At 43.9% G+C, this 288358-nt stretch overlaps 2 protein-coding genes across 4 annotated transcripts; one reads left to right on the top strand and one right to left on the bottom strand.

Moving 5' to 3' along the window:
• Window positions 1–7670: 7670 nt before the first annotated feature.
• FZD4 (frizzled class receptor 4) lies at window positions 7671–22931 on the bottom strand. 3 transcript variants are annotated; one of them, XR_014525187.1, is made up of 3 exons: window positions 22435–22931; window positions 11679–16657; window positions 7671–9069 (listed from the first exon to the last, which is right to left on the bottom strand). XR_014525187.1 is itself a non-coding variant. In XM_083499719.1 (2 exons), exons 1-2 carry the CDS (start codon window positions 22699–22701, stop codon window positions 15326–15328), a joined length of 1599 nt encoding a protein of 532 aa, XP_083355845.1. In that variant the 5' UTR covers window positions 22702–22896; the 3' UTR covers window positions 11930–15325. The 3 variants fall into 3 exon arrangements, 1 of the variants encoding a protein (XP_083355845.1); XR_014525188.1 differs by lacking the exons at window positions 11679–16657; window positions 22435–22931 and adding an exon at window positions 9121–10111; XM_083499719.1 differs by lacking the exon at window positions 7671–9069 and having other exon boundaries at window positions 11930–16657; window positions 22435–22896.
• Window positions 22932–54104: 31173 nt separating this feature from the next.
• TMEM135 (transmembrane protein 135) lies at window positions 54105–234189 on the top strand. Its single transcript, XM_083499784.1, has 15 exons — window positions 54105–54481; window positions 61289–61416; window positions 64529–64621; window positions 88427–88460; window positions 118836–118901; window positions 172358–172404; window positions 207163–207204; window positions 207832–207978; window positions 209936–210005; window positions 222509–222676; window positions 224588–224651; window positions 225332–225408; window positions 226843–226941; window positions 227906–227973; window positions 229612–234189. The coding sequence occupies exons 1-15, from the start codon at window positions 54341–54343 to the stop codon at window positions 229745–229747; spliced, it is 1380 nt and encodes a 459-aa protein (XP_083355910.1). The 5' UTR covers window positions 54105–54340; the 3' UTR covers window positions 229748–234189.
• The last annotated feature ends 54169 nt before the right edge of the window (window positions 234190–288358 follow it).

Genomic DNA, 288358 nt, shown 5'->3' with positions numbered 1-288358 from the left:
CCTGGACTATTTGCAGCCATTGCAAAACTGCATCCTTTCCCCACAACGCTCAGAGTGGGACTGGCAAACTTTGCCCAAGCTCCTCCCAAGCTTCTAAAATTGACATCAGAATGGTGTGGCATCATGGGAAAAACTTAACCTGTTAAGTTCCAACCTCAACATTTTATTTAGAAATTCAATGAATGATTGTATAATAATGCAAATTCTTGTTTTGTATGTTTTCTTTTTTCCTTTTCCTTTTCTTGTCTTAATCTTTTCTTTTTTTATCTTTATGTATGTATGTATATATATTTGTATTTTAATTCAATAAATATGAACTGAGAAAAAAGAGAGAGAGAGAAAGAAGTGGTTTCAGCAGGGTTTCCAGCAGGAGAGACTGATCAAGGCGGGAGAAAGAAAATAACTTATTTTCTTGCTGAAAGGCAGAAAAGGGGAACGGATTTGCTTCTACCCCTAGGAGGATTAGACAAGAGCCTTTGCATTTCTCTTCTGGGAGGGTGTTGCAGACATATTGCTGAGAAATGCATCACCTGAGCCCTGAACCCTCGCTAATGTATTGCAACAACAAAGGAGACAAAAGCAGCTCCTGGGCAAAAATATAGGTGTGAGATTCTGCCTCCTTTTTTGTCCTCATCCTGGCAGAACCGCCCACTTCCTACCTTAATTCCGAGTCACTCAGGGCAGGATAGTAGTAATAATAATATAATAATAATAATTTATTATTAATACCCCACCCATCTGGCTGGGTTTCTCCAGCCACTCTGGGTGGCTCCCAAAAGGCTATTGAAAACACGATAAAACATCAAACATTAAAAACTTCCCTGAACAGGGCTGCCTTCAGATGTCTTCTAAAAGTCAGATAGTTGTTTATTTCCTTGATATCTGATGGGAGTGCGTTCCACAGGTAGGCTGTAGATTGCTGACCCAGTCAGGATGCCTGTCAGAGGCCACCCAGACACCAACCTGCTATGCTTCTGCAGGCTTGAACACAGGGCGATTGGCTCATATGGCTCGCTGTTGCGTGGCGAGTTCCTGCCCCCCACCAGGATAAATAAAGACACGAGACACCATAATATAAGGTTAATTGGGCGAATTAGGCTACAACTTTATTGAATTCAGGAATGAGAGGCATTGGCTTAGGCATTGGTCCTAACGACTATCCGGCTCCAGCCCATTTGCTGGAGACACGGGGAAGGGTTAACACTATATCGGGGGAGTCTCCTGCCGAGGCACGTCAACTAGGAGCTCCCCCAGGTCACCGCTCTGGGGCGTGCCTTTGGCCCTCACCTCTATAGGCTTCGGACAGGGCCACGCCCCCCAGAGTCCTTTAACGGACCACCCTTCGCTCACTGGGGGGAGGTGATGGTGTCCCCCCCACATCCTCTTAACCCCTTCTTACCAATGCCTACCGCCAATGCCGAGAAGTTGTGACGAGTTGCTACGAGGTAGGCGAAAAACCAAAAGGCTAGAAATTGCCAATTGGGAAAAATTCCTACCATGCCCTTTGCGGCGACAGACCGAAGTCCATAGCAAAGTCAAAGACCTACCTAAAGCCCACTTAAAGGGAGGGAGTGTGGGAAAAACGTGCGGGCTAGCCGGCGAAAAGAGGGCGAGCCCCCTCTGCGCCGGCCCTAAATAGGACAGGCCACGCCCCCCCAGCCAGCTGATTGGCTAGCTGGGGGTGGCAGGCCCGGCCGGGATTACCCTGCTCTCGCGGGGGCTGCGACCAGCCCCCGCTCACGTGGGGTGGGCGTGAAGCCCGCAACCCCACCTCCTGGGCAAGCCGGAAGTGGCTTTGTCTAGACACTGGCTGGCAGCATCTCTCCAGGGTTCTTCAGGCAGGGGATATTCCCAGTCCTTCCTGGAGATGCTGGCAGTTGGAGCTGTGACCTTCTGATTGCAAAGCAGCTGCTCCACCACAAAGCTACGATTCTCTTCCCGCTCCCCCCATTGCTGTGTCATGTATCTGCTTGTCCCTTTCTTCCAAGGCATGTGTAGATCAGGCCTCAAACTACCATCGGTGAATAATATGCTCTGGTATTAGGAGAAAGCCTGAGATGGGGAAAGTCGTCGGCATCCGTCTGTCTCGAGAGACAATGGAGCGCACCTCCGGGGGTGAAGTCAAACTGCTGTGTTAGCAGCATTGGAGTGACCTCTCCAGGGTGCAAGGAGGCCCTGGGCTGCCCAGACAACAAGACCTCCCTCTTTAGCCTTGCTGGCGTGCTCCAAAGGAAAGCAGACATAAATAAAAGGTAAAGGACCCCTGGATTGTTAAGTCCAGTCAAAGGTGACTATGGGGCTGCAGGCCGAGGGAGCCTGCGGTTGTCCACAGTTTTCTTAATTTGAGTTTTCTTAATTTCTTAATTCTTAATTTGATTCTGAATTGATTTTAGAATGAATTGATTTTAGAATGAATTGATTTTAGAATGAATTGATTTTAGAATGAATTGATTTTAGAATGTATTTCAATTAATTGACTGTGATTTTATGTAAACTGTACTATTTTTACTGTTGTTAGCCGCTCTGAGCCCAGCTTTGGCTGGGGAGGGTGGGATATAAATAAAAAATGATGATGATGATGGGTCATGTGGCCAGCAGGACTAAACCGCCTCTGGCGCAATGGAACACTGTGACAGAAGCCAGAGCGCACGGAAATGCTGTTTACCTTCCCACCGCAGCGGTACCTATTTATCTACTTGCACTGGTGTGCTTTCAAACTGCTAGGTTGGCAGGAACTGGAACAGACCAATTGGAGCTCATCCCATCTTTGGGATTCGAACAGCTGACCTTTGGATTGGCAAGCCCAAGAGGCTCAGTGCTTTAGACCACAGCACCACAGAGCAATACATTTGGCACCAGCTTGGCTGCAGAAGTTGCTTGATGGAGATGTACCTGGAAGGGGCCGACAATAGATTCAGTTGGCATGCCTACCTCTGGTCAAATAAAGAAAAAGTACACAAAAGGTTTTCGAGCCATATCATTAGAGGTCCTTTGTATGAAGTCTGGGAAAAAAATAAGAAACTGCTGGAATGGAGAACACCCTGGTGGCTATCCCCAACAGATATCTTATCAATTAAAAAAACAAATACGGAAGAGCGAAAATTGACATATGAAGATCTACTAGTAAGATCCCAAGACAGCTGGAAACTAAGACCATATGAAGAATTAAAGGACAAGTTGACGGGTTGGATACAGTATCATCAAATTAATGCAAAATGGACAGAAGATAAAAAAACAGGAATGAATGAAAAGAAGTCGAAATTTCAGATTGAAGTAATTGAAAGTAAATCGAAGATATTATCTAAGATGTACAATATACTACTGGAATGGGAAACTAAAGATGAAGAGATCAAAGAAGTTATGGTCAAATGGGCGATAGATCTGGGGCATAATATAGAATACGAAAAATGGTCAAAATTGTGGAGTGAGGGATTAAAATTTACGGCAAGCGCTGCAATTAGGGAAAATTTGGAAAAGATGACTTACAGATGGTACCTAACACCAGAAAAACTGAGTAGAATGTACAAAACTGCAGACAAGGCTTGCTGGAAATGTAAAACAAAAGAAGGCAATTTTATACATATGTGGTGGACATGTGAGGAAATCAAAAAAATTTGGGACCAGATATATAATGAGTTAAAAAAGATATTTAGATACACATTCCCCAAAAACCCAGAGGCCTTTTTACTAGGGATGGTCGGGAAAGAAATTCAGGAGAAAGATAAAACTCTATTTCAATATTCAACAGCAGCGGCCAGGATGCTAATCGCTCAAAATTGGAAAAGCACAAATCTTCCAACGGTGAGGGATTGGCAATTAAAACTATACGACTTTATTGAATTGGCAAGATTGACACAAAGAATTAGAAATCACAAAAATACAAAGTTAAAAGAGGATTGGAACAAATTTATGGTTTATTTTGAAGGTAATTTTAAAAACTTACCAAATACAGCAGGTCTGTTTTAAAACTTCCGATGTGCAAACTAAAAATAATATACCAGCGGTAAAAATGAAACTATTGAAAGTAAATACCCGAAATCAGTAGGGAAGGAAGTCGTTGTTTTTACGTTCTTTGTTGTAGTTTTTTGTCTCCCCTCTTTTTTACCTTATTTGATTTTTTTTCTTTTCTCACTTCTTTTTTTTCCTTTTTTCTTTTTAGTATGAATGTATTTGTTTTTTCTTGTTGTGTGTATAAAAGGAATTCAATAAAAAGAATTAAAAAAAAAAAAAGGCAACATCCAACCATAACAGAGACTCCATTCCAGATTTTTGTAGGGTTTATTCCTCAGCCTTTTCTTATCCTGAAGTTTTCCCATGAGGTGAGGGAAATGTTACTGAGCAATAGTTGGGACCACCACTAGATGTCACCAATTCTTTGTTTTACATCAAAAAATGTAGCGCTTGGAAGCGGAAATTTGCAAACCATTAACATATTGATTTCCAGAGAAATGACTCTGTTGTATATTCTGATGTCAGAGTCTGCCTAGAAGCCTTCTCAGGATTAAGGCCTGTTCACACATATGCTCATACAACCTGGGCATCTCATCTGCTTGAGGACACTCAATTTAATGTGTGAACTGTCCTAATGTTGAAAGTATGGTGTTTTGCACCAGTTAATAATCCTCAACTGCCCCAGGGTCCACTGGGTACAGGTGGGTTCCATCAAACCTGCATATCTGAAATGGCACAGGAACCAACTAAGACACATAAAATATCTACCAATGCAAGTGCCGCCACTTGGAGCACTTAATAACAGTTCCCTACCAGGGAGTGTAGGTCTATGGTGCAACCCTGTCTCACATTTCTGAACATGTCAATATTCCCCCAGGGTACATATATGTGAATGGCTGGGTCAGGAAAGCACCTTGAAAATGGGCTGTGGTGGAATTTGCTTCAGACCCCAACCTGAAATAATAATGCAATAACAACAATAACAATAATAATAATTTTATTGTTTATATGCCACGCATCTGACTGGCCCTTTCCAATTTGCACTTCTCTGAATTATTTGAATTCTGTGGTGCAGTCATCCAACCAAAAAGAATGCACAATAATGTGTATTAGGAGAACTGTGCATTTTTTTAAAAATCTGTATTTTCACCAATGCATAGATTTTATTAACTTTCCATTCATATAAACATCCTTGTACACATTTATGTATAAAAGCATTATATATTGGGGAAATTGCTGGGGGGGTGTATACATTAGGACATGGGTGCACCAGAATGCTGATGACTTTTCACGAGGACGCGATATAGAACTTTGCAAAATGGTGCAGAAAAGTGACAAAGCTGTGGGCTGGTAGTGCGTTCTTATTCTGCCTGGGGAAAGAGCTCTATGGTGCTCAAAAGCTTGCACATCCTTCAGCGTGAGGCTGCTCTGACAGTGCCTAGCTCTGCTTTTTGCTCTACTCAGCAGTACTAACACGAAGGCCGGCTTTCAAATGAATTTCAGGAAGGATGTGTCTCTTCCTTAGAATGAACGTCAGGAAATGGGAGTAGCCGTCAGGAAATTAGCTAAAGGCTAATGCAAATAGAGACATGGTGGGGCGATTTCTTAACAGGCGCTAGCTAAATGCAGTCACTTCTTCCTCTTGGGTTTGAACACGACATGCTTATATTATGAACGGCGGCTCTAAATTAAAAGGAAGGCAGCCTAACGTAGATCTCTATCAAACAAATGTTTTGATAAGACCGGACGACTAGGTGGCACGTTGTCCGGGTGTGCTGGTCCCGGGGGGAGGTTACCGTGAGGCGTGGTCAGAGTCCGGTCCTGGGTCGAGGGTCTGGAGACTGTCCACCAAGGGCAAAGCAGGGTCCAAAGCGAGGAGCCGGGCAAGGTCGGGAACTCTGGAAGAACAGGTCTGGGTGCTGGCAGAAACAGGTTTCCAACGACGTTGCTCCCGCAACCTGGACCAGGCTGACTGGCCTTTATCTTCTCTGAGGCCAGGGGCGGTCCTGGCCCACAGGTGACCCGCCTCTCCTGGCCTTAAGGTGAGCACTCCTCCTGGGAGAACCCAGTTCCTTCCGCCTCTCTGCCCTGAGCCTCTGCAGCTCAGGTGAGGCTGGAGGGTTACTGGACCCAGGGGAAGGCTCACCTTCCGCTGACAGGGCTGGGAGAGGTGCACCTGCAGGCAATGGGTCCTCAATCACCTCCGGAGCCAGAGTGGATTCATCTGGTTTCTGCTCCTGAGGATCTGGCACAGGTGCAGGCGCTTCAGACTCAAGGCCCTGCCCTGGCTCAGCCGGCCCTGGAGGCGGGGACTCCTGTGCAGGCTGGGATTCCTCCGGTTCAGCCTCTGAATCAGATTCCCAGGCCATCACACCGGGGAACAAATGCAGAACTTGTAACCTGTTGCTGGCACCCGTCGGTCTTGAGAGACAATGGAGTGCGCTGCCAGGGGTGAAGTCAAACATCAGCAGCACCAAAGTGACCTCTCTGGGGTGCAAGCCTGGGCAGTGTGTGTGGAGGTCCTGGGCTGCCCACGTGACAAGATGACCACCCCCCTCTTGGCCTCGCTGAGGTGCTCCAAAGGAAAGCAGAGCAAGAGGTTTGGCACCAGCTTGGCTGCAGGAGTTGCCAGAAGGAGGAATACAAGGCGCCATCCAACTGTCTTAGGGACTCCACTCTGGATTTGCGTAAGGTTTACTCCTGAGCCTTTTCTTTGCCTGAAGATGTCCTGCAAGGCGGAATTTTAGGATCAGTGTTTTCCTTCTCCTAAATGGGTTACCCTCCCAGGTCAATGAGCCTCATCTGCCCCTCACTTCCCGCCACATTCTTGACCATTGAGAGCCAGTGTGGTGTAGTGGTTAAGAGTGGTGGGCTCATAATCTGGTAAACCGGGTTCACTTCCCCGCTCCTCCACATGCAGCTGCTGGGTGACCTTGGGCCAGTCACACTTCTCTGAAGTCTCTCAGCCTCATTCACCTCACAGAGTGTTTGTTGTGGGGGAGGAAGGGAAAGGAGATTGTTAGCCGCTTTGAGACTCCTTAGTAAAGGTAAAGGGACCCCTGACCATTAGGTCCAGTAGTGGCCGACTCTGGGGTTGCGGCGTTCATCTCGCTTTATTGGCCGAGGGAACCGGCGTAAAGCTTCCAGGTCATGTGGCCAACATGACTAATCTGCTTCTGGCGAACCAGAGCAGCGCACAGAAACGCCGTTTACCTTCCCGCCGGAGTGGTACCTATTTATCTACTTGCACTTTGACGTGCTTTTGAACTGCTAGGTTGGCAGGGGCAGGGACCAAGCAATGGGAGCTCACCCCGTCGTGGGGATTCGAACCGCCAACCTTCTGATCGGCAAGTCCTAGGCTCTGTGGTTTAACCCGCAGCGCCACCCGCATCTCCTAAGGAGTTGAGACTCCTTAGGGTAGTGATAAAGCGGGATATCAAATCCAAACTCCTCTTCTTCTTCACTGGACCCACTGCAACAGCTGGACTATGTACTGAAGGTCATCTTTGTCTCACCATATCTTCCCTGGAGGTCTTCAAATAAGTTGCAGGACCATCTGCTGAGGATGGTTTTCTAGCATTGAGTGGTGGCTGGAGCAGAAGACCTCAAGACACGACCCCCCTGTGGCTCTTTTAAAGAGTTTGAATACTCAAATCCTCACCTCACCCTCCCTCAGCATTCATTGTGAAGGGAAAAGAACCTGCCACCACTTCGTCATATTAATAAAAACATTTTCTTTTTATTTTGATACAAAAATTAAATAGCAAAGTTTGGGGTCTTTTGTACAATGATAAATTAGAAATTTACAATAGATGTAGTTAACTCTTCTGTACAATCACCAACAAAGAAAAAATATATATCAGTGTCCATTTACCTTAAAAAGTTTCAGGGATAAGCAGTTATCGTCCTGAAGGTGAGTAACATAAAACATGTACCTGTGTGCCAAACAGCTTAAGAAACAGGGTTGTTTTAGGACAATTACTTTTAACGGGAGCAAGGAAAGGGCAAAGAGGAGGGAGAAACTGCTCCAGAACAGAAGAGAACTTTATTAAAGGGGAAAGTAAGATTGGAAGTAAAGGTGCTTTAATCTTAGAAATGTTGTATTTTTCTTGTTAGAAGAACAAATAGCAATGAATGAAAAAAATGAATGAATACATAAAAATGAAAGCCGCAACCCAAAAGTCTAAAGATTCAGCTCTACTCCAGACCTGCAGAGAAAAGAGGTGTGAGGAATTTTGAGATGAGCAGAAAACGGTTGTACCATTTCAGAGCACAGGCAGGGGCTCAATTTTTATTTTTTAATGTCCTTTTATGACACGGGAGATGGAACCTTTTTTCACTCAAGGGCCACAATCCCTTCTGGACAACCTCCTGGGGGCCACTTGCCAGGAGCAAGAGAAGGACAGAGCAATAGATGTGGATTTTGCGGGCGAGCTTCCTTGCGCTCGCATGCCCCTCTCTAGCTAGGAAACCGAGAAGAATGATCGAAAGCACATTCCAGCCATGAGAAAACACGAGAGATGGGTGCAAAAGCAGGCCTGGCAAAGGGTGTGTTGGCCTGGGGAGAGCAAATTTGAACCCTAGACCCCTCCCTCTATGCAGAAGCTAGCTAGCAATAGAAAACCAGCACAGGAAGGAATGAGCTGTGCTCAACTCATCCTCTGATATGCCTTTAAAAAAACAAAAACCTGCAGGGAGCAAGGGGGCGGAGAGGACATTCAGCGCTGGTGGCTCACACCTGCAGCCTGAAATGCTATAGTCCTCTCTCGCCAATTCAGGGTTCCTTTATTCTGAAGTCATGCACAGATCAGGGCCCAAGAGACAAATGGCCATTTCTACATTCGCAAGCAACAGAGATGCAGCCACGGGGTCCTTAGAATTCATTTATTAAGGACGCAGGATTTGCAAGGGGTTCTGGGGCAGAGCCCCTCTGATCACACCAAACTGCAATTCCATGAACAGAGGACTTAAGAGAGGGCCCTTCCCCGGAGACCAGTAGATACACCTGCTCATCAAATACGTGGCAGCGATATCTCCTTCCCGGGCCCACACACAATAGTCGGGATGTGGGATATAGACATGATACGGTTTGCGTGAAGGGTCATTCCCCACCACCACCTGCCATGTAACGGTTTTTGGTGGCGCTGAAGGGTCGTTCCCCACCACCACCTGCCATGTAATGGTTTTTGGTGGCGCTGAAGGTGGCCCAGGCCACATGACCCCCAAAGCCAACAGCAGAGAGGGAGATCCCCTAGTAATAGCACATGGGGAATAAGAAACAATGGAGGAGCACAGCTGTCAGGCAGAGACTCTATAGCTGAGACCATGTATTTATGCTCCAGTTCTCAGGTGTAATTTCCCCTCACCTGGCTGGATTCACTGGCATTAGATTATAAAACAGGAAACCTAAATACAGTGGTACCTCGAGTTATATACGTTTCAGGTTACATACACTTCAGGTTACAGACTCCGCTAACCCAGAAATAGTACCTCGGGTTAAGAACTTTGCTGCAGGATGGGAAAGAAATTGTGCTCCAGTGGCGCAGCGGCAGCAGGAGGCCCCATTAGCTGAAGTGGTGCTTCAGGTTAAGAACAGTTTCAGATGAATAACGGACCTCCAGAACGAATTAAGTACTTAACCCGAGGTACCACTGTATTTAAAAAGGCAGACCAAGTGACAGCAAGTGGGAATTATCATTGATGGTCACTAGCCAGGATGGCTATATTCTTTATTCATTATACACGTTGTTGAGAATCATAAATTGTAGTGTTAGGAGGGAACCTTAGGGTCATCTAGTCCAACCCCTGTAATGCAGGAATCTTCTGCTCAACGTGGGGCTTGAACCCATGACCCTGATATTAAGAGTCGCCTGCTCTACTGACTGAGCTAGTCCAGCTGACTCACAAGTGGGGAGAGCGCTGTTGGGCTCAGGTTCTGCTTGCGAGTTTACTGAGGGGTCTTCTAGATGCTTTGGAAACCTGTGCCAGGTGGAGCTGATGGGGGTTGTGGACCCCTCAGTTTGGAGAAAGCATGTTAGGAGCAAATGGGTTTGCACCTTGTTATTATGGCAAGGTTCCCTGAGCTTCGGAGGAACTCTACTTTGGCTGCATTCACACGGCGGCCTAGCCCAACATCACATTTCCCTAACTTTTAATTTCCACATTACAGTGGTGCCCCGCAAGACGAATGCCTCGCAAAACGGAAAACTCGCTAGACGAAAGAGTTTTCCGTTTTGGAGGTGCTTCGCAAAACGAATCTCCTATGGGCTTGCTTCACAAGACGAAAATGTCTTGCGAGTTCCTGCGGGGTTTTTTTTCCTCCCCCCCCCTTTTCTAAGCCGCTAAGCCGCTTATCAGCTGATAAACCGCTAAAAGCCGCTAATAGCGCTAATCCGCTAATCCGTCAATGGGCTTGCTTCGCAAGACGAAAAAACCGCTAGACGAAGAGAATCACAGAACGGATTCTTTTCGTCTTGCGAGGCACCACTGTATTTTTGAGCTTTCAAATGACACAAAAGCAAGCCACTTCTTGGAATATAGTGGTGCAAGTTGTGCACTAAGCATCCATATTACAGTGGTACCTCGGTTTAAGAACGGCCCTGTTTACGAACTATTCGGTTTACGAACTCTGGAATACTGGAAGTAGTGTGCCGGTTTGCGAACTTTACCTCATTCTAAGAACGGAATCTGAACAGTGGAAGGGCAGCGGTGGTGGGAGGCCTCATTAGGGAAAGCACACCTCGGTTTAAGAATGGTTTCAGTTTAAGAATGGACTTCCGGAACGGGTTAAGTTCGTAAACCGAGGTACCACTGTACAGTGGTACCTCTGGATACGAATGGGATCTGTTCCAGACCCCATTTGTATCTAGAAGCAAATGTAACTAGCAACAGCACGTCTGAGCACGCACGCGTCACTTTTCGCCGCTTCTGCACATGCGCATGATGTCATTTTGAGCGTCTGCGCATGTGCAAGCGGCAAAACCCGGAAGTAACGCGCTCCGTTACTTCCGGGTTGCTGCGGAGCACAACTCGAACGTGCTCAACCCGAAGCACATTCAACCCGAGGTATGACTGTATTTGCAAACAGGTTTATTTTTCTAGAAGCAAATAACACGGACACGACGTTAGACGATAGTTCCAGAAGTGACTTAAAGTTTTGCAAAAGCTCAAATAGAATGCAGAGCTTAAGAGTTAGAGGGAAGTTGTGAAAAAGGAATAAACTGCCATGTGAAAGCAGCCAGTGTCTAAAGCAGTGGTGATAGAAAATCCACGTTCATCCTGAGGAGAAACTAGCAGTTGAGCACCGGGTCAATTCCCTGCACTGTGCTATCATTGGCAACATAGGAACCCGCGGGTGGGCTTGAAATAACCTCTGGAGCAGTAGCTCAGACGTAGCCACTGAAGTGGGTGAAAAGAGAGAAAGGAAACTGCGGCAGAACTCTCGAGCGCCAACAGGTTTGAGCAGATGCTTTTTTTAAAAGCACCCAGCAGAAACAATCTGTCATATGCATTGATCGAGGCAGCTTGAAAGAGGCACTTGAATGATCTTTGGAAAGGTAAAGGAAAGGGACCCCTGACCATTAGGTCCAGTTGTGACCGACTCTGGGGTTGTGGCGCTCATCTTGCTTTATTGGCCGAGGGAGCCGACGTACAGCTTCCTGGTCATGTGGCCAGGATGACGAAACCGCTTCTGGAAAACCAGAGCAGTGCACAGAAACACCGTTTACCTTCCCGCTGGAGTGGTACCTATTTATCTACTTGCACTTTGACGTGTTTTCAAACTGCTAGGTTGGCAGGAGCAGGGACCGAGCAACGGGAGCTCACCCTGTTGCAGGGATTCGAACCGCCTACCTTCTGATCGGCAAGTCCTAGGCTCTGTAGTTTAGACCACAGCGCCACCCGCGTCCCTCTTTGGAAAGGGAGAGGGGAAAATATTACTGCAACTCCTTCTATCACCAGCCAAACTGGACCGGAAAGATTTTCTTTCCTTTTTTTAAAAGGAGCCTAGTGAAAGCAGCAGAAGACATGCACAGCTCTCCACGCTCCCAGCTCTGTGCTTGCGGTGCCAACCCAAAAGCACCAACCCGGGGAGGGAGGGATATTATTTTAGCACTTGGTTTGCACATGTGCCTATACAGTGGCACCTCCTCCTCCTACAGAGAAACGATGGTCCTCTCCTTGTTGTTGGAACTCTGACTTCCATCTTCCCCAGCCAACACGGCCAAGGTCAGGAACGATGGGAGTTGGGATCCAGCAACGTCTGGAGGGACCGCAGGTTCCCCCTCCCGGCTGCTCTCCATGGTATGTGCCACCCATGCGCAACATTTGCACATCGGAGCAAGGACTGTGCATGCACAGGGGAGGGACGCAAGAAGAAAACTCTTGAATTCAAGGCCCACACAAGGAAGGCAAGCCATGCTGTGAACACAATTGCCCGCCAGGCAATCGGGCAACCATTAACATTCTGTTCTCCGACAAACATCTGAGCAGCTTCTGCCGACTGCCTACAGGCTATAGTTTACAGTCATCAAACTCCCACCAGCTAAATATTGCTCCAGTGAACCTGGCTGCCTATGTTTAAGTTGGCATTACTCACCAAGCAATAGCCAGGTTTATTCTCTTGGGGTCATGTAACAGGGCAGGTGGGGTGAGGGGGCAGCTTACCCTTTTAGCTAAAGAAAAGAAAAGAAAAGAAAAGAGTGCACTCACATTCTTCTCAGACTGATAAAGACACGCTTTCATTTCATTTTGGTTCGGAGTGAGTCAGCTGTACCCCCTGGTCTCATGGCTGGAGAATGTCTTTTTAATTGTAATTGACACACAAATTATGCAACTGATCTGTGCACAGGCAAAGCTGCCAAGGAACTTAACATTTCGGTTTGCCCAGACCGGCGTCGACACAGATGCAATCACACAGAGTGAAATATATTAAGCCTTAATTGCTTAATGAAATGGGTCTCCGGGGAAGGACTGATAGGTTTACTTGGAGGGCCTGGGGCGGCGGTGGCCGGTGGGGGGGGGAGAGAATGAGGGGGGTTTGGCGAGGCAAGGGGAGGAGAGAAAAAGAAACCAAAACAAAACAGTCTCTGAATAAGCCAATTGTCAGAAATGACCCTCCACTCACTTTTCCTTATTAACCCGCATGCTCTAGACGGAAAGACGACTATAAAAATAAAGGAAGACTTTTTCTTATTGAGACTGGAGAGTGTGTGACACTGGGAACAGCAGAGTCATGTATCAGTGTTGGGGGAAGACTGAAAGAGATTTGGGGAATAGGAGAGGGAGAAGAGAGATGGGAATCTAGCTGCAAGCTAAGGTTAGGCTCTCAGTTTCCAACTTTTTTGTCTCTCCCAATCAGCACAGCCAAGCAGGGAACTCTCTTGCACAAAGCCTCACTGAAACAAGAACCATACAAGAGGACACGGTGAATTCCCCAAAGGACGGCGCCATCCAAATCCCATTAAACCCAACAGCTTGCATGAATGGATCTTATCAAATGGACTTATCAAAAGCTGACCTGAGCATTGAAAGCAACCACACGCTCTCGCCCTCTATCGAGGTTGTAACCTCTTCAGACAACAGGTGGGAGTTGCATGTCGGATGCTCCCTAAATCCTGGCCTTTAAAGAAAGAAAGAAAACTAGCCCATCAAGGTGACAGATTCGGGCCGAGGACTCTCCCTGAGGTGCTAGCTTTCTACATGCAAGAAGATTTGGGGGGTGTCGTAAATGATCATGGGTATTTAGACAGCTAGTCTCGCAACTGCAGCTAGAAATGGTACAGTCCAACCAAGGCTGCTCCGTACAATTACTCTGAACGTGGTAGATCAGTTCCTGGGGAACTTAGCAGCACAGGTGCGAGAGTGGCCCTTGTCTGGAGGCAGCCCAGAGCCTTTGCAGCCTGAGCCACAGAGCTCTACCAGTTCAGCCTGTCTGTGAATGCTTCTCAAAGTAAAGCCAGGGGTTTCTTATAGCACAGGAAGAAGGGGGTCGTGGGCATGCCTGAATTTTAGCAAGCCAGTAGCTTTATAGCTGTGGACCGGGCAGCAGTGGCATAGCAAATGGCAGAGGCACCCTCCTGGCGGTGATGACGCTGCGGCAGGGACAGGCAGCTGTATAGCTGGAGGGCGACATCCCCCATACACCAGGAGGACCCCAACGCTGCCAACCCATCACTCACCAGCCATATCCTGTCTATTTCTTGTAAGCAGCAGTGCCTTCGCAGCCGGGAGAGTGCCACTGCTGAGACCACAGGGCAGCAAGTTTCAAGGATCTCCTTTGGTTTTGCTTTTTAACTTAAGATCCTGATGTTCAGCACCTGGAGCTTGTGCAGAACACCTAATACTGGGAAAGAACGAAAGAAATCTGAGCCCAGAAATGTGCTTCCAAGTCCCAGAACTGGATAGATCTTACAGGCCTTCCACACAGACACACACACCCCTGGGTTACCCCAAGCTTCCTTCATTTCAGCAGTATAATTCAGAGAGGGTCACTGTGTTGCTGCTGTGGTTGAACATCTAAGAGTCAGACGTCCTTGCAGACCAACAGCAAACATCTCAGAAATCTACCAGTAAGCTACCTTCTGCCTACTCATGGTTTGGATTGACCTCGGACAACCTTGTGGACTCCAGAGGTTGTTGGGACTACAACTCCCATCAGCATGGGGTGCGGGCAGGGGCTGATGGAGCCCAGCAATAGCTGAAGGCCGCCAGGTTGCCCTAGGCTGGCTTAGACAATAGGGACTGTGTTGGCTTCTGATTATCTGACAGCCCTATCGGCATGCAGACATCAGGGCAGATGCTGGAAGGTGAATGTTCACCTTCCAACCCTCCATGGCGGCAGACCTTTGCGCAGCAGGATCTCAAGTCCCTGGAAGCCCAGCAGCCCTGAAGAAGAGTTCCCTAGAACAACAGCAGCAGAGATCCCCTTTCTAAATTCTTTCCTGCACAAGACACACAGCTAAAAATACAACTCAGGGCAGGGTGAGGAGGAATAAAGGGAAGGCACATGATGCGTCACTAGGAGGTGCTAAGTCCCAAGACTCCTCAAGGCACAAGGATGCCGCATTTCAACCGGTTCCCATTTTTTGTCTTCACAGCTTCTGAAAGCCTCTGCAGGCTCCCTTTGTTGCTGTTTTTTTGTGGGAGCAAAGCCCTGCTGTTCACAGCACACACACACACACAAACAAGTCCTTGCAGTTTATTCGGGCCTTCTCTGCGCGCCCTTTCCCCACCACCTCCCAAAAAGCACAGCTCCTTTCCATGGCGCGCAAACCACTGTGACGCTCCTGCCGCAGTTGCTCGCGTGAACCCAGCTCTTCCCGCAGGCGGAGAGAGAGCGCACCCGGCAGGTCCACCCGCTGTGCGTTGGTCCACTTTATACCACAGTCTCGTTCCCTTTCCCAGGCTTCACCCAGCCGTCGGCCCTCTTCTCCCCCCGTTTCACCCTGCCAGAGTTCACCAGCCGGTTTGAGCACTTCTGCCAGGTGTGTAGCGTTTTGGCAGACCAAATCCACATGCCGGAGGTGATGCCCACCAACAGGGACATGAAGATCTTCAGCATCTCCACCGCCATGTTGGAGTCGTCCGCCGAGTAGCGGAAGATAGTCCAGTTGGAGATTTCGTAGAAGTAGCAGGCGATGACGCAAGTGGCCGGGACGGTGTAGAGCACCGAAAAGACCCCGATTTTCACCATCAGCCTCTCCAGCTTGTCGGTTTTCGTCCCGTCCTTCTGAAGGTTGGACCTGATTTTAAACAGAGCCACCAGGCCGGCCGCAATGAACAGGGTCCCAATCACCAAATAGGTGAAAAGAGGAGCCACCACGAAACCCGTCAGTGCGTCCAGGTTCTGGTTCCCCACGTAGCACAGCCCGGTCAGCTCGTCCACGTCCACCAGCCTCATGATCAGGATGACGATGGTCTTCACGGCGGGGATGGCCCAGGCCGCGATGTGGAAATAGGAGCTGTGCATTTCGATGGCCTCGTGGCCCCACTTGAGCCCTGCGGCCAGGAACCAGGTCAGCGTCAGGATCACCCACCAGATGGAGCTGGCCATCCCGAAAAAGTACATCAGCAGGAAAATGATAGCACATCCTGTGTTCTTGAGGCCTTCTTGGACGAGGACAGGTTCTGCCGCCTCCTCAAAGTCGCAGGAAATCCTCTCCCGGCCCACGATCAGCCGGACGATATAGGCGATGCTATAAATATTGTAGCACATGCTCAGGAAAATGATGGGGCGTTCGGGGTAGGAAAACCGATAGGAATCAACCAGAAAGGTCAGGACCGTGAAGGCTGTGGAAATGAAGCACAGGCTAGCCCACACAGCCATCCAGATGTCTGTAAACTCCTTGGCCGAACGGCTGTAGAGGCCGGCGTCGTAACCACACTTAAGGGCGCAGTTCAGGCTCCTCTTGACCCAGATGTATTGGTCCGGGTTCGATCCCACTGAGTGGCATTCCTCTCCAGGGTTCAAGGGCGACTTGCTGTGAAGAGGCACCTCTTCGTCCCCCGGGCCCTCCATGCACATGTGGTTGTCGCCGTTTTGCGGCGGGAACTTGCTGCAGTTCAGGGTTTCCGGCCAGGAGAAGCCGAATTCCTTCAGGACCGGCTCACAGCGCCTCTTGACGGAGAGGCACATGCCGCTGCAGGGGCCAATCGGGGTGTCGATCTTTTCCGTGCACAAGGGGACATAGACGGAGCAAAGGAAGAACTGGAAGAAAGAGAGGGGGGAGGAAAGAAAGGACAAGACAACTTTTAGGAGGCTGCAGGAAGGCACCAGCACGCTCTCCCCCCCCCCAAGCCACTGAGGGAAAATAAACTTGGGAATCGCGTTTTAATACAGAACATAAACCTGAAAGTGTTCAGTTGCAAAAGCTTCAGTATGCATTTTGCTCACACTTTAAGATTTGGCCAAGGTCATACCAAGGATCAGCACAGAGCTATATTTCACAAAACGTGTACAGAGAAAGCACATCATTCATTCTTGAAGGCCAAACCAGATGGGACTTTTATAGGATTGCCATACGTCCAGAATTTCCCAGGCATATCTGGAATACTGTGGTCATAAGCAGTGTCCAGGCAGAAATTGGCAATACAGTGGTACCTCGGGTTACATACACTTCAGGTTACAGACACTTCAGGTTACAGACCCCGCTAACCCAGAAAAAGTACCTCGGGTTAAGAACTTTGCTTCAGGATGAGAACAGAAATTGTGCTCTGGTGGCGCAGTGGCAGCAGGAGGCTCCATTAGCTAAAGTGGTGCTTCAGGTTAAGAACAGATTCAGGTTAAGAATGGACCTCCAGAACGAATTAAGTACTTAACCTGAGGTACCACTGTAACGTCCAGGAAAATCCGGACATATGGCAAGCCATGCCAGCAATGTCATTTTTCCCGATTTCCCTTAAAAATAGGCAATTTTATTTTGTGTCAGGATTTTCACTTATTAAAATAAGGCAAACCCTAACTTTTATCATGTAGTTTGATGCTGTGTAGCTGCTTGTTTAAGAAATAGGTGGCTCCAGGGGGGAACGTCCCAGGCTGGGCCTGCAGGAAGGGAGAGTTTCAATCCCTTTGCCACTGTCCCAGTCAGGAATCACCCTGCCTTCCGACTATTTGTGATGGTCCCTTTCCTCCTTCCATGGCAGATTGCAGGATCAGGGAGGGGAGTCTGGTTAAGACGGTAGACCCCCACCACACGACAGTCCTGACTGGGCTAAACTGCTGCTAAACAACGAAACAAAAAGCTCTGCAACACCAAATTGTGTGACAAGGCACATTTCATTTGGTCCAGAACACAAGAATTTTTAAGGAGTACAGTGAATCATAGAATCATAGAGTTGGAAGAGACCACAAGGGCCATCGAGTCCAACCCCCTGCCAAGCAGGAAACACCATCAGAGCATTCCTGACATATGGTTGTCAAGCCTCTGCTTAAAGACCTCCAAAGTAGGAGACTCCACCACACTCCTTGGCAGCAAATTCCACTGTCGAACAGCTCTTACTGTCAGGAAGTTCTTCCTCATGTTTAGGTGGAATCTTCTTTCTTGTAGTTTGGATCCATTGCTCCGTTTCCTCTTCTCTGGAGCAGCAGAAAACAACCTTTCTCCCTCCTTGAATGGCTATCATATCACCCCTTAACCTTCTCTTCTCCAGGCTAAACATGCCCAGCTCCCTTAGCTGTTCCTCGGGATACAGACACTTCAGGTTACAGACTCCACTAACCCAGAAATAGTACCTCAGGTTAAGAACTTTACCTCAGGATGAGAACAGAAATTGTGCGGCGGCCGCACGGCAGCAGCAGGACACCCCATTAGCTAAAATGGTACCTCAGGTTAAGAACAGTTTCAGGTTAAGAAGAGACCTCCAGAACGAATTAAGTTCTTAACTCGAGGTACCACTGTACAGTGGTACCTCAGTTTACGAACTTAACCTGTTCCGGAAGTCCGTTCTTAAACCAAAATGGTTCTTAAACCGAGGCACGCTTTCCCTAGTGAGGCTTCCCACCGCCAGTGCCTTTCCACCATTCGGATTCCATTCTTAGACTGAGGTAAAAGTCCTCAAACCGGGACACTACTTCCAATTTTGTGGCGTTCGTAAACCGAATTGTTCATAAACAGCGCTGTTCTGAAACCGACGCACCACTGTATAAACTCAAACTAGAAAATATGCTACAGAGGGTAAATTTCATGGGAAAGGGCAATGATATATCTCCCCCCTCCCAGACTACAATTCCATCCAGAGCATCTCCTCCTTCAGTTCTATAAAGACTTGGCTATCATGCCTGACCCATGCAACAGAATCAAACAGAATATCCTTGCCTTGCAGGGGGTTGGACTAGATGACCCTTGGTGTCCCTTTCCAACTGTACAATTCATGATTCTAAGCCACACTATTATTGTTTCTGGGGATTATTTGCTGCAAGTGTAAGAACCCAAGTTTTCAGTTCTGCCCTCAGATAGATTTTAAAACTCTGCATTTATGAAGTGAGCACAGGCAGGATAACTCCCAAGTTTAGACAGACTTTCTCCCTTTTTTAGGGTTCTGAAAGTTTTGGTATTGCTGGGAATAAGTCTAGCAAAGTGCTTTACAGTCTCATTACTCCCATTTTTCAGACAAGGGCTCAGTGACATGTCCCAGCTCACATACAGAGACCTAGGCTCTTTAAATTAAACCTGGCTCTTCAAACCCTGGAAGATCTTTATTTCCCAAACATGCAAGAGAATACCAGGCTTCCCATTAAGAAACAGTTTTAAAGAAAGATGGAAAATTAAGCTTGTAAACAACCACTTTAGCTGCCAGCAGTAAGTACAGAATCCCTCTCAGTGACCATCTGAGATGGCCATCTATCATGGATGCTTTAGCTGAAATTCCTGCATTGCGGGGGGTTGGACTAGATGACCCCTGGGGTCCCTTTCCAACGCTAAGATTCTATGATCCTATGACCAGGCAGGAATGCTTTAAAAATCACAATAATCTTAGGCCGCAGTTACTAATGTGGGCTAATAAAAATATTTGTGGGCTAGTAACTTGTCTGAGCTTATTTGCAAGGCTGTCTTAACTGCATGGAAAAAACCGAGCGTTTCATTTGCCATCGCCTGCGCTTGGAAGCTGCACAGTTGCCCATTTCTTTAGTACATTCCATTTAGAAGTCAACTCGAAGATTCTCTCTCCAGTGGTGTGAAAATAGCTGGAATACTCCAGGCATAGCTGCTCCTCGTTTTGTTTATTAACTCCAATTCAGAGCGCACTCTCTCCCGTGTGAGCCGCAGTCCAAATTCCTGAGCTGCCAGAGGGAACATACATTCAGGCAGGGATAACCTGCCAATCAGAAGGGGGGGAACCATTTCAGCTCCATCGTTTCTTAAGCCAACTGCTTTCCGACTTCACGGGTAAATTAACCTCAAGAGAGGGAGGGGAGAGAACTCGGGAAGCGAAAGAGAACTGGAGAGATCTTTTGAATATTCCGTTTCACCCTGGCAGCCCCTCCTGGATTTAGATGTTATTGTAAGTGGGTTTCTTATCTGCAGATTCACACCCAGTGGAAATGTTTGCACCAAAAGTTCCTTCTCGCATGTCTTCATAAGCCTTCCGGTTTCCTTCCAGGCCCAGAAGAGTGTGGTTTAGTTGCATATTTTATAACTCGCTTGTTTGATTGTTTTTATTCTTAGGTTGCAAGCTGCTCTGCGTACAATAGAAGGGAAATGGCATAAGCAGCTTTGACATTTCGTCTCAGACTATCGTAGTTCCAGGAAGAAGCAGGTCCCAAATCCCTGCTGCTGTAATGAAGCTCACTAGATGCCCCTGGGTCAGCCTAACCAACCTCGCAGGGTTGTTGTAAAATTTGGTGGGAGCTGGGAGAGAACTACTACATATGCAACCTTGGACTCCATGGAGGAAGTCCATGGAAATGCACAGGGATTTCGGAAACTGTGGCTTTGCACTCCAGAGTTGCAAGTTAGATATTAACTGCCCACGGGCAAGTTGGAAAATAAAGGAGCAAACAACCTTCCTCACTGCAACTGAACAGAGAATTACCAAAACAAAACTGCAAATGACGGGGGCAGGGCTGGATCCTGGTTGGCTTAAATGCACCTGCCACCCTCCTCACCTTGGATGGCAAGAATTTGCAACCCAGGTTCAGAAAGCTGTGAAGATGTCTCAGTGTGTTGCTTTCCTAATTTGAACTCTCTCTCCCTCCCTCTTCCACCCACCCACCAGGGGGGTAAATAGCCAATTGCACCTGCTGCTTTGAGATACTTGGCAAAGGTTGTTTGTGTGTGTGTGTTTTTCCTCTCTTCTAAATGCCAGCTACTATCTGCCCTCTGGGCTCTTTGCGCCAGGTTGTGCCAAAGCATAGCAAAGCGGGCGTTGGACTGGTTGGGAGCCGTGGCAATTCACTGAAAAGAACTGAAAGTCTACCACACCCAGCGAATGCAAGATTCTGGGAAGCCCCCTGCGGAAGCATCGCTTTCTGAAGACTCTCCTGCAATCAGAGGGTGTGTCTGCATGGCTCAGGTTAGCTCCACAAAGGAGGGAGATGATCTATATCTGGTGCAAAGTTCCACAAAGCAGCTCAAGGAGAAGGAGACACGTTCCCCTGGGGCTGTGCAGAAGTCTAGCGTGTCCGTCCTTGTGCAATTGGGGGTGTATGTATCTGAGTTTCAAGGGGTCAGGTACACAGGGCAAACAGGATTCCTGGGGCAGTGTTCTTCTTGCAGGGGTGGCTTTGCCCAGCTTAGCAACATCTGCCCAGCAAAACCTCCAGGCATGCGGAGGCAGAGCTGGATTAAAGTTGGTGCCTGCCGCTGGAGGGCTCAACGTCTCTTCTGCACCAAACTGCCAGGGCGAGGGAGGGAACACCTGAAAGGGGCAGCAGGCTGGATTACCGAGAACCGGGGATCCCAGGGCGTTTAGGGCTACTGGCACCAGAGGTTCGTTATCAGGTCATCACGGCAGAATGGGGAAGAGACAGACGAGGAGGTGGAAATCAAAACACAAAGAGGCAGGTGGCACAAGGAGCAAAAAGTAGCCTCGAACAGCGAAAGGGCTTTACACTCAAGCAGAAAGGCAACTCTGATCTCCAGCCTTTTGGACTCGGATCCAATAAGCCCCCCGTCTGAGGTTTGAACTATGAAGGGTGGGCATGGCACGCACAACGCACCGCCCTGTTTGAGAGTTGGCCAGCTTCAGACTCCCGGCTGAATCAGCACACCTGATCCCCCCAAAGCCTTCTGTCTGGAAACACCCGGGAGTGGATTAGGCTCTCCATTGCTGCCATGAGTGTGTTTCGAAAGGGTGGGGAACGCTCACCATTTCTTCATCCTAGCAGTGAATAACACGCCAGGTATGGCAGAAGAATTGGGTCTGAGGCGGAGCCCCACCACCCACCCTCAACATCCTTGGCTAAAGTTCCTTTTTCTGTGAAGCAATAAGACAACAGTAACCTTAAGCATGCACAGAAAGCACTCCACTCCCGAGCATGTAGCCCCCCACGTCTAGGCTTGTGAAGTGCGCTCCCACCCTCAGAGGACGCTCCTCCCAAATAAGTTTGAATCACCACCTTCCCACAGCGGTAAGGGAAATGCACTCTGCACACGCCCCGAGACCCTCTCATGCATTCACTCCAGCCGCAGCGTCCACTTCTGGCTCATCGCTGGCGCTAAAAAACACCAGCCTTTTGAAAAACCCAGAAGTGGCTGAGCGGCGTTCTCTTTTGCGCGCGTTTTCCCCGACGTTAAAGCCCGGTGCGGTCCGAACGGGATTACTCCTCCTATGTAAAATGGGCTCAGGATCGCAACCCTCGGGAGGGAACTGCGCGCAGCTCAGGGCTGCCGACTCCCCAAGGAGAAGCGTCGGCGCGCAGCCCAAGGTAAGCGGCACCCTTTACCAGCCTCGAGGGCCGGATAAATCCCTGGGCGTTTGGCGAGCGAGGGAAAGAGCCCAGACGGGGCGCGGAGAGGCCGGGGTTGGAGGAGACGTCGGACCCACCTTGAGCTGGCTGGAGCAGCCGTACTGGATGAGCGGCGTGAAGGTGGTAAGCTGCAGCTCGGCGTCGGGCTGCCAGTCGTTGCCGGCCAAGTTGGGCATCTTGGTGACGTTGTAGCCCAGGTTCTGGCACATGGGGATGCGGATGGCATCGCAGCGGCGCTCCTCCTCGTCGAAGCCGCGCGCGCCTTGCGCCCGCAGGAGAAGCAGGAGCAGCAGCGGCGGCAACAGCAGCAGCCGGGCAGCGTTTTCCCCCGGCTCCGGGGCCATCGCCCAGCCGGCTGCCCGGCTTCCCCTTCGCCGCCGGGCTCCAGCCCAGCCCGAGAGACACGAGGAAGCCGCGAGGCGCCACCCCAAAGCGGCCCCGCCGACCCAAAACGCCCGTACAGTCCGTGCGCCCGGCCCGTGCGCCCTCGGAGCGCGCGTCTGGCTGAGCCGGCGGCGCAGCGCGGGGTGACACCAAGCGAGGCAGCCCCCTCCAGCGAACGCCAGGCGCCGCGGCCAATGGCGGAGGCCGGCGAGGGGTGGGGGGAGCAACCTGCCCGGGGGAGGGGCCGGCGGGCGGGGGAGGGGCCGGCCCGCCCCGATAGGGAGCCGCGCCCACCGAGGGAAAGTTAGAAGCCCGCGCGGGGTCACTTTCCCGGGAGCGGCGGGGCGACTGCGGCCGTTTGGAAAAGGCTTCGGTGCCCCAGGGCGAAGGAGCGCCGCGGCGGAGCTTGCTTAGCACATTCGGCGGAATTGAAAATGACCGAACCGCCTGGGAACTGGAGGGGGCGGACTGCTGTCTAGGCTAGCTCCGATTTGGGGCGTAAGGCTGCGGAAGAGCCAGTTCCAAGGGGCCGAGGTCTCTTCTTCCCCTTCCCCCAATATTTATTTTGAGGGGGACAGCTTCCGCCCTCTCCAAAGTTGATGGGCATTGTCATTTAAATTTTGGGGGGTGCAACACGTGATCAATTATGTGGGGCAAGGCTTAATCCAGTTGGCACCTCTGCAAGGCTGCAATTCTTTGCAAACTCGCTCGGAAGGATCTTCGAGCTTGCTGCTGAACAAACATGAACAGGAGCATCTTACGCATCTTGTGGCTTTAGAATCATAGATATGTACAGATGGAAAGGGGTCCCATTCTGGTCCAACCCCCTGCAATGCGGGATTCCCAGGGTGGCCTCGAACCACCAACCAAACACACGGAACAGAATTTACATTCCACTCACTGTACTGGCCAGCTGTTGAGGGTAACTTTTTATGCTTCTGTGACACTAGTCCTTGTGGTGCAGTGGGTCAGTGTGTCCGGCTGTTAACCAGAAGGTTGGCGGTTCGAGGCCACCCAGGGATGGCTGTGGGCAGGATTCTGACATTGCAGGGGGTTGGACTAGGTGACCATCAGTGTCCCTTCCAACTCTATGATTCTATCAATTTATTTATGAAGAATACTCGTGGGCCAAAATGTCATTTAAGAAAATCAAAAGTGGTTTACAACAATTACACACAAATTACGTTAAAAAGCACATGAAAACACTTAACTCACATATCACTTGCTATTACTGCAGATGCTTTCCTTGCTTTCTTTTTTCAAAATCCTTGCAGCATAGAAATGTTTCCAGCAAACATTTAAAGGTTTAAACAGAAGGTGCCTGCTATTGGACGATACTCGACAGATCCTGTTGGCATCTGTCTGTCTTGGGAGATAATGGAGGAGTGCCCCTTTGGGGGTGAGATCAAGCTGCTGGAAGGTCGCAGCGGCTGCTGTGGCTGTAGAGACATGTTTGCTTGCAGCTGGGGCAGGTCATGTCCACAGAATGGAAGATGGCAGGATCTCTCCCAAGGATGTGCTGTATGGGGAGCCAGCTTCAAGCACCAGGCCAGTTGGCAGACCAACTCTGTGTTACCAAGGTGTCTGCAAACAAGACGTGAAGGCTGGCAACATCCACCCTGTCATGTGGGAATCCAAAGAACTGGGTGAATGACACTAAAAGTTTGGTTCCTTGTCCATTAAGTCCCACCAGCTATGCCACAATGGGAGCTATTGCTATGGTTAGAGGCTATTGCTTAGTCAGAAGCTTCATTGTATTCAATAGGGCTTATTCCATGGTAAGTTTAACAACACAATTACCGTATACCCTGTTATCTACACTGGTTCCCACTATGTTTCCAAGCGCAATTCAAAGTGTTGGTGCTGACCTTCAAAGCTCTAAACAGCCTTGGCCCTGTATACCCAAAGGAGCGTCTCCACCTCCATCATTCAGCAGGGACACTGAGGTTCTCCTCCAAGGGTCTTCTGGAAGTTCCCTCACTGCGAGAAGTGAGGTTACAGGGAACCAGGCAGAGGGCCTTCTCAGTGGTGGCACCTTCCCTGTGGAACACCCTCATCAGACATCAAGGAAATAAACAACTATCTGACTTTTAGAAGACATCTGAAGGCAACCCTCTTTAGGGAGGTTTTTAATGGTTGATGTTTTATTATGCTTTTATAGTTGTTGGAAGCCACCGAGATGGGCATGGTACAAATAATAAAATTATTGTTATTGTTATTACGCATGTCCAGCAGTTAGAACAATAATAGTGAACTCCTCCTGGGTTGGTCTCCAGTCCCCCTCATCCCTGACTATTGATCATCTTGGCTGGGGTTGATGGGAGCTGGAGTCAAACAACAGCTCCATTATGCCTCTTCTCCCTCAACAAGATAGCTCAGTCTGTAAATCGTGAGATTCTTAATCTTATGGTCGTGGGTTCGAGCCCCACAGTGGGCAAAGCAATTCCTACATTGCAGGGGGATGACCCTCGTGGTCACAACTCTATGATTCTATGAGCTGTTACCATTCCAACACACTGTCTCAGTGGGAGAGATAGGAAACAGGATTCAGTGCATCGTTGTTGTTGTTTAGTCGTTTAGTCATGTCCGACTCTTCGTGACCCCATGGACCAGAGCACGCCAGGCACTCCTGTCTTCCACTGCCTCCCGCAGCTTGGTCAAACTCATGCTGGTAGCTTCGAGAACACTGTCCAACCATCTCGTCCTCTGTCATCCCCTTCTCCTTGTGCCCTCAATCTTTCCCAACATCAGGGTCTTTTGCAGGGAGTCTTCTCTTGAGGTGGGCAAGGTATTGGAGTCTCAGCTTCAGGATCTGTCCTTCCAGTGAGCACTCAGGGCTGATTTCCTCAAGAATGGATAGGTTGGATCTTCTTGCAGTCCATGGGACTCTCAAGAGTCTCCTCCAGCACCAGAATTCAAAAGCATCAATTCTTCAGCGACCAGCCTTCTTTATGGTCCAGCTCTCACTTCCATACATCACTACTGGAAAAACCATAGCTTTAACTATATGGACCTTTGTCAGCAAGGTGATGTCTCTACTTTTTAAGATGCTGACTAGGTTTGTCATTGCTTTTCTCCCAAGAAGCAGGCATCTTTTAATTTCGTGACTGCTGTCACCATCTGCAGTGATCATGGAAACCAAGAAAGTAAAATCTCTCACTGCCTCCATTTCTTCCCCTTCTATTTGCCAGGAGGTGATGGGCCCAGTGGCCATGATCTTTGTTTTTTTAATGTTGAGCTTCAGACCATATTTTGTGCTTTCCTCTTTCACCCTCATTAAAAGGTTCTTTAATTCCTCCTCACTTTCTGCCATCAAGGTTGTGTCATCTGCATATCTGAGGTTGTTGATACTTCTTCCTGCAATCTTAATTGCATCAGTTTTGCCAAAAGCCCAGCTCCATCAGGGTCTTTGAAAGTGCTCCTTCCCATTTCCTACTGAGGCTGCAACGCTTTGCACACCTACAGTGCATCAACGCAAAACCACTGAGCTGAAGGAAGCTCTCTCCTGGGCAACCGTGTATAAGGTTTGCAGCTTCAACTGGGAATTCTTCTGAGTAAGCATGCCTAGGATTGGGTCTGTGCCAATATCCTTGAGTGTGACAGGATGGCTTTTGTTCTCTCATCTCCACGCCCTCTTCTGCATCTCCCAAATGTCTCTCGCACCCTTTTCTAATCCTCGCACATCATGCAAGGGTCTCCCTCTCAGATAAGACCCATCTACAACCCTCTGCAGGGAGTTGCACCCATTCATTATGTTGCAGCGTGTGTCTGATAAGATTCAGCCTAACACAAAAGAGTCATTGTTTCCCCCTAAATAAGAGCAGACAGCTGCGGTATTGCACTGGTCAAACAACTAATAAACCATTTTGCATAGGAAGAATAAGGGTCAATTCAAACAACTAAATTGTGGGGGGGGGGGGTGGACAGATGGGAATCCAGTAGAAGATAAGTCAATGTGCCGGGAGACATCTGGAAAATTAGGCGAATGATCCATCCATTGCTTAGATTGGTCTTCCCCAAGAAAGCATCATCCAGATGTTCTGGACTACAATATCCACCAGGAATGGAAGCAGTGGTGGGAGTTTTAGTCCATAACATCTGCAGGGCACCAGCTTGGGAAAGGCTAGTCTCGTCTGCCTGGAAATAGCTCTTCAGGGTTTGGGGCAATTGGAGAGGCAGTGTAGTGTAGTGGTTAGAGCGCTGGACTAGGACCCCAGGGTTGAAATTCTCACTTGGCCACAAAGCTCACTGAGTGACCTTGGGCCAGTCACTGCCTTTTGTAGAATCAGAGAACTGTGGAGCTGGAAGTGTTCCTGAGGGTCATCTTCTAGTCCAATCCCCTGCAATGCAAGAGTCTCAGCCTCAACTACCTCCCAGGGTTGTGGGGATTAAATGAGGAAGGGGAGAACCATGTACGCTACCTTGAGTTCCTGGGAGAGAAAGGTGGGATATGAAAATAATAATAATCTCTCTGGGAAAATATAAAAGTTGTGCATTTGAGCACAATATTCAGAACGCTTGTCGATACAGATAAATAAATTAATACTTATCAAAATAATTGGGGAGGCATCAGATACCAACCACCATCTGGACTGGATAGGGAAAATGTTCCTCAACAAACAATTAGGGCAAATTTATAAGGAAAGTTTCCACAAGTTCAATTTTTTTTGTTGGTGCTCAGGTTCCTGCAGGGCTTGGACCCCTACTTATGCTGCGGCCAGCATTTCATGCTGGAAAACAAAGCAGCAAATACATTAATTTTTTTGGATTTATATCCCGCCCTTTGTCTCTGAGGAGCCACATAGAGCCAACGCACAAACAATTTAAGAACAAAAACAACAACAAAAAAGCATTAAAACAGGCTAAAAACAATTAGATTGTTTTCACCAAAATCTATAAACAGTTTCCGTTGAAAACAGTCTTCCATCCCGTTGGGATAGCTCAGTGGAATATGAGACTCTTAATCTCAAGGTTAGGGGTTTGAGCCCCGTGTTGGGTGAAAGTTTCCTGCATTGGGTTGGTCTCATGATTTTATTATTTTGGGGTTGCCTCTGGGATGATGCTGTTGCTGAGATAAGCCTCATTATCTGCCCATGGTTAAAGAGCTTGTTATCAGTAGTTCCTGGTGACAATGAAGAAGAACCTTCTTAGGACTTGATTAGGTTTCTCATTGTAAAATGGGGGGGGATGTATCTCATGTCCTTATGTTATCTTATATACTTCTGATGCATACAATAAAAATAAAATAAAGATATATTTTAGTATATAATCATTATTTTCAGCTGCTCTTCACCACCCAGGACTCTACTGGACTAAGGACAATATTAGGTAAAGGTAAAGGGACCCCTGACCATTAGGTCCAGTTGCAGCGCTCATCTCGCTTTACTGGCCGAGGGAGCCGGCGTACAGCTTCCGGGTCATGTGGCCAGCATGACTAAGCCGCTTCTGGCGAACCAGAGCAGCACACGGAAACGCCGTTTACCTTCCCGCCGAAGTGGTGCCTATTTATCTACTTGCACTTTGACATGCTTTCGAACTGCTAGGTTGGCAAGAGCTGGGACAGAGCAACGGGAGCTCACCCCGTCGTGGGGATTCGAACTGCCGACCTACTGATCGGCAAGCCCTAGGCTCTGTGGTTTAACCCACAGCGCCACCTGCGTCCCAAGGACAATATTAGCCCTTTGCTAATACAGTATTTTCCCAGCATATAACTTTGGTCATGTAAGCCAGCTCTGACTCAAGGCGGATTCACACAATTCTTTGCATGTGGGGCAGATACAGGGCAACTGAATTCTTATTCAGCTAGACTAGGAGTGCCAAATTGGCCCTGTAACCATGGGTGCCTGGGTCTGTGGGTGCCATGAAGAGTTCATGGCCCTGGCATCTAAATTTGTGGGTGCCTAGCCCCTTCATGGAGAATTTTGTGGGTGCTCGGGCACCCAGGGCCCCAGTGAGTTGGCACCTATGAGCCTGGCTTTAGAACAAAGCTCCCGTCTTAGCATGAGATTAAACATTTACAGACTTTATCATATGCTGAATCGGGCTAGTGATGGAGCCACCAAACAACATATTGATGTGGAAAAAAGGGCTCTGTTCAGCTCGTGACAGATGACATGCAGAGAATGGGGCAATCGTGTTTAAAGATAAAATATTTATATCACGCAAAATGAGGTTTACGCAATGCCCACAGCGCAACAAAGAAAAGTGCTGTTTCCCAGCACTGTAGTCACTCCACAAATATATTTATATGACCAGCCGTCCAAATCTGACCTAAGTCATTCCTTACAGTGTTTAAAAGAGCCAGCACAGAAGGGTTTAGAATTTAGACAGCACAGACTGTTGCAGATTGTGACTTCCTCCTTTACCGTGCTTTACACAAAAAGGCAGATGTCAGATTCTTCATTTTTACCTCCATATCATACACAAGGAGGTTGACTTTAAACGTACGGTTTGGATGCGTCATTCAGAAATACCTTCCTGAAAGAATATGGCACAAGTGCAAAACATGGAGTTTTTGCTGCAAAACAACTGCAACAGTTTGGCACTGATGTGGAGGGGATCCCAAATTTTGGGATTCGTAGTTAATGTTAAGTACAAACACCATGTTTGATGTATCAACTGCTCAGTTTGTTGGGTGCTGCAAAATGCCAGGTTTTTGCTGCAAAACCGTGCAAAGAAAAACCCTGCAAAACTGGAGCACGGGTTTGGAGAGGATCCCAAATTTTGGGGTTGATAGTTAATTTTCCTGCAAGGAGCCATCGCTGCATCTTGTAGCAGCAAACTTCATGCATTATAAGAAGAAGAAGAAACTGCTCCTTTTCCCTTATGGGGCATTCCAGAGTTTGTACAGAGTCCTCCTAAGGTTCCCTATCGGTAGGAGAAGTCAACATAGGTCAACCAGAGAATACAGTGGTGCCCCGCAAGACGAATGCCTCGCAAGACGGAAAACTCGCTAGACGAAAGAATTTTCCGTTTTGGAGGTGCTTCGCAAAACGAATCTCCTATGGGTTTGCTTCGCAAGACGAAAATGTCTTGCGAGTTCCTGCGGAGTTCCTCCCCCCCTTTTTCTAAGCCGCTAAGCCGCTTATCAGCTGATCCGATAAGATGATAAGCCGCTAAAAGCCGCTAAAAGCTGCTAATAGCGCTAATCCGCTAATCCGTCAATAGGCTTGCTTCGCAAGACGAAAAAACCGCTAGACGAAGAGAATCACAGAACGGATTCGTCTTGCAAGGCACCACTGTACTGAGAAGCAAAGCGGTTAGTAAGCCTGATCTTTATTAAAGGAACTGTTGCAACAGGGTCTCCACTCACCACACACAGGAGGGAGGAGAACCCTGAACAATGGTGCACAAGCCCTTATATAGACTTTTGAAATTGCCCAAGACCACTCCCTAAAACATCATACATACATCACAGAAGGAGGCGGTCTACAGCAGAAATACTGCCTGCCTGGATACCTGATAATGGCCACTGATTGCATTACATGGGCAGTCTGACCATTCTTTTGCGATGGTTAATTCTTTAGTTAATACTTTAATGGTTAATACTTTAGTTCCTGAATTAACAGGCTCACCAGCTCACCCTATTCATACACAAATACGCCCTTAAGACAGGCTTTGCAAGCAAAAAAACAACGGGAAGGCTTTCCCCATTTGTCTCCCTTACTGCAGAGGTATATTTGAGGTCATTGGGAGAGTCAAAATGGCTTCAGGATTGCTCTCCCATACTATTTCAGACACGTGGTTCATTTATATATGTGTGCATTTATGAATATTTATTCTATTTGAGAGACCTTAAAATTCATATAGCACAAGTATTGCATGATTCTGAAATATTTTGATATGTTTAATCAGGATGCCCCAGTGCACCACTGAGAAAAGGACCACAATATTCCTCCTGCTGAGAAAAGCAGAGCAGAACATTTGGGATACTTTGACGTTCACTCGGTGAAACAGTCTGCCCAGTGGCGTAGCGTGGGTTGTCAGCACCCGGGGCAAGGCAAGTAATTTGCGCCCCCTAACCCGTGGATTTGCGCCCCCAGTGGATTTGCGCCCCCAGATGTTGTGCCCAGTGCGGCCGGCCCCCCCTGCACCCCCCATGCTACGCCACTGAGTCTGCCTCCATATAAGCAGCTCCCCATGTTACCTGGGCTTGCCCTGCTCTCAGAGGAGCAGTACCGGTAATTGCTTTTAGAACCAATAAATGCAACTATTGTTACCAAGGATTGGCCAACAGAGTTGCAAAAACTTTGCTACTCTTCCTTCCAGTCCTGGCACACCTCCAACAATTGGTGATTAATCTAGTTGTGTGATGCTTCTCCAGCTTGCGATCTCTAACTTAACGGCATTGGTGGGAAGATCCATGCAGGGTTCACAGACTTCTCGTTCGGCATGCATGAGTTAAGTGAGGAGGCATTTGGATTCTGATACCATCAGAAATGTGGGATGTAACATAAGCAGTCAAGTACAACACTTCCTGTTTGCCTAGAGTGGACACAGACAGGGGGGGGGGTGTTGATCCAGCCAGTTGAACTTCCTGTTACACCTGGTCTGGAGCATCCTTCCTTTGCATGTGACCAGGTAGGTGGGCGTGACCCTTGCAGACCCCACAAAAGGTCCAGTCACGCAGCCACCTTCCTCTTTTGATGCCTTTTCTTCTCTTGGACTGCACTGCTGGCTCTCTGCCACATGGGCCCATCCCCACAAGGATGTAAGCCACACTGTATCTACAACTACTAGCTAAAGCCTGCCTTCAGGGATCCAACTGTGAACTGAATGTGAGTAAACTTCTTATTACTTTTAAAAGAAGCTTCTTGTGTCTTTATTCTTTTTAGGAGGGATAAAAGGAGTCTTACCCGGAATATGAACAAAGCCAGATTGGATTGCTTAAGTAAAGAGGTTCAGACGAATCTACCAACTAGCTTCCTGCTATATATTGGGGAATGCACTCTGCTGATGACGCACAAGTGTGAGTGAGGAAGGATACTATTAAATCAATATATCCTCTCCTAGTATCTACAACATTCCCACCAGAAGTTCTGCAGGCATTGGCCGGAGTGACTTTCCCAGTAAGTGTGCAAAGGATTTCTGGCCTGCCTGATACATGTCTGCTCAATGGATTTTCTGCCAGGGAACATGTAGAGCGGAGTTGCTTGCTGCCTAAACCTCAGTACTGTAGTGATCTTTTGGTTGTTGTTGCTGTTGTTTTTTTATTAAAAAAACAGTGTTGAAAACTGCAGGTTGAAAATTGGGCTTGCATCACTGAAGGCCAAGCCGCGCAATATGTTTCTTTCAAACTGACTGTTTTTTGTGAAAGTATGATCTGCTGCTGCTATTTGCACAAGCATGGGGCAAAGTCTACCCAGCACCCTGTGATCTGTCCCTGCTCTCCACTTCTGTATGCTTCTGTACAAAGTATGTTCATCAGCAGCGAGGTGCTAGGTTACGTATTTATTTCGTAAAATATATACACCCAGGGCTGGATTTTGGTTTGATGAGGCCCTAAGCTACTGAAGGGAATGGGGCCCTTTATATGTCCAGCTGTCCTTTGTCAGCAATAAATTGTCGCTTTTTTCTGTCAAATATATGCTATGTGGTAATTTATGAACCTAATAGGTATCGAAAGCCATTTGCACATGCAGAATGTTGTTGTTGTTTAGTCGTTTAGTCGTGTCCGACTCTTCGTGACCCCATGGACCGGAGCACGCCAGGCACTTCTGTCCTCCACTGCCTTCCGCAGTTTGATCAAACTCATGCTGGTAGCTTCAAGAACACCATCCAACCATCTCATTCTCTGTCGTCCCCTTCTCCTTGTGCCCTCCATCTTTCCCAACATCAGGGTCTTTTCCAGGGAGTCTTCTCTTCTCATGAGGTGGCCAAAGTATTGGAGCCTCAGCTTCAGGATCTGTCCTTCCAGTGAGTGCTCAGGGCTGATTTCCTTCAGAATGGAGAGGTTTGATCTTCTTGCAGTCCATGGGACTCTCAAGAGTCTCCTCCAGCACCATAATTCAAAAGCATCAATTCTTCGGCGATCAGCCTTCTTTATGGTCCAGCTCTCACTTCCATACATCACTACTGGGAAGACATGGCTTTTACTATACGGACCTTTGTTGGCAAGGTGATGTCTCTGCTTTTTAAGATGTTGTCTAGGTTTGCCATCGCCTTTCTCCCAAGGAGCAGGCGTCTTTTAATTTCGTGACTGCTGTCACCATCTGCAGTGATCATGGAGCCCAAGAAAGTAAAATCTCTCACTGCCTCCATTTCTTCCCCTTCTATTTGCCAGGAGGTGATGGGCCCAGTGGCCATGATCTTCGTTTTTTTGATGTTGAGCTTCAGGCCATATTTTGCCCTCTCCACTTTCACCCTCATTAAAAGGTTCTTTAATTCCTCTTCACTTTCTGCCATCAAGGTTGTGTCATCTGCATATCTGAGGTTGTTGATATTTCTTCCGGCAATCTTAATTCCGGCTTGGGATTCATCCAGCCCAGCCTTTCGCATGATGAATTCTGCATATAAGTTAAATAAGCAGGGAGACAATATACAGCCTTGCCGTACTCCTTTCCCAATTTTGAACCATGCAGAATGTAGACACCCTATATACAGAAATGAGCAAACCAGTGATATTTTAGGGTGCAGGCTAGCAGGTGGGGCCCATTACTTACATCATGGTTTCCCCAGCCACTCTGGGCAGCTTCCAACAAGGATTAAAAATACATCAAAATGTGACACATTAAAAACTTCCCTGAACAGGGCTGCCTTCAGATATCTTCTAAAACTCTGATGGTTGTTTATTTCTTTGATATCTGATGGGAGGGCATTCCACAGGGTGGGCGCCACTACTGAGAAGGCCATCTGCCTGGTTCCCTGTAGCTTTGCTTCTCGCAGCGAGGGAACCGCCAGAAGGCCCTTGGCGCTGGACCTCAGCATCCGAGCAGAACAATGGGGGTGGAGATGCTCCTTCAGATATACTGAACCGAGACTGTTTAGGGCTTTAAAGGTCAGCACCAACACTTTGAATTGTGCTCAGAAATGTAGTGGGAGCCAATGTAGGTCTTTCAAGACTGGTGTTATGTGGTCTCGGCGGCCGCTCCCAATCACCAGTCTAGCTGCCACATTCTGGATTAGTTGTATTTTCCGGGTCACCTTCAAAGGTAGCCCCACTGGTTCTTAGATGGGATTGGACAAATTCATAGTGAACAGGGCTGACTAGATATGATGGCTATGCTTTGCCTCTGCAGTCTGAGTCAATATACTCCTGAGTGCCAGCTGGAGACCACAGGAGGGGAGAGAGGGCCCATGTCCTTGGGTCTTGCTTGTAGGTTTCCCACAGGCCTCTGGCTGGCCACTATGAGAACTAGATGGGCCCTTGGCCTGATCCAGCAGGCTGTTATGTTCTTAGCGAGGGTGATAGCAATCAAGCGTTCCATGGATTGAAGCCCGTGCATTTCTTTGGCTAGCTAAAATACAAATTTAAAAATACCCTGTGGGCAAGTTTGTGTTTTCAAAACAGGAGCCTAGGGGAAAGCGGCAGCAAGCTAAACCGGTGACCTCAGTTGGAAAAGATAAGCAATTACTTCATGCATATATTAACAGCGCTTCCACAGCACAGATAAGCACATGCATAATTGGTTCTTTAAATAGATCAAAGCAGGAAAAGGCAAGGAGTTCGGGGTATCCAGAGCCAGGAGGCAAGAAAGGGAGCATATAGCCTGGCATATTTAGCTGGCACAGACTCCGATCAGGAAGATCACAGATAACACCCCAAAGGGTCTATACTTTAAAAATGCAGCCCAACAGAGCCACTGATTGATTACTGCTTGTAAATATCATCTTAAACCCTTTACAGTCCCTGTGTGCCAATATCTACATTTGTCTATCTAATCTGCAGGCAGACAGCTACATCTTAATTATTTTTATATGATAGGGTACAGTACGTGATGAATCCAGGAGGCATGGGAGCATGAAATAACATATACCGTATTTTTTGCACCATAACACTCACTTTTTTCCTCCTAAAATGTAAGGGGAAATGTCTGTGCGTGTTATGGAGGGAATGCCTACGGGTGGCATGCCTACGGATTTTCCTCTAAAAACTACGTGCGTGTTATGGTCGGGTGCGTGTTATAGAGCGAAAAATACGGTATATATATATAATGTATGCATAACTCATAATAGAAAAGTTCACAAGCTTTCTCCCTTCTTCACCTGCCCAGAGGCCAGGCTACGGGTTCACTATTTGTTAAAATAAACGATTTAATTAATTTGGACCTGAAGTGGGAAACCCTCGTGAGCCTGAGGGCCATATTCTATTGTGGGCAACTTTCTGGACAGCCACTTACCATGGGGTGGGTGGGGCCAGGGGCAAAAGTGGGCAGGGCTATATGTATGAATTCTAGCTCTGTATAAGGGACAAGGGTAAGGGTAAGGGACAAGGGTGGCGCTGTGGGTTAAACTACAGAGCCTAGGACTTGCTGATCAGAAAGTCGGTGGTTTGAATCCCCATGATGGGGTGAACTCCCATTGCCAGAGTCAGCCATGACTGGACCTAATGGTCAGGGGTCCCTTTACCTTTATGGTAGGGTATGGAGAGAGGTAGTACCTCTGGTGGGGGACATGTTCCTTCTGGAGTAGTTTGTCCACTATTTTGTCCAGCATCCTGTTCTTACAGTGGCCAGCTAGATGTCTGTGGACAAGCAGGACTCAAGCACAAGAGCCCTCTTCCCTCTTTCCAGTATTCAGAAGCCTTACTGTCTCCAGTGGGATGCGGGTGGCGCTGTGGGTTAAACCACAGAGCCTAGGGCTTGCCGATCAGAAGGTCGGTGGTTCGAAACCCCATGAAAGGGTGAGCTCCCGTTGCTTGGTTCCTGCTCCTGCCTACCTAGCAGTTCGAAAGCACATCAAAGTGCAAGTAGATAGATAGGTACCGATCCAGCAGGAAGGTAAACGACGTTTCCGTACACTGCTCTGGTTCGCCAGAAGCGGCTTAGTCATGCTGGCCACATGACCCAGAAGCTGTACGCTGGCTCCCTCGGCCAATAAAGCGAGATGAGCGCCGCAACCCCAGAGTCGTCCGCGACTGGACCTAATGGTCAGGGGTCCTTTTACCTTTACTGCCTCCAGCAGAGCATGGCAGGGTTATGGCCATTGTGGTTAGTAGCCATTGATAACCTTACCCTCCATGATTTTGTCTTGTCTTCTGTTATAGCCATTTTGGTTGATGGCCAATTGGTCACCACTGCCTCCTGTGGGAGCGAGGGCTATACAGAGTTTAATTATGTTGGCTGACATCTGTCTGTCTCGGGAGACAAAGGAGGAGTGCGCCTTTAGGAGTGAAGTCAAACTGCTGGAAAGTTGTGGCGCCTGCTGTGGCCCTAGAGAACGATATGGGAGAGACATGTTTCGTTGCCATGTGCTGTGTGAATAAGTACTGTCTTTTATCCTGAATTTTCCAACACTCGGCTTCATTAGATGTTTATGAGCTCTGGTGCTATGAGGGAGAAAAGCCTTTATCTATCCACTGTCTCTATACCATGCATAATTTTAAAAACTTCTACCATTTCACCTCTGTGCCTTTCCTCTGAACTCAAAACGTCCGAAGCTCCTTCTGGCAGACTCCATTTCTGAGTGCTGCCTCTTTAACTGGCCTTTCTCCTCTTGTTTCTTAGCAGCAGTGCGCTGGGCATAACTTAAGCAAGTTAATTTTTTTCCTAGGATGGAAATAAGTTGTAGGAGAAGCATCACTTGCTAGATGTTTTTTAAAAGCCTTAGAAGCAGAGCTGGAGGGGGGAAAAGGAAGGAAGGAAAAAATAGATGGGAGCCCAAAAACAGAACCTCCCACTAAATGGAACAGATATCTGGTTCATACCGCATTTTTCTGTGTATAAGACGAGATTTTTTGCTAAAAAAAAAATTAGTAAAAAATTGGGGGTCATCTTATACACGGACATGGGCATCTGGGGGAAGTTGTAAAATATTTAAGCATACAGTATGTCCGGGATTTTGGCTTGGGCAGGCTGAGGCGGTCCCTCCTGCTGCCGCCCCCTTCCACCCCCCCCCCAGGCTGCATGCTGGTGACTGGCTCACCTCCTGAAGCCCCCGCTGGCTCAACCATGGGATCAAGAGCAGCTGCCACTGCCACCGCTGAGAGCTGCCTCAGCTACCTCTCCTTGCCCTTCTTTCCTTCTTTCCCTCTTCCCCTCTCAAACTCCTACCCTGCCCCCAGCCACCTCAGCACCTTCCTCAGCTCAGTTTGCTTGCTGGTGTGGCCCGGCGCAGAGTGGGGGCTGTCTCCCCCCGGCTCTTCCTTGATGTGATGGCCTGGGACTCAGGCTCAGAGCCGGAGGAGTCTCAGTCCACACCGGATCCTCTGCCTCAGGCGGCATCTGAACCGAGTCTGGGGCCTGATTCTGAAGAAGAAGAAGAAGAAGAAGAAGAAGAAGAAGAAGAAGAAGAGTAGTAGTAGTAGTAGTAGTAGTAGTAGTTTGGATTTGATATCCCACTTTATCACTACCCAAAGGAGCCTCAAAGCAGGTAAAAATTTCCTTTCCCTTCCTCCCCCACAACAAACACTCTGTGAGGTGAGTGGGGCTGAGAGACTTCAGAGAAGTGTGACTGGCCCAAGGTCACCCAGCAGCTGCATGTGGAGGAGCGGGGAATCGAACCCGGTTCACCAGATTACGAGTCTACCGCTCCTAACCACTACACCACACTGGCTCTCAGTCTGCACAGGTTCCCCTGCAACAAGCATCAGCTGAGCTGAGTCAGGGGCCTGAGCCTGCCCTGGCTCCAGATGCAGGGATTACCTCGTTGCCTTCAGCTGGGCCATCACTTACAGCTGCTCCACTACCAGTTGGATCAGGAGAGGCCGAGGCGTTCTCTGGGTCTAATAGCCCACCGACATCTCCCGAGCTGCAGAGACTCAGGTCTGAGAGAAAGAGAGACCTGAGTACTCGCAGGAGGAGTGGTGGCCTTCGGGCAAGTCAGGGAGGTGAGTCACCAGGGGATGAGGACTGGCCGTTACCCCGTCAGAGATAAAAGGCTGTTGGACCCCGCCCCAGGTTGCGGGAGCAACATTGCTGCTTGCTGGAACCTGCCTGAGACCTTGTGCCTGACCTAGCCCTGTTTCCTGCCTTGGCCCTGTTGGACTGATTCTTCACGGAATCCTTGCATTCGGGACCGGACCTGGACCACGTGGCTCGGGTTAACCCCTGGGTCCAGCACACCTGGCATCCTGCTTGGGAGCCTGCTTCCCAGCAGCAGCAGCTGCCACCGAGGGGGAGCATGTGGGGCCTCCCCCAGTTGCTGCCTTTGCTTCTGCACCACAGTGTACTGCATGCCTCTCACGCTGGAAACTTTGAGGGCGATCGCCCCCCCAAAATCAACAACTTGCCACTGCCAATCATCCAGATTTTCACTTCTGTTTTAGGGTTTCATTTTCTTAATTTTGGGTTCAAAAAAATAGGGGTCGTCTTATACATGGGGGCGTCTTATACATGGAAAAATACAGTATATATTTCATGGGAAATCCCCTTTTTTTATTTGGTGCTTTTCACCCTCACAAGTTTTGGGGGTGTGGGGTGTAGTGGAGTTTTGTGTTCCAGTATGGCAGCAGGCAAGAGTCTTTATCCCCTCTCATTTTGTTTCCAATTGCATCTCTCCAGGGTTTTTTTTTTTCCAGCTGAAGGAATGACCTTCAGGATACTTTTTATTTCTTCTTCTTCAAGTGGGTTGGAATGGAGCTGTTCCCACCTTGAGGCCCAGAGAGCCAGCAGGCTTTGGGGGAGGAAATGATTTAATGCTTTTGCTATGCAGATAATGACCCACACAGGAGATGCTTTCTGGCAGGATCAACTGGTGCTTGATGGAGAAGTCATTGCCCTTCGAGTCTAAAAGTAACCGGTGGGAGACTAGGCATGTCTGCTCCGAGAGCTGCAATCCTTCCTCCCCACAGCTGAAGCAGCTCAAAGTTGGATTATGTTGCAGAGTTTCAGAGGCTCCAAGGTCAGAAGAGACCTTCTTCACCATAACATCAAAGGCTTGTAATCTTAAACCTACTTACCTGTAGGCTTGACTCCTTTTTTTAACCATCTCCAGTTCCCAATTCTTGTAACAGACACTTGTATGTAAACATTAGTTGGAGATAATGTCTTGAGAGGCTTGCCTGCAGATTTAGGAACACAGGAAGTGGTCTTGTACCATTTCATAATATTTGTTCATCTAGCTCCATCATCTGTAGTTCCAGGTCCCCAGAGTCTCAGGCAGTGGAAGCTGGTACCCATTGGGACTGGGAGTGTGGAAGGCAAGGGAACCAACAGTAAGTGGATGTCTGAAGTGAGCTCGGAAGTAACCTGTACTTCTGGGTTTTGGCGGTCCGTAACCCGAAAAAATGCAACCTGAAGTGTCTGTAACCCGAGGTATGACTGTACTGCAACAATTGGAGCTTTTGGGTTTAGATAAAAGGCACAACGTGGGACACGGGTGGCGCTGTGGGTTAAACCACAGAGCCTAGGACTTGCCGATCAGAAGGTCGGCGGTTCGAATCCCGCAAAATGTCTTCCAAAATGTTTCTAGAACAAAATGTCTTCCAACTGTTTCTAGAATGTGCAGATAGTTGGGTCCCTGTCATATCAACAGGAATACTTAGCAGAAGTGAGGTAGTATATTTGGACATCAGCATTTGAGCATAAGTACTTGCAGTGATGGGATGCGGGTGGCGCTGTAGATTAAACCACAGAGCCTAGGGCTTGCCGATCAGAAGGTCGGCGGTTCGAATCCCGCGACGGGATTCGTTGCTCGGTCCCTGCTCCTGCCAACCTAGCAGTTCGAAAGCACGCCAAAGTGCAAGTAGATAAATAGGTACCGCTCCAGCGGGAAGGTAAACGGTGTTTCTGTGTGCTGCTCTGGTTCGCCAGAAGTGGCTTAGTCATGCTGGCCACATGACCCAGAAGCTGTACGCTGGCTCCCTCGGCCAATAAAGCGAGATGAGCGCCACAACCCCAGAGTCGGTCACGACTGGACCTAATGGTCAGGGGTCCCTTTACCTTTAAAAGGCACAACAGAGGTGTGTGCAACTATGCCTGGTGTAGAGAAAGTGTTGTGGGTTCAAGCCCTACGTTGGGCGAAAGATTCCTGCACTACAGGGGGATGTACTAGACAGAGCTGTCTTTCCCATTGGGCTTACTGGCATGTTGCACCAGGGCACCAGTCTCTCAGGGACACCTGGCGAATGGGGGAGCTGTGCGGCTTTGCCAGCGCCAGCAGCCTCCCGTTTCCCTGCACGCCTGCCAGCTGCGCCATGTCAACCATATGGCTGGTGGGCGTGCAGCTTCCTTCCCAAGCCTCCGCGGGAAGAGAGTGATCCCCGCAGAGGCTTGGGGAAAGGTTGACAACTCTGGGAAACAGGTGTGTGTGCCGGAGGGATCTTAAGATATGCTTAAGACGGCCCTGGTACTAGATGATCCTTTGATGCTATGAAGCGATAAGTTTTTCTTCCCCTCTCATAACTCTAGAAATCGGGCCGCCCAATGAAAGTGAACATTGGAAAATTCAGGATGGAGAATGGGAAGTGGTTCTTTGCACAGCTCAGAGCTAAACTCTGGAATTTGCTGCCACGCGAGGCAGTGATGGCCACCAACGTGGGTGATTTTAAAAGAGAACTGGGCAAAATGGGAAAACTTATGGAAGATCAATTGGAAATTCACAAATTGTTACACGATTAGAGAGAACTTTCAAAAAATGCAACATCGATGGTATCTAACACCATGGAAACTTTCAAAAATGTATAAAAATGTGTCAAGTAATTGTTGGAGATGCGGAGACTCAGGAACTTTTTACCATATGTGGTGGATATGTAGGAAAATACAGGTATTCTGGGAGAGTATCCATGTAGAATTGCAAAAAATGCTAAAGATCTCTTTCAATAAAAAACCAGAGGCCTACCTCCTGGGAATAACAGATTTGGATATTCCACAAAAGAGGAAGGGTATCTTTTTATATGTGACGGCAGCAGCAAGAGTTTTGATCGCAGCAAAATGGAAGAGTAATGAAATCCGCTCTCTACAAGATTGGATCCAAAAGCTGACAGAATATGCCAAATTAGATGGTCTATCAGAAAAAATAAAGAATAAATCAAAACAGGAATTTGTTTCAAAATGGGAGGTTTTCAAAGAATATCTGAAAAATAAATATAGTAGTTTAAATTCTGTTGCAGCATTTAAGGAACTTCAGTAATAGTTGCAAGGTAGATATAAGAAATTAGGTTTATTAAGAATAAGTTTAATTATTATAAAAGTGTGTATTGGCAATAAGTAATATGAAATTGAAATATGGAATAGACGGGAGGTCAGGTCTTTAGTCTTAAGACCAATATATGTTTTATTGTTTGCTAAGAAAATTATGTGTCTATGGTTATTCTTGTGCGTAATTTGATACTTGTGTTTTTTTGTTTGTTTTTTTCTTGTTGTATCAATAAAAATCTTTTAAAAAAGAGAGAGAGAGAACTGGGCAAATTTATGGAGATCATGTTACGATATAGAAGCAATGCGGCAGAGAGCTGGTGGCTTGAAAGCAAAACATAAATGGGAATGTTGGGACTGTTCCGTGGGAAAAGGAGGGACAGTCTATTCACAGTGCGAAGCACCGGAATTAGCTCAGAGTGTAATATGAGCTGTACAGGAAGTACAGGAGGAGTTAGTCTCTCTGCTGTTGGAGTTTTCTGTAACGCTGCAAAAGACAGAAATAAAGACATGTAAATACGTTTCTGTCTATCTCTTTCCCCTCCCTGGGGGGGGGGCAGGAAAGAGTGGTGTGTTCTTCTCACGTTGAGGAGGATCACCGATCGCGACCTTGCCTGTATCCTGCCGGAGAATGCAGACAGGGAGGTCAACCGGAGATCAAGCTGGGTGCCTGGAGAGTGGCCAGTTTCTCCTGATAATGGCTTGAATCCCAACAGATCAGGCCATCAATGGCTACCAGCCATGTTGGCTAGGTTCTGTCTCCACTTTCTGAGGCAGTATGCCTCCCAGATGCTGGGAATTGCAAGTGGTGAGAACTCTCTTGCACTCAGGTCCTGCTTCCCACTGGGACATCTGGGACACCGGGATGCTGGACTAGATGAGTCATTGCCTGACCCAACAAGCTCCCTATGTTCTTACACATGCTTCAAAGGAGGGTGGTGCTATAAAGAAAAACTGCTCCCTTTCCTTATGGGGTTTTCTGGAGCCTGTATAAAGTCCTTAAGTGGGGTCCCTATCAGTAGCAGAAAACATAGGCCAACCAGAGAATATTGAGAAGCAGCTAGTAAGCCTGATCTTTATTACAGGAACTGTTGCAACAGGGTCCCCACACGCAGGAGGGAGGAGAACCCTGAACAATGGTGCGCAAGCCCTTATATAGACTTTTGAAATTGTCCAAGTCCACCCCCTAAAACATCATACACGCATCATAGAAGGAGGCGGTCTACAGCAGAAATCCTTCCTGACAGGATACCTAATAATGGCCACTGATTGCATAACATGGGCAGCCTGGCCATTCTTTTGCGATGGTTAACACTTTAGTTCCTGAATTCAGGTCACAGGCTCACCCTATTCATACAGAAATACACCCTTAAGACAGGCTTTGCAAGCAAAAAGACAACGGGAAGGCTTTCCCCATTTACCTCCCTTACTGCAGAGGTATATTGGAGGTCATTGGGAGAGTCAAAAATGGCTTCAGGATTGCTGTCTCATACTATTTCAGACACATGGTTCATATATTCAGATATGTGTGCATTTGTGAACATTGTATATTTGGGACCTTAAAATTCTTATAACAGTGGGGTTCAGACATAATCATAAAATTGTTAGAGTTGGAAGGGATCACAAGGATCATATAGTCCAACCCACCCCCCCTTCTTCACTTTGGCAAGATGCACTGTATTTCTCTTGTAAATTACAGAAATTAATTACTGCTAAATTTGCCTCTGTAAATATAAATGAGCATATTCAAATCTGTGTCCTCCACCTGCCCTTTTTTCAGTATGTAATGGACCTTATATATCCCTAGGCTATGCATCCACTCATTTCAACCGGTCTCAGTTACAGGTAAGTATAATAAAGCTTAATAAAGAGCCCTACTGTCATCTGTGCTACTTTATCTGCAGAAACTTGTGGTGCGAAATCTCTCCCTGAGAGTCTCTGGAGGTTGCCCATTATGGCAGGTAGAGTGCTGCTCCACCAAACTCCATCAGCCAACCCTTGCCTGCCTACATCCTTATTCAAGACGAGTCTTCGGCAGCCGCGCATCCACCGAAGTGCTAAATCGCGTTTTGCGCATGCACAGAAGCGCCCAATCACAACCCGCATGTGTGCAGACACTCCACTGCAGGTTGTGGACGCTGTGGGTTGCGAATGTGCATCCCGCACGGATCACGTTTGCAACCCGAGCGTCCACTGTATAACCATTTCCTGTATAGATAGACATGTTTGTTGTTATTAGGGTAAGGAAGGATAACAGTGAAATGAAATTTGAGAAAAAATAGCAGTGCGAACCCTCCTTTTCCCCTAACAAAGACAAGGGGGCTACCTCCGTCTTGCTGTTGTAGCTGTCTTGTTACGTGGAAATTAAGCAGTCAAAACTTTTCCTAGCTGAGAGATAAGTAAAGGGAAGGGCTTTGTCTACTTAGTTTCTGCTGTTAAAGGCATAGAAGCAGGGCCAGTAAAATGACAGCACTTAACATTACCAAGAGGCATCAAATGAGGAGCTCCCAGAATCCACTTCTGCTGCAGACTACTTTGCTGATTAATAAAACGCTCTCTTCTGACACAGCTGGGGGATGTCTTTTTTAAAAAAACACCATACTAACAGGAGACATAATATTGCTATTAACGTCTACTTGCTTCACTTCTGTTATTTGGATTTTTTTAAATTCCCATGACTGATCTTTGCCCCCCCCTTCAAAAAAATAAAACATTATTCCCTTGCAAATTGCTCTCTGGTTCAATTATGGTCACTGATCTCTCCCCGAACAGCTTGGTTTTATAATTTGGAATCTGGCAGTCTGAGTGAAACGATGCCTTGTTTGGGTGGAAATTTCATTCCAAAATACCAAATGAGTCTCGAAGTTTTGAAATAGTAGACTGATTGCGTTCAGGATGTTATTCCACTCAGAAAAGTTAAGATTTCTATGCTATGGTACAAGAAGAAAAGAACCCCCAGTTTACTGAGGGATTTTGACAACATGCCTGCTTCGTCTTGGGTTAAATAACTGTAAGATCACAATCCTAGTCATTACTTGCACCCAAGGGTCACAATCCAACCTAAGCCCTGCTGATTTCAGCGGATCAGTGTTAAGCATGTATTTAGAAATCAGAAGGATTTGCAAGAATCATTTGGGCTGGATCCTGCCCAAGTTTATGTAGCCAGGTCAACAATGCTGAGTCCCAGACCCTCCAAGTGTGCCTATTTCCCAGGGAAAGTCCTGGATTTACAGAAGCCGTCCTTGTTTATGATTTGATCCCAGAGTGTCCCACGTTTACTTAGGATGTCCCTATTTTCATTGCAGAGATGTTGGAGGGTATGACCCCCCCGAGCCAAGGAGATAAGTAACTATACAGCCAGTAACTTTACGGCCAATAAAGCGAGATGAGTGCCGCAACCCCGAGTCATCCGCGACTGGACTTAACGGTCAGGGGCCCCTTTACCTTTATTTTCATTGGAGAAATGTTGGAGTGTATGGAATCCACAGGGGATGGGGTTAGCGCTGTGGGTTAAACCAGAGAGCCTAGGACTTGCCGATCAGAAGGTCGGCGGTTCGAATCCCTGCGAAGGGGTGAACTCCCGTTGCTCGGTCCCTGCTCCTGCCAACCTAGCAGTTCAAAAGCATGTCAAAGTGCAAGTAGATAAATAGGTACCACTCCGGCAGGAAGGTAAACGGTGTTTCCGTGCGCTGCTCTGGTTCGCCAGAAGCGGCTTAGTCATGCTGGCCACATGACCCAGAAGCTGTATGCCGGCTCCCTTGGCCAATAAAGCGAGATGAGCCCTGCAATCCCAGAGTCAGCTACGACTGGACCTAATGGTCAGGGGTCCCTTTACCTTTACCTATGGAATCCACAATCTTACATGTGAAGAGTTGCCAACTTTTTAATGATTTTGCTCTTGTTTCTTCAACAGCGACCTGTGCCTTGAGCAGTAGAAAGTGCAAAACCATAGGAAAATGTTTCCCCTCTCCTAACCCCCCCCCCTTCTGCTAGGTTATAGTTAAAGCCACAGGTACCAGGCCAGTTTTTAAAAGCTGGTAATGCCATGTGTCGATTTAACCAATCGAGTTCCATGCCCACAGGGAGCGAAATGCTTCCCAGGAGAATGGAAAAAACCACCTGCTTGCGTTACAGGAATCAGAGCTCCTCGTCTTTCCATAGAAGAGTTAATATAAACCATGCTCCAACTGAGCATAGCACACCAGTCCACAACGCTTTCGCTGCAGGATGCAGCGAGTGTGTTTAAAGAGCTTGCTTTTAATTCACAGATACGCTCCGATCATTTTAATGAAACAAAGCCGCCTTTACAGCCTGCGCAACCGGCTCGTTTAGCTGGGATTCTATGGTCGCTCTGCATCAGTGGAGCAGTGAAAATCACCTGGAGCACAACAACGAACGTTTACAGTTCCAAGTTCCCTCTGAGGTTTGTTCATATAGTGTGTACCAAGGTGTTGGTACCAAAGGCCACTTGCTTTAAGTCCCAATGCAGTTTGAGTGACACTCCTGGTTTTCAGCTGTACTCGGGGTTTTGGCTGACAAACAGTGCTTGGCATATAGCTTGAGCAAGTCTTTGTTCCAGAGAAAAAAGCAGCAAGGGCTTTCGTGGGTAGGATGGCTGAAGGCCGTGGTTGGTACTTTCTGGGGCATCTTTACAACTTACTTACGGTGCAGTCTTGACTGTGTCTACTCTGAAGTAATTCCTATTGAATTCAGTGAGGCTTGCTCTCAGGTGACCAATAATAATAGTAATAATTTTTTTAAAAAATTGTATCCCGCCCTGCCCAGCTGAGGCCAGGCTCAGAGCGGCTAACATCATAAAAACAACACAATATGCATAAAAACAGACATCAGTTAATTAAAATACACCAGTGTTGTATTGTAACCAAGGGTTAGGATTGCAGTGTTTGCCTACAGTCATACCTTGCATCTCAAACGCCTTGGCTCCCAAACAGATCAGCTCCCAAACGATCAAGACCCGGAGGTGAGTGTTCCGGTTTTGAACGATTTTCGGAAGCTGAATGTCTGGCATGGTTTCTGATTGGCTGCAGGACGTTCCTGAAGCCAATCAGAAGCCGCGTCTCGGTATGACTGTATTTGCTGAGAGAGACGGTGAATACAGTGCGATTCTCAGTCGTCCTTTGGTAAATAAGAGATTGTTTTCATTTGTTTTTGAGAATGGGGGAAACAAATAGGAAATGGTGGACTACCTCTGAAGGTGCACGTGTTGTTGCAACAGCTTGTGTTGACTGCCTTGCACCTAGGCAGAGGAGAAACTTGGGCAAGGGTGTTGTAAAAGTCTCCCTGCAATGTCCCAACCGTTAAATCCACATAGGTCCTCTGACCATTAGGTCCAGTCATGGCCGTCTCTGGGGTTGCAGTGCTTGTCTCACTTTATTGGCCAAGGAAGCTGGCATACAACTTCCGGGTCATGTGGCCAGCATGACTAAGCCGCTTCTGGCGAACCAGAGCAGCGCACAGAAACGCCGTTTACCTTCCCACTGGAGTGGTACCCAGTGGCGTAGCGTGGGGGTGCAGGGGGGGCCGGCCGCACCGGCCGCAACATCTGGGGGGGGGCGCGCTCGCACTCGCAGCTCTCTGCCCCCTGCTAAAATCCACGGGTTAGGGGGCGCAAATTACTTGCCTTGCCCCGGGTGCTGACAACCCACGCTACGCCACTGGTGGTACCTATTTATCTACTTGTACTTGGACGTGCTTTCGAACTGCTAGGTTGGCAGGAGCAGGGACCGAGCAACAGGAGCTCACCCCATCGCAGGGATTCGAACCGCCGACCTTCTGATCAGTAAGTCCTAGGCTCTGTCGTTTAACCCACAGCGCCACCCACGTCCCTTAAATCCACATAGGTGGTCCTTAAAAATCACCGGCTGATTCTGCAGCAACAAGAAAAGGGCAGCCCTTTATAGAGCCCCGTACAGTAATCTAGCCTGGTGGTTACCAGCACATGGACTGCAGTGGGAACCATCATTTGTTTAAGGTGCTGAGATTTTTTAGGATACCCCCGATTCCCCTCACAGAGCTACAGTTAAGGGATGGGTGTCTTCTAACACTCCCAGGATCCTCTGAAGGAAGCCAAGGCTGTTTAACGTGGTATGACACTGCTTTACATGTACAGTGCAGACAGAGCCAATTTATAACCTTTCCACAAACAAATCAGAACAAATGTTCAGCCAACAGCAGATGTCATATAACCTTCCCCACAAACTTTGTGCAGACAAATGTCTGGAAAGAACCCATATGGTTTAATCCCATGGCTTTCACATACCAGCCGAAGACGTTTTCATGGAGCCGTTCAAAGCAAGGTTTCGAGCTCTCTGCAAAACGTTTTAACAGAAAAGCAATCCGTTTCAACGTATTTTGATGCATGTTAGAATTCCCAATAAACTATTTATATTTTTTTTAAAAGGAATAAGACAGCTTTATTTGTATCAGCTGAGCATCAAAACATCTTGTAAGGCTGCCCAGAAGAATGGCAAACATTAGGAGCCTACGTGAGTTTTAGTGTTTGCTTTTAATATTTCTCACAGGAATGTTTTAACTCTTCAGGGAGATGCTTCTGCAGCCAAAATAATATGGGAAGTGGTAACTTGGGTCCTGTGTGGTGGAGTTACTGCCAGATCCGCTGCTCCTTAGTTACTTTGGCCCCATAAACAGATCTCTGGGGTATGTGTCTTGTGTGTGGAAGCCTGGGAAACTTGTACATACAAACACTGAGAGACTGAGATTTGTGCACAAGATTTCTGTTCAAGATTTAAAATGTGTTCGCCAAAGTTGAGCCCTAGCTCTCATCGAGGTGGGAAATGTGGGTCTGGGCTGCCCCACTCCAGAATGCAAGCAGGAGCTCACTTGGTCGAATGTTTATACATTCAAAACAAAATAATAACAACAACAACAACAACAACAACAACAACAACAATAATTTATTATTTGTACCCCGCCCATCTGACTGGGTTTTCCCAGCCACTCTGGGCAGCTTCCAACAAAGATTAAGAATACATTAAAATGTCACACATTAAAAACTTCCCTGAACTTCCCTTCAGATGTTTTCTAAATGTCAGGTAGTTGTTTATCTATTTGACATCTGGTGGGAGGGCGTTCCACAGGGCGGGCGCCACTACCGAGAAGGCCCTCTTCCTGGTTCCCTGTAACTTCACTTCTCGCAGTGAGGGAAATGCCAAAAGGCCCTCAGCGCTGGACCTCAGCATCCGGGCAGAACGATGGGGGTGAAGACGCTCCTTCAGGTATACGGCATGTAGAAAACTTGAATGTCAAGGAGATGGGGACTTGCATAGCCTTTCTACCAATATCTAGAGGGGTTTTTTTTGGTTTTTTTGTTTTTTTTACAACGGGACTCGCCTGGAAGAATATGCAGCTAACTGGGGCCAGCATTATCCAATCACAGAGCTTAGGTATAGTGTAATTAATACCACAGACTGGAGTCCTCCATACACCAAGATATTTGTTGGGGCATGGGGTAGAAAAGGAGCAATACATATGTTTGCTATGTTGTTTAATGTGACCTACATGCCCTCCTCTTCCCTGACCCCAAAAGCTGGGTTTTTGCAAAATCTCCCAGCAATGAGTTCCACAGATCAATTGCCCGTCTGTGCACAGAAAAGCTCCCTTGCCTCCAAATAAGATTTCCTGTACTTATAAGCTCACAATGTGTCTTCTGCTACGTGGGAACGGGATGTGGTGGAGCAGATAAAGAACCAAGTAAATGATTTAGTCCTTTGGCTTCTTTTATGAGGTTTCTTCCCTCCCCAAAAAGTGGAAATAGTTATGATTAACTGAGAGAGAGAGAGAGAGAGAGAGAGAGAGAGAGAGAGAGAGAAGGGACTCACAATATCTTTGTAAGAAAGGATACACATTTATCGTTGGAGAAAGTCCAGGTTTTTCTACAAAACTGCAGGATATTGCTGTGAATAACAATTCACCCCTTATTTATTTTGGAAAAATGACATCTGGAAAATGGGAACGGCTCCAGTTAATTCCCTTACCTTGAAATATCAGTAGACACAAGGGTATTTTGAGATCATATTCTGCTTTTAAAAAGGGAGAGAAAAGAACAAACAACTTATACAGTCACATGCCATAAAGACTGCCTTCCAATAATGTGAAAGGTCTTTGGTGCTTAATGCTATAAATTCCGAGCAAATTCGGAGCAGGAGCTGGAGTTTTGCACTTAAGAGCTCCCTGAAGGCAGGTGCTGCTGCACATATGTCAAGGATATGGGCTGGGTAGGACTTCTCGGCTCAGGGACCCGATCCACACATGCAGCTAGTCCACACAAGCATTTAGATCACTTGAAAATTGAATGTGTAGACTGCCTCCGTCTGAATGCCATCTGCATGGGGATTCTTCCCGCCTCATCCAATGAATGCAAACTGCAAAGGCAGGGCTCCCAATCCGGACTGGGGCTGGCTGACTGCAGTGGGAGGCAATGTGTTTAGTTTATTTTATATGCCACCTTTCTCCCACTGCAGAATCCAAAGTAGCTCATGGAATAGATTAAAACAGATACAATTAAAGGCACACCATAAATATAAACAATGCGAAACAAATTAAGTAGTCCTATTAAAAAGACATCACAGGAAACACTTAAAACCATTTAAAAGCCCACAAACGCAACAGTCAGCCTCAGAAGACCCTGCCGCAACAGCCATTTATTTTTATTTTTAACATAACTTTATCGAAATTCATAATGTACCGAATGTACATAATATAGGTAAAGGTAAAGGGACCCCTGACCGTTAGGTCCAGTCGTGGCTGACGCTGGGGTTGCAGCGCTCATCTCGCTTTATTGGCTGAGGGAGCCGGCGTACAGCTTCCGGGTCATGTGGCCAGCATGATTAAGCCACTTCTGGCGAACCAGAGCAGTGCATGGAAACACCGTTTACCTTCCCACTGGAGGCAAGTACCTATTTATCTACTTGCACTTTGACATGCTTTCGAACTGCTAGGTTGGCAGGAACAGGGACCGGGCAATGGGAGCTCACCCCGTCGCAGGGATTCGAAACGCCAACCTTCTGATTGGCAAGTCCTAGGCTCTGTGGTTTAACCCACAGCGCCACCCGCGTCCCAAATAATATACACACTCTTAATTCGACAAAAACGAACACAACCATGTACTAATACTGTACTCTTCTTTGGATTCACAAAAATTGAACTTAGTTTAAATTTATACAATCTCTTTTTTCCTATCTTTTTACTAACATAAAATAGACTTCCTATCATTTCCTGATGTAAACTTTCTTTGTACTGTTGAATGTACTTAACATTATTACCTTGCTCTTTCTGTATTTTCTAATACCTCCTTACAACAGTTTGTACTCATTACCTTATTTCTGAACAATTACTTTAAATAAGGGTCATTCAAATGCTGCCATAGATATTATACTACTATTATATTTCTGTAAGTAACTCTTATACATATCCCATTTTTGAATAAATGATTGTCTTGTATTGCCTCTCAGTCTGCTGGTCAATTGCGCCATTTCCGCATATTCCTGTAATTTGCCGCAACAGCCATTTAATAGCCAAAGGCTGGATGGAATGAAAAGGTCTTTACTTGCTGTGAAAGGAAAGCAGAGTGGGAACCAGCATAGTCCGCCGTGGAAGGGAGTTCCACAATTTGGGAGCAGCCACCTAGAAGGCCCTGTCTTGTACCATCACCAAATGTGCCTGTGAAGGTGGTGGGACCAACACAGAATCATAGAGTTCGAAGGGATGCCAAGGGTCATCTAGTCCAACCCCTTGCAATACAGGAATCAAGGCACACAGTAATGGACTGGATTTGTGGTTTTGTCCCCCCTCCCCCTCCCGGTAAGCAGTTCCCAGGCTGGGGATGCTCCATGATCCATCTTTGTCCCTGGAGGCAGAAGCCCAGAATGCTGCACCCAAGAAGCTCAGTTCAGCCAGAACTCTGTACATGCCCCAAGGCTAGGTGTATAAGTCACCCTTGCTCTGTGCAATGGCAACATCATTGCAATCACCAAGGAAACTCTCTGGTGTAAGCTGTAGACATTGGCCAGTTGCAAGCAGGAGGTTACACTCTGCCCCAATTTCCTCAGTGCCTGTGTAATAATGTCAGCAACACTGACAGTTCAACCAGCGAAGAGAGGCTGTTGCCAGTGGCGTAGCGTGGGGGGTGCAGGGGGGGCCGGCCGCACCAGGCGCAACATCTGGGGGTTAGGGTTAGGGGGCGCAAATCCACGGGTTAGGGAGCGCAAATCCACGGGTTAGGGGGGACAAATTACTTGCCTTGCCCCGGGTGCTGACAACCCACGCTACGCCACTGGCTGTTGCACTTGGGTCCTGTTTTCGGGCTTCTCATTTGCGTTGGGTTGGCCTCTGCGTGGACAAGATGCTTGACTCGATGAGCCACTGGTGTGACCCAGCAGGTTCTCATGCTCTTAATCTTCCCTTGTGAGTAAATGGTTTCTACCTGGCAACCACACCCTGTGCCAATTAAATTCCCATTTGCTGGAAATTGCAGGTGCGCAGAGTGTTGTTGCGCTCATGTGCTGCTAGCAGCCTTTCTCAACCTGTGGATCCCCAGATGTTGTTGAACTGCAACTCCCATCACCCCCTAGCTAGCAAGGCCAGAGCTCCGGGATGATGGGAGTTGTAGTCCAACAACATCTGGGGACCCACAGGTTGAGAATGGCTGGCCGTTTTGAGAACAGCATGATGAACCAAATGGGACTTTGACCTGGTTCAGCAGGCCTCTCTTATTTTCTTAAATTAGGTATCTGCATTTCTCAAGGACTTCCCAAACGCTCTCCTTTTCAGCGAAGGACAAAACACCTTGCAACCAACCAACCAAACAGACCACATGCTGTATTAGCTCCTACACTTTCTGCATTGGATTCCCCTCTAACCCTTTTAACAATTCCCTCACCCCACCCAAACCATGTGTATACACATTCCTGCAAACTCAGGATTGCACTTCATGCAGCTGATGAAGTGAGCAGCAAGATTATGCCAAAATCAATTTGTTATTTAAGGGGCCGCAAGACTCTTACTTATTTATATTTGCAACCTGCTCTTCATTAAGAACAATCCCGGAGGGAGGATTATTGCAATGGTTGGTTTTGCAAGGCATTGTGCTCTTCCCACTGCTAGTGTCAACACATTTGGAGTATAATGTTTATGGGATGGCGGCTTACAAATAAATCAGATGATGGTTTGTTGGCAGGTGGTAGTGTGAGTGCCACATATCTTGGTGGTGTTTTTGTGTTGGGCGTGCAGCTAACAGGGAAAGGGGCTTTAGACTTGTTGCTCTTGCACTGGGGAACCCTGTTCCACTGATAATGAGAGATTCAGACATTCTGTGTTGTAGATATTTATTGAGGACACCCAGAAAATATGTGTGGATCTGCATCTACAAGCCGAGAATATGTCTTGAATGGAGGGAAATGATGTCCACATCCTTTCCCAAATCTCAGACACAACAGAGGATGATTATGAATAGTCTGGTGTGATGTACTCTGCACATGGGCAGAAACTGTTACTTCCCATTTTCAAGATTGTCCATGCATTGCAAATATGTTCTGTTGTGCTCTGTGTGTTGGTCCCAGTGAAAAAAAAAATCAATTTTTTTTGTCTATTGGTCCAAATACTTTGTTCCTTTACTTTAGAGAAGTGATAATGAGTGTTTAAATTGATTTTTTGGGAAGGAAAACCACATGCAAGTTCCACCCACATTTTAAAAGCTTTTTTTAGTGTGCTTAGTTTATTGGCAACAGATGTGCAGGTGTCAACAATACATGAATTCAAAAACTTACGTCATGTGGTATGGCTTAATTTCTAGATAAGAGGTCAGTTTTGCCTGAAAATCATACTTGTGCTGTCTTACAGGGAAACTCTTTCCCTGTCCATAGATAAGCAGAGAATAATTGATTTCCTGTAGAAAGGAGACAGTGGTACTCTGCACATGCCTAATAGCACACTTTCCTAAATAACTGCTGTTGCGATGAGAACAGCAAGGTTAAAAAATGCCCCCCGTCCCAAGTCAAAATGTTGCCAGCTACAACTGGCGCGCGCGCGCGCACGCATACGGATAAGAGCGTGGGAAGGGAGAGGTTAACAAGTGATGAAATCCAAGCAGCATTTCAGTGCAATGCTCCAGGGCACAAACCTACGAATGGACCAATGGCCTGAAGTTCAAGACAGGCACAAATCGGCCAAGCAGCGGTGTACCTGCCATCCAGGGGAGACTTACGCGGTTCCTGTACTTCCTTTAAGGGAGAAAGGTTAAGCGCAGTGGATGACTATTTAACTCTCCTACCCAAAGCGGGGGCGAAGGACACAGACATCACGTTCAAGCCGAAGGGGAGCTGCAGCCAAGCGCTTGCTTATGCAATCCGCAAGCACATTTCCTCAAAGCTTCCTTCCAGAACAGCTTTGCTTGCCTGTTTCCACCAATGCAAGCCTCAAGGCACGTTTCTTGCCTCTTTGCATGGGCTTGCATTAAGTACAGTGGTACCTCGGGATAAGAACTTAATTCGTTCTGGAGGTCCGTTCTTAACCTGAAACTGTTCTTAACCTGAAGCACCACTTTAGCTAATGAGGCCTCCCGCTGCCGCCGCACCGCCGAAGCACGATTTCTGTTCTTATCCTGAATTTCTGTTCTCATCCTGATTTCTGTTCTTATCCTGAAGCAAAGTTCTTAACCAGAGGTACTATTTTTGGGTTAGCGGAGTCTGCAACCTGAAGCGTCTGTAACCCGAGGTACCACTGTACTGCAAGGTAAAGGTAAACTAAAGGGCCCCTGGACGGTTAAGTCCAGTCCAAGGCGACATATATTTCTTTATTTTATGCACGGGTTTGCATTAAATACCCACATGCTCCTTGTTTTTTAATCATTTCCCTGAGCCTGCATTTAAAGACACACAGACCACCTTTGCTCCTTCCTCGGCTGCTCCCCTTTGCAAAAACACCATCGTGCACCATCGCAGCCCTTGAGTGACAGCCCGCGTGGCCCAAATGACTAGAGAGAGAAGCTGAGAGGGGAGGGGGGGGTAACAAACAAACAAAAAAAAAAGAGCGAGAGCGAGAAGGAGCTCGTGCCTCTCCAGCTCGCGCCAACTCCGCCCAATCCGCAGCCCCGGCGGCGAGAAGCCGCCTCCGGATTGGCTGCCGCGGCTCACGCGAGCCGAGCCGGCAAACCGCCCCTCGGCCCGGCCGTATACACAGAGCGCGCGAGAGGCGGTTGACCGCGAGTAACCTCGGCGGTTTGGGCCGCCCCGCGCGACCTTTCTCCTGCATTGGCCGTGACGCGCTCGGGGCCTCCCCCTCCCCCCGAGCCCCCCTCCGCCAGAGAGAGCGAGAGCGGCTGCGGGCCAAGATGGCGGCGCTGAGCAAGTCCATCCCTCACAGCTGCTACGAGATCGGGCACACCTGGCACCCCCGCTGCGGACGGGCCTTCGCGGACATCACCCAGGGGGCGCTGCTCGAATCCCTCCGCATCTACGGGACCCTCTACCTGGTGAGGAAGGGCCCACCCCCCTCTTCTCCTGCCACCCCCCCCCGGGGTGGGGAAATGAAGGGAGCCAAATAAAATATTTGAGGCTCCCCCCAAGTGGATGGGCATTGCCATTCGAATGGTGTATGTGTCTGCCCCCCACGCCTTGGCATCGATTATGTGGGGCAGGGCTTGCTTGTTCCTCTTTCCCCCCCCCCAAATATTGTATTCAATTTGGCACCCCTGGTATGGTATGGAGGTGGGATGGTGCCCTTTGGGGTGTGGGAGGCATTAGAGTGGGTTCCTGAAGAGGAGTGGGGTATGGCAGGCTGGTGGCAATGGTGGTGGGGTGGTGAAGGGAGGAGAGGAATGGGGATGGAGGAATGGGGAGGAGAGGAATGGGGATGGAGGACAGGTAGGAGGCAATGGTGGGAAGGGGGAAGAAGAAGCAGGAAGGATTTGTAGGTATGTATAGAACTGCCAACCTAGTAGTTCGAAAGCATGAAGTGCAAGTAGATAAACAGGTACCGCTCCGGCAGGAAGGTAAACGGTGTTTCCGTGCGCTGCTCTGGTTCGCCGGAAGTGGCTTAGTCATGCTGGCCACATGACTCGGAAGCTGTACGCCGGCTCCCTCAGCCAATAAAGCGAGATGAGCGCCACAACCCCAAAGTTGTCCACGATTGGACCTAACCCTTTACCTTTACCTATAATGAGGGTATTAAAATTGTCCCTTGCCATACTGGTGGCGATTGGGGGGGAGAGAAGAAGGAAGAAGGATAGGTAAGTGGCATTTGGAGTGGGAAGGTATAAAAATGGTTTATTGAAGAGGGATGTGTGGCAATTGCTGGGTAGGGTGTCATTTGAAGGCCGGAAAGGGGCAAAGGGGGAGGGAAAAAGGATACCACTGGGAGTCAAACATTTGATTAATCAGACCACTCCATCCAGCTTTCTGACTGTAAGAGCTGTTTGACAGTGGGATGGACCACAGGTGGTGGATGCTCCTTTTTTGGAGGTTTCTAAGCAGAGGTTGGATGGCCACCTGTCATGGATGCTTTAGTTGAGATTCCTACATTGCAGGTTGTTGGGCTAGAACGCTCAAGATTCTTTCTAACTCTACAGTTCTGGTGGAGGGACCTTCCCAGGTCTACATGGAAATGCTGGGGATTGAACCTGGGATCTTCTGCATACAGTACAGTTGTTTGGCTACTGAGCTGTGGCACAAATGTGTTGGAAGCTGACCCACATCAAGTCAGACCATTGGTCCATCTAGTTTAGTATTGTCCATGCTGACTGGCTGCTGCTGGCCAGGGGTTCAGATGGGGGGAGCTTGTCATTACTGCTAGAGTTGATGTGTGATCCTGGTTAAGATTTTGAGTTTAGGAAGTTGGGGAATGCAGAAGGATGCTTTCAGATCAAACTTATCAGCCCAGCCCAATATTTAGTCCAAGTGGTTCTCCAAGATCTCAGGCAGAGTTCTTCCCCAACCTGCTACCTAATCTTTTTAACTGAAGGTGCAAGGGACTGCATCTTGAATATTTTTCATGCAAAACATCATATGCTCTACCACTGAGCTGTGGCCCCCATGCATTTGCTCATACAAGCAGAGTTTGGTTCTAACAAATTTTTCGGCAGGTCAGATAGTGGTAGGCATACATGAAGGTTGAAAGATGAAGGGGGAAAGGACCTGGCTTTGCAGACAGAGGATCTAAAGTTCAGTCCTTGACATCTTTGGGTAAAAGGATGTAAGGTGTCAGGGCTGGGAAAGACTTCTGTTGAGGATTGAGCCACTGCTGGTCAGTACTAGATGAAATTGGCCATTAGATTAGATTGTGTTGTTTTTGCTTTTGAAGGATAATAGTTAATTCATTTCCGAATGTATTTGGCTGTTGTAATTAGTCCATGTTTAGATTTCTGTATCTACAATCTGGATTTGCTATCGCTTTTGGTGTCTTGCAAACATTTAATTAGTTTGCGAAAGGCTGTTTGTTATGAAATAGCGAAGAGTTTGGTGCAGTTAGCAGTTAATCCCTTTGAACTTAGTGGGATTTACTTCTGAGTAAACATGCATTGAATTGTGTCCATAAACACATTTAACTGTTGGATTGTGATGTGTAATCTGAAGAAAAGCAGCATGTCTCAAAAGTGTTCTTAGTTGTGTGTTTTTTAAAGACTATTACAGTATGAGCTAGAGCAAGCCAATTCAACACCGGGCCCACAAACTGATTCCTTTGCCTGACTTCTTCTGGAGGAGTTCACAATACCTATTGTTTCTGTTCCTTTTCTACTTTTTGTGGGAACTTTGAAGCCTGACAGGTATGGGAGTGAGAATGGGAGTATTATCCCTTATCTCCCTAGAGTTGGAGGCACATGGTCTTTCTGCTGAATCCAGCTACATTGGGAATCTCACTGTGCCTCTGACACTTTTTCACTCTGTGAATTACTGGGGCAGGGCAGGGGTGGGGAGAAGGGGTAGCATGGAGTGGAGAGATCTGTGGGTGTGAAAAGAGAGGTTGAGTAGTGGAGATGGGGGTGGAGAGAGAGAAAATGTATGGGATTTAGAGAAAAAGAATTAATTGAGAAATAGTAAATAGAAATAGGGACCTGTGGTTAGGGTAGCAGAAGGAGGATCAAATAGAAGAGGTTTGTCATGGGAGAAGGAGAAAGACAGAGCAATGTGGGGTGAGATTGCTTGTGAGTCTCTCTCAGCTCTTAGGCAGGAGGGAAAATGCCAGTTGGGTGAAAGAGACTTACAAGTACTGTATTGCTTCACTGTTAAGGAAGTGCTGTACACTATTTAGGATCACACCACAAAGGAGTGTCTCTTCTGTGGCTATGCATGTAGGTGGCTTCTTTCATGAAAGAACCAAGATGTTTTCTTGAAAGCAAGATGCATTAAGAAGAATTAATATTGTATATTAATAGGTTGAAGCTAGGTTTCTTTGATAAAACTGGGGTTTCTTCCCAAGTGCTGCTGTTTCCTCCCATCATTTGATAAACATATGGTAATTTCAGATATTACTGAAGAATACATGGGTGAGAAGATGGAGATTTTTTGTTTGTTTGTAACAATAGTTTTTAAAGAGAGATTTGTGTGTGTGCATGCTAAAAATGGATATCATTATATGGAGAGAGTTATCCTGCGTCTTGACATGACATTCAGATTGAAGGTGGTCTCCATCTTCCATGGATCACAGAAGCTGATTCTACTTCCTTTCACCCCCAGCCTTCCCATTCTTTCAAGAACGCCCAGACTCAGTGTGTGGAGACTGTGCTGTAAGAGCTCTGTCAGACATGTTTCCTCTCTGTGTTCTTTCACCCTAGATCTCTAGGTTACAAAGTCCTTTTGCACCACCGCTTTCTGACTCAGACTATGCATCCATCAAGCCTATAACACACACTATCTCTCTAAGCCTCCCCACATCACAGCATACCCCATTAGATCTTCAGTTGTGTGTGCAGCATTCTCCATTAACTCCCCACCTGCTGAGATCTGAAGGGCATCTACATGGAAGTCTGTCTCCTTTCACTAGACGTTACAAACTGGGATTATTTGCTTCTGTAGAGGCGACCTTCAGTAGGAGAGCATTCCAGCAAATGCTCGCCTCTCTTAGATTTCATCGCTGACAGTATATTCCTGCTCTATAGGAACTAAGCTAAGGTACATCCCATTAGTGGCTGAATGTCAAAGATAATTTGGGTGAAAGTGCATTCTTTCTGGGATAGAGTGAATGAGGCATCCAGAACTCCCCCTGCTTGCCAGTGTTATACTTTCATATGTATACTCATGAGAAGTATACTCGCTGCACTGTTGAATCTAAGCTCGTTTGGGACCTTTTTTGAGTTATGTATGTGTGCTTCTGGCGGGCTCTGAATTGCTGGCTTTTTGTTGAAGTCTCACCTCCTTGATATCTGTCTACTAGTGGCTTGGCTGCGGATGAAAACTGGGAAGGGGCCAGCAGGACTGGGATAGTCATTAAAAACTGGAGGGAGGGATTAAGACCCATTAGATGGTCTTAAAAAACCATCTTTAGACCCGGCCAGTATGGCCAACTATCGCCCAGTCTCAAATCTTCCATTCTTGGGCAAGGTGATTGAGCGTGTGGTTGCTGAACAACTCCAGGCACGCCTGGAGGATGTGGACCATTTGGATCCCTTCCAATCGGGGTTCAGGCCTCATCATGGGACTGAAACTGCCTTGGTCGCACTGGTTGATGATCTCCGGCGAGCTAGGGACAAAGGTGAGAGTTGTTTCCTAGTTCTGCTGGATCTCTCAGCGGCCTTTGATACAATCGACCATAACATCCTTCTGGACTGTCTAGAGGGGTTGGGAGCTGGGGGCACTGTTATACAGTGGTTTCGCTCCTTCCTCCTGGGCCGTGTTCAGAAAGTGGTGGTGGGGGATGAGTGTTCAGACCCTTGGGCCCTCACTTGTGGGGTGCCTCAGGGTTCCGTCCTCTCCCCCATGCTTTTTAACATCTATATGAAGCCGCTGGGAGAGATCATCAGGGGGTTTGGACTGGGTGTCCATCAATATGCAGATGATACCCAGCTCTACCTCTCTTTCAAATCAGAACCAGTGAAGGCGGTGAAGGTCCTGTGTGAGTGCCTGGAGGCGGTTGGAGGATGGATGGCGTCTAATGGATTGAAGTTGAATCCTGACAAGACAGAAGTACTGTTCTTGGGGGACAGGGGGCGGGCTGGTGTGGAGGACTCCCTGGTCCTGAATGGGGTAACTGTGCCCCTGAAGGACCAGGTGCGTAGCCTGGGAGTCATTTTGGACTCACAGCTGTCCAGGGCAGCTGTCTACCAACTCCACCTGGTACGCAGGCTGAGACCCTACCTGCCCGTGGACTGTCTCGCCAGAGTGGTGCATGCTCTAGTTATCTCCCGCTTGGACTACTGCAATGCGCTCTACGTGGGGCTACCTTTGAAGGTGACTCGGAAACTACAGCTAATCCAGAATGCGGCAGCTAGACTAGTGACTGGGGGCAGCCGCCGAGACCACATAACACTGGTCTTGAAAGACCTACATTGGCTCCCAGTACGTTTCTGAGCACAATTCAAAGTGCTGGTGTTTACCTTTAAAGCCCTAAACGGCCTCGGCCCAGTATACCTGAAGGAGCGTCTCCACCCCCATCGTTCTGCCCGGACGCTGAGGTCAAGCGCCGAGGGCCTTCTGGCGGTTCCCTCACTGCGAGAAGCAAAGCTACAGGGAACCAGGCAGAGGGCCTTTTTGGTAGTGGCGCCCGCCCTGTGGAACGCCCTCCCATCAGATGTCAAAACGATAAACAACTACCTGACATTCAGAAGACATCTTAAGGCAGCCCTGTTCAGGGAAGTTTTTAATGTATGATATTTTAGTGTTTTTTTGGTTTCTATGGAAGCTGCCCAGAGTGGCTGGGGAAACCCAGCCAGATGGGCGGGGTACAAATAATAAATTATTATTATTAATTATTATAGTGGATAGATACCTCCTTTATCCCACTAGTGAAAGTACTTTCAAAGTAAATACCCACGCTTGCTTTCTCAGAAGTAAGTCCTATTGACATAGTTAAGGATTGCTTCCAAGTAAGTGTGCATAGGATTACAATATCGAAAGACTGAAAAGTTTGTTCCCTTTAATTCAACTCTATAATTCTATGATTCTAGGACTCTAACCCATTATATTGTAAGTGCCTTGCAAAGGCAGTTGAAACTAGTATAAACTTGCCTGTGGGAATTTAAAGATGATTCTTCAAACTGGAGCACAAAGTACTTTGTCCAGTAATTAATTAGTATGTTCTATGCAGTAGCTGCAAACTGGATTTTGAAGGGCCAGAGGAACTAGAGACCAAATTGCAAACATGCGCTGAATTATGGAGAAAGCTAGAGAGTTCCAGAAAAACATCTACTTCTGCTTCATTGACTATGCAGAAGCATTTGACTGTGTTGACCACAACTAACTATGGCGATTTCTTAAGGAAATGGGAGTGCCTGATCACCTCATCTGTCTCCTGAGAAATCTCTATGTGGGACAAGAAGCAACAGTCAGAACTGGATATGGAATAACTGATTGGTTTGACATTGGGAAAGGAGTACGACAAGGCTATATATTGTCTCCTGCTTATTTAACTTAAATGCAGAATTCATCACGTGAAAGGCTGGACTGGATGAATCCCAAGTTCTAAGAATTGATGCCTTTGAATTATGGTGCTGGAGGAGACTCTTGAGAATCCCAGGGACTGCAAAAAGATCAAACCTATCCATTCTGTAGGAAATCAGCCTTCAGTGCTCACTGGAAGGACAGATCCTGAAGCTGAGGCTCCAATACTTTGGCCACCTAATGAGAAGAGAAGACTCCTGGAAAGGACCCTGATGTTGGGAAAGATTGAGGGCACAAGGAGAAGGGGATGACAGAGGGTGAGATGGTTGGACAGTGTTCTCGAAGCTATCAACATGAGTTTGACCAAACTGCAGGAGGCAGTGGGAGACAGGAGTGCCTGGTGTGCTCTGGTCCATGGGGTCATGAAGAGTCGGACACAACTAAATGACTAAACAACAACAATGCAGTAGCTAAACTTTTAAACTTGTGTCTGGCTAAAATGTTCCCCGTATGATCACAGTTTTGGAATGCCTGATACATTCTGGTCTGGAAGAAGTAGTTTAACAGCTGCAAGAAGTTCTACAAAAATACTCATTTTGTTAGCCAAAGTTCATGAATTGGTTAGGGGTTTAATTCAAATCTCATTCTTAGAGTATGATTTCCATGTATGCCAATGTGAGCTCGTTGGCAGAACAGTGAAATAAAAAGTGTAATACATAAATAAACTTGAATTGGCTTATCTCTTTCAGATTGCTGCAATTCTCCGGAAACGAAAACTAGATTATTATTTGCACAAACTGCTCCCTGAGATCCTACAATCAACATCCTTTCTGACAGCAAATGGAAGTTTGTATATTGCATTTTTCTGCATTTTAAGGTTGGTTTAACTTCATTTTACATCTTTGCCAAACTTTGCGGATGGTAAAATAGCATTTTCTGTAATTAATGTTGACTTGTGGAATAAATTTATTTATTTGAAAAATTCTTACCTTATTCTTCAACTGCAAAAAAGATTCGCAGATTGGCATACACATGCCAATAATAAGACTGTCCCTGCCTTTAGGCTTATAATCTAATGCACATAACACAAAAGAAAAAGTGATTAGGAGGAAGGAGGAAAAGAGCATGCTGATAGCGGTTAGAAAATTCTTGTGTTTTCTCTAAAAAGGAAGCAAAATCCTTGCAAACTGCTCCTTCTGTGGCTGATGGATAGGACTAGATTGGTCACCCCTTTAGGTGCAGCATCCCAGTGGTCTTTAGACCCCTGGCTGACATGTTCTGTCCTAATTCTCTATGTTTTTTTTTTTAAAGAGACTACAGCTATTTTGGGAACAAGATTAATGTATCTGCTAAAATGTAACCCTCCCATCATTATTTATTATTATGTTTAGATTGCTATCCCACCCCATCCCTAGGGCTTATTTGCTGAGCTTACATTCACATATTTTCGGTATTCTGGAGATGGCAGACAAGTGCTGTTTCCTTTTTGCTAGCTAAAAAGTGCTTACTTGCCATCAGGGGTCATCCTGTGGGATTATGAAAACAAGCCCGTTTTTCTGTTCAGGAAATGTCTCTTAACTCTTTCATTTGCACAGATCAGCAGCTTACAATGAAATATTTACCAAGTACACAGTCTTGTTTTGTTCTCTAGGGCATAGTGAGCTTGAGAAGTTTTTTGTTGTGTTATTTCTTCCTTTCCACGCAAACATATTTGCCACTTCAACTGTTAACATTTTGGAACAAAGTGTGGTCATTTGAGGAAAGGAGGAAAGGACAATAATCGGTGCAAGGTACAGCAATCATGCTTCTTTCCTCTTTCTGACATCATCTAACTGCCAACAACAAAGACACCCCAGATTCTTTAATATGTTGTGAGAGAGCTGCTAATGTGCTGTAAGAATAAAATAAAGAAATGTAAGCCCAAAGAACTTTCATTCCAACCATAGTGGTGGACCATAGGTTGGTAATTCTGATGTGTATCTGTCTTGGTTGCATTTGGGCCACTTAATTGACCACAGTGCAAACATGGATGAGAACAGCATGCCTCCAGAGAAGGCTGCCTGCTCCATCTTGGCGTGAGTCACTGTTCTAGATTTGCCTCTTTCCATTCAGGGGGGCAGTTCCACGTGAAAGATGGAGAATGGGCTGCCAGTCCTTACACATCAACCGGGAAAGGGTTAGTTTTAGAGAGTTAGACAGGGAAAAGGTTTTCCTCTGATATTCGCAGTTGTGTTTCCCAAGCCGTGCAAATTTATCTTTGTTTCTTGGAGTGACAGCTGCCACTTCTATAGTTCAAGGTGTGAAACTGGACAACATAGTAGAAACTCATCTTTGGGTTCTTCCTAAGAACATCACGATAGTTGCATTGCCCAGAGAAACTTTGTTAAGAAGTTCAGAATAATTCCCCAGCCCACAAATGTTTTTATTAGGTTTCTTGCTTGCATGTGCCTACGTTTGTCATTTATGATCTAAAGGTGGGGGAAAACAACTTTTGTGAAGTTTCACAGCTTGGTTGGTTGTCTGGTTGACATTCCTTCCTTGGAGGTTTTTAAGCAGATGTTGGATGGCCTTCTGCCATACAGTGGTACCTCTGGTTAAGTACTTAATTCATTCTGGAGGTCCGTACTTAACCTGAAACTGTTCTTAACCTGAAGCACCACTTTAGCTAATGGGGCCTCCTGCTGCTGCCGCACCGCTGGAGCACAATTTCTGTTCTCATCCTGAAGCAAAGTTCTTAACCTGAAGCACTATTTCTGGCTTAGCGGAGTCTGTAACCTGAAGCATATGCAACCTGAGGTACCACTGTATATGATTTAGTTGACGTTCCTGTATTGGAGGGGTTAGACTACATAACTCTCTGGGTTCCTTCCACAACTCTACAATTCTATGATTCTAACTCTTTCTTGTCCCAGGCAGTCACTCCCACTCTAAAAAATTAAAATAAGTGCATGCCAAGTCAGTGGTATAAAATTCCATGAGTGCATTGGAAATGTAATTTACCTATTGATTTGAACTTGAAACCAACTCTATTCCAAGGACCCTAAGCAGTTGCAGTATAAAATGTGCACAAACAAAATACCTAAATAGAAAGCAGACCACACAAAACATATGTTAAAATCTTAACCCTTGTCACCAGAAGCCTGACCAAATTGACATGCTTTGCACTCTAGAGGAGGGGGAAGACCTAGGTATAGGGAAGTCAGCTAAAGTGCCTCTTTTTGTGCTGTGGTTCCCTGCTGTTTACACAGAATACCCAGAAGGTAGTATTGATGCTTCTGGGAAATTACAAGGAAGGAGTTTCAAAGAAATACAGGACTCTAGGCATTTCAGTCTTTTAATGTTTAAACAAGCATCTTTTAAGTATGTCCTTTTTATTGGGCACTAGTAAACATTTTCGGCATAGGCTGGCCAGCCAACAGCTTGTCCTGTGATAACAAATATATTTTGTCACTGGGAAAATAGATGTAGTGCCTTGTAACAAAGTAATCCTTTGAAATATAGTGGATGTAAAATTGATGTTCTTCCTTGGGTGTTACAAGAATGAAATTTTATGAGGTTCTTTGATGTTCTTGTTAAGAAGAAACATGAGATGGCAATGGGCTGCTTTTTGCCTGATGCAGCCTTTGTGTCTGTCATACTGGGCTGGATCCAGAGTTTTTGCTTTGCAAACAGCTCCTGCTGTAAGAAGGAAGGAAGAAGCAATTTTTGCTGGTTCTCCATTAAATCCCCTGTGCCCCCTTCCACACTCTCCCGGAGAGTACCCCAACACTGTGGAGCACACTTCTGGGAGGTACAGAGGGCTGAAGGAAGAGGAATTGGTGAAAATTACCTCCCCCTGTGGGGGTTTCCTATGAATGGAATTACTCTGGATCTAAGCCACTGTATATGAACAGATGCACTCTCTTACTAGATGCTGTGTATTAACCCAAGAATATTTCTTTATGCTTTAGCATGCAGAATAACAAATATTGCACATTTTATTTCCTCAGGAGGATACTTGGAAAATTTTATTTTTGGACTCCTGGTTTTGGCGCTGCTTTACCAGCTTCTTATGTGGCTATTCTTATTGAAAGGAAGAGCAGGTATGTATTCATATATCCTTTACTTGCTTCCACACTTTTAACAGAAGGTGGGAGCCAATTGCATGGAGCCAAGTTGAGAATATATTGTGTCGTATGCAGCTGTCAGATGGGCAGGGTGCAAATAATAAAATTAATATTATTGAGAGTTTGCGGTGTGGGTAGGTACTTGTCAGGGAACTGCCATCAGAGCATCAGGTGGTGGAGGGACTCAGGCAGGATGAAAGAGACTCAACTGCTGAAGCAGGGACCAGCAGGGGGAGGAGTGGGTCTCTGAGGGAATGCGAGCAGGAGGGAGGGCTCAGGGAGGCTTCCAGCGAGAACAGTGGGGAGGTATCGGAGTCTCCCATAGGGAGACCCACACCTCGCAGGAAACTGTCACGCCGTGAGTCCAGGAGACGCGTTTCCGTTAAGGAACTTCTTTGCTGGAAACGCTTCCGCAGACAGCCACTGTCGGACTCTACTAGTGACTAGAGCAGACATGTCTGAGGAGCTCCGTCACACACGGAGGTTTGTGGGGTCGCACAAACTCTGAGGGAGCACGTTTTCACGCACAAGCAGCTAATCAAACCCTCACAGCAGTCCGACAGTCTGTGGGTCAAACTGGAGAAGTGTCGGTTCCATACCAAGGAGGTGGAATTCCTGGGGTACCGCCTGTCAGACAAGGGATTGGCCATGGATCCCGGCAAGGTACAGGCAGTGCTGGAATGGAAAACACCCAAAACCAAGAAGGATGTGCAGAGGTTCCTAGGGTTTGGAAACTTTTATCGTAAGTTCATCCGCAACTTCGCCCATCTGACGGCGCCCATCACTGACTGTCTCAGCAGTAAAAAGAAGTTTGTATGGACGGCGGAGGCGGAGCGAGCGTTTGAGGAACTGAAAAGGGCCTTCGCCTCTGAAGAACAACTTCTGCATGTGGATTTACGAAAGAAGCTAAGGGTTGAAACAGACGCATCTGACAGAGCCATAGGGGCGGTGCTTCTTCTGCAGCCGGGGAAGGAGGAGTCAGAGTGGCGTCCGTGTGCCTTCTTCTCGCGGAAGCTGAACAAATCCGAGAGGAACTACACGGTGTACGACCGAGAACTGCTTGCTATTCATGAGGCGTTCCGGAGATGGAGGCATCTGCTAGTTGGTGCACAACATAAAGTGCAAGTGTGCACGGACCATAAAAATCTAGAGTACTGGAGAACGGCGCGAGTGCTCAACCAAAGGCAGTTGAGATGGGCCCAAGAGTTCTCCAAATTTAACTTTGAGATTTGTTATGTGCCAGGCCCAGAGAATGTTAGGGCGGACGCTCTCTCACGCAAACCTGAATATTTGGAGGGGGAGGGAGCACCCGAAGAAACCCATATCATTCCAGAGGACCGCTGGGTGTGTGGGGCGACTTTGGTGGGGCAAAGGGAATTGGTAGAGGGTACGGTGCAGGATGCATACGCCCAGGGGAAACTCAGGGATCTCAGAGGGGAGGAAGACAAATCCGGTGGTTTTGAGGAGAGAAATGGGGCATTGTATTATAAGGGAGCGTTATATATCCCTGAAGGGGAATTGAGGGAGAAAGTACTCAAGCAGCTGCACGATAGCCCCACAGCAGGGCACTTTGGGCAACACAAAACCATGTGGCTGGTTACCAGGGAATTTTGGTGGCCCAAGGTCAGGGAAGATGTGCGGGAGTATGTGAGAGGGTGTGAACAATGCCAAAGAGCCAAGGGGGAGAGGCAGGCGCCGGCTGGTTTATTAGAACCACTGCCCACACCTGAGAGACCGTGGGAAGCAGTGGCAATAGATTTCATGACTGATCTGCCAAGGTCTAGAGGGAAAACAGCCATCATGGTTGTAGTAGACCTGTTAACTAAAATGGCCCACTTCATAGCCTGCTCACATGCGGTTACAGCAGAAGAAACCGCCAAATTGTTTGTAGAGAATGTGTTTAGGTTGCATGGCGCCCCCTTGAGGGTGGTTTCAGACCGAGGGAAACAATTTACTTCCAGGTTCTGGAGGAAGCTCATGAGCTTACTGCATGTAGAGGTTAATTTCTCGACGGCCCGTCATCCTGAAACCAACGGGCAGGCGGAAAGAGCAAATGGGGTTCTCCAACAATATTTGAGGTGTTATGTTAATGACAGAGAGAATGATTGGGTGGAGAAGCTGGCGTTGGCAGAATTTGCCTACAACAATGCAGAGAACGTGTCCACGGGGATGAGCCCCTTTTTGGCTAATCACGGGTGCCATCCCAGAGCCTTCCCAGGGGGGGAGGGGGAGAACTGGAGCGTTCCAGCTGCAGAACAGTTCGTGGAAGAAATGGAAGCGATCCATCGCCAGCTCCAACTCAACTTAAACAGGGCTAAGGAGGAATATAAGAGGCAGGCAGACAAAAACAGAAGGGAAGGTGAAAGCATCAGGGTGGGGGACCAGGTGTGGCTGTCAACCCAAGGGTTGCCATTCAAAGGAAGTTGTAAGAAATTAAGACCCAAAAGGCTGGGTCCGTTTGAAGTCATACAGCAGGTCAATCCAGTGGCTTTCAGGCTCCGGTTACCGAACCACATGAAGCTGCACCCAGTTTTTCACAGGTCGTTGCTGTCACCGTATAGAGGAGACAGTGAGGGGAGGGTCACTAGGGGACCAGCAATGGAGGAGAAGGAACACAGCTACCATGTAGCGGAGATCCTCGATTCCAGGTGGAAGGGAGATCAGGTAGAGTATTTGGGAATGTGGGAAGGGGAACCGGAGTCGGAAAACACCTGGGTTAGGGCAGAGGATGTCAATGACGAGGTTTTAATAGAGACTTTTCATCAGAGGTTCCCACGTAAACCTCAGCCTGTAGCGAGGTTCCGAAGGGAATACTTTGCCACCACCGACGAGGAAGAGGAGTTGGAGGGGTTCCCAGATTCTGAAGGGGAGGAGGATTCAGCTGGCCAGGACGACGATCGATGGAGAGAATTGTTCGAGACGTCAGAAGATGAGGAAGATTCGTTTCGGGGTTTTAGCCCTTCACCTCCCAGGGGGGAGGAATTGGGAGGGGGTGAGGGGGGCCCTGGAGGGGAGGTGGATGTCAGGGAACTGCCATCAGAGCATCAGGTGGTGGAGGGACTCAGGCAGGATGAAAGAGACTCAACTGCTGAAGCAGGGACCAGCAGGGGGAGGAGTGGGTCTCTGAGGGAATGCGAGCAGGAGGGAGGGCTCAGGGAGGCTTCCAGCGAGAACAGTGGGGAGGTATCGGAGTCTCCCATAGGGAGACCCACACCTCGCAGGAAACTGTCACGCCGTGAGTCCAGGAGACGCGTTTCCGTTAAGGAACTTCTTTGCTGGAAACGCTTCCGCAGACAGCCACTGTCGGACTCTACTAGTGACTAGAGCAGACATGTCTGAGGAGCTCCGTCACACACGGAGGTTTGTGGGGTCGCACAAACTCTGAGGGAGCACGTTTTCACGCACAAGCAGCTAATCAAACCCTCACAGTACTATACTCGAAAAAATACATGGTGGTTTTGTTTAGGGTTGCTGGTTTATACATACATGAGTGAAAATGCGCAGCTAGTTGCTGTTAAGATTCTGTTGTTTTCAGGAAGTTTTTCTAGAGGATGAGAATTCTGTGTTGTATAGGTCCAGGTATTCCCCATTACTCCTAGTCCTCATCCCTCTGCTTTTAATGTATCCTTAGCAATAACTGTAAACGTAATGGTTGCCTACCCTCTGCTGTGTTTATACTATTGCTCCTCCCAGCGCTTGAAGCTGTCACCACTTAATCTCTCCATGCCTGTCTTTCTTAGGTTTGTGACCCTGCTTCATACAAATAGAAGGGACAGATGCCTAGTGCCACTCATTATTAGTCTTTCCTGGCATCCTTGCTTTCTGACCTCCTTGCCAAATAGCCACAACTTCATAGGACTGCCAGGAATTCCCACTGGAATAAATTAGTGCTTTTGTGTTCTGCTTGTTCTTGTGCAGAATCTGTATGGAGTTGTGTGACTTCTTCACACAACACATGGGTAAATGATGAATTCTGCTATCTCATGATGTGATGGTTACTGACTTAATGCTTTTTTTTAATTTTTAAAAAGGAGTTTATCCATGGCTACTTATCACGATAGCTATATGCAACCTTCAGGACTAGAGGCAGCATGTCTTTGGATTGCGGTCGCTGGGGAAACAGCTGCCTGAGAGGGGTCTTGGCCTCATCTCCTGGTTGTGGGCTTCCATTCTGGGAAACAGGATGTGGGGCTAGTTAGACCTTTGGTGTAATCATTTAGGTTCTTACATGTATGTGCTAACCTACTCTCGAATTTAACTTCATCACTTTTTTAAGAAAAGATGTTTGTATAATGGCTGAATCAAAAAATTCTGGGGGGAATTGTAACTCTGTGAGGAGCAAACTGCAGTGCCCAGGATTCGTAGAGGGAGGGGGTTGTGCTTTGAATGAGCAGCCTTACTCTTTATAGTGGTACCACGGGTTACGAACTTAATTCGTTCCAGAGGTCCATTCTTAACCCGAAACTGTTCTTAACCTGAAGCGCGCTTTCGCTAATGGGGCCTCCCACTGCCTCCCCCGCGCGATTTCCGTTCTCATCCTGGGGCAAAGTTCTCAACCCAAGATACTACTTCCGGGTTAGCGGAGTTTGTAACCTGAAGCGTTTGTAACCCGAGGGACCACTGTACTGTACTTCTCTGAAGTGGCGGGTTTCACAGAGGACCTTCTTCAAGAACCCTGGCTTTGCAAAAATCCTCAGAACATACGATCTGACTTTCTTGCTTCATGATTTGGCACATCCTGCAGCTTTCCCATACATTTCACTGGTCCAGATATCATGAAAGTACTCTTCATATTACTCCATTTGACCTCTACACATATCTGAGACGCCCGCCTGCCCTTCTCCAGTCTCCTGCTTCTCCTGCGACTCCTAAAGATGTCCTTAGGAATGAAGTACTCCTTTTCCCCTCCTGCTGTGCTCATGTTGTTCTCATCCATAGCTGCTCTTTACAACTGAAGGAGTCACTAGAGAGGGCGAAAGGGATTAGTGGGAACAGGTGCAGTATTCATGAACTGCCGCTAAGGTCCTTGAAAGGAAATAGGCCTGGCAAGAAGCTGGCATAAAGAGATTGCCAAGAACTGGAGAAGGAAAATGGGCAGACTGTCTACTCTCCCCCTCCCCACACAGTTTGTTTTCGCTCTGTTGGTCTGTACCATTTATCTCTTAAAATATGAGCATGCAAGTATGGGAACCCTGCAAAATTTGCAGGGAGAGTTCATTGCGGGAAACCAGCCCCCTCTCTCCCCATATGGTCCTCTCTGTGTAAAGGGAATCAGAGTCCTCCCTTCTCCTTCAAAGCAACTGCAGAGAGCAACGTCTGTGTCCAGTTTCCCCTCTCTCTTCACCCAGACCATTTTGGAGGAGAACACAAGGTCAGATTCTGCCCCAAAGTGACCGTTACAGGGGGCGGTGAGATGACACTTGCAGCTCCTTGTGTTGGCTTGGGGAAATGAGCTGTGCTTTCTTCCTTCATTCAGCACGGTGAAGCCCTTGTCGGTGCTCAGACCTAGTGCCTGCTTACTGCCCTCTTTTGCTGGTAACATTTCTGCAAGGGTAGGGGTGTGTTTGGTCTCCTTCTCTGCCCTGACCTCTGCATTAGAACTCCCAGTTTGTTGTTATTTTGGAATATGCTATCTTGAGTTCCATGGAAGAATAATGGGGGGGTCAGTGAAATAAATAGCCCCGGGAGCTCATCGGCCCCTCACTGCCCTCTTCAGCATGTGCAGAAACAGCCTTCTCTGGATCTCGTCCGCTCCATCTGCTGGAGCATGTCTTCTGACACAGGGGAAAGTTCCTCACTCACCGAGGGTTTGAGACCCATTGGCTCCCCTCCCCTGGTTACCTGGCCTCTTCTCCCTCTGACTGCTCATCCTTGTCCCCCCTCCACTTCCTGGGCTCTGAGACATCTTCCCTTCTTGGTTCCCTGGCTGCTTCCTCGCACCATTCCTCTGTGCCCAACCAGTCCATGACATTGCTCCATCCCTCAGTCTCTGTCCCCACAAGCCGCTTCCTCCTACCTGATCTGGTTTCACAGCTGCTGCTTCCCTTCTGTCCCCATGAAAAGGTGGATCAGGAAGTCTTGCCGGGAAAACCTTTAAATATTCATATAAAAGCAATCCAACATCAGATTGACACCGTTCCAATGCTGTTTTGCTCAGAAGGAAGATAAGTTACCAGAGGAGGCACTTGGGATATGGCTAGGGGCAGCCATCATCCCTAAAGCATGAGACCCCATACACAGCAACCCTTCTGCCTGGGTGGTAATCACTGCCCTCCTGGTCTCTGAGTCATCTCCTGGACAAGAGTGGATCCAACCTACATGGTTTGGGGACTTGGCCAGGACAATAGGGGGTACTCAACTTGGTTAAGAAACAGGAACATGTATATCTTTTCCTTTGTTTTACTTAATGGGTGTAAGGTCAAGGGAGGGACAGGGGCAAACCTGATACTCCGGTTTCCGCCAGAAAAACCCTCCCAGTTTGTGACACAGATGTGATGTATGTATGGCGTTTTATTAAAATATGTTGTGGGTAAAATGGGCTTCTTTCTGCTTCTTCCATGTGGTAGTTGGAAGTCCTGTTGCAACAGTTCACTGAATAAAGACCAGGTCTCTCCAGAGAGCCAAGGCTGTGCAGGAGACCCCAGGACTCACCCCCCCCCCACCAGGGGACGAAGAGAAAGGGAAGGAATGCTACTTACAGCCTGCCCATTTCGTCCAGGAAAAGATCCCACCCTCCTCTCTAAAGTAGCTAACTATCTAAAATGCCCACCCAAGCTTAACTCTGACCCCACCCCACCCCAACCCCTGCCCTAAGCATACACCTAACCTCCACCCTAAGCCTACACAACCCTACTGCTCTATGTACAAAATAAAAATATATAAAATATATACAAAATATGCACAGATGTGCACAAAAAATATAAAATAAAAAACAAAGAACAAAAATATTAAAATAAAGAACAATAAAATAAGTGTTAAAATAAAAAGAGAAAAGAATAAAAGAAAATCAAAATAAATCAAATAAATCAAAAGTAATACATGATATAAAAATCAAAATAAGAAAATGAAAAAATAACAATTCACTAATCCTCTGCCTAATCTCCACCAACTGCCACTAACTCCTCACTCCTCCACTCGCCTCACTACTAATGGCCTCCTCCAAGTCTGTGGCTTTTAAAGGAGAAGCAAGAGATGTCACAAAGGAGGGTGGGTCCTTGTCACCGTGGCAACCCCCCCACCTGGACCTGGGCCCGCCTGGCTCCTCCTGAGAGGTGATGCTCCTCTATCAGAACTCAGGCACCTGCTGTTCTGCCTGCAGCTGGATTCATGGATGTATTTCTCCAAACTCCTCCTCCTAGAATCTAAAAATCTTCGGAAGGCGACTACCCATTCCTACTGGTCAATGTTCCTGAAGGGAAAATGAGACAGACTGCTAAGGCCAATTTTTGAAGAGAATACTGCTCCTGCTTGCTCCTGTTTCTAATGGTTGAAACCAATTAAACTTTCCTTTTTTCATTAACCGCTTTTCAGATGGTGGGCTTGATAGGGTTCCTGAAAGTTAACTTCTTTGACGCTATCACTCCAATTGGCCTTACTGTTTCATTCCTCAAGGAAAGTCAGGACAGCTTTCTGCATCTCTGCCAAGGACAATTTGAACTTCTTTTTATTGCACGTCTAAAACTAAGGAAAAAGAAATGTTGCTTGGAAAAATACACACATTGTTAAGAATAAGCCAGAGCTTGGCAGTAGATTTTCACACTGCCTCCCAAGAAGCATTAAAAGAACTGCACCCGTTAACACCCTTTCCCCACCCCTCCAAATGATCCGTCCTTAAGGTGGCTTAATATAACATGATCACCACTTGGGAGACTGCAAGAAATTTCTTCCAGGGTGGCAACTCCGTAACCCATTTTGTCTCTTATTAGCTCTTATGGGGTAACCCCCCTGTTTTGTTTGCCCTGGCACCCTTGTGTTTAGGTCAGTGTTTGTTACTTGTGAAGATACGGAGTATTTTCCCCACTGCGAACTGTGGTCAGGGTAATATGGAAATAGTGGATAATTTCTGGGCAAGCAACTTGTGGATTTTGATGCAAATGTTCACTTTACTGCTCCTTTTGTGTGCTGTTGAGTAACAGTAATATTAAACTCTGAAAAATATCTTAACTCCAGGGCACTGGTCTCGGTTTAACCATGATTTTGGGGCACTGAAACAAGATTTTTGTCACTTTTCTTGCAAGGAAATAAGGTGTTTATTAATGAATCCAGAATTGTGTTGAAGTCCATTTCCAGACATCTGGTTCAGAATCAGATTGGGTTTAGGGTGGTTAGCTAAGCTTGTAATTTCCATCACTCCTGTAGCATAGAATCCTCACACTTTTGGTCTTCTTTAACCAAGTTTGTGGGTTTTCTTTTCTTTTCTAAAAAACAATGAAGCTCCCATCCTTACAGCTTTTCAGTATGGAGTTTTGAGCTCTTGTGCATTCCAAGTTCTTATCTCATCTGCTCAGGCGCAGAAGTCTGGTCGTCTAGCAGGGAAACATTCAGGCTTATACTTGGGTGAGCTAACTTGTTGTTATTCATTAATAGCACAGACCTTTACACCTGTCAACTGGTCAGAGTAGGGGCTGCTATTAGAAAAAAACTGATCAGAATGAGTGAAGAAGTGAGGGTGGATAGAGGAGGGGAAGGCAAGGTGATGCTGAATTTGATTGCTAGTTCCCGGTTAGTTATTTGCTGAAATTTGAAATGTTGAATAAAGAACTGGAATGTATATGTCCTTGAACCCAGAAGCAAACTTTGGAATATCCTATCATATATCTCCATGACTGTGGGATAGTTGCTTTCTAATTGCACAATACTTTTCCTCCAGTGTGTTTAGAGGCCTGTATAAATTACACAGATTTATTTGGCAAATAAATGGCTATGCAAAATAAGGGAGGAGCAAGGAATTATGCAGAGCACTGAAGATTTTTGCCGCCCCCCACCCATTGTACATTTTATACAACCACCCTTCTGGCTACTGAGATTATTGCCTGTGTTGGCCAGATGCTTGCAAACCTACTTTTAAAAGGGCTTAATAAAACAAACAATCTCCATCCCCCACCAATTTTGTTAGGAGGGGGAATTCTCTGCCCATTTCAAATTTGGTGCAATTTCTGTACTTTTGAGAAATGGTGGCTTTCCAGAAGCTATAGGTTGTATCCAGCTAAATTAAAGCAGATCCACTGGAATGAATGGATTTGCGTTAGTAACCCATTTCAGTGGGTCAAATTTGTGCAGGTCTGAATTGGATCCAGTCCTATGTGAAATCACCAAACATCTTCATATTCTTTTAAATGGTCCTTCCTCTCTCATCATGCCAAATAGGTTGAAAGAGGGGGAAATAAACAAACAGTAATTGTTTTACTTTAAAATTCTTAAATATGTTTCTGGCCTTTTAAACGTATCTAGCAGCTGGTAACAAATAATCACTTAATCTCTTCCCAGTGGGCACTCTATTTTAAGTTCCCTGTAGGCATTTGCTTACAGAGCATCCTTATCAGACTGAGTTCAGGAATGAAATGCTTGTAAATTAGACCTCCATTGTAAGTGTTGATGTGTTTAGGTTCTGGGCCAGAGTACTGTATACAATATTCAATTGTACCTTTAGGAAAATGTAAGGAATATGAAGGCAAGGTAGCGAATGGCTAAAAGCCTTCTGTTTTTCCTTCAGTTAGTTGACACTGAAATTGCCATGATTGTCAACATAATCAAAGCTGTTCATAAACCACAGTAAACTGGCAGTGGGTTTGTGCTATCAAATTGATTACCCTGAAATCAGCCAAAATGTTTTATTCTCTTTTCTGTTAAGAAAAAAAAAGCTGTTGCCTGTCTCTTCATATGCAACCTGCCGTGTAATCCTAAGCATGTTTGCTCCGATGCAAGTTTCATGGTTTCATGTTGTTCAGTAAGACTGTAATAGGACCCTTCTGCTGGGTCAGACCACTCATTCTCTGAGTCGTGGCCCTTTGCGCTTACTCAAACTTACATTTATATCATTTACCGCATTTTTTGCGCCATAACACTCACTTTTTTCCTCCTAGAAAGTAAGGGGAAATGTCTGTGCGTGTTATGGAGGGAATGCCTACGGGTGGCCGGGGGGGGGGGGATCTGCTGCAGTCGTGAGCAGAGGATCCATGGTTCCCCTTCCTTCCCTCCTCCGTGGCTCGCTTTGAAACAGCAAAGCGGGAGAAGAGCCGCTGAGTGGGGAGAAGAGAGGGACAGAGAGCCTGCTTCTTTAAAGGAGCAAAGCGGGAGAGGAGAGGAGCTGCTTACATGAGTGTAAGCGGCTCCTGTCTGGTTGGTTCCTTTAAAGCAAGCAGGCTCACTGTCCCTCTCTCCTCCCCACTCAGCTCGCTACATAGCAGCAAAGTTTTTCAGCTAGCTAAGCCGGGGATGAGCGGGGAGGAGGGAGAAAAGCAGAGCCTGCTTGCTTTAAAGGAGCAAAGCGGGAGAGGAGAGGAGCATTCTCCCCTTATACCCCTCTTCTTCATTATTAGCAGCATCCTTCTCCACCCACCCCATGCATACTCCTTGTCCCTTGAGTGCTTTTCCTTCCCTCCCCTCTTAAAACGTGGTTACAAAGCACTGATCCACATGGATCCTCAGGATTTTTGCACTGGGTCATCCCAAATTCACCATCAGATCACATACCATGTCCATGGCTACATCTTTCACCAAACAAATCACGCACCCACTGTTGCCTGGGGCTGCAGTGGTGCAAAAACGTGGTTACAAAGCATGGATCCACATGGATCCTCAGGATTTTTGCATTGGGCTACTCCAAACTCACTGTCAGCTCACATGTCTGTGGCCACAGCATGAACCACAAAAATCATACATCCACTGTTTCGTTTAGAATATTTTTTTTATTGTTTTCCTCCTCTAAAAACTACGTGCGTGTTATGGTCGGGTGCGTGTTATAGAGCGAAAAATACGGTACATCATTGTATATTAGCAAAATGCCTGTTACTATGCTGGTAGGTTATTTTTGGAGGAAAGACTTGTAAATTGCAATAACTAGCATTTTTTTTGCTTTTAGATTGCTATTGAAAGCGTATCTTTGAAAGAGGGCTTTCCTTTAAGACTGATTCAGCCATTTTCTATTGGAAGCTTGTAATTTAATGCTATTAAGGTCTTGTATAGTGGTACCTCGGTTCCTGAACGCCTCCGTTGTCATACATTTCAGTTCTCAAACGCCGTAAACCTAGAAGTAAATGCTTTAGTTTTTTAATGTTTTTCGGAACCTGAACGTGCGTCACAGCTTCTGCTGAGTGCAAGAAGCTCTTGCAACCAATGGGAAGCCGTGCCTCGGTTTTCGAATGTTTTGGAAGCCAAATGGGCTTCCAGAATGGATTACGTTCGAGAACCGAGGTACCACTGTACTTAATTTTCTCTCCATATGTATTTGTTCTATATATGGTTTCCCTGCCTTTTTGTTTTACTATATATTTTGTTCTTTTGATACAGTGGTACCCCGCAAGATGAATGCCTCGCAAGACGGAAAACCCGCAAGACGAAAGGGTTTTCTGTTTTGGAGGTGCTTCGCAAGACGAATTTCCCTATGGGCTTGCTTCGCAAGACGAAAGCCCATAGGGAAATCTCCGGGGACCTGTTTTAAATTGCTGGCGGTCGGGAGCAAAGACTTTCGCCCACAGCCGGCCTTCAGAAGAGGTCCTGGTCCTCTTCTGAAGGCCGGCGGGGGGGGGGGGCAAAAGTCTTTGCTCCCCCCCCCCGCCTGCCTTCCCGGAACAGCGGAGACTTCTCCGCTGCCCCGGGCGATCTTAAAATGCTGGCGGGCGGGAGCGAAGCGTTCGCTGCCGACCCCCAGCATTTTAAAATCTCCCCGGGACAGCAGAGCCCTTGTCCCCCCCCCCAGCCTTCAGAAGAGGTCGGGGGACAGACTGTCCCCGGACCTGGTCTGAAGGCGGTTTCCCTAGGAACGCATTAATTGATTTTCAATGCATTCCTATGGGAAACCGTGCTTCGCAAGACGAAAAACTCGCAAGAAGAAAAAACTTGCGGAACGAATTAATTTCGTCTTGCGAGGCACCACTGTATATGTGTTGCAGCATGGAAAAAGGTTGGGAAGCACTTTAGAAACCTTTCAATAATAAACCAACCCCTGGGGTGTAGTGCATCCATGCACAGATCCAAGGCAACACATACATGGTGGAATCTGCATCAGTGAGGACTAGCCCAGTCTACTTGATGTCAATCTTGCAGAACCTATTTTACATCCACTTCAACAGGAGGATGCTTGGGGTGATAGGTGTACCTTGTGATCTCAGCTGTTGAGAGCCATCCTTGCACCTATCTGCACAGCTGCTGCTTCAGTTGGGTTTCTTGATGATTAGCAGTTTGATCAGTTTGAAAGACATTTGGGACCCAAGTTTTCCACTTGCAAATTAAGAGGAAGTGATGAAATTCCTGTTTGCCAGTTTCACCTCTCCATTTCCCAGAGAGCCTGCTTTGGAGATGACTGAGTTGGGCCACAAAGGAGGGAGTGCTTTTCTCCTTTTTCTATCGTAGAAGAAGGGTAAGGGCACATCTTCTCTCTGTCTTGGCATTCTAGCATTACGTTCTAGCGCAATTAAAGGTTTGGAAAATATTTGGTGCATCTCTGTGTGTCCCTCTTTCCCCCTGCAAATGAATCATATTAACAAGTCAGGCAGCACCTAGATCCAAGATAGCGGTGCTAAATGTAATCGTTCATTTTAAATCTGCTACCTAGACCCTGTCATTTTTAGCCTAGCAATGCAAATGGAGTTGCATGTTGTATAAGAGTAAAGTGCTAATTTTAACACAGTTTGAGAAAAGGCAATTAGATCTCTCCAAAAGTTAATTGTGTATTCTTTTGCCTAATGAGCCTAGCCCTTTACGCCTTTCCTTGGTTAATTACACCACTATGAACTGGAGAAAAGAAATCTAATTATAGCTAATCAAAATAAAGATCTAGAGTGGTTTTGAAGGGACCTCTGTGTGTGTTTTCCTTTTCCCTTCTTCAAGTGCCCTGTCCTCTAGGCAGAATTAGTGTTTACTTAGTTGCTGTTAACATTATAGTGGCGCCTGTCTCCTTGCTGTAGAGCAGGCTCTGTCACTGGTGCCATTATAAAGTCCTAAGTTGAGGTTCTGTAATTTGGCAATAAAAATGTACCATAGGCTACTTCTAACACCTTTTAACTTCCTTTTGGGATTGGGGGATGGGTGGGAAGGGAGGATAATGTCCTTAACATTTGCTGGATATTTACAAAGGTCATTCCAGAGTTTGAGGTGCGACCCTCACAGTTGAGAAATTTAAATGTGTCCATTTTAATAGTAGACTGGCATTTTGAAGGTCTGAAGTATGCTTATAATGAGTTTGGCTTTTTCTGTTTAGAATCTTAAGTGTGCAGAGTTCTGGTTAAGTCTGTATTGATCAAAAACATAAATATATTAAGCACGGTTACCTTGGAATGTTACTAATTGCCTGTGCAAAATTGGCAGGCATATGTATGGATCTTTTTGTACTTTTTAATTTCATTTTAAAGTTGGCTCTCCAGGTGTGTGAATAAACACTTTCTTAACAGAGATTGATTGTATGGCATACTGTTATTCCTGATTGTAGTATGTTGCCTATTAAATATGCCACAGTATATGTGCCATAAGCTAAACATGAGAAAATTGCTGTGGCTTTTGTGGATTTGACAACTTAGAACACAAATTGTACATGGGCTGAATGTTATTGCAATTTAATGTTTGTGGCAGCTTGGAATGGTTAAACTTTACCAGCTAATTCCATAAAATGCTTTCTGTTCCCTGGAGCTTTTCCCTGCTTCAGAATGGCCTTATTTTAAGTTCACAAGGCAGTAGTCTGGTTAAAATACATTCTGAAATCCATATTTGGCCTAATAAAAGTATTGCCCTGGAAAAAAAGCTCACAGAATAGTGTGCAAGGTTTTTGAGATTATTGGAACTCTTCATCTGACTGTAAACAAAGCAAGGAGTTGGGAAGGAAAAAACCTGGCTAATGGAAGGCAGTGGAGTCTGCATCTGCTCCCAGCCCCAATAAATATGGCTTTGGATAAAATAAGTTAACTCTCTGTTGTGTATTGTGACTTATACTTTCCTAAAAAGATGCAAGAGCAGCCTTTAAAGCTTTCTGCCTGCTTGATATGAGCTTTTTGTGTGTGTACGAAAGGAGTTTTGCAATCAGTCTTGTAATTCTTTGGCAAGCAGTGACTGTGGTTGGCATTAAGCACGGTGTACAAATCAGTCATACCTCTTTCATTTTAATAGAAATTTAAGTCTGAAACCAATAAAGCACCAGGGCTCTTGAGAATATGATTTCTGAAAGGCCAAAATGTCCTCCTGTCTTGTTTCGACAGAAGACAGGTTATTTCCCCTCCTTTCTCCGACTGAAGCATAATATCCCGTGTGTGTGTGTGTGTGTGTGTGTGTGTGTGTGTGTTGCCATCTCCGCCAAACATAAATTTAATAGAAGGGCAGGGGTTTTGAAGACAGAGGTAGGACTCAAAATAAGTTTGTGTGTGTGTGTGATATGGAAATCCAGTTCTGACCTCAAGATATACATGAATAGTTAAAAATATGGCACAACAACAGTGTTGGAAACTGGGATAGAAAAGCTAGGAGCCAAATGGCTTCGGGGACCTGGGTTATATGCGTGCCAAAACAGACTGTCTAGTCGCCACTGCGGGGGTTGGCAACATTTTCCCCCCTATTATTTTGGTAAATATGAACTAATACGCAATTCACATAAGTGACACATTGTTAATAGCACTTTTTTTTAGCAGAAATTGTTAATACATGTTTAATTTGGTGTTTACAATAAAAATATTGATGCTGTACTTCAGTTTTCGAAACTATACTCTTTATTGTTAAACTCTTTAACATATTGTCTATCCTTAACATATACTTTGAGGCTTCAAAGCACATACATTTCAGTAATCACTGAGTGTCAGGTAGGCGCAAAAAATGGCACCCAGACTTTTTGAGGTATTCACAAATGGAGAATCTTTAGCTGCAAAATGTGCCTGGCACTCTGCTAATTTCGAACCCTGAACACTGGAGAAATACAACAAATTACATCATGTGTTAGGCAAACATTCCTCAGTTTCCCATTATATTTTGCACGATCAAATAACTTTTCATTTGTTTTGCAGCAATAAAACAATAAAAATAAAATTTGATCTGATGATTAGTGATGTATTTTATTTTATTTTGCTAATATAATTTTTTTATGCCAATCATTGCCATGTTTTTCCCCCTTAATGTTGGTTGTATAGAATTTTTTGCAAAGTATTTATTGTAAAACATGTCTGAATCATGTAATATTTAAAATCTTTAACGGTGTAAAAAAATAAATCATTAGAATTAGTGAAACAGTATTATCAAAACAGATTAAAATAGAAGAAATCTCTAAGAATATAATCTTTAATAATAAAACAGAAGTCTTGGCCAATGTGTGAAATTTCAGAAGCATGAAGAAAGCATGGTCACAGAATAGGTATTTTGTGTCAGATATTTATCCTTCTTCATAAATACTAACGGCAGAAGATATGTCCCATAATATGTAAATCCGGATGAGTTATTCAGATACACAACCCATTTCGCAGTGGAAAATTATAGGCTTCTTTTAGGGGGAAGATAGCTACGCTTTTAATGGTTTAGCCTTAAGGAATATCCTGAGTAGTTAGTCTTCAGTGTCTTGGGGATTGTAACTGTCATTGAAGTTATGCTGGAATCATATAGCTCTGGAGGTGAGAAAATGACATTGTGATCCTGGCAAAAAGTGAACCAAATACCAAACTGGAAACGTAGAGTCAAAAGCTCTTCATTTGAATGGACTGCAGAGTCAATGCTAAGTCTTTGAAATTGTGCTTGCTTCCCCCCCTTCTCTTTCTAGGGGCAAAAATGATGGATGCCTGCACTTCAGTGAAAATTAAGCTTTGGGAGCTTACCATCAATTTTGCTTGCCTTTGAAACTCTCCCACTCAATGCTCACAAGAGTGCAGAAAGGCTTTGACCACCGAAGCAGTTTCCATAAATGTCCTGGGAATTTTTAGATGAATGCTCCTGTACTAGATATGTAGGAGTTTTATTGTCTCATCTTCCAAGTATTTGAACTCTTCAGTGTTGTTGTAAAAGTGGAGGGGGAAGATTAGTTGTTTCCTCATATTTATTAGGTTGGTTCATGCCTATTTGGTTTCTAACCTTCCTCAAATATCCTTTTATCTCCTTTGTTTGATTCTTATACTCATTTGTTCAAATATAAATGCATCCATTGGAAGGGATCTCTTCCGCTCAAGGTCCAGAGTGCTCTGTAAAAATCATGTTAATTTTAAATTTGTTTTGAATGATATTTCAGTGTTGCATAGTTTATGAGCAAGTTAATATCCAGTTGAGGGACGCAGGTGGCGCTGTGGGTAAAAGCCTCAGCGCCTAGGGCTTGCCGATCGAAAGGTCGGCGGTTCAAATCCCTGCGGCGGGGTGCGCTCCCGTCGTTCGGTCCCAGCGCCTGCCAACCTAGCAGTTCGAAAGCACCTCCGGGTGCAAGTAGATAAATAGGGACCGCTTACCAGCGGGAAGGTAAACGGCGTTTCCGTGTGCGGCTCTGGCTCGCCAGAGCAGCGATGTCACGCTGGCCACGTGACCCGGAAGTGTCTTCGGACAGCGCTGGCCCACGGCCTCTTGAGTGAGATGGGCGCACAACCCTATAGTCTGGCAAGACTGGCCCATACGGGCAGGGGTACCTTTACCTTTAATATCCAGTTAAATTCCTTGCTTTAAAAAAACTGATAGAGAACTGTGAACATCACCAGAGTGCAGCATTAGCAAATATTTTGATTTTTTTTGTTCCAGCTACGTTTTTTTTGTTCCCAGTATGTTTCCGAGCACAATTCAAAGTGTTGGTGCTGACCTTTAAAGCCCTAAACAGCCTCGGTCCAGTATATCTGAAGGAGCGTCTCCACCCCCATCGTTCTGCCCGGACACTGAGGTCCAGCTCCGAGGGCCTTCTGGCAGTTCCCTCACTGCGAGAGGCCAAGTTACAGGGAACCAGGCAGAGGGCCTTCTCGGTAGTGGCGCCCGCCCTGTGGAACGCCCTCCCATCAGATGTCAAAGCGATAAACAACTACCTGACATTCAGAAGACATCTGAAGGCAGCCCTGTTCAGGGAAGTTTTTAATATGTGACATTTTAGTGTATTTTTCATCTTTGTTGGAAGCCGCCCAGAGTGGCTGGGGAAACCCAGCCAGATGGGCGGGGTACAAATAATAAATTATTATTATTATTATTATTATTATTATTATTATTATTATTATTATCCAGCTACCCTGGAAATATTTGTTACTGATGAAGTAAGAACATAAGAAGAGCCCAGGAAAGGTTTTTGAGGAGTGGTTTCAACACTGCCACCTTCAAACAGGCAGAGAACACTCCCTCTCGCAAAGAGGAATTTATCACCTCCCTGGCCCAGCCAGCCAGCTATCCCAATCCTCCTAGTTTTTATCAGCCAAGAGGGGCAAGGGTCAGGTTGTCCTGACCCATCCAAGCATCTTGTCTACATCCTTGAGCCTTACTAACTAAAACTCATCCAGCATAACAGGACTAGTGCTCTGGACACCTCTTGAGAGTCATCTGCTGTCACAGTGGAGGTCCTGCTGCAGGGTCAGCAAAGTTTTTCAGCAGGGGACCGGTCCACTGTCCCTCAGACCTTGTGGGGGGCCAGACTATATTTTTTTTTTGGGGGGAGAATGATGCAAGAACACCACGAGCCCCGATGGCTGCTTACCTGTGTCTTGCGAGCGGCAGGGGCTGGCGGCGGGGGGACGATGAGCGGCGTGCAAAAGGGCTCCATAGAGGGGCGGCTTAAAATGGCGGCCGCTCAAGTGCTGCTGGCACCAACAAAGCCCAGGCCCCTTCCTCCTCTAGGCAGGGCAGGGAGGAGGGAGGGAGGAGGTGCTGCTGCCGCCGCCGTGTGAGGGAGAGGGAAAGAACGTGCGCTGGTGACCCAGAAGGCTGTTGGGCCTGATTCAGCCTGCGGACCTTAGTTTGCCTCCCCATGTCCTGGTGGATGCAAGCAATGTTATCCTCAAGTGTGTTGGCTGTAGTGTATAGGTGTGTCACGCAAATCCTCCCTGTGCTCCTCCCGGGACTGGAAAGGGGTTAGTTTAACCTCTGGTTTGCTAGTAAAACTGAATTACTGTGTCGCGAAATGATGTATGTCTAAAAAGCTCTGCTCTAGAGTATAACAGGGAGCCAAACAGGCTCCACAAAGCAGGAGAGTGCACTCAGGGGCCATCGTGCCAACGACTCAAGCCATTCGGATGTTCCAGAGCTCAGCCAGGGCTTTGACAGGAGTGCCAGTCATATTAGCGGGAAAACATCCCAGAGCCGCCGGAAAACCCATTGGATCCATCAGCCTCTGAGGGCAGACCATAATAGTTCCCCTGCCTCTGCAGAGGGGGAAAGGTGCTGAAAGACTAAATCTCAACAGGAAGTGATCTGACCATGACAAGGGACTGATGTCAATATCCCACACTTTCAGATCACCCTCATTCTGCTCAGTTTTGATAACAAGGTACAAAGTAGAAGTAGTACCCAGCCATCACGGCTGGTAGCCATTATGGCCTTATTCTCCATGAATGTTTCCAGCCCCTGGTTAGTATATACCGTATTTTTCGCCCTATAGGACACAATTTTCCCCCTCCTAAAATGAAGGGGAAATGTGTGTGCGTCCTATGGGGCGAATGCAGGCTTTCGCTGAAGCCTGGAGAGCGAGAGGGGTCGGTGCGGCAGGCTTCAGGAAGCTGTCCGCAAGCCTTCGGAGCGCGGCGGGAGTGCCTGCCGGGCTCCCAATGCTTGTGGATAGCAGCCCGCAGCCCGGGGTGAGCTGCGGAGCGCACTCCAGGCTTCGGGCAGATGTCCGCAAGCCTTGGGAGCCCGCGGGAGTTCCCGCCAGGCTCCCAAGGCTTGCGGATAGCAGCCTGTTCTGGGGGCTGGGGTCGGGGGAAGCTCGGGCTTCCCCCGCCCCAGCCCCACGCCTGGGGGGGGGGAATTTTTTTTCTTTATCCCTCCCCCCCAAAAAACACCTAGATGCGCCCTATGGGCCGGTGCGCCCTATAGGGCGAAAAATACAGTACATCTACCCAACGCTGAAGTGCCAAACTTCCAGAGTTCAAAAAATTACGTGGCTTTTCTAATTGCTGCTATGGGTTTTTCCCCCCATCCTATGGGTTCTCTTGGCATCTGTCTATCCTGAGAGATATTGGAGGAAAAGAAACCCATGTCTATGTGGAAAAGGCTTCTACAAGCTATTGGGAGGCATGTCAAGAGTTGTCTTTCCTATGGCAAGCTGCATTGTACATTAGGTCTCCTATTGTTTGTCCCATGTCACATATCCTTAGGCATTCATGGGAGCAAGTGAATTGTGCCCCATGAATGGTGCTACGTAGTCTGGTAAATAGGTAGTAAATGCTCAAGCAGGTGAGCTAACTTTGTCAATTGTCATGCTCTAGGCCAGTAAACTAGTCACCTTTTTAAATTAGTTTGGCACAATCAGCTTTTGGTGAACACGAGCCACCCACTTGTTATTTCCTTCCATATTTTTGAATTCTGGCCTCCATAAATATTTGTTCTGTAGTTTTCCTTGAGGTCAAATCAACAGAGGGCTTAGTTCTTCTGTTTTTTTCCTTTTTTATAAACATAGGCACAGTATCAACTACTTTCCAGTTAGAAGGTATCCAAGTTCTTTTTTGGAAAAATGTAAGAGATTGTTATTTCACACATTACTTCAATTAATGTTTTTGGCTGGAGTTCATCTCCATTCCAGATCTGCATTCATAAAGTGCTTTAAATTTCAAATTAAGCTTTGTGACCTCCTTTTCTTGTGAATTACATGCATCTTTAAGACATGGCACCATTCACTAGCATTTTCTTTTTAAAATAAAAGGGAGTCAGTGTATTCATTAGGATTTTGTGCCGTATATAGTTCCCTTAATCTCGTGGTCCATGGCCTTGCCCCTTTTCAGATTAGCAAAGAAAGATGGATTGATGTCCATGCCACTGCTTGAAATGCCGCCTTGAGAAATGCGTATGAGTCAAATGTTATAGCAGTACATAATGATCAATCTTTCTTCATTAGGGCTTGAAGAGAGGATGTTCCTGGAAGATTGCGGTCATGGTTAGTTTAATTAGTAGTGGATCTTTTGATGTTACAGGTCACTTGCTTTAATTTTAAGGTAGCTATAAGCTGCACTTATAATACATTTTCATAGAATCTTAGAGTTTGAAGGAGCCTCAAAGTACAGTGGTACCTTGGGTTACATGCGCTTCAGGTTACATACGCTTCAGGTTACACACTCTGCTAACTCAGAAATAGTGCTTCAGGTTAAGAACTTTGCTTCAGGATAAGAACAGAAATCGGGCTCCAGCGGCGCAGCAGCCGCAGGAGGCCCCATTAGCTAAAGTGGTGCTTCAGGTTAAGAACAGTTTCAGGTTAAGAACAGACCTCTGGAACGAATTAAGTACTTAACCTGAGGTACCACTGTACATCTGTTCCAATCCCATGCCACCTTGGTAAGAATATAATAGCTCCACTCTTTAGTTTCATGAGCCCATTAGGGCTGGCAGAGTCATTAATGACAGCATGCAGCAGAACTAAGTAATCACACTTCTGCTAGGTAACAAACCAATTAACATTTAAATAGAGAATCACATAACAGCAAGCAGACAAAATAAACAAACAAATTGCCCATCTATAAAATAAGATTGACAGTTTAGTAAACGTTCTCCAAATGAAGTTTTGGTCACTGTAAAATCATTGTGTCTGAATCCAGATAATCAAATAGACATTAGTAGAAAATGCTAATAGGACTAGTGGATACATTTAAGTACAGGTAGTGTGTGTGTCCAATTGACATGTGATTGCCAACTGACAGGTCCTTTTGGACCCGAAAGAGGGCAGAACAGGGTGGGCTTATGCATTTGGGGACCTGGATTGGAACTCCCGTGCAAAATGGTTTCTGCATGCATGCAACATTTTGGTTTATAAATATGTCTTTTTCTAGTAGTGCAAAATTGTCTGATAATATGCTTAAACTACAGCACAGGGATTTTTTCTGCCTCCCTCCCCCATCTCCAGATTACTTAAAACAATTTTGGAATGTTTTGTAGTATAGATCTTTTGCTTACTCTTTAGCATTGACCATTTTGATTAGGCTTTCTCTCTCTCTCTCTCTCTCTCTCTCTCTCTCTCTCTCTCTCTCTCTGTGTGTGTTTTCAAGTGAATATTGGTGTTAGACAGCTCTCCCGCTGTATTCTATTTTCAAGTCTACTTTACTCAAAGGCATTTTGGAGATCTGAAATGGTGACTGTACAGGACACTATAAACCATGTGTCATGATAGGTATTTGCTTTCATAACAACTTATGTTTGGGTTCTTTTTATATTGAAAAGTCACTGCTTAAGTCTGTGTTTTGCCTTCTCTGTATTATTATGAAAGCTTAGCTGTTCTTGTTGGTTTTAAGTGAACTTTTGCACTGGTATTTCACTGTCAGACTTCTGCTGAAAGTAGGAAATAGGTGGGTGTGAGTGATTAAGCATAACCTAAACATCAACTGTAATGCTTTGTTATTTCAGACTTCCCTTCCATCCCCATCTTAGTTCTAGATCTGGAATTGCAGGATTTTCAGTGCTTGGTAATAGGTGTTACGCAGCTGTTTGGAAGGAAAATTGGTGATTTCTTGATTTGACTATGGGTTTGGATTATGTATATTGGATTTAGTTGTACAGGTTAAGTGGTATGTTTTACTTTTTATATAAAAAGGTCTGTATTTGCGGATCAGATTCTACCTTCTGAAGAAAAATAGCTAGGAATAGTTTTATGCTATCACATTTATGGTCAGAAAATAATGGTGATATTAGCTCATGTCTCCAGTTTAAGCCAAATAAATACAGGAAATTGTCCCTGTAGAATGCAAAATGATGTATTGAAATATTGCCAAACGTATTTTATTTTAACTGAAAGATCTTAAAACAAGATACGGTCAAAACCTACTAAGGTACGGTATGGTGTTGCTTGGCTCAGCATGACATTTGGGCGAAGCAGCACTAGGGGAAGGTAGGCATTGCTTCTGTTGATGGCAGCAGATGGTCCCAAGATCAAGGAAGGGAAGGGTTGCAGCGGCATCCTGTCCTCTTCCTGGCTCACCCAGGCATTTGCTTCTATTCCAGGCTGAGCAGCAGCAGCATTTTCACTTGCCCTTTTGAGCAATTCCAGATGATTCATTGGGAGGGCAGTTTCTACTTGCTTCAGGCAAGTAGCTGAACATTAAACCAGGCAAACTCAGCCTTCCAGATGTTTTGGGACTACAGTTCCCATCATCCCTGACCACTGGTCCTGTTAGCTAGGGATGATGGGAGTTGTAGTCCAAAAACAGCTGGAAGGCCAAGTTTGCCTATGCCTGCATTAAACCATGTACCTGGTATAACTCTACCAGGGAGCACTCAGTATCAATCCATGTGCATGCTGCATGTTTACATATGCTGAGAATATTACTAGCTAGAGCTATTGTGAAATAAAGTTATAACATCTGGAACTGGATCATGGAAAGTTGGATAGAGCTGAAGCAGCAGTTCTCATAGCATCAACAAGAGATCAGATCTGGTTTATTGAAGATCAAAGCTTGAGTTGTAATCTGAGGGGTCTTTGTATGTAGAGTCTTATGACAAGTGTGTTTGGACTGGGGAGAGCTGGGTTCAAATCCTCGCACAGGTTCAATCACTATCTTGCAGCTTAAACTACTTCACTGATAAGGGGGAAATATTGTTGGACTCCAGCTACTGTCAGCCTCAGTTAGTATGACCAATGGGTTTTAGTCCATAACATCCTGATTGCATCATGTTGCCTTAGAGCAGGCATGGCCAAACTTCGCCCTCCAGCTAATTTAGGACTACAATTCCCATCATCCCTAGTTAACAGGACCAGTGGTCAGGGATGATGGGAATTGTAGTCCCAAAACAGCTGGAGGGCCTAGTTTGGCCATGCCTGCCTTAGAGGAAGGATAAAGATACAAATGCCTTAAAGTTCAAACCCAGCCTCTGAACTCTGTAGTGAACAAGGAGCCATTAGAAATGCAAACGTAATGACAAATCACCTCTTTCAAACTAACAACTAATGTGGGATAAACACCAAAGCAAAACACTAGTGTGAATGAGTTCTAAAGCAGAGCTGGTGTTTTCAGCCCTCTGGCTGTTGAGTGTGTAGGAACATAGGAAGTTGCCCTATACTGGCTTGGTTCACAAGGCATTGTAAGCCATCCCACTTTTTCCTCCCCAAGGTTTTAAATCAGGGCAAGATGCCAGCTAAAGCAAGGCTTGGCTTGGCTTGGCTTGGCTTAGCCTGCCATCTGAACCTGGTTCCAAAGGAGAAAAATTGGCCGCAGATCATGGTTAAGGATCATGCTGCACTGAGCTAAAAAGGATGGAATGAGGTCCCTTAGGAGGACCAGTCTTAGGTCCTTAGGAGGTCCCTTGGGAGGACTCATTTGTGCTAAGCCAATGAGTTGGACCATTGGTTCATCACTCTCAGCATTATCTATGCTGACTGGCTCTCCGGGATTTCAGGCAGGGGCAGAATTTACCATAGACTTAGAGTGAAGTTCTGGGTTTTTGTGTGTGCAATAAATCAGCAGTTAAGCTCAGTATGGCTTAATAATTCTATGTTTTGGTTTCTGTCTCTAGGAGAGGGCTGCTTACAATTTACATGGCGAATTTGGTAAGTAAAACTCTTAACATTTCACTTACATATTAAAATGGAATCATTTTAGAAGCTGTTATTAAGTTGAGTTTCCCTTAAATGTGATACATAATTTACTGGCTCAGTCGGCACCTAGATTTCACCAACTACCGTAATTCAGAGATCCTGAAGGTTCTTAGCTAGATGGTGAAGTGGAAAATATGTTATTTTACTTCTAATATTGTAGGCAAATGGATAAGCTATTTTTCTTCCAGATAAATTCTCTTGCATATTGTACTTGCATATTGAAATATTAAATTATATGTCAAGTGGGTACTTACTCTGAACAATGTGTTTAATGTGACTTTTTACTTTCCATCATCAGCTTTCTGTATTGAACTTCTTTGAAAATAAATACAATCACAATTCAAAGGGTGTCATTCTTCTGTGTTCTTTTGATGCTCCCTTCTTGATATGCTTCTCTGGAGTCCCTCAGATTTATCAAGGAAATTATACCATGCTTGCTCCAGTAATACAATAACACAGCTGCCTATTAATAAAGCAAAGCAAACTTGTGCTGTGAAGGTCTATAGAGAGGAATAATTTGATCATATTTCCAGATTGTTTCTAAACCAAATGATGGGAAGTTTAGAAATACATATTTGGTAAGCTGTGTTTCCTGTGTTTGTGGACCTATGGTGGCAATAGCCACCATATTTTTAATTTTAATTTTAATTAAAATTATTTATGATAGTAGAAAGAATGATTTCCTTGAGGTGTAAGGGTAACTAATTCTAGTATTAGGATAGGTACTAAATATATTAATATATATACAAGCTCAAGAATAGAATTATCAAAGTAGACTATTATTTTACATAAAAACACCTTTAGCATCAGAGCAATGGGAATACAAATTTAATAAGGCAGTTGTGAATCGGAAAGAATTTATTGAGCTGTCTTCTGCATGGTTGTGTCATTTAACATTCTTCTAGATGTGTGTAGGCTATTCATGGTCAAATTAATATCACAAGGGGGAGTCTTCAGTGAACTGCCTTAAGGTAAAAGATTAGCAAAAAGGACTTTTATAGATCTCCAACTATCTCTCTATGACAGATTAAATTGGGAAGATTGCTTAGGATTTCACAAGCAGTATACATTATTTTTCATCTGTTATTGTTCCATATAGTTGGTTGATGTCTGCATTACAAACAATGTGATGTAAGGTTGGCTTATATATATATATCAGAAATTTGATTCTTAATTTTTAAGTACTACTCTCTATTGTCACAAGAAGAAATATGTCCGAAGGAATTATATTGCTAATGTGGACTTCCTGTTGACCCCTGGTATTGTCAAGTGAACATAAGCACCAGGTTTCCGGATACTGAACTAAAATTGAGGTTGTCACCGCTAAACTGACATGGGTGATCTTGTAGTCTTGGGTAGATTGTGGTTCTGAAAATTTCAATTTAACAGTACCCAAACACAGACAGATGAATGCAGATGTTGTACAGCACCGTAGGCTTTATTTGTGACATGCAAGTTTAATAACACAATAATTGATCTCTTTGGAAGTTAGTGTAAAAAAAAAAGAATTCACATAAAGTAATATGAGACCTTATGTAGCTGAGAATGTGGGCTACAGAATCTGAACCAGTTGCAATCAATGAATCAACATTTCTGTAATACCAAGGAACCGAGAATGATAGTAGCTGGTCCTGGAGGCTCAACAAACATGCACAAGTCTTTCCAGATCTATTTTGGATTGCACATGTTGAAGGCAAGACATTTCTAAGATGGTAAAAGGGGTGTATTGGTAACATATGTATATATAAGACGATCCCTCTAAAGATATATTGGGATCAAAGCGAACCCCAGGATTCCAGCTGGAGGGTGAAAGTGAAATGTGATCACTACAGTTATTTCTGGATAATAAGGTAGGAGAGGACTGTAAATAAGATCCTTCTTAGATTCCTTGAAAGTAAAAGGCACAGTAGATGACAAGTTGGCAAAATGTTCTCTATTTGAATAAAGTGCTCTGGAGCTAGAAAAATTGCATAAAGCTGTGTAAAATTCTAGACACTTAAACAGAAGGAAAAATGAGTGGCACGAGTGGGAGTAATTCAGAAAGCTTCACATGGTGATTGCAATACTGAGTAGAATAATTAGTGGTATGCAAATCAATATGTTTTTTAAACTTAAATTTACATATTGCTTCCTAGGTGAAACTCTTAAGAGTAGTTAACAATGAAATATAAAACAATAAGTTGCAAAGAAAGCAATAAAAAATTATAAAATAATGTATGTCCTTGGAGAACTTACAACTAAAGGGAAAGGTACAATTAAAAATGGGTAGTTATGAAACCCAGTATTACCTTTTTGGTTCTTATTTCTCTAATGCTGTTGTTTGAAACTTCCAGCTTTTTGCCCAAGCTTCAAACCAGTTACTTACTAAAGTTTTCTTTCCACTTAGAGAAATGAAGTAAAAATAAAATGATAAAATATTTAAAAGAGATTGTTTTCTGAGTAGCAATCATGGAGGGAACTAAGGTTACTGAAACAGTAGCAGTGGTGGCTTTCCTTGCTCTCACCCCCCTTTCCTTTTTCTAACATATTGGCCTAGTTCAGACATACCTCTGTGCCATAGTTTGGTACTACATCTGTGTGGGCCTTGGTCTCAAGTGCATCCCCTCTCCTCTGTTGAGCACTGGAAGAAAAACTGGAAAACCAAAAAGTTACATTTCCTGTGACTCATTCTCATAATGCTAAATTGTGGTTTAGCATTATGTCGAAACAAGGTCAATGGGTTATTTAATTTTTGAAGAAGTCTGCTATATAAATTACCGTAGACAAGAACCACATTCAAATACAATGCCAAATACATACATGAGCAACAGCCAGACTCAGGCTTCTGTACATTATCTGCCTGCTCCTTTCATGACCCAGTTTCTAAAATGACTTATGGGTTCTGAGAAAAACAAAGCTTGCGTTACAACACAGCAAATTGCAGTTTGCCTAAGCAAATTGCAGTTTGCCAAGCTATAGGTTGCTGGACAAATATAGAATTAGCCATAGCAGTCCTCCCCAACTTGAATCTCTGATGTTTTTGGATTACAACTTCATCATCCCCAATGATGATTCCTGGCTAATAGTCATGGATGAGGGAAGTTAGAAGGCTGTACTATACAAGGTGAGGAATAAGTGGGGAAGAAGGGGTTTGTGAACCCAAGGATTGTTGATGCTCATGCACAAAAGACTAAACCATGGCTTGGTCCTAGGTCTGAATACACCTGATGTAAAGAGTGCCCACAATGTTTTAGTATCATTGTGTGGAAATGCAACTCATTTTGAAAGAAATAAAGCAGAAAAGCCACATTTGAAGGTGACTCTGAAACCACAACAAATCCAGAATGCGGCAGCTGGACTGGTGACTGGGAGTGGCTTCCAGGAACATATAACACAGGTCCTAAAGGATCTTCACTGGCTCCCAGTATGTTTCCTAGCATAATTCAAAGTGTTGGTGCTGACTTTTAAAGCCCCAAAAGGCCTCAGCAAAGTATACCTGAAGGAGCATCTCCACCCCCATCGTTCAGCCCGGACACTGAGGTCCTCCTCCGAGGGCCTCCCTAACTGCGAGAAGCAAAGTTAACAGGGAACCAGGCAGAGGGCCTTCTCGGTAGTGGCACCCTCCCTGTGGAACAGCCCTCCCTTCAGATGTCAAGGAGATCAAGAACTACACAACTTTTAGAAGACATCTGAAGGCAGTCCTGTACTGGGAGGTTTTTAATGCTTGATGTTTTTATTATGTTTTTAGATATGCTGTTGAAACCCAGCCAGATGGACTGACTCTGAATAATAGATTTATTATCATTATTACATGCTACATACATACGTAGAAGAAAGAAAAAAGTGGAGCATGCTGAAACCCTTGTGCTATAATGCTAATAAACTGATGCATTGTTTCCCTTTGAGCTGTATGAAGACCATAAAATGTTGCAGACGATTATCCTCCCCACCCCACTTGTGAGTAATTGCTGTTGGAGAACACTCATATCATTATGGGACGAAGAAAAAAAAAGATTTATGGTAGTGAACTGGAATTACACTCATTATTGCTACTCAATTCAAATCAGCAGGGTAGAAGAATATTTTTGTTTTCAAAAGACTTTCTTCGTGTATCCTCAAATTCTGCCTTCTGTCGTTCTAATACGTTTTTGTTTGAAAGTCACATGCATATTTTTCACAGCTTTTTAGAAAATAGTTTAGAAGTAGGTAACATGCTGTTTGAGGATTGGTTGAACTTAGGTAATGAGTCCTGCTTTGGCTGGTGAAATTATCTGTTGATTTTTTTTGAAGACAGTGTGACTACTAATGTTCTTCAGAACTTCCTTTATTTTAAAACTTAAATACATGATTATCTGCCACCTAAGGTATCCAAAACAATTTTTAAAAATAACTCACTTTAAGATCTGATTGCAAATCCACAGCCACAACTACATAAAACGTAAAAATTTGCTACAAGATTTCAAGAAAAGAGTCAATGCAGAAATAATCCTAACAGCTGCAGAACAGCTTTCAAAGAAACCAGATTTTTATTACTAACAGTAAGGTGTTACTGAGTATGAGTATGGAGAAGGCTCTCACGTATATCATAGTTGTCACATGAAGGGGTGTTTCGCCATTAGGTTCCAGGAAACAGTGATCTGTGTAGCTTTGAGAGCGTGGTTCATTAAGTGTATATCTGCTCTATAATTATGTCTCGATATAATAACCATGTAGGAGTTTGTTTTGCACTGGAGGAGACTACTAAAGATGTTCCAAGTGATATGCAGGATATTTCAGTGAAATTGTAGTCCATTTTAATGAACAGTTTCATGAATGATAAAACAGCCTTAGAAATGATGTAAGCAAAGAAAAGGATAAAATGCTTTTTATCTGACTTTATTACCATTGATTAATTGCCTTCTAAATCAGTTTCTCAAGGCGATTTGCATGCAAGATAATTTAAAAAGGTTAAAAATACAAAAACAGCAAATACTTTAACAAGAAGATTTAAAAACTCTAACAATTGGACACTTAGGAGAAAGACCCATTTTTCCAGCTGGGAAAGCCCATCGGAACAAAAATGTCTTCAGTCGTTTCCAGAAAGTGCAGATAAGCAGGCTCATTTTGTATCTCGGCAAGAATGCCATTCCACAGAACAGGGGCAGCCACACTGAGTTGCTATGTAGCAGACTTTTGAGAATTTAGGAACTTCCAGGACTTACTTGGTCTCTTAACAATAAATCTGCCCCCCCCCTTTCCTGAAAGTGGTAGGTAGGCTTTGTGTAGGCTCAAAGGGATTTGCTATTGGTATGTCAGCCTTCTCTGTTTGTTCTAGACTAGAGCTACACTTTGTGTAAGCAACTGGTGGGAAAAAACAATCTCTGCTCTCTGTGACTTCAGTTTGTTTTGGTGACTTTGCAAGGAAGTTAGTCGAACTTTCAACAATACTGAGATTCTTGTTTTAAAATGAAATGCACATGTTTTAAAGCAATCACAGAACAAGCATGTTTTGTGTTAGCTTGAAAGTGCTCAGTACACTTTGCAAAAATGCATTTCTGCCCTTTGAAATGGATGCCCTCATTGCTTAGCCGTGTATATATTAGGCATCTCATATTTTGTGGAATAAGCAGTTTGAGCTATAGCAAAGACAATACTGCTATAAATTGATACCCTGAAAATAAGAAAGTTATATGAAACATAAGCAAAAGATACACGATAATTCAGATTTTTTAAGGCTTGTAATATAAGCTAATTTGATTAACAGTGCATTATATAATCAGGTTAAAGGAAATGGAGAGTACTCATATTGACTTCTTAAAAGCCGAAATCTAAGGTCGCCATTGCTGCCACCTCAATAAATCTTTTTGAGGCAAGTTTTAAAATTAGGAGTTATGTGAACTCTTAACATTGCTGATGTCTTCACTTTTTAAAATCATGCACTAATAATATTAGATCCTGGCAGCTGGCATACTTGTGGATTGACATGGCTAATTGGCCATGGCATGTTAGCCCCAGGAAATCTCATCTGTCACTTCAGCCCAGAAATTCTGGCAGGAACCAGAGAAAGCATCTCTTCGTGGCCTTTTACAACTCTCCCAAGAAATGCTTTAGAAGCTTGATATGGGAATGCTGACGTGTTCATTTATATTTTTCTACAGTGTACAAACTTGAGCTGTGTTGCAGAAGGACTAGGGAAAAAATCATGTAAGGGATTTGGCTGACATGTAAGATCAGCCCTCTCAAACAGTGACTTATGCGAGCAGTAAAGAACTTCACGTCTGCATTGTCCACCCTACCAAATTGTTTGTTGAGAATGGTGCTGCAGCAGCCTGGTCTGTTACAAATGGTCAGAGCAGCTCTAACCTGCTTCTAGGACAGTGCTGAATCTAGGAGCACTTCTGTGCTCTGCTCCTGACCTTTGTGCAAAACTCCATCCAGAACCAGTCACCTACACCCTGATCAACCAAACGGTCCTGTGATCTTCAGATGAAGGGCAACATAGACATTTACTACATAATAAAACAACAATAAGTGACTTTTTATTATTCTATTTCTATGCTGCTTTTTATTCAAATAAATCCCAAAGCGGCTTACAAACAAAAGATAAAAATAACATAATGGAACATCACAAATACAGCATAAATCGTATAGAATACTTAACAAATCATCAGTAAAACAATCACAAATTAAACAATTGCCATCTATGTAACACTATTAACAAAGCAACTAACAAATAAGCTAAACATCCCAGTTACACCAAAAATCATATTATAGGATTCACAAAGTACTACAGCAGTCATATCTATAAAACAATATTAATAACATTAACAGAATAGCAATAAAACAAAGTCCTGTTGAAGTTGTACACATGCTCTCCCCACCGTCATGACTCAAAACTCCCATTCTAAAAAAACATTCTTAAAAAGAGCAAACTCAAAGGGCCCACTTCAGTATTTTGCTGTATACAGAATACTTACGTCTTTGACTGCTGGAAGCATGTGACTTTATTTGGTTTGTGCCATCCAGGCTACTGGAGAGAGTTTGTTTGTTTATTGATCAGGGGAGATAAATGTTGCCTTTGTAGTAGCATATGGGAGATTGATAATTCAACAAAACAGATATATACAGTATGTACACATATGCACAGCTAATCCGAATAGGAGACTAGGACCTTAGCAGGTTGCATAGCTCAGTGACAAATGATGACAGGATTGGCACATTTTCTTCTGCTTCATGGCTGAGCTTGAGCCTGTCACCACAGCATAGCATAGAAAAAATATGCAGCTATAATTGCTCAGAATTAAACTCCAATGTGCTAACAATGAACATGCATATTGAGAAGATCTAATTTGAGTTGCATTTGCAGTTACATAATAATTGCATTCAGAGTCAAAATTCTAAATGGATACTGATAAGGCTGGGCTGGGGCAAATAAACTGGAGCTTAATGCAGACAAGGCAGAAACTTCCAAATTGCAGCCTAGTCTTATTCTGGTATTCCATTTTTCTGTTATAAAAGTGTCATAGTGGCAGAAAGGATGTGCGGGGAGAGAGTCTTTGTACTGACCATCTCCAGCGCAAGGATCCTTCAGAAGGGAGTTGCTGCCAGGAGCGTTATGTACACGTGTATTTTGATGCATTGAATAGAATGACTCAAAGCTCCCATCCTATTTACCTCCAGCACTTAAAGGAGAACCAGGCGGATAAAAGGACCTGGGGTGAAAAATAGTACAGTGGTACCTTGGTTCTTGAATGGCTCAGTTGTCAAACAAATTGGCTCCCAAACGCTGCAAATCTGGAAGTGAGTGTTCTGGTTTTCAAACGTTTTTTGGAAGCTGAACGTCCAAAATGCAGCTTCCGATTGAGTGCAGGAAGCTCCTGCAGCCAATCGGAAGCTGCACTTTCGTTTTCGAACGGTTCCGGGAGTTGAATGGACGCCCAGAATAGATTAAGTTCGAGAACCAAGGTAGCACTGTACTTACAACACTACAGGGTTTTTCACAGTTACCACATTCCCTGGACACAATCAGAGATTTGCAGGCTAAAGCAGTAATTCCCAGAATGTGTGTTGTGATGTTTTAGTAAGCTGCCAGAAATAAATGAATTAAAAATTCCTTCAGCCAATCATTTTCACCCACAGAAGAGGCTGCCTGCTATGTCTGCATGATCACTGCTCTGAGCTTATTTTGTTCTAATTAGCTTCTGTGCGGTGCAGTTGATTCTTCCATATCACTTTATTAGATCTGGTTGGAGCATCCAATTCTGATACAGAAACAAGCAAAATTGCTTGGCTGTTAAAGGAGACTTCACATTGCAGGGCTGCACAAGTTGCTGGTCTGTGCTTTCTTGCTTCTATCTACTCTCCTAAATTCATGCAAACATAGAAGTGGAACTTCAGATGGGTAATTCTCTGTTATAATATACATTTTGCTTTGTATTTTATTACTTTACCCGCAAGTCACTCTGAAAATAATTTAATTAAAGGGTGGCAAGTAACTTCTCAGAATGATGGAATAAATAAATTATTGCAATTCTTAGATGTGTGCGCCTTTTGGGTTCAAGAGGGAAATGTAATTTTAACTTTAATTCAGGGGAACATTGTCAGAGGTTTGGGAAATGGGCAGCTAGGTGCTTGGTAGAAATGGCAGAGGGAACGTTTTAAATGGAACTTGAGTGTGCTTGAACCAAGGCAGATAACAAACAGAGCCCCTGAGTTGGCATATGGGGGAGGTGGAATCTTGTCTCTGTGATATGCTCCTTATGTCTTGATTAATGGAAGAAAGTGGAGGAAGGTACACTCTAGGAAAGCTTGTAAATGTCAATCTTGATGGAAGGCAGGTCACTTTGCAGACAGGATTGGTGTCGCTAAAAGCCAAAGGAAAAGAAAATTCCCCAAGTTGATTAGTTAAGGGGCAAAAACAAACCAACCAACCATAAAACCGAAAAAAACCTGTTGAGAGAAAATTACTGATTTAAATAGAAAAAAAAAGTCAAAATAGCTATACAGTCATACCTCGGGTTGAATGTGCTTCAGGTTGAGCGTGTTCAGGTTGTGCTCCGCGGCAACCCGGAAGTGACGGAGCGCGTTACTTCCAGGTTTCGCCGCTCGCGCATGCGAAGACGCTAATGACGTCACGCGCATGCGCGGAAGTGGCGAAACGTCTTGTGTTCCGTTCGGGATGCGAACAGGGCTCCAGAACGGATCTTGTTCGCATCCTGAGGTTCCACTGTACAGCGGTACCTTGGGTTACATACGCTTCAGGTTACAGACTCTGCTAACTCAGAAATAGTACCTCGGGTTAAGAACTTTGCTTCAGGATGAGAACAGAAATTGTGCAGTGGCGGCACAGTGGCAGCAGGAGGCCCCATGGTGCTTCAGGTTAAGTACAGTTTCAGGTTAAGAATGGACCTCTGGAACGAATTAAGTACGTAACCAGAAGTACCACTGTACCTGGAACTACCTGTCATATAGATGGATCTTTTCGTCTTGCTCAATCTGCTTCCTGTAGCTGTTCAAACTAACTTTGTTCCCTGGAAGGGCTAAATCTTAGACATGCAAAGTATGCTGGGCAGCTAGGTAAGTTAGGGAAGAGAATTACTAGAAAAGTTAAGAGGCCAGTTCAGAACTCCGTTTGCTTATGTTCAGAAGCTATCTGAGCTATTTCAAAGTTGCTGGCTGACTTGCATCTTTGCAGTGACCTTTGCATCACATGGATTTAAGTATTTGAGAAGGTATTTGACCACCCCGTCTCAAAATCACCTCACAGGAGAGGAGTAATGGTATTGCATGTAGGATGACTTCATAAGAGAGTCTACATTTCATAGACTTCTTAAGAGCATTCAGTTTTTAATCCTTGATGTAAAGCGAGTCAACTTGTTGAGAAAATGTGTAATGCTTACATGTGCAGCAAAGGGATTCTCTTCCCCTCGCACCAAATATTCTTGGAAAACGTAATTGAGTGAGAGACCAAATGCATTAAACGTTCCCCATAAACTTAAAATAATAGAATAGTCAAGACGTTTTCACTTTGAGGTTGCTTCACCTTTTAAACTTTGGAAAATATTTCCCCAGTTTTGGCTCCTGTCATGAAATGACTTAAATAAGATTGGTGAACAAGTTATTGCCATTTTGCATTACTAATGCTTGGATCCCTGTCACGGAGTCTTGTAAGTAAAAGTGTTCTGGTCAGAATTGCCAGATAAAATTATTGTCAGCTGTTGAAAACTGTTTGGCGTTCAGTGTGTTTTTGATGTCAGTGCCCCAGTGAAAGTTTTTAGTAAATTTTACTGGTGATGAACACGTGATCCCCCCCCCCCGCTACCTTCACTACAAGCGTTTCCAAATTTCTGCGCTAAAACTGTTCAGAAGCTGCGGCTGCTTGCTTATAGAACAGCTTTTGGTACGGGGTGCAAAGTGCAGCTTGGCACCACAGTCTATACAGTTCTTTTGTCCTATTCAATACAGTGGTACCTTGGGTTACATATGCTTCAGGTTACATACGCTTCAGGTTACAGACTCCGCTAACCCAGAAATAGTAACTCGGGTTAATAACTTTGCTTCAGGATGAGAACAGAAATTGTGCGGCGGCAGTGGCGGGAGGCCCCATTAGCTAAAGTGGTGCTTCAGGTGAAGAACAGTTTCAGGTTAAGAATGGACCTCCGGAACGAATTAAGTTCTTAACCCGAGGTACCACTGTATTTCTGTTTCATCCTGATAGCCTATTCGACCATGAAAGCTGGCTGCAGTTCTATCAAACTGGAAACCTAAAACAGGCATGTTATAACTAACAAAGCCTTACTCCGACCCATCAAATTTCAGGGCAAACATTGTACCAACTTGCTACCCAGTCTACAAAGAGGCCAGCTGTTCTGAGGAAGCACACAGGAAGGGAATGTTTCATGGCAGGCTAAGGATGGGTTCCTAGAAGGAGGGAAGGACCTGGATTCTAATATCACCTTTATGGAATGGGAATGGGCATTGCCTCTGTGGCTCCTGTTCCACATATGCAAGGTGAATAGGGTCACTAAGGCACAGAGTAGTACAGTGGTCAAAGTGTTGATCTAGGATGGGGGAGATCCCATTTCAAATCCTTTCATAGCCATGAACTTGGTCAATGAGCATCTCTCTTAGCCTACTATATCCCATTTTACAGCTCCTTGGAAGAAACACTGGATACAAACACATTAAATAAATAAATACTATGCTTCTCATTACTTAAATATATAAGTACTTCATTTATTTTTTTCAAAGTAGGGAATGTTAATAAAATAGTTGGGGACTATGCTACCTGAATGGCTACCTATGCCTGCCCAAGCTTTACGGTTAGCCTTGCAGGCCCTCCTTTCTGGCCTGTCATTAAGAGACAGGTAGATGGATACTAGAGACGGGGTCTCTATAGTGGTGGCCCCATACCTTTGGAACGCAATTACCCAGGAAGCCCCACAGCTTCTAATTTTATTTATTTATTTTTTCTTGCATTAGCGTTGCCTTATTGCTGTTCTCTCTCTCTGCTGCTTAGTTGTGCCTTTGCAGCCTATTTTAAGGGGGTTGACTGATGTTTTTAAGCCATGGGTGGGAAGTCAGTTCTCCAGGTGTTGGACTCCAGTTCCTGTCAGCCCCAACCAGCATGGTCAAAGATTGGAGATGATGGAAATAATAGTCCAACAATATCTGAAAAGCCATAGGCTTCCCACTCTGTTATAAATTACTGTGTTTATATTCTGTTATGATTTGTATTCCCCCCTTTGGGGGGAGCACATTGCCCTAAAAAATGGGATACTTTAAAACAAAAATAAAATTATTAAATAAATAAAAGCAGGCTGGAAGTAGAACTTTTTAGGGAGTGGGGAGACTATCATATAACTACCATAGTCATTCTGGGACTGACTCCTTTCCAGTTGTCACAATTTGAAAGATTAGCTTTCCTGTGGGAAAGAGAGGAAAGCCATCTGATAAAAGTGTGCCTAAAATATTTGGGACTGGCTTCTCCTCTTGCAGTATACGGTACATTAATTTATATAAGCATTTGTGTGTGTTTGTGCCTAGCTACCTCTCACTCTTGCACAGAGAGACTTGTGCTTTTGCATGTGTCTTTGTGTGTATGTATGAAAAGAATCCCATGAGATCCCATGGACTGCAAGAAGATCAAAAATATCCATTCTTAAGGAAATCAGCCCTGAGTGCTCACTGGAAGGACAGATCCTGAAGCTGAGGCTCCAATACTTTGGCCACCTCATGAGAAGAGAAGACCCTGGAAAAGACCGTAATGTTGGGAAAGATTGAGGGCACAAGGAGAAGGGGACGACAGAGGACGAGATGGTTGGACAGTGTTCTCGAAGCTACAAACATGAGTCTAACCAAACTGCGGGAGGCAGTGGAAGACAGGAGGGCCTGGCGTACTCTGGTCCATGGGGTCACGAAGAGTCGGACACAACTAAATGACTAAACAACAACAACATGAAAAGAAAGCTAATGATGAAAAGAGAGCTGTGTATCTAAAACTATATACCGGTAGTTAGATGTTTTGTTTCTGCATTCCTAACTAAAACTGGGTTTATATGATGCCATCCTAAATTTTTGGGATGAGAGATTGTAAATCAAAATAAATACATAATGGAAGAGGGAATTTGTTCGTTTCTCTGTCACAGTGGTACTGCCTGCCTTTAATATAGCTCTTAATCTTCTAATTACTGTAAATCTTTGAGAGAGCCTAGTTACTTTTTCATCGAAGGGTTAACTAATTTTCTTTTGAAGGGATTCAATTAGGAGCTATTACAATGCTTTATTGCTTCAGGGCAGTGAAACTTAGGAGTCCAGTTGTTGTTCAGAAATGAGGCAGCACTCTTTTTAGCTGTCAGTGTTTCAATAACTTTAAAAACCGAGCTTATTCCTTCTGTTTTTGAAGAGAGAGAGAGAGAGAGAGAGAGAGAGAGGCTTTTAACATGTGGCTTCAATTCGTGTTTTAATCAGAATGTGGAAGTAATTACTGTGACATCTGAAACTGAGGTAGCAATAAAAAAATTATCACAAACAAGACAGCAGACGCAAATTATTTTGTGTTTATTAATGGGTGGCCCTTTGGAAACTTTCCCCCTCAGCTAATTGGTTCCAGATATTTGAAAACTGAAATTGTTTTGACTGGTATTCCTGGCCATATTTAATTTGAGCTGCCTGAATGGAGATGAAGTTGTCAGCCATTAATGCCTGTCTTTAAAGATTTTGGTAGTGGTAATGCTACTAGTTGGTTCACGAGGCAGCAATTTGACAACAAAACACTTGTACTTACTGATCTGCAGTAATTATTTATTTATCATATCCTATTATTTATCCTATTGCTAAGGTTTTACAACTAATAAGTGCTGCAGGGTTGCAAAGATGCCAAGACTGATTAAATGCTTGCGAAGGGGCTAAATACAGTGGTACCTCAGGTTAAGAACTTAATTCGTTCTGGAGGTCCGTTCTTAACCTGAGGTACCACTTTAGCTGATGGGGCCTCGTGCTGCTGGCGCGCGATTTCTGTTCTCATCCTGAGATAAAGTTCTTAACCTGAGGTACTACCTCCGGGTTAGCGGAGTCTGTAACCTGAAGTGTTTGTAACCTGAGGTACCACTGTACTCAAGTAAGGCACACATCCTGTATGTAACCTTAAGTATTCACCCATAACAAAATAACTAAGTAACAATGAGAGGATAACTTAAACAGATTTTTTAAAAATTAAAATTTGGATTCCACCCAAATACCCAAAGGGTATTTAAACTTAATGTGATATAGTTATTTCGAATCAGAATGAGGTATCCTGGAGAAAGGGGTTAGTATCCAAAGACAGCTGTGTAGACCTTTGTATTTGCAGCATTATCAGTTGGGATAAAGAAATGATTGCACCTTCCTTTTTACTAAATAAAAAAAATTGTCTAGTAGCACCTTAGAGACCAATTAAGTTTGTTCTGGGTATAAGCTTTCATGTGTTCTGGGTATAAGCTTTAAGGTGCTACTGGACAATTTTTAATTTTTTTAATTTATTTTGACTGCGTCAGATCAACATGGCTACCTATTTGAATTCCTTTTTACTAGTCTTCCTAATTTTCATTGTGATTGACTTTCTATTAGCTCTTTGTTCTTACACAGCCTTTTCATTGCAGCCTTGAATAAAAATTGAGAAATACTTCAATCCACGTATGAGTATTAAAATGTTCCTCATGCTGCCTTTTCTTCTAGATGGATTTTACTCCCGAATTATATAAATGCATATTAATAGCAAAAGTAGAACAGCCTTTTTGCCAACTTAGATTGCATTCCATTTGGGTTCCCACCTAGACAGAGAAGGCTGGCACATCCATGCTTTGGTAATCTCCAAGTTACTTGTTTGAAGACAGTTCTGAAACTGTACTTGGTTTACAAAATGACTGCTCACCTGCTATTTGAGACTGGTTATAAGCATGCTACACCAATTCATTTGGTTTCAGGTCTGTTTCTTAGCCCAATTCACAGTGGTCTTTAATTTTTAAAGCCCTTTATAGCTTAGGCCCATGGTACATAAAGATGATCCTGTTTCCAAAGGTGTCTGCCTGTACAGTGGCACCTCGCAAGACGAAAAGAATCCGTTCTGTGATTCTCTTCGTCTAGCGGTTTTTTCGTCTTGCGAAGCAAGCCCATTGACGGATTAGCGCTATTAGCGCTATTAGTGGCTTTTAGCGGCTTATCGGCTTATCGGATCAGCTGATAAGCGGCTTAGCGGCTTAGAAAAAGGGGGGGAGGAAAAAAACCCCCGCAGGAACTCGCAAGACATTTTCATCTTGCGAAGCAAGCCCATAGGAGATTCGTTTTGCGAAGCACCTCAAAAACGGAAAACTCTTTCGTCTAGCGAGTTTTCCGTCTTGTGAGGCATTCGTCTTGCGCGGCACCACTGTATTTAGATTATCAGCCCGTCTCTGAGTTCTCCCAATCTCAGATGTGTGGCTGGTAGTTACCAGAGAAAGGTGGCATCCCAGCTTTGCAACACACTCCTCTAAGAGACTTACCTATTATCCACTCTAATTACTTTTGCTAGGCAAACAGTTTTGTATTTTTTAGGCTTTTAAGCTTCAATTTATCTATTTAATGATAACAATTGTACTTTAATAGATTTGATATTTTCAACTTACGTTTATGTATTTCTCTCTCTTAAATATGTTGTTGTAAGTTGCCCTGCTAAATTATTGAGTAGTGGGGTATAAATCTTAATAAACAGCAACTATTTTTTTAAGTTAAAAAAACCAGGGTCAGTCCTCTTAAAGGAGGAGTCTTTATGTTCAGAATATGCTGTTTTTCCAAAATGAACATTTTTGTGTTTGAAAACGCCTCCTAAATATAGCTAGGATTCAAGTACTGGTGGAAATTTATTTTTGCTCCAGAATTATTGGTAGGTGGTAGGGACATACGGATTGTTGGAGCTGTGACTTAGACTACTATAAGACCGCATTTTGCCAGTAGAGTTTCAGCTATGTGTCTGGGTACCAAGTTGAATTTTAAGTGATTTATGGCCCAAATAAAAGTCTGTCGCTGAAGGAAGCTGGTGTAGGAAACCGTGTTAGAGAGAGATGGGGGTAGTACTGAAACACCTTAAACATTTTATAAAAACAGTGATGTGATTGTTTCCCAGTATTCATCTAGGCAGGCTAGAAGTTCATTTACAGTCTACTTAACAACAGCACTGTGCTAGTAAAACAACACTTACTGAGAAGTGTTGGATTGTTTCCAGCCCTGCTCTTTTTTAGCTAGTGACAAATTAATCTGCTCCCTTTTTTGCCCCTAATCACACAAAGAATTCTGTCCTGGTGCCCTGTTTATAAGGCTGTTAAAACTTGTAGTTTGGTATATCGGGATAATGCTTTGCATTGTGGTCAATTAGCACAAATGAAGCGACAGGAGTGCCAGTTTATGAAATATACATTTTTTAATTGCTGCAAAGCACACTGAGGGATTCATTCATTCCTGAATTACTAGCTCCATGGGCGCCAGCCTCAGAGACTGCAGCCTCTAGAATCTAATAAGGATTTGTCTTTGCATTGCAGTGACACCACCATTTTGTAGGGAGTAGTATAGACTTTCTGCTTTAAAGCTTTTGGCCATGCCTTTCAGTTTATTTTTGGTTTGGCAATGAGTGCCTGGTGTGTGTGCAATAGAAGGTTTAACCATGGTTGCCTTCAAAATACTTTAAAGAAGGATTGATCCAATATTGGGTAATTCAGAGGCAAAAAAGCATGTTCTGGAGTCAGAATACTTATTGAGATGCCCTGATTCTCAAAGTTGCTCTTCTTTGATACTGCATGTCTGGACAATTTGTGTGTGTGTTTGTGTTGAAGGTAATCAGAGCAGACTTGTGGTGTTTTATGAATAGCACAGCCCTTTCACTGAACATTACGTTCCTTGGGTTCTGCTGCCTTAAGCTGTGTTGTGATGTCTTCTTCCCCTTCTCTTTCTCATAGTTGGAATGGGAGCAAGCTCTTATCAGCCATGCTCTCCCCGCTCTCTCTCTGAGCTTGTGACAAGTAATGCTAGGGAACTTTAAATAACAATATATTCATTTCAGCAGGCTGATTTTGGCAGGGCCACTCTTACTGTTGCCAGACCAAAACTCTTTATTTTCCACGAATCCTTCATATCATGGCTTTTTAAGTGAAAAGGGGAATTGAAAGGCTATTCCTCATTTTTGTTTCAGACTTGGCGAAACTTTATGATAAGGTTTCTCCTCCCAGAGGGGAGGGGTTGTGAACGGGAGCAGCTTCCCGCAGTGGCAGGGAGGCGTATTCGGCTCCCTGCTCCTGATTGCTTCTGCTGCCATGGCCAAGCCTTCCAGCCGACCAATAGGGCCGGCTGGTGGGCGGGGCTAGCTGCAATTAAACAGCCGCGGCAGCACTCAGCTCCCAGTCGGTTCCTGCTTTCTTCGGATCTCCCGCCCTCCCTCCCTCTTTGGTCAGCTTCATTTGCGTATTGACCTTGCTATGGACCTTGGTTGCCCAAGGGGCCTTGGTAGGACTTTTTTTATCCATTTGGCAAATTGGCACCAGCCTCTTGCTTTTTTCGCCTTGTTGTTGTTTAGTCGTTTAGTCGTGTCCGACTCTTCGTGACCCCATGGACCAGAGCACGCCAGGCACTACCTACCTCATAGCAATTTTGCCTACCTCATAACAATTCATCACAGCTTTCTGGTGTTGGCGGTTAGGCATTGGAATATGTGTTGGAGGATTGGGTATGGGCCATCATCTACCCCTCCTCTTTTGAGTATTCCATTAAAGGAATCCGGCGGTCATGGTTCCTGTCCAATGCCCTGCTGGTGGCTAGGGCCATGGTACGACCCCGGTGACGTCATGGGGGAGCTTCCAGTTGTATTTGCATCAACAAGCTCTTCACATTGGTTGTTCACCCTGATATGACTCCTGGCTGAGCGGGGTGGAGTCTTGTATTGCTGTTTCATCCAGTGTCTAAGCCAATACTACTCACATGCTGTAAACCAATAAAAGTTGTGGCCTAATTTTGCCCATTAACCTAAAATAATGTGTCTTTGTGTCTTATTTTTAATCCTATGTGGGTGGCGGGTCTTCGAATCACAACCAGAAGCTAAGGGTTTGGGTGACTAGGAGTCTCTGCTGGCACAATCTTGCAACTTGCATTTAATTTGTTTTGCACTTTCCTCAAAGGTTGTCCCAAAGCTTAGTCAAAAAGTTATAAGGGTGGATCAAGCTTTGCTTAAACTACCCTTACAACCGTTCTTCTGTCCTATGAAAATTGCCTTCATCAGTGGCTTGTGATGTACTTTCAGTTGTATCAAAATGTCTACTAAATTTAAAACCTTTGCCGGATGTAGACAAATATGTCACCAATATGCTGATGACATTTCCAGGTTTGTCTTTCAGGTGACACTGAAATTGGTGTTTGGGAGCAATGTCAAACTGGATGAGAGTCAATAAATTGAAGCTCAATCCTGACAACATACAGGTGCTTTTGGGCCGCCTTCCATATCAGTCTGCCGGTCCACTGAGGCTGTAATCTAAAAACTTTTTCTGGGTTCTCCTTCTGTGTGAAGTGCTGTGGCTGGCAACTAGAGAGAGGGTCTTTTCTGTTGTGGCTCCTTGCTTTTGTATTGCCCTTCTTAAAGAAGCCTGTCTTGGGGCCTCATTACTATTATGTAGACATTAGACAAAAATATCTGTTTTCCCAGGCTTTAAAAAGCTGCTAAATTAAGTGGTTTTAAAAAAATAAAAAATAGAGCAGTTTAATTTTACTGTTTATTTGAATGGATTGTTTCTGCTTTCAGTTGTTGTTTTAATTTACTTCTTTAGTTTGTATGCTTTATATTAGTTATTATTAGTTGGCAGCAAAATTTATGTCGAAGGTAGAGGATATAACTTATGTAAGAAAATAAAAAGTCAGTCTTCAAAGCCCATTATTCCTTGCCTTCCTTTACATAACCAATGCACTTTCTAGGAAAAATGCTCAATTTTTAAAATGGAAATATCACCTTTATAGTATATGCCTGAACTTTGAACTGTTCCTATCCAATTGATTATAGGTCTTTGGTTCACTTTGACTATACTCCAAAAGTAAATATTGCACCAACTAGTTCTGTATCATATTACGTGTATCCTCCGTAAGAAATGATTCCGTTCTAATTAGCCATCTGTCTAGACAGGAGGCAGGGGTAACGTCAAGAAATGTGAAATAGGTTAAGTCTTGTTCTGTTTCTGATTAGTTCAGAGGGATTGCATGACATATGTGTATTGGAACAAAAAAGCTTTGTCACCCAAATTGGATGCAATTGGTAATATTTATTGTTTACCAAGGGCTTGTGATAAATCACTGGCAGCCAGGACAGGATGCATTTTCCACTTTCCTAAAATATGTATAAATCATTGGACTCAATCAATATGCATGAAAAACAACCAGTATAGGGATGGTGACGTCTTCCTTTTATAAATATTGCACACATAAACCTGTTTTGGTAAAAGGTAGCGTAATTTTACAAATTGAATCTGTTATGATTGTGAAATATATAAAACATAAATCTTTTGAACCTTATAGCAAGTCTGTTGTCCCACATCTGCCCACTTTACATTTTCTCAACAGGATCTGTACAATCTGTATTCCAAGTCGCCCTCATCTTGTTCGTAAACCTAATATTTCTCAGTGTAGCTTTGTAAGCAAGAAACGTATCTGTTACATTATGTTAATGTAAGCAGCCCAGCATGTGCCCTGTCTTAACACTTTGCACAGCAAGATATTCGTCCCTCTAAGGCAGGTTGTGGCTCAGGAACTATTATTCATAAGTGTTAGCCCCTGGTGCTGACAAGTCACTTCAGAAACTTAGCTTGTTTCTCATGTTGAAATGACAAAGTTAGCCGTACATCTGAGGCCCTTTTTGACCTGTAACATCTTGGAGACGTTCTATAAACTTCCTCTGCTTGGGAATCCTGTTGTCTGGTATATTGATCACTTGTTTTAACACTCGAGCTATGATAGAGCACCAGAATTTGTGAATGAGTACATGCTGTGCTCTACTGCACAGCAGGGACGCAAGTGGCGCTGTGGTCTAAACCACTGAGCCTCTTGGGCTTGCTGATCAGAAGGCCGGCAGTTCAAATCCCCACAATGGGGTGAGCTCCCATTGCTCTGTCCCAGCTTCTGCCAACCTAGCAGTTCGAAAGCACCCCAAAAAGTGCAAGTAGATAAATAGGTACCGCTCTGGCGGGAAGGTAAACAGCGTTTCCGTGCTCTGCTCTGGTTTCACCAGAAGCGGCTTAGTCATGTTGGCCACATGACCCGGAAAAACTGCAGACAAATGTCGCAACCGCAGAGTCGTTTGTGACTGGACTTAACTGTCAGGGGTCCTTTACCTTTACCTTTACTGCAAAGTTACTGTATGCATAGGACATAGCTCCTCGGTTCACATTTTCTAGCTTCTGTATATTATTTACTCATTTTTACCCTGCCATTTTATTTTTAAAAATACACAAGAATGCTTATATAAAATCAGCATCGCTCTAGCTGGATCAGGAATTCCTCTATTCAGATTCCCCCCCCCCCCACTTCCACTTTATTATTGTCACAACATACATTTTTCTGTAACAAAAAGTTACCTTGACTCTGTCTTCCTTCTTGATACCTTAGATAAATTGTCAGACCATAGCCTCAAAACCCCAAATGCTGGCTCCAGCAACCGTGTAGAAACCTGTTCTCTTCCTTCAGATCTAACTTTGTTTTCACATAGTTTAGTAAAAATAATGGAAGATGAATTTGGTTAGAGTGTTAGACTACGACCTGGAAAGCAGGGTTGAAATCCCCATTTGGCCATGAAGCTCACTAGGTAATCTTGGGCCAGTCACCATCTCTTAGCCTAACCTGCCTCTCAGGGTTGTTGTAAGGATGAAAAAAATAGGATAACTATGTACACCACCTTGAGCTCCTTGGAAGAAAAAGATGGTATATAAATGTAACAAATAATTTTTAAAAAGCTCTTCTTTTTTTTTACACCTTGCATTTCAACCACATGGTGAGAAAAGCTGTCCGTCTCTTCTTGATAGTTCCAACACAAATATTGGTAATTGTTAATCTTCTTTATCTTTGTTCATAACTTTGAAGCAATTTTCTTACATCCATGTTTAAGGAAAATTTGTGAGTTGGTTTCAGAAAGTTAAATCTGGGAAAAGGTTGGCTTTAAATTGCATAATTTTCTGGGTCGGCAGTTTTGGCTCCCATGGCTTATTTATGTATGGAATATGGTGCAATACAATGCAAAAAGATGCTCCTGATGTTTGCCTCCTGGTGCAGACCTGCATCTCACTTGTTTGGGCTGGCCTGATGGGCTGCTTATCTGTGGCAATTTCTGCTGGATTCAGGCAAGTTACCAAGTGTCAAGGAGCATGGCTGACTTAACTCTCATGGAAATGCTTCAGCTGTTCTTTGGGGGTTGAATTTTAACAATAATCGCATATTATATCTCTGTGAAAGATGTGCTGTTAAAACCTTTTTTGATAGCTATGAATACTGGAACTAGAGGTTTTCATGAATTTGCAAGTTCTTGGTTGAATCCATGCTGTGCATGATAGAAAACTGATATGAGCAAAATAATTGGCATGCTATCTTGCAAAATAATTGGCATGCTATTTAAATGTTATGAGGAAATATAATACTGCAGCCTGCTGTCACATTGTATCTGGTCTGTGATGAAGTAATATGCATTTCTAGGAGGGAAAGCACACATTTTAATTGAATTTAATTATTAACTCCTTGCATGAATCGGACTGTGGCCCATGAAAACTTATGCTACAATAAACATGTTTGCCTTTAAGGTGCTACAAGATCATTTGTTTTAAATTCAACGATATTTTGTGTTGGGATGACTAGAGTTAAGAGTTATTTGTTGGGTGGTCTGGCCACTATCCAGGTTTTGAAACAGAAGGAGGGGCACTTTAAATCTGGTACTACTCCTATGTGTGACCCATGTTTCCAGTCTCTTGGAATGTCGGGTGAGGGAGACTCCTACTCTTTGAGTAAACACTCTGGAAAAAGGATGTGAGATGGAACTGGAGCAAAATATACAACTGTTTGCTACATATTATAGGGCTAAAATATATTGCTGTATTTCTTTGGGCATAAATTTAGGGCTTTTACGTCCTGTTGATTTCACTTGGAAATGTTACTCTTCCACCAGGCCTTTGGCTGATTAATATTTTAATTAATCAGGCCTTTTAAATGTGTCTGTTGGAAGGGGAGGTTATTGTTTTGCTGTTTAGTTTTATTTATTTGCATGTTTTTATCCTGCTTAGCATTGCAGTTGGTTGGCCACCATATCAGTGCTGTTCCCTAGAGTACAGCCATTCATGCCTCTTATAGACCAATCAGAAACAATTTTTGTGCTGTTAGACATTTAGTCTCTTAAACAACAATGTGCTATTCAGTTGTGAAAGATAGGCTTGGAGTCAAATGCGCTCACATTGTTTGTCATTTTGAAGGAAATTGCCGCCTATAAAATGCATATTGTTTTGGAAAATGCTCCCATTTAGCAGCTTCAATCTGAGTATTATGAGGGCCAATTTATATTGTTCTACAGAATGCACACTTTCTCTGATATATATATATAGAGAGAGTGTTAGTTTGTTAGTTAGTTAGTTACAAGTGTGTCTGTATACCCAATGTACTCCGAATATTCCCATATGAAGCATGTTTGCTTTGTAGTTCACTCTTCCCATTTAATATCTTGCATAATACTATCATGGAGTGGAGCTAGTTATTAATAAAGTTAATTCATAGGTGCTTCACTTCACTTTGCTAGGGATGGGCTAATCAGTCTGTTTCTGCCCAGAGTCACTTTTTTGTGTTCACTCATAATTCTTTTCCATTTCCATTTTTGCAATTTTTTATTTTTTTAACAAAGAAATAGTCCTGGTTCCTGCTGGATGACAGACTTTGACTCGGATCTCATTTTCTACTGTAGACTTTATTGCTCAGGTCAATATGGTCCTGAAAGACCTACATTGGCTCCCAGTACCTTTCCAAGCACAATTCAAAGTGTTGGTGTTGACCTTTAAAGCCCTAAGTGGCCTTGGCCCAGTATACCTGAAGGAGCGTCTCCACCCCCATTGTTCAGCCTGGACACTGAGGTCCACCTCACTGTGAGAAGTTATAGGGAACCAGGCAGAGGGCCTTCTTGGTAGTGGTGTTTGCCCTTTGGAACACCCTCCCTTCAGATGTCAAGGGGATGAAGAATTACTCCACTTTTAGAAGACAACTGAAGGCAGCCCTGTATTGGGTTAGGGTGGGCGGGGTATAACAACAACAACAACAACAACTATTATATGGTAGAAAGGCAAAGCAAGGATCATCAGCGCAACAGGTACAGGGCATGGCGCATGGCTAGGCAAGCTAAGAGATTGATCCAACAGTTGACATGCTCCTTGGGCTCTTGTTATAAAGCAAAGGGGTGAGCACGGCTTTTCAGTGTGCCAAGCAGGATTCAGTTTGGGTTTGCATCAGCAAACAGGAACTTCGCCTTGGTGTCCGGGCCTGAGCTGTCTGTTTGTGCCAGCTCTGGTGTCTCCATGTCCTACCTAGGTGATAGAAGAGATGACAGTGCCAACTCAGAATCAGAAAAAGCACTGGATGCCTTCGGTGGGGGTGTGGAGGCTCATCATCAGAGGCTGGTGAGGACAGAGGCTCTGGTGGCGCGGGAGGGGTACCAAAATGGGAGTCGGGCAGGCAGGACGAGCCCCAGCAAGGTGACAACCCACTGGATTCCTCCCTGGGATCAAACTCCCCACCCCCTTGCAGCTCGGATGACTCCTGGGGTTCTAATGTGGCTTTACCAGGGCTGCCATTGGGCAGCACCTTAAACTCCCCCCACCCCTTGTCCTGAAAAGACCAGCCCCTCAAGGACACTTGGGACTCATGACAGAAACCAGTACAAAAATTGCATTTAGCTATGGATTTTAAGCACATTTCCTTCTGAATTTGTAACTTTCTTGTATTTCTTTGGGAGGTGTGGGATCAGATAGTTCATAGTGGAATTTGCAAAGATCAAATTCCTTTAGGATTCTTAATCAGAATCCGCTTCTGGCTGTGGAGTCATCTTGGCTATACAGTATATAGCAATCTTAAAGTGTTTGTGTGCCCCATTATGTGCCAAGTGTAGTTTCATTTATCATATCCTTCATACACTATTTGGGTATGTTCCCAGTCAGTCCCCCATTGAGTTGGCCATTGATTAGATACCACAATGCCTTTTCAGTGCTTGGGAAGGGGTGGGCTGGCGTTTCCCAAAGTTTCTGTGAGCTTCCATGTGGAAGCTATTTCACAATTCTAAATTTGGAGAAACTTTATAAATTGTATTTGTCTACATCTGTTGTTACTGGTGGTTGTTCCTCTTATTCAGAAAGCTTAGAAAAAACCCCAAAGCCACTTCCGGCTTGCCCAGGAGGTGGGGTTGCGGGCTTCACGCCCACCCCACGTGAACGGGGGCTGGTTGCAGCCCCCGCGAGAGCAGGGGAATCCCGGCCGGGCCTGCCCCCCCCAGCCAGCCAACCAGCTGGCTGGGGGGGCGAGGCCTGTCCTATTTAGGGCCGGTGCTGAGGGGGCTCGCCCTCTTTTCGCCGGCTAGCCCTCACGTTTTCCCACCCTCCCTCCCTTGCCTCTCATTCCTGAATTCAATAAAGTTGTGGCCTAATTCGCCCAATTAACCTTATATTATGGTGTCTCGTGTCTTTATCCTGGTGGGGGGCGGGAACTCGCCACGCAATAGACACGTAACACTAAAAACAAAGAACTGATAAGAATCAGCATCAATACTAAAATACATCTAGACCACCGAAAACACTAAGATCTGATAAATAACTATAATTAAACTTTATTTAATCAGCAACCTGATTACAATGCTGTTTAACAGAACCCAATAGAAAACAAGCAAGTTTTCAGGACCCCTTTAAAGGTCTGCAGTGGCACAGCATTTCATTGCCTAAATGTATTTCTGTACATTTGCCCTTACTTATCTGAAGGGCGGATGGATTATCCCAGAGCTTTCCAAGCTTTTCATGTTGGTGACACACCTTTTAGACATGCATCATTTTGTGACATGGCAGTTCAGTTTTACTAGCAAACTGTAGGATAAACTAACCGCTTTCCAGCCCCTTGAAGAGCATGGGGAGCGTTCTTGCAACACACCTACACACTGCAGCTGACACACAGTTTGGAAAGCTCTGGATTATCCAGTGTTAATACTTGTGGGTGCAGGTTGCTTAGGAGTCTGTTGATACAGCAGGCCATTTGAGTTTTGCATAGAAAGGACTTTTAATAGAATTCATCTTATTTTATTGATCTTTACAAAGTGGATTTGCTGTTGTATTTGATAATCGAGCAGTCACTTTAATTGGCGTAGGAATGCTACTATGTACATGAAACGGTATATGACAGGCAGTACTTGAAATGTGAAGAACTATTCTTTCCTTTTTCAACAGGAGGGTAATCCGCCAACTGGGATTGCATCCCCTCCTGGCTTGCAAATCCCTAGTCATCCAGGAGGAGGGGTTCACACTTGCCCAGACTGGCACCAGATTAGTGGCAGAACATAAATTTATTGGGAGCTCCTGCTAAAGCGGCTCTTCATTAGCTGTTGGTGTGTGTCTTAATATGGAGCTAACGTTTTCTCCTTCCTAATGACCTTGGTCAGGAGGCTGGGAAGGGATTTATTTAAGTTCTAATTGTGAACCCCTTTGGCTTCTTGCTCTTTTTTCCTGGCCGAGATAACAGCTTGAGATGCCATGCCTTTATTTACCGTATTTACTTGAGTCTAATGCGCCGTCGAATCTAATGCGCACCTCAGTTTTCAGAACCTTGAAACCAAACAAAGTATTTGCTGGCAAATGTAAATGTGCCATCGAATCTAATGTGCACCTTAATTTTTGTAATGTAATTTGGCCAAAAAAAGGTGAGCATTAGATTCCATTAAATAGGATATTTGCAGTATTTTTAACTTGCTATTCAACCAAAAAGGTTTGAAGAGCCGCTTGCATAAAACCACTTAAAGCAAGGCCATCCCTGCCTGTTGGTTTACAGTCTAAAATATGTGACATAAAAGAAAAAAAGGGATAGGGAGAGAGAAGGGGGGGGGAGCAAACTCAGGCACCAGTTTTCAAATACAGTGGTACCTCTGGTTGCGAATGGGATCCATTCCGGAGGCCCCTTTCACAACATGAAAAGAGCGCAACCTGAAGCGCCGTATCTGTGCGGCATGATTTGGTGGTTATGTGCGAAGCGCGATTTAGCGCTTGTGCGCATCCGCGAGCGGCAAAACCCGGAAGTACCACTTTCTGGTACTTCTGGGTCACCGCGGGACGTAACCTGAAAGAATGTAACATGAAGCAAACGTAACATGAGGTATGACTGTAATACTTAAAACAACCAGTTGTTATGTAAACATTTCAGGGACTGGAGGAACCCAATGTAGCTGGTTTTTCAGCAGACGATGGTATGGGCCCTGCTTCCCATCTCTCCCTCCCCTACAGCCTGTTGCTGCCAGATTAGAGTTGAAGGAGAGTCTTTGAGAAGAAGAGGCTCACCATTGTAAAGTGTGCAGTTTACATGCAAGACAGCAGTTCTCGCATGCAACTCTGATTTGTCTCCTGCCCCGTTTGGATCGTTTGACATTGAAACCTGGATGCAACCTATAATTTGGTACCCCAAGGGTTAAGAAGAAGTATAAGGGTTAAGAAGTATAAAATGAACAAAACTGTCAAATTATATGCTAAAACATATTGGAAAATATGGAGTTGTATGGAAAAGTGGTCGGAGGAAGAAGGCAGGCTGAGCTCTGAGCACGTTTGTAGGTAACACTAAAAAGAATGCAAGTGGGAGACTTGGGGTCAATGGCAGAGTATTAAAGCTCTGCTTTTGCACTGTGTGTAATGAGCAAAGCAGAGTGGTATTTTGTGGGGAGACAACCCAGGAAGAAGAAAAGAGCATAATCAGGGAAATAATGCAAGCTGAAAATGGAAAGGCAGGTGGGGGCAGGGATAGAAGCTTTAGAGGGAAGAGAGAAGGCAGATTTAATACATGCCCTTGTTCTGCGGTAGATGTGTTGTAGTTTGAGGTACCTCTTTAGCAACAGAAAGAGAAAGATAATGGAAGGAGAAGGAGGGTGGGGGGAAAGTACATAAGAAAGGCCCTGTGCAGGGAGCTGATAGCTCTTTTATACCTTTGTTGGTAAGGAGAAAAGACAAAGCCTCTTAAATACTGTCTTGCTGGCAATGATCAGGTGTTAAAAGTATTGAAATGGTGCCAGCCAGGAAGTATTTGTTCTCAATGTCTGAGAAAGGTCTTTTAAAAAATCATCCTTATTCTGCTTTCCCAGGGGAAAAGGGATCAACATGTCTTTTTGGCTCTTGTGGCAAAAGCCTGGAGCTATTGAAACAAACTTGGTTAGAAGGAGGATAGGAGAAGCCAGAGGAGTGACATTTTAGGTGATCATATCTTGGCATAACACTTCAAGGAGTCTGATGCTTTAGTTTCCTTTACGGGGCTATGGCAGAGATTTACAGTGAAGGAGAAAGCAATCAGTGCATTTAAGATGAGAGGCGGCGTAACTCAGCTTTGCTTGAACATGCACCGCCTCAGTTACAGTAATGGAGGCTCTTCTCTTGCTTCTTTAGGCCAAAACCAGAGCTTCCCTTCTCAGGTGCAGGCTACCATGGCAAAAGCTGGATTTTTGGAGTGCCTACTAACAGCATGCGCTCACCTACTATGGTAGTTTTTTCAGAGTTCAGGGTGCTTTTTCATGAGATTCTATTCAAGCACATGAGCACTTTGGACTGGGCCCAGAAGTGAACTGGCAAATAATGCTGCTATTTTAAAACACGGGTTATATGGCAAATACATTCACTTTAACTTGTGATCTAGATGCCCAGCCAGTTATCTGACTGCTACATTTTTTTTATCAGTGGAAGTTTCTGAGTCATCTTTAAGAGCATCCCTATGTAGAGTGCATTGCAATAATACAGTCTGGAGGTTATCGGAACATGGAAGTATGGTGGTCAAGTCAATATTCTGATGTAGAATATTAAAACTGTTGGATTCTTTCATGGGAGCAGAGCTTAAGTACATTGCAGCTCTAACTCTGTGCAGCAGTAGTGCGCTATTAAAATCTGAAAGACACTTTGAGCAGAGCATGTTGAGGTTGTGTATGAAATTTCGAAAGCATTTAAATTTCTGTGTTAATTCAGTTACAGATAGGTAGCCGTGTTGGTCTGCCATAGTCAAAATAAAAAAAATTCCTTCCAGTAGCACCTTAAAGACCAACTAAGTTAGTTCTTGGTATGAGCTTTCGTGTGCACCCCAAATTTAAATTTCTCAATTCTCCCCTTTATGTTATGAGGTTTTAAACATTTTTTAAAATTAAAATAATTTTTTTCCATAAAGTGAATTTTATAAGGGTAGACTTTATCAACTTGCTTAACATTTTTGCTATAGCCACGGGGGTTTTATGTTAACATGACATCTTCTTATACTTCCCAGTCTTGCTCTTTGTATTGGCTAATTACATAACCCCTTAAATAGTCAGCTGCTGCTGCTGCTCCTGTTCTTGAAGCTTTTGTGCATGTTAGGCCTTTCCCTCCAGTTTAAGTAGGAAGTCTAGTTCTAATCTTCTTAGCTGCACTCAATGCATGTGAGGGGTGATCCTATCAAGGAATCTGTGGCCCTAGATTCACAAATGATGTGAACACCTCTCTTTTTCTTTTAGGAGCTTTGACAATTTATTTTAGCTGTGTGAGTACAAGCATATTAAAAGAGATCTCTTGCCAGTGGGAGAAGAAGGAAAGTCACACACACCACTGGTTTTCAATGGAAACAAAGGGAGCTTAGCAGTCTTGACAGAATGTTCTATTTGGGTGAAACATCCTTAAAATGTTGGTGGAAAGAATGGATGAAAGGAATCAATTCTGAAGAACACAAAAGGTTGCATGAGGTTCTCACCCCTTTAATCTTCAAGAGGGAGAAACAGAAGTAGGTATTGGAGCTGGTATGGACTTATGTGGGTGTAAATGAGCTAATAAATAAAAGTTTGCGAGTAGGCGGGGGCATTCATTGGAAACAAAAAGTTAAAAGTATGAGGAAATAAAATGCTTTTAAACCAGTGGAAAGTGCAAGGGACAGTTAAAAGTATTATGCATTCATGCTCACCTCACTATGCCATTTTTTTTTTATAAAATTTTTATTGATTTTACAACATTTTTAAGAAAAACAAACAAACACTAAAAATGACAAACATACACGTATAGTTTCAAACGTATTTTCATAAACCTCTTTTCTTGGACTTCCCCATACCCCCCCTCTCTGCATCCCAATGTCCATAATTCAACTAGCAACTCCCAATTGTTACTTTCCAATCTCTATCATCTTAGTCCTCTTTTATAGTCTAGCCTTGTATCCCTGTACCCTTTTGCTTCTGGAAACCACAACATTTTAGCATTCATTAAGTTTATAGTAGTCCTTAAGATAGCTTTTAAATTTTTTCCCCTCTTCTTCCACCGTCTCTTTTCGTTGGTCACGGATTCTGCCTGTCATCTCGGCCAGTGTCATATAGTCCATCACTTTCATCTGCCATTCTTCCACAGTGGGTAAATCTTGTGTCTTCCAATACTTTGCGATGAGTATTCTTGCTGCTGTTGTGGCATACATGAAAAAAGTTCTATCTTTCTTTGTCACCAATTGGCCGACAATGCCCAAGAGAAAGGCCTCTGGTTTTTTAGGAAAGGTACATTTAAGTACCTTTTTCATTTCATTGTAGATCATTTCCCAGAAGGCCTTAATCTTCGGGCATGTCCACCAAAGGTGATAAAAGGTACCTTCAGTCTCTTTACACTTCCAACATTTATTATCGGGCAAATGATAGATTTTTGCCAGCTTGACTGGGGTCATGTACCACCTGTATACCATTTTCATGATGTTTTCCTTTAAGGCATTACATGCCGTAAATTTAATACCGGTGTTCCATAACCATTCCCAGTCAGCTGACATAATGTTATGTCCAACATCCTGAGCCCACTTAATCATAGCCGATTTAACTGTTTCATCCTGTGTGTTCCATTTCAACAGCAAGTTGTACCTCACTATGCCATTTTAGGAAAGCAATTCACCATGTATGTTGTGCGTTTAAAAAGCTATCTGTGTCATGTTCCTCTCCTTACAATGAATGAAAGGGCATTCCTCTTGTAATGGGATGAGTCTTTCTAACCCAACCATTTAGTTCATTCAGTCAGAAACACTGATAAAAACGGCAAGCAATTTGTTCAACTATTTTTCTCTTTCTTTGTTTTCTCTTTTTAATCACTGCATGGTGCTACTGGTGGTCAGAAAAGAGGATTATTCAGTGCCTGCATTATTTTATGGGTGACCATTGTTGAAAAGGCTTATGTTTTCTTTATAATTAGCTTTCTCTAAAAGCTGTTGAGCTGAGCTACACAGAAGACAGATCTCTTCATTTCATGAGTTATATCTGTTATTACTTTTCTGTAATAAAGTAACATTTTTAAATGCTGTTTATTGGGTGTGGATGTGTATGTTCATGTTTGTTTTTCCCCATCAGCATGCAAAGTGTCAACTTATTTGTGTAAAAATTTCCTTCATTTAACACTTTCACCTGGAAAGAATACAGTGTACAGAAATTATTTAATAACTGCAGTCCTCTCTTTGTTGACTTGGAAGTAAGTCCCATTGACTTCAGTGGAACTTACCTCTTAAGCTAGTGTGTGTAGGATTGCCATGTAGGTATGGTTTTATTTTTGTGGATATTTGAAAAAAGGATTCCAGATTTGACTGCTTTTTGAAATAACTTTACTTTTTTGTACGCAGGCCACCGAAGCTCTATTTCGCATGGGGGTGTCAAGAGGAACAATTACTCCTTTAAGACACGGAGAGGTAAGACTGTGTTTGTTTTCTCCTGCTGTTTATAGTCTTAGAACTGAACTTGGTGCCATCTTGAGCAAAAAATACTTAGAGTTGTTGAAAGATGATGATGATGATGATTTAGAAATTGAAATGTTCTGTTCAGGGTGGGGGAGATGCAATTCTTATGTTGTCAAAAGAGCAGGACCCCTCCATCATACACAGGAAGGAGGGTAGGTGACAGGCTAAGAAGAACTTCAATAAATCTTTAGAAGAAAAGAAACCTAATGAGGCACACTCCCCACACTGGTGAGGACTGAGCATGCTCAGTTGCCATAGGATGTTGAGAGTGATGCAGGAGATGGGAAAAGGGAAGAGGAAATGGAGTATATTGAAATAAGATGTGGATGCCTGAAACAGTGAATAGGGACCCTCCAACTGCAACTTCACCCCCTCCCAGATCCCACTTGTATAATGAACAATGTTTGTGACATGACCCTGTTTCATTGTTGAATTTAGTGGTCATCCCTTCTTCGTGGTGACCATAATCCAAAGTTGCAGCTGCGCCATAGTAATCATGGGGAACCCTGACATAGTGAAAAGGTAAGGGAATTCAAGTGGGAGAAGGGAGGTGCTCCTGGTCTCTTAACCAGTATTCCATCTGCAATGGACCTAAGAGAATGTAATCCAGAGTAATGTAGAGGTTATGAGCAATTTTGATGAACATGTGTTATGTTCAGTTTCAGCAAGATTTGTTCCTTTATGTTGTATTTATTTATTTGTTCAATTTATATCCTGCACTTCATCAGTTTTATTGATCTTTGGGCACTAGAACATCACTCAAAATACAGCAACTAGCAGGTATCTACAGACTGTGTAAGCGAGAGCAGAAATTGAGACTTTGAAAAGAAGGGTTCAACTCAGTTTTCCCTGAGTACAAATGCACATGCCCACCAGGCTACCATATAACAATTCAAAGCATATGCCCACCAAGCTTTAACCACAACAGGGGATATAATCACCAATCAAAGATGACTCACTGTAACCAGAATTTGCACCTTTGGTAAAAAGGGTCAGTTAAAGGCTTTACCAATGGAACAGGTGAACCATCCTGCAGTCTGTTGTCCAGGGAGTTCTTCAAAAACTCTTTGTCAGTTGACACATTGCAAAGCTGGAATATATGTGTGAGTTGGCTTGCTGCTTATTGAAGTGTCTATGTATTTTAGATCGAACAGAGTTCACAAGATATAGTGTATGAGTTAATGGGGAAGAGTACACCATGAAACGCCATATATTTTGGCCTTTATAAGGAATACCAATATGAACATAGTCACACAAGCATATAGAGGGCTTGTGATTGCCTTTAGGTGAATGAACAGTTGTTTAAAGGGTGATGCTATGATCTCCAGGTTAATAAATCAAACTTGCACTAAAGGATTGCAAGAATATCTTCATAGGTTTGTTCAGCCTGTGTATCTTTCTAGAAGGAGCTTGATGCTGTACTTGCAAGGGTTATCCTGTACTTTGAAAGTGGAAAGCATATATAACCGAGTTCTATAAAAGGACCGAACCTTCAGATTTGTGGCTATGAAGATAATTAATTTGTTTTGTTTGCAATGTATAATTGCATTTTATTTTAAATTCATTTTTAGGATATTATAACAGATTTGATCTGTTAATGTAAACTGTGTAGAGTTTTTATTATTATGTTAAGTGGCATAAACATTTTAGAAATAAAAAGTAAAAAGAAAAATGCAGATGCTGAGTGTTTGTGTGCTCTTACTGAAAATGCAGTTAAAGCCAGAATTGGAGAGATTAATACTTGGACGTTCCAAGTTTACTTGCTCAGTTCAGAAGTGCTAATCTGGTGGTGAAATCCCCAAAAGCTAAATTGTTGGGAAGCTGAGGAAATGATACAGATTGGATGAGCATAGACAGAAAAGCCTGTGGTCAGATCCTTGGTGGTTTTAACCAGTACACATCACCTAGCATATATTAAAATAATGCATTATTTAAAAACATATTTAAGATAATTTCTGTCAATGTGGTAAGTGCGGCTGGTGCTGGGGACAGGCAGAGAAAAGCAAGACTAGTTCTGAATTAATAACAGACCCTCACATTGCACTGAAGCAAACAGCTTTTTTTAAATAAAAAAAACCCACTATTCAAACAAGAGAAGTCACTAAGGACTCTTCATTGTTGGCTTGTTTCCAGGTCCAGATGGATTTGCAGTTTATAATGCTGAATATTTGAGGGAAATCTTCCCCCTTATTTCCTGCTTACAGCTTTTCTGCATGCCAGGAGAGTCATCTCCATAGCCTCTCTGGCTATGAATATAGTTTACTTTTGTCAACCTTTCCACATAAGAAACCAGGTTTTTGTGCTGAAAGCTGTGTTATTTGCTGTTTACATATGGATTACAGAATTATTGACAAGGTTTTGGCATGAGGTTTGGAATCCGTTGCTGCCAAGTGTCATTCATCCAAGTGAGACAGATAATTCTTGGACTGGTTTTCCTGTTCAACAACAGCCACAGGGTTGTGAAAAATTACCTCAGGACTGGTTATGGTCATGAAGTTGACTGATCTCCAAGAAGTCTAATAGTATCAGGGGAGGTAATGAAATTCAAGAATATAATTGCCTTCAGGATTGAGCACATTTCTCTCCTTGTTGCTGAAGTATTTCTATCAAGACTCGCTTTTTGGAGAATGTTTAGTGGTTCAGAGGTCATCCATTTCTCCTCTCGCTCTTAGCCATTATGTTGATGTCTGACTATTTTGTAAAGGTTTTGTCAGTCCTGAACATAACTTTCGAGCACTGGGAATTTAAAGAGCATTGAGCTGCGATTTTATTTCTAGCCATGCCTGTCTTTCTCTATACCCTCTTTTTCTGCCTTTAACAATAGTTGTCATTTGTGTTTTGAGGACCATCACCAAGGGACCATGAAAGATGCAAGACATCTGTCTTTTAAGTTTCTGCCTCTTGAAGCCTCTCAGGCCCCAAATAAATTAACTGAGATACTTGTCATTAAGGAGGCTTATTTCATAGTGTCACCTGCCTCCTGCCATATTATATCAGATATAGAAAAGCTGGATATAATTCTGAAAATAGCACTTTGGGAATAAAGATTTGCTGGACAAAGGCAACTGTGATCCTCTCCCATGTTTCCCAAAATGGTATGATTCTCAGGGAAGTTCTTGGAGGAAATTACACTGTTTGCCTGCTGCTAAGCAACACTCGTCTTATTTACGAATCCAGCCCTTTGCTCCCCTGATTTCCTAAGGTTTTTACTCAAAGTCTTGAGGTTGTTGGGTTGTTGTTGTTTTTTTAAGACATCCTGGGCAATTTTGTGTTGTAATTCTCAAATTAAACTTGCAAGAATGTGAACGTATTTGCCATAAATACTGTGTGTGTGGAGTATAATTGTTTGTTATGAGAGTATGTATTTTTGTGTTTTTATATTGTGTTTTATATTTGTGTTTTATATGTGATCCTTAAATGAAGAGTAGTACATAAATTCTAATAAAAATAAAAATAAAAATAAAAATAAAAATGAATGGGTGTTTCTGTCTCAAGGGTTAAACAGTAAGGACCATGTCAGCAAAATTCCCATTTATTGGCTGCAAAAGGGCACTGGGAATCTGGAGGTATAAGATAATATCCATATGCCAGCAGAAGAGTACACTCAGGCTTCAGATGGCAAGTGATATATGGTTGCTGAGCTAAGGAGCAGTGTGTTTTCCCTAAACATTGTGAAGCCGGCCTTTAGATTCTTCCCAGCATCTCTCTTTTCTCTTAGGGCAAGCTGCCAACTTGATTTCTACGACCGTCTTACACACCTTTCTCTGCTATCCTGTAGGGGTGAAAAATGCATCTCAAAATGCTCCTGTTTTCAGCAATAGATTGAGACAGATCTGGCTCGCATCCAGGTTCCTACTGAAAGCTGAATTTCAAGGCTCTCTTACTGCCCATCTATATTCTAATGAACACACAAATAGCTTTGAGATTTCTGCACAGATCATGTTTCTTGGGCAGCCAAACAACTGGGATATGGCCAGGGTTGAAGCAATATCTCGGCAGCTGCCTGGCAAGTGTTGTGAATGAGCTTCTGCCAAGTCCCTAGAGCAGGTACTTGATGGTGTGGAGTTGGGGGGGGGGAGGGCTGTAAAATGGTCTCTGATAGGATTAGCTCATCTAGTTCCCAGCTTTTCATAATTACAGATGGAGAACATTTCACCTTGTGTGAGTCTCTAGGTCTCGCAAGCCTCTTCCTTCCCAGCAGAAATAAGTGAATTGGGCTGTGGTGTGTTTATTTGAACTTCTTTCTGGGGACGGATCTGGTCTTCAGGAAGGGAATCATATCCAAATAAATGCAGGCGCAGCTTGTTCCAGTTTCTACTTTGTGGTGAGGGCAGGGATGTATTGGACTTGGCCTGTTCTGAGCTTTCTCTGCAGAATGTAACAAGCGATAAGAGGTCTTATATCTATAGACTATTCTGGAACTGATAGCATCTGTGTGGTCAAGCAGAGATCTACTTCCGCTGGTTGAAGCAGCTGATCGGACAAGAATGAAACACTCGGCAAGATTTGGGATGTTGCAGGAAAAGGCCTTTTGTGATAGAACATGCTCTTCCACAGAGACATATTTGGAATAAGCTCTGCAATCGTGTCACGTTTGGCTTCCTTGAATGAAGTTGCCGTGCCCAGCAAGTTCCGCTCATCAAAAATAATGAGAATTTAAAGGGTCTGTGTCAGCAACTTCAGAAGTTCCTAATTTGTCTGAACTCCTGTCCAAGTCAGGATCTATTAATTCTACTTGAAGGGGCCCCAAGAGAGACATTTAGCATTAAAGTAGGGAGAGGTCATAGATTTAGGATGCTGCCTAGCACCATGGTTGGGTGGGTGCACAGGATGCTGCAGAGCCCTTAGCTCCACTACTCTGGAGTAGGGATGGGGATGATTCACTAAATTTAGAAGTGCCTGGGCAAATCACTACATTGGGACTACAGATATGCTAGCAAATGTCATGAGAGAGGTATGAATATGACAGCTGAGTGGCAAATGAAGGGGTGGAAATAATAATAGTGTGCACATAAGCATGAAAATTAGGGTTTGTTGTTGTTCAGTCGTTTAGTCGTGTCCGACTCTTCGTGACCCCATGGACCAGAGCACGCCAGGCACTCCTGTCTTCCACTGCCTCCCGCAGTTCGGTCAAACTCATGTTAGTAGCTTCGAGAACACTGTCCAACCATCTCGTCCTCTGTTGTCCCCTTCTCCTTGTGCCCTCCATCTTTCCCAACATCAGGTTCTTTTCCAGGGAGTCTTCTCTTCTCATGAGGTGGCCAAAGTATTGGAGCCTCAGCTTCAGGATCTGTCCTTCCAGTGAGCACTCAGGACTGATTTCCTTAAGAATGGATAGGTTTGATCTTCTTGAAAATTAGGGTATGTGACTGCAAAAGGAGTGATGCATTTATGTGTATGAGAGAGGGAGGAGAATGGCTCTAGTGGTGTGATTGTGAAAGGTGTGAAGGAAGGGTCATACAGTGGTACCTCTGGTTGCGGATGTGATCCATTCTGGAGCTCTGGTCAGATCCCAAGGTTTCTGCAACCAGCTTCTGCACATGCTTCTGCACATGCGCACAGGGCGGTAGAGCGCTTCTGCACATGTGTGCATGGCGAAAACCAGAAAAATTCTTCTGGGTTTGCTGCATACATATCCCGAAAGATTCGTAACTGGAGGTGAACATAAGTAGAGGTACCACTGTATGTGGGTTTATGGAAGCGAGCAAAGAATGAAACCAGTTCATAGCTGAAATTCTATTTAAAACATTGCAATTGGAGACAAGACCTTAATAATCACAATTTAATCAGAATCACCAGTTTCCTAATTCCCTATTTCTAATCATGCCAGTTCATTTTGAAGTGTGCATGAGAAGGATGGATTTAAAGACATTAAACTGGCTCTTTTCAAGTCTAACCAGTTTATTACGGCATAAGCTTCCGTGCTCTCAAGCCCACTCAAGTCAGATGCATGAAATGAAATCCAAGTCGGCAAGTCTATAAAGGAGAAACTTGTACAGTGGAAGTTGCATCGTCATGGGATGCAAACACTGCAGACATCCACAGCTTTAACCTTTTATGGTAGGGAGGATAATTGCTGAGATATTACTAGTAGTGGGGTTGGGAATAATTTACAAGGATCAGTAATAGAAACTGTAGCTATCCTGGCATTGGTAAACCAGGCACATCACATCTGTAGAATGGTAAAATACCCTTTGTCTTAATTAATGCCGTTAAAGGTAAAGGTAAAGGGACCCCTGACCATTAGGTCCAGTCGTGGCCGACTCTGGGGTTGCGGCGCTCATCTTGCTTTATTGGCCGAGAGAGCTGGTGTACAGCTTCCAGGTCATGTGGCCAGCAGGACTAAGCCGCTTCTGGTGAACCAGAGCAGCGCACAGAAACGCCGTTTACCTTCCCGCCGGAGCGGTACCTATTTATCTACTTGCACTTTGACATGCTTTCAAACTGCTAGGTGAGCAGGAGCTGGGACCGAGCAACGGGAGCTCACCCCGTTGCGGGGATTCAAGCTGCCAACCTTCTGATCAGCAAATCCTAGGCTCTGTGGTTTAACCCACAGCGCCACCCGCATCCCTAATTAATGCCACTACTTGTGTGTGCTTGTTTTTTAGAAAATCAAAATACATGTATTAATTGCCTTACCCATGCCAGGACACCTGTGTTTCTTGTGAATATTCTCTTGGAAGCCACCCAGAGTGGCTGGGGAAACCCAGCCAGATGGGCGGTGTATAAATAATAAATTATTATTATATTATTACATAATGGTTCTCTGTCTGACTGTAGGTGTCAATGCAATCATCTTAGTAATACAATCATCACCAGGCTGCTATTGTAAAAGGTTAAAAGTGTTATTAAAAGGTTTAAAAAGTCTATTTATTTAAGTTATTATTATCACTTACAGTAACCATTACTGTTCAATGCCCACCATAAAATTTTCTCATACAAATGAGAAACCATCTACAAACCAGGATTTCACTTAATGCTTACAGTATGGCAAACTGGACTTGAATCCCCAAATGCTTATGCCAGTTTATTAGCTTTTAAAGCCCCACTGGTTTTCTCTGCAAAAGTCTTATCATTGCTACCCCATGGAAACATGTAACTAGGTAAAGCCTGATGGAAATTGCCAACTGCACCCCTCAAAAGTGCAACACATGTGTCACACAGAACACAATCATATGAAACTCAATGGGTGACCTCAAGTAAATCACAATATTTCAACCTAGCTTACTTCAAAAGGTTGTTTTGAGGATAAACACTTGTCTGAGCTCCTTAGACTGATTGGTTGCATGTAATAATAATAATAATAATAATAATAATAATAATAATAATAATAATAATAATAATAATAATAATTCTTATTCTTATTCTTATTCTTATTCTTATTATTATTCTTATTATTATTATTATTATTATTTATTATTATTCTTATTATTATTATTTATTTGTACCCCGCCCATCTGGCTGGGTTTCCCCAGCCACTCTGGGCGGCTTCCATAGAAACCAAAAATACACTAAAATATCACAGATTAAAAACTTCCCTGAACAGGGCTGCCTTAAGATGTCTTCTGAATGTCAGGTAGTTATTTATTGCTTTGACATCTGATGGGAGGGCGTTCCACAGGGTGGGCCTGGTTCCCTGTAGCTTTGCTTCTCGCAATGAGGGAACCGCCAGAAGGCCCTCGGCGCTGGACCTCAGTGTCCGGGCTGAACGATGGGGGTGGAGACGCTCCTTCAGGTATAAGGAGCAAATGTAGTAAAGAACTTTTTATTTTATTATCTGGAAAAAAAATCACTATTTTAATACCAGGATTTATCTACTATACATTTTGGAAAGTTGTTCGCCTGTTCGGTTTGCATTTGGACACCTTTTAAACTATTGTAACCAAAGTTTGCATGATGGTTCCAGAGATCAAGGAGCAGTTTTATGTCTATGTGATACAATTGGACACTGTTTTGAATCAAGATTGTGGACTAACCTTTCAAAAATATGCTGATTTAACCACCACTTTTTTAAAAAAATACCCTTTTTTGCGGGTGTGGTGGTGTAGAATTCCCAGGCAGTGCCAGGCATGAGAGGCTGCTAGAAAGGAAGAATTTTAAAAACACAGTCCAAATACGGGTAATTCTGAAATGCACCTTTTAAAACAAGGCATTTCTTCTTTAAGAAGGGAATTCTTGAAACTGCTGAATAATTGTGCTTTTTTATTTTTAACTCTTGACTTAGCAGCATAATGATCTGTCTGTTTGATAAGATGTATAGTGCATGAAAGAGATCTTCAGTTCACAAACTGCTTCCTGCAGTTTATAGACTGAAAAAGCAGTGAAAGTTACTCTTAAAGCTGATTCTGATTTAATTAATATTGTTTTCGGCATGTTTCCCCTTTTTTTCATGTATAGTTTCAGCTTGAGGGCATGCCAGGCCCCAGTCACAGGCATATTACGGAGCAAAATAGTGATGTGATCCTAGACATCTGATCTCCTCACCCCTCTCCTTCATATCACAAAGATGTCATTATTACAGTGGGTTCAAAAGTTCCGTTCTCACGGATTGTTCAGTCATCTCTGGTTTCCCTCCTTGTTGTCTGAATGCTTTGCTGCTATCATGTTAATTTGTGGAGAAGATAACAAACTTCCATTCTACATGTATTGTTTCCCTTTGTACATACAAACACACACTTGTTAAAATGAGCATTTTGTATTAGCAACCCTAGTTTAGTTTGATGGTCTAGAGAAATTTCGTTTTTTTAAGAAACAGATGAGTTTAAGAATATGGTCCCGGGAGCTGAAACATCTCACACTTGTTTGTCTCAAATGTGATGTTTGCGGAAAGCTGAGCACAGTAAAGGTTTCCTGGAATGTTCAGTCAGAGTGTGAGAAAATAATGCTTTTCTAGAATTCTGTAACCCTGTAACCCTGTTAACATGTATGCTTGAAGAATGTTAACTCTTGGCAAAATGAAGATTAAGTGCAAGTTAATACTGTGGAATTTTCCCTCCAATTACATCATAGGAGCCTATGACAATGCCAGCTATTTGGAATTGGTTGGACGCCATGCAATTCTTTCTGTGCCTAGCAGAATGCGTGCAGCTCCAGAATATGTAGGATTTTTATCATTTTTGCCCAGTGAATCCTGTGTTTCCTCAAATCATTTCTACCAATATTTCACTAAGACTGAACTGACTTTAAATTCTAAAAGTGTGAGTATGTCTTTTTTTCCTAGGAGAGAGGGATTCCATTACATAGTAGCTCAAAGAGATGTTTTAACAAAGAGTAATAGAACAGTAAAGTCAGTGAAACAGACCAAATCCACTATGCTGCAGTTAGTATTACACTATGTTTATTGAAAGGGACACTGGTGGCGCTGTGGGTTAAACCACAGAGCCTGGGACTTGCCGATCGGAAGGTCAGCGGTTTGAATCCCTGTGACGGGGTGAGCTCCCGTTGTTCGGTCCCTGCTCCTGCCAACCTAGCAGTTCGAAAGCACGCCAAAAATGCAAGTAGATAAATAGGTACTGCTCCAGCGGGAAGGTAAACGGCGTTTCCGTGTGCTGCTCTGGTTCGCCAGAAGCGGCTTAGTCCTGCTGGCCACATGACCCGGAAGCTGTACGCCGGCTCCCTCGGCCAATAAAGCGAGATGAGCGCCGCAACCCCAGAGTCGGTCACAACTGGACCTAATGGTCAGGGGTCCCTTTACCTTTACCTATGTTTATTGAAATAGAATTATTTTTTAGGTTCTTTAAATTCTTTAGGTTATTTAAATTCTTTTGACTGCGCATCCTCTTTGCTGCACAGTGGATCAGGGTATTCTATTAACTGCAGGACCGGATCCTCTGTACCATTTTTTTAAAGGTGAAGCACACTGATGGTTTAAAAGTGTATCTTCAGCACCTTTGGGCTGTCTTGACTGTCTTCAAATAGAACAGCCCACCTTTTACACGAAGAAACTCATACGTACAGAAAACACACACAAATGGGAGAAGAGGTGGGGAATTCACAATGTTATGAACTGGAACAAAGGTGTGCCAATGTGGAATGTCTGGAGCTCATTTTAGGGCACATGCTCCGTATGCCAAATTCTCTGTCTGGCATCTCCATGATAATGCTAGAATTCAGAGATACTGAATGAAACTGAATGTTGGAGATTCAGGACAGACGAAGGAAAGTGCTTCTTCACACATACATACAGTGGTGCCTTGCAAGACGAAAAGAATCCGTTCCGTGATTCTCTTCGTCTAGCGGTTTTTTCGTCTTGCGAAGCAAGCCCATTGACGGATTAGAGGATTAGCGCTATTAGCAGTTTTTAGCGGCTTTTAGCGGCTTATCAGCTTATCGGATCAGCTGATAAGCGGCTTAGCGGCTTAGAAAAAGGGGGGGGGAGGGAAAAAACCCCGCAGGAACTCGCAAGACATTTTCGTCTTGCAAGCCCATAGGAGATTTGTTTTGCGAAGCACCTCCAAAACGGAAAACTCTTTCGTCTAGCGAGTTTTCCGTCTTGCGAGGCATTCGTCTTGCGGGGCACCACTGTAGTTAAAATGTGGAATTTGCTCCCACAAAGGTTGCGATGGCCACCAACTTAGAAAGCTTTAAAGGAGGTTTATTTCTTTATTTCATAAAATGTATATGCTGCCTGATTGTAAAATGAGCCTCAAAGTAGTTTACAAAAAATATAAAACAGTAAAATTATGGATAAAAACAATTAACAAGAATTTAAAACATTGTAAAAATTGAAATAAGCAATAAACTAAAAGCAGGTTTCTTCTTCGGGGAAGAAAAGGCCTCTTGGCAACTCCTGCAGCCAAGCTGGTGCCAAAGATACTGCTCTGCTTTCCTTTGGACCACATATGGATCTTCTCTTCTCTTCTCTTCTCTTCTCTTCTCTTCTCTTCTCTTCTCTTCTCTTCTCTTCTCTTCTCTTCTCTTCTCTTCTCTTCTCTTCTCTATTTGCACAACTTGCTTGAGCAGCCTCTGTGGTTGGCATTCTGCCTGTCCAATAAAGCGAAGGAATAATGGGAAATCAACCGGCAGATGTACAATTACAAGGCCATGTGGGTTTAGAGAATGGGAACTCCTTGTTTCTTCTCCTGGGGAGCAACTGCAGAAAGCATTTCCTGGCATCTCTGAAAACCTGTATCCCCATCTAAATATAGGAGGATGTGCTGGGAAATGCAGTGACCCCAAACATTAAAGCTGAAAGCAAATAAATTTGAATGCTGTGGGGACATTTTAAGCTTGCTGCGAGCTTGGACATCTGCAAATGCTTAAAAGTTCCACAGATCATTATTTGGTACCCCCTCAAGAAATCTGTACATGCTTGTTGCACTGTGGAACACAGGAACCTGCCATAAACAGAGACCAGACTACTTTGTCATTTACCTAACTCAGCCTTGCCTACACTGACTGGCAGTGACTTTCTAGAGTTTCGGCCTGGATTCTTTCCCAGTCCTTCATGGAGATGCCAGAGAGTGGACCTGGGAGGACCTTTTGCTTTCAAAGCACCATATTTTTCGCTCTATAAGACGCACCAGACCACAAGACGCAGCTAGTTTTTGGAGGAGGAAAACAAGAAAAAAAATATTCTGAATCTCAGAAGCCAGAACAGCAAGAGGGATCGCTGTGCAGTGAAAGCAGCAATCCCTCTTGCTGTTCTGGCTTCTGGGATAGCTGCACAGCCTGCATTCGCTCCATAAGACGCACATACATTCCCCCTTACTTTTTAGGAGGGAAAAAGTGAGTCTTATAGAGCATAAAATACAGTATGTACTCTGTCACTGAGCTATGGCGCTCCTTAAAGTTGGCAACCCAGCTTACAAATGGCATACAACTTCTGGTTGCTAGTCAGGGCTTTTCGTTGTTAGTCAATAGCTTTTTGTTGGGAAGGTTTCCATTGTTATCGTCTGGGTTATGCCCATCTTCTATTTCTCCTTGTTAAAACTCATGGGTTGGGTTGAGGTGTCTGAAAACATGTAGGGAGGATCGCCAACCTGAGACATGAACAACTGCTTTCTATTTAAAATTTGAAGAACCTTCTCACCTTCCATCTACCACTGTTTTAGCTCTGGAGAGGAATTGAACTGAATGTAGGGAGGACATTTCCAGTGTGGTCTCACTACAATACGACTGTCATGTCTGTGTTTCCCCTAACACACACACTCATTCATCCATCCTCTCTCTTTGCCAGAGAGTAGCTCTTTGTTTTAAATTGGGATACAATGAAGTGCACATTTTGTTTCCATTTTGCCTTTCTCAGTCATCTGCCAAACCACTAATTGTGCTTTAAAAACGGTGATGTTAAAACCTCCTTCTGTCATTTTGGAGAAAGAACGTAACAACAGCAGATATATAAGAGAAACCACCAGGCAGGAGGTGCACAACCTCTGTCGTGCTACATTGCTGATTTGGGCCCCTATTTGATGGCATACTGCTGAAGTTGGGTAATTTGGCTTTTGGCTACCCAACTCTCTGTTGTTAGACCTTCAAATCCCTCCCCCAATAGAATAGAATATATATTAAAAATCAGAATATAAAGATATATTAAGAAGAAATCATTGATAACTACTGTTATGATTTGTTCTCTAACTCATTTTTTTCACTTGGTGGTTGTTGCTTTTTGGAAAACTGGAATATGAAGTATTTTCTTACTCTCTGGAACACATCTGGTTTAGTAATTTGCACAGACATATGGCATTAATTAGTCTCCTATATAGAAGCTCCTGTTATAGCTGTGAATCTGTCTTTCCATTCATTACACAAAAATAGAATGTAAGTATTTCTGTTTTTTGAGAGGACTCCGTGTGTTCAAGCTACTGAAAAACGAGTTGTTCTGGGGCTGCTACTGGATTTTGGAATCTTGCAGAAGTGTGGCAAGTATTGCCCTTTCTCCACCTCGTGCTTGTCTCTCTCTCTCTCTCTCTCTCTCTCTCTCTCTCTCTCTCTCTCTCTGTCTTTCTGTGGTTCAACAAACCTCCAAATTCAGGTTTTGCTAGGACAGGGGTCTGCAACCCGCGGCTCCGGAGCCGCATGTGGCTCTTTTACACCTTTACCGCGGCTCCGGGGCAGATACTAGCGAGGGGAGGAGGTGCATTGTGTGCCCCGACACTCCCCACTGTGGTGGGCGCTGTACTGGCTGTGACGTTGCATGGGGGCGGTGCGTGCGTTAGTCACGCACCGTCCCGACATCACCTTCCCGCCCGCCCGCCCGCTACATTGTAAGGGGAATGTACGCTGGTCACTGCATTGAAAGGGGGCATGTACGCTGGTCACTGTTTTGAAGGGGAGTGAAGAACACACACACACACACACACAAAAAGGTAACTTGTTAATTTAACGTTTATTTCTATGAGGAGGAGTAATTCTGAGGGGTCAAACAAAGAAATAAAAAAAAAGTGACATAAAAGTTATTTTTATAATGAGGAGTTTTGTGGCTCCCATTTTTTTTTCTTCGGAAACGGGTTCAAGTGGCTCTTTTTGTCTTAAAGGTTGCAGACCCCTGTGCTAGGAGGTAGAGCAATCACCATGCCCTATTCCTTCCAACTCCCAAGTTAATAGCTCTTTGGATGGAAGTAACTAGGAATTTCATGTGAATGTAAGCAGGCAGTTTGAGGAGAAACAAAACAATGAGTAAGTAAGCAATGCAACTTAATGAGATGAGACTGAAATATAAAGCACTTCAGCAATTTCCACTCCTTTCCACGTGTGCTTTTGTGGGATGCAGGTTTTTTCCTTTCTTTCCTTGTTTTAGAAACGAGTAAAACAATAGAAGGCTTTTCTCAATGAAGCCTACCTATGGTGAAGGTGGAGGAGGTGGTTGTCCCTACCATGGTCTCTCCAAAAACTTGCTATGTGCAGTAAGCCCTGCAGCCAACTTCTAATAAATGTGAGAAAGGGACCAGTAATGGAAGAGGCTGGAGAGGAACAGGGCTCTGCTAGGAAGTGGGAAGGTCCCCAGTCCTCCAGCCCTCTCTGCTGGCACTGCAGTTGAAGCTTTCTATATCCTGGCTGCCCAGAACTGCAAAAATAATGGAGGAAAATATTTGGCAGAGATGAGAATTCTGAATTCATCTCTCCAGACTTTTATGATTTCTGCAGGCTCCCCTTTTTGTGTGTCTTTCTTCTCTGTTGCATAAATTCCATTTTGCCACAGGCATAGCAAAGGCCTCTGCCTCACGCATCTGGTCCTTCAGGCAGGACCCCAAGGAGCTGGCTTTCCAAAGAACAGCAATGTAGGCACATTGTTGGTTGTTGTTCTTTACATTTCTGTAAAAATTTTTTTTTTATCAAAGTGACTTAATGCGTGGCCCTCATTTCTTCCTTGTCAATCAGTTGAGGCAGTGCTGCAAAAATATGAAATGGGACTTTTCATCCTTGACCCACTGCCTTACTTTTTCCTGGTATAATGGAGCCGCTGTGGCACAAGGTAAAGGCAAAGGACACCTGACAGTTAAGTCCAGTCGCAAACAACTCTCAGGTTGCGGCGCTCATCTCGCTTTATAGGCCGAGGGAGCCAGCGTTTGTCCGCAGTTATTCTGGGTCATGTGGCCAGCATGACTAAGCTGCTTCTGGCGCAACGGAAGACCGAAACCAGAGCAGCACACGGAAACGCCATTTACAATCCCGCCAGAATGGTACCTGTTTATCTACTTGCACTTTTGGCGTGCTTTCAAACTGTTAGGTTGGCAGGAGCTGGGACTGAGCAACGGGAGCTCACCCCGTTGTGGGGATTTGAACCGCCGACCTTCTGATCAGCAAGCCCAAGAGGCTCAGTGTGAGCCAGTGTGGGGCAGTGGTTAAGAGCAGTAGTCTCGTAATCTGGGGAACAGGGTTCGCGTCTCCGCTCCTCCACATGCAGCTGCTGGGTGATCTTGGGCTAGTCACACTTCTTTGAAGTCTCTCAGCCCCACTCACCTCACAGAGTGTTTGTTGTGGGGGAGGAAGGGAAAGGAGAATGTTAGCCGCTTTGAGACTCCTTCGGGTAGTGATAAAGCGGGATATCAAATCCAAACTCCTCTTCTTCTCTTCTTCAGTGGTTTAGACCACACCACCCGCGTCCCTTTTTAGACCACCCCCTAAAACATCATGCATACATCACAGAAGGAGGCGGTCTACAGCAGAAATCCTGCCTGCCAGGATACCTGATAATGGTCCCTGAATGCATTACTTGGGCAGTCTGGCTATTCTTTTGTGATGGTTAATACTTTAGTTCCTGTATGCAGGTCACAGGCTCACCCTATTCATACACAAATACGCCCTTAAGACAGGATTTGCAAGGAAAAAGACAATGGGAAGGCTTTCCCCATTTGCCTCCCTTACTGCAGAGGAATATTTGAGGTCATTGGGAGAGTCAAAATGGCTTCAGGATTGCTCTCCTATACTGTTTCAGACACATGGTTCACATATTTAGATGTGTGTGCATTTATGACTATTTATTCTAAATTTGAGACCTTAAAATTCTTAGAACAACTGTCATGGCTCTTCCCCATGCCAGTGTTGCATATTTTCAAAACTGGGGCAGCAGGAGTTAAGGAAAGAACTTAGACATGGGCTTCTTCTGATAGCCCAGGACATCTAGTATTTTATTTGGAGAACAGGAAGCAGCTGTGAATCAATGGCTCCAACGCCACCAGAACAGGGCCTGAATTGCTGACTTTCTTTGCAAGCCCCACATCTCTCAGCGGTCTCTGTTCCCACAAGCCCATATTGTATATTTACACAACTAGCACACAGAAAGGATTCCGGGGAGTTGTGGAGGACTGGAAGCAATCTCTCCATTGGGCTTCTACCAAGATACTTGACATTTTTGAGTTACAGAATGCATTTAGTCACATGGTAAACTTAAAGAGGCACAGTTAGGTTCCTGAATTACATCGCTGAGGAACTTCTGTACAATTCAATGTCCATATTGTATCTTGATTTCATAAAGCTGATGGAACGGCTGCCAAGTTCTCTTGAAGGATTCCGAGTTGTTTACTATCTCTTATATGAGCGTGTACTGCCAGCTGGCTGGCTGAGATATATTTCACAATTTGGAAAACTTTGAAGCTGACACACAAACATCCAGAAAGCAGGAGTTCGCATTTGTATCTCTGCTTAAAAATGCCAGCTGCCTCCCCTTTAAATTATTGCTCTTTCCCCAAATCAAGAAACCAGGCATATGTGGTATGCCTCCCCGGAGTTCCTACATGCTGGAAATGAGCTACACTAGTGTAACATCCAAATTGTGGGAGAAACATCCATACATTTTATTGTTAAATGTTGTGTTCTGGTTAATAGTAAGATGCTCACATATTGAACAAATGTAGCTATGCTTTCAGTTACTTTCTAGCCCTGCCTGTGCTCCGTTGCCAGCCGCAGTTGCTAATCCTCAGATAACAATTTAATTTCGCCGAAGCCCCCACCCCTTTAAATTCTCTTTTCATCAGTACCAATTCAGTTTGTGGCCACTAATGCCAAAAGTGGGCCTCTAATGAGCAGGCTGGCCTAGCCACCCTCATTGTTGTACAGATTGAGTTAATTATTCATAAATGGCTGTTAATGGATGGATGGAGTATCCTGATTTGAATAGCCCCATTGATGGCTTCTTTTGGAACCTTGTTCCATTGTCTAATGTTTTACAGCAGTGAAATATCCTGTTATTTTACCCAAATGCAATTAAGCAGGGTTTTGGAAATGAACAGGATGCCTGTTTACTAGAACATTAAAAGCAGATATGGATACAGGTACAGGCAACTCCCCGTTTAGGCATCCATTCCGAGGCACCGCATGTTTAAGGGAAATCGTGTATATTGGGAACACCAATGAAAAGCCTGTATACACCCTCTAAACTTCTGGAAATCCTTGATAAACACAAACTCCCACAAACTCTACTACAGGGATGTCCCAACGGGTCAATTGCTATCTACCGATTGATCCTGATCAACTTCAACAAAACAAACAAACAAACAAACAAACAAACAAACAAAAACGCTCCACAACTTTGGGTCTTTCTCGCCCCCAAAAGCTCAACAACTTTGCTCAATTTAACGGGTAGATCACTGCCAGGTTTTTTTTAGTAGTAGATAGGTAGCCGTGTTGGTCTGCCATAGTCAAAATAAAAAAATTCCTTCCAGTAGCACCTTAAAGACCAACTAAGTTAGTTCTTGGTATGAGCTTTCGTGTGCATGCACACTTCTTCAGAACTCATACCAAGAACTAACTTAGTTGGTCTTTAAGGTGCTACTGGAAGGAAGGTTTTTTTTAATGGGAGTAGATCACAGTCTCTTGGAAGTTGAAATTAAAAAATTCCTTACAGTAGCACCTTAAAGACCAACTGAGTTAGTTCTTGGTATGAGCTTTCGTGTGCATGCACACTTCTTCAGATACACTGAGAAAGTGTTGCATAGTTTTCTTGCATATTCAGTGGGATATGTGGATTGTAGAGGGTTCTTAATTCTAAGACCCTTGGGTATAATGTCCAGGTTCTTGCATTTAGTAAGAAAGAAGATATCAGTCAGTACCTGTGCAAGTTTCTTGGTGAGGTTGATGGACTTCCATTTCATGCGGCTCAATGTGGTGCCTTCCATAGTTCCAGTTACAGATAGGTAGCCGTGTTGGTCTGCCATAGTCAAAATAAAAAAATTCCTTCCAGTAGCACCTTAAAGACCAACTGAGTTAGTTCTTGGTATGAGCTTTCGTGTGCATGCACACTTCTTTTTATTTTGACTATGGCAGACCAACACGGCTACCTGTCTTGGAAGTTGGACACCCCTGCTCTATTACAATCACTCCCTCCAAATCTCCTTGCTCAAACGCCAACTCTCCACAGGCCTCAAAGGTTGGTGGGAAGGGTCATGGGATTGCACTGGCAAAGACTCACACACTTTTTGCCACTTTCCGTGCAACTTCCAGGTTCAAGGTGTGTGTGTGTGTGTGTGTGTGTGTGTGTGTACCTACCTTGAAAATGCGTAAATGGAGAGTTGCCCTTACTACATTAGCTCACAGCAGCATCCCAGGAAGGGCAAGTTTGTGTGGCTTTGTGCAATTGGATTTTAACACCATTTTTTTTACTAAACATTTCGGCACGAGCTTTTGAAGCATTTGATCCATTCTGAATGAAGAGGCATTTGGTGGTGCGTAGATATAGCCCTCCTAAATTCGGCCATTTTTGTGGCTGCAGCTTGGGCTGTTCCTAGCATAATAACCTTTCCCATATTTATAAATTTGCTGTGCTGGGCTGCTTTGGGAAGGAGGGTGGGGTATACATTTAATAAATGAACGAAATAATAAATGAAATAAAAAAGCAGGCTTCTAGGACTCTAATCCATGTCAGAGAGATGTCATTGCTCTGTAAGCCTTCTTTTTAATTTGAAGTGTGTTGGGAAAGGGGAGGCTGTCATGGCTCAGTGGTGAGGAGAAAAGCACTGTACCATATCTGTTAAAAAATTCTGGGGCATGGGTTCACTGACAAATCTTTTCACTAGTCATTTATTGGGTCCATTATTTTCTGAATGATATAAATGCAGCATAATGCGCCTATGCTTGAATGTATTTGGCATGCTGTGTGGCTTCCTCAGTGCTCGTCATGTAGTGCCATCTGCTTTACACACTTTTCATTCCTGTTTTCTGCAAGTTGAATATGGCTTGTGTTTGTTAATTATTATTTATTTGCTTAAAGCATTTTAACCCTGCTTCTCAGCCAAGACGGTTGCCAGAGCAGATGACATAAGATCGGTAACAAACAGCCCCTGATTTACAAACTAAAAGAGACAACACAAGAAAAATAAAGGAAGTGGGAGGGAAGAGGGAAAACAAGCAAACTTATAAACTTCTTATGATGAGCAAGGCTGGCCCAAGACATTCTGTGCCTGAGGCAAAGAACAAGGTGACACACCACCATCCCAGGAATAGGTGAAATATTGAAGGTGCCAATGCAGGCAATTCCAACAAGAAAGGAAAGTGGAAGGTATCTAAAGATACTGGTGTGGCTGCATAAGGAGCTTACAGATGAGCTGAGAGTTAAGAAGGGCATGTATAAGAAATGGAAGAAAGAGGGAATCACAATAGAAGAGTATACACAAGTAGCCAACAGTTGCAAGGAGAAAGTCAGGTGGGCCAAACCTAAAAATGAGCTGAGGATTGCAAAAGAGGTTAAAAATAATAACACAGGTTTTTCAGCTATGTTTGAAGCAAGAGGAAGAGGAAGCATGTAGTAGGTCCTCTGCATGAAGAAGGCAGAAAAATGCTATTGGGTGACAAAGCGAAGGTGGAACTGCTCAACATCTACTTTGCCTTCACCCAAAAGGAAAGCAGTGTCCACCCTTGCGAAACGGAATACACAATGCAAGGAGGGAGCTGCAGTGCAAGATAGGAAAAGTGGTGGAAAGGGAACACCTAGCTGCTTTAAATTAATTCAAATCCCCAGGGCCTGTTGAGCTGCTCCCAAGGGTACTAAAGGAGCTTGTGGATGTAATCTCAGGACAAGTGAGGTCCCTGGAGGTGGGCAGATGTTGTCCCCATCTTCAAAAAGGGGAAGAAATAAGACTCAGGTAACTATTGATCATCTTGATGTCAATACCAAGAAATATCCACTGCATCACTCTGTCTAATGGTAGGGCCAGCCCTGATTACCAGCTTGAATTGAAATCATTCAGGGAGAGGAGAGGCCAAAGGCACCTGCTCTTTTAGCGGTGCCAACAGAGTGGTCCCTGCTCTGCTGCCCTTCTCTCTTTGCTGTAGCCTGGTGAAATGGCTGCCCCATTGTTGTCTCCGAGGCCATGGCAGTGGGCTGCAAAACAGCCCCTGGCTCTGCCTTCTGATACACAAGAGTGTCTCTGTTTTCATCCATGAAATGTTGGAGGGTATGAATCAGTCCATACTTTTTTTTAAAAAATAAAAAGAACATAATTCAAAAGAGAAAGCATTTGGTTTGCTTACAAGTCTAATGGCATAATAGCATTCCTTTGCTTAGAGCCCTAGGGTAAATGGGCTCCAATGTAGTACGTTTAAAATTACCTGCTCATGACATAAAGATAATTTTGTGTGAAAAGACAGCATTTCTCCCAGCTCTTTTCAGTAACGTGATAGCTCCAAATATCAATTTATATCTTGCACTGATGCAAAGTGATGAAGTATGTCAGCATCAGCATGTGTTACTCGATTCAACAATCAGACTTCTGGCTGTCTTAAGCCTAGGCTGCTCTGGTTTTGTCTCAGTTGTTTTCACTTTTGGTAATTATTCCCTTTGGCCCATAAACATTAGGGTCCTCCTGAGGTCAGGTTAAACCTCAGCTAAGAAAAATATGACACATATGAAGAGTTGTATGGCGTTTCCTGTTTCCTCCCAATGTTTTGAGGTTGATGATTTTTAATGGCATATACTCTCAGACTTATAAAAATAAGGAGCAAAGTTCAGAATTTATCTTTGAGTTCAGACTGGAGTTGCTGGGCAGTTCTTTTTAACATTACCCATTGTTTAAAATGGGGAAGGGATTCTTGTTTTCCTTATAGGTTTTGCCCATTTCCTTTTGGCACATGTTTTCTTTCAATGTTTTCAATCAAGTTAGGTTTGCAAACCTGTTTCTGGTTAGGCAGCACCTCAGTTCAAAAGTGTGAAGAGGAAATTAGAACAGCTTGGGAATAATATTGTTGGTTAATTGCTGCTGAGAGCCCACATAGGCAGGGTAAAACGTTTTATTTAGTCGAACACATGTGTTCTGAGAAGTTTTGTGCAACTTTAGCCCTCTGAAATAAAGCTCATTCTCGTTGCTCTTTGGGATTGCAGAGCCGTACAACAACAACAACAACAACAATAATAATAATAATTTATTATTTATACCCCGCCCATCTGGCTGGGTTTCCCCAGCCACTCAGGGCGGCTTCCAAAAGAATATTAAAATATTGTGATACATCAAACATTAAAAGCTTCCCTAAACAGGGCTGCCTTCAGATGTCTTCTAATGACCAGAAATGCATGGTGCAATTTTTTAGGACAATATTAGTAAAGGGGTACTGTCTAGCAAGGTAACTAGGGTTCCACTGAGCTCATTTAGCTTGGACTCAGAGTCTCTTTAATATAAAAGGCTAACAGAACAGTGATTCTGGTGCCCAGCATAATGAATCTCTGTGAGCTTGGTGGTTTGTGTCTATTTTTCTTCTGTTTGAGGCTTCTACACAGAGTAAACCTGTGCTGCGGAATAACCCATGTGTCAATATAAACCTGTAGGCCAGAGTTGGGGCAAATGTGGGTAATTAAAGTATGCTGCCTCTGGTTCAACTGTTGAGCAGAACAGATACTTGCAAGGCATTTAGTGCTTTACAAGAGGAATCTCCCTGTCTGGAATTGAATAACATTGGACTCGCTCCCTCCCCAATTTTCATTTTTTCTTCTTGTTTCTATTTTCTCCTGTTCGTTTCTTTTTTACTTAAAGTATGGTATGCATGTGGTGGGGTGAACTCTTGGGATTCTTGGTCAAGTAGCAAAATAGTGTTTGAGAAATCTGTTTAATAATTCTTAATACAATGAAAGCAATAAGGGGAGGGGAGAGGGAGACACCAGTGATTCCGAAAGGTGAGGGGCAGGAGTCCTTTTGCTGGATTCTAATAAGTGGGGCTGGGATAGCAGAACCAAGGGCTTAAAGGCAAAGATTATGTTTCACTTGTGGGTAATCCATTTCTTGGTGGCCTCCGTGAAATATTTGAAGTCACTGTCTTAATATTAAGGCTATCTGATGACTTCAAATGAGGCTCTTGTTAAGGGCACTAAATCTTCAATTTGGGTTTATTTTATTTCTTACAAAACATGTGAGTGCTGGTTAAACATATAGGAATAGCAAATAAAGTATCAGCTGGGATTTAGAGAAAAAGGAGTGTACCTACTTCAGTGACAGTAGATTGGTAAATTGCCATACGCTCATGTAAATAATGTCTGAGTTCATACATCACATTAAATTATAGTTAAAACAAACTATGGTTCAATTTGAACATGCAGCTAAAACATTTTTACTCTGCTTCTCCCTTGCTCTTGCAAGAAGTAAGACTAGGAACCAAGGTTTGTTCTTGGCTTACTGCTTGTGGCTTTTTTTGGGGGGGGCAAGGCGGGCAGGGGGGAAACTATCACAATATTGTTAATTGCCTTTTATTGAAGAGTGTTATGAACAAACCAAGGGATGTTTCTTGCAGGAATAGATAAAATCTCCTCCCACCCAGCAAGGATTTTCATAGATTTGTAGAGTTGGAAGGAACCACGAGGGCCATCTAGTTCAACCCCCTGCATTGCATGGGGTTCAAACCCATGACCCTGAGATTAAGAGTCTCATGCACATATTATTCTGGGATATCATAAAGATTAATATAAATCTTCAGCAATGTTGAATAGAATTGTCTACCACTTGTAATGAAATGACAGGATAGTGTTATATGGTCCGTCTGAGGTTTTGAATGCTTAGCTGCTGCTCTCCTCTTGCAATTAGCAATACATGTTAAAATTACTGACATCTCTTGTGTAATTTGGGGTTTGAACCTTGAATGATTCTGGATGGGTCTTAAAAACAGTAAAGCTGCAAGGTAAAGGTAAAGGACCCCTAGACGGTTAAGTCCAGTCAATGGCGACTATGGGATTGCAGTGCTCATCTTGCTTTCAGGCTGAGGGAGTCAGCGTATGTCCACAGGCAGCTTTCCGGGTCATGTGTCCAACATGACTAAACTGCTTCTGATGCACAGAACGCCGAGGTGGAAATCAGAGCGCATGGAAACGCCGTTACCTTCCCGCTGCAGCGGTACCTATTTATCTACTTGCACTGGTGTGCTTTCAAACTGCTAGGTTGGCAGGAGCTGGGACAGAGCAACGGGAGCTCACCCCGCCATGGGGATTCGAACTGCCCACCTTTTGATCATCAAGCCCAAGAGGCTCAGTAGTTTAGACCACAGTGCCACGTGTGTCCCTAGTAGAGCTGCAAAGAGTAATGGCATAAGCAACACTGGACATCCCTATAACATGGACTGTCAAGTATTTTAAAGCAGAATCATCAAAATTTGTACACTGGTACCTCTGGATGCGAACGGGCTCCATTCCGGAGCCCCGTTTGCATCCTGAAGCGAAGCATATTTAACCCGAGGTATGACTGTATGAAGTTAATAAGTAATGGCCATATTGCAGGTGGAGGCCTCCCAGTGGAAATGGTACTGCATGTACTTATTTAAGGATGCGTCCGTGAACTCAGGTTCAAGAGAATGGAGCTGGATTGGGCAAGATACATCCAGATTCAGGCAGGTCATATCAGGACCATGGAAAGCTCTCAGTGTGATCTGTTGGTTGTAGCTCTGTTTCTATTGTAGGCAAGGATAGTGCCTCAGCAAAGAGTTGAAGGATTGCAGGGTCTGTTCTGCTATGGACTCCACCTCCCTGGATGAGCTTGACATGCTGTTTAAAGGGTCGTTCTCTAGTTATGTAATTTTTGGATATGGGAGGAGGTGCTGAAATTCTTCCCCAGGGCTTGGCTCCTTTGGGGGCAATATTTGAACATTCTGTTAATGCTAACCTGAAAACTGAATAACAGGATTTTGAAATAGAATGTAACGTAGGTCTGTATTTGCATTACGACTGCAGGAAAAGCTAAAAGTGTTCAGAATGCCTTATGCCAAAAATGTATCGTGCCTTTAAAGGAGATAGGTGGGATAATGGTGACTAGAAGCGTGGCTGTAGTTCAGCCCCCTGGGCAAAATCTTGCTTTTTAAAAACCAAACAAAGACTCAACCTTATCATATGGTATTGTAACAAATGAAACTCCACGGTATAATGAAGACATGGGCCACAAAAGAAGACTTGCACTGTGTCAGGTCCATTGAAACCAGGCTAAAGGAAGTTAGCTATTTCTTTGAACTAACTCACTGGGTTATTTGAAATGCACTTGTGTGGGGTTCCTGGGATTACCAGTGTTTGTTGAGTTCTCAGAGTACAAAACACTTCACAGATGAACAAGGGCTTCACATGTGAAATAGGATTTTTTATTTTTTTAAAAAATACCTTAATCGAACACCCTAGGGAGCTGCAGTAGTTATCAAAAATTCCCTGCTGCTTAGGTTTTAATATTGAATTTTTACAATAACAACAAGAAAAGCAATATTTTGCTTTACTACTGACGTTTCTACAAGACAGTAATTTGGATAAAGCTGTACCTCTCTTTCTTGGCAATGTTATTTTGTTTGACCTACCCATTCATGCATGCTCTGGCAGTTAAAAAAAAAAAAAAGGTTTCTCGTGTACGTGCCTGAAGCAGTTTTCTTGGGGGGAAGGGATAGAGGGCTTTGGACTTGGTTGCAGAGGATGTGAACTTAGGGTTGTGCTTTACAGGAGAGTCTACTGAGAGTTCACAGGAAATAGGCCAGAAATATAATTATGCAAAAGCTGTAGACTTATTTAGAACTTCCTGTTCACTGATGAAAGACACAAAGTTTTTAACATCAATTACCTGAATGAAATGTTCATGGGGATTGCCAGTTCCTGAGCTTTCTGAACCTGAAATTGCAAACATACTAAAATGATAGCATAATTAAACATAGTGTATTATTCAATGCCTGTTGCCATGTTAACAATACTGTTCTGTCCTGCTACAGGACAAAAAAGGGACAGTTTACTTCGTCGGGTGGTGGGGTGGAAAATCTCATTGTAATGGCCAAGGCTGTAGAATTACAGCACAAAATTAATCAATTGGACTTTTTCTAGGTCAGACTTTCTCTGGATTTTTTTTTAGCAAGCTAAATGTGGGTTGTAATATGTGTATAGAACAAAGAAAATGCTTTCCTTAATTACATTTTATATAACACAACAGCATCTGGAGCGTTGCTGGTTCCCCATTCCTAGTGTAAGATTTTCTCTATAGTAAGGTTATCATGAGAAATGGAACAGAATCATTCATATGTAACATTTCAAGCAGCAGAACACTCACTTTGAAAGCACCTTAGGCACAACTTAGTCAAGTGATGTGGCAGTCTGGTGTGTCCTACAATTAATTTGCTTAACTAAATTATTTTTGTTTTTGTTCCCAACTTTATTTTTGTTCCTAACTTTACATTATTAAATCCATTCTTGTGTCAGAGCAGAACTCTTTTTGTGAGTGAAGTCACACACTACTTATGGAAGAAGTATGGTTATTTTTAGTAAATAGTGTGTTTGTTAGGCAAGTGAAAGGGATGTGAACTTTGGGAGAGCTTTTGAGTGGGGGTGCAAATTTCTTGCTAGTGGACAGGAAGTGATTGATCATCAGACATCAGCTGCTCCTAATTCTGCTTTCACCTAGCGGTGCCACTTCCAACACTTGATATGAATATACCGTATTTTTCTGTGTATAAGACACCCCAATGTATAAGATGACCCCTATTTTTTAACCCAAAATTTAGAAATTAAATTGTTTACCTTTTGGGGGTGGGGGTGGGGGAGGTCACTTCTGCCAATCGCTCACCCGCCTGCCCGCCACTCCTGATTGCTTGCCACAGCCACTGCCAATCGCACACCTCGCCGCAGCCGCCAGTTGTCTGCCCGCTCGCCCACTTGCTGCAGCCGCCAATCGCTTGCCCAACTGCCATAGCCGCCAATCGCTTGCCCAACTGCCACAGCCGCCAGTCACCTACCCAACTGCTACAGCCAATCGCAAGCTGGCCTTGCCACAGCCACCAATCACCCGCCCAATCGCCACTGCCAATCTCCTGCTTCCTGCAGCCATTAATCGCATGTCCCCTCTCTGCATTCACTGTGTATAAGACAACACCCAATTTTTGCCTATTTATTTTTTAGCAAAAAGCATCGTCTTATACACGGAAAAATACGGTATATTTGTATGACTGTATGGGCTCCAGAGGTGGGGTATCATGAAGGGTGGCTGCTCTGGAGGTTTTTCTCTTCTGGTGTCTATTTGAAACAAGAGAATGAGTGCTTCCATAACTGAGGTGATAAGCTCTACAGAGGTCAGCGGGAGGTCAACTATTCAAGTCTGTCTTGTGAGACAGGATGCGGTATACATATAGTTGCTTACATTTGCTTTTTAAGAAATATCCTTTAAAAATTCATACCATTTTCATGAACTATGAAAATTCATAAATGAGGTGCCTGTCCTTCTTTCCCATTTTTATTCCTTTGCAAGGCCCAAAAGTTAACAGTTATTCTTCTAGCAAATGTATTAAAGCTCAGGAGTAGGTTTAGGCATCTTTGCTTAATACTCTTTGAAACTGGCATATTCTACATTCTGGTCAACCCCAGATGAAAGTGTAATAGTTGCAGACATTCTGGCTTTGTCATAGTAAAACTCACAGCAACTAATTACTTGGTGACAAATATGAGACATAATGCTACAGGTAATTTTCCAGGCAATGTCTGTGGAGGAAAAGGAAATGTGGATTTTTGTAGTCTTGCTGGCGTCCTATATAGGTTTGTTTTGCATGCATTGGGCTTTATGCTGTGTTGGCTCTGCTTTTCCGATAAACTTTACAAAATGGGTAGATTGAGAGCAGAATGTGAGCTGATGGAGAAAGGGGGAGAGGGTAGCGGACCTGTCAGGAACCTGTGGAGAAATCTGCACATTAGTAGAGATAAAAGCAGCTTCAAATTTCAAGCTAGATAAGTTAAAAGGAGGAATTTTGAAACCCCTTCTCACTGACCTTTGCAAGACAGGGCTGTCCTGTCCAGAGCTAATCAGGGATAGCCGCATGATTAATTGTGTGGCAATGCAGAAGGAATGCCTAAAACATTTAATGAGCATAGATATATCATGGCCGGGCCAACCCTGCCACAGTACCACACCTCCTTGTTCTCTAGCTAATTTGACCTGGAGGGATTTGATTATTGCAGCAGTCATTCCAAAAGAAAACAGCCGAGTGGCAGTTTCCATGCCACCCAACTGGTGGCTAATTCTGATAGCTCGGAAAGTAAAGGTAAAGGGACCCCTGACCATTAGGTCCAGTCGTGACCGACTCTGGGGTTGCGGCGCTCATCTCGCTTTATTGGCCGAGGGAGCTGGCGTACAGCTTCCGGGTCATGTGGCCAGCATGACTAAGCCGCTTCTGGCGAACCAGAGCAGCGCACGGAAACGCCGTTTACCTTCCCGCCGGATCAGTACCTATTTATCTACTTGCACTTTGACATGCTTTCGAACTGCTAGGTTGGCAGGAGCAGGGACCAAGCAACGGGAGCTCACCCCGTCACGGGGATTCGAACTGCCAACCTTCTGATCGGCAAGCCCTAAGCTCTGTGGTTTAACCCACAGCACCACCCGTGTCCTGCAGCTCGGAAAGTATTGAGGTGCTATTTGCAGCTTAGCCAAAAACCTTAGCAGAGGTCTTTCCCCAGCCTTACCTAATGATGCCAGTGACTCAACCTGAGTCCCTGTGCTTGCAAATTATGTGCCCCACCATTGCGTGATGGCCTTTCTCCGTATTACTCTCTGAAGGAAGCAGGAAGAAGAGGGGGACCTGTGATCCAGCCTCAGGCTTTATCCTGTCACTGGTGCAGAGGGAGCGAAGCTGAATTTCTACCCTGTTGTGTAGGCTCCTCCCCATCCTTATTCATCCTTATTATCCCCCCCCCATAAAAGACAACAGGTGTGGGAGACAGGCTAAGGGGTTGTTTTTGATTTTTAAAATGTCTTGTTTTCTGTTTAAGTGCATAGTGGAAAAGGCTACATCTGTAAAAGGCTAAATGCTGAGCTTTATTCTCCCTAGTGTGTTGCAAAATCAGTCATATTGAACTTCACTCTGAATGTGGTGCTTTCATTTTCCCACACTACTAGGATAGATATAAAACTGGCTCTTACATAATTTTAACAGTTTCTTGCACAATAAGTTTAATAGCTGCTGCTGCTGCTGCTGCTGCTGCTGCTTCTGCTTCTTCTTCTTCTTCTTCTTCTTCTTCTTCTTCTTCTTCTTCTTCTTCTTCTTCTTCTTCTTCACTTCAAAATACCCCAAATTGTTCAGATCATTATATAAAAGCCCTTGTGCCTTTTAGGTCAGCTTCAACAAAGTTACACTTCTCAATTTTTCATTCGTCACAAGGAATTATCTTTGCTTTCAATAATTTTAACAATTCTTTTGATTTCGTGGGTTTCCAAAAGTAATCAGCAAGTATAAAATGTTAATTGTTCTGAGGCCTTATTACCCCCAGAAGTTAATTTTATCATATGGTGACAGCTAACGTCAGCTGTACATTACAGAGTTTCCTGTCCCAGGAAATGTGAGAGGTATTTTAGATTTGTGCTTACTCTGCAGTTTGGGATCTCTCTCTCTCTCTCTCTCTCTCTCTCTCTCTCTCCACCCCCCTCCCCGCCCATGTTCTCAGGAAGCTGCTGCTTAACGAAAATTGCATGGACTTCATGGCTTAAAAATCTGGTTTATGTTACAAAGGAGGCTTACATGAAACGACTGCAGTTATTTTGTCTGCCTGGTGGTAAAAGTCATATGCCCAATTATTGCATGTAATGAAATATATTTGCCAGCAACTGCAAATAACAGGGGTTCTTTGTTTGTTTGTTTTACATGCAAAGTATCATCAACCTCTGTAACTGAAGCTTTTAGTAGAAATGCATGATAAAAAAGGACCAACAAAGATTTCCAGAAAGTTTTTTTGTATGTTTAATTTTAAATTTAAAGGTAGATCTGACAAGTGTTTTGAATACAGGGATAAGTTTCAGCATCCTCCAAAAAACCCAACTTATCCGTTCAGTATAGAAGGGATATTCTTTTTATTTATGAAAGTGTTCATTTATAAAATATATTGATATGTAAGATTGTTGATAAAAATATCAGCAAGTTGGCAGAATCATCAAATAAGTCCAGTTTTAAAGCTTCTATGGAACAAATCACAAAACTACAGTGTTGACAAAAATTTGCAGTAAGGGACGACAAAAATGTGAACCAGAGACAACAAAATCCATTACAACACATTCTAATCTATAGGTCCCTGTGCACATGTAAACAGTTCTGTATGTGTAGGGCCACTCTCTGCAAGGGTAGAAAAAGTACAGATTGTAATAAATTGGGTTCAGAAATTAACTATATAGGATTATCTACTTTGAACTTTTTCTCTTTTGTTAAAGCAAGCTTGCAGTTGTGGCTTGAAGGTATGTTAGCAGTGCCAGTGACATGATGGAATGAGATTTCCATTGATTCATGGTGGGCCATCAGGGTTTTTTTTAAGTGAAGAGCAGACTTCAGACTTGCAGTATTTACTTTTGTGAATACAGGGTCCCACCTGAGATTGGTCACAAAATGGCAGTATGTGTGAAGCTAGTTGCAGTGATTGGGTTATGGAGCCAGTCACCAATGAAGTCTCAGGGAAAAGATCCCGCATTGTAGAGGGTTGGACTAGATGACAGTTGGGGTCCCCTCCAACCCCTCACGATTCTGTGATTCTTGACAACTTCAGCCCATACCCCCTTCTGCTCTCCCTGACACTTCAATGGTGTAAGCAACATCGGAGGACAACCAGTCCTTGAGTGTATGCAGAAACCAGTACAGCCCAGTGCAATTCAGCAGCTTATTCAAAAAGAGTATATGCACTAAGGAAGAGGGGAAAGAAACAGTAAATATGCATATCAAGACTGAATTAAAACATTACATTATATTTCTAATATTCCCAAGAAAACAATGGAGAATATGCAGTACTCAGTGGTCATCTCTGGTGTTGTCAGTGTCTGGCATCAGTTGCAGGTTGGGGAAATCAAGAAAAACAAAGGACTGTTTGGCAGCAGGCATCTTTGAAGGTCTTTGGCCCCAGGTGGGTACCGACTGACAGGTGGCTTTGCCCAGCCAACCACAGTCACCTAGCCAGGGAAATGCAAGCAGGGTGATGGGGAAGACTGTCAGCATGTGAGATGGCAGCCTTTCCTGTGTTGGGAATTTGGCAGGGAGGATGTGACATTTAACAGAGAATGGAGAACACAAGAAACTAGGCAATTATAAAAGGGACAGGTGGGCTTGTGTCACAGGCAGCACCAAGCTAAAAATAAAGAGTGATAAACAGGGTTTCTAGACAGTGCCCTAACTGTTTTAGACATTTTTATGGGAAATCAACTAAAGGTTTAGGGCTTCCCAGAGGTATCCAGTTGGCCAATGTGAATACCAAGAAAGAAGAAGGAAAACAGAAGACAGCAAACGGCTGCCTGCTTGCTCACATTGTTCCTAGAGTGCTTCCCTAGGTGTCTCAGATATTTAAAGCCACCATAGAGTACCAAGATTCCAGTGTACTCTTCCTGCTGGTCTTAATGGGCTCATAAGGCAGGTGTTTATGCAAATGCCATGCAGAGAGTGCCACCTGGCATTTCCCTGGGGGAAATGTAGAAGCTACAGTAATTCCTTTTATCAGTGGAAGGAGCATTATTTTGATACGTGGCATGCAATACTACTTTTATGACCACCTGCATCCTGCCAGATACACAAAAGATGGGTGCTCAACTCTGATAAGGAACTGATTGTAGTTCTCTGAACTAGCAAAATAGAATTCATTTCAGCCAAATACAGAATCATCTGCCAATAACAGCCAATCTCACTACGGCAGTTTTAAAAAGCAGTTGTGATAGAGGCAGCAGCAGTGAGTGTGCACTGCTTGATATAACTGAGTGAGTGCTCCGAGAACCGTTGTGTTTTTGAAAGGTACAGCAATTACGTCAAGTCAAAAGGGAGGACAAGTACAGCAACTGCAATCAAGTTTGTCATGGTATTTGTTGTTTCAGACTCTAATTCTGGGGTCTGGTTACCGTCCAAAACACTCCAACCCTGTTTTGTGGTTTGTGATGTCACTGAGACCTTTTGATGGATTTGTAAGCTTTGTTTGTTGTTTTCCTGGTGTAATTTTAAAGGATTTGTTACACCATGTATTATCACAGTGAAAAGAACAATGTTGTTTTAACTTTGGAACTGAACTTTCTTTATTCTGGCTGTTCTACTTTCCCCTGTATTAATTTATCATTAATCACCAGGGGAACAGTTATTAACTAATTATCAGTGAACTAATTTTTGTGTGTGTGGTATTTGGATTCACTACTTTTCGACTGTGTGTGAAATCTTGTTGTGTTCATCTGGAAGGATTTATCCTAACCATAGCCTAAATTTCTTCTCTTTCACTCTCACACACTTTTATACACACCATCCTACTAATACCACACCCACTCCAGTTGTGCTGTCCTTCCAAATGAACACTGTGTTCCTCTAATTATACAAGCCATCCACAGAAGTCCATGTAACAGACAGAAAAGTGCCAATTTCCACCATGAAGGAAATTATGCATTATATGGCTCAGGGCCCCTCGAGTCCAAAGAGTATTTTCCTATCCATCATGGTTTTGGATAAGACCCTAGAAGCAGCTTAATCCCAGCCGCAAATGTTATACATCTTGGATACTAGTTGAATTAGATCCACATTCAATCTCAATTCCCGATCTTTTAACAGAAAATACTTAGAACTAGCCACACTCCTTACAGTGCCATCCCCATTTCATTAGCGGGAAGGAATGCATGCAAAGGGCAGCTCCCCAAACTGCTAAACAATATGTACCAGGAACCACCTGCTCTCCTTAAGAGCATTTCTCATTAAAGCATTAGTTAAATACGTCTGTGTTTGACCCACCCCTCCTCCCTTCTGTGTTTTTCGGAGTCTGTTACTCCTTCTCTCCTCGCCAACCCTAATTCTCAGAGGCACAGCTTTTAATCCACCTGTAAGAATCCTGCAAAACACAGTCCGGGCAGGGTAGTTCTTTGCATCACCCTTCACACCAATTAGACCTGCTTTTATTGTGAGGGTCTGACTACTAAAAGCTGAAAGAGCTGGAGAATTTCAGTTTGAGTGCCGGACTGTTACAAAAGGATTACATATGACCATATGACTCCACTTCACTCCTAATCATCATCTCAGTGTGAAGTTATTAGCAGTTCTGCCATGCTGAGATCCTGCTTATTCCTCTCATTCCATTTTCTTGGGCAGAGACAACACTGGTATTTGGACGCAGCCAGGCTGACCTTTTACAGTGATGTGAGTGTTTTGAAAATACCCTAGAGGAGATTGTCCATAGCCTTTGTAGAGCCATTTCATCTGAAATGGGTTTAATCTTGAGAATGGCGGGGACGCCTTGAGAAATAGGCAGGCTTTTCAGTGGTGTGTAGGTCCTGTGAGACTTGCTTGCGTGTCAAAACCCCTCCCCCAGAAAGAAAGACACAGGACACGATGTTTAAGTTTAATGGGCATGAAATGGCCACAACTTTATTGATTAGAGAATTGAAGGTATTGGCCCTAGGCATTGGCTCCTATCCGCTACCCGGCAGGATGTCCGGGAAGGGTTAACACTAACCGTGGGAGGCCCCCGTTGGAGTACGCCAACTAGGATCCCATGGGTGTCACCGCTTGGGGCGTGCCGGGGGCCCTTACCTAGGTAGGTTTCGGACAAGACAACGCCCCTCGGAGTCCTGTACCGGACTACCCCATTTCCTGGGGGAAGGTGATGGCATTCCTTCCCCCCCATCCATTTGCATAACAATTGAACCCCAGCCAATGCCTAACCGCCAATACAGGGAAAGTTGTGACGGTTTGCTACGAGGTAGGCGAAAAAACCAACTGGCGGAAGATCGCCAACTTGGAAAAATTCCTACCAGGCCCCTTGCGGCGACCAACCGAAGTCCATAGCAAGGTCATGACTACCTACGGCTACCTAAACGTCTAAGGGTGGGTGGGAAGGGAAAACCTCTCAGCTGGTCGGGGAGTGAAGAGGGCGGACCCTGGGCGTGCCAGGCTTAAATGCCCTAAGCCACGCCTCCCCCCGGCCCGCCGATAGGCGGGCGGGGTGGCGAGCACGCCCAGGGATTCCCCCAACTCTCGCGGGGGCCAAGGTCAGCCCCCGCGCTTGGGGGGGAGGGGCTAGACCGCAACCCCCTCTCCTCCCTTATGGTCAGAAATGGCTTTGCGTGTCAAAACCCCTCCCCCAGAAAGAAAGACACAGGACACGATGTTTAAGTTTAATGGGCATGAAATGGCCACAACTTTATTGATTAGAGAATTGAAGGTATTGGCCCTAGGCATTGGCTCCTATCCGCTACCCGGCAGGATGTCCGGGAAGGGTTAACACTAACCGTGGGAGGCCCCCGTTGGAGTACGCCAACTAGGATCCCACGGGTGTCACCGCTTGGGGCGTGCCGGGGGCCCTTACCTAGGTAGGTTTCGGACAAGACAACGCCCCTCGGAGTCCTGTACCGGACTACCCCATTTCCTGGGGGAAGGTGATGGCATTCCTTCCCCCCCATCCATTTGCATAACAATTGAACCCCAGCCAATGCCTAACCGCCACTCGAGCAAGGCTCGCCGCCAATACCTTCAAACCTGTAACCAATTCCTACGCCCTGCTATGGGAACCCCTGAACCCAGGACCTAATCCCCGCTATGATATCACCCAACCATAGGTCGTTCCCTGCATCAGACAGATGCACGCCATCCCTTCTGTAGAGGGCCTCGTTGCTGAACTGGATGCCCGGGTGTCTGATGACGAACCCGCCCAGAGCTGCCACTCTACGTTCCACCGCTCGTTCTAAAACCTTTCTCGCCTTGTTGACACCTACTGGGCTCACGCAGTCTCTCCATGTCCTCCTCTCAAGCAACGAGGACCAAATTATTGTGATATGAGGGTATGCAATTACCAACTCGGTCAGATCATCAAAAATGTGCCACCTCAGATCGATCGCCTTGCGATAAGCGAGATCGTTTTCCCCCAATTGAATCACTAGGGCGTCAGGCGGACCCTCGGCCGCAGCCCTGGCCATCACGGCTGGTTTGAATTCACTCCAGCGCATCCCTCTACGCGCTATCCAAACCAGCTCCACCCTGGGATGTAAACTCAGGTTGCCGCCCAGACCGCTTCTCAAGGCATGAAACTTGGCCCAGTGCACGATGCTGTGGCCCACCAACCAAATGCGCAGTCTCGTGGGTTCTGAAAAGCAAATAGAACAGTGGGCGGAGGTCAGGGGTGCAACACGCAGTCACAAGTTGCTTCTCACATAGGCTTTGTACGCGTTAGATTTCCACCTCCCCAAGTCCTTAATCCTCTCCGTGGGGAGCCCCATATGTACTGCAGTGGTGGCTGCGCCAATACGAAAGGAGTGAGCAGCAAATTCTGATGCCGGGAAACCACAGGCCGACAATGCCGACCGCATAACCCTAGTGAACTGGTGTCTAGTAAGGCGGGATCCGTCCGCATGTATCAGCAGCGGACCAGGGCCGCTAGGCCTTAGGTAAAGAAAACGCCTAGTGTCCCGAACCGGACAAGGGCCCTTCCCGTGGGCTCCCGGCAGCCGGAGCAGGGCCCCCTTGCCTTGCTGATCTGTCTTTGAGCTCCGCACCCGCACTATGAGATCGGTTCTAGACAGGGTCAGGTCGCTCATCAAAATTCCCCTCTGAGATTGGCTGGCATCCCCTTCACATACTACCTCGCCTACGCGTAGGGCGCCGAAGAAAGCAATGGAAAACGCTGTTGAGAATAAACGCGCTTCGTGCTTTGACCAGCAAATTTCACGAAGAACTTTGTGAATCTTAAACAGAATTTCATAAGTTACAGGCCGCCTCCTGTCCGCACATGGGGGTTGCTGCCTACGCCATCCCTCCAGAGTTTTGCGCACAATGAAGGCTGCGCAGGGGTCCTTCTCGAAAAATGTTTTACAAAAGTACGAGATCCCTGCTGAGTGAATATTGAGTGTCTTAGGAGCCCGGCCTAACTCCCTCATGTGTGCCAAGTAGCGGAGGACCTCCCTGGTTGAGGGAGTGGTGTGACTACTAGAGCCAGGGATGCGTGCACGAAATCTTAAAAAATCGACCCAAGCCTTCTTATACGATCTCATTGTGGACGGGGCCACTGCACCGAATACTCCCTTCATTATATCTCGCTCCCAATCCTCCAGAGATGCTCCGGGAAAGGCATCGATGATTGGTCCGCTTCTGGCGCTAATGAGCGGAAGCGCTCCATCTGAAAACGAGATAAAGCGTCCGCGATGTCATTATTAATGCCAGGCACGAATTTGGCCGAAAAGTAAATATTCTGTTCTAAACACAGAAGGACAAAGGCGCGCAATAGGTTACCCACCCTGGTGGACCGTGCAGATTGCCTAGCGAGGACCGCTACCACTGCTTGATTGTCGGTGTTAAAACAAACCCCGCGATTACGAAATTGCTCCGCCCACAAATGCACCGCTACGACAATCGGGAAGAACTCCAAGAAGGTAAGGTCCCTGGTGATGGGCTGACCTTGCCACTCCGCGGGCCACCTTTTGGCACACCACTGTCCGCGAAAATAAACACCGAAACCTGAGGACCCGGCTGCATCTGATTGAACTTGGAGGTCGGCATTAAGAAGCAGGGTATCCTGCCATAATGAAATCCCGTTGTACTTCTCTAGGAATTGTAACCAAACCCCCAGGTCAGCTTTTACCTGCTTGGAGAGGCGCACCCTGTGTTGAGGGGCTCTGAGGCCCGCCGCCAATCGAGCCAGACGGCCGCAAAATGGCCGCCCTGGGGCTACCACCCTGCAAGCGAAGTTCAAATGGCCTAGCAGGGATTGGATCTGTCTCAATGTTATTTTCTTTAGAGGCAAGAGCTGTTGTATGATTGTCTTGAGCGCCACCAATTTTTCAGCGGGTAAGCGGGAAGTTTGGGCCACGGTGTCCAACTCGATACCCAGATAGACTAGGGATGTGGCTGGGCCCTCTGTCTTGCCGGCGGCTAGGGGTACCCCTAATTCGCCGGCTAGGGATGTGAAAGCCTTTAGCATAGTGGAGCACCGTAATTTACTGTCTGCGGCCAAAATAAAATCGTCAAGATAGTGTGATACGCCAAAAGACCCTGTCCTGTTGCGTAGGGCCCAGTCCAGGAATGTGCTGAAAGATTCAAAGGCTGCACAAGCAACGGAGCAGCCCATGGGCATAGCCTTGTCAATGAAATACGCACCGTCAAATTTAAAGCCCAGCCATTTAAAGTCATCTGGGTGAACTGGAAGAAGGCGGAAGGCGGACTCGATGTCGCATTTTGCTAGGAACGCCCCCTGACCGAATCGACGGATCATTTTTACAGCCTGATCGAAGGAGGCGTATTTCACTGTACAAAGCTCCTGAGGAATCGCATCATTAACAGAACCCCCTCTCGGGTAAGAGAGGTTGTGAATCATGCGGAATTCCCCCGGGGCCTTCTTTGGCACGATGCCCAGCGGGGAAAGGTGAAGCCCCTGAAAAGGCGGTTCAAGAAAAGGACCCGCAACCCTGCCTGCCCTGATTTCTTTCTCTATTTTCTTTCTGACTATGTCGGGCCGTTCCCTAACAGATTTTTGGTTATCCGCCTCCCTGGAGTTGGGTGGGGTAGCCACCGGGATCCTAAATCCCGTAGAAAACCCCTCCCAGAGGTATTTCCCCGCGGTTTTATCTGGGTATTGTTCCAATAGGGCTTTGAGGGGCTGCAGGCGAATAGGGGAGAATGCCAAACCTAGATCAGTGTTACTGGCGATTGTTGTGACCTTGACGGGATGCACCGGGGGCACCTCTGGGATTGTTAAGGAAGTACCCCCTGCCCCCCCGAAAGGGCTGCGGCTTATTTTTGAAGCACGCGGAAGCGGGGTGATTACCCCAGCATTGCTCGCATTCATGTAGATACTTACAAAAGGGGCGAGAGCACACGCCCCTGTTGAACTCCCAGCATTGTCGACGCCTCTTTGGCTCCATCTTACCCGCTTTAGCTGCCTCCTGACTCTTCTTCTCGATGTAGGGGTTTACATCCAAGCCCCAGTAGTTAGGATCTGTGAGGTCCCATCGAGTGGTGGGGTGAAGAGAGGCATTCCTCCGGAAGTTCTCGTCGTACGTTAATGCCGCGTTTTCACCAGCCAGAGCTCGAGCTCGCCTCACATGAGCCTGGTAAGCCACTAAATCCATGGCGCGGTGGGGATACGCTGCGCAAACTACACCCATGAAAACCTGGTACCCGTCTAGCCAGTTCTCGAATGTGCGCTCCGCCCTGGGCGTTCTATACTTCCTTCTACCATAAGAGCGTCTTTTCTCACCTTTTCCTGTTACTTTTGTTGGGGGGAGCAGGGTAAACATATCCACGTAATCCCCGTTGAGGATCTTATTCCTCTTCCTATGTGACAAGTGGTTTCCCAGAATGAAGTCTGTGGGCTGATTGGTAGCGACCTTAACGTCCTCTACCAATGCCCCATCCTTCCAATACAGCACACCGCTAAAAACCTTTCGGTGAGAATTGGCCCTCCTTTCATGAGCCCATAGGGGGATCCCATGATTGGACTCCCCAATACCCCAATAACCATCCAATGGCCCATCAGAATCAGAATCTGAAGAGGACGTACCTGATTCCTCCTCCTCGGTGTCTGAGTGCCTGCTCTTCTTCTTCTTGGCCGACGTATGCTTCTTTTTGGACTTTCTCTTACCCCCTTGTGGCGCACCGGCAGTGGCGTCGGCCGTTGACTGAGATGGCTGGATCTCACCCGGTTCCCCTTCGGAGCCAGAACACGCGCTGTCCTCTGTGGAACTGAGCGTCTGCTGCTCCTGAAAGGCACTTGGAATACCTATAGCTTGAGAGATGGTATTACTGCCGCTCCCTTTCTTGGGTGCCTTCCCCTTACCTTTGCCCTTTGCTGGGGCCTTGGCTTTACTGGCGGCTTGAGATGCTTTTTTAGAGCGGGCAGACTGCGCCCGCGTACCGGGTCGGCCACCGGCTATGGCAACGGCTTGAGCACCGGCTGTCGGTGCAGCCGCCTGTGCACCGGTTGCTGGTGCGACCGATTGTGAAGCTGCGGACCCTGACAGCCCCTGGTTTGGGGGGGGTGTATCAGGTATTACGTCCTGCGAAGGCTCTAGGGCGGGTAGCGCCGAAGATCCAGGTCTACATTGCCTATAGAGAGTTTCGAACACCCTGAAAAACTGCTGTAAAGTTTGAGGATCACAAGGTAAGGTTGTAGTCTGTGCGCCACCATTACTTGTGGAGGGGGCCGGCTGGTTGTCGCCGGTGGAGGACTGCTGGTTTCCGCCGGAAGCCATGACTGGTGAGCAACTTCAGAATGCTTGAGCAAAACGGACCTGACCCGCCAGAACTTGAGGGGTTATACAGCAGAAGAGGTGTTAATTATCTAGCTGCCTTCCGCAGCCGGGGTCGGCCAAGTTCAGTACTTTCTACACTGGCCCTGCTCAGTGGAAGGATACACTTCTAGAACTTGCAACTATTTTTTTTTTTTAAATTATTTATTTATATATATATATAAAATTATTTATAAATTATTTGATTATTTATTTATTGCGTATATATATATGCGGCTGAAGAGGTATTATCTATCTATCTGCCTCCCGCAGATGGGAGTCGGCCAAGTTCAGTACTTTCTACACTGGCCACAGCACAGGGGAAGGATCCGACTTCCAACAATTTCAACTTGTTTATTATTTATTTATATAAATGTATATATGTGTGTGTGTGTATATATATATATATATATATATATATATATATATATATATATAATCTAATTATTTATTGTGTATATATATATGCAATCAGATTATCTTACTATATTAACCCTAAATGTTATAACTTATAAATCCCACTTATAAATGTAAATCACAGAAATAACTATGTGTTTTACTTGCCTGAGCTACTCCTCCTACCAGTCAATCTCAATATCTGAGACTAAATGTGCAGATATTGTACTTTGCAGTAAAACAGTAAAATGAAATATATTCCACCTATCTAGTAATCTGATGTTTAACTTTTTAACACCTGGTCTCCCATCCAATTTGAGACCACATCAGACCCTGCTTAGCTTTGCAAATGTGCTAGCAGTTTTATTGCTGCACCACCAGGGGGACTCTCCAATCTTGAGGGAAACAGGAGCTTAACATCCAAGAGGTAACAAAAGCTTAGCTAGTATTTAAGCTGCTAAAGCCAATATACTATCTAGCACTACTAGGCAAATAAGCAAACCTGATAGGTACACAACCACAGAATAAAATAACTAGGAATTAAATCGCAGGCTGCTGCCAAATTCAAGGAATAAAATAACCAGGAATTAAGTAATTAAAGGAACAAAATAACTAGGCAAATAAGCAACCTGATAAGCACACAACCACAGGCTGCTGCTGAATTAAAGGAATAAAATAACTAGGAATTAAGTAATATAAGGAACAAAATAACTAGGCAAATAAGCGACCTGATAAGCACACAATTACAGGCTGCTGCCAAATTAAAGGAACACAATAACTAGGAATTAAATCACAGGCTGCTGGCGAATTAAAGGAATAAATTAACTTAGAATTATGTAATCAAAGGAACAAAATAGCTAGGCAAATAAGCAACCTGATAAGCGAACAATCACAGGCTGCAGGCAAGAATTTAACGATCAAAAGTAATTGCCAGGCCCTTGCCCTTAAACAAAATGGCCGCCCCTGTCCTCACACGTGGTTTCCCAAAATGGCGGCCAGTGCACTCTGCCCTATCTCAAAATGGCCCCTCAGGCTTCAGCACGTGGCGTCAAAACAATGACGCCCTGTGGTTTGGGCCTCCCCCAAAATGGCGGTAGGAAGGTGGGGGTGGTCGCTGTTCCGCCCTCAGTTGAAATGGCTACCAAGCCTTCACCACAAGGCTCCTCAAAGTGGCGGCCGGAGGGTGGATGAGGTTGCTGGTCTGCCCTTAGCTAAAATGGCTTCTGAGCCTTCACCACGTGACGCCCACAAGTTTCTATAGCAACCAGCACGGAGATCCGCAGAGGTAAGGGGGTAACGGGGGAGTGAGAAAGGAAGCTGAAAAATAAACCTCTAGCACCAAACAGACAGGGTTCCGGCACACAAGGATTTAAGGGTTTGCTTTTTAGATCTTTTTTTTTTTTTTTTTTTAAAGAGGAGGAGGGGGAGGAGGGCTAAAGGGGGAGGAATCGGCTCCAAAGAGCAAGGAGGTTTAAATGAACCGCACAGAGAAGGGAGACCCGGCAAGCGTGTGTTACCCTTTCCAAGCGCGGGATCGAGATTCCAGCTCCAGCAAAGACCGCGGTCCCGCTAGTGATTTCAGCTCCGGCTGAAGGTGAGGGCAGCTGAACAGTTGAAAAAACAAATCCCACGACGCTTGAACAGGCTTGAGGAAGACCGGGTAAGAGATCCAAAACCTCTCAGCTGGTCGGGGAGTGAAGAGGGCGGACCCTGGGCATGCCAGGCTTAAATGCCCTAAGCCACGCCTCCCCCCGGCCCGCCGATAGGCGGGCGGGGTGGCGAGCACGCCCAGGGATTCCCCCAACTCTCGCGGGGGCCAAGGTCAGCCCCCGCGCTTGGGGGGGAGGGGCTAGACCGCAACCCCCTCTCCTCCCTTATGGTCAGAAATGGCTTTGTCAAATACATGAATGGAGAATTAAAAGAACCACTTCCTGCTTAAAGATGTCTTAATCTGAGAGGCAAAATGCATTAGTTCCCTAGTTTGCCATGACTGTGAAAGGCCCAGCAGCACTCCCTTAAAAACCAAATCACTCCCAATTTTCTCCCTGCCTCTTTTAAGTATCAAAGTCACAAAAAAAATGAGATTTCCTCTCACCAAGGAAACACGACATGTTTTACTGTTGTGCAGTTGGTTTTATGATAATAGATGCAAGTTGAATATTTGTTCGTAAGTAAAAGCACGGGGCAACCTACTGACAGTTTGACTTGTAGTGTCTTGGGTCATATAATACATAATTTCCTGCACATAGAGAACCAATGAGGGTTTTTTTTTTGTCCATTCGATCACAGCAGCTCTTCCAAACTTTCTTGTTCTATACTGTAGAGATTTAATCATTTAATATTTGATCCCTACCATAGCCCAAGGGTCCCCACTTACCTCTAAGAAACATCATCATAACAAGGGGAAGACGAACATGGCCCCACCAGTTTCCAAAGAAGGAGCTTCAGTGAGCTTGTTGCCTCTCTACCTGCCAGAAATAATACTTTGAAGAAATTGGTAACTAAGAACTGGTGCCTGAGTTTGCCTATTTCCTCCTCACTTCTAATCCCTTCTCCTTTTGTGTCGTGTCTTTTGGACTGTAAGCCGAAGGCAGGGACTGACGTACTATTGAGCGGGGAGCGGGGGGGAATACATTAAATGAAATGCATATAGTTTCTTCATTTTGTATTATACTGCACTCCCCTCCACAGAGCACCCAAGCAGTTTTATGACATGTACGTGTGCAATTGTTTTGGGTGTGAGAGAGTGGAGGTGGATTGGCTGCACCAAAGATGTTATACAGTATCTCCTTTCTGCTAACCACAGATGTGCACAGCCCCTCTTGAAGACCTGTAGAAGACGGCTTACCACGGCCCGAGTCACAATGGAGATAATTTACCATGCTGAGATTTAAAGCTTGCCCTATCTGCAAAGCTCTTGTCCTTTCAAGCCTTAGTTTGAGAAATGAACTTGCATCAAGGTTCAGCAGAAAGGGACAAAATGAGAGCTTTGTGATCCTTCTCCTGTCATTCTGTTTTATTTATCTGAAGCAAAGAGGACAAAACATATCAGCTTAAAGGCTAAGCAATTAGGTTTGTAGTTACAAAGAATTGATGTAGTACTTAAGCATGTATGTTTATATAGAGTTAGTGAACCATAAAATCTAGGGATTTAATTGGTTTTTCCATCCACCCTCCCTTCTCTAATGACAGGTGTTCTCTATTTTGGCTCAGCCATGTTCTGTAATTGCCAGTTCTAATAATTTCACTGTGATCAGACAACACTGATTTAACAAGAATCTACACAATCTCTTGTTTAATATCATGTATTAGGCATCCTTTTGATCTTATCTCTCTGCAGTTTGCTTGGGGCTTGTTGGCAGAAATGCTCAAGAGTATCTTAACAGCTGTGCTGGTGTAGGTGTAGCTAACTTGGCCGGGAGCCCAATCTGCGCTTGACAAATTGTTTTATTCATTTCCCATAAAACATGAATTTAAGAGGCAGAGCAGTGGCGGGTTGCTGCTAAATTCCTTGCCCCGGGCCTGAAAAGAGATGACAAATATTTACTGGAGTGCAGAAAGTTTTTTTGGGGGGGATGAGGTTGGGATGTTTTCTTACCACCATTCCTAGACTTTTCTTCTCCATCTGATTGTGATGATAGCAGATGATTTGAAACAGAAACAGAAACAGAAATTCTCAGTAATAGTAATACAGATTAACAGGAGAATGAAAAAATAGTAAATGTTTATTGAACTATACACAACTACACAATGGCTAAACACACCAATGTTTGCAGTGACTGTGTGTGAAAATCTACATCGGGAGCAGGGGGGTGGGTCAAATCAAACTCACCCAATGGTTGAACTGGGAATCAAAGTTCACTGGTGCAAGAAGGTTCCTGGGGGACGTGGGGCTTGGGGGAGAGGTAGCTGGAGATCGGGTGGGGGATCTTGTCCACTGCCAGCTCAGCCTTGACCTTATTCCAAGGGGAGGCACAATGGGAAAATTGTAATGCCATCGTTTACCCAGGACTGCTTTTCTCTTCAAGATGTTTAATCCATTAAATAAGTGTTTATTTGACTTTTTAGTTTCCTAACTTATTATATGAGAATGTTTGATTTTAATTACATCAGATACTTGAGAGACATACTTGAGAGTCAAAAGCGATTGGATATAGTAGCCTGCCTGTAGAGCAGCTGATTGACCTGTCATATCTGGACAGACAGCATGTCATCATTATTTCTTTTGAAATAAAATTTTTGGTTCAAGTTTTGGATTGCTGAATTCAAAAGCTGTATGCACTCTGAGAGAAAATATTTAATGCACTATACTTCCATCATATTTATGGAACAATATGGAATCACATTGCTCAAAGAGTGCTTGGAAACTAAGTTTGTTATGCTACCTAAGAGCGCTGCAAAAATTGCATGGAAATTCATGATGACTGTGACAAAACTAGGTGAAGAACCTAATACAGAAACTACTTCAGCCACTCAGGCTACCTAGATTTAAGCAATTTTCCTTTCCTTTTCAGACTCCTGAGTTAGGCAGCTGAGGCAGAAAGGGCGGACTAATCTTTTTCCTCTGAGTTTTATTTTTTATCCTTGAAAGATTTGCAAAAGTGAAGACTCTAAAATTCATTGGAATTCTGCAGTTCTCCGCACTGCGCAATTTCATGCAAATGTTCTATACCTCAGTATGAAATGTACATGAACAAACTATCTATGTGCTCAGTGAAGCCTTGCTGGTGTAAATGATACATGAACTGATGTAGTAATTATGCAAGAGAAAGTGCTTTTTGTTATCAGATACAATTAATATTATATAAGTTATATATAAGGAGAAAGATGTCATCTTCAGCTTATGACATCAGTACACAGTATGAATCAATTTGTAAATTGTATTACAGTGGTACCTCGGGTTAAGAACTTAATTTGTTCTGGAGGTCCGTTCTTAACCTGAAACTGTTCTTAACCTGAAGCACCACTTTAGCTAATGGGGCCTCCTGTTGCCACCGCACGATTTCTGTTCTCATCCTGAAGCAAAGTTCTTAACCCGAGGTACTATTTCTGGGTTAGCGGAGTCTGTAACCTGAAGCGTCTGTAACCCGAGGTACCACTGTATATACATTAGGTCTTTTGGAGTACATTTACTTACTTACTTAACTTCCTGCTAAATCACAAAACATATTAGAGTGGTTTACAACAATAAAAAGATAACATAACACATTTTTTAATAAAATAATTAAAAGCAAAAAGTTAAAAAACAATAAGTAAACCATTGTCAGAGAAATACTCCTGCATAGGCCTGGCAGAAAAAAAGGGTTTTCAGCGGATATTTAAAAGTTGGCACAGAAGGTGCTTGCTGAATCTCTGTGGGCAGAGTATCCCCCAAGAACTTTTATGAGATACCTTGAGATCACTGTTAACTTTTCTTGTAGTCTCTGTCTTCATCCCCCTGCCCAAAGGAAACATGTTTATTTTGTTGAAATTAATGGAATAGGCAAACCAAATAAATACGTGTTAAATTTATTTTGCGTTTCCAATGAAATATACCGTGAGCATGCAGATCATTGCTGGAGATACAACTTGCTGGGAGCTAGCCTATTCCACATTATGTAGGTGTGTATAAAAATCCAGATATTCTCGGATTTTGTTATATCAGAAATATAATGTTTTTTTGGGTTATGATCTTCCAAGAGGGTGAATGGTGATGTTATTTGGTTACTTTATAGGCTGAGTACAAGAAGATGACATAGAAATGATAATTTATTTAATGACAACTGTCAGAATATTAATAGGCCAGAATTGGAAAAATACCACTTATGCTTTAATTAATCAACTATCTGTTGAATGATAAGATAATGGTATGCTTGGTAAGGTGAAACCTACTTATGGGGGTGCGGTCGAGAGCAGGGCATTTTTTTTATTAAAAAGTTGAGTTTGTTTATTTAATATTGGAATAATTGAGTGTAAGCCTCAGGAAATCTATATTTTCTGCTGGGGGATATTTAAGAACATGGTTGTAAAATAACATTCGGCAGGCATGGAAGTGATTATTTATCTTGTTGATCTTTGTTCTTATTTAAAGACTTGCAGGATTATTAAATTGTTGTAGCTGTGAAAATTAGTTTAATTGATATAGTAAATTGCATTAATAGTTATATATTGTAGTATTATAGCATGCTTTTGGTTTTTTTCTTTTAAATATATCTTTTAAAAAGAAATATGTTTTTAAAAAACTTAACAAATTAAAAAATAACAATTATAGAAGTGAACCCGATGAAGGTCAGGCCAGCCTTTCATGCAAAGGTCAAGAAGCTCTGGTGAATTGTCTCTTGAGTATCTCCTTTCCCTTGGCATACTGTGAAACAGTATGTGAAATACTGGATGCCAGCCTGCCTGCTGATCTTAAGAAGTCCAAAGAAGCTTCACGATTCTTACAGGGCAAACTCCTGTTACCCGTAGGCAACAGGCGTACAAAATATTTGCTATAATTCTGCAGCAGCTAAAGAGTTTCAAGATAGCCGAGGAGATGATAAAGTGGAAAGTACTTAAGAATTTTGACTTGTGTACAAACACATTTCATATGCATATCTTTGCTCGGCTCTTTGAAAGTTAGATCTAGTGAATTTTGCATCCTTGGCCCTGTATGCAGTGTACCTTTCCTGTTCTTTTAATATGGTCCAGCCACGTCCACAAATTAAGAATGAAGGTCTGCGCCGGGGTGGGGAGCCCTTTTGGCTCCGTGGGCCAGGCACTCATCAGGACCTGTCTTGCTGGTCCAATTCAACAGGTGCGCGAGACCGCTCATCTGTCAATCACATGGTGTCATTATGACATCACAAAAAATCCTCAAAGACTTAAAGGGAAAGGGGTAGACTTGCTAAAGGCTTTAAGGAAGCAGACACTCTCGGGTTTGAGCCTCCAGACTAGCAGGGGTCAGCAAACTTTTTCAGCAGGGGGCCGGTCCACTGTCCCGCAGACCTTGTGGAGGGCCGGACTATATATTTTTTGGGGGGAAAGAAGAACGAATTCCTATGCCCCACAAATAAACCAGAGATGCATTTTAAATAAAAGCACACATTCTGCTCATGTGAAAACACCAGGCAGGCCCCACAAATAACCCAGAGATGCATTTTAAATAAAAGGACACATTCTACTCATGTATAAACATGCTGATTCCCAGACTGTCCTTGGGCCAGATTTAGAAGGCGATTGGGCCGGATCCAGCCCCCGGGCCTTAGTTTGCCTACCCATGCTCCAGAGGCTCAGATGGAAGCACAGGAACAGCTAAAAAGCCTTTGCCCCTCTGAAGGGGCTCTCATTCAAGAGCTGCTTCAAATGGTGCTTTTGCAGAGGGCTTTAATCCCTGATCTGCTAATCTAGCCCTGGCTGTGCAGTTTTCTCCCCTGTGGGGAATGGGTTTGTGCAGCCAATACAAGATTAAACCCTGCCCTCCAGCCTATTAGCTGACATCAACAGTGACGCCAGCTGATGGGTGGCTAGGCGTAGTATGGGGATAGAAGGTATTGTGAGAAACTGGACACCTTGGTGGGCCAGGTTTGGCCCATGGGCCAGAGATTCTACACCTAGTGCCCTCTAAGTCATGCCACCAGCAGTTGTATGGTGAAATCTCTGAATGCCGGCATTGGACACGCCTGTACTAGTGGCACACAAACTGGAAGCAAACTGTGGCATTGTTCCCTGGATGCCACGCTCTTTGAGTGAGCTGATTTCCCCCACTGAGAGCAGCAAGACTTTTGCAATACAGAACGTGCTCTGGTAGGCCTGGGGAGAGGCATTGTATCATATCATATATCATATCATATCATATCATATCATATCATATCATATCATATCATAATTCATTTAACAAAATTCGTATGCTTCCTGATCATAGCAAAACCTCTTAAGTGACTTACAAGAGAGATTGAAATTAGCACTGAAAGCAGTTAACAACTGTAATTAAAACCATTAATTGACTAGAATGTTGACTCTAAGGCGGTAGTCTTCCAAGTAAAGGCTAGCAGCAAATGAAGCTGTCTGATACCTGGTCAGACAGTTTGTCGATAGATCTACTCAAACTGGCAGCACCTCTCTTTCGCATCACCTGCTGCTTGAACATTTTTAACTGGAGGTACTGGGGGACTGAACCTGAGACATTTTGCAACTGAAGCATGTGTTTGATGACTGAGCTGTGATCCCTCCTTCACAAACTGGAGGTATCAAAATGACACTACACCCTCATGTCACGCTAGTGCCTTTTATTTACTGCAGGATGAAATGGTTTTGCCCCTCGGGTCTTCACAACTTTGCCCCTGTATAATACTGATGCATCTTAAATCCAATGTATCAAAATTTGTTGCAATGCCACAGAAGAATTTGTTTTAAATTTTGCCTCCTAAGAATTGCTGGTGACTAAACTTGAGCGTGATGTGGAAATTGGCATACAAAAGCAATCCTGACCAGGCCTCTTAATACATATTGCTTAAAAGGTTTATTACTATTATTTTTATTGTCATTTAAAAAAGCACCACCTCACTCAAATTAGAATGGTGAGGCCTCATTTCCTGATGAGCGGGTTTCTTTGTTTCTCGCTTATTCTCTTACCTTACTCAAGAGTAAATTGCATCAGTACCCTGCATTTCTTCCTTTTCCCTTCATATTTTGTGCTGAAAGAATACAGGAGGTCCCCCTCCCTCCCTCTCTCTTTTTTAAAAAACCCCCAGCACTGAGGTGCTCTGCCTGTTAGTGATATCCAAAACAGCTGTTCCACGATAAACCCAGGACAGCTGCATGACAGTGTGTGAAAAAAACACCAAAAAACCCAGCAGCCTCATGTTCCTAAAACTTGAGCTCGCATTTGCCACGTTTTCTGCAGGGCAGCAATTTAGAGACATTAAAATTCCTTGGCGTTACTTATTAAAAAGTACATGCCTTAGGCAGATAGAAATACAATTAGAAAACATGTAAGTGTTTCTGTTCATTGCTGAACAGAAACCTTTCACAACAGTCTATTTTGAAACCAGGCATGATGCTAACTCAGGCCGAAACCTGTGCAGTGGGATTTTTGAAGGCCCTGTGCAATATCTCTGTGCCTTTGGTGGGGAAGGGTCAGCATCCTGCAATTTGGAAGGTAGCCTGGAGCACCAGATTTGACAAGCGGGCAAATTATTTTATTTATCCAATTCGTATACCACCCTTCATCTGTAGATCTCAAGGTGTCTGGGAGAACCTCCTGGCGTTCCTTGGTGACAAGTTGCTGTGACTAAGGAAATGCAGAAGAAATTAGAGAAATGTTTGTTGGCATAGAATTGGCTGCTTGATTTCCAATGACCAGGAATATTCTGGCCAGTGTGGTGGTAGCATCCTGACCACAACCGCCTGTAGTTCACACCTCAAAGCACAGTGTCATAGGAATTAAGGACTTGGTGCTTGATGTATAGAGTCCCATGGTACCTATACACCCAAGTAGCCCACAGTTTTTTCACAGTTGTCAATTTTTCAAACAAAACGTTACACCTAGATGTGTGTGCCTTTTATTGATTGCAATTTTATAATTCAGAGTTTTTATGAGATCTGGAATGAGGTTTAAGAACTCTTCGTTAAATAACACCTGGAGTTGAAAGTACTGGAAGACACATAGCACCAAGTGAAATCATCTTCCTTTAAGTAATTAATTGTAATTTCTCCTTTAATTAGCCGTCCTGCCCTTTTAATATTGACAGATAACTGGAGCTTATTACTGGATTAGAGTAGACAGGAATATTGAGCAAGGGTTAGGAGGCTAGTTTTCAGGGAGAGCTGTTAATATTTATTTATTTTTAATTTGTGAAAACTTAAAATTAAGTTACACAGGAAGTAACAGGACAAAAACTACAAATACTTTTAAGCTTAGTCATAACAAATGACTTAAAATTTGGTTAGGAGTTATCAATAGCTAATTAAATGTTAGTTAAACAAGCAAATTACGTTGTGCATTCCAGTTTTCATTTGCGTGGAACTATATGACTGATATGAATAGGGGGGAAAACTATGTAGCACTCCTAGAAAATCTAGTTGCTTTGCAGCAAGTTTTGCACCTCTGCCTCAGCTCGATGTTCAGAAATGAATTTTGGATTTTCCACTGTGAAGTTATCAGCAACATTTGGTGCTTTTATGCATGCGATTTGCTGATGTGTGAAATCCAGGTTGTTTAATGAGCATCTAATAAAAACAGCGTAGGGAAAGTAAATGATATAAAAAGAACTCGTCAAACATATATCACTCATTCGAGATACTTTTAGTCTTTCGGCTGGATGTAGTTATTTGTACAGCTGGAAGATTTCAAGCTCTATATGTTGCAGAGCTCCGCTTGTTGACCTTCTGACATCAATCAACTATGAATGGGTCATGGCAAGGCAAAAAAAACTGGAGTAGAATTCCAACAGAGTGCAGGTTAATTTACAGCTCTGGTTTCCACTGAACACACAGTTATAGTTTTATATGGTATGAAATCTATTTGTTTTTAAAAATAACTATCAATGTTTCTTGTCCTTTTTTGGCTGTGAGATATAACTTTAGCTTGTTTTGTGGGCGTGTGGGATATTTGGATTTTTATCTTTAGAGCTTAGCGCTACAACACTATTTAGATACAAAAGGGATTTCTGTGTAGAGTGTGAGATAGGAAATCTTTTTCAGCCTCTTTAGGTGATGCCTAATCTCTGTATCGTAGACTGCATTCACTTTTGCTCTTTTCCTACAGAACCTAGGTAGCACCACTGTCAGGGAAGGGGTGGAGAGATGCTTAAAAATGCAGGAGGTAGCATCCCTGCTTAAAAACACGCCTCTGATAAGAAGCACGAAGCATCACCATAGTTCAGGGAAACATCTTAGCCAGGCAGAAACACCCAAGAAAGGACTGGAGCAGAGCCAGTTAGGCAATATGGCCAGGACACAGAGGACTGTCCTGGCCAATTAGCAAAACTGCCCTTTGACCATTGTCCGTAAGTGTCGTATTGCTACCAAAAGTGCATACCACTCTCAATATTACAACCCTGTGCAAGAGGATTGGATTTTGTCTCTGGCCACTTTCACACCATACATTTAGAGCACTATCACACCACTTTAAAGCAGTCAGAATACGGGGTGCCGGGGAGGGGGGAACCAAAAGTTGTTGACCTTTTTTTGGGGGGGAATCGCTCACCTGTAACAACAGTGCAGCGGAAAATACTGCATTTGACGGAGTAACAGAGTGGAAGAGGAGGGGCTTTTGCTCCATTGCTTTCCACTGCTGCCGATTGAGAGCGACTGGTATACAGTAGGTATCCATTTGGTGCCCAGGTGCCCCGCACCCCTTGCACCCTGGGTAAAGACAGCCCTGGCAGTCAGGGTTCCCCACACCCAAAGAATTCTGGAAACAGAGGTTTCTTAAGGGTGCTGAGAGTGGCTGCGAGACCTCATTTCCGCCCCAGAGCCACAATTCACAGAGCTCTTTGGGAAGAGGGCTTGACAATTAAACCATTCTGGGAACTGTAGCTCTGGGAGGGGCTAATAAGCTCCTAATAGCTCTCAGCACCCTTAAGAAATTACATCTCCCAGAATTCTTTGAAGGAAGCTATGACTGATTAAAGTGGTATCGCAGCGCTTTAAATGTATGGTATGAATGTGGCTTCTGCGTCCCTGAAATTGTCCACTTTTTAGTCACTGAAAAATGTCTTAAGTAGCTACATGAGAAACTTCGTGCCAGTTTCATCTAACTAGAAGTAAAGTGCAAAGGTAAAGTAGCAATTTATCTGGTAGAAGATTAAGCCTTAAAAAAACAACTCCTACAGCAAGGTTACCTTCAGGATTGTGCTGATCTGTACAATGCATTGTACTTAATGTCCAAGCCAAGCTCCCTAGTGAGAAGAGTTTGTTTTGTGGAGTTGGCAAACATTAAAGGTTAAGTTTCAGAACGTTATTGTACCTGCAGGTGACCTAGACTTTTGCAAAGGTGCTTTTAAATTTCATCTTCTTTGTCATGAAGTATAGAAACAATACTAATAGTCTGAGTGGGTTTTTAAAAAAAAAAATCTGAAAAAACGAACAGAGGCTATTTTTGTGAGGGAGAAAAAACCCAGTGGAGCAAGCTTAGTTTGATTCCAGCCTTTAATCACATGCTCCCAAGTTGGCTGTTAATGATCAAAAAGGCCTTGTAGCAATTTGAACTGCTGCCAGCATCACCCACTGCTGGAAAAATAAAATAATTAACTTAAACCAACATGCTGAGATGCAATTGTGGCCGCATATTTGTGCTGAAATTATGCATGGATCTTTGCCAGAAGGTAGCAATGGAAGCACGTGGAGAAAACGGCAGGGAGTTGCAAGCAGTGTTTATATATGTGCAATTGTAGTTAACTGTTGAAATAATTGTATGTCAGCCCATAGTCTGGATGCTTCTGTAGACTTGCTAGTTGTCGCTCGGCCCAAATCCTGATGAATGCCTCCAATGTACATTAATGGTTGGGGAAGGGAACAGGACTTGGAGAATTCCAGCCTCTTTAGGTTTAACTTAAGGTTATGAGACGTTCTCGGGGACTGTCCCCAGATTTACAAATCAGTCCCCTGACAAAATCCATTGAAGTTGAAAAGTGTCCCCGGATTCATTGAAAAAAAATTCTGGTAACCTTAGTTTAACTTGCATGTCTGTCAGGGACATGCAGGAGATATATCCCAAGCTTTCTTCTTTACAAGCAACCAGCACAATACTTGCCTTCCCTGCCCACCCCAACTGAAAGATAGAACATGAAAAAGGAAAGAGAAAATAAGAATCAACGGAGAAAGATACAGGAAGGAAGAAAAGACAGGAAATTTGGGGAAGTGAAAAAGACAGCGAGGGAGCAAGAAAAAATCTATGTGCCTTGAAAAGAATGGGGGAGTAAAGGGACACCCCCACAGTCATTTGGGGAGAGATATTATTCTTTATCCTTATCTTGTAGTTTGGTTCCATCCCACCATAAAGCCGAGCCCCAACCCCAAATTATAATATTTGTGACCAGGATTTTCTGTCTGTTACAAAGTGGCTGTTACCCCTGCAAAAGATGCTAAAGTTTCTGTTTTTATTTACTTTTATGTTATGGTATGGTATACTAAGGGTTAATGCGGGATTTTCACAAAATGGCTGCTTGAAAACTCTATACAGGCAACTCCCCATTTACACGGGAGTGTGCTCCAAGGCCCCACATGGGTCAGCATAAGCCTGCCCTGCCCTCTTCCGGTGCCAAAAATGGCGCATGTGTGCTATATGCACAAATGGGAAGTTGCTTGTACTTATTTCTTCTGACTCGTATATTATTCACAATGCTTTCTAGAATTCAGTCCAGGACGCCAACTTACTAATATCTGTATATCTGCCCAGTTTGTCTGGTGACTTTGTACTTCTTGGCCAGTCTAGTAAGTCTGTAAACTCGCCTTCTTCCTGTTGGGCCTAGCAGAGGAAGGAGGCCTCGTCTCAGCCTGGGAGATGCTCCCTTCTGTTGACCTGACTTTTCTAGAAGTTTAGTCATTGGGATGTGAGTTAGCTGTGCTTCCTGCATTGCTGGAGGTTGGACAACCCTTGGGTTCCCTTCCAACCCTACGACTCTACGAATCTTTGAGTCTTCTTCAAGGATCAGTTCTCCAGGACAGGTGAAGGACAAAACTAAGACTAGCAAACAGGAACAAAGCTCCAGGAATCCTGGGAACAGCAGTAGGACACAGCAGAGACCCATCCTGCGCTGTTATACATGAGAAAAGAAAACAGTAGGGTGGGAGAAGGAAGGACAAGGAGTTGAAAGGAGAGTCAGCAGCTTGTCCTGTGATCTGCTAAGCTGCCTGTTGAAAGAGAGAGAACGAACTGTGCTCCCAAGCCAAAGTTCTGCTGAAGGTTGAACAGGAAGGAGTCCCTTCAAGGCCAGAGGAGAACTGCAGCTGCTGGAGGCACTTTTTGGACCACAGGCTGCTGAAACTAACACTACTTTGCTTTTGGCAGAAGTTCAGTGCTGGCTAGGACAAGGACAAAGTTTGTGTCCGTAGGGATGTTTAAAGAGAGACAGAGGGTGGAAATTGCCTGTGCTCATTCCATCACTTCAGTTGCTAATCATCTGTATATACTTTCAGCATCAAAGTTCATTTCTCACCAGTTTCTTTTTTTAAAAAAGAAATCACTTAGCACCTTATGAAATCCCATATGACCAACTGTACAAAAACATATTTCACACAGGGGTTTTTTTGACACTCCACAAAACATGTCTAGCTAAACATTAAAATAAATCCCAGAGCATTCTCATTTGTAAAAGCTTTGACAAAAGAATGATTCCACAGAAAATTTAAGCTTCTTTTTTTTTTAAAAAAAGGCTTGGAAACCAGAAAGAAAGATTAAGCCATAAAAGTATCAAAATGGCAGGCCTCTTTTTTTTGCCATAAAACTTTTTGGACTCCTGCTCTGTAATCTCATTGCTCTAGTATTCCATGCAACGTTCCCAAATCCCTTAGCACTTGGACAGCAGGAGGCAGAAATCTTCAGAATGCTGGAATCAAAGCACGTTGGAAATAAGGGACGCTTGAAGAGACCTCAAACTTGTTAAATTTGAAAACAATAAATAATTTGGCACTCTTATTCTGACCCACTGATCTTTTTTCCAAAATGATGTGTTTGGGAGAGCTGATCTCACAGAATCAGGTGATCTGAAACAAGTTCATTTCCCTTACAATTGTGCTCTAAGGGAGGATGAAAATTTCATCATTTTATTAATATGCATTATGCAGAGAATTCAGGATAACCATACTGTAGGGGTTTATTTCACTTATACCATCACACTTCAATTATTTTTTAAAAATAAAATAAAATACAGATAATTCTGAATCCTCACTCCTCTTCCCCCCAGGTTTTTTTCAAGCTTTTCACAACCCAGAATCAGTGTCTACACACTTCTTGGTAACAACTATTTATAATAATGTTCTTTTTCCTTTTTGTAGGTCCTTTTGTTCTGCATTACAGCTGCCCTGTTTATGTTCTTTTTCAGGTATGTTGTCCTATATTTTTTCATACTTTATGTTAAAGGGTAATTTGAAAAACCTTGGCCGGTTTTTATAACTTCATGTTTTTCTCCAAATTAAAAAAAGAAGAAGTTTAGATTTATTTCAAAAAACAGGTTTGGTAGTAATTACCTTATGCTGCAAATTTTTAAGCTTCTTGAAATCTTATTCTGCAGCACCATCTGCTAAAAAGGCAGTGGAAGGAGGAGTGTCCTGTAAGGATCCACTTATTCATTTGGGTATAAAGAGAAAATGATAATGTTTTCATGGACTGCCACCTACTAATGAAATTCTGCAACTGCCTACATTAGTAGTCTTAAAAACCAGCCAAAATATTCCTAGTACTGGAAAAAGTTGTGATGATGTTGTGAAAAATAAACTTTTCTTGGATTCTCTTTAGGATAATGGCGTCTTACTAATAATTTTTGATTTCTGCCCTAATTACCTTGAGTTATTTTCCATTTGGGGGGTGGGCTAGGAACCCTGACAAGTAAATAAAAGAATTCAGGAGCTAACAAATAAAGTGATAATCGGATTATTTGCATAGCTCAAAATCCACTCTCTCCTCTCACACACAACAGTTGGCTTAAATGTTGGTCATTTTGTTAAGGCTGCAAAATATTTTCCCTGCATGCTACAAACACCAGTTCAGGTCTGGTGGTTCCTGGTGCCATGAAACATTTGAAATCCTTTTTTTGTGGCTGCCTTCCATTTCTGGATATTAAAAAAAAATAAATCCATTTCCTTTGCCACTTATTAGATGCTTTGCTAATGAATTAAATCCGATGTAGGCTAGTACAGTGTGTGAAATAATACCATAATAATTTTGATAGTCTTTAAGGTGCCACAAGCTTCTTGTTTTTAAGAACTCATTCCTTAACTGGGCTAAAACTTTATGGCCCCCATAAGTATGGCCATATATGCCTACAATCTTTGTGGCTCATTTCATGTATCTGATGTAAGGACTTCCACTAGTGTAATGCAGTTTCCCTGCTGTCATCCCACCAGATTGGCTTTGGTTGTGTGTGTGTCTAGAGAACCCCAAAAACTTGTTACATTGGGCATCCAGAAATGCTTGCGCTGGCAAAAAGCTTGTAACAGCATGGCGTTGAATTCCTCTCTTAGTCTCTAAGGTGCCGTGCCAAAGCACCTTTTGACCCTTGATTCCTCCGTTCCCTAAATTGCTTCATTATGCCTTATATTGGGGACTCTGCTAAAGTAACTACAACTTTCCAGCTCTTAAAGGTTTCTGAAGGAAACGTGGTTACTTCAATTTGTTAGCTGTGACTTTCCCAAATAGTGGCAAAAACTTGGAAGCTTCTCTTTTATAATAATTCCAGTCATTAAGTAATTTCCAGTTGCTAGTCAGGAACATACTTGGTTCATATGTTGGGGTGGAGCTGGAGAAATTGTTAGAAGAGGAAGATGGAGGGGAAATGGCTTTTGATACTAGCAGCCATCTCTGTTTTGTTTTTCTGCTGTTACACAGTTGGCGCGGGAGGCCTTCCCAGGTTATCTTGAGCGGGGGGAGGGAAGGAAAATAACTGGCCAATAACTTAATAGAAGGTTCTGAATTTGACCAGTTTCTACAGGGTCTTCTCAATGTTTCCTGTAGTTTTGAGCAAAATCATAAAGTAGGCCTGAACAGAAATTAGAACATGAATGCAAATATTTATTCAATATAATTCATACCTAACTGTTTTTATTCATTTTGTTCCTTGCCGAGAGTCTAAGCGCAAGTATCAATAAATTAACATGTAATACACACCTCCTAAAGCAAGTTCTTCCTTTATTTATTTTTCTTTTTTTTTATTAAGTTCTATACTGCCCTTCATCCTAGGATCATGGGACAGTTTGCAAGATAAAAACACAAAAATAAACAACATAATAACAATCAAAATAATAACACCCCCCCACAAATAGATTGCTTAATTAGCCAGAGACCTGAAATAAGAGGAGTGCGGCGGCGGTGGGAGGCCCCATTAGCTAAAGCGGTATCTCAGGTTAAGAACAGTTTCAGGTTAGGAGTGGACCTCCAGAACGAATTAAGTTCTGGACCTGAGGTACCACTGTACTGCAGTCCTGAGCTACTTAAGCCTTTATAGCTCAAGGGCAACACTTTGAATTGGGCTCAGAAACCAATTGGCAGCCAGTGCAATCGGGCCACTATTGGTGTAATATGCTCAAACTGTCCACAATACTACAAGCCTCTAAAATGTTAAAAGATATTTTGCTTTCATATTCCAAAAGCTCTGGGGAATCTATTATGTTGCAAGGTTGACAGAAATGGTAGAGAGTTGTGTTGGTCCTTCGGAAAAAATTCAAAAAGCCATAATAGGGTAAGAGATATTAAAGGTAAAGGGACCCCTGACCATTAGGCCCGGTCCAGTCCAAGTCCTAGGCTCTGTGGTTTAACCCACAGGATGAACCAAAATGCCACACAGTTGTGACCAAACTACCAAGTTCTCCAGAATTCTTCTTTAGGGTCGTGCTCAAAAGAGAATGGGGTGTGTGCAAAGAAAGGAAAGCCTCAAAGCATTCAGTGTATTTGAATTGCTTCATTTGATGAATAAGCATAGATATTTTCATTTGGATATTGTCAGCATTTCTGTGATGCTGATTTTGAGAAGGGAGAGCAAGCCCCCAAATCTTGGCGACAAAGCTTGTGGCTGGTAAGTCGTTCAAGTAGTTTAAGTTGAACAAATTGCATAAACCTCTTCTAAACCTGCTCATGGGATCTGTGAAGGAGGAAAACAGTCATAATTCTGTCTGCTTTTTCCTTGGCTAGCTTATTTCTCACTTGGCGTCTTTCATGATGATCACATCGTTTTGTGGCTGACCTTTGCTTTATGACAGCTCTTTTCATTGTCTTAACTTGGCTGTGGTGATGCATGCTAAAATCAGGCATTTTACCAAGGCATCTCCCTTAACCAGTCTGTGATCCCGGCAGTCTAGCAAACAGCTTAAATGAGTTTACAACAAATGTGAGCAGAAAATAAATCCAGCAGGCCGTCTTGCTGGCTGTTAGGTTAGATTACTCATTATTTGAAAGCAACAAGATATTCTGCAGTACTAATGTGATCAGTATGAGATGGTTAATTCTCTCCCATTTCCATTCCCCCCCAGTTCTGTATGGGTGATGTCCACCCAAGTCACATCCCACTGAAATGAAAGGTCTCCATCCCACTAATTTCCATATGTCTACCCTGAATATGACGAACATTGCAAAATGTGCTACTTTGCATCGGGAAAAGTGTGTTCATCTTGAAGCCTTATATAGCTCTTGTGACAACATAGTTTTATTTAGTGCTAGTGGTGTGTTAGATGCTGTAGAGAACACTGAAATGGCTCTGTCCTGGTTTTGAAAGTCACTGCGGGCTAAACGATTGCCCACGCAGCGGTATTCTTTTGTGTTCCAGGTGTCTATGTTTGTGTGTGTGTTGATACTGAATGCTCGGCAGCATAAAATAGCTTGTTGTTCGTTAAAAGTGTGGCTTACAGGCACCCTATGACAGAGGACGATCAGTTCAGTTCATCTTCCAGCTCCCCTTCCTTAGCCATATTCTTGAAGGCATCGCAAAAAGCAGTAGCACCATCACAATATGGGACACCAAGTCAAGAGATCTTCAGGTACTATGGCAAGAAGGCTAACTAGAGAGGGAGAAACAGTAGACAGCCTGGTGTAACTGGAAAATAAAACGGGGCTGAGGAAAAGATGGGAGAAGCTCCTGCAGCATAAAATAGTGACATATCAAGAATTAAGCATCATTTGTGGCTGTCAGCCACATGGAATTCTTATATGTGTCCCTTAGACTTTGAAGCTTTGTTGCCTCCATAAATCATGCCCTGATTTTTCTGTGATCTCCTTCATTCTTTCTTTAGATTTTCTCCTGTGTCTAAGTTCATCCTTTCCACTGCATTGGAATATGGTCAATGTGTGCCTTTCAAGTTTTCTGTTGTTGTTTTTTTAATTAAAAAAAGAAACAACAAAAAACTACTCAGTAATAGCTGGCTTAGATACCTAGAAGGCCAAACAGATAGGTTTACTATCCTATACATGTTTACCTGGCATTCAGCCCCTCTGTGGTCTAATGGGGCTTACTCTTGAGTAGACATGGTTCAGACTGTGCTATAAATGGTTTTTCCAACTTCTGTTGAATGACGGCACAGTTTCACAAATGATGGTTTTGAAGGCAAAAGCAGGAGTGGTGCTTGGCTTTTATCTACTGCAACATGAAAAATTATGTACTCAAAATTGCTGACTGCATGTTTTGGGCTTCTAGATTGATCAGCTGTTAGAGACATGGTCCACAAGCCCGCTTCATTTTGAGTTCCCAGAAGCCCTTGACTTCTAACGCTGAAGTGCTGAGTGTATTGAGAGCCATTAAAAAATCTGGGTTGGATAGCAAGGTCTCTGTTGGCCTTAAATATTTGGCTGCCCCAAAGGTTTATTTTCCAAAACCCAAGTAAAGATATTGCCAGTTTCATTCAGAACTAAATCCTTGCCAGTTCCTTTAATGTTGATTTCTGTAGATCATTTTAAAATGTAACGATCTGGTGCAGAACTGCATTCCTTTTACATGTGTTGAAAACTACTGCGATAGTTGTCTAGAGCGGGGGTCGGCAACCTGCGGCTCCAGAGCCGCATGCGGCTCTTTAAAGCCTTTGCTGCGGCTCCGGGACGGAGGCGCAGGGCGGAGGCGAGGGGATGGGGCGAGGGGACGGGGCGAGGGGAGGGCGCGAGGGAAGGAGGCGAGCGCGAGGGAAGGAGGCGAGGGGCGAGGGGCGGGGGCGAGGGGAGGGCGTGAGGGGCGGGGGCGAGGGGAGGGCGCGAGGGAAGGAGGCGGAGGAGTTAGTTGCCTGACGCCACTGTTCAAAACTGGTCACTGTTTTGAAGGGGAGTGAAGAACACACACTCAAAACAAGGTAACTTGTTAATTTAATGTTTATTATGTTTACTGATTTGTGCTTTGTGACTGTTTGAGGTGGGGGTTTTTCTTGGGAGGCTTGTCTCTAGCAAAGTAAGTCCTCGCTATTTGGTCACATGCGCAGTGGCTTCGGAGCTCCAACACTTGCTTTGCCGGCTGCTTTCAAAAGCGTCGGAATCAGCTGTGCTGTTGCTGGGTAACCGGATCGTCCCAGCAGCCATCTTATCTGCCCATGTGGTCTTCTGAGGCGGCCGCCATCTTACTATAGGAAATTCCACGTGGGAGTTAGTTGCCTGAAGCCCCTTTTTAAACTTAAGCAGGGGGAAGTTTGGTGAATTGTTTTCCTTAACGTTATGCAACAGCTTATTGCTGGTCTTTGTCGTCCCGCCTTTGTAAGCAGGCTGCATTGAAAGGGGGCATATACACTGGTCACTGTTTTGAAGGGGAGTGAAGAACACACACTCAAAAAAAGGAAACTTGTTAATTTAATGTTTATTTCTATGAGGAGGAGTAATTCTGAGGGGTCAAACAAAGAAATAATAAAAAGTGTCAAAAAAGGTATTTTTATAATGACGAATGCCTCATTATTATATATTATTTACATCAGGCACTGATTATGATTTATGGTACACTGGGGCCCTGATTAATTTTCTATGGCATTTTGGGGCATTGGTTATTGGGCATAGCAAGTTGCGGTCGCGTGGAATTCCACGTGGAGTTAGTTGCCGGAAGCCCCTTTTTAGTTGCTTGAAGCCCCTTTTTAAACTTAAGCAGGGGAAAGTTTGGTGAAAGTTTGGTGAATTGCTGCCAAGGAGTGTGGTGGAGTCTCCTTCTTTGGAGGTCTTTAAGCAGAGGCTTGACAACCATATCTCAGGAGTGCTCTGATGGTGTTTCCTGCTTGGCAGGGGGTTGGACTCGATGGCCCTTGTGGTCTCTTCCACATATGTATGTGAGCAGGTCTTCTCCAACATGAACTATATTAAAAACAAACACCGATCACGCCTCACAGATGACAGCTTGCAAGCCTGTGTGAAAATGAAGGTGACGTCTTACAGCCCTGATGTGCAGACACTGAGCACTGAGGTTCAGGAGCAAAAGTCCCATTAACCTGGTTACCTGGTTGTAAATTAAATATTTTAATTAGCTATTAATTTGTCCTTTTTTCTTGAGATTGACAGCTGACTGCACGATCCTGTATATATAGCATTAAGGCAAGAAACAATATATGCAGTGTTACATTTGTTTTAAATGTTGCAATGTTTTTGCGGCTCCCAGTTGTTGTTGTTTTTTCGGAAACGGGTCCAAGTGGCTCTTTTTGTCTTAAAGGTTGCAGACCCCTGGTCTAGAGCATTTTTTACTTGTCCCTGCCTTTTTACCAAATCAAATTTGAATCAGTAGATATGGAGGTGAATATTAAGGAGAAGTGTCTATTACTTTATCCATGTATATTCTTGAACTCACTTTAAGGGAGAGTTTACAAATTTCCAAAAATTCCTCCTTCCATATGTTGCCAGTGCTGTGCTCTTTTGTAAACAAAAACAAATAAAAGGAGGGAGTTAGTTTGTTAAATAAAAGGATTCTCATAATATGTGCAGTATTTTCTACTTTAGGTTTTTTGTTTCTTACGCATTTTACTGTTCTTTTATATAGTCAAAGAATACAAAATTAACTAGGTTGATGTTAAAATATTTACCTCATACAGTGGTAAAAATCCATATAGAGTAGGCCAAACCTTTTGTTCTATTCATGACACATACCTAAATGCCAGCTTACTGAAACATACCTTTAAGAAAATCCAGCAATTTTCTTGATGTTATATGGGCAACGGCTTAGATTGGTTGCTATGGTAGTTAATCCTTACTGGTGATTCACAATGGACATGTCTTAATTCATCTGTTCTAAACTTTGGAAAGGAAAGTGTAAAGCTAGGCTTGCAAGCAGAAACTAGTTATTAAGGATGCAAGAGGTTTCTGTCCATTTATTTCAACAAAAAAGGAAGAGAATGAAACTGGCACCCTGATACATACATTTTATACCCCCCCCCTTTTCTATGCAAACAAGTCACCAAGATTTCAGTTTAATTTTGCTCCTATATTTGAGTGCATCTCAGTTACAGCTCAAGACAAGTCTCCTAAACTTGTACAAAAGGAGTCCTATTAACGTCAGTGATTGTCTGCAAGATCAAAGTCCAAGTCCACTTCTGAAGAGATGAGTGCGAGAAATCCCACAAAATAATGTGTGCCAATTTAGCTACCATTTTTGTTTGGCCTCATTTGTTCTCTGTATTGTGAGAACTCTTTGAAATCTTAATGGAACTTGAGATAGAAGGTATTCTATTTGCTGCATAAATTTATTTGCAGCACTAGGGTTTTGTTTTTTTTTGAGGGGGGGAACGATGATTAGTGAAATATGACCCCAATGCCATTTAGGTAGTGCCTCATAACCTGTGATTCAGGTAATGCAATCTTTTCTCCTCCTTTGTTCCCAGAACAGAATACCCAGACAGCCATCCGTTAGCCCGGACATTCAGCAATGTTTTTCTTTTTGCCCTGAACACCCAAGCTTGTGGAAAATAAAAAGAAAACCATATGTGTTCAAATTCCACTTCCTCCAACATTTGCATGTTGATCATCTAGGGCAGGGGTCAGCAGCCGAAGGCCCATGAGCCGCCCCCAAACCAAGTTGCCTGCTTGCACGCTGCGCTAAACCGGCACAGCGCAGCGACTTGCTTTTGTGGTGCCGAAAATTGCGCCTGTGCATGTGCAGACACCCAAAATCACATCTGCTCATGTGCAGATGCCCAAAATTGCATCCATGGAGGGATCTCTGCGGGACTGATCTGGCCCAGGCAAGATAAACCTTGCTGACCCCGATCTAGGGTATCTCTTCCGTGGGGCCAGCATGGCAGTTAAATAGCAGGCTGAAACAGGGTTAGAAAGAGGGTAGGGTTGGGCCCTTCCTGGAGATTTTGGGGAAAATATTGGTGTGAGTGTTTTTGTGAATTAAAGAAAACCTCATTTTTAAATAAAGCCAAATGGGAGGAAAGATTGCTGGGCATTTGAAGGATTCTGATAGCAAACAATGGCGGATTGTGGCCTTGCACAAAGGTAACAGAGCTGGTGGGACACAGAATGCAAGGAAAGTGTCATCCATGTGATTCGTTCTCATTTGATAATATAATACATTTTGCAAAGTTTTAAAGGAAAATAGACAACATTATAGACTATATCCAGCTCGGTTTCACTCAGATCCATTGAAATGAATGGACCTAAGTTAGTCATGTCCATCGATTTCAGTGGGTCTTCTCTAGGTATAACCTAACACTGGATACAATCGTACATGAAAATGTGAAGCTTGTTTTTCCACATTTATGAACTCAGAGGAATGTGGGTAGTGTTGGGAAGATGCCCATACGTTATTTATTTTGTTATTTTGTTATTGTTTGCCTTTGCAAATTTTATAAGAACGTGTGGAGCATAAACTGAACCAAACAGAATTCCCTCCAGATGACCAAAAAGCAGCTTATGTAAGCTTCCCTCCAGATGTACTCCAATCAAGAAAAAGAGAAACCAATATGTACTACACATGGAGTACATGCATAAAAAGCCATTCCTTGCTTCCATCCAGAAGCTTTGACCAGCAATAATTTTAATTTCATCTTGTGCATTCATTCCTGAGTGGACATCTTCTCACCAGCTGTGTGATTATGTCTCTCTATCTTAATTGAGGGTGACACATCTAAACTCTTCTATTCTTCAAGATCTAGTTGCAAAAGCGGGGAAGTGTTATAAGAACTGGAAACAAGCCTGATCATCTGATGTGTATCAATGTAGTGTCTTGTTTTGGAAATGTAGGGTGTCTGCAAGGAACCCTTCTCACACATTTTCTGTGGGTCACATTAATTGTAGGACGTACTGTGTGTAAACTCAACAAACATCATGGTCTTGCAACTTTTTTTCATTTCATTAATTAGTCCTTTGCCCTGTGACATATTTGCCAGTAAATGAGCTCATGACATATATATTTTTTGTCCCTAAAATCAGCTCCATTTAATATTGGTAATCTAACAGGTTGGGATTTGAACCAACCTTTAAACATTGTAACATTTTCAGTTAAAGTCAAGACCAGAAGTTGTTTATCTACTTCAGGCATGTCCAAAGTCCTTTTCAGGGGCCCAATTTCTTTCTTCTTCTTTTTTACAATAATATTTATTATTTTCCATACATAAACATAACAGAAGAAAGAGCCAACAATAATAAAGAAAAAAGAATGAAATGGAAAAAGAAAAAAGAACATATAACATAAAATACATCAAATCATCACATAAACAAAAACTTAATTAATCAATCAAAATCCATCTACATAAACATATTACTTGACTTCCTCAAATCTCTTCCACCTGAGTTTCTTAGTAATTATATATAGCAGTTTCCAATATCAGGGGCCCAATTTCGGCCCGCTGGTCGGTTTAATCCGGCCCCTGTGGTAGTTTATTTCCTGGGGTAAAATCCTAAACAAAACTTCAACCCTAAAAAAACCTCAACAACTTCAACCCTAAAAAAAGCTCTGTTGTTGGGAATACATCCCTTTCTTTTTCAGTCCAATAAGCTTTCATAAAATGAAGCTTTAAAAATGCAACACCTTTGTAGAAACACTCAGTACTATTAAGTATTCACATCCATATAGTAATTTTTCTTTCATTTAATTACAAATAGAAAAGTTCATCCTTTCAATTCCCTTCCCTTTTGAATTGCATATTATATATAATGTATTCTGTGCCCTGAAGGTAGAAATCCTTATAATTCACTTTACCAGTTCTCATTATATTTTTTTGTATTGTGGTAGAATTCTCAGGCCCCCCCCCCCCGCCCAATGGCAAGTCCTTACCCATTAGCTTGACATTTTGAAATGAAGGAATGTTAATAGATTTGTATGGTTGACTTGAGTCATTGGTGGAATTTTGTTCCTTGCGGAAGTCAGCAGAGTTCATTCTGGTGTTTAATGAGGATTGATGTTGATTAGTATAATGAAGAAATCAAACCAGAAGAATAAAAAACCTAAATGAAATGCTGGATTTACGGAGCTAAAAATCATGTTGTGGGATTATGAGGGGAAATGAAATCTGTTATGCAAAAGCAGCATCTAACAAAGTATTTGACAATGAGTCTCTTTATTAAGCCTGTTGGGAAGCACTGGCTGCTCTGTTTACAGATTAGGGGAGTTAAATCCTCAAAAAGGCTTTTAAAATGTAGGCGTTCCTTAAATTCTGGAGACTGACATTTCTTTGACTTGTGTGCGCATAAGCTTGTAAGGCCACTGAGAAATCACTGCTTGCTAATGCTATTTTATATTATATTATATTATAATGATATGATAGGATATGATATTAAAGGTAAAGGGACCCCTGACCATTAGGTCCAGTCGTGACCGACTCTGGGGTTGCGGCGCTCATCTCGCTTTATTGGCTGAGGGAGCCAGTGTACAGCTTCCAGGTCATGTGGCCAGCATGACTAAGCCGCTTCTGGCAAACCAGAGCAGTGCACGGAAACGCCGTTTACCTTCCCGCCTGAGCGGTACCTATTTATCTACTTGCACTTTGATGTGCTTTTGAACTCCTAGGTTGGCAGGAGCAGGAACCGAGCAACGGGAGCTCACCCCGTCGTGAGGATTCAAACTGCTAACCTTCTGATCGGCAAGTCCTGATCGGCAAATCAGTTCACATTAGGGGAAATAAACACAGCCCATCATTGGGCAAATGCTTTGATTTCCTAGTGACTCACTAAAGCCCAAATGGATTGGATTGATGCCAGCTATGTTCCATTACAAACCTCTAAGCTGATGAGGTGTACTCTCTTTTAAGTGTAGCATCCGCATGCCAGATTAGAGCTGCTGGAAGCGTGCAGTGATGTGTGCCCTTCTTCCTGGAGGCTCACCAAAACACAAGTCTAAATATGTTCCAGAAGCATACAATAAATCTTTTAAAAAAACTAATTGACTTTTGGTGGCTAAAGATAGGGCAGTGTGAAATCGTGTTCATAACTGAATAGACTTTATGATTTCATTTTTTTAAAAAATTATAAGAATACAAAATACAGAACTGAAGAATAAAAAAGAAAAAAGTGAAAGAAAAGGAAGAAGAAGAAAAAGGGGAAAAATAGATACATGACACTAATCCATAATTCTGTTCCATTGACTTCTCGTCCATCCTTCCATGGCTCCCTAAAATTTCCCATTCCTGCTGCATATTCTATTTTTCTAACTATTTAAACATTCTAATTCTTCTCATTATAAACTTTAACTACTGAACTTACTCTAAACCGACTCAAGTTCTAACATTTTTACAATGGTTTTTTAGGTAGTCTACAAATGGCTTCCATTCCTCTTTAAAACTTTTCTCTTTTTGCTCTCTAATTTTGCTGGTTAAGCTTGCTAATTCTGCATATTCCATTAATTTCATCTGCCACTCCTCCTTTGTAGGTACTATCTCCTTTCTTCATCTTTGTGCATATAGGATTCTGGCTGCTGTAGTGGCATACATAAACATATTTATTTGTTTACTTGGTACCTTGGACCTCATTATTCCTAACAGGAAAGCCTCTGGCCTCTTTGGAAAATTCTTCCGAAATATTTTTTTCCAATTCATTATTGATCATTTCCCAATGGGCTTTATGATTTCAACCTGGTTAAGCGATCAAACAAGAAAGATGTATCTACTTCCATTTGAGAACCAAGCTGTCTTGATACTTACTGCCGTTACACTAGTTGGTGTCAAGTGGAAAAAAACAGCTTTCTTTGTATTTCCAGATTTCAATTAGCGTCTTTTTTCCTTTAAAGATCAAGTTTTTAAAATAAATTACTCTGATATAGTTTATTTTGGAGTTTGGTGGTCCATATGCCTAATGTTTGCATTTACACACTGTTTCTCCTATTGACAGAGTGAGTGAGTGCGTAAGAAGTGTTGGCCTTCGTGAAAACGTATGACTATACCAACATACCACATGAAATTGAAATATATTCTGCAGTAATTACTGAAGTCTCAGTGGGTGAAATTTAATCCCTGCTGTAATTCCATTAGCTGGGCCAGTGAGAGGTACATCTGATATTTTTGAGCCAGGGTCCATTTTCTGAGAGTGTTTTATTATACAAGCTCTAATTTAATAAGCTTCCACTTTCTATACTGAGGCCCCAGTATCATGCAGTAGATGTTTAGAGGTTTTCCTTACTTCAAATAACTACTACTGTGCATTCATTACTGAAAAAAGAGCGGGGTGGGAGAGAGAATTGGAAGCATAATGGGCACGTCTTATGATACCTTAATTTTAGATCCAGCTGACTTCTATTTCTTAAATTTTGGGAAAAATAAAGCACTGAGAAGGATGACTTCCTTTCAGCTTGATTCCATGTTTTAGATTAAGTCAGTAAATAAAAGTTATTGCAGCTTGTTGATCGTTATGCTTGGAGTTCTTTCAAAGGATGTCGTCGTGTTCCATAGCTCCATGTGTCTTTTCTGATGAAATTCATGCAGTCAGGCTTTCAATGTTGGAAAGAATCTGAAGAACATCTGGTCCAAATCCTCTGCTTTATGGCCCAAGTCCTGGGAACCAGCAGACCCCCTCAACTGTCTCATGGCCATTGTTAACTTGGTTTGGCCTGGCTTTGGCCACATCTTTCTGGGTTGTGTTAACTAGGAATGGGTTTTCTAATGGAAATGGAGAAGGGAAGACCTAAGAGGTTTTCCTCAGAGAGGCAGGTTTGTGAGACGTGAAAGCACCCCCCCCTTCTCCCCATTCCTAATTTCAGCATCTTTCTGCTGTGGTTTAAGAGGAGAAATATCAGCGCGTTGCTGTTTATGGAATTGTGCCTCTTAGACGCTCAAGGCAGGGATAAATTGCAAGTGTGGGTATACATTCATGTGTGCTTATCTGGGGATGAGAGGGGGAAGCATTATTATTACTATTTTTTAAAAAGGAAAAGGACCCCTGGATGGTTAAGTCCAGTCAAAGGCAACTATGGGGTTGTGACGCTCATCTTGCTTTCAGGCTGAGGGAGCCGGCTTTTGTCCAGAGACAGCTTTCTGGGTCATGTGGCCAGCATGACTAAACCGCTTCTGGTGCAACAGGACACCGTGACGTAAGCCAGAGCGCACAGAAACACCGTTTATCTTCCCGCCGCAGTGGTACCTATTTATCTACTTGCACTGGCCTGCTTTCGATCTGCTAGGTTGAAAGGAGCTGGGACAGAGCAACGGGCGCTCATCCCATCATGGGGATTTGAACCAGAAGCCCAAGAGGTTCAGTGGTTTAGACCAGTGTTCCCCAACCTTGGGCCTCCAGCTGTTTTTGGACTACAACTCCTATCATCCCTCGCTAGCAAGACCAGTGGTCAAGGATGATGGGAATTGTAGTCCAAAAACAGCTGGAGGCCCAAGGTTGGGGAACACTGGTTTAGACCACAGCGCCACCTGCGTTACTATGTGAGAGTTCATTTGCACACAAACTATTTAGCTGTGTCCATTGGTAAATTTCAAATGGACAGTATTACCCCCTGGAACGTCACCCAGAGATTTGAAATGTCTTTTTTTTTTTAGTTCTGTAGAAATTTATAGCATCATTGTTTGTTTATTTATTTCACATAATTTATATACAGCTTGATTGTAAAAAAAGAGTCCCCTCATTACTCTCAAACGCTTACAGCCAATTTGATGCAACAGTTCTTAGTTTCTCAAGCTACCATATTCATCCCGTTGATCAAAAGTGTAACCTCTCCCCTTGTTGATTGTTTGGGAATTCCTTGATACTGGCTCTCTCCAAACAGTAAAACATATGCTCTACTTGGTTATACCGTTGGTCCGTTTTGCCAGATCCGGTTGCAGGGACAATACCTCTCTGCTCTCTGCCTGCAGACAAGCAGTGGAAGAATTACAACAGCACAACCAGCCACTCATTGCGTGATTTCCCGCCCCCCCCCCCGCTCCCCCACCATTATCAGTTATTAGCGGTGGCTCTATTTCAGATATGTGACTGACTTTCTGAACCAGGAAGGTGCTTACCTGCAAGGTGAGCTGGTAGTAATGAGAGAAGCTTTTAAGGGCTAGGGTTTCAGGCGTCTCTGTCCAGAGCCATTCCTGGGGGAAGAATGAGCGGGTTTCCTTTTTAGGTCCCCTCTGTCAATCACAAAGCTCTTTTGTCCTCTTAATGCATTGATGTGACTGGCCTTTTGGCTGTTAATCATGTTCTTGTCATCCTCAGATGCGAAATAAAAGAGCGGGGAAATAGCTCTTCGGGTTCTCAGGCCTCGTGGAACAAGTTGCTTGGGGCTACAGCAGACCTCTGTGTCCCAGCTGCCCAGAATGCTTTTTCTTTTGCGATTGGATCGCCAACAATGATGTGCATTACCCTTGCAGCTTCAGTTCCTGGGGCATTGCTGAGAACAAGGCTGATGTTACAAGGCTGATGATGGGAAAGCAATTGAGCTTTGCGGATTTGATTTCTCTCTTTGGGCCTGGCACAGAGGCACCACAGTTTGAAAGTGGAAGCGCCCCATGCGTGAAACTTCCGGCAGTCTCAGATTAAATATCCAGCCCTTTTTAAAATTTGCATTTCCAGGCCTGTATATCGTTTGCTCTTAGTGTATTAGATTTTCCATGAAGCAGAAAAAATAATCTATTCTTTGTTATACATCTTTCATTCCTAAACATTTTCACTACCTGCAAAGCTGCCCTAGCATTTATTCTGCACCACCATATAAACATGTTTTGTGATTTAGTTCTACAGTAGTTAGTGCACGCTGTCTGAGATGTAGACTTGATAACCTGTCAGTTATTTGGCTAGAGCTCTTGGTTTGCAATTTTGTTCACATTTACTTGGGAGAATGCATGCTTGAATTAAGATGGTTTTACTTATGAATAACCCAGCGTTGGATAGGGTTAAATATCGGTTGCAATTTTACAGTTAACTTTGCTGTTTGAAACATGCCTTCTGTCATATAAGTCAGGGTTAGGGAACCTCCAGCCCACGACTCCACTCTGGACTAGAAAGGACCCTAATTTGGCCTGCAGCACTGTTTTCCCCAAACCACACCCAACTGGCCTACACCTGGGGCAGCTGAGTTCCCTGTGAACAGCAGGTGTGGGGTAGGTAAAGTCGTGGCTGGATTGGCTGAATGATCAAGTTCCCCACAGAGAAACCCCCCATGTAGCCAATCCCTGCAAAAAGCAACCTTGCTAGCTCTATGCGAGGCATAGGCAAACTTGGCCCTCCAGATGTTTTGGGACTACAACTCCCATCATCCCTGATCACTGGTCCTGTTAGCTAGGGATGATGGGAGTTGTAGTCCCAAAACATCTGGAGGGCCGAGTTTGCCTATGCCTGCTCTATGCTCAGCAGAAGGGCCACAAGTCAGTGCTTTGCATGTAAAAGATTCCCTGGTTCAATCCCAGGCATCCCCAGACACGGCTGAGAAGATCTCCTGCCTGAATCCTGGAGAGCTGCTGCCACTCAGTGTTGTCGATGCTTAGCTAGATGGACCAATCTGCCTGACTTGACAATAAGTGTGTTTCTATTTCTCTTAAAGGCTGCAGTCCCTGTAATCACTCTCCCTGTAATGGAGAGGTGACACGGGGCTGTAGAGGTTCCTGCCATAGCTGCGCGTCACCTCTCCAGCCGGGAGAGGGTCGCGGGGCTATGGCGTCTTCGCTCCATAGGACGCACACACATTTCCCCTTCATTTTTGAAGGGGAAAAAGTGCGTCCTATAGAGCGAAAAATACGGTAGTTCAAGTAAGTGATTACAGGGACTGCAGCCTTTAAGAGAAATAGAAACACACTTATTGTCAAGTCAGGCAAATTGGTCCATCTAGCTAAGCATCGACAACATTGAGTGTTCAACATTGAAGTTCAATTGAGTTCCATGGATTTAATTCTGAGTAGACTGTAGCCATGGTCAGACAATATAGGAGCCTTTTCATCACACATATAGCCTCTTAATTCACACCTTTGCTTGACCTTCCATTAACTATTGCTTCCTGTTTCAACTTGCCAGCCAACTATGGTTTAACAGCTCTAGTAAAAACTAGGATATCAGACCATTTTGGTTTGTTCTAAAACCATTAACCATAGTTTCCTGGTTTGGATAAAACTATTTGAAGGGTTTCTGGCTTGTCCATTGGCTTGAGTGGAGGGCCTGCAGGCACAACCACGAGGCTTGCTCATACCTTGGCTTATGAATGCTAGCAGGTAATATCTAATTTGACAGTACTATTTAAATACTATAATTTAGAAGAATTAATCAATATGACAAGCACTATTAAAAAGAAGAACCACAATTTCCTTATTTATGCTTTTTTCCCCCAAATCAGTGTCGTTCCAATAGCATTTAAGTATGATGATTTTTCAAAATCATGATACCTAAAGTGTTCTTATATTCGGAGGTGTGGACCAAAGGCAGAAGCGGGAAAGACACCACCTGTTAACTGCAAAAAGTCTTTGTTCTGTTTGGAACAGTGTGTAAAATTCATGTTTGGATAACACTGTGTACGTGTCAGCTCTCCATAGATTTTATATACAACGCAGCATTGTTATATTATCAGCTGGCCTGATAAGAATCAATTTAGATAAACATGTTTCCACAGTGTATTTTCAGAGATTACTGGAAATTGGCACATTAGAAATGCATAGCTTTTACTTCAGACATCGCAAAATACTTAGAATTCTGTTCCTGTGAGCTAAGTTCTTAGCCCAGAGTAGGAAAAGTAAAGCTACTTTGTGGTTAGACGTTTGTGGTTTTCTCTTTGGGCATTTTGCCAAAAGATAAGTACAAGATTATTGAAGGGCGAGCAGTACACAAACAGATAAAGATATGAAACAGTCTAGCTCCCACACAGTTTCAGACTTGCCAAGTGACTGATTTTCAAAATATTTGCATCCTCTTTCCTGTTTTCCTTTTGCTGTGTTGAAATGTGTTGGTGATGAGGTGACCAGGAAGATGTGAAAAAATCTGATTTGGCCATCACAGATTTCAGCTGGAACCCTTTCTATACTTTATTTAAAGCCAACCATCTAACCTGTGGATTGTGGTCCATATACAACCCACCTCCCTGCCCCAAATATTAGTCAATTCTGGGACTGTTGTTTTGCTTTTGTACCACAGTTTCCTGATTTTGCGATTTGCAAGAGCTATTGGGGATTTCTGATGTTCTGGAGACCAACACATACTGAGGTAGTTCCTGAGAATATGGAAATGCCAGGACCTTTGCCAAGCCTGTACCAGAGTTTGGACATGAAAAGTTACGTGTTCTGGCAAGTGCATTTTTACCTTATTTCTTATTTTCTTGAGTAAGAAGGAGCTCTTATGGGTCATCTTTTATGTGTCTTTGACACATCACTTGAAAACACATCACTTGGGAAGACAGGCGAACTAATGCCAGTGTACTGGAAGAAGCAACGATCACCAGTGTCGAAGCAATGATTCTTCAACATCAACTTCGTTCGACTGGCCATATTGTGCGGATGCCTGATTATCATCTTCCAAAGCAACTACTGTATTCCAAACTTAAAAATGGAAAGCGTAATGCTGGTGGTCAACAAAAGAGGTTTAAAGACTGTCTCAAGGCAAATTTAAAAAAATATAGTATAAACACCAACAATTGGGAAACACTTGCCTGCGAGCACTCCAGTTGGAGAACAGCCTTTACCAAAGGTGTCATGGGCTTTGAAGACACTTGAACTCAGGACGCAAGGGAGAAACGTGCTAAGAGGAAGACACGCTTGGCAAACCCTCACCATGATCTCTTCCCTCCCGGAAACCTATGCCCCCACTGTGGAAGGACGTGTGTATCCAGAATTGGCTCCCACAGTCACTTATGGACTCACTGTTAAGACTGTTTTCATGGAAGACAATCTTACTCGGCCATGAGTGATCACGAAAGAGAGAAACATATCTAAAACCTAAGTTATCTTTAACTTCAGGGTTTGTTTTTTAACCCACTATCTGTGGTGTGTGGAACACTGTGTTTGCTGTCAACGCAGCAGCATTTGATTTATTTTTACACTTGTTTACGAAGAAGCAGAAACGTAGACAGCTTGGATTCGTCTGGTTGTGGGCTCAGTTCAGGCCTTGTCAATTCTGACAGTGTTATATTTTGGTTGTTCAGGCAATTGTCTGGCACATTCATTAAGGAGACATCTAGTGACTGAATCCAAACCCCATGGGAGAGGACGAACCTCTTCCATATGTGAAGAACGCTAGATGGTTCCTGCTGGACCGAATAACAGGAAATTGTTTCACGGCAATGGGTTCCCCCCCTTCCTTTTCTTCCTTTTTGAAACTATGCCAGTGAACCCCTTGATTGTACAACTGTAGAGGGGATTAATCTGGAGCTTGCTACTTCCTTTTTTAAAACTTTGGCTGTGCTTGTTATTACCTCAAATTCTTCGCGTGCGCTTTCCTGTGACTTCCATCTGTCCCTACTTAGTGCTAGCTTTGGCGACACCTTCCATAACCTTCCTGGAGAAATCTTCCCCACTTTATCCTCCGGTCCCCTCTCATTCTCTTTGCCTAGAGTTTCTCAGTCCTCAAGACCAGGGCAGTTGCTTTTAAAAAAAAAGATATTTAATTCTGGGAGGAATTTAAAATCTTGCATAGTTTCATAAAAGAGGACTTCTTTTAAAAACACACAGAATACTACGGTTTTAGCCTCAGATTCCGGTGGTATTTTATAACCCAAGATAATAATAATAATAATAATAATAATAATAATAATAATAATAATATCTTTATTGTCATTGCCCCCTCTTGGGGACAACGAAATTACTTGGCTGCTCCATCCACCCAGGTAGGGCACTCCACACAAAATCAAATCAACTATAAAAACACTAATTAAAACAATACAGTATAAAACAGCAAGGAAGATTAGATGACTTTCAAAGTCCAGGCTTCCCATTTAGGGCCGAGATCGCTCTGGGGAAGAAGCTGTTCTTAAGACGGCTTGTTCTTGTCTTCATCGTCCTGTATCTCCGTCCCGACGGCAGGAGCTCGAAGAGACAGTGACCAGGATGCGATGGATCTTTTACTATGTCCAGTGCTTTCCTATGGCACCTTGTGGCATAAATCTGCTCTAAGGTGGAGAGTGGGCAGCCAACAATGCTCTCTGCTGCCTTAACAACTCTGCACAACCCCAACCTGTCCCGGGTAGTACAGCTTCCGTACCACACACATAAGCCATAAGTGAGCACGCTCTCAATGGCACAGTGATAGAAGGCAAGCAGCAGTTTCTGCGGAAGATGGTTTTTCCTTAGAATTCTCAAAAAGTACAGTCTCTGCTGCGCCTTCTTCACAAGCCCCCTTGTGTTGACACTCCAGGACAGATCCTCTTGTAATTCAATGCCCAAAAATCTGAACGTTGTTACCCTCTCCACACAGACCCCATCAATCAAAAGTGGCTGGACATTGCTCTTCTGTCTCCTGAAGTCCACCACAAGCTCCTTTGTCTTCCTTGTATTTATGAGCAAGTTGTTAGCTCTGCACCACTCTGTCAGCCGCTCCACCTCATCTCTATAGTCCGTTTCACCCTCCCTTTCAGAGATGAGCCCAATCACGGTTGTGTCATCTGCAAATGGCATTGTCTCTACTAAACTTCTCAAAAAGAAATTTCAGCAGCATTTCAATATCGCTGCTATGCCAGTGCATTTTCTTTGCCACAGCATATGGCAACCTGGAGTTTTCCCCTGTTGTCCAGCATTCAGCATTGAAAAGGTCCATTGATAGCCACAGATGCTGCTGCAGTTGTGTTCTGGCTTCACAGAATAGCAGGGGTTGTGGGAGGAGGGCTTGTCTTTCAAGTGGGCAGTATAAAAAATGACTCTGCGCACTGTCCAGGCTTATAGTAATGTTTTCCCTTCTGCATTGTGAAACCCTGTACTTGCCATGTGACTAGCAGTGGTTTGCGCTAAAAGGCATGACCTCCTCTTGTCTATCTGCTTCGACATTTTAGATGACAAAACAAGGATTTTGTTTGATTTGTATTAAGACGCTGCATAGGTCCTTTTCAACTGTTGAACAGCACGTGTGCAGATTGTTGTGTTAAAAAAGACAGTGTGAAGCCAGTGAAAGGCTTTATTCAGGTATGCATTTACTTTTAAACCAAGGACATAGTGCCTTCAAGTCTGATGCACTATGCTTAAGCCATCCTAGGGACTTTAAGAAACAGAGCAGAATTGACGTGTACTATATATAGAGGTTTATGAAAACAGGGTTTGATAGGCTTTCAGACCAAGACATTTGGGAGCGCAGGGGAGAATTAACTTGCACTGCAGTGAATGTGTCTGTAACTGACCTCTGCATAAACGTAAACAGCTGAAAGATGCTTTAAAAATAAAGGATTTGATGTGTCTGTGAAGATACTGAAAGTTGGTTTTCTCGAAGCCCATGTCATCTTGCTCTTGAAATTGTGGGAAAGAAGCCAGTAACCCTTGCACTTGTACCACAATTGTGTTTAAGCAGGTATTGTTGCAAATCCGGGTGACACAACTGCAGTTTTTCTTCTATGTGAAAACAGGAGACAAAACAAAGAGGCTATCTTTTAGGGTTACATGAGTGAGCAGGAGCCAACTTCAGACCCATGGTCTCCTCTTGCGGCAGAGCTGCAAGGAAGCTTTAGATTCCAGAGTTCCTTGTCATGGCTGAACTTTGAGGGAACTCTGGTAAAACTCTGTTTTGTTCAAAAATGTCAGAATCAAATCATGGGATAAGATTTTTGTTTAAACCAGAGTTTAAACTCCCCACAGTTCCTTGAATTTGTACCTAGTGAGACACTCTGGTTGCTTTGAAATCAGATTGTTCTGATCTTCTCATGATTATGCCAGAGGAGAAGAAGGATGGAGAAACACGCAGACCGAAAGCTCGCTGCTCCTCATAATCCTTGTTAAGCATTTTACTCAAACCGGACCTGTGGCTCACTTGAACACCATGTGAAACAATGGTTTGCCCAGGTGAAAACTGGACTACTTGATTTGATAGACTTTAGAGGTTGAGCATGCAAGATGAAGAATTTATCTAGCATTTCATTTAGAAACTATTTGATTTTAATTAACTAATTAATATTAATTATTATTTCTAGTCTGCCTTTGTGTCTTACTTCCTGGAATTCCGAAACAACAAACTTGGCAATCATATAATATTAAAACAACAACATGCATGCAACACTGCCAAGGGGAAAACAGTTTTATAGGCCAGCCATACCAGAAGCCTGCTATAACAATGAGGTTTAAGTTCCTGTATAGGAAACATTTATCTGTCATGCTTCTGGTTGAACTTGGGATATGAAACAGGGCTTTTCTCAATGGTCTAAGAAGTGCATGAGAATAATACTATTGAAAGAGATGACCCCTTTTAAGGAGACTGTGATATTTAAACTTTGTTTTTGTGATTGTGGAATAATTGGATTGTGAACAAGAGGGGATTGGTTGTTCAAGCAATGGAAAAGAGTTTGGGATCTGTACATTCTTAGGATTTCTGTGCATTTTTGCTTTTCAGCAGGCAAAAAGCAGCAATATTTGACTCTCTTGCCTGCAGTTACCCGAAATAGAGACCAGACGGTTGACTTTTAAAGACACAGCTAAACAACAGTCGAAAGCCTGGTTTCTAGGTTACATTTAAAATTACATTTCCATAGCCACTTTATTAAGTTAGATGTGTGTTGTAATGTCTGAGGCTTTTGTTCAAAGCCCTGCTTGAGTCCCCTGTTGCTTTGCTGTTTGAAGGTGGAAATGAGATCTCTCTACAAGATACACTGATGCTGGGACTGTACCAAACATTGGGTGGTTTATGCAGGAGCAGCAGCAGCTTATTGTAACCTCCTTTACCATTACAAGTCTAAGAAAGCAATTTCTTTTGTGTGAAAAAAGGAAAATATTTACTTTGCAAGGATGCCAGTTCATATATTCCTGGATGTTATGCAGGCCACCCAGTTCCCAAAGGTTTCTGGTTTATACACTGCAGATTCTGAATGGGTCCAGAGAAAGCCTGGGCTCTTTGTTTTGCCCAGCGAAACTTTTGGAATCTGGAAGTGCAAGGCATAGTTTTCATCCCCTTCCCCGAACGTTCTTTAAAAGAAGTATTTTGGGGTAGGGTGAGCACAAAGGGATGACAGCAAGGTGAAAATATCCAGTTGGCAAAATTGGTTGCAATCACGCATTCAGTTACACACATTTACGTTTTATTGAAACCAGCGGAGGCTCCTTGCTTGCGGCTGGGTGTAGAGTCGGGATTTTTATTTTTGAATGTTTTATTTGTAATTAGGTCTGTTGCTGTTCTGTGGAATTTGATTCATTTCACTGGAGGTTTATACCTGTAACTGGAAACCTAGCAGGCAGCCACATGCACAGTGTCTTCTCCAGAGTAAATTGAGAGCTGGCAAGGCCATCACCAGATTCAAGGGGACTCTGGGCAAAATGCCCTCTGGTGGACCCTCTGGTGATACTGGGGCGTCCCAGATAGCTAGGACTGGGAGCCACCATATAAATCCCCCCAGTACCCCCAGTGTAGTGTCACTCTGGGGCATTGTGGGAAAACAAAATGGCAGCTTATGGGACCAGACACTTTTTGGAGCTGAAAGTGCTAGACATAGCAGAAGCAGCAGTGGGTCCTAAGCCTGATTCATTGTTGTACATGCACAGATGGGTACTGGTGATTTTCTTTTTAGTCTATTCAAGCCAAGGAAATGACGGATGCATAACCATTTCGTATGTGTACAGTATATATCTACTTAAAACACACACACATATATGCTGTCTCTCTCACGCTTGTGGTCAGACCGATCCAAATCTGTTCCTAGGTTGAAATCAGCTGCCACTATGAATAAATTTTACTAACTATATATGGTAGTAAGGGTTTGACGTTCAAAGAAGTTTCAAGATCCATAGCTATTGTGTTCTCTGTCTGGCTTTTGATTTGATGTTAATTTCTGCTAAATGGGCCTGTTTTTGTCGTACCTCTGCCTTCTGGAAATTCAAAAATATTCTCTCAACTTTTACTGACAACATCACCTCCTGATGTGACATTTTAAATTCTGTGTGTGTGTTTTTATTTTAAAGATCTTTATTATATAAATATCTTTATTATATATATCTTCTTTATGATAGTTTCTGTGAGCACCTTCTGCTAGCTAGTATGACAGGATGTTAATTTTAAAATAAATCTTTGTAAGAACAACTTCTTTTAATATTAACCAGGTTGTGGGGGAAAAGAGGCTTCTTCTTACTACAGTTCTGGTGCCTTAGTTTCTTTTTATTTGTAGATGAGCTGTGAGCTTTTTTTTTTTTAAAAAAAGCAGTTTATAAATGATCTGAAAAAGCATATTAATATCTTCTGTCAATGTTATCTTCACAAATGCAATAGTGTTCTGTATTTATATATGCATACATCTTAGCATATATATAAATAGAAGGAATATATTTTCCTTTTCACACAAGTATTTCCTTTGTGTGTGTGTGTCATTTGGAAATAGCCAGCAATGAAACGCTGCATGTGTGCTTTCTCAATTACTGAAGTGTCTAGCAAATAATTACAAAGGTTTTAAGTGAAGGAGTGGGACCTCTGTCTCTATTATGTGATTGATTGGAGGGCAAAAGGTTGTGACCTTTATTGCTGAGGATATTGTGTGGGGTGTACGAGTCCCATAGTCTTATCAGCCAGCTTCATTCAATCTGCGCTTTCCTGTTGAAGCTACAGGACTGGTAAACATTGGTTTCCAGGGATGTTAATGTTCTCTGTGGCTTTGTTTCTTTTTGTCACTTGTGCGCAGTCTTGATCAGTGCTTGAGCCCAACTCCTTTAAGTCCTCTATTGACATAGGCTCCTTGCAATTACCTGAGTCCGATTCCAGCCTGACCCTGGAAGATAGAGCCGTTGCCGAGTAGTATTCATTTCTGTGTGATTTATTGTGTCTATTTAAGCTGGTGTCCAGCTGCTTGCCTACATGTCCCCATCCCCCCAACCTTGGGAGGTATACAAATGGGATAGCATCTACACAGGCAGAGCGCAACAGTGGTGAAAGAGACTCCACATATTTATGATTAAATATACTGGGTGGTATTCCGCTACATTTGACTCAGCGTAAATCCCTTGAAATTGCCGAACATGAGTAAATTAAGTCCGTTCATTTCGGTAGGGCGACTCTGAGCAAAACCTAGCTGAATACTACCTTAAACATTTCAGGCTGCTGAAATAATTTTGAAGATTTGTCAGAATGACTTTGGGCATAAGAGAAGAGGTTAGTAAATTATTCTCACCACATAATCCTGTGCAGCAACTGGCAAATTTAATACATCTTTTAAGAATAAATAAATAGAGAAATTGCTGTGATATTTTATTTTTATTAATACAGCCTGAGTCCCCCCTTTAAAAAATAACTCCTGTTGCTTTAATAAACATTATAAAAGTAAGATAAATAAGGGGCCTACTTCAAGATGTGATTATAATAAGCCATTTACATTTTGTCAGACTCGGGCATAATAATTTAGTATGTTGTCAGCCCAGGAGCGTTCACGCTAAAGAATGTGCCCTAAATATAGCTTCTGGTTCAGAGATTAAAATGCCCATTGATACTTAGAAAGACTCCTATTCACATGTCAACTATGATTTGTAACATCCTAATCCATGTTATGAATCCCTTCATTATTCTCAGTATCTGAAACTCATAATTTGGGGTGGGGTGGGGGGTGGGGAGAGAAATGGTTCATGTTCCATAAAACATCAGCTCCTTATTTTGGAGGACTCTATCTATCTATTTATTTATCTATAAGATTTCTTACCCCCCCTTCACCATAAGGCCCCATGGTGGGTTACAGCAATATAATCATACCATTATAAAAACAAGTAAATCAGTTCTGATTGAAGGCAAAAAAGAAGAAAAGTATAGTTATACCTTGGTTGACGAACACCTTGCAAGTCAAATATTTTGGCTCCTGAACGCTGCAAACCCGGAAGTGACTGTTCCAGTTTGTGAACGTTCTTCGGAAGCGGAATAGCCAACGTGACTTCCGATTGGCTGCAGGACCTTCCTGCAGCCAATCAGAAGCCACACTTTGGTTTCCGAATGTTTTGAAAGTTGAATGGACTTCCGGAACGGAAGAGGTGGGTCCCACAAAACAAAATGCCTTAACTGTCATAGGCCAGGGTAAAGAGGTGTGTTTTCAGCATGTGACAAAAGCTGTACAAGGAAGATGCCAGGTCCACCTTTTGTACGGAGGGAGCGCCACAATTTAGGGTCTGCCACAGAGAAAGCCCTGTCCCAGGCCAGTTTCTCTAGCTGCAAGTCACTCCTCCATTTTCCACATTTCAGAGTAAAGAAGCACAACAGGCCCAGGACAGAACCCTATGGCACTTGTCACTTCTTTCCAAGATGATGAAGAACTATTACTGAACCCTCTTTGGGTTCAGCCAGTCAACCGGCTACAAATCCACCTAACGGTTACCTCGTCCAGCCCACATTGCACCAGCTTGACTTGGCACGACTTGTTTTTGAGAAACCTATGTGGGGTTTCTCAATCATAGCATCCTTTTCTAAGTGCTCACAGACCATCCATTTCATTATATGTTCTAGGACCTTTCCTGATATCGACATCAGGCTGGCGGGTTGGTAGTTACCTGGGTCTCTCCCCCTGCCCCCTTCTGAAGTTGTGGACAACTTTTCCCCACCTCCAGTCTGCAGGGTCCTTTCCAGGGATATTTGCAAGCGATTTCTCCAGTATAATGAAATTCATGTGTTATTTTCACAAATACATGGATTTTTATTTCATACCTTTCCCTAATATACAAATTTTTGTATGCTTTTGTTTGTTTGTTTGAGAACTGTTTAGCAAGATTTGGCAAAATGCGAATTTCGAAGAATAGATATGGTTCAGGTCACATTTCAGCAGGCCCACATTAGGATGCAAACCAAACCAAATTTCTCCCCTATTCCTATGTCTGGTCATTTGAATGTTTTCTATATCTGTCTATCTGTCTGTCTGTCTGTCTGTCTGTCTGTCTGTCTGTCTGTCTATCAGCAGAATATTATAAGGGGCACTTCACTTTCTGTCTAAGGACATTCCTTCCCGGTGTCTTCAAATTAAATTTGTGTGACCAGAAATTTCCTTCTTGCCCAATTAGGTGAGAAGCATTCGATGGGAGGAGAGTGGGAGATTTTGATAAGAAAAATAGCTTCCAGAGAAAGTGTTAAGGCACCTCCTTCCTCTCCAGCCCCCCTCATTTCCCACTCCAGAGTGCAGCTTCCCATAGCTATTTTAGGTCTCCCAGCTTGCTCAGAGAACATTAGCAAATCATTCTTGACTGATTGCTTCCTGTTTGCCACAGTCAATTGTTTGCCCTGTCAAAAATGTTTACCTTTGTACTTTTAGCATGTCAGAAAGTGAATGGAATATATTTTGTATCTTGATGGATTCATGGTGGAGAATGTTGAAGTAACTGTCAAAGAAAAAGTTGTGTGTGTGTGTGTGTGTGTGTGTGTGTGTGTGTGTGTGTGTGTGTAAATGTTACTTAATTCATATGACCTAGTGGGTGAATTGTTTAATGTTTGCTTCTTGTCTATATAAGAAGCATTGGGGTTATGTTTATCACAGTAATAATCTAAAGATACCTGGGAAAGATTTGTCTAAAAGATACATTTTAGGCATCCTTTGGATGCTTATATGATGCAGGCTAAAAACCATTGCTTTTCACAATTTACCACCTAGGCAACCGAACTAGCCCTAGGTAGAATCACTTACAGTAGTCAAATGTTGATGGTACTGAAACATAAACATCAGAAGTGTGGAATGTTTACGAATGCCATCAACCCTGGAAATAGTGCAAAACTACATGTTTCAAAAACATGTTCAGGATGTTTGATGTCATTCTTCAAATGTAAAACACTCCTGGATTTATGTACCACAGGAAGCCTGCAATTGCGCCAAAAGCCAAAATAGTGTGTGGTCAAAAGCCATTGAGTTCATTGGTGGGAGGGATTGCCAGTCATTTTTCCTGGAACTCCGCCCCTTTATTATTATTATTATTATTATTATTATTATTATTATTATTATTATTATACCATGTGCGTAAAGCTGAATGTGCGCAAGTTAAATGCACATAAGTTGTGGCCATATTCACATGCCATAAAACACTTCTGCCCTTAAGTCCGTTGTTAAACACATGAAATTGAAGAAGTAATAAATAATAATAATAATAATAATAATAATAATAATAATAATAACAACAACAACAACAATAACAATAATTTATTTATACCCCGCCCTCCCCAGCCAGAGTGGCTAACACCAATAAAATCACAGGAAAACATAATAGGGGGAAAGGGGGGGGGGAGTAAGTACCACAGTGTTTCTCTCGCTCTCCAAACACAAAATTCATTTTTAAAAATCCTAATTGGGTGATGTCAACCAATGTGGTAGACTTTATAATCAAAACAAGGGTTGTTTTGTTCATGCCCTTAACTGTTCATTTGATCAAATAGCATCTCTAAACAGCTTAATATTTCAAATTTCACAGAATGATACAAACAGAACCAAAACAGCTATCAGGGTCCTTCAACTCTGTATCCCCAAATGGAAACCAGAGTTGGAGGTCATACATTTTCTATTACAGTGGTACCTCGGGTTAAGAACTTAATTCGTTCTGGAGGTCCGTTCTTAACCTGAAAGTGTTCTTAACCTGAAGCACCACTTTAGCTAATGGGGCCTCCCGCTGCCGCCGTGCCGCGATTTGTGTTCTCACCCTGAAGCAAAGTTCTTAACCTGAGGTACTATTTCTGGGTTAGCGGAGTCTGTAACCTGAAGCGTCTGTAACCCAAGGTACCACTGTACTGGGGAATGATCAGGAGCTCACCAAGTTAGTGGCTAAATATCTCTATTTGGTTTTTTTTTGTTGAAATACACTGCAGACGTCTGATCTCCCTGGAGACCTAGAGATGTGACAATAGACTTCTCTGCCTCCTTTCTTTTAGAAATTTTTTTTGCCACTGGGGAAGTGGTAATTCTGTATTGATTTGTTTTGGATGTTTGTATGTGATGCTGATAAAAGGTTTGATGATGATGAATAACTGGGTCCAGTATTATTGGTCAGGGAAAGCTTGTCTTTTAAAAGTTACTTTTTTCTAGGCTACCTAAGAAACTATAAAGAAACTAGAGGAGGAAGCTAAATATAAAATAAACTCTGGTGGAGGAGGCTGTTAAAAATATTAATTTCCCTCCTGTCTTGTGAAATTGCTTTAGCTGATTTCTGGTGCATGGATTGAATCATTGGTTATATCTCATGACCCCCTTAATTATTGTAATGAAACAGCAGATTCTGAAATATCCTGCAAATCATTTGCTTTGGAAAGGGAACATTTCTGGAATGATTTTGATAGAAGCGTATATGTTGCTAGCAACCTGGTTGCCAACTTGGAGATTTGTTCCTGGTGCAATCCCCCAAACAGTCCTAATGTCTCCTCTTTATTAAATCCTTCTTGAAAATCCGGACAGTCAATTCTTGGCACATATTTCCTAAGAAAAGCTTGTAAAGTGCATTTCCAAAATTTAGACCAAACATGTCAACTTTCAGCTTTCACGTTTTAACTTCTTTGTGGACAGTTAATGAATTCTGACACTTGCTTTTCATTTTGGAAAACTTGGGCTACTGTGACCTGTTTATATTTTTTTAAAGTGGAAGCAGCATCTGCCATGAGCCTGAAGGAGTTGTTTTCGTTTCTTAGTTTGCAGTTGGCTAGTTTATGGTGGCAAGATTCTCTGTGGCTAAAGCTGAAACATTATTTTCTTTGATTAAAGATGAGACCTACTGTTCATCCTGTACCCAGCATGCCAATGAATGCCATTTCCTTGAAACTATTTTTATATTCCATCTTCATGCGAAAGAGAAGGAAATATTCTTAATTATTTTATTTTTATTGTTATAAAATGTATACACAGCTTGATTGTTTTTTAAAAAAAAACATTCAAAGCAGTTTACAAAGAGACACCTTGATTTTAACTATTGATATTCCAGCAGATATGCTTACAAGCATTGCTTTGCAGCTATAACCAGCTAGAGGTGTGTTTTGTTTTTTTTAAAAAAATGCTGGGAACTATCACATTGCTCCTAGCTTTCTCATTCTGACATATCTTGTTTCTGCAGTAACTTTATAAAGATAAACTTGCTGTCTTTTGGCCTTTTGTGACTTTTGAGAAGTTATGTCTGTTGGGGTGGTTTCCAGTCTTAACTTAAGTAACTTAAGTTCATTGATTTTGGTGTGTGTACTCCAAGTATGACGTCATTTATTTACTTACTGAGAAGATTTCTAACCTGCTCTTTAATAACCCCAGTATAAAAAGCATAATGCATAATAAAGCATGTTATAGAAAAGAAATACAACTCTAAAACATCAACAGAGGCCAAACACATTGGAGAAGGCAGCCCCATTCTCCACCAAGTGATAAATTAAAGTCCTGGGAGCAAAAATATGGTTATTTGCTGCCAGGGTTGGCACCTATTCATGCTGAGAGGGGCGGGCACTCCATGATTGGGGTGCCATTGCTGATATCACCTGTTCAATTTTTGTCCCTTTCTATGTTTAACGTAAGAGGTAATTTGTCACTTTGCGATCTACACGTGTGTTAACTAGTCATGGAGACGTGGGTGGCGCTGTGGGTTAAACCATAGAGCCTAGTGCTTGCCGATCAGAAGGTCGGCAGTTTGAATCCCCACGATGGGGAGAGCTCCCATTGTTCGGTCCCACCTCCTGCCAACCTAGCAGTTCGAAAGCACATCAAAGTGCAAGTAGATAAATAGGTACTGCTCTGGCGGGAAGGCAAACGGTGTTTCCATGCGCTGCTCTGGTTCGCCAGAAGTGGCTTAGTCATGCTGGCCACATGACCTGGCAGCTGTCTGGGGACAAACGCCGGCTCCCTCGGCCTATAACGCTGGCTCCCATGGCCAATAAAGCGAGATGAGAACCCGAACCCCAGAGTCGGTCACGACTGGACCTAATGGTCAGGGGTCCCTTTACCTTTTAGCAGCTGTATACTGCTTGTTAAGCTCTACTTCTTTCTGAAACCTAAAGTACGGTAACAGTTCTGCATCCTAAATTCCATGCTGTAGGAGACCAAAATGCCAAAGGAAAGACTTTCCCCTTCTTTGTGATGTGACATCATTGCGTACAAAATCTCCTTGCCCCTGTCCTACTTCATCAGTTCTAATAAAACAGAATTCAATGTTTAGGTTGGATTTCGACTTAGTTGTATTTGGGTCCCGTTGACATCGGTGTGAAAAGGTAGCTATGCCTAAGCGAGGTCTTTCTGGTTTCAGTGGGACCTAAGTGCAACTAATTTAGCCTGGATCCAATTCATTATATGCAAGATAGAACACATTTAGAATTGTGTGCGCTCTAATGACCAGCTTTTCTATAAGCAAAGTTGCTTCCCCTTTCCCCCCTCATTTGCTTTTGCTCTGAGGGTTAACTTTGGATGTTGTTATTTTCATCACACGTGGTGATTGTTGTTCAAAACTATAGTAATTAAACCTCATCAGCAGGGCCCTTGTGGAAAGATCATCAGTCAGCCTCTGAATGAGAACCTTTGAGAGACTTTCAGCAAGAAACACTAATCAAAAAAATTAGAAACCTAATTGGTGACATTTAGCCTTACGATGTGGTGTGGAGACCTTTTTGCCTTTCCGCACAATGGGGTGGGGGGAAGATTAGGTATGCCTACATGCACAGCCCGAGAATAATTAGTCTTGGTTTGCGGCTAGACTGAAATTGGGCAGGAGCTGGCTTCAGTAAAAGGGGAGCTCTGCTAACTTGAGGCAAGGGTTGTTCCTGCTTTCGGAAATGTTCTTATACAGCCACAGATTACTCTGTTTTGAATAGAGTCCTTCCTCCCCCTCTTTCTGCTTTTGAATGAGGGCCGCCTCAGCAAATAGCTTCTTGCCTTTGCCAGTTTATTTCTCTTCAAATCCTTGCCCAGATGCTAATTGCTTTTGGTGCTGGAGCATGAACTTATGTGACCTTCGGATTCCTTTGAGTCCTGCAACTTCATGATTCCTTCTCTTTTGCTTCACTTAATATGCAAATAGGAAAAAGAGTGTAGTGAAGCTGGCCTGCTTGTCAGATGCTCAGGGTATCTGACTCAGAAGTTATGTAGTACAGAGCCTTTCTGAAGTTCGTTTTCATTACAAGGGTATATTGCATTCAGGTGCTCTTCCAAGAAAATACAGTGGTACCTCGGGTTACATACACTTCTGGTTACATACGCTTCAGGTTACAGACTCCGCTAAACCAGAAATATTACCTCGGGTTAAAAACTTTGCTTCAGGATGAGAACAGAAATTGTGCTCCGGCGGCGCGGCTGCAGCAGGAGGCCCCATTAGCTAAAGAGGTGCTTCAGGTTAAGTACAGTTTCAGGTTAAGAATGGACCTCCGAAATGAATTAAGTACTTAACCCGAGGTACCACTGTATGTTGCAGAAAACCATGCCCGCAACATGATTGTGTCTCGTTTTAACGGTCAGGGGATGAACGGGACTTGAGAGTGTTGCACATGATTTTGAGAATGTTATGGCAGTGTGTTTTTAACCATTTTGGTTCAGAATGAGCATGAAATAATACCCTTGAGTAGAATTTGCTTTGTCGGTTTAAACTTATCCAGAATTGTTACCCTTTTGACTTAAAATGCTGCAAGACAAAGCAATCTCTCCTATACCCCCTATACACACAGTAATTCCCTAACTTTGTTGTGTTCCTTGAAACATGGGAATTATATTTCTAGGCAGCTGCAGTATAATGCTTATTAACCAAGTGATTGGGGACTCGAAATGAACCATTTCGCTTTGAAGTCTGTGAAGTACACACACTTATCATAGTGGAGGCCAAATGTTCTGATGACTTAAGGTGTGATGGTGATAGTGCCAAACAGCTGAGAGAGAAAAATCATGATACACGCTAACAGCTATTTAAAGGTTGATTGCAGCATGTTATGAGCTCAGGTCACAGATGCAGAGCTCATGGAAACGGCTTTCAATCCTTAGAATTGTGATGGTGGCTCTCCCCGGAAAGCCTTCTATTATAAAAATACAGTTACAGATAGGTAGCCGTGTTGGTCTGCCATAGTCAAAATAAAAAAATTCCTTCCAGTAGCACCTTAAAGACCAACTAAGTTAGTTCTTGGTATGAGCTTTCGTGTGCATGCACACTTCTTCAGATACACTGAAACAGAAGTTGCCAAGTGTGCATGCACACGAAAGCTCATACCAAGAACTAACTTAGTTGGTCTTTAAGGTGCTACTGGAAGGAATTTTTTTATTTTGATTATAAAAATATCATTTGCTTACCTTATAAAACTACATGATTAACACCTGTACCAATTTGTGTGCAAGTGTTCCTTGATTCCTAAGAGCTAACTTGATTTTCATCACCTTCCCTAGATCAGATACCACTTCCTTGAGTTTGCATTAAGTTTAAAATTTTGTTTCTGGTTTTTAAAACAATTTTAAAATATTTTAAATTGGTTTTAAACTGTATTTTATTTACTTAGAAATATTTATAAGATATCAGGATGGGGAACAATAAAACTTCATTTTAAAATACATTCTATGAAAGTTTGTTTTGTTTTTTGCTTTGTGAGCTGAGCTGCCCAGATAACACACATTTTGGGTTAACTATATAAAAGCAGCTGATAAAAATAAACAAATAGGTATGTGTCTGAAACCAGTTTCATTCTGCACGACCCAGTGCTCAGAAACTTAAAACAGATAATCTGATATGAGTTTTGGAGGCCCTTCCCACAGCTGCATTTGCCACAATAAATGTGCTTGATCCGTGATTTATTAAAACTAATAATTATATTGGGTTCCATGGCAAATCGTTCTCCTTAGTAGCATGCTGATTCCCTCTGGTAGGCAAATCCTACGAAAGCACCCTTATCACCCTTTTGCAGCAAAAATTCCCCAGATTCAGATCATACTGCCAGTCAAACTACATGGGACAGGCTACAGATAAATGCTTAATGGTGTCAACTGGAATCACAACTGGAGCGTTTTGTGCGCAGAGTTTACTCACTCTGTGTCTACACCCCCCCTTCTTTACTTGTTGAACGTTACTTGTTAGAACACTTGGGAGGTTTATGTCCTGCAAAAGCTTTCTTTAGCTAGGCATTCATAGATCATAGGATTGTAGAGTTGGAAGGGACCCACAGGATCATCTAGTCCAACCGCCTGCAATCCAGGAATATGCAGCTGTCCCATATGGGGATCAAACCCGCAATGTTGACATTATCAGCACCACTCTCTAACCAACTGAGCCATCCAGTGGCATGTACCACATTTTAAAAATAAATAAAGATTTTTTTATTAAAGATTGCATGTACCGCATCTGTGATTTTTTGGGTATTTTTAATGCTCTTGGTGTTATGAGAATTATAAGGTCTAAGATACAAAAGGTTCATAAATGTACCAGATAAACACATACATAAATATATAAATCACACGTCTGAAACAGTACAGGAAAAAAGTCCTGAAACCATTTTGACACTCCCAAATTGACCTCAAATGTTTCTCTGCAAGGACAAAGGAAATGGGAAAACCTCTCCATTGTCTCTTTGCTCACAAATCCTGTCTTAAGAATGTATCTGTATGAATAGGGTGAGCCTGTGACCTGGATTCAGGAACTCAGTATTTAGTATCTCAGAAGGAATGGCCAGACTGCCCAAGTAATGCAGTCAGTGGGTATCCTGGCAGACAGGTTTTCTGCTGTAGACCACCTCTTCTGTGATGTATGTATGTATGATGTATTGGGTGTGGTCTTGAGGTACAGGGTGGCAACTTGAAAAGTCTATATATGGGCTTGCACACCATTGTTCTGGGTTCCTCCTCCCTCCTGCGTGGGGTGTGTGTGTGAGGACCCTGTTGCAACAGTTTAATAAAGATTAGGCTCCCTGGCTGCTTTGCTTCTCAATATTCTCTGATTGGCCTCTGTTATTTTCTCCTACCGATAGAGAACCTACATTAGGACTCTATATGGGCTCTATAAGGGAAAAGGAGCAGTTTTGTTTCTTATAACAATGGTAAAAAAAAGTCACAGCATTATCTTCTTTTTGAAATATTTACGTGACTAGTCTCCATAGCATTTATTAGGTACAAATTAATGTATGGCCAGTCCATTTAGAAGGCTGCTGCTTCTGCGTCCTTTAAAGGGGAAAGTTGTGTCGGAAACTTATTTGCACCACTCAGATGTGACTTGGCTGATGGGGTCACTGGTGTCGTGGCCATGTACGCTGCCATCTGCACTTGAGTATGAAATGCATTATGAGAAGCTGCTCTTGGCGCTTGACCGACAGAAAATCTGTGTGCCCCTCTTGCTCCTCCTTTGCCAGCAGCAGATTTACTTGTTTGGTTAACTTCTTGGCATATGCAACAGACTTTTGAATTGCTGCTGATCAGGGACATCTGCTGGCAGAAGGGTAGAACTTGTTGGCAAGTGTCGAAATGGAAACCAAACTGGCTTTTTCCGTTGCTGGGCTTGAGGCATTTCTTTCTTTTGCCAAAGCTTACATAAGCTGCTTTTTGGTCATCTGGAGGGAATTCTGTTTGGTTCAGTTTATGTTGCACACGTTCTCATTAAAAAAATTGCAAAGGCAAACAATAACGAAATAATTACACATCTTAGCTCTGAATTTCTGGCCCTGGATAGAAGAAGGTTGCAAGACTCTGATGCTTTAAATGATCTCTGCTGTTTGAATGCTCTGTGAATTTGGGAACTATTGAATTAACCACGCCCAAAATGTTTGGTTTATATTTCAGGTGCAAGGATGGCTTGAAAGGATTTACATTCTCAGCACTAAAGTAAGTAAAACAAAGCAAGTGTTTTTCCTTTGTAGCCCAAAGTGATCAGACCAGATTGAGTGAAATACTGTATGTGCAAACATAGATGGAGGAAATTTGACATGCAGGAAACAAAAGCTCTTTGCAAAGCATGATTTCCAGCCTTGTTTCTCATTTTCCTTTTCTCTTTTTTGGGGGGGGATGAAAAATATATACTACTTCCATTTATAGTACTTCCATTCTGTGCTCCATAATCCCCCCCCCCGACATCTAGAAGAGAAATACACAAATCAGTTAATTTTATGTTCTGGACAGTGGTATTTTGCCCTTGACTCCCTCATTGCTTAATTATAACAGATGCCTCAAGAAAGCACCTGCATTTATATATCGTTTCGTTAACAAAATATGTTTACGTGTTTTGCTTGTTTTTACTTTCCGAACACTATTATTTAATACTATATTCCAATTGAATGTTAAAACCTGCAGTTTGAGACAACATCCCATATTTTAAGGAATTGCATGGATATAAAAATTGCTCCAGCAGTAGGTTAGCCAGAGGCAACTGCAATCCACTGTTTGAAAATGGCACTGCAAAAATCAGGTAGCTGGTGACTTGTGTGCATCTCTGTTTCTTTTCTTTTCTTCCAGATTCATTGTAGGGAAGGAAGAAATTCCCACACATTCTTTTGCACCGGAAGCAGCCTTTCTAAGGAGAGGGAGAAAAATAAAACACAGCGAAGAAATGACACAGCGAATGAACATAGTGGCGGCAACAAAGAAACTTGTGGACAGAGTGTGAGTGTAGAATTTCATGGATTTGTATTTGCCGTGCCAGCCAGTTTGCCAAGTCACTGACGAATGAGATTTGAGCATTTAAGCTTGACGCTTTGTGTTACCTGTCTTCCACTCAGCTGTTAGCTGTTCTGTGCCATCCACACTAGTGACTCTAAAGTGGAGCAGAAAACTTCCCAACCGCTCCATACCCTTAGTGACACCTGAGTTCTGCTACCAGAAGCCTTGGTTCCAGACACCTGGCACACAGTGCTGCCAGTTACCAAGAAGGAGACAAGGGGAGGGGGCAAGACAGCAGGGACCTTGGGAAGGCCAGTCTGCTCCCTCGAGCTCCCTGGTAGCTAGATAGATAGCAGTGATGCTCATCTTAGGGAGGCCAGGGGAGCAACGCCAACTATTCTGGTCTGGGTCATTGCCTTTATATATGACCTGTAAGCTATCCCATGATGTTACAAAGAACAGTCCCTCAAGCCTGAAAATTATATTGAATAGGAAAGGCCAAGAGTCCAATTTCCAGGAGACTTGGTTTGAAGAGCTCATTATGGTGTATCACTGGATTAATCTAGGTCCGGATAATTCATCTGAGACACATACAAGATATAACGAAAGCTGGCAATGCAGTCACCCCACTAAACGAAACTGCTCATTCCAGGGCCAGAAAAGGCCCGAATGATTAACAATTAAGAAGAATGATCTTGTTTTGGTATTTCTATCGACCCACTTGCATATGACCAAAAAAACCATTGAGTTCTTAATCCTAATCCTCTATCAAGTTTCTCTCCCATATGTTTCCTTTCAGATATAACTAAGTCTGAATGTCTGTAACTTGATCACATCCTCATTACAATTTTTGCTACACAAACTGACCTCATGGGTGATTTATGACTGATACGCTTTTGCAGCGCATAATTCAAAGCTTCCAAAAATATTTGGCACAATCGAAAGATTGAGTAATGTTATTTTGTCCTCAAACCGCAAATACTTGACTACAAGAAAATCTAATTTCTAGAACCAGCATCAAATTGATTTTCTTGTAAGTCAACCTGATATGTCCCAACAACTGGAGAGCCCTCCCCAAAGCATTTATCTTTTTCAAATACACAACAGTAGAATTTCCACATAGCTGTAATGCTCATGAAAAGTGAAGTCTTGTGAGCTGCAGAGTACAAATTTTCCCCTAAGCCTAGAGAGAGGAATCTGCAACCTTCCAATCATCTGTGTGCCCCCTTTCTGTGGCCTTCCAGCCAGCAGCCCACACTGCCCAATTGCCACAATCCTGGTTGCATCATGGAGCACATGGGCAAAGTCGTAAAGATGAACAAGATGTGGGGGCTCACCTCTGACTTTGTTCTGTGCAAAATGTGCATAAGTCAGAGATCACAAAATCCTGTTTCTTCTACAAGTTCCAGGTTCAGGCAGCAGCTTCCTTCCAACTTGGGTAGGGGGCTGTTACATTAAATGAAACTATTGCAATGGGTAAAATGATCAAGCCAGCATCAAATGCCTCTCCACCTGTCCCGTGATCCTGGTCTGGATCAATGTCCTCCATGGCTTTTTATAATAATAATAATAATAATGATTTTTAAAATCCCATGCATGTGAATATTCATTTAATGTAATGTTTAGTGTGGTTCTGAGGCTACCTAGTGAATTCATCAGAAAGGAAAGATTTGCAAAGAGGATTTCCTGGTTCGCAATTCAATCTCTTAGTTGTGTTAGCTCTCCCTAGAACAAAGGTCTTGCCTTTATTTGTACAGGATCTTTAAGAATCTTTATTCTTTTCTGCTTCACACTTATAAGCATTGTAAAGGAATTTATTTTGCACTGCACAAAAGAAGAAGTAGCTATAGAACATTCTGCACATTTGGGTGGAAGTAGATCATTTATGTGTTTGGTATGCAAAAAGCAACTTTGTGGTTAATATTGATGCAGGGCTCTGTTTTTTGTGTTTATTTTCCAGGTGCAAACATGGGCCAAGGCACAGATGCTGTAAGCATTATGAAGATAATTGCATCTCGTATTGTGTTAAAGTGAGTCGAAAAAATTAACATAATTCACCATTAGAAAACTATTTAAAACTATTATTTAGATATAAAAAGTTGATGTAAGTCACAAATATGGATGCAGGAAAGAAAATATTGGTCCACATTTTTAGCAAACTGAGCTAATTTGTACTTCCCAGCTTCATACAGTGGTACCTCGGGTTAAGAACTTAATTCATTCTGGAGGTCTGTTCTTAACCTGAAACTGTTCTTAACCTGAGGTACCACTTTAGCTAAGGGGCCTCGTGCTGCCGCTGCACAATTTCTGTTCTCATCCTGAAGTAAAGTTCTTTACTCAAGGTACTATTTCTGGGTTAGCGGAGTCTGTAACCTGAAGTGTTTGTAACCTGAAGCGTCTGTAACCCGAGGTACCACTGTATAAGGATTGGAGCACAATTATCCTTCTGATTTTGCACTTCTTCAAATTTTGCAATATAGTTCTTGCCTCAAAAGACATACCAAAATGCCTTATAAAAGTTCATATTTTAGGATAGGATACTTTTATAAGTGCATGCACCGAGATAAAGTAATCAGTACCAAAATGTGTATTTGAATGCATAAATATGTATTTCATCACAAAATACATATTTAGTGACAAAATGTACATGCAATTATATATTTATGCACCTTTGAAAATATGAATTTCATACTTTTAAAAAAATCTATCTGCAAATTAATGTGGAGATGGACAGAACAGACTTACAAATAAGCATACACGGTAGAATTGACACAGACCAGAAATAAGAGTGATCCATCTCTAGATCCATCTTGTTTCCTGCTTGGCAGGGGGTTGGACTCGATGGCCCTTGTGGTCTCTTCCAACTCTATCATTCTATGATTCTAGTCACAAAAAGGTTACGGAGACATTTTCCTGCTCTGGGTCCTGTTTGTGTATGCATGCACACATGTGCCCGGAAAAATGTAGTAGTGGTTTCTGGATTTCTATCAATTGCAGCGTTCAGGGCAGAAGGGAGTTGGGAGAGCACATAGTGTGAAAAGTGTATCTTCTTTGGGTAATGCAGTGTTCCTCTTTGGAGTCTGTGCTGTATTATCTACAAGGAAACATCAAGATTGTGCATTTTATCCTTTCATGGTCTATTCCATTTATGTGAACGACTTGCTTTATTAAAACAATAGTTTTTAATTACTATTATAGTGTGGTTGGAACAGGCACACAAGCTTCATAAATGATAGAGGGCAGATGGTTCGGTGCAGAGTAAGGTGATGATGATGATGATGATAATGTTATTTATGCCCTGCCCATCTGACTGGCTTTCTGGACTGCCAGTCTCCCCAGTTCCAGACCCCTGGTGATATTTCACCCCCTTCCCCCAAAACTTGTTCTAAGAGTTGCTTCACATTGTATCTTCCCAGTTCTTTAGAAATACGCCCCCAGAGAATGGGTCTTTCCATGGCTGCTAGCCACAGTAAACGAATAACATACAGTGGTACCTCAGGTTACATACGCTTCAGTTTACATACGCTTCAGGTTACAGACTCCGCTAACCCAGAAATAGTGCTTCAGGTTAAGAACTTTGCTTCAGGATGAGAACAGAAATCGTGCTCTGGTGGTGTGGCAGCAGCGAGAGGCCCCATTAGCTAAAGTGGTTCCTCAGGTTAAGAACAGTTTCAGGTTAAGAACGGACCTCCGGAACGAATTAAGTACTTAACCCAAGGTACCTCTGTATTTATGTACGGAGGCAGTATAGCACTGAATGCCGGGTGCTGAGGACAAACAGCACACTTTCATGCTCTGTTCACAAGTGCTCAGAGTCAGTTGGCTGGCTGCTGTTGCAGACAGAATGCAGGATTTTTCATGTGATTCTGCAGGGCAACCCTTGTGTTCTTTTAGAAAAGCATTTAAAAAAAGAGAGATGCAACGGGCAAAGTGGATCTCAAAGCTCCAATATGTGAAGCCTTCTGCGCTGTCTTTTGCATAACCGACTCATTGAAAAGGTTCTTCAGTAGATGCCCGCTTCTCTTTACGCGGTAACCACCGTCGCTGGTGTTCATTTAGTGCCTGCGGTAAGCTGCTAAAGTGAGTGAAAAGCGAGGCTCTGAGAGCCTCGTCCGATTTAATTGCGCGCAGAACCATGTAACAGATCGCACTTGCAGCCGTTCCCTCAACTCAAGTACCAGGAATGTGCTGTTCTCGGCAGAGGCGGCCCTCATACAGCTGTGCCTCCCTGGCACATTGGAGTAGATTTTTTTTGGACTCTCCGAGCCTGCGAATGTATTTTAAGGGTAATGGGAGAAAGTTCACAGTTGTTGCACGAAGGAAGGGCGGTCCGTGTCCATTGATATGAACTATCCTCTCCCAGAATACGATCGGTCTGGGTTTTCTTTCCCTTGGAAGAGTGAACTGTGCGGGGAGATTGTTTTGGCTGCAGTTAGACTGGCACAGGTGGGAGCACCTGCTCACATTTCCTTTGGTAGGACTCCAGCGCATTTTGGTTTTGCGTTTGAGAAGCGACGTGTACGGGGCGAAGCAGCTTTTTGGAAAGTGTCTGCTGTTTTATAAAAAAAATTCCTTCCAGTAGCACCTTAAAGACCAACTAAGTTAGTTCTTGGTATGAGCTTTCGTGTGCATGCACACTTCTTCAGATACACTGAAACAGAAGTTGCCAGATCCTTCTATATAGTGAGAAGGTGGGGAGGGGTATTACTCAGAAGGGTGGTGGGAATGGGAGATTGGCAGATAGCTGAGATGAGCCTGTTGACGACTCTTAACGACTGCAATAGGTCTTACAGGAAAAGGCAAGGGGTGAGAAGGTGAGAAATGGCTTAGTCATGTATAATGAGATAAGAATCCAATGTCTTTGTTCAGACCAGGTCTCTCCATGGTTTTAAGTTTGGTAATGAGTTGCAATTCAGCAGCTTCTCTTTCCAGTCTATTTCTGAAATTCCTTTGTAGTAAAACAGCTACTTTGAGATCTTGTATAGAATGTCCTGGGAGATTGAAGTGTTCTCCTACTGGTTTCTCTGTTTTGTGGTTCTTGATGTCAGATTTATGTCCGTTTATTCTTTGGCGTAAGGTTTGGCCTGTTTGTCCAATATAGAGAGCTGAAGGACACTGTTGGCATTTGATGGTTTTGTTCAGACCAGGTCTCTCCATGGCTTTACTTAACTTAGTTGGTCTTTAAGGTGCTACTGGAAGGAATTTTTTTATTTTGACTATGGCAGACCAACACGGCTACCTGCTGTTTTATAGGCCATGATATTTCTCCCCTTCAGATTTTCGTAGTAAATTGTTATGACTCTCCAGCAACAAGTGTGGAGAACAGCACGTGAAAGAGAAGGTGCAGTTGGACAGTCTGCATATTTTGACTCGGCCTCCTGCATGTACTGGTCTGCTTTCCGCAGCTGCCATTTGTCAGTGTCCTGAAGTGCGTTGCAGCCAGCTGGTTAGCAGCATGACCCAAGCCAGTGCCGCTGTTTTAAGCACAGATTTGGGTTGCCACAGAGACATAAGTAAAGCTTTCAGTTCTGTATCGAACATATAACAAAACTTGCAGGATAACTGGGATAGAAATTGCAAATTTAATGGACACGTCTTTGGCACGCAGACAGAATGAAACTTCATTCTGTGTGTTTGGCTACCACACTAAGAATTGAGACATAAGCAGGCACACAGCTACAGTGGAGAATATGGGCTGGTAAAAGGTAAAGGACCTCTGAACGGTTACACCCAGTCAAAGGCAACTATGGGGTTGCGGCGCTCATCTCGCTTTCAGGTCGAGGAAGCCGGCGTTTGTTCACAGACAGCTTTCTGATGTCATGTGGCCAGCATGACTAAACCGCTTCTGGCACAACGGGACACCATGATGGAAACCAGAGCACACAGAAACACCATTTACCCTCCCGCCGCAGCGGTACTTATTTATCTTTCACTGGCGTGCTTTCGAACTGCTAGGTTGGCAGGAGCTGGGACAGAACAACGGGAGCTCACCCCCTCGCAGGGATTTGAACTGCCGACCTTCTGATTAGCAAGCCCAAGAGGCTCAGTGGTTTAGACCACAGTGCCACCCACGTCCCTTATGGGCTGGTTAGTCAGCTCAGCACTAAAGACCTCAGTTTTACACCATGTTTTAGACCAGGCCTACCCATTCTATTGCCCCTCAGATGTGTTAGTATAAAATCCCAATCAACTCCGGCCAGCATGGGCAAACATATTTTAAATAAATTTTAAAAGTGTAATTTCTGCTTTCTAAAGTTTTCCCTGGGTGGCGGTGATTTAAACTTAATTCTGTTGTTCCCAGTTATATAGGGAAAAGCCGATTACCTTCAGATTTTTATTTCTAATTATTTATTTAACCATCTGCATACTACTTGATCATAAAAACCTGTAAGCGGTTGATCTCTTTTTTAAATTATTCATTAAACATTCTTGGTTGTCAGGGGAGACAATCAATAAGAGAGGCTGTTGATGGTTTGAGTTACTTATAAATCTGTGCATTGACTCAAGTCCTGCACAAGACATAAAGTCTTCCACTTGAAGAGTCTTAGCTGGTTTCAATTTCACTGTACATGCATATTTCAAGTAATGACCGCCGTCATAGCTATCAATGCTCACTGGCCCATTTAATCGCACCCAAAATTCTTATACACTGAGCCAGTAAAATGATATTCACACAGCAATCAGCACTATAAATATATCAACGAGATTTTTTCTTAAATGATATATTTAAAATAGAAAGGAGCCTCCCTCACTAGTAGTAACAGAAGTAGTAGACATCGGTTTCCTAAGAAGTCAGTGCCAAATGTTTAGCAAGCAAGTTGAGCAGACATTCATCTGTTTAGGTGAACTACCTATTAACTTGAATGGTAGTTTGCTGGTGCAGGATTCAAGTTTCCAGGTAAAGTGGAAACTGGATAGCCCTTCTTTTCCGTGTGATACAGCAAACTGCATCTGATTTCTCTTGAGTTTCTCATCCCTTTTGGTATCTGGTAAAGTCATTATCCTGTCAATTGTTTGATCTTGGTTAAGGAATATAGAGCAAGCGGCCTAAAGACAACTTGTGCCTCCTTTCTTTTAGAAAACAAATACCCCTTTCCTCCTAGCCAGGTTTCTTTTAATTGTTATACCAGCATTGATGTTGTCCATGCCTGATGTTGTCTATACTTAGGTTCCTGCTTAGCCTATGATTTGCAGCTGGGACTGTAGAAGAGAAACCTCTGTAATCTGCTCCGTAGGCTTGTCCAGCTCGATTTCGAAGTTGTAGAAGTTCCTTGGTATTACATTACAGAAGCCGGGCCAGACTAAAGTGGAACAAACACTTTTGAACATTGTTGCCGGGCCTCGGTTTCATGTGATCATGTTTTATATCACTTAAACAGAAGCAAAATCCTGCTATTTTGATAATTTATTCTGAGCTCGGTACATGTGCTTTGAGGTTTTTGAGAGAGCCATCAGTATTGTCGAGCTTTTCCTAAGGATGTCTCTGGACAAAATCAGCAGGAGCTGTCTTCTAAGAAAGAACATACGTGGTTTTGTAATTTTCATTATGAAAGGGTTGTGGCTCCCCCCCTCCTCCCAAAGTCTGGGAAGGATGGCTGCCAATGGCTTGACCTATTTGTTAGACGTTCCTTTCCTGCCAAACAGCTTGTCTTCCTATCGTCATACCTGCTTGTGTATTGGTTTTGTCTGGTTTTTTCACAAAGTGGGCACAATTGGCCACAGGAAAAGTGGAGATAGTGTTGTTGTGGTTAATTCCAGCTTGAGGGCTCTCCATAGGCCTCTGGTTGGTCACTGTTAATGAACTAGATGGACCTTTGCTCTGCTCTTTCAGGGCTCTTCCTATGTCCATATGTCTTCCCTGGACAAAATGCACTTAACAAATAAATTTTCCCAATTCAAAAAGTGGCCAGTACTTAAAATTAATCAGTCTTGGAACAACAGACGACACAGCCAGTTATTGCACATTCGACATTTCAAGAGCCTAGTCTAGAGAAGTGGGATGTTCACTCAGGGAATAATAATAAAAAAATGAATATATAGCAGGGGTATTCATTGTGGTGCCTTCCAGCCCAAGCTAGCATGGCCAATGGTCAAGTGTGATGGCAGCTGTAACCCAAAACCTCTGGAGGGCTACCTGTGATACAGAGGTTTATCTTTGCTTCCCTCTTGACATTTTACTGGTGTGCAAGTAACTTTGAATGTTTATAGAGAGCCTCAAAGAAGATGGAGGGCTGGTCTGTGTGTTCCTTTTGTGATAGGAAACAGAAGTTCCATCACAAGTTTCCCACTGACCCATCTCTGTTTACGCTGAATTTGCCGCGTGAACAAGGGCAAAGATGTAGCAAATTTCCTTCCCCCTCCAGTAAAATAACAATAACAATGATAATAATGGCAAACAATGGTTGGAGGCAAGGGCGCTTTTACGTAATGGCTCCAACGCACAAAGTCAGTTTTGCAGGAAGAGGTGGGTGGGAATTGTACTAAGGGGATGCTGATCCCCGTGGTGAGAATAATTCGCGGGACAAGCTGTGAGCATTCTCAGACTGGTTTAGTAACCACTGTGGCACTTAGAGGTAGCCTTATCCCTGTACCAAACCGCTGGTAAGGTGACATACAATTAATCTGTATGGAAGCTTAACTTGTGGAACAAATGGAGTATTGCAAGAGCCTGTTTAGTAAAGGTTAAGAAAGGGAACAAGGAATAAACCTTGGAAGAAAGAGAAAAAGAGTAACCATACATGTAGAAAAGTTGGTGCCGAAGGTGACAAGGTGCCCCATGATATTCTTGTAAAGAAGCTGGTAAAATGCGGTCTTGACTATGCTACCACTCAGTGGATTTGTAACTGGCTGACTGACCGAACCCAAAGGGTGCTCATCAATGGTTCCTCTTCATCCTGGAGAAGAGTGACTAGTGGGGTGCCACAGGGTTCTGTCTTGGGCCCGGTCTTATTCAACATCTTTATCAACGACTTGGATGATGGACTCAAGGGCATCCTGATCAAATTTGCAGATGACACCAAACTGGGAGGGGTGGCTAACACCCCAGAGGACAGGATCACACTTCAAAACGACCTTGACAGATTAGAGAACTGGCCCAAAACAAACAAGATGAATTTTAACAAGGAGAAATGTAAAGTATTGCACTTGGGCAAAAAAAATGAGAGGCACAAATACAAGATGGGTGACACCTGGCTTGAGAGCAGTACATGTGAAAAGGATCTAGGAGTCTTGGTTGACCACAAACTTGACATGAGCCAACAGTGTGAAGCGGCAGCTAAAAAAGCCAATGCAATTCTGGGCCTCATCAATAGGAGTATAGCATCTAGATCAAGGGAAGTAATAGTGCCACTGTATTCTGCTCTGGTCAGACCTCACCTGGAGTACTGTGTCCAGTTCTGGGCACCACAGTTCAAGAAGGACACTGACAAACTGGAACGTGTCCAGAGGAGGGCAACCAAAATGGTCAAAGGCCTGGAAACGATGCCTTATGAGGAACGGCTAAGGGAGCTGGGCATGTTTAGCCTGGAGAAGAGGAGGTTAAGGGGTGATATGATAGCCATGTTCAAATATATAAAAGGATGTCACATAGAGGAGGGAGAAAGGTTGTTTTCTGCTGCTCCAGAGAAGCGGACACGGAGCAATGGATCCAAACTACAAGAAAGAAGATTCCACCTAAACATTAGGAAGAACTTCCTGACAGTAAGAGCTGTTTGACAGTGGAATTTGCTGCCAAGGAGTGTGGTGGAGTCTCCTACTTTGGAGGTCTTTAAGCAGAGGCTTGACAACCATATGTCAGGAGTGCTCTGATGGTGTTTCCTGCTTGGCAGGGGGTTGGACTCGTTGGCCCTTGTGGTCTCTTCCAACTCTATGATTCTATGATTCTATAAGAAACAGGCAATGTTTAGATCTCATGACCCATGCTGATATCATCATTGTTATGACTACAACCTGTACTGAAAGTGCCATGAGTTTATAGGTTGGCTAGGGGAGCAAGATACATAGGAGAAAATTAGCCAATAAAACGAGTAAGCAGTAAGTCACCCCAGCCTCATTTATGAATGTGTTGCACCTGCAGCAATCTGATTTGTTATTCTCTGTTTTGAATATTTACCTAGTACTGAGTTTCAGTGTGAGAAATGGAGTCAGGTTTTTTAAAATATGTCTGTTGAACAGGATTCATCTGCGTGGGGATATTTGCAAGAGTATACATGGAAGAGGTGTTTGAAGCATTTAATCATTTTTCGAAAACCTGTTTCACAGAGTAATCCTTAGCAGAGAGGGCATATCGGGCCATAAAAGTTGGTTAAAATTATTCTTCTCTTTTATCTCACGGTAGACTTTCTGCACCTGTGAAATCTTTCATTTGATGCATGAATTAGAATTATAGCTATTGGCACAATATCGAACACAATAAAATTGATTTTGTTGTATTTGAGCCCCCATTCACAAGCTCTCAACCTGGATGGCTGCAGTTTATTGCGAAACAGAGTTGTCCCAACTAAAATTGTGCTCAGAAGGTGGTGTGCCTGCCAGCACGAAGTTCAAATTTCTTTGGGAGGAGGGTGAGCTATGATGCAGCCCTTGTCTCAATTGTATCACTGTGGGTTAGCCTGCTCCCCGATGTGTCAGGTGGAAGACTTTGCTGTGGGAATGCTTTCAAATAAGTATGCCTCCAGTGATGGAGCTGGTTCCCAGAGCACACCCAGAATATACACCTGCTCCTTCTGGGAGAGGGCAGCCCCATCCAGGGCAGGCAACTGACTTGCTTTCTGGATCCAAGAACCATTCACCCACATAGCTTCTATCTTGCCAGGATTCAGACTCATTTATTAGCCCTCGTCCTGCCTTCCCACTGCACCCAGAGGCTGGTCTAAAATTAACTGGCAGTACATTTAGGAGAGATTACTCAATATGTAATTAACGCAGGGAATCCACTCCTAATACGTGGTGGTGCCTTGCAAGGGAGGATAGACAAATCCATGGAGGGTGTGACTCTCAGTTGCTATTTGCCATGATGGTTGGCATTTGAGTGTTCTTAATTCTGGATGCTGAGGACAAGCAACCTTCCCACTCTTGCCTGTGGGCTTTGCAGAACTTTCTGGCAGGCCGCTGTTGAGAAGCTGGACTAGATGAGGCCTTGGTCTGATTCAGCAGGATTCCCCCCCCATGTTCTTAGCTTCTATACTAATACACCCTGAAGGTCGACTGCACATGGAAACAAACCACATATTGTTAACATTGGCTGAGCAGCTTTAACGGTTCAGTACATGGATTTCCTTTCGCTTTAGCGCATGTTTCGCAAGACACCTTGCAGAGTGATTGTTGAAAGAACCCAGGAATTGAATACGCTGGAGATTGAATATAGCTGCCCAGTGCTTGTGTTTTCAGGAAGATCTTTGTTTTCAGAGTTCCCACAGTCTTCCAGATGTTTGAGCGCAAGGCATAAGGCTTTCCCCATCTCATTGTTTCCTTTTCTGTACCATTGGCATGAATTTAAGGAGAAAAATAAATATATTGCACATCTGAATGTTTCTTTTCTCCATTAAGTTAACATGCCTGAACTTTTTGTGGGGAGCCTGCCTTCAAATTAAGTGAATAAAGAAGGGAGGGAGACATGTGTGCTTATTCATTTGCAGTATTCAGACTCAAGCTACTAACTGAAGTTTTTGATGTGGCATAGAATATATTCCAAAAATAATGAAACAAAGAAGAGTTAACCAGGGCAGGGCAAAGGTGTATATGGGTGAGATGTTGGATTTACTTATAAACTAAACAAGCTATAGCTTAGGGCTCCACTCTCTTGGCCCCCCCCAAAAAAAAACTAAAGGAAAAAACCTGGATGTACATTTCCAAAATATAAGATAAGTTCAACAATTACTTTGATAAAATACATGTTTTGTTATGTGCAAATGGCTTTAGATACCTATTAGGTCCATAAAGTACCATATAGCATATATTCAACACAAAAAACAGCAACAATTTGTTGTTGACAAAGGACAGCTGGACATATAAAAGGCCCCATTACCTTCAGTAGCTTAGGGCCTCATCAAATCTAAATCTGGCCCTGCTGGCACCACAACAGTATGTCTGTTTGCCAGGGGGTTGGACTAGATGACCCTCGTGGTCCCTTCCAATGATGAAATTCTATGATTCTATTATCTCAGCTACATTGCTTGACTGTAGCCTGCTCTTACAACAGTTCACTTGCCCCAGTATGCAAGGAGGAGAAACACACACACAGTGGAAATGGTATTAACTGGAAATCTTCAAACTGTGGCCTGCGAGTTCCATTAGGGTCACCTATGGAAAGGCTGCAGCGCAATAGATCTGTACTCAGCCCTACACTTACTTTGCTTGATGTGATGATGGAGGACTAAGATGCTCAGCAAGGGGTCCATGAGTCACACGGCAGCACAGAAGCACAAGGCGCTCGTCTTTGGCTCTGCACGAGTCAGCTGACTCAAAGGAGGTGTCAGCTGCCAACCTGGCGCTCGGAAATCTCCACATAGTTGCAATTGGATCTGCACCAGTGGCAGGATACGCCTGGCACCCAGGGAATTTTGAACACTGCCCCTCACCAGCCCTAGTTCCCTCTCTCCTTGAGTATTTTTGCATGGCTGGGGTGTGTTTTTGAACTCTGATAATGCCTCTTGCTTGCCTGGTTTGAGGATAGAGAAGGGGTGTGGGTAGAAAACTAGTCTACTGCACAAAGCTGGGGGGAAATACATTCATTGCTCCGCCTGCTTTTACCTCTGCCCCCCCACTAGAGACATGTGCCCCCCCCACAAAGGTTGCCAAGATGAGCATGCGGCCCTCATTCTGAAAAAGATTCCTGCTCCTGCCTTTCCCATAGATCTCTGGCACAGTGTTGCTTTTTCCTAAGGAGTGCTCAAAGTTACGCAGCACCAGCACCTCTTCTTTGTTGTTAAAAAGTGTGGCACTTCTTGTAACTTCACGACGAGCACCTATTTTTCTAGAAAAAAAAAGCTCCGATGTCCTGACTCCCATTCTGCAGCTGAATCTCCTAGCCTGGAAATAGCTGTTGGAACAAGCTGGTGTTATGCCCTTTACCTGCCTTCTTCACTGAACTGTGGCTCATGTTTATGGCAGATGCAGGTAGCACTGGAAAATCAGAATAAGTCCCCACCCCCTCCCCAGCCAGCTTCCAAGCCTCAGATACTCCTACTGTCGCTACGACGTTGGAGGAGACCGTAGTGGAGTAATTCTCTATTTCTTGCCCTGCGTTGTTCTGGTTGTTGTCAGTCTTTCAAGGGCCATCGGCTGACACAAGACGCGAACAGCTGCCGTGTTACACCAAAGGGAATGCACAAAGGAGTGGGTGGTCTACCCTTGGTCTAAGGGCCCACTCGACACAGAGAATTTTGGGTTGGGCAGAGAATCAGGCTCAGTCCTCCTGGAGCAGGTGGTTGAATGTCTACAGAGATCCAGTGGGGCATAATGATTGATTTGTTGGTCTGGCACAGGGTAGATGGTCAAATGGTCAAAGGCCTGGAAACGATGCCTTATGAGGAACGGCTAAGGGAGCTGGGCATGTTTAGCCTGGAGAAGAGGAGGTTAAGGGGTGATAAGATAGCCATGTTCAAATATATAAAAGGATGTCACATAGAGGAGGGAGAAAGGTTGTTTTCTGCTGCTCCAGAGAAGCAGACACGGAGCAATGGATCCAAACTACAAGAAAGAAGATTCCACCTAAACATTAGGAAGAACTTCCTGACAGTAAGAGCTGTTCGACAGTGGAATTTGCTGCCAAGGAGTGTGGTGGAGTCTCCTTCTTTGGAGGTCTTTAAGCAGAGGCTTGACAACCATATGTCAGGAGTGCTCTGATGGTGTTTCCTGCTTGGCAGGGGGTTGGACTCGATGGCCCTTGTGGTCTCTTCCAACTCTATGATTCTATGATTCTATGAGATGCAGCCACAGAGGTCACTGGGTGCCCTTCAGATACGGAATCATTGAATTGTAGTGTTGGAAGGGGCCGTGAGGGTCATCTAGTCCAACCCCCAGCGGGGCAGGAATATTCAGGTAGCCCCGTTTGGGGGTTGAACCCGTGACTTTCGCCGTTTACCATCCCTCAGCCTAGCCTTCCCTACAGGGTTTATATGAAAATGAAGGTGACCCCCAAGCTCCTTGAATGAAGGGTTGGGTAAAAATGTAATAAGCTATGGTTGGTATTCAGTTAAATTTCACTCAGAGTAGACCCACTGAAATTAATGAACATGGCCATGTTGGGTTCCTTACTTCTAATGGGTCTACTCTGAGCACAACTTTGAATACTACCCATAGGGAGAAATTTTACACTCTGAAACCCTTGGGAATGGAAAAAAAGGAAGAAACTAGATGGACCTTTTGATTGTAAGTTCCAAGGTTATGTTTCTGTGAATGTTTGCACAGCATACCTTCCCAAGGTTTTGTTTTATAAGTGAGATTTATCTGTGAAGTTCCTGACACGGCTGTTTTTCTTTCATTTGCTCTGCCTCCCTCTCTCTAAATGTCACGTTCTTAATATCTTCTCTAGGGCTTCATTCGGATGTTTAGCGTTGGTTACTTGATCCAGTGTTGCCTTCGGATCCCGTCAGCATTCCGGCATCTGTTTACAAAACCTTCCCGGCTGCTCTCGCTCCTCTACAACAAAGAAAATTTCCAGCTCGGGGCTTTTCTGGGGTCATTTGTCAGTATATACAAAGTAAGTTTCTAAAGTGCTGAAAAGTTAAAAAGTTGGAATTTAATTATCCTAAAGTTGCTCTTTTGCAGCAGCAGAAATATTTAACAAGCATCTGTATCATTCTAGGGACTGAGCCACATAACCTACCACATACGCATGTGGACCATCTTTTTTCTTTAAAAAATAAATTGCATCGAGGGCACTAATCAGCAAGTTGAATTGTGGGGTGTGTGTGTGTTTTTTACTAAATGGGGAGCATTTCTATTGAGCGTTAGTAGAATATTGGCTCGTTTGGTCGCAAGTGGGGAGAATCCCCTTGATTTCTGTTTCCTTGACCATGGAGGAATTTTGTAACCACTGCATGGCGACATTGTTTTGTAACTTAAAAGGGAAAAAACAAACAAAAAGGAAGCAAGCTTAGCTTGAAAAGAGGTGAGGGAGTTAATGTGATGAGCAGTTTTAGAATGCGTCAATGAACTGGGAGTCTGAAAGGCGTGACACATATCTTGTTTGCAAGACAGAAGTCTTCATTTATTAGTGCAACATTCACCTACTGCTTGGAGAGGTGTGGTTTCTGCCTTCAGGATTTCTCCCACACTGCTCCAGGTTCTATACTGATATTCTACTCATTTGATTATGGCAGATCGCATCGTTCTACTCTTGAGCAACCCACTTGACTCCCTGAGAGCAACCACACCACTCGAGGCTATATATAAATGACGCTATAGCCAAGCAAACTTTCAGGTTTACCTGTATGCTCACTCTTTCTAAGGCCAATGTGTTGGGAAACTGTGTACGTGCAGCTACTCACACAGAGTCACTTAAGGTTTGGCAGACAGCCAGAAGGCAATCTGAAGGAGTAAGTCTGCCTGGTGATAACAGAGACATGGAGACCGCTCCCTGATAGGTCAAGCTCTCTCAAGGGAGTGATAATTAATGGCCTGCCAACTGTGAGTTTGTGAGTTCAGTGGTTCAGTGTGTCAGTAAGTGTAGGAGTTGTGAGTCGTGTCAGAGAGAGCTAGCATAAGATCCGTGTTCTGTTCCTGTAAGTAGTCCACTGTATATAATAAACACCTAACTACAAGTTCCTGCTTCCTGCTTCGTCTATCCTGTCTGCAGCCAAGTTGTCAATCACTTCCGTGGATTCTGCGTGTACTTTGCTAGGTCCTGCAACTAGTCAGAAAGTTGCGGAACACCAAATAGGTTTTGCCAATACAATGCACTTTGGAACTTTTCCTCTAGAAAGGCTTTTGCTCTAGGCTCTCTTGTAAACCTTCTAGGACTCTAAAAGTGCTGGTGGCAGAATTCTGAATTGTACTCTTCAAGACTGTAGATTGCAAGGCAGGGGATTTCTTACTTTTTAATGCTCTCCCATATAAATAGCTCCCTGCATATATGAAGCTAGCACATCAGAGAGAGGAGTCTCTTTCCTCGAAGCACCAGCTTACTACATGCAGAGAGCTTTTTCCACTAGCATTAATATGACCCCCCCCCCCCGAAGCAGTACATTCCAGAATTCTTACCACCCCATTCCAAATAATGTGCCGAATGTCTGGAAGCAATTCCTTCATATTGGCAGTTTTCAAGCAGCCAAGTAGTATATTGACTCAGGTGAGGGGCAGTTTGGGTGAAATGTATAGAAAGGAAGGAAATGATACTTTGAAAAACAAAGAGGCTGTGTATATATGAACAATTTCAGATTTGGCTGAGGCTTTGTCCTTGTTTCTGACTGACCTTCTAGTCTATCTCCAAATACCATGTTGAGATTACTTTATAAATCATCATGCTGAGCAGCTACTAAGTGTTCATCAAGAGCCAGAGCCGTAATCAGAGGGTTTAAGTTGACTTGATTAAATTTTTAAGATATAATTGAGTGCTTTGTTACTAGATTATAGCTCTAACAAGGTTGATGTGATTATCCTCAAAACACAGGGTACAAGCTGCTTCCTGCGCTGGGTACGGAACCTGGACGATGAACTGCATGCACTTATTGCAGGTATACCTCCATGTTTCTCCATGGCAGTGGCCCACCTGCCCAGGGCTAGAACTTGCCATGTATTTGCCTACCCGCTAGAGAGTTGCTGGTTTGCATCCTGAGCCCTCTGCTTCCTTGTTTCATACGGTTTTGTCGATTTTGGGATGGGAGCAGTGAGGAAGCCTCCCTTGGAGATCAGCTCAGTTCCCGAGATGTTGTAAGAATTGGCCATGAACAGTGTCAGGGACAGAATGTTTGTAATACGTCCAGCTTCTGTCAGCAAAGAAAAAACCCCTTAGCCCTGCCTTTGGGCATCCAAAGTCATCTTCTTGGCCACTGTGTGAATTTTGATTGTGGACTTTGTTGGTCCCTTATCCCTTACAGTGGTACCTCGGGTTAAGTACTTAATTCGTTCCGGAGGTCCGTACTTAACCTGAAACTGTTCTTAACCTGAAGCACCACTTTAGCTAATGGGGCCTCCCACTGCTGCTGCGCCGCCGGAGCACAATTTCTGTTCTCATCCTGAAGCAAAGTTCTTAACCTGAAGCACTATTTCTGGGTTAGCGGAGTCTGTAACCTGAGGCGTATGTAACCTGAAGCGTATGGAACCCGAGGTACCACTGTATTTGGATCATTGTTGCTACAGAATTTCATGTAGTACATGGTAAAAAATGTGACCAATTTGTTTCTTGTTCATCCAGGATCCTTGGCAGGAATGTCAATGATGTTCTACAAAAGTACTACTATCTCTATGTACCTGGCTTCCAAACTGGTAGAGGTAAGCGTATTGTGGCTTTGTGTGTGTAAAACAACCGGAAGGAAGAAAATTCGGAGCACATCTACTCCTTCGTAGTGGTTTGGAGTCAGTGGGTCTGTTACACCCACATCTGACCTGCATATTTTCGTTTTAGGAAGGCGGATAATAATAATAATGGAAAAGGCACAGACCAGCAGGTGCAGGATGCTTCTTTGAGAACAGCAACCTGAGTGCAATGATGTTTGTATGCTTGCTGTGTTGCTGAGCTGGTATATCTTGTATGGAAAGCTAAAAGGTTGCTTCCACATGTTAATTTTTCCCTTGAGGAAAAGCAGCTCTGATCGAAATAACACCAGGAATCAGCTTGGAAGGATAGCATTTCATGCATCTGTTGGGCTTTTCCCTTTTGTATCTTTTCACTTCACTAAATGATGAGGTCTACTGGTTCCAGACTTGCTGTGTAATATTGCACCACACGGCGGCTGCTTATTCTCTCCGGAGTTTACCCCAGGGCACTAGGACGCTGGTGAAAGCAGAATCTCTGCATGAATTGCCACGTCATGGCGGCCAAAAACTAGCCGACCTAAGAGGGACATGTTGCTTAGGAGGAGAAATGGTGTGGATAAAAATAAGCTTCCATTGTTTTCTTTAAAAGCAAAATCAAAAAGGCTTCGAAAGAGCATGCCATTTCAAGTAGCTTTTAGAGGGCTGATTAGTTACTTCTCTAAGGAAGGAAGGAAAGAAAGAGAAAGAAAGAATAGGAGGGAGTTATATTGCTTGGACCTAAAATATCCTCTAATGCAATATGATGTTAGGTAGCTGTTTACACTAGAAATACCCGTATTTTTCCGTCTATAAGACACCCCATGTATAAGACGACCCCTATTTTTTGAGCCCCAAATTAAGAAATAAATATTTTAAACATTCCGTTTAGAAGACGACCCCTGATTTTAAACTTTAAAAAATTGGGGGGAAACATAGTCTTATACACGGAAAAATACGGTAAGTAGCAAAACTGCAAACATGTAAGTACTGCCCCATATCATTCCTAGAATTTATTCCCACTCCTGCAACTGATTGTGTCGTCTTAGTACAGTTCCCCTCTTCCTCACTCAGTTCCATGCTAGAAAGAGATTCATTGTAAGCTATGCAAAATCATTTAGGTACATGTTTCCTTGTCCCAGAATTTGAACATTTTCCCCAGCATTCTGGAGACTCTGTAAAACCTTAGGCCAGATTGGGATTTAGGTTTGGCGCCACCTGGCGGACAATAGGCAGCACTGCAAGTTTGCAAAAAAATGAAATGAAGAATTCAAACCGGAAGCTACTCTCTTAGCTCCTCCCTTCTCCTTCCTTCTTCACTTTCCCACTTTGCCTCGCAGAAATTGGTCCTTTTTTCAGTGCATCTCTTGCCTTTGTAAGAATACTTTGCTCTGTGTTTCTTTCATGTAACAGGCCATGTATTTCAAAGGCATCGAAGCCGGAAAGGTCCCTTATTTTCCCCATGCCGACAGTATCATCTACGCTGTGTCCACAGCCATCTGCTTCCAGGCAGTAAGTGTTCAACCTTTAGTTGGAAGCTGCTTGTTGTGTGTCTAAATCAATGAATCGCAGTTGAGTAAAAATATTTAGAAGCAAGGAGACAGTTTGACCCCGTGTACAAAGGTCGGTAGCCTCCTTCCTGTGTTTCCCAATAGCAAGATTGCCAGAGCTTTTTTTATGCTGTTAGACGAGAAGACTTGCTGAGGCTTTCAGGGGAGGAGTGTGTGTTCCCAGAACATCAAGCCTCAGCTGTCTGCTGAATTGAGCAGCCATTAGACTTAAACCCATCCCTTCCTTTGTGTGACATTAAAGTTGTGGTTGGTGGGAATGTTTTTATGATTATTTTATTATTACACTGTCTGTTGTTATGTTTTTTATTATGTCTTTATTACGCTTTTTTATTATGGAGGCTCCGTAAAATGTGTTCTTAGTGTTGTACACTACCCTGGGATCTTTTGATAAAGGGTGGTATATAAATTGAAATAAGAATACTGTATTTTTCGCCCTGTTGGACGCTCTGGACCATACTTTTGTACTGTTTTATTGTTGTGACGCACCTAGATTTTTTTGGGAGGGGGAAATAAAGGGAAAAAAATTATTTTCCCCCCTTGCAGGCGCGGGGCTGGGGTGGGGGAAGCCCGAGCTTCCCCCGACCCCAGCCCCCAGAACGGGAGCCAGAGCAATGCCGAAGCTGAGCGCAGCTTCGGCATAGCTCTGGCTGCGCGCCCGGGAGCGCAGGCAGCTCTGCGCAACCCTCGGGAGCCCGGCACGGAGCTTCCTGAAGCCTGGAGAGCAAGAGGGGTCGGTGCGCACCAACCCCTCTCGCTCTCCAGGCTTCAGCAAAAGCCTGTATTCGCCCCATAGGACTCACACACATTTCCCCTTCATTTTTGGAGGGGAAAACGTGCGTCCTATAGGGCGAAAAATACGGTAATAAGAATAAGAATATGGTTAAATTCAGATTTTGTTGTTGTAGGCCGTGATGGAAGTTCAAAACTTGAGACCTTCTTATTGGAAATTTCTATTACGGCTAACTAGGGGAAGGTAAGTAACCAGCAGTGATTTTAATAGAGCAGTTGCAGTTTTGTGAGAAGTTTGGTACTCTTTCTTGGGAGAAAGATCGATAGTCTGCTAAGTGAGGCCATCAGAAAGAACAACCACCCCAAAGTATCTCACTGGCTGTATATTAAAAATATAGGATGGTTGCAGTCAGGAAAGCACCATTCCCTTTGAATTTCCCTGGTTTCTGCTTGTATCGCAAGGTTTCATTTCCATGTCTATTACCAACAATGTTTCTTAATTCAGGTTTAAGAATGGATATTTGCATTTGCACACCATCACAGATCCTGTGAGATGTGGAGTGTAAAAATGCATACATGTCTGTGGTTGTGTGTTTATTCTAACTTAAAAGGGCCATCTGCATTGGCGCTTCTGGAAGATAATTTCCATTCTGACTTCTTTTTTAAAAAACAGTCAATTGCTTACACAAATACACCATAACGCTAAAGCAACAAATTGAAAATCATGTCATATCTGACAAGCTTCGCTCTTTGATTTGCAGTGATCAGGGTAGAATGCAGTTTGCGTGCAATGCCTCAAGTTTTAAATTAAAAAGATGGCACAGTGTGGGTAGCTTATCTGAACACAGACATAAGTTAAAAATGGAGATAAATAAAAAGAGCAGAAGGCAAACAGGGAAGGAGATATCTCAAGCTACCCAGGAACACTTTAATTGTTAATGCATTGGACTTAACACTTGCTAAGGTATCACACTGCCACACTTCCTTTAGCTAGAAGGAGGAGCTTCAGATTGGAGAAGAGGAGAAAGAAAGGGATTCGTTTGACACAGGACACATTAGTGTGCACCACATTGCACGCTATAACTGACAGAGTAGTGAGCTACACAAAAAGGGGTTGTTGTGAATATATTCTCAGTCTGCAAAAGATTTTGCTACGTTAGTCCTCAGAAGAGACAATATCCAAAATTTCTCTGGCCACCAGAGATTAGTCCATTAATCCATCATTTGAACCATTTAAGACATTGGAGTTCTTGTAAACACTCAAAAGCTTTTATAAAGCAAATAAAAGTTGCTTTTTGGCCCGTGTATCTAGTATGGGGGAGTTTTCACTTTGGCCTATCAGATAGATAAGGTGGCACTGTGGGTTAAACCACAGAGCCTAGGACTTGCTGATCAGAAGGTCGGCAGTTTGAATCCCTGCGACAGGGTGAGCTCCCATTTCTTGGTCCCTGCTCCTTCCAACCTAGCAGTTCAAAAGAACGTGAAAGTGCAAGTAGATAAATAGGTACTGCTCTGGCGGGAAGGTAAACGGCGTTTCCGTGTGCTGTTTTGGTTCACCAGAAGCGGCTTAGTCATGCTGGCCACATGACCCGGAAGCTGTACGCCAGCTCCCTCGGCCATTAAAGTGAGATGAGCGCTGCAACCCCAGAGTCGGCCACAACTGGACCTAATGGTCAGGGGTCCCTTTACCCTTTACCTTTATCAGATAGATATATTGATATATAGATATATAGATAGATATTTTGGCAGCCACAATTCCGGGAGTTTTCATGACTTATTTCAGCAGCGAATGCTTTGCAGGAACCGAGTTTCATTCAGAATCAGAGTTGCCTTATGCTCCCAAGTGATGCCGTGTGCTAAACTCTCGCCTTGTATTTTCTAGGTTTGCTGTCATGAACAGGAAAGTTTTGGATGTATTTGGTACTGAAGCATCTATGCATTTCAAGGACTTCGTACCTGCGCTTGACCCAAGATATACAGTGGCTCCACCAGAGAGGCCTGTTGAGCGATCTTGGTAGTGAGACGTTAGCCTGGGACGAAGTCTGGCTGATGTTTGTGCTGAGAAGTTAAATTAACTTTAACAGTCAAATAGACCGAAGAGGGCTTGTGTTCCACTTCAGTATTGTTTCAGTGAGTTGCGTTATCTTACCAATCAAAGCGTTGCTAAAGCACCGTAGCGAGATGCGGCTTTTAATTCTGCCGCTCCCTTAGTAGAAAGTGTCTCTGGATCACTGTGGCTGGTTGACGCAACCTGGTAGATTTTTGACAGAATTATATATCAATGGATTAATATATCAAAAAAAGATCGGGGGGTGGGTCTAAAGTACATGAATGTACTTAAAATAAAAATAACACCATTTTGAAAACAATTCATTCTAATTCATTCCGGTAGATAACTTAATAACGATATTTTTACATTTAGAAAATGAAAGGGACATTGGAGATATAATATCAGAATTCTATAAATTTTATTTTCAAAGTCAGATTTTAGTGGGGAATGTTTTCTCTGTTTCAGATAGGTGGTTAAAAAAAACAAAACATTGTTACTGGAAAATGTCTAGTACCATATTTATGACTGTACTGTTTATATCCAGCTTTGGCTTTGAAAAAGCCCCCCCCCCCCCAGCCTCTTCCCTTAAGTCGAATTGCATACCTCGAAAGCTACTGAGAGATTTAAAAAAAGATATAGTGGGCATTTAGGCCTGAGTAATGTAGTTCTTCAGATACGTGTATGAATAACTAGAAAGGACAAGACCACCACAGAATGGAATGTAGTATTGTTCTTCAGGTTTTGAGCTGAGCCTCACAAGATATACTAGATGGTTTGAAGAGCAAAAAATTGAAAACCTATATACAAGAGACTTAAGAAGATGATTGTGCCCTTGAATATGGAATTGACTTGATTTTTGTAAGCCTCCGTACTATGTCAGTAATCCAGTGGCCTTCCAAAGGAGTCAAAACCCCAAAGTTTTGAAAGGTGAAGCAAAACAGATTAATTTTTTTTTGAGAACATTGATGCTGTTTGCTTCTACATTTTGTTCTTTTTTTTTTTTAAAAAAAAAGGGTAGCCGATATACAAGAGCCATATTACAAGTATGTTAAATTTAGGGCAAGCTGGTCATTGCTCGAAATCCACTGCCCCTCCTTCCCTGTCTGATCCCTGTGGAACCTTGGATGTCCAGATTCCATTTCTATGATCAGTTCAGTTGGGTGCGGGCTGCAGTGAAGGAGCTCCCGAGCCTTTGGATGGAGAAGACATGGTACTTAGAGTTGTCTGATTTGTCAGAAGCTGAAATGTCTGTGCTTCGAAAAACATCAGAACGATTAGAGATACTGTTCAGATTCTTCTTTAATTGCTGCAGAGTTGTCGTTTTTCCAGCTGTGTGTGTATTTGTGCACATGAAAATTATCTAACAGAACAATTTCCAATATAACAGTGAAATTATATTTCCAAAGAACAGCAGTAGCATAATATCTCTTTAAAACATCCCAGGGAGCAAGCGGTATTTTGAGTTTGTGAAAGCTTTCCTTCAAGCTGTTATAAAGTGCAACGCTGGAAGAAAAATATGATTAAAAAGCCTGCAGTTTTAAGTACTCTTGATTTTGGCTTTTTGTTTTTTAGAAAGCCAGCAAGTTCTTTTTTCCTATTTCTTCTTAAAATTTAACATCGTTCCCAATGAATTTTTCTGGTGAACTCAAAAAGCACACTCACTGTGTCATGAACTATTTAATTTTAGTTAAAACTAATAAAGGTATTATGCTGCCATTGCTGTTTGATTTTTATTTTTTTTAATGGACCAATATGTTTGCCTCCGTTTATTTTCTGTTGTAGCACATAAACTTGCACGTTGGCCTTTTAAGTGAGTGCTGGTCATACTTGTTACATGTTGTTGGGTTTTCCTCATGCACTAAATTTTATATCAGGGTTGCCAAACAAATCCATAGCTTCCCTTTGAGGTAGGGGAGAAGTACGATTAACTAACACAGCACCGATGAGTGAACCGCTACTGCTGCCGAATGATTGTCAGAAGTGTCTTTGAAGAACGAAAACATCAACAGCTGGCTACACAAAACGTTTTTTGCATACCTGCAAGAGATGATTAACAAATCCCCTGACCGGGATAACAGTGGTGGAAAGTTTATTTGGTAAAGACTCTGGAAAGAGTACAGGCATTGAACTCAGGGACATTATGCCACCCACATGCCATATAATATAACAAAAAGACAACCCCAAAAGAAGAGAAACCCCTTGGAAGTGAAAGTTGTCTCCACAACCAACAGTAGTCCCATTGTCTTGACTATTCCATGTAATTCCATGAATAGGAAAGCTCTGGTATGGGTCAAGAACTTAACTTATAGGGCTTAGAGCAGGTGGTTGGAGCACACAGAAGCAACCATGCACTTGGAGCTATATTGACACTATTTCCTGCCCCAAAGCATCAAACCATCCAGACCTTTGTGTGTGAAACTTGGTCTTCCTTCTTGTATGGGCAGCCTGTGCCCAGAGGCCTCAAGTCTCTGGTGTCATGCAGTGGATGACAAGCCACCAGAAGCTCACACTTTCTTCTCTCCAGAGTCCGAGGGGCCCAGGATCATGCCTGATGTTACCAAGAGCTGAGTGCTTGGCGCTTACTTCTTCTCCAGGACAACATGGGAAGATCAAGGAAGGAGGCCCCAGAGCAGATGGAGATGGTTTGATGGAAAGATTTTGAGTGAGGATGGTTCCGGGGAAGCATTTGTGATAACCATGAAAATGGCTCAGCGACCAGTGCGTGCCCAGGCGTCTTGAATGCCCGCCGTAGTTCTGAGCTTCGCGGTGGAGCTAACTTGGCAGCAAAGAGTGCGGAAGGGGAAGGCAGCTCAGCAGCCAGACTGAGCATCAAGTCTTGGAGGTACATGGACAGCAAGGGAGAGATTCACCCATCAGAATATGGTAGTCAGATTTTTGGACCATATCTAGGTCTCTATCTCATTAGTTTGAACACCTTACTGGGCATTTTGGCTTACGGGTCTACAGCATGTTTTTCTATTTCAGCCGAGATCTTTTTATACACCTTTGTTCACAACCAAACTTACTGTAATTGTGCCACGGCATCTAAAGTGGTTCAGTTTGGCTGAGACCACTGAACCACCTCTGTCTCTGTCTGGGCTTGAAATCCTCTGTCAGACTGAAATTGCCTTGTAACAGAATGTTTCCCCCCAGTTTTACTTAAGCAGAATTGTGTTACGAAAATTGACTGTCCCTTTGCAACCCTCAGAAGACAAACCAGCAGGACCTGATGATCTCATTCACCACTAGGAGCTGTTCATTGAGGCTGTGCCAAATTTTCACGAGGCTTGAGATTTTTCTTTTTCGCAGTGAAAACTGGCATTTCATGGGTCATTACGTTTTGACTGAAGGAATAGCATTCCTGGAGGAGGAGGAAGAGGAGGCGTTACTCTTCACTGCAAAACTACCGTTCCTCAAGTTCTCTTGTCCAAAGCACTGGTCAAGGGAGAAGGAGATGGTTCACACTTTTCTGGAGATTACTTTAAAGGACTCGTTCCACAGTAGTATGGACAAAGTGTGAACCTCCTTCTCCTCCCTTTTTCTGAGAAGCAAACTAAAAAACAGAAGCCGATCTCTCTCCCCCCCAGCTCAACCAAAATGCTGTCCACATGATTCATGTATAAGGATCTGTGACTTGGAGGTCAGATTCAAACATAGAAGGAAGGAAGTTGCCATGAATGTTTGCAAGAAGCAGAGAGAGGGAGGCACAAGAGCATTGTGTCTTCTTCTCTGTAGACTTCCTGGTCTTTTAAGAAGGCAAAGGATACTAAGTCCCCTCATCAGATGCACATCCATCACTTTGGGTCAGACCTAGCAGTGTGGGGAGAAGCACAACTCACACTTCCTCTTTCACCTCTTTATAGGAACACCAGAAATAGAATCATAGAATTGGAAGAATGATAGAAAAATAGGGTTGGAAAGGGATCATGAGGGTCATCTATTTCAATCCCCTTGCAGGGCACGAATCTCAGCTGAATCATCCATGACAGGTGACCATTCAACCTCTGCTTTAACAAGGAAGGAGAGTCTACCGCCTCCTGAGGGAGACCATTCCACCATCGAATAGTTCTTCCTGTCTGACTGTTCTTCCTGATGTTTATTCCAAGTTTCTCCAAAATCAGTGGGACTTGGCTTAGGATCCAGGGTAATGAGTGTGGGGCATTTTGAGTTTTTCTTCATTAGGATGAAATGGTGAGTTAGGGACTCTGTGGGAGCTCTTATCTCAAAGGCTGCTTCCGCCATTCCTCTTGTCCTCTGTGTTTCATATTTCTTGGCGATCATGGTTTTTGTGTAATGATACATTTTAAAAATATGTTTTAAGGAGCCTGTGATTTTAACTGGAACGGTTGGAAGTAAATAGTGAGCCTTGCCACCTCTCATCTCTGATTATTAAAACATTTCCTTACTGGAGAAGTTGCAATGCTTGGATTGATTTAACAGAATAAAATTATTTGACGGAACCTGTTTCTCAGACGCCAGGCTTTCTGACCCAAATCTTGTAGAGACCATTTTGTTGAAATAATCATACAGAAAAATCTATTAAATGCACTCACACACTGCTGATACTACAAATATCCACAAGAACACCTTTCATGCATGTGGTGAGGGATCTTTCACACTGAACTTGTGGGTGGCAGAGTGGGTGACTCCAAAACAACAGCACAGGGCATGGCCATGAGACCATAAATGTGTGAGGGAGTTCACCTTAAGCCACCACTGAAAGCAGATTAAATGGCCACAAAACCCTTACGTGATCATTAGAACCTTGTTGGCTTGGGCTGCTTTGGGAGGGAGAGCCAGACAGAAATCAAACCTATCAATAAAATTGCCAACTCTGGCTGTTCTCATGGGCTCCGGCAGCTTCCTATGTTCCTTCAGCAAGAACAGGGACCTCTGGAATGAAACTCAACTTGGGACAAGTTTGGCTTCATTGCCTGAGGCAAGTTCAGCAAGGCCCACATTGCAATATTAAAAGCACTGGGCCTTCTCCCCCTGCCAAAATCCAGTGCTTGTTACAGCTGGCGATGGCCAACGGCTGTCTTGATTTTCAGAGTGCAGTATGATATTAAGCGAGAAATACTTAATCACAAACGTGACAAAGCAACCATATAACACAGCCAGCTGTGACACACGTTAAAACATTGGGAGGGGGGGAGGGGATTCAGTGTTGCACCGAATTCAGGACACGAGGACAGAGAAATTTTGCAGAAATTCCTACCTTCCGTACACAGAGCGGAATGTGTATTGGAAGAAAAAGAACTGCAGAAGCTATAATTAGCGTCCTCTTCTTAGAAAAGCTGCCCCACTGAAGAGACTTAACCAGTTTGCTGCAGAAAATGGGGACTGGAGTGGGGTGGCCAGTTCTGCTTCCTTTTAAAGAACGTAAGAAGAGTCTGTTGGCTCAGTCCAATGGCTCATCTAGTCCAGTGTTCTCACATGGGCCAACCCGATGCCTGTGGGAAACCCGCAAGCAGGATTCGACCACAATATGCTTCTCCCCTCCTGTGGTTTCCAGCTACTGGTATTCAGAGACTTTGTTGTCTGCAACTGTGGAGGCAGAGCACAGCCATCAGGGCTAGTAGTCATTGATAGCTCTCTCCATTGATTTGTCTAATCCTCTTTTAAAGCCACCATCATCTCCTGTGGGAGCAAGATAACGTCCTCCATAACTGGTCCCAGTTACTAGCCCAGCAGCTGTGTTTTGTGCCCCTCTATAATATTTCCAGGAAGTCTTCAAGGGTCACCCTTTGTACAACATGTTGCAGTAGTCTAGACTGGAAGCTAGAGTGCAAACTGGCCCCCAGAATATCCCTGACTTGGGGGCTTCACAGCTGCCTCATCAGCCTTAGTTGCACATGGTCCTTCAGAGATGACAGTAGATCCATCCATCCATCCGAAGAAACTACATCAGCAGAACCAGACGCCTTCATCTGCCCCAGTTGCAACAAACCATTTCTCTCCCATGTCGGCCTCCACATCCACAGCAGGTGCTGTAACTCTCCAATGGTTTGACTTCAACCCCAAAGGCACACTCTTCCATTGTCTCCCAAAACAGACGGACACTCACATTATCTCCCTGCTACCTCCCCTTTGGCTGCTCAATTCCTTGGCAGGCACCTGGTCAGCAAATGCAATCCTTGTGTCAGCTGTTACATATGCAGCCCACTGTTACGGTGTGCATCAAGATCTGTGGCTTGGGGAACGCTCCCAACATTGGTGTCAGAAGTGGACTTGATCAGAGGTTTCTGGACACCCTCTGAAAACTAGTCAGCGGGGCAAGGAAGGCAGGGTAGCTGCAGTGCAGTCTTTTTCAAACCTTTTCAGGCCCCTTGGTTCCAAAAAACTTTTCTCCAGTGCCTGCTTTACAAAGCATTATTCAGCATAGCGGTTTGCACAACCGATAAGGAAGAGGACACAATAAAATTCAAAGCACTAACAATTAATTGCACATTTATTCAAAATCCAGTATAAACAATGGATGAACCTGATCCTGTGATACTAACTTTTCAAAGTCTGATAGTTACACCTTAACATCCCCTGCTGCCCTCCTGCCTCTCAGCAACCCAGCAGGTAATCCCACCATCCCCCAGGTGGCAGTACTGCCCACTGGGGGAACTATGGCTATGGCTGTTAAAAGCTCTTACAATGGTACCTCGGGTTAAGAACTTAATTCGTTCTGGAGGTCCGTTCTTAACCTGAAACTGTTCTTAACCTGAAGCACCACTTTAGCTAATGGGGCCTCCAGCTGCCGCCACGCCACCGCCTCACAATTTCTGTTCTCATCCTGAGCTAAAGTTCTTAACTCGAGGTACTATTTCTGGGTTAGCGGAGTCTGTAACTTGAAGTTTCTGTAACCTGAAGCGTCTGTAACCTGAGGTACCACTATATGCTTCTTGCAGCTTCCGTAAGTATAGCTCAGGGGTAGGCAAGCTAAGGCCCGTGGGCCAGATGTGGCCCAATCGCCTTCTAAATCTGGCCCACGAACGGTCCGGGAATCAGCGTGTTTTTATATGAGTAGAATGTGTCCATTTATTTAAAATGCATCTCTGGGTTATTTGTGGGGCATAGGAATTGGTTCATTTTAATTTTTTTTCAAAATATAGTCCAGCCCCCCACATGGTCTGAGAGACAGTGGACCGGCCCATGGCTGAAAAAGGTTGCTGACCCCTGGTATAGCTGTACAGTGGTACCTCGGGTTACATACACTTCAGGTTACAGACTCCACTAACCCAGAAATAGTGCTTCAGGTTAAGAACTTTGCTTCAGGATGAGAACAGAAATCATGCTCCGGTGGTGCGGCAGCAGCAGGAGGCCCCATTAGCTAAAGTGGTGCTTCAGGTTAAGAACAGTTTCAGGTTAAGTACGGACTTCTGGAACGAATTAAGTACTTAACCTGAGGTACCACTGTATTGAACTTTTGCCTGATCTAGTAGGGCTATTCTTAGGTTTTAAGCAAGAGGGCTAAATAAGTCTTCATTGCAGCATACAGTGGTACCTCAGGTTAAGTGCTTGTATTACAGTATTTTAATATATATTTTTTGGAAGCCGCCCAGAGTGGCTGGGGAAGCCCAGCCAGATGGGCGGGGTATAAATAATAAATTATTATTATTATTATTGCTGGGGAACCAAATACCAACCACCCCCCCTTGACACCAGTGACAATTTATCCCCCCCAGCTTCAAGCTCCCGTCTCCCAGATCAGTTTCTGCTTTGGCACCAGTGGGGGAGACATTCCTCCTTTTTGCAAGGAGTTCAGACCTGGCAGACACAGCATGCAGTACCCAGTTTCACTCGACACTGGCTGGCATTTCCCCGTAAATCTTTTGGCAGGTGGATTTTTATTGTCTTTCCCGAATAAAATGCCCCTCGATTCCCAGACGCAATTTCATATGGTGTTACTGAAGTCGCTGCCCCCGAGACCATAATATTTGATATACCCAGAATGGTGTGTCTTGGCAACTCCTTGGACACTAGATCCCGAAGGGGATTTTATACGATGCCTCTATTAAATTTCTCCCAGATAGTTAGCCCGGCCACCAGAATCTGCTGTGCTGTCAATATAAGAAAAAGTCTTTGTTCAGAATGTGAAGGATATTCTTCTGAGAATTATTGCACGAGGCCAGACTGCTAACAGCATATGCTTGATCCAGGCTCTGAAAAACATGTCTCATTTATATATTTATGCATCTCAAAAAACGTGTACACTGCTTTAAAATATCATTAAAATAAACAATTAAGGTAAAAATCAGATTATATTACATGTTTGGATAAGCCAGCCTAAACAAAAGGGTTTCCAGCAGGCGTTGAAAAGTGTGGAGTCATGGTGCCTGTTTAATATCATCATCATCAAACCTTTTATTGGCATCACATCCAAACATCCAAAACAAATCAATACAGAATTACCGCTTCCCCAGTTGGCAGGAAGTTCCAAAGTGAGTTCCTTGGGTTTGTTGAAGAAAAGGTGGGATATAAACGTAGAAATTAAATAAGTAAGTAAATAAATAAGCAAGTTATTGTAATGTCTATATAAAAAACAAAGAATCGCAGAGTTGGAATGGATCCCAAGGGTCATCTAGTCCAACCCAGCTAAAGCAACCATGGCAGATGACCATCCAACCTCTTAAAAACCTCCAAGGAAGGAGAGTTTGCCGCCTCCCTAGAAAGTCCTTGCTCTGTGTTGGACTCAATGCAATGGTTTGTGGATCTCCCAGAGAGTCTAATGGGGAGGCAAGATCTGTTGGGAGACAGTGCTGTGAGTCCATCCTAGGCTCCAGGTTGCATTTACGTACTATATATCCTAAAGACACTACAGTATCCATTCGCCTTCATTCCAAGGAAATCGGGGAATCGCTGGAACCCTGGAGTCTCTTGCCTCTTGGGGACTGGCATTCATGGAACACTTTCTGCATGGCAGACGGCAAGCCAACCTCTGTCCAAAAACCTCCAAAGAAGGAGAGTCCAACACCTGAGGGAGTCTGTTCCACTGATGAACAGCTCTTGCCACCAGAAGGTTCTTCCTAATGTTTAGCTGGAAATCTCCTTTCTTTTTTTCTCTCTTTCTTTTATAAATTTTATTTTCAGTGCAAAATAACAACAACAAAAATTACAAACATTGAATCCAAAATAAAACTATACAGACAACAAAGAAAAACAGAACACAAAAAAGAAAAGAAAAGAAACAAAAGAAAAAGCACACATCTACAAATGAAACCGTATCTTCATTCTAATCTAGTTATTACATACATGTACACATATTGACTTCCTCTGTTCTAAGACCTCAAAAATTTTACTCTTTCTAAATTCTTGTGTCTAATCTTTATATTTTTTACACCATTCATTCAGCTGGAATCTCCTTTCTTGGTGACTTCCTTTCTTGTAATCTCTTTCTCATCTGTATATATAATTATAATGTGTATACTGCTTAATGCCAAAGCAGACTATTCGCGATACTAATATCTGCTGTTGACTCCTGAACAATGTCCCTTGAAATTTAAGCTGAGCATACCTGTCTTAATCTGACAATATGTCGAAGGATATATCACTTTATACGCTTAGCCGCAGAAACGTTTTAACGATTAACTTGGCCTTGGAAGAGTCTCTGGGAAACCTTGAAAACAAGCCAGTTGTGTGTGTGTGTGTGTGTGTGTGTGTGTGTGTGTGTGTGTTTTGGGGAGGGGGGTTCCCAACAGATTGAAATGCTTCCACTGTATTTATCCTGCTTTCCTTGAATTCTTGCTGACGTGGCTTGAACTCCCTGCTCCCATTTTTAGCTGCCACAGAGCAGCTGGAAAAGGGCGATTCTCCATGCCAGCTGACTTCTGGCAATTTCACTGTGATTTAGAGGGTTTAGCTCTTGGCTGAGTTCCTCGCAGCAACACTTCGTCCCTTTGTTTCTACAGGAAGTTTTCAATCCAACCTTCCCTCCCCCCCCCCTTTTTTTTTGTCCAGGCAGGAAAATGAGTCCTGGTGTCCCCCCCCCCCCCTCGGAGCCTGTTGAGAGAAATTTCACTTGAAGAATTTTGGCCAGGCTTGCAGACCTTCCGTCAGCAGCAAGACCAGACAGCCTGGGAAGTCAGGGCGGGGGCTGGGAAAGAGGGGCGCTCCAATGCTTACAGTGGCCCTACAATTGAAAAAATATATATGGGCCAATATCCCATAGTTTCTGAACAGTTGTTGATCTGTAATGGATTTTATGGGGGCAAAACAATTACAGTGGTACCTCGGGTTACATACGCTTCAGGTTACAGACGCTTCAGGTTACAGACTCCGCTAACCCAGAAATAGTACCTCGGGTTAAGAACTTTGCTTCAGGATGAGAACAGAAATTGTGCGGTGGGGGTGTGGTGGCAGTGTGAGGCCCCATTAGCTAAAGTGATATCTCAGGTCAAGAACAGTTTCAGGTTAAGAACGGACCTCCAGAACAAATTAAGTTTTTAACCCGAGGTACCACTATACAGTCGTACCTTGGAAGCTGAACAGAATCCGTTCTGGAAGTCCATTTGACTTCCAAAATGTTTGAAAACCAAATAGCGGCTCCTGTAGCCAATTGGAAGCCGCGGAAGTCCCGTCGGACATTCAGGTTCCAAAAGAACGTTTGAAAACCGGTACACTCACTTCCAGGTGTGTGGCGTTCAGGAGTCAAAACGTCCGAGTTCCAGGGCGTTCAGAATCCAAGGTACAGTGGTGCCCCGCAAGACGAATGCCTCGCAAGACGGAAAACTTGCTAGACGAAAGAGTTTTCTGTTTTGGAGGTGCTTCGCAAAATGAATCTCCTATGGGCTTGCTTCACAAGACGAAAATGTCTTGCGAGTTCCTGCGGGTTTTCCCCCCTCCCCCCCTTTTCTAAGCCGTTAAGCCGCTTATCAGCTGATCCGATAAGCCGCTAATAGCGCTAATCCTCTAATCCGTCAATGGGCTTGCTTTGCAAGACGAAAAAACCGCTAGACGAAGAGAATCACAGAACGGATTATTTTCGTCTTGCGAGGCACCACTGTACGACTATTCTGTTAAGTATCGGCCACTGCATTGGGAGACGTTTTGCAGGCATCACACTGAACATGCTCGTGTGTGGATAAAGGCACACAACTCAAAAGGGGACAATCCTACGACAATATTTGCTGGGATGATCAGTTTAGGATGCAGCTGAACTTGGGTTCTCTTGGTGTTAAGTCCCCAACATTTGCGCTGCCAAAGATAAGCTGGCACAACTTGTTCAGCTGTGGGTCAGCTAGCTGAATTGAGGTCTGTTGGGATGAGATAGGGGAAACTTGGTCTCAATCCTAAACCCATTCAGCTCAGCCACATGACCTGGCAATCCAAACATCTGTTAACACATCTGCATTTATTGCAATTAAAGTCCTGCTTGATCTAGGTTTGCTGCTTAGCTACTGTTGCCCACGAGGTGGCGCTGTGGCTCCACCATTCATCTCTTTATTTCCCATACCAAGTTTTAAATAGGGTTCTTTTCACCTTGTAAAAAGGCTGAGGAAAACTGGATAAAAGAAATAAAAATGGTGTCCTGACCTCAGCTGATGAGTTCCCAATAGATTCAGTTAGATTGTTGGAACAGGCAATCTGTTTGAGAGGAACTGAAGAGAGCAGGAAGAGGCAGAGCGGACAATAAAACACATATTTTGCAAACGATTTGGAGGGAAGGCTTGCTGCGCTCCTAGGAAAAACTCCAATATTTGAGTTTGGATGAGCAAAAGGAAGTACTTCTCCAGTTATGCAATGCTATATTTAAGGCCCCATCTGCACAATGCATTTAAAGCATATTATACCGCTTTAAACAGGCATAGCCTCTACCAAAGAAAACTGGGAGCCATAGTTTGTTAAGGGTGCTTGTTCGCCTCCCAATTCCCAGAGTGGAATTAACCATCATTCCTTCTTTCCAGGTCAATCTGAGAATTGAAGCTCTGTGAGTGGTACAGGGGTTTCTTAACAACCTACAGTTCAGTCGTGTCAATGGTGACAGCAGTCATGAAATTAAAAGACGCCTGCTTCTTGGGAGAAAAGCATTGACAAACCTAGACAGCATCTTAAAAAGCAGAGACATTACCTTGCCAACAAAGATCCATATAGTTAAAGCTATGGTTTTCCCAGTAGTGATGTATGGAAGTGAGAGCTGGACCATAAAGAAGGCTGATCGCCGAAGAATTGATGCTTTTGAATTATGGCGCTGGAGGAGACTCTTGAGAGTCCCATGGACTGCAAGAAGAACAAACCTATCCATTCTGAAGGAAATCAGCCCTGAGTGCTCACTGGAAGGACAGATCCTGAAGCTGAGGCTCCAATACTTTGGCTACATCATGAGAAGAGAAGACTCCCTGGAAAAGACCCTGATGTTGGGAAAGATGGAGGGCACAAGGAGAAGGGAACGACAGAGGACGAGACGGTTGGACAGTGTTCTCAAAGCTACAAACATGAGTTTGACCAAACTGCAGGAGGCAGTGGAAGACAGGAGTGCCTGGCGTGCTCTGGTCCATGGGGTCACAAAGAGTCGGACACAACTAAATGACTAAACAACAACAACAGTTCAGTGGATGTTTGCCTGAATGGCAAGTGTTACCATTAGTGTATAAAACCCTTAACTGCTTGGGACGAGTTTACTTGCAAGTTCCCCTAACCCACTCAACCACTTTGATCTGTGGAATGGGCATTGTTACAGGTGCCACCCAATATGCGTACCACACTTGTAAGAAATCAGTCTTCTAGTGTGGCAGCTCCTTTTTGCATTTTGTACAAAAGGGGCTTGGAAATTCTCTCTCTGTGAACCTCTGTGTAGACAGAGAACATCTGAGGAGATCCCTGCAACTGAGGGGACATAAGCAGCCTGCCTTTTGCTTTAGCCTTTCCCTCTTATCACCCTGCCTGTAAATAAAATCTGCTTATCAAGGAACAGACCCGGTTTGATCTCTGCCTTGCCCGAATCCAAGAAGAACCCCTGCCTTTGGCGAAACAGCGCCACGCGAGTCTGCTGAAGGCACTTCCACACACTGGCCAAATGTCACATGGAAAATCTCTTCTCCAACACCGTGTTGGGTTGGGACAGATATCGAGGGATTTGCTTCCTTCCTCCTGAACCAGCCTTCCTCAGCCCTTTTGAAACCAAGCCTGATGAGGAACAGTTGAAAGAGCTGGGTATGGTTGCCTGGTAAAGAGGAGACTGAGAGGAGGTATAATAAAAGGTAAAGGGACCCCTGGCCATTAGGTCCAGTTGTGGCCGACGCTGGGGTTGCAGTGCTCATCTCGCTTTATTGGCCGAGGGAGCCGGCGTACATGACTAAGCCACTTCTGGCAAACCAGAGCAGCGCATGGAAATGCCGTTTACCTCCCGCCGGAGTGGTACCTATTTATCTACTTGCACTTTGACATGCTTTCGAACTGCTAGGTTGGCAGGAGCAGGGACCGAGCAACGGGAGCTCACCTCATTGTGGGGATTCGAACCGCCAACCTTCTGATCAGCAAGTCCTAGGCTTTGTGGTTTAACCCACAGCGCCATCCGTGTCCCTGGAGGTATAATAGCCATCTGCTGCCTTTTATATATATTTCAAAGCTTTTATATGTTATCTCCTCTTTTATGGTTTTATTTGCACAATGCCTAATAAAGGTTTGATAAGTAATAATAGCCATCTTCAAATATCTCATGGGCTATCACATGGGAGAGGGAACAAGCTTGTCTCTTCCTCTGGAGGGTAGGACTCGAACCAATGGATTCGGGTTGCAACAAAAGAGATTCCGACTAAACTTCAGGAAGAATTATGTCAGTAAGAGCTGTTCAGCAATGGAGCGGTCTCCCTTGGAAGGTGATGGACTCCCCTTCCTTGGAGGTTTCTAAGCAGAGGTTGGGTGGCCATCCATCATGGATGCTTTAGTTGAGCTTCCTGCATTGCAGGGGGCTGGACTAGATGACCACAGGGGTCCCTTCCAACTCTATGATTCTATGTTGGACTCACCTCCCTTTATCCCTGACCATCTGTCATGCTGTTTGGGGTTGATCACAGCTGTATTCCCAAACGCCCAGAGGGGCACCAGGTTGAGGGAAGCTGCTGTCTTCTCTCCCAAAGCCCCATGAAACAACACATTAAATACACAACGTTTACATCTGCCAAAATCTAACTGCATCCCAAAAAAGTGAATGTCAGAACCCACTCCAGGTCCCCAATGCATTATATATTCCCCTCTTTCCTTTTTTAAAATAAAAGAATATAACAAATATGTCTCAAGTTTGTTAGAGACAGGCAACATTTGGCAAATGTCAGCTCCTCGCGTGGGTTTTGATTAGGCTGCGGTGTTTGCCTGGCCATTGATTTTACTTATGAGTGTGGCTTATTGAAGAATCTATCATCTTTACACCAAAGACCTGCTGTCAGTGAAGCAAATGCCAGACTCGTGCTTGGACCCCAAGTGACAAATTAATGGAGTTTTTCTCGTATTTCCTCAAAGTCAAACTTGCTTATCGAGCGGCACAGCAGTGAGGCCACATCTGGGGTTTGTCATGGCTGTGAAATGTGAAGGACAGCCCTGCGGTCCATGCACATCAAAAATTGCCGCGGGAGATGCATTGCAAATCAGTATCAACTCATATACGGGAAGAAAGCAGAATTCATTCATTTGCTGAAAACAAATCTTCACTGAAGCTATTTACTATCTGCTTAGGCCCCCTTATAAACTCTGGATAATCCAGGGAGGGGAGAGAGAGGGATGCCTGTGGAATGTGATCTTCACAGATTTCTGCATGAAACTGAAGCGATAAATAATAATAATAATAATAATAATAATAATAATAATAATAATAATAATAATTTTATTTATACCCTGCCCTCCCCAGCCAAGACCGGGCTCAGGGCGGCTAACAACCAATAATAAAAACAAGTGGATTAAAATACAATTTAAAAGATTAAGATACAACATTAAAACATTAGGGTGCAATCTCTTCATAGAAGGAGAAAGGAGAAAGAAAGAGGGGGAGGGAATCAAACTTATTCTAAGCCAAAGGCCAGGTAGAACAACTCTGTCTTACAGGCCCTGCGGAAAGAGATCAGATCCCGCAGGGCCCTGGTCTCATGAGGCAGAGCATTCCACCAGGCTGGAGCCAGTGTTGAGAAGGCCCTGGCTCTGGTTGAGGCTAATCTAACTTTCCTTAGGGCCCGGGACCTCTAGGGTGTTGCTGTTTATAGACCTTAAGGTCCTCTGTGGGGCATACCAGGAGAGGCGGTCCCGTAGGTATGAGGGTCCTAGGCCGTGAAGATGGAAATCCTATGGCAAGATTTGTCTGGATGAGCAGTTTTTGATAACTGGCATTAGTTCTGTCTTCCCAAGTGATGTGTAAAAATTTTCAGAGACACCATTGATGGAATCTTTCGAGGAGTTGGAGATGGCGTGATCCAGTAAGCAAGCTGGGGGCAGCACCTTCCCATTTAACCTCAGGCAGTGAACTAGGAAGGGCCAGCCCTGACGACGACTCTAGGGGAAATCTGTGGGCCTCCCTGGGGGCCATGCTGTCTACCTCTGTTCTAGACCCTTTTGGAGACCCTGTGCCTTCAGTGATGCTTAGGAAAGGGTGGAGGAGCAGCATGGACTGTCAGTGAAGTTTGAGGTCTTCTCACACCCCCAGCCTCTTAATTTAGTGTGTGTGCCCACAAGGTCTGAACTTTCAGAAGGGCTCGATCTTAAAACCATTTTCTATTTATTTTGAGAACAAACTGTTCTGCTTGAGCACATTCTGGCTGATCCTGCCCATCGCTTAGACCTTTGAGCTTTAACTCCATTAAGGCTTCGGCGGTGGATCAATCTGCTCCCCTTCAACGCCTTAATGGCTCTGCGTCGCCTTGGCATTTGGCTGACCTTTACCCTGCGCTTCCACTTAATTTTCACCTGTATCTGCATTAAGCTGTGTAGGCTTCTAATAATGCATTGGTGGAGCAATGAACGCATGGGGTCTCTTGGCTGTTTCAAAGCATGCGCCTGAGATGCATGCCCTTGAATGCATGCCCTGGGAAGTCGGCAGAGGTGTCCAGGGGCAGATTGCTCCATGTGCAGATATTTCAACATGACCTTCACAGAGCACAAGCCAGGATATTTATTACAGAGCGGATTTGCACAGAAGCAAGGAGGGCAGCCAAAATGATCAGGTGTCTGAAAAACAAGCCTTATGAAGAACGGTCGAAGGAGCTGGGTATGTTTAGCCAGGAAAAGGTGAGACTGAGACAAGGTATCGTAGCCATTTTCAAATATCTCAAAGGCCATCACATTGAGGGTAAAGTAAAGGTAAAGGGACCCCTGACCATTAGGTCCAGTCGTGGCCGACTTTGGGGTTGCGGCGCTCATCTCACTTTATTGGCCAAGGGAGCCGGCGTACAGCTTCCAGGTCACGTGGCCAGCATGACTAAGCCGCTTCTGGCGAACCAGAGCAGCGCATGGAAACGCCGTTTACCTTCCCGCCGGAGCGGTACCTATTTATTTACTTGCCCTTTGACATTCTTTCGAACTGCTAGGTTGGCAGGAGCAGGGACCAAGCAATGGGAGCTCACCCCGTCTTGGGGATTCGAACCGCCGACCTTCCGATTGGCAAGTCCAAGGCTCTGTGGTTTAACCCACAGCGCCACCCACGTCTTATTGAGCGTAGAGCAAGATTATTTTTTCCTGCTCCAGAAGGTAAGACCCAAAGCAATGGCTTCAAGCTACAAGAAAGGAGATCCTCACTAAACATCAAGAAGAACTTGATGACAGCAAGACGTGTTTGACAGTGAAACAGTCTCCTGTGAGAACAGGATGTTTGGCTCCCCTTCCTTGGAGGTTTTTAAGCAGAGGTTGGATGGCCATCTGTCATGGATGCTTTATAGTTGAGATTCCTGCATTGCAGGGGGTTGGGCTAGATGGCTCTTGGCATCAATTCCAGCTCTACAATTCTATGATGGGCCGTCGACCTGTTCTAGCAGGGCTCCTCATATGCTCTTATGGAATGTTCTTATTTCAGCTGGGTCAGGAGAAACAGATACCAACCACCCTTGGTGCTCAGAAGTCTGCTCAACAGATCAATTCCAAGGTGGAAGGGCAGCAGGCAGGGCTGGATCATGGAGGCCAGCAGCTCTAGCCTGGTAAAGTGGAACCAGAAGCAAATGAGAGCAATGAAAAGACATTTGCTCAGGTTGCTTTTTGTGCGATCAATGCTAAGGCCTCTTCTTGTCTCATCAAGGGGGAAACTCTTACCCACTCAGTAGCAGTGACCCAGATTTCTCAGAGGAAGGAAGATGCTTTAAAGGAAAGTAGTTTGAGTCGATGGCGCTTGGAAAGTCTCTGCTGAGCAGCCTCCCACCATCCCTCATGCATATTAAAGAGCTTAATTACAGCTGGTTAGAATCTGGGGAATCGGGATGAATCTCTCCGTGTTAAAATTGCAGAATTCCAGTGACCCATCGGTACATCTTTAAAGAGTCAGCAAATCATTCATTAAAGGGGGGGACGCGCTCATTGTGCAACTGTTAGTCCCCTGACTGACAAAAGATACTGGTGATTTCAGACGGAAGAGGATGCTTCTGAGAATTGATTTTGAGTGACACGTTATCTTGCATTAGTCTTTTCCAGGGCCCAAAGAGTGGAGAGTTCCTCGGGCAAATTTGGAGCAAACCCAGGTATAGCTGGTGCTTGCATTTCCAGAGCATTTAATTCATTCATCCATCCATCCATCATCTTATGGCTACACGACGTTGTTACATAGATAAATACTATTTTATAAAAAGGAAGTAAGACGTCCACTCTGAAGGAGCAATTTTGCTGCTGATGTCTTCACTGTGTGTGAGAGAGATCTCCTCCAGATCTAAAAGGCATGTTACCTGGAGACAGGTAAGAACCTAAGAAGAGCCTGATGGACCAAGTCAGTGCCTCATCTGGTTCAGCATGAACTATGGAAAGAGAAGAAGTCACTGATGTTTTAAGGTTGCTTAAACGAATATTCTAAAATGCAAAATTTAATAAAAATTATCAAAAAATAAAATAAAATTAAGCATGGCATGGAGAAAGTAGATAGAGAAATGTTCTCTCTCTCTCTCTCTCTCTCTCTCTCTCTCTCTCTCTCTCTCTCGCATAACACTAGAATTCAGGGAGTTCCAATGCTGCTGAATATTTGAAGATCCAGAACAGATAAAATTAAGGACTTCTTCATGCAGTGCAAAGTTACAGTAAGCAGTGATGGCCACCAACTTAGTCGGCTCTGAAAGATGATTAAGCAGAGGTTGGATGGACAGCTGTCGTGGGTGCTTTAGCTGAGATTCCTGCATTGAAGGGGGTTGGACTAGATGACCCCCGGGGTCTCTTCCAACTCTATGATTTATGGAGGATAAGGCCATCAACGGCTACTTGCCATGATGGAGATGTTCTCCCTCCGTTGTTAGTTGGGAATTGCAAGTAGGCAGAGTGCTCTGTTGCTCTCATGTCATAAGAACATAAGAAGAGGCTACTGGATCAGGTCAACAGCCCATCCAGTCCAGCATCCTGTTCTCTCAGTGGCCAACCAGATGCCTGTGGGAAACCAGCAAGCAAGATCTCAGCACCAGAGCCCTCTCCCCTCCTGTGGATTCCAGCAACTGGTATTCAGAAGCATTGCAGTGGAGGCTGAGCATAACCATCATGGCTGGGAGCTAGTAGCCCTCTCCTGCATGAATTTGTCTAATCCAGGCATAGGCAGCCTCGGCCCTCCAGATGTTTTGGGACTACAATTCCCATCATCCCTGACCACTGGTCCTGTTAGCTAGGGATCATGGGAGTTGTAGTCCCAAAACATCCGGAGGGTCGAGGTTGTCTCTGCCTGGTCTAATCCTCTTTTAAAGCCATCCAGGCCACCATTGCTTCTAGTGGGAGGGAGTTCTACAGTTTAACAATGCATGATGTGAATAAGTACATTCTATATATCTAAAGCCACATGTTGTTGTTGTTTAGTCGTGTCTGACTCTTCGTGACCCCATGGACCAGAGCACGCCAGGCACTCCTGTCTTCCACTGCCTCCCCGCACTTTGGTCAAACTCATGTTAATAGCTTTGAGAATGCTTTCCAACCATCTCGTCCTCTCCCGTCCCCTTCTCCTTGTGCCCTCCATCTTTCCCAACATCAGGGTCTTTTCCAGGGAGTCTTCTCTTCTCATGAGGTGGCAAAAGTATTGGAGCCTCTGCTTCAGGATCTGTCCTTCCAGTGAGCACTCAGGGCTGATTTCCTTAAGAATGGATAGTTTTGATCTTCTTGCAGTCCATGGGACTCTCAAGAGTCTCCTCCACATACCCCCCCCCTTTAAATCCATATCAACAAAAAGAAAAGAACTCACTCTGAAAATTACCTACAGGTGGTACCTAACACCAAGAAAAATAGCGCTAATACACCCAGGAACCTCACCAAAACGCTGGAAAGAGTGCACCTCCACAGGCACGTACCTCCACATGTGGTGGGAGTGCCCCAAAATCCAACTATTCTGGACAACAGTCATACGAGAAATATGTAAAATAACCAAGCAAGTATTAGAAATCACCCCAGAAATGGTCCTACTAAACATCTTCCAGGACAACAATGCCCACTTACACCACAAATAACTCATAACCCACCTACTCTCAGCAGCCAGAAACATCATAACCAGACACTGGAGAGACCTGTTAGGAATAAGCATGGACCAATGGTACCAATTAGTATGGGAAAAAGCCTTACTAGAAAAATTAACCAATAAACTGAAACTGACATGGGGACAAATAGAAGAAGACACCTCCCCTTTATCTCATATCTAAAGCCACATTTATAACTATATATAGCCGTCAAGGTTCTGGTAGTGCTTTCATTCTGTGCTGGTACCATTTTGTGCTGGTACCCATAGCGATTTTACCAAGCTATGAGTGCTGGCACCTCAATTTTATTTTAAGCAACAACTCCTCCACCCCACACAAAGTGTTGCTTTCTGGAAACCTTTGTTGTAACTCAGGGCTAGTTCTCACTGAGGGGGCAAACCCTTCTGGCATCACTTCAGGCTATGGGTGGGGCTCACAATTCTCAAACGTTCCTGCATTAAATATTGCGCCAGTATTCTGATTTTTCACCCCTATTATTGTTCAGATACTAGCATCCTTGTCCCTGTCATTGCTCAGGAATTCTAAGAAGCTGACACATCTCCTGACAGAGGGGGAGCCAACTCCGACTGTATCCATATATTTTAAAAAGTAAATTATGGTTTACAGATGCTTCCTAGGCATTCTTGGTTACTATTATATTTCAAGCAGAATGTCAAATGCTAGAAGCAAAAATGATATACAGTGATACCTCGGGTTAAGAACTTATGGTAATTCGTTTTGGAGGTCCGTTCTTAACCTGAAACTGTTCTTAACCTGTGGTACCACTTTAGCTAATGGGACCTCCTGCTGCTGTTTCTGTTCTCATCCTGAAGCAAAGTTCTTAACCCAAGGTACTATTTCTGGGTTAGCGGAGTCTGTAACCTGAAGTGTCTGTAACCTGAAGCATCTGTAACCCAAGGTATCACTGTATAATGCTGAACATAGTCTTGGAATTTTACCTTCCACTAAGGGTGCATCTACACACAGGAAAAAATGCTATAAATGCTATAAAGCAAGTAAGGATAAATGTTAGAGGGTAAGGATTTGCTGAATTTAATATTTGAACTGGGATACAAAATGGGAGGTGTGAGGAGGTCTATTTTCTGTTTTGATTTTTGGTTATTCTCTCTGTTTTTATTCTTTCTTTTTTCTTTTTTCTTCTGTTAACTGTTTTTTATTGTGCATTTTTTATGTGTTTTGTTTTTGTAGCTTAAATTTTGGAATTTGTTTTTACTGTTTGTGAAACATTAATAAATATTATTATAAAAAATAAAATAAATGCTATAAAGCAAAAGCAAAAAAACAAACAAAAAACCCCAAAAAACAACAACAAAAACCCACTACGGAAAATCACATAGAATTTTCTTTTACTCTCCAGCGCCATCTGGTGTTGCATGTATATAACACATTCAAAACGCTCTTTTTTGACTAATGTAGCTGAGTCTTAATATACAAGCAGAACCCACTTTTCGATTGATTTTTTGGGTGCAAATGCTTTGATATTTCTTTTGCAATATGTTCCGTTTTGTCAACAGAGCTATATCCTATACATTTTCAAACCGTTGCATAATGGGCTTACCTTTCCTCTCTTTTTGAGTCGATTTGAAATCCATAAAATGTTTGCGTTCTTTAACAGGGACCTTTCCATAGACGCCTTGCGCTTCTCAGACATTTCTCCAACAGAGTTTGCTCAGGCTTGTCTAGCTCTCAAAGTCCAGCTCTGCGCTTTGGGACCCTCTTTCACGCTGCTCTCCTCCCTCCGAGGAATGGACATGTCAAGAGGGTTGAGAAGCTTTCATTTACCAAGGTTTTTCATTATATTAACCCCAGCAAAAACAAAACAAAAAAACCATCCTCACATACCAACTTTTGTCCGCCCCTGAAGTTATCTCCCCAGGCTGCTCTCACATATTCACGCTCGGCTTCTCCCTTAGAAAGGGTTATCCCAACACACAAAAGCACACACATTCTCAAAACAATGTGCATTGCAGCATTTTCTGTTGTTTAATTTTAAGGGTGTCAACCATTTGACCCTTTAATGCACTTTCAAGATAAAAGGACAAGCACCTTTGTTTATCGTTTATTTTAAAAGGGGTGGTTTGTATTTCTTTCAGTAGGCTTCTCTCGTTGGACCACACAAGGCCTTCTGTATCAGGGCTGGAGTCACATACAGGTCAGCACCAAAGATGCTTCTCCATTTTCTAGATCTACCTAGTTGGATGGCTTGAAGGGCATCTTGTATCTTGTTTCCCCTAATGGCCAAACTGCTGCCTCTGGCAAGTCCACCAAAAGGACATGTCCTCCTTGCCATCACATTCCACTAATGCAGCCTTTCTCAACCTGTGGGTCCTCAGATGTTGTTGAACTACAACTCCCATCACCCCTAGCTAGCAAGGCCAGAGCTCAGGGATGATGGGAGCTGTAGTCCAACAACGTCTGGGGACCCACAGGTTGAGAACCGCTGCTAATGGGCTTCTCGGAGGCATCTGTGGTTGGTGCTAATGATGGTCGCCAACTTTTATAGCTTTAAAAGAGGGTTAGAGAAATTTGTGGAGGGTGTAGCTATCATAGAATGGGAAGGGGCCTCCAAGGGTCATCGAGTCCAACCCCCTGCAATGCAGGGATCTCAACCAAAACATCCATGACAAATGGCCATCAAACCTTTGCTTAAAAACCACCAATAAAGGAGAGCCCACAACTTCTTGAGGGAGTCTGTCCCACTGTCGAATAGCTCTTACTCTTAGAAAGCTCTTCCTGATGTTTAGCCAGAATCTCCTTTCTTGAATCTATTGGTTTGAGTCCTACCCCCCAGAGCAGGAGAAAACAAACATGTTCTTTCTTCCATGTGACAGCCCTTAAGATTTTTGAAGATGGCTATCATATCTCCTCTCAGTCTCCTCTTTTCCAGGCTGAACACTCCCAACTCCTTCAAGCGCTCTCATAAGGCTTGGCTTCCAGACCCTTGATCATCTTGGTTTGCCCTCCACTGCACACGTTCCAGCTTGCCAACATCCTTCTTAAGTTGTGTCACCCAGAATTGGACACAGTACTCCAGCTGTGGTCTGGCCAAAGCAGAATAGAGTGGTACTATTACTTCCCTTACTGTCAGTATCTCCTTTCTTGTAACTTGACTCCATTGGTTCGAGTCCTACGCTCCTGATCAGGGGAAAACAAGCTTGTTCCCTCTTCCATGTGACAACCCTTGAGATATTTGAAGATGGCTATCCTTTTGGGCTTCCCAGAGACATCTAGTTGGCCATTGGGAGAACAGAATGCTGGACCCACCAGGGCTTTTCTCATGTTCTGATGTCAAGTTCAGAAATTATGCACAGAACAGGAGAATTGAACGAATAAAGCATTGCGCTGCTCCTCTTTTACCACTGGGTGGAACATAAGACTTTGGTTGCTTCTGCCTGTAGCGTCAGAACCAAAGAACTGCATGTGTGAATTAATTTGGTTCTCTTGTTTTGAGAGAAGCTGAGCAGTTGATTTATGCTGACTTCAGAAAGGATGCGTGTGTGCGTGTGTGTCTTAAGGAAGCTGCTGCATCCCCACTGTGTGATATGAGAGACAACTCTTGGGAGCTCACCTGTGAACAAATTATGGAGATGCAGACTGGAGAGCAAAGTGCCTGCAGAGACTTTGGGGCTACTTTCAATGCTACCCAGGTGAGGCCTCGGCGTTTAATTTGCAGTCTGGATGAAACGCACGCTCTTTAAACTTGCATACCTACAAGGAAAACAAATAGCTCTCTCGTCTAGGCTTATGATTCCCCTAATAAATGACTTCCTTAGATATCTGTGTTTATCTAAACGGCTTCTCCCCGCAGTCCCACACTGGGAAAGGCATCTATGCAAGCCAGCTGGGGAACTGTCCCGGGCTTATCTCAGGAGCCTGAGGTTTGGAAGGGGTGTAGCTCAGAGGCAGAGACCAGGCCTTGCATGCTAATGGCGCCAGTATTTCTCGGTAGGCCTGGGAAGTGCATTAGTCTGAAACCCAGGAGATCCACTGATAGGCAAGGCACAGAAAACAAGTCACTGGCCCGCTGACATCCAGATTTTGTTGGACTACGTCTAGGGACAGCGGCAGACCTTGGCAATATGCTGCCCTGTGCAAGGCCATTTGATGCCCTCTCCAAAGCCCTTGTGGCGCCGGCTTAAGCTGGGCTTTGGAAAGGCGATGTGTGGCTCTGGCAGGGTCCTAGAGCCCTCATGCCTCCTTCCCAAAGCCCAGTAGGTGCTTGCCTGGTTTTAGGAAGGAGGAAGGAGGACTCGATGTGATGGTCCCGAGGGTTAACTGTGCGGCAAGGTCCGAGTCCAGTCCGAGGTCGATGGTGGGGTATGGAGGCTGTCCGTCAAAGCTGTAGCTGGGTCCAAGGTGGGGAGTCAGGTGGGGTCAGGAACTCTGGCAGAAGAGCAGAACAGGGGGCAGGCAGGAACAGGCTAGCAACAGCATTGCTCCCGCAACCTGGGACTGACTGGCTTTTATCTCCCCTGAGGCATAGGGTGGCCCTGGTCCACAGTTGACTCGCCTCTCCTGGCCTGGAGGCGAGCACTCCTCCTGCGGGAACTTAGTTCCCTCTGCCTCTCTGCCCTGAGCCTCTGCAGCTCAGGAGAGGCTGGAGGGTTACCGGACCCAGAGGCAACCTCAGCCTCCCCTGACGGGGCTGAGAGTGAAGCACCTGCAGGCAATGGGTCCTCCATCATCTCAGGAGCCAGAGCAGACTCAGCTGGTGCCTGCACCTGAGGATCCAGCACAGGTGAGGACCCTTCAGGCTCAGGCCCCAGCCCCAGCTCAGCTGGTTCTGGAGTCGGGGACTCCTGTGCAGGCTGGGATTCCTCAGGTTCAGCCTCTGAGTCCAAATCCCAAGCCATCACACTCTAGGACTCTGCCAGAGTCCTCATGCCTCCTTCCTGTAGCCAGGGAAGTGCTTACCAGGCTCTGAGAAGGCACCCTCCTGGGTTGCATGCCTGGTGTGAATGTACTACACGCACTGCCCTAAATCCACCTCTGCTAGGAATGGGGGAGAAATTGTTGGAAAATGCCCTGAGGTCACCTGCAAATCCCTGGAACTCCGAGCATCCTCCAATGTGCACAGCACTGGAAAAGGCATCTCCCTTCTTCTCCAGGGCGCTCCAGCGACATATATCAGCTTGATATATGCACACTAATCTTCTGGCATAACACAGCAAGAAGAGTGAAACATCATAGATCCAAGCTACTATTTATTTACACACTATATAAAGGCTACAGCATAATGGCGACCGTTCTCTTCAGCTCCGAGAGAACAACCCAAAGTGAAAATATGTTACAAAGTACATACAGCGGAAGAGAGATAAGGCTGTCTTCCATTCCCACAGTCTCCACAGACAGGCATGTGAATTATACCAATCACAAAATGCAGTGTCGGAGGAGTGAAATTGCTCACAGAAATTGGATTCAGTTTGCAATGGGAATTTGTGCTTTCCTGATGAACCAAAGCAAAGACGTCCTTTAAAATTCACACGTCTCCGAATTTTGCAATGTAGTTCCCCAACCCAAAGATGTTAACGAAAATGCAGATTTTGGGAAGAATTGTGCACAAAGATGAAGATATTAATGAAAATAACATACCAAATAACGTACTGTATGACTGAAAATGGCTTGCAGAAATGCATACATTCGTCAAAACTGCATACGAAAACATGCTTATTAGGAGAAATTTGCACCAATATGCTGATTAATTTTCTTGAGGGAAATATTATTTTTTTGGCAAATTGCTGCAGAAATATGAAGAACTGGGGGAAAATGAGAAACAGAGAGAACTTTATCACTTGTGCAACATTGAATGAACACGGACAGCTATTCACAAACCATTCCAAAATTGGTTTATCAAGTGGGCGAAATCTCTCTTTGGGTTTTTTGCAAATCTGGGAAGATCAGATTTTTGCAAATCTGTGGCACAGCTGCAAAACAGAGTGAAAAAATTCTGAGAAGCTGATCAAAATATGGGTCAAGCAAAATTATGGATGGGTCCAGAGATGGAAATTATGGATGGGTCCAGAGACGAAACTGGAACGTGTCCAGAGGAGGGCAACCAAAATGGTCAAAGGCCTGGAAACGATGCCTTATGAGGAACGGCTAAGGGAGCTGGGCATGTTTAGCCTGGAGAAGAGGAGGTTAAGGGGTGATATGATAGCCATGTTCAAATATATAAAAGGATGTCACATAGAGGAGGGAGAAAGGTTGTTTTCTGCTGCTCCAGAGAAGCGGACACGGAGCAATGGATCCAAACTACAAGAAAGAAGATTCCACCTAAACATTAGGAAGAACTTCCTGACAGTAAGAGCTGTTTGACAGTGGAATTTGCTGCCAAGGAGTGTGGTGGAGTCTCCTACTTTGGAGGTCTTTAAGCAGAGGCTTGACAACCATATGTCAGGAATGCTCTGATGGTGTTTCCTGCTTGGCAGGGGGTTGGACTCGATGGCCCTTGTGGTCTCTTCCAGCTCTATGATTCTATGATTCTATGATTCAGAGTTGTTCTCCTGCGTTTCCTCCATGCCAAGGGGGGAAAGGCAGTCTTCCAGTCATAGGGTGGCTCCCCCCCCCCACTAAGTGGGCCAGTCACCCTGGGATAATGAGCAAGCAAGCCTTATATTTTGTCTTTGCTGAGTTTCAAATTGAAACCCTAGAAGTCTGCATGACAAGTTGAAGAACGCTGGATTGCTTCACTTTGTTTTGATTCCGTTTCAGACATGAAAGCACATTAAGCGAATTTCGTTGAGCTTCTAACCCAGAGATCAAATGCAAGTATAATGCTAAAGAAGGTTAATGACTGAGCATGTTTTCCTCTTGGGAGGATCAGCATAATAAATGCTATTGACTTCGCTAATAAAGGCAAAGCAGAAATAAAAGCGGGAGCTAATGATTTGAAAGCAAAAAGGCCATCATTCTGGGCATGGAATTGTCTCTAGAATTTACTCGTGGCTCTGTTTCCTCTTTCTGTATATATCCCATCAAGCGGCGACAGCACTGCGTCTCATCGTTTCTATTATGCTTGTTAAAAAATAAATCACCAGTAAGAGGAAGTGGACTCCTAAGCGATGTATGCAGAGGAAGCAGCCAGTCCTCTTGACTTCAAATAAACTTGGTTCATTAATTAAATGAACTGAAATATTTTCTGGCTTTCAAAGCTCTATGGTAGGTTTTTAAAAATAAAAATGGATAAAACTGAAACACCAGTGAAATCTAGCAATCAAAGCTCAATAGCCAAAGAAGAACTCAAATCAGAAGAGAATTAAGAAAGTAACTCCTGCGGTCCCTTTGAAAAAGAAAGTAAAAAGATAGCTGCCTTGAATGTTGGAGCTGAATTCCATTTGTTGGAAGCCACAGCAGGGGAGAGCGCTCTTGTCTCAGGTCTTGCTCACAGGTTTCCCACAGGCATTGACTGGCCACTCAGAGCAGGATGCTGCTCCTCACAGGAATGCATTGGCTTGATCCAGCAGGTAGATAGGTAGATCTCACTCGTTGGATCATCACCTTGTTGTGGTGAGTGGGCTTGCATGTTCCTATGACCCTTGTGAGCGAAGTTGTCAGGAATCTCGTACTCCCAGCAGGGTCACCCAAGGCGGTAAGGTCAAAGGGAAGGAGCCAGACAAAGAATGATCCAAGAAGTCCTCAACGGCAGAACAGGAGGTTGATAACAAGTGGTATGTTACAACTGCTGTGAAGGCGGATGAAGGCTGCAGCAGATAGGAATCTACCGGTTCGTCGTGACTACTCGTTCCATCAGAACAAAGCCTTACTGCGAAGACTACGTTGGTCAGCATGCACTGATCTACACACATAAAACAAATTCACGCACAGGCGTCTTCCAAAAACCCATCCCAAACCCAAACCCTTATGGAAGGCAATCTTACTCGGCTATGAGTGATCACCAAAGAAGAAGAGATAGATGATAGATATTTTTTTTCTAATTTTCATTTCAAAATATTCATTTAGACAACCTTAAATCAATGACTTCCCTTCTTCTCTTTCCATGGTTCATTTTGCATATCATAAATCCCTATATATTTTACATGAACTAAACCATTCAGTAATCCATTGTTACATCCATCAAAACTTATTTACACTGTTGAATTTATCTTAATGCTGCCAGTGTTTTTAAAGAAACAAAATTTCCACCCAGATATTTAGTAAACATTTTCCAGTCTTCTTTAAACGTATGTTATTCTTGTTCTCTTATACTATATGTCAAATCTGCAAGCTGTGCATATTCCATCAGCTTAAGTTGCCATTCTTCTTTGTTTGGTATCTTGCTCGTTTTCCATTCTGGGCCTAGAAGAACATGGGTCGCAGTAGTAGCATATGTACATAAATAATATTTTTTGACACCTGGGAATTTTCCTCTGAATTATCCCCAACAAAAAGGACTCTGTTTTTTGGGGGGAAGGTACTTTAAAACATTTCCCCCCCCCAATTCATTATATATCATTTCCCAATACTCTTTTACCCTTTTACAAGTCTACCACATACGGTAAAATGTTCCCTCAACCTCATTACATCTCCAACACTTATCTGATTCATACTTATACATTTTAGCAAGTCTACTTGGAGTTAAATATCATCTATAAATCATTTTCAGGTAGTTCTCCTTCAAAGAATAACACATTCAGCAGCTCTTTTAATGCTCATATGTAGGGAAGAGGGTCTTTTAGATATTGTAGAAGCCTACTTTCACACATCTATTTTTACCCATTTGTGAAATGCTGCCCTCTTCATTCTAGTTGTTTACATTTTTGTGAGTTTGTGCTGGGGGTATTTACAGTCACACCGACAGTCACACAGAATACCCTTTATGCCAGCTATTCATATTTGCTATAAACATAAAGCCTCCCTTATTTCAGATGTCACTGTTCCAAAGGATTATTTATTTCCTAATGTCTGGCCTGGCAACCCTACCGGAGGGAAGCAATCTTTAATTAAAAAGCAATGCTAGGCTCTTGACTCAGTTCTTGGTTTAATAGGATTCCATCTCTGTTTGATATCAAGGAAACTGTAACAAAAAATGTCCAGTGCTTCCATTTTGCTTGCTCTGGGTTTTTCCTTTATATATACCGAAAAGTTTGCAGGAAGTTTGAAAGCTGGTTAGAAGCTAATTCACAGCAGTATTCATTCTAGTACCCAGTCATTCCTTCTTGAACAGACTTGTGGTTCCAGGTCTGTGATTATACAGCAGAGAGCAGTGATGTGTGAAATATGAGTTAATATATTATTTACCTGGGTCACCTTCCGTGGCCAAATCATGAATTTTTGACATTTAAGATACATATCTAAGAGACTACTTCATACATTGTGTTTGTCCTGCCATTGTGGTTGTCTGGTTTGCTGATGGACTCTTCTGCAACAAATCCTCCACTTATTAAATAAGATCAGCCCTACTTGTTGCTGTTGAAAAATGATTTGCCCCCAAATTTCTGATCCAGTAATCTGAGAGCTGGACCATAAAGAAGGCTGATCACCGAAGAATTGATGCTTTTGAATTATGGTGCTGGAGGAGACTCTTGAGAGTCCCATGGACTGCAAGAAGATCAAACCTATCTATTCTGAAGGAAATCAGCCCTGAGTGCTCACTGGAAGGACAGATCCTGAAGCTGAGGCTCCAATACTTTGGCCACCTCATGAGAAGAGAAGACTCCCTGGAAAAGACCCTGATGTTGGGAAAGATGGAGGGCACAAGGAGAAGGGGACAACAGAAGATGAGATGGTTGGACAGTGTTCACGAAGCTACCAGCATGAGTTTGACCAAACTGTGGGAGGCAGTGGAAGACAGAAGTGCCTGGTGTGCTCTGGTCCATGGGGTCACGAAGAGTCGGACATGACTAAATGACTAAACAACAAAAATCTGAGGAAAAATGGTTTTGTGAAATCCAGTCGTTTCACTGATTAGTTTAATTGATTTGTCAGCGTGTGTCCATGGGAGTATGTCCCATTGAATTTAATGGGGTGTTACAACCAGGGATGGCCTTGTCCTGTTTTGCCAACTGAGGCAAAACAGGGATTGCCACCTCTTGCTCCCCTGACTTCTGCCACAGAAGGATGCTCCACAAAGCATTGCCTCTCAGTTTCTCCACACCGGGGAGGAGGAAGACAAGCGGTAATGCAGTGCACTGGAGCACCCAGGTTCTCACCGAACTTTGGTGCAGCTGGGGCATTCTGGAAAGCGTTGCAGCTTGGCTTCTCTGCTCGGAGGTGGGGAAGACGTATGGCAACGCTGTGTGCTGGAATGCCTCTCTCTCGCTAGCAGAGGCAGAACATGTCTTCAGGCTACTTCTCTGTGCTTAGGGGACAGGATAACAAAACAGTTAGATAAGATCCCATGCCTCCCCCCAAAATGTTCTGCCTTTTAAAAAGGTCTAGGAACCTTTTAAAAGCAGTTTGAAATGGGTTGTCTTCTGCTGTCTGTGAAGGTAGGACTAGATGTTGGGATACGGCCGGGGAGATGGGGGCATCAGGCTGGCCCCCAGGTGGCTCCAGCCACTGGCCGGCGGCCAGGCGATCACCAGTCTCCCTTGGAACAGTATCAAATAGCGACACTAGCCTCAGATATGTTTAGAGACTCGGCACGCTCTATCAGCAGAGTGAATAAATCTTCTCACAATGGAAGTGGCGGACAGAAACACGTGTAAGCATATTTACAGCATTTATTCAGCATAGTTCAGGAACAAAGGGAAAACATGTCTGCTTCCCTTCATGTCCAGCAAAACAGCAGTATAAAAGCACTATACAAACGGAAGTTCCCAGCAAGCCTGTGCTGGAAATGTAAACAGGCATGTGACACACAACAGTCATGCCTGTTCCTTTTAAGGTGGAACGGAACTACATCCTAACACCAGAGTCCCAGTGGTTGGCAACCTGCAACCCATGGGCCACAAGCAGCCCACAGGGGTCATTTAAATGGCCCCCGAGCCGCCCCCGAACTGAGCTGCCTGCTCAGCGAGTCCCCGCACGCTGCGCTAAACTGGCTCAGCGTGGAGCGCAGACCTGCTTCCGCAGTGCCAAAAATTGCCAAAAATTGCATCTGCACAGATGCAGACGCCAAAAATCATGTCTGTGCAGATGTGATCTGGGCCACGGAGCGATCTCCATGGGCGTGAACCAGCCTAGACGAGGTAAACCTTGCCGACCCCTGGACTAGACCAATAGGTTTAAGTTGCAGGAAGGTAGATTTAGGTTTCAGATGTCCCATGAAGGATGGAAAAAAGAGAAAGCTGCTTTGAGGTGCGGCTGAGCAGTAAGCAGCAAACTATGAGCAATAAACTTCAAAGAAAGAGGAGGGACAATTTCTTACCATACTTGTCCAGGACACTGGTCTTTCAATATGCCTGCAGGCTACTTCTCCATGTTCAGGGAAGACAAATGACTGGAGAAAATATAACTCCAGTGTGGTGCTAGAGGAACAGTTTCTCAATATGTTCCTGGGCCTATTCTGGAGGACAGCCTGTTGTCTGTCTGGCACAGACTGGCAGATGTTAACCCAAATGGAAGGAGTCATGCATGCAACTTTGGACTATTCCTTAAGGCAGGAGAAGGCCCAGTTGCAATATTCAGGAGAGCAGCAGAGACGAGATCAGAATGTTTCCGGAAAATTGCCTTTTTTTCTTTTCTTTTTCTGAGAATGTAATAACGAAATAGCAATTATATGTTGAACTAATAATGAAGGCTTCCCAGCAAAGAGAAAGGAGGGTTTGAGGGTGGAAGATGGTGGCAGAATCGCGTGGTGGAACTATAGGTTCTAAGGAAGAGGAGGAGAGAAGGGGAAAGACTGCAGTAAAACTGAGAAAAAGAAAGAGGTTTTGAGAGAAAGGATTTAAAGAGAGAACTGTTTTGAGATTGGAAAATCAGTGAATTGAAACAACCAATCTGGAGGTAACTGAAACAGCTTTGAAATGATGGTTGTCATTTTGAGTGAAGCCCTGTCCTGCCATGGTCTCAGCAAAACTATATCTTGACACAGGATATGACTGACAATAATTGATTTCTACCCCACAGTCTGCAGGACATAACACATTTTTGTGTGCTATTTTCATTAGCATTCACTATAATTTTAGGGCAGATCTCTAATGCACACATTTTCGTATGCAATTTTGCCCAAAGCACACATTTTTTGCAATTGGTTCCCCCTAATGCAATGCATTTATGCATGCCATTTCCACTAATATATGCCTTGCACATATTATCCTAGTATGTGCATCTTGGTACACATTCTTTGGGTGGAGAATTGTATTGCAAAATTCAGAGAGCTGCAGGTTTTGAAGGATGGCTGCATCATGCTCCTTGTGTTGTTTCAAGAAGTGCAAAATGGAACCACTGTAGGCTGAATTGATTCCACCCCACCCCCATCCCTACTAAGAGCAAAGCTTTATGGGAAAAGTGGCAACTGAGGACCATTTTGATGGGAAAGATGGTGCCACACAGGAGTTCTAGTTTGCAAATTCTCATAATTTGCAATAGCTGAATCATGATAATTTCCCTTAAGAGAGTTTGCCTTGTTTGTTGCAGTCTGGCCAACACACAGTTTGGCCATTTGTCCTTTCATCTCCTGATTATTTCCCTTCCTCCTTTTGCAGTCGCTGGAGCAATACTGATTTCGGCTGGCTCTGGTTCGGCCCCTCCAGCTGTAGCCGCTTGCCAGCTCCAGGCCCTGAACAATAAAACTCATAATTGCATTGTTTTGGCATTTGCTTTGTGCAATAACTATTTTCCAGGACAATAAATCCTTTTGAGAATCTTTTCCCTGGTTGCAAAGATGCACTTCAGCCTTCCAGCAGATGCTGCGTGCTTTTGTGTTAACTCTGGCAAACGTCCACGGAATTTAGCGAAACCGTTCTTTGCAGATATTACTCTTCTGTTCAGAAGGGGAAACTGCAGCAGAGAGGCTCAGAGTATTCAACCGATACCCTACTCTATGTGATCACCAGTACAGCACTCTTGGCAGTCCAGCAACTCTGGTGCTCCTAAAAGGTCTTAGTAAACACCCCTTCAAAAATTCACAACCCTGCACAATTTTGTTTTCCTGCCTCTTGTTCTGCTCATTCAGACGCAACAGCCGTGTTGTGGTGTTATGTCACGCCCTGCAGCAGCTGTTTTGAGACTGGTGCCCACGGCGTTTTCCTCAAAGTTATAATTGTGTCCATTGGTCCAAAAACATTTGCAACCCCCGATTCTTCAGAATAGTCTGTTGCTAAAGTGTGGCTTATTCCCCTCGTCACAGTTTTGCTCAAAAGCTGCTTCACTTGATCCAGCATGAGCACTATAGATACGCAGAAACACCAGAATGTATTTTCTTACACGTTCCACATTTCTGCAAGCAGCATAAGATTTCCATACCCTCCAACATGTATCTGATGACAATAGGGACATCCTATTCAATAATAATAATAATAATAATAATAATAATAATAATACCGGTATTTATACCCTGCCTACCTGACTGGGTTGCCCCAGCCTCTCTGGGCAGTTTCCAACGTATATAAAAATATAATAAAACATTAAACATTCAAAAGTTTCCCTATATAGGGCTGCCTTCAGATTGCAACCCCAGAGAGAGGCACCTGTACCTTAAAAGTGACTCCAGTTTACAGCTCGTCTCTCTTTCCCTTCCTGCCACTAATGCCTGTCTCAAAAGCTTCAGGGTCTTTCCCACCCAACTCTTAAGCCCTCTCCCTTAGCTATATTATTGACATCAGTACATAGGAGGGCATTACTAAAAAAGCTTGATCCCAAACTCCAAAGATCTCAGATGAGTCAGCAAAACTGGCTGTTTGCAGCAAAACAAATACGAGTCTTTCAGGAACTGCTGAGTCACAAGTTTATTATTTCCACACACAGCTTTGTGTGATGCAGAACTAAGGAAGAGGCACACACCTTGGCTTAAACACAAGTGCCTAAATGCCACCTATGAAGTTAGGTGAAAGAGACACATTATTATTATTATTATTGCATTTTTACTTTTTTATGCAGACGAATACAAACGAAAATAAATTACAACTGAACTAATTGGCAAAGAACCAAAGATTTTAGAGATTTCACTGGGAACACTTATCAAAAGAATGCCAGACATGTCTAGTGCTAGCATTTGGGTCAGCTGAAAAGCACCTACAGGTCAAAGCCAGTTCTCTTGAGTTTGAGACTGAATGCTTAGGTCATCAGCTGGAGCCCTGGCACAAACTACAGAAACACTGCTTTTGCAAACGCTTCCTAGACGCACTCCAAACAGCCTAGTGGCACAGAGCATGCTGCCACACAAAAAGTGTTGAATTAAGCCTTTAATTCTGCTTGCGGTCAGGGCCACCATGTTCTTTTCAAAGACCTGCTTCTCTAAGTTTGGGGTGGCACGGAGCACAATAAATTAAGGAAGGGTCAGAATGAATCACACGCCTTTAGACTTAGTCTGGCTGATAGCTACTTCTTTCGTGCCACTTTCTGCTGACACGGTGACATTTAACAACAATAGCAGCAGCAGCAACAACAAAAATTTATTTATACCTGGCCCATCTGGCTGGGTTTCCCCAGCCACTCTGGGCGGCTCCCAACAGAATATTAAAAACATGATAAAACACAGGTACCCTCTGGTGACTTACATATGCTTTTCCAGACACAGAGAGGTGCCTGGATTGCACAACACTGCTGAATACACTCTCCCAGAAGTTCCTTTGAAGAAACTGGCTCAGCTGCTCTCAAAAGAAGTATGTTCTGCCTCAAAAGGTTGTAGCTCTAATAAACAAATTCTCTTGCACCTTTGCTGGCATCTTGCAGATCGTTTCAAAAGAAACTACAAAGGCTAGAGAGACCTCCTTGAGCTTCTAGCTGGGTTAAGAATTAACTGCTGATGTTCTCTGCTCTTTCAGGTGAGTGTTTAACCTTAGATCACACGATTAAGGTATTCAATTGCAAATCACCTTTTTGAAGTGAATTGCCTTTGTCTTTTTTTACCAGGCACAGTGGGAGAAATATGTGCAAATGAATCTCTCCGGGAGAGAAAACAGTTCCATGCTAACAGAGACTGTAGGCAGAGCTTTGATTCCAGATTTGTTTAGAATTGTGTTATGTTACATTTCTACGTTATATTTCTAAGATGATGCTGAGCCTATGCTTGGACAAGGTTATGTCTTATGGAACTACTTGAATGTATCATTGATTTGTTTTTGTACCTGTTTTGAAGAAGTTCTGGTTAGTAAAGTTTTGAATCATATTTATCGGACTGGACAATTTTTAATTTCAAAAGGAGTCCATCTTTACACATCCTGTTGCTTTGAGCTAGGCCATATTAATATCTGAAATAGTTGAGTAGTTGGGGAGGGGAGAAGCAACCACAGAGAAAAGCGATTATGGCTATGCATTACTTCACGGCTTTTTTTTAAGCATCTGGCTAGTCTTTTAGCAAAGCCAGATTGTCTTTTTTTGGTCTGCTTATATTCTTACATCCTGCAGGGCCAGGCAGTGTGTCCACAGTGAACTGAAAGCATGCCCTAAAACCCCAAGTCTCTGAGTATGCAGGGGTCCCTTAGCCGTGAAGCCCGTGTGGCAGTATTTTTGGAATGCTAAATGTTTGGAAGCACCTGGGCTAGAGTTAGGTAGAATGGGAGGTAAGTCACAGGAACACAGAAAGTTATTTTACCCTCAGTCAGACCATTGGGCAGTCATCAAACTTAGTATTGTTGACACTGGCTGGCAGTGACTCTCCAGGGTGTCAGACAAGGGACATTCAGTCCTACCTGGGCCCTTCTGCTTTGTGATTGAGCTAACCCCCCTTCCCAGTGTGGTGTAGTGGTTAAGAGCGGTGGACTCGTAATCTGGTGAACCGGGTTCGCATCTCTGCTCCTCCACACACAGCTGCTGGGTGACCTTGGGCCAGTCACACTTCTTTGAAGTCTCTCAGCCCCACTCACCTCACAGAGTGTTTGTTGTGGGAGAGGAAGGGAAAGGAGAATGTTTGCCGCTTTGAGACTCCTTCGGGTAGTGATAAAGAGGGATATCAAATCCAAACTCTCCTTCCCTTTAAAGGTCTCATTTATGAAGGATGTGGGGTGTTGTGATCTCTGAATTTCTAAAGACGGTTCCTTTTCAGTCCGCTGCTTTGTCTGAAATCGTGCGTGCTAAATGCAGGCAGATATTTCTCCAGCCTTTGCATCACGAGAAAAGATTGTTGTTTGACAGTCTTGCTAGAGATCTACAGGCGGATCCCTGGGGGGCTGTTTCCTGATGGTAAGCTACCCTGAGGGAGGGAGGTGTTGGATATTGTGAGAACTTCTGTGTACCCATTGCCTTGTGCAGTGCTGCGGATGTGAACCAGTGCCAAAGCAAGCAGATTGCCAAGGGACCCCTTGGGATTGTTGGCACCTGCCATTTGTCATCTTGCCAGGCTTTTCAAACCCACAGTGAGGGTATGTTTATCCTGAGGCAAGGAGAAGTGTGTAAACAAGACAAAAACAAATTGCCCCTGACTGCGTTCTGCCTTTTTCAGAAGCCTTTTGCGCTAGGTAAGAAACGGCTGTTCCGATTTATTATCGTTTATTATATTTCTATCCTCCTTTGCTTTCACGACGGGCCTCAAGACTCTCAAGCCTTCCCCCTCCCCCTTTTCTCTTCAGAAATCGGAGCAGCAAAACTTCCAGCTTCCTCTACCCATCACTAGGCTGTTGCATCACGGTTTGTCCTAACACTGTTGCCATTCCTATTCTGGATTCCCAGGCTGGTCCCTCTCCCTGCCCTCCTAGAATTAGAGGCTGGAACGGAACACTTTAAAATGGAAATCTTTTTAAAAAAAACAAACCACCACACCTGTCATGCTCAAAAATGTACCTCCATTTTCAGAGGTAACCTCAGAAAGGCTAAATCTGGATTAAAGAAGTAGGACACTAGGGAGGAAATATGAGCTGGTATTTTGATGCCAGTGACCTCACGCGGATGCTGCAAAATCTGTGCGTGCCTGTGGAGCACCCATCTCGCCATAAGCACCCATCTGGCATCACCCGCTGGTTTCGTTACACTCCTTGCCCGAAAGCGGTGCTTCAAAGAGGAGACCTTCACTTTGTGCCCTTTATTCAGATTTGGGGTTTATAGATTTGAAATGGTTGCTCCTCAATAGAGCTCTACCCTTGGTGGTGCTTTTTCATGATTTCCCTCCTGCCAAGTGAACCGGGTTTTAAACTTTACGAGCACAATTCCAGAGCCGTATTTCTCATTTACTGATATAAATGCCTTGTTTCCGCAAGCTTCTCAGCTGCCCAGTTAGGCAAAGGTTTAACAAGCATGGCTGGTTTATACAGTTACCAGAAAAGAGCCTAATATAATGCACCTGTCTCACAGGAAGCTTTCAACAGGAAGCACTCTCAGCAAGCTCTCTTCTTCCTCCTTCTCTCCATCTGCTTCTTCTCCTTCTTTTTCCTCCTCCTCCTCCTCCTCCTCCTCCTCCTCCTCTCCTCTTATTAAATTTATTACCTGCCCTTCACCAGCATGTCTCAGGGTCAGTTACCACAATTTAGAGGAGAACTAGCCCTGCTGTACATTGGGGAGGGCTGTGTGGAGAGAGTCTCTTCCTTTAAATTCCTAGGAGTTTATCTCAGTGAAGACCTTACTTGGAAAATCAATACAACCCAGGTGGTTAAGAAAGCCCAACAGAGACTCCGTCTCCTCAGAGTATTGTGGAAGAACGGTGTCAATCAACATTTGATGATCTCCTTCTACCGGTCAACAATAGAAAGTGTCCTTTCATACTGCATCACGTTGTGGTACGCTGGTTTGACATCAACTGATAGGAAGTGCCTACAGAGGGTGGTGAATACAGCACAAGATATTATGGGCTGTCCCGTGAATCCACTGGAGGAAATAGCGGAAGAACGTTGCCTCAGGAGAGTGAGGGAAATTCTCAGGGATGATTCACACCCTGGCTGGCACTTTCTTGATCTCCTGCCCTCAGGCAGAAGATATAGAAGCATGATTAGTCGCACCAACAGGGTAAAGAACAGCTTCTATCTGTGAGCTGTTAGGCTGCTGAATGAAAAGATAACAACAGGGCAACTGACTTTTGGGTTTGGTGTGTGTCTGTCTGTAAACAAGGGGAATTAAGACTAAAAGAGCTGAGTGGGGGGTGCTCTTGTAATCTCACTGAATACAAGTTGTACAAGCGACAATAAAGTATTTCAATCTTCAGTCTTCAAAATTCAGCTTTAAAAACTGCGAAAACACAGGGATGGGGCAGAGCTCCTCAAAATGTACATCTCAGGTGTCAAAGGACATGGTGAAAGGAGTATCTTCAACATACAATGAAAGCTGTAGAAGCACAGGGGCCAGGCACACCTCTGCAGGGAGGGAGTTCCACAATTTACGGGGTGCCTCAGAGAATCATAGAGTTGGAAGGGACCCATCCAGCCCAGTCCCTTGAAATGCAGGAATATGCAGCTGTCCCTCACAGGGATTGAACCAGCAACCTTGGTGTTATCAGAACTGTGCTTTGGCCAACTGAGCTATTCAATCCTAGGGCAACTTTCTGTGCCTGCTTATCATGCTCTGGCCTCTCTGAGCTAGATGAACACCCACTTAGATGGCTTTAAAAGAGGATTATACAACTCCATAGAGGGTACTACCAACCTTACTGTATGCTTGTGAAACATGGACCACTTATAAACACCATCTCCAACTCCTTGAAAGATTCCATCAACGGTGTCTCTGAAAATTTTTCCACATCACTTGGGAAGACAGGCGAACTAATACCAGGGTACTGGAAGAAGCTAAGATCACGAGTGTTGAAGCAATGATTCATCAATATCAACTTCGTTGGACTGGTCATGTTGTACAGATGCCTGATGATCGTCTTCCAAAGCAACTACTCTATTACAAACTTAAAAATGGAAAGCGTAATGCTGGTGGTCAACAAAAGTGGTTTCAAGACTTTCTCAAGGCAAATCTTAAAAAATGTAGTATAAACACCAACAATTGGGAAACACTGGCTCCAGTTAGAGAACAGCCTTTACCAAAGGTGTCATGGGCTTTGAAGACACTTGAACTCAGGACGCAAGGCTAAGAGGAAGGCATGCTTGGCAAACCCTCACTGTGATCAACTCCCGCCCAGAAACCAATGTCCCCACTGTGGAAAGACGTGTGGATTGAGAACTGGCCTCCACAGTCACTTACCGACTCACTATTAAAACTGTGTTTATGGAAGACAATCTTACTCAGCTACGAGTGATCTCCAAAGAGGAAGAAGATCCGAGGCGACTAGCCATAATGGCTATTCTGTGCCCTCCACAGTTGGAGGCAATAACTGCACACCAGCTTCTGAATACCAGTTCCTGGATTCTGCAGGATGGGAGAGTTCTTCATGTGCCCGAATCCTGCTTGCTGGTTTCCCACAGGTCAGCCCTCGTGGGAAGGGGATATTGGACCAGACGGGCCATTGGCTTGATCCAGCAGGCTCATCTTATTTATGTGCAGCGGTAGTCTTTCCCCCCTCCAGCTTCTAACACCGATCAACGTTCAGGGATTTTCAGGGTCGGGATTGCAATATGGCCTTTGTTGTTCCTTCTCAGGAAATCTTTACACTCTAATCCAAAGGTGGTTGCTAGGAAGTACTTAGCTTTCTGAGATTATGTTGAAAGTTGGCTTTTTGAGCCTGTTTTAAACGAGGGGCGCTTTATCGTGATCTCTGAAGAATCAAGAGGTTGCATGTGCTAGCATTTGTCTCAAGAGTCTGGGGGGAAAAGAATGGATACCTCAGGATTATAATGTATTCTTTCCCCAGCTACTTTCAGAGCACTTTTCGTACGGGGCTGTGGCTCATGCCTATCGACTGTGTCGCACTCGCATTAATTTTGCACGGCAGCATGGCAACCAATCTTTGATTGGTAATTATAACTTTAATTTGTTTGTCATTAGCTATCATTGGTTTTGGAACGCGCGTCTGATAGTCATATGCATCCTGCGGTGAAATTGCTTTTTTGTGTGTGTGGAAGAAATCAATGGATGGCTTGATGTTAAAATTAATAGGATATATACATACACACACACACACACACACACACACACACACACACTACGGCTGGCATTGCAAAATGGGAGCAAGGGAAAGAAGAAGAAGAAGAGGAGGAGTTTGGATTTGATATCCCACCTTTCACTCCCTTTAAGGAGTCTCAAAGCGGCTAACATTCTCCTTTCCCTTCCTCCCCCACAACAAACACTCTGTGAGGTGAGTGGGGCTGAGAGACTTCAAAGAAGTGTGACTGGCCCAAGGTCACCCAGCAGCTGCATGTGGAGGAGCGGAGACGCGAACCCGGTTTCCCAGATTACGAGACTACTGCTCTTAACCACTACACCACACACACACACACACACACACAGAGAGAGAGAGAGAGAGAGAGAGAGAGCGAGCTCATACACACTGCCACCAAGGACTCTGAATACAAATGACCCAAAGACTTAGTTGGGTATAAACAAGGTTTATTTCAGGGATGGGGAATGTGTGAACTTTCGAATGGATCAGCAGCCCCAACCAATAAGGGCAATGGCCCCAGAAGGGAGATGTGCTTAGGAACAAACAGTGTGAGGGGCAGTGCAATGGGGCCCATATCTCGACTCCCAGCATGTTCCTACTGGGACAGAGTGGGAGCAAGGCAGGGCAGTGGTGCAGTTGGGACTGTTCAGGTACGCTGGGGAAGCCCCAGTCTGGGTCCACGGCTGCTCCTGTGCAGCTCTGCCCCCACCCCCAGGCCAGGGCCAGATATAGGTTTGATGAGGCCCTAAGCTACTGAAGGTAATGGGGGCCCTTTATATGTCAACAGCAAATTGTCGCTGTTTTGAATATATGCTATATGGTAATTTATGGACCTAATAGGTATCTAAAGCCATTTGCACATGTTGTCATGCAACCCATCCATGCAGAATGTAAAGGTAAAGGGACCCCTGACCATTAGGTCCAGTCGTGACCGACTTTGGGGTTGCGGCGCTCATCTCGCTTTATTGGCTGAGGGAGCCGGCGTACAGCTTCCGGGTCATGTGGCCAGCATGACTAAGCCGCTTCTGGCGAACCAGAGCAGCACACAGAAACACCGCTTACCTTCCTGCTGGAGCGGTATCTATTTATTTACTTGCACTTTGACGTGCTTTTGAACAGCGAGGTTGGCAAGAGCAGGGACCGAGCAACAGGAGCTCACCCTGTCGTTGGGATTTGAACCGCCGACCTTCTGATCGGCAAGTCCTAGGCTCTGTGGTTTAACCCACAGCACCACCCGCGAAGGTGGGATATACATAAGTGTAAAAACCTATAAATGTTATAATTAAACAGAAAGTCACTTGCAGCTTTAAAAAATGTTGGCTGTATCCCTGTTGCTGATCATTGCTCAGGTTGGATAACATGTCGGATGCTCTTAATCAAAATGATTTGTGACATTAACCAAATGTAGGCCCCAAAGCTCTCTCTTTATCTCTCCCCCCCCCTCCAATTATTTGGGTCATTGGAATCTGGGCAGCACTAAGCAGAAGAAGACATTTTGTTATGCCATGAAGACAGCATTGGCAAGGGATGTGTGCAATGCCTGCACAGAGCGCCCCAATTTCTATCATCTATGATGAGCAATAAAAAAGTCCATATTATTTCCTGTTTGGTGGGGTAATGAGAAAACCACCAGTTTTGGGGCATTTTTTCACAAATGAGAAATGACTGTCTGTCAGCGTTGCATCTTGGCTCACAATCTGTCAGTGTTTGGATTTTTTAAAAAGGGGAAAAGGATGAATGTCAGTAAAGGGCGCACACGACCTCAATAAAAGATACTTGATTTTCACTTGTTTTCTCCTCAGAAAAGTTATGTTTCTGTTCTCCATGGGAAGCAGCAACTGCAGATCACTAGGATTTTTCTAACAGTCTAGTTACAGAATGCCTCAATAGTCTACCAATTTACACTGTGCCTTCCTGGAATACTATCGACTGAGAAATATTGTCCCTTGTGATGAGCTATGTTCAGTTTCATTCAAAATGCTTCTACCTGTTCCATAAATGTAACAGTTGTTATCCGACCCCGAGCCATCTGAAGGCAATTCTGTATAGGGAAGGTGTTTTTAAAAAATGTTTAATGTTTTATTATGTCTTTATATATGTTTGAAGCTGCCCAGAGTGGCTTGGGCAACCCAGTAAGATGTGTGGGGTTTAAATAGTAACATTATCATTATGGAGTGGGGCATCCCTATTTTCACCGGAGAAATGTTGGAGGCTATGCAATCTATCCATCTAGCAATTCTGTTGGTACAATTATAAATTAATTTGCAGGTGTGTTGTTGCCACCCAGCCTGGGAACCTTTGGTGAAGGGCAGGAAAGAATAATAATAATAATAATAATAATAATAATAATAATAATAATAATAATAATAATTTATTAATACCCCGCCCATCTGGCTGGGTTTCCCCAGCCACTCTGGGCGGCTTCCAACAAAAGATTAAAAATACATTAAAACATCACTTATTAAAAACTTCCCTTAACAGGGCTGCCTTCAGATGTCTTCTAAATGCCAGATAGTTGTTTATTCCTTTGACATCTGATGGGAGGGTGCCGCTACCGAGAAGGCCCTCTGCCTGGTTCCTTGTAACTTGGCTTCTCGCAATGAGGGAACCGCCAGAAGGCCCTCGGCGTTGGACCTCAGTGTCCGGGCTGAACGATGGGGATGGAGACACTCCTTCAGGTATACTGAAAAATAAACGAATGTTTTATTTTAACTGTTCTGTGAACAGTCTTCCTGTTGAGATATGACAGGTGCAGCCTACCTGTACCTTTTGGAAACAATTGAAGACATTTTCATTTCAACAACCTTTCCCAGTTGGATGAAAAAATCTCTGCTTCAGCTGTTCAGCTACATACACAGCACACATTTAAAGCACATGTTTCCCCCCAAAGGATTCTGTGAATTGTAGTTGGTTTTTTTTTAAATGGTGCTGGGGATTGTACCTCTGTGAAGGGTAAACCACAGTTCCCATGATCCTTTGGGGGAAGCCATGCACTCTGAATATATGTTCTGTGTGCAACCTCCATTTTGTATTGCTTTTAAACCTATCTTCAGTTCCTTTTTTGAGATGTTTTTGTGAGGATAAAATGGAGAGGGAGGAAAAATTGTGCACCCTTGAAAAAAAAAGGTGAGATATAAATTTAAGAAATAAATAAGTAAAGGGTACTATGGAAGTGATTGCATTCTAGCCACAGGGAACTGGACCACAGTACATGGATCGAGCCCATATCTATCCTTCACATGGCACCAGGCCCTACAAAAAAAGTGATTTTTTGGCACACCTTGTTGTTGTTGTTTAGTCATGTCCGACTCTTCGTGACCCCATGGACCAGAGCACGCCAGGCACCCCTGTCTTCCACTGCCTCCCGCAGTTTGGTCAGACTCATGTTAGTAGCTTTGAGAACACTGTCCAACCATCTCATCCTCTGCCGTTCCCTTCTCCTTGTGCCAAACGTGATCCACCTGGAGCAGGAACCGGCAAGCCACTCCAGTATTCCTGCCGAGAAAACTCCATGGACAAAGACAACAGGCATTGTAGTTCTAAAACTACTTTATTTACAGTTACAGATAGGTAGCCGTGTTGGTCTGCCATAGTCAAAATAAAAAAATTCCTTCCAGTAGCACCTTAAAGACCAACTAAGTTAGTTCTTGGTATGAGCTTTCGTGTGTATCTGAAGAAGTGTGCATGCACACGAAAGCTCATACCAATAACTAACTTAGTTGGTCTTTAAGGTGCTACTGGAAGGAATTTTTTTACTTTATTTACAGTCTTATATACAGAGACTCCATCAGTACATCTGTGCCCTCTGAGCACCAGTACAGAACCGCGACACACACAGAAGTGAAACTAACTTCCAACAGTACTCAGAAGGAGGAGATAATCCAGACTTCCTTTCTCACGCTCTCTCAGACACTCACATGATGTATACAAATCCTAGTGCCACTCGCTGGAGCAGCTCGGATAGATAAAAACCCTAACAAAACATGCCTAACCCTTGTCAGTATTTTCATCCCTCCCATTACAAAGATCGCCAGATCATGTTTGTTTTACTTTCTGTCTCTGAGAAAGGAGGGAGCGGAAACCACTCTTCCAGACTTCCATCCCTAGCAGTGTGCCTGTTTCCTTTGATCTGTCTAGAGACAAGATGGCAGTATGAGAGAGCTGACTCTCTCGTACATGTTTGTTATGTTCTTTTATTTGTTTAATCAGGAGAAATAAAATTAGGTATGCAACAAAACCTCCACAGTTTTGTTTCTGTTACTCTCCTGCTTTTGAGGTGCTCACAATAGCAAATGTGAGTCCACTGCACCAGGACCTATTCCAGGGGAATGCTGTGCTGCTGTTCCTGTGTTCCTGTGACTGGAAGGTCCCAACAACCAGCCCATGCAGGTGCTGAAGACGTGGGCTGTATATGGGGGTATGGTCAACCCTCTGCTATATTTCTGGCTGCCAGTTGCAGCCGGCTGCCAGAGTTGAAGAACTTCAATACATATAACCTCACGAACATGGTGACATGTGGCCTGTTTTGGTACAGTTCATTACAGCTTCCGTGAATTGAGTTTCCGTGGCTTCTGCCACAATCACTCGCTTCTCAGCCACGGAGAATCCCAGCATTGTGTAAGATGGTAGATGGCATCGCTGAAACATTCTGCTGCTCCTGACAACCCCCTTCAGCAATAACACTATATAGCTCAGCTCTTCAATAGTGCAGCAAACAAAAATGGACAATTACAATTAAAAAAGCCTGTCTTAGGCCTGCTAATAAGGCTTTCAAGCAACTGTATTCCTTTAATTCAAGTGACAAGGTCTCAGCAGTTGCTAAGAAACAGGTGCCTATCCATAATTGCCGTTTATCCAGGCACCGATGTCTTGTCACAACCATAGAAAAGTTTCCTTAGGAACACAGCCCAGCCATCCTCTATTACCCAGCTCAGAAATTATATCCTAATCATGGATTGGATGAAATATAATACAGATGGCTAGCTCTCAGTCCTCTGATCATATCTGCAGACCCTCCAAGTGTCCCTGTTTTCCAGGGACGTCTCTGATTTAAAGAAGCCGTCCCGGTTTCTGATTTGATCCTAGAATGGCTCACTTTTCCTTAGGATGTCCCTATTTTCATTGGAGAAGTGTTGGAGGATATGGAGTTATCCAACCTCCGAGCCGTCTGAAGGCAGCCTTGCATAGGGAAGTATTTTTAATGTTTAATGTTTTATTATGTTTTAATATATTTTGGAAGCTGCCCAGAGTGGCTGGAGCAACCCAATAAGATGTGTAGGGTATAAATAGTAAACATTGTAATCATGGAATGGGAAGTCTCTATTTTCATCGGAGAAATGTTGGAGGGTATGGAAGTGAGAGCTAGACCATAAAGAAGGCTGATCGCCGAAGTATTGATACTTTTTAATTATGGTGCTGGAGGAGACTCTTGTGAGTCCCATGGACTGCAAGAAGATCAAACCTCTCCATTCTGAAGGAAATCAGCCCTGAGTGCTCACTGGAAGGACAGATCGTGAAGCTGAGGCTCCAATACTTTGGCCACCTCATGAGAAGAGAAGACTCCCTGGAAAAGACCCTGATGTTGGGAAAGGTGGAGGGCACAAGGAAACTTCCTATGTGTAACTTGAGATGGGCGTGTCCTCTCTTGAAGTAGGAAAGAACCAGAACCACAGGCTGGCTACCATCTTGTCTCTCTTGCCTCTATTGATGCCATCTTAACAACAGCACTGCTAAAGATGCACCCTTAGCTCCAGGCCAAGAGAAGAGAAGGGGGGCTTTCTCCCATAAGGAGATAGTCACCACATTTAAACTATGTTCTAAGCTTTTAAGTCTGCCTTCTGGGAACCTTTGTGTGAACAGATGATTACTTGTGAGTAAACATTTTATACTTTACAGAAGACTGTGTAGCATCTTATTTTAGGAGGGGTTAAACAGGGAAAATACCAGTAAATATTTACAGAGACTCTAATGAGTCTGAGCAAGCTATCTGCTGTGCATGTGTGTTTTTTTAAAAAAGGGGAATGTTAACGCTGCTGATTTTGTTGAACTTGTAAAGACAAGTTGGGATAGGATATCTTAGACAATATATCCTTCCCCGCATTCCTAAACATTCCCACCCATAAAATATAGAATCATAGAAATGTAGAGTTGGAAGGGCAATCTAGTCCAACGCCCTACAATGCAGGAATTACAGCTAAACAATTTCTGCTAGCCACTCTGCTTAAAAACCTCCAATGAAGGAGAGTTGACCACCTTCTGAGATGGACTCAACTTGCTTCTCTCCTGGTTTATGTAGCTCTACCTTTATGTATCCTGTCCTTTATTTCGCTCTAACCTTAAGCACAGAGGGTTTGTTGGTTTACAAATAGCAAGCATGTTGTCGTCCTCCAGCCACTACAATCTGAATCAGGATCTGAGCACAGGTGTGTTTAACCCTCAGAGATATACAGTATATATATCTGAAAAGTACTATTCATCAAAAGCAGTCTGTTGCAACAGATGTTCTTTTTGTTGAAAGCGCATCTTCCACTGGGGCAACCCTTTTCATCGGAAACTTCCCTCTACAGACTCCTTGCATTGACCAGCTGGTTTTCAAAAGAGCATTCACAACTTGGTTTTTTTAAAAAAAGATAAATAGGTAGAATCTCCTCTTTATGGAGCAAGCCCCCTGGTTAAATACTTTGCCCATTCCCCCTCCAACGAGATCCTTTTGTGATTCTCACTCTAAACCTCAACAATATCACTCCCCAACCCCATAGATGAGAGCAATTCCTCAGGGAGTCAGATCAGTCAGAAAGGTGCTGTCGACTTCAGTGTGACGTGGAGGCACAAAGCAAACTCTTTTGGAAAGCTAAAAGTCGTCTTCTCCCCGAAGCCTTCAGCTGAGCATTGGAACAATACAAATCATAGCTTGTTTCTGCAGCGATGACTTCGTCTATCTGTAGCTGGAAGAGTAATTGAGACATACTGGCCACATGCTACAGCTTTTCAGAACTCATGTATAAATAGAGCCCAAGTGCTATTGGAAAACCTTCAGGGTAAGGAAGAATAGGCTTCAGGGATTGATATTGTTACTGTTGTTGCTGTTATATACCACCCTTTATCATGAGATCTCACGGAGGTTCACAGATCATCTGCTCACGATGTTAGGTTGCTGAAGTGGAAGTCTTGGACCCTTTTGACCGAGTGGGTGTTGGAGTGTTGTGGGCATCAAGGAGTTAACACTCTGAAAATGCTTATTCAGAAGTAAGCATCACGATACATGGGGTGTTGCCTGATTGGTCCATAGCCAGCTAGTATAAAAAGGCAGGATTGACTTCCCCACTTGGGTGAGAGGGTGGTGGCTGTATGTAATCCCACCTGTGTATGCTGATTCCTGGATGTAAGAAGATTGCTTTCTGACTCTGCAAGACTGTATCTGGAATAAAGCCTTGCTGAAAACACAGCTTTATTTGATTTATTGTTCTCCTGCGAACTTTGGGGCTTGGGTGCTTTGGCATGCAAGTAACATGTACGAAACCGAACACACTAGAATAAAATGTGCATCGAATGGACATTTCAGTGAAAAATAACATACAACTTATTTATTTTGCAAACTGCTTGATTGTAATAAAGTCTTCCAAGAGATTTACAAAAAGAATAAAAGAATGTTTATTTTTCAAATAAATGAATAAATAAATAAATAAATCAGCAATAAGCTAAAACCAGATTAAAACACGTGGCAGCTTTTACATGTCTGGATGGGCTTGCCTAAGCAAGCAAGCAAGCAAGCAAGCAAGCAAGCAAGCAAGCAAGCAAGCAAACACAACGTATTTAGTTGGTGCCCAAAGTAGTACAGTGAAGATACCTGCCTGCTCTCAATAGGCGGAGAGTTCCTAAGTGTGGAAGCTGCCATGCTAAAAGATGGATTAAAGAGTGATGTGGAGCACTGGATTCAAGATGAGCAAACTGAGAAACTGGGAGAAAACGAAACTGACAGATTTGGGAATATGTAGGCAGCTGCCTACTCGGGTGGCACTGTGGGTTAAATCACAGAGCCTAGGGCTTGCTGATCAGAAGGTCGGCGGTTCAAATCCCCATGATGGGGTGAGCTCCTGTTGCTCGGTCGCAGCTCCTGCCAACCTAGCAGATCAAAAGCACGTCAAAGTGCAAGTAGATAAATAGGTACCGCTCCGACGGGAAGGTAAACGGCGTTTCCGTGTGCTGCTCTGGTTCGCCAGAAGCAGTTTAGTCTTGGCAAATAAAGTGAGATGGGTGCCGCAACCCCAGAGTCAGCCACGACTGGACCTAATGGTCAGGGGTCCTTTTACCTTTACCTTTAGGCAGCTGCCTCATATACTGAGACAGTCCACGTAGCTCAGCATTGTGTAAACTGACTGGCAGCAGCTTCCTGGGATGTCAGAGGAGTCTCTCCATCCCTAGCTGGTACTTCCAGTATGCAAAAGCTGTCTGCAGACACCACACACTGCATTTCTAACATTTGCTATGCAATGAGTGCAAGGAAGCCCATTTATTTCTGTGGCTTTTTGTTTTTGTTTTTGGTAGTGTTCTACTGCTCCCCTGCCTCCCAGCAGTGGATGCACTGGGGACTTTGCAATCGAAAAGATTGAGAGCACCATTTGTGCCCATTAAAATCAATGGGATGCCTGCCATTGACTTTGATAGGGTATGGATGGGCCTCTTAGGATGAGGGAGCGAAGGCCAATAGCAAGTGAACAGAGCAGAAATAAGAAGCCTTTGGGGACCAAACAGCTTGAATAGATTCCCCCCAACCACAATTACAGTGAGCAAAAGTAAACACTGGGATGGCAACTACATCCATGCTTCGTAGAGGCCTGTCTACATGTTCAAAATACAGGACGTATTAACAGATGCACGTTGTTGTTGTTTAATCGTTTAGCCATGTCCGACTCTTCATGACCCCATGGACCAGAGCACACCAGGCACTCCTGTCTTCCACTGCCTCCCGCAGTAGCTTCGAGAACACTGTCCAACCATCTCATCCTCTGTCGTCCCCTTCTCCTTGTGCCCTCCATCTTTCCCAACATCAGGGTCTTTTCCAGGGAGTCTTCTCTTCTCATAAGGTGGCCAAAGTATTGGAGCCTCAGCTTCAGGATCTGTCCTTCCAGTGAGCGCTCAGGGCTGATTTCCTTCAGAATGGAGGGGTTTGATCTTCTTGCAGTCCATGGGACTCTCAAGAGTCTCCTCCAGCACCATAATTCAAAAGCATCAGTTCTTTGGCAATCAGCCTTCTTTATGGTCTAGCTCTCAATTCCATACATCACTACTGGGAAAACCATAGCTTTAACTATAGGGACCTTTGTTGGCAAGGTGATGTCTCTGCTTTTTAAGATGCTGTCTAGGTTTGTCATTGCTTTCCTCCCAAGATGCAGGTGTCTTTTAATTTCGTGACTGCTGTCACCATCTGCAGTGATCATGGAGCCCAAGAACTTAAAATCTCTCACTGCCTCCATTCCCCCCCTTCTGTTTGCCAGGATGCACAGATCTATTAAATTTATAGATTCCTGATATGTTTGGTGAAGTGATCAGGGTGTTGCATCCCCAACCATGAAACTCACAGAGTGGCCCTGGGTCAGTCACAGTCCCTCAGCCTAACCTACCTCACAGGGTTGTTGTTACCAGGATAAAATGGGGAGGGTGAGAAGCGTGAAATCAAAGAGACTCAGATGTTGCCTAACTTTAACCAGAGCATGCCCTCTTATTTGTTTGGTCCCTGTCCCCCTGCAAATGGCGAAGTATCAAATAATTTCACTGTCTCCATTTTTCACTAATAAGTGAATTGAAATAAATACGCAGACGTCGAAAGCACCCACCGTCTACCTTGTTTAGGGAAACTTCTGCTGGCTTATGAGGGCTTGGGGGGGGGGGAGAACCTCAGCTGCCCTCCCGGGAACAATCAACAGAGCTCTGGAAATCGATCCGACAACTTTCCAAATGCATGAATTAAATCGTGTAAGGAAACGAAGCAAAAAATGGCGGGTGACAAATGTAATCAGAGCTCTCAGTATCTAGTCAGCCTTGTGGAAATATGTCGATAATCTGTGAGAAATAATAAGCAGTGGCAGGTTTTTAGAAGCAAGGACTCTTACAGAATATAAGCTTGTGTGCATATATAAAAATATTGACGACTAAGTTGTGTGTGTGTGTGTGTGTGTGTGCTTCTTATAAAAAAGCATAAATATTTATACTACGGCAGATAATTTTCCTACAGCACACATCTAAGGAAGCTGTGTGTTTTCTCCTGGTTTTGCTGGTCTGGGGAAAGAGGCAATGAAAGTTATTTATTAGTCTACTAGCAATGATCAAAACAAGCTGCAAGGGGAAGCATCCATCCTTCCCAGGGGAATGCGAAGTGTGGTGGAGGCAATAGAAAGGAAAGCAATCTGCTTCTCATTACCCAAACTCTCTCTGTCTTAGAACGAAATTTTCCAACAGCAATCAAATGAGTTTAATAATATTAATTAAAATAACCACTTTAAAAAACATAATAAAAGGGCAGAAATCCAATTTTTCGTTTACCTGCAAACATATTAGAGATGGAGACAGACAATAGCTGGAAGTCGGGTGACAGAGCCTCTCTTTGACGTACACCAAGAAAGATACAGGTGAAGCACAATCTCGTTACAAGCCCAGTGCTAGTTTTGACCTAAAAAGCTCAGGACTTCAAGATCATCTGGAATTCATCTCCCAAAACTAACTTCTCCAGACCCTTGGAGCTGCTTCTGAGGCTGTTCTCTGGGTCCCTTGTATAAAGGAGGCTTAGAGGGGGATAGCAAGGGAATATGGCCCAATGAGCTGTGGCCGCCCATTGGTGGAATTCTCTCACCAATGAGGTCTGCCTGGTACTTCTGTCGACACCATTTTTGCTCCAGGTAAAGACTTTCTCTCTCAAGGTATGTGTTGAGCGGAGATGATGTTTTGCTGTTGGTGCTTTGCCAAAGCTTCTGGTTGCTGTGATGGGGTGGTGGTTTGTGTGTGTCTGTATATCTTTACACACAAAATTGTTTTAAGATATGTTTTGGATGTTTACGGTTTTTGCATGATTTGTGTGTGTGTTTGAAAGATAGCACCACTGACATGTTGACTAGAAGGATACCAAGTTTCATAAAATGGCCAGACTCAGTATAATCAGGGGCAGACTTTGGTAATAATATGGCACCCTGAGTGAGGACAAAAATTGGCACCCCTTCCCTGCAAAATATTTCTTATTTTCCCAATAATTCATTTTGGTACAGTTGCTTTTAAAATGGATCTTCTCAATAGGCTTCCTGAAATTTCCCATTACAGTGGTACCTCGGGTTACATATGCTTCAGGTTACATATGCTTACAGACTCCACTAACCCAGAAATATTACCTCGGGTTAAGAACATTGCTTCAGGATAAGAACAGAAATTGTGCAGCAGCAGCGCAGCGGCAGCAGGAGGCCCCATTAGCTAAAGTGGTGCTTCAGGTTAAGAGCAGTTTCAGGTTAAGAACAGACCTCCGGAACGAATTATGTACTTAACCCAAGGTACCACTGTAATTCCAAACCTGGTTGTTGCTCTTATTGTTGCGCTCTGCCACACTGACTAGTTTTACCAGGTAGTCTAGCATTGTCCGAAGATCTCAGGCAGAAAGACGCCTTTCCCACCACCTGTTACCTGACCCCTTTCAAACTGGAGATACCAGAATCTGAACCTGAATTTTCACTCAACCACTGAGCTGCGATTCCTCCAATAAACAGAAGTGGAGCTGGATTTTGGTGAGGGCTTCTTGCTGAACTGTGTTCCTGACAAAGCGCGCCATCTTGGCATTTACATGTGCGCATGCACGAACACGTGTGCTTGATGGTGGCAGCGTGCAAAGTTTTCTGATCGGTATCTGCTCTGCTTATTGATTGCGCTGCCTCGGCAGGGATTCTGCGAGAGTCTTTTAATTTTCATTACGCAGCCGGGGAAGCGGTGAAATTACATCTGGAAGCCATTCGGCCTCAAATGAAAATGGAGCATCTTCGGAAGCAGATGAGACAACAGGGTGAGAGGGAGAAAGCAATAAGAAACGTGGGGTGGTGGTGGTTTGAGTGGACGTTGTGGAAATACATGGAAAGCCTTTCCTTTCATTTACGTTCCATTCTCCTCATTTCTTCTTATTTTGAACAGTAAGTGTCTAAAGCTATCTCTAGTGGTGACGCTATCTCAGGGCTTCATCTGAGCCCTTGTGGATAATTCATGGAGGATAAGGTTTTCGTTGGCTTGATGGCTACGCTCTGTCTCTATGGCCAGATGTATTGATGCTTCTGAATGCTGGTTGCTTGGAACCACAGGCAGTGGAAGTGTTCAAGGTCCTGTGTGAGTGTTTTCCATGGAGGCATCTGCTGGTTGGCCACAGGGTGCTGGACTAGGTGGGCCATTGGCCTGATCTAGTGTGCTGGTCCTGGGGGGAAGGTTACTGTTACCGTAGTCAAAGTTCAGTCCTAAGTCACTAGCCTGGAGATAGTCCACAAAGTGCGAGGTGAGGTCCGAAACAGGGAGCCGGGCGGGGACAGGAACACTCGAAGATCAGAAGCAGGAAGCCGGGCGGGGAACAGGAACACTGGAGGAACAGGACTTCTAGTGTCAAAGACTTGCTGGATGAGGAAGAGTGGTGGGTGCTGCCTGCCCAGCGATGACACAGAAGATGATGACTTAGACCCAGGACAGTGGTGGTGGGACACGGGGGACCAGCTGGGAGATGCTAGATGCAGGAGGGTTGAGTGATCAAGGGCGGGGGCAGGGTGTCAGAAGAAGGAGGCCCTTCTAGGACATGGCTGGGTGCTGAGGGTCTCAGTGTGAGCACAGACTCAGACAGAGACAAGTCAGAGGTTGCCCCTGCTGCTCAACAGCTGGATTGTCTCAGCCTTGCTGGCTCTCCTAACCCCTGACACCGCTTGAGGAGAGTCCTGTGTGTTGCTGAGCAATGGGCCAGGCAGGCCCAGAGGAGAAGTCCATCCCCTCAATGCAGTCTACATCTGCTGGTGGGGGGTGGATCTGGAGTGAGAGGCTAGAGGGGGAAGGTGTCACCAGTGGTCAGTGCCAGCAATATCTTCAGCTAGGTGAGATGAAACCAGAGGACTCTGCTATGTTGTTATAAAAGCTAATTGCATTCCGTGTCTCAAGTTCTTTCTTGACCTGAGGATTACCTGCATGCCCCAGACAGCTCCTTGACATCAAGCACGCTCCCCTTATGTGATATCCTAAGATGTTGCTTTGATGCTTTCAAAAGGATGTTGCTTTGATGCTTTCAAAAGGAAAAATTAGACAAGTTCTAAGAATTGATGCCTTTGAATTATGGTGCTGGACTCTTGAGAGTCCCATGGACTGCAGGAAGATCAAGCCTAAGAGTGCTCACTGGAAGGACACATCCTGAAGCTGAGGCTCCAACACTTTGGCCACCTCATGAGAAGAGAAGACTCCCTGGAAAAGACCCTGATGTTGGGAAAGATTGAGGGCACAAGGAGAAGGGGACGACAGAGGACGAGATGGTTGGACAGTGTTCTCGAAGCTACCAACATGAGTTTGACCAAACTGCGGGAGGCAGTGGAAGACAGGAGTGCCTGGCGTGCTCTGGTCCATGGGGTCACGAAGAGTCGAACATGACTAAACAACAAGAACAAATTGTCTAATTGTCCTTCTCCTGCTACGGAAGAGAAGTCTATATCAACAGCTACTTTCCAAGACAACTAATTGAACCCTCCAAAATCAGAGGCAGTCTATCTTAGATGTTGTCCCCCCAACAAGGCAATTCTGTATTCTTCTCAGGAGCTGTGAAAAGAGTCACAGATTCCCCCCCCTGCCCCCACTACTTCCGATATTCTTCTGCTCATTTTAAAGGACTCTGCCCCAGATGATTTAGAGGGTTGAGGCAGACACTCTCGAAGGCTTCCATTTGTCAATATATGCCCCATTTCCCTCTCGACTGGCCTGCTATATTTGCACCCCGCTTTCCTGCTTGTCAACACGAATCCTTTTATGTAATCAAGCCATTTAGCCGGGCACATTGTGTTCGAGGCTGTAAGGTTATCTCCGACAATAATGGCATTTCAATAGCTTGCCCTACAAAGACCTCTTTTTGCTGTGATTGCCTGCATTTTTATTTGGGGAAAGAGGTAAAAGGTGGAGGGAAGGACTGATAAGTCGGGACAAAAATGCATTAAAACTGAATGAGTGGGCAAGCAGGGAGGGAGATAGGGGTTGCGTTCCTTTTCAGTTCACAAACCATCCATTTTCTTTGCACTTTTCGTGGCTTGTTTATATTTATAAAGCCATTCATCTTGCCTTTGGCCCCCAAAAGAGCCCTCGATTATAAAGACAGTTTAACCAATGGCAGTGTTGTTGTTGTTTTAGATGAGAACACTAAAACAAAGGGCATTCTCCAACCAAAGTTATTTGAACTTATTTCCCATCAAACTCAATGGCACAAAGTGAGTAATGGGCGCTCATCCAGACTTCCTTTTGCCCCACTGCTTTTCCCCAGGGGAAATCACATCTTTAAACCGGAAATGGAGGAAACATCAACCGGGTTTTGTGCTGATGGACATTTGCTCCGATTCAGCATTAAAGAGCAGCTTTTCCTGGGGAAAGCAGCGGTGAAAACGGAAAACCATCCACACTTGTGCCTTCTAGGCACAGGGCAAGCTGAATCATGGACAAGCCCTCAATTATGAATGGAAAGTGGTGCCAACAGGGAAAGATATATACACAAAGTATCAAACATGGTGACAGTAATAATAATGCAACAAAACAACACCACCACAAACTGGCTTATAAGTATAAAGCCAAATTTATATAACATACTAAGGTGCCATGTCCAGTCTGTATAACATTTATTGCACATGTAACTTGTTAAGATACAGTTGTACATTTATCCACTCCATGTTTACAGTATCTCCAGGCTTTGTTTTGCACATGGCACCTTAGTACAGTGGTACCTCGGGTTAAGTACTTAATTCGTTCCGGAGGTCCGTACTTAACCTGAAACTGTTCTTAACCTGAAGCACCACTTTAGCTAATGGGGCCTCCTGCTGCGGCCACCGCACGATTTCTGTTCTCATCCTGAAGCAAAGTTCTTAACCCGAGGTACTATTTCTGGGTTAGCGGAGTATGTAACCTGAAGCATCTGTAACCCAAGGTACCACTGTATGTTTGTTGCTTGAATGGTTACAAGTCTATCTCTATTCTAGCTATTATTCTAGTAAATTTGGTTTTATACTTATAAGCCAGTTTGTGGTGTTGTTGTTTTGTTCCCAACAGGGTAAGCCTTGGGCATACCCTCCAAGTATCCCGATTCTCTAGTGCCAGTCCCGATTTCACAAAAGCTATCCCGGCCTCAGATTTGACCTTGGAATCAGTGGCGTAGCGTGAGTTGTCAGCACCCGGGGCAAGGCAAATAATTTGCGCCCCCTAACCCGTGGATTTGCGCCCCCTAACCCTAACCCCCAGATGTTGCGCCCGGTGCGGCCGGCCCCCCCTGCACCCCCCACGCTACGCCACTGCTTGGAATGTCTCTATTTCCCCTGCCAGTGCTGCCAGTGCTGAGTTTGGGGGAGGAGGATAAGCAGGCGCTTGTTCTGAATGATGGCAGCTGCAGCTGTGGCAGTGGAGAAGGAGCATCCCATTGCCTTTCCATGGCTGCCACTGCCAGCTCAGAGGGGCGGCCAGAAGGCAGGGCTGCCCTGGGTGGGAAGAAAAGGGGGAGCAAAGGAGAGTGCAAAGGAGTCTTGATTTTTTAAAATAAAGATACTTTGTGCATCCGTATCTAATCTTGCCCCTTTCTAAAATTTCTTACAAGCGTAAAGTTGGAAGGGACCGCAAGGGTCATCTAGTCTAACCCCTTGAAATGCAGGAATCTAAGCTAAAGCATCCATGATAGATGGCCATCCAACCTCTGCTTAAAAACCTCCAAGGAAGGAGAGTCCACAATCTCATGAAGGGGAGACTGTTCTACTGTCAAACAACTCTTTGTTACTGTGTGTTTTTCTTTTTTGTAAATCTACCATATAATTAAATCTACCAAAATATTTAAATAAACAAAATTGGGATTAAGGGGTTTTCTCAGGACAGCGGAGGGTGTGTGTGCTGTGTCCCATTGGTGAAGTGGTGGTGGCACTCATCATTTTCAGATAGGAAATGGTCTGCGGGGTGGAGGGACATAAAATGGGGGGGGGGGGTCAGGGATGGTCAGTGTGTGTGTGGGAGGGAGAGTGAGAAATCCCCCTTTTTTCATCTGAGGAATGTTGGATTGTATGATACTGATAGTTGTGCAGTTAGATAGTTTTAAGCTCTGGATTTGAGTGTTTTAATGAATGAGATCTATCTTATGTCGCTTCAGAATGGGGCAAGGCAGCCTTGCTACATTTGGGACTCCTCTTGCTCATTCTGCATGTGTGCCTACAGGCCTACCCTGATTCACTGCATGATTTATGAAATCCAAAGTACTTCCAGGCAATAAGACAAAGCAAAACTACCGGATGTAGTTGTCAGCTGCCTAAACATAGGAAGGATGGGGGAATGTGGAGCTCAATAAAACACAGTTGGGTTTGCCAGCATATTTAATCTTTACATTGTTCTGTCTCAGACACCTGCTGAGCGATCTTTAAAGTCTTAATTGGCACATACCAGATGCTGGAGGCTTTGCCAATGAAGCCCTCTGTCTTGTTCTCCATATTTCCCCCCCACTAATATGAAAGCCTGCCAGTTCCTACATTTGCAGTTTTAATCAGGCCCATGTAAAGCCCACAAGAGGAATTCCATTTTGCAGATTCATTTGCTGATATTTGCACAACTTATTTCCCTGGAAAATCCAGCTGACAACTGGAATTTTGGCTGGTTCCATCTGCACAGCATTTTCTTCAACATCATACAGTGCCCAGCTTTGCAGAAGCCCCGGCTGATTTGAGGTACGCAAGTCCCACCTGCAGTTACACAGCCTCATGGTTATTTGAGCCTTGAGGTTGCATAAGCAATCACCTCTCCTGGTTTGCTGTTTGCCCAAATGGCTCCCACACATGCCTGCTTTGTTTGTGGAAATGAAGTCCTTTGGAGAGGGCATCAAAGAGAATTTCAAGAGCATGAAAATAGTTTTGTGCCAGATCCTTAAAAATAAAAGAATATGGATATTGTTGCATGCCACCAAGTGGTGTGAGATTCCAGGTGCTTACTCAGAGTTTCCCTTTGGAAATGAGGTGCAGCAGAGATTGTGGTGTCTTTATGATATATGGTTTAGTTGCACAGCGGACTGTCTCACCAGAGTGGTGCCTGCTTTAGTTATCTCCCGCTTGGACTACTGCAATGCGCTCTACTTGGGGCTACCTTTGAAGGTGACCCGGAAACTACAACTAATCCAGAATGCGGCAGCTAGACTGGTGACTGGGAGCGGCTGCCAAGACCATATAACACTGGTCCTGAAAGACCTAAATTGGCTCAGAGTACATTTCCGAGCACAATTCAAAGTGCTGGTGCTGACCTTTAAAGCCCTAAACGGCCTTGGCCCAGTATACCTGAAGGAGCATCTCCACCCCCATCGTTCTGCCCAGACACTGAGGTCCAGCGCCGAGGGCCTTCTGGTGGTTCCCTCACTGCGAGAAGCGAAGCTACAGGGAACCAGGCAGAGGGCCTTGTCGGTAGTGGTGCCCACCCTGTGGAACACCCTTCCATCAGATGTCAAAGAGATAAACAACTACCTGTCATTTAGAAGACATCTGAAGTCAGTTCTGTTTAGGGAAGTTTTTAATATGTGACATTTTAATGTATTTTAATATTTTGTTGGAAGCCACCCAGAGTGGCTGGGGAGACCCAGCCAGATGAGTGGGGTACAAATAAATTATTATTATTATTATTATTATTATTATTATTATTATTATTATTATTACATATCTTATAACCTGAGCCTAGGAGGGAGAGATTCACAGCATTAACCAGATTTCAGCAGCTGTGTCTATGTCAAGTTTTACTAATATCAACTGAGTTTATGTCTGATTTTCTTTCTTTCTTTCTCTTTCTTTCTTTCTTTCTTTCTTTCTTTCTGAAAGAGTTAAAAGATAATCAGAAGATCTGGTGGTCTGAAAACATGATGTGAAGGCTGGCAACATTAACTCCACCGTGTGGGAATCCCTTGTAGTGATTGGGGAAAGTCAGGTCATGAATCCATGGTGGTGACCAGAGGAGGAATGACCGCTGGGAGAAGTGCAGAGAGAAAAAACACCATAGTGCATCTGCAGCAACACAGCTGGACACCTTCATCTGCCCCAGCTGCAGCAAAACATGTCTCTGCTGTATTGTCTCCACAGCCACAGCTGGCACTGTAACCTCCCAACAGCTTGACTCCCAAAGTTACACTCCTTCGTTGTCATCCAAGACAAATGGATGCCAGCAACAATTTGATTAATAATCATTTACACAACAGACTCTCCGCCAAACTTGTGGTAGATTAATTTTCATTGGAAGTCACATTTAGCCAGAGCTGTATGACCCCATTCCATCCTGCTAGCTGACTGGATTTTTCTTAAGCTGTTCCAGCAGGTGTCAGAATTTCCCCAGGAGGAATTTGTCTGTTTCCGGAACTATAATGTTTCCACCAGTATCTTGCCAAACGTCGCTGTTTGACAGAAGTAATTTAATGTCCCTGCACTTATACACTGTTAACGGCAGGCAGCCGTGTGTGTGAGTCATTGCTAGCACCCCGTCGACCTCAGGACATTAGGCAGGCTTCTAGAGTGTTTAGTCACCTTGTTGTGAGAAGATGGAGAACAGGGTAAGGAGAGATGTTAAGGGCTGTAGCTCAGAGGCAGAGTGTTTCCTTGGTATGTACAATGTCCCAGGTTCAACCCCTGACATCTTCTCATAGGGCTGGGGAGATCTCCTATCTGGAAACTTGAAGAGACACTGCCAGTATCTGAGCTAAATGGGCGAACGATCCAACTCTGAACGAAGC

Source organism: Podarcis liolepis (assembly GCF_965112155.1).
Source record: "Podarcis liolepis genome assembly, chromosome: 4".
Taxonomy (NCBI): domain Eukaryota; kingdom Metazoa; phylum Chordata; class Lepidosauria; order Squamata; family Lacertidae; genus Podarcis; species Podarcis liolepis.
This window is presented reverse-complemented; position numbering and strand designations above follow the sequence as displayed.

Excerpts from the sequence above, each read along its gene's own strand:
- FZD4 (XM_083499719.1), bottom strand. The coding sequence starts at position 22,701 with ATGGCCCCGGAGCCGGGGGAAAACGCTGCCCGGCTGCTGCTGTTGCCG. Across the intron at positions 16,658-22,434 it reads GCTGCTCCAGCCAGCTCAAG|TTCTTCCTTTGCTCCGTCTA; the intron begins GTGGGTCCGACG and ends TCTTTCTTCCAG.
- TMEM135 (XM_083499784.1), top strand. The coding sequence starts at position 54,341 with ATGGCGGCGCTGAGCAAGTCCATCCCTCACAGCTGCTACGAGATCGGG. Across the intron at positions 118,902-172,357 it reads CTCCTTTAAGACACGGAGAG|GTCCTTTTGTTCTGCATTAC; the intron begins GTAAGACTGTGT and ends TCCTTTTTGTAG. Across the intron at positions 224,652-225,331 it reads ACTGCATGCACTTATTGCAG|GATCCTTGGCAGGAATGTCA; the intron begins GTATACCTCCAT and ends TTGTTCATCCAG.